At 41.3% G+C, this 223855-nt stretch overlaps 6 protein-coding genes across 14 annotated transcripts; 3 read left to right on the forward strand and 3 right to left on the reverse strand.

The window, feature by feature from the left end:
- Window positions 1–18284: 18284 nt before the first annotated feature.
- On the reverse strand, window positions 18285–65570 carry LOC125432373. 2 transcript variants are annotated; one of them, XM_048495835.1, is made up of 28 exons: window positions 65429–65570; window positions 51705–51900; window positions 50242–50378; window positions 48457–48548; window positions 47499–47838; window positions 46093–46125; window positions 45176–45205; window positions 44167–44208; window positions 42619–42660; window positions 41109–41150; window positions 38735–38773; window positions 36885–36911; window positions 36457–36495; window positions 35493–35510; window positions 34543–34575; window positions 34066–34107; window positions 33030–33080; window positions 32671–32700; window positions 30949–30984; window positions 28417–28464; window positions 27775–27825; window positions 25626–25664; window positions 24800–24829; window positions 23772–23801; window positions 23572–23607; window positions 23150–23191; window positions 20957–20995; window positions 18285–18500 (listed from the first exon to the last, which is right to left on the reverse strand). In XM_048495835.1, exons 2-27 carry the CDS (start codon window positions 51898–51900, stop codon window positions 20960–20962), a joined length of 1581 nt encoding a protein of 526 aa, XP_048351792.1. In that variant the 5' UTR covers window positions 65429–65570; the 3' UTR covers window positions 18285–18500; window positions 20957–20959. The 2 variants fall into 2 exon arrangements, with proteins under 2 accessions (XP_048351792.1, XP_048351791.1); XM_048495834.1 differs by having other exon boundaries at window positions 25626–25667.
- Window positions 65571–81545: 15975 nt separating this feature from the next.
- LOC125432334 (putative ferric-chelate reductase 1) lies at window positions 81546–121757 on the reverse strand. Its single transcript, XM_048495771.1, has 17 exons — window positions 121657–121757; window positions 114137–114231; window positions 110351–110546; window positions 109198–109334; window positions 104662–104753; window positions 101932–102013; window positions 100897–101082; window positions 98767–98868; window positions 98070–98211; window positions 96130–96243; window positions 93934–94043; window positions 91616–91702; window positions 90852–90949; window positions 89509–89567; window positions 83405–83539; window positions 83272–83297; window positions 81546–81775 (listed from the first exon to the last, which is right to left on the reverse strand). Exons 3-17 carry the CDS (start codon window positions 110544–110546, stop codon window positions 81686–81688), a joined length of 1656 nt encoding a protein of 551 aa, XP_048351728.1. The 5' UTR covers window positions 114137–114231; window positions 121657–121757; the 3' UTR covers window positions 81546–81685.
- A 4221-nt stretch (window positions 121758–125978) lies between these two features.
- On the forward strand, window positions 125979–145097 carry MTF2 (metal response element binding transcription factor 2). Of its 4 annotated transcripts, none has more exons than XR_007244513.1 (16): window positions 125979–126234; window positions 130321–130508; window positions 133399–133597; window positions 133681–133762; window positions 134233–134328; window positions 134577–134677; window positions 134773–134921; window positions 135972–136067; window positions 136417–136485; window positions 136878–137001; window positions 137878–137945; window positions 138256–138426; window positions 140267–140375; window positions 140520–140572; window positions 140659–140782; window positions 142358–142402. XR_007244513.1 is itself a non-coding variant. In XM_048496409.1 (16 exons), exons 2-16 carry the CDS (start codon window positions 130468–130470, stop codon window positions 142710–142712), a joined length of 1818 nt encoding a protein of 605 aa, XP_048352366.1. In that variant the 5' UTR covers window positions 125979–126234; window positions 130321–130467; the 3' UTR covers window positions 142713–145097. The 4 variants fall into 4 exon arrangements, 3 of the variants coding, with proteins under 3 accessions (XP_048352366.1, XP_048352367.1, XP_048352368.1); XM_048496409.1 differs by having other exon boundaries at window positions 140678–140782; window positions 142358–145097; XM_048496410.1 differs by having other exon boundaries at window positions 140681–140782; window positions 142358–145097.
- A 4347-nt stretch (window positions 145098–149444) lies between these two features.
- Window positions 149445–158417, reverse strand: TMED5 (transmembrane p24 trafficking protein 5). Its single transcript, XM_048496419.1, has 4 exons — window positions 158081–158417; window positions 153882–153979; window positions 152463–152643; window positions 149445–151397 (listed from the first exon to the last, which is right to left on the reverse strand). The coding sequence occupies exons 1-4, from the start codon at window positions 158321–158323 to the stop codon at window positions 151179–151181; spliced, it is 741 nt and encodes a 246-aa protein (XP_048352376.1). The 5' UTR covers window positions 158324–158417; the 3' UTR covers window positions 149445–151178.
- Window positions 158418–158617: 200 nt separating this feature from the next.
- On the forward strand, window positions 158618–209399 carry CCDC18 (coiled-coil domain containing 18). Of its 5 annotated transcripts, none has more exons than XM_048496414.1 (29): window positions 158618–158834; window positions 161601–161758; window positions 161919–162087; window positions 162234–162398; window positions 163912–164021; window positions 165124–165252; window positions 166449–166545; window positions 168336–168457; window positions 169207–169516; window positions 178020–178108; window positions 178191–178333; window positions 178498–178715; window positions 180466–180576; window positions 180869–181000; window positions 183260–183394; window positions 184341–184418; window positions 187702–187818; window positions 188387–188554; window positions 191082–191224; window positions 194555–194718; window positions 196774–196987; window positions 197945–198044; window positions 198207–198323; window positions 199754–199897; window positions 200679–200882; window positions 202534–202671; window positions 204849–205049; window positions 207831–208310; window positions 209189–209399. In XM_048496414.1, exons 2-28 carry the CDS (start codon window positions 161631–161633, stop codon window positions 208275–208277), a joined length of 4293 nt encoding a protein of 1430 aa, XP_048352371.1. In that variant the 5' UTR covers window positions 158618–158834; window positions 161601–161630; the 3' UTR covers window positions 208278–208310; window positions 209189–209399. The 5 variants fall into 5 exon arrangements, with proteins under 5 accessions (XP_048352371.1, XP_048352374.1, XP_048352375.1 ...); XM_048496417.1 differs by having other exon boundaries at window positions 161617–161758; XM_048496416.1 differs by lacking the exon at window positions 158618–158834 and adding an exon at window positions 159056–159102.
- Window positions 209400–211778: 2379 nt separating this feature from the next.
- On the forward strand, window positions 211779–223045 carry DR1 (down-regulator of transcription 1). The gene is made up of 3 exons (XM_048498035.1): window positions 211779–212482; window positions 217462–217625; window positions 221015–223045. The coding sequence occupies exons 1-3, from the start codon at window positions 212263–212265 to the stop codon at window positions 221159–221161; spliced, it is 531 nt and encodes a 176-aa protein (XP_048353992.1). The 5' UTR covers window positions 211779–212262; the 3' UTR covers window positions 221162–223045.
- Window positions 223046–223855: the final 810 nt, after the last annotated feature.

Here is a 223855-nt window from a genome sequence, read left to right on the forward strand (position 1 = left end):
TGGAAAAGAGACCCTATGATCCTAATGGTTTTTTGGGGGGAGGGGGCTATAATCTGGAAAGAAGTGGGAGGAAGTTATTTCCCAAGTTATTTCAGGAAGGGGTTGTGGTGGGGGAGGGTGGCCACCCATGGGGGGGGGGGCTGGAAAACTCAGATTTTGCCCTGGGCTACATTTTCCCTAGATATGCCTCTGCCTGTTTCCCAAGCTGAGCAAAGCTGTAGAAACAAGGAGGAGGGGAAAAGCAGCCCTATCCTCCATAAGGGGCTCAGCTATCTGAGCTCCACATAGAAGAGCCCCACACAGCCTCTTCCCTGTTTTCCGAGCCTTCCCTGTTTCCTGAGCCACGCAAGGCTTGAGAGACAAAGAAGAGGGGGAATAGCCATATCCTGCTGCTATCTCCCCCTGCATCTAGAACCCATTTTATTTTAAAATGGGCTTTACTGCTAGTGTTATATATATTTGCTTAGAAACTGCCACTTCTGAGAGATTTCAGAGATTTCCTTAGGTGTCCCATTTACAGGTTTAAAGACAAAAAACAGCATCTTAAATGGGTGCTGTGTGGTTTCCAGGCTGTCAACAGACAAGGTTTCCCCACCCATCCTGGACACTCTAACAGATATATACTCCACTTGCTTTCCCAACATCAGATCCTCTGAAGATGCCAGCCACAGATGCAGGCGAAACGTCAGGAGAGAATGCTGCTAGAACATGGCCATACAGCCCGGAAACCACACAGCACCCAAGTGATTCTGGCAGTGAAAGCCTTCGACAATACATTGAGCATCTTAAATGTTGCCTGGAAACAGAATATTTAGTCGCAATCAGCGGGAGCTGGTGTTATATGTGTTTTTGTTCAGATAGAGGTCAGAATACTGCATTCTAGACTAAATGACATTTCCAAACATGTCAGTTTCTTACTCTCCAGAAAATTATGCCAACTGAAATTTCATGAAACCTCATGAGATCACAGGTGGCATTCTGGGGTTACCTAGCAACTCCACCATAGAGTACTGGAGGGCACTGATGGCAGAAGTAGACGAAGTGGCAGCACTGGCAAAAGGGAAATACTAGGGTGACAGTGGGAGGGGTGGGGGGAGCAGGAAAGAAAGTGACAGGAACAAATGAAGTTTTGAAGCTGGCCATTCATGTATAGGAGCCCTATCAATAAAATGTTTTCCCCTTAGTAAAAAAATAGCCTGTCCTATATATGAAGTTTCACTGATCTTTTTCATGCATCACAGTGAAGCTGTGGCCCAGAATGAATCATTGTAGCATCTTTTTACTGCATCCATTAATATCTAGAAGTATACTTTATCAGCCACAGTGGTGAGGACAGGATGGCAGTCTAGTATTATTATGACAATGGATGATTCAATAGAGAATGTATGTTTTATTCTCTCTTTTAGTATTAACTTAGGCATCTTGCTGAACAACTTTTAATGGTGCACAGAGTAGTTTCATGATTGACTACATATGTGGAATGGAAGCACAAGCCTAAATACCTGTTAAGCAAAGAACTAAGTTACATGGGCCATGCAACATCTTCAAAATGGAATCATATTATTACTGTAAAAAATAATGGATTTACAGATTGTATTTGACAGCGTTCCAGCAATTGCATCTATTATATTGTTGTGAGTTTGCTGTCTTGATTACTCTGAATGGATCTATAACTATGTGCTTGGTCTAAAAGTATATAATCAGCAAAGAGCCCCATGGTGCAGAGTGGTAAGTTTTAGTACTGCAATACTAGCTCTGCTCATGACCTAAATCTGACCAAGGTCAATTTCAGGCTGCTAGCTCAAGGTTGACTCAGCCTCAGAGGCGGAGTGAAGGGAAACTGCCCAGGGAGCGCACGCATGCCACAGCACTGCCTTCCACCCCACACCCCACACTGCCAAGTAACCATCAGCTTCAAAAAGTAATCCCTTCCAGTTTAGGGGATAGGGAAAGTGTATTTGGAGAAGCTTTGAGAAAGAATAATAAGTTGAAGTTGGATGTGAGTTGGCTGAAATATTTTGCCATGTATAATCTTTTTCTCAATACGGGGATCTGATACGGAGGAGCAGATTTGCTGCCCTGAAGGAGAGTATGTTTATATTATTTATTTCTTTGCATGTATTTTTAGCCTTCCCTATACCCAAAGAAATCCATCCATTCCATTCTGTTTTTGTATACTTGTAAATAAACAGTTTTAAAAGCCAGTGCTCTTGCTTTTCAAAGAAGTCTCAGACCATTTAATGTTGCCATTGGAACCTCTTACCCAGCAGAAAAGTAGGAAATACAACATTATAATCACAATGAATTAGTATGGAAGCATTTTCATTATTTGTGGTTGGTTTATCAGTTGTGAGACCATCTTCAGGGAGCAATGGTTATATAAGAACAATGTTTTATATACAGAAGGTCCTGGGTTAATTCCCTGGTATTTCCAGTTCAGCGATTGCCACTCTTTTCTTTAACAGCAACATTTGATTAATGAAAAAAAACCTAGAACATGATGATGATGATGATGATGATGATGATGATGATAGATAGATAGATAGATAGATTGATTGATTGATTGATTGATTGATTGATTGACTGATTGATTGATTGATTGAAGGATTTTCTGTCTCCCCACTTAAAGGCAGGACTGCTTCCACTTCCTTTCACACATAGAGACATAACAAGTCAGTTGTTCGAGTCTTGTAAGAGCATTCTATCTTGAAATCTTTTCCTGGGTCTTGCAGGCACTGCATGAATTACTCTTTCTCAGTCAGTAAGCTCCTAATAGTTCATGAGCTATTTGTTAGAGACCCCTGCTCTATTTAAAGGATGACTGATAGTTAAAGAAAGCCTAGAAAACTGCCTCCAAAGTAGACTATACAGAGCTAGATGGACCAGTGATCTTACACAGCATAAGGCAATTTCATATGTCTCTTGTTCTATTTGTGTATATTCAACAGTAGATAATTAGAGTATTAGAATTAGTCTGGCAATATACATGTGGTTGTTTATGAGATTACCATATGTCTGACAAATAATTTGTTGTTTATTCTGGGAACCTCTTTTTGCTAATTTGTCTGAATTTTAATCCCTGCAAATAACTAGAGGAAATCTTTATACGGTGCTAATAACAGCAGCTGCGCTTATTAGATATCTAATGCAGAGCTAGCATAGTAGCACATTACTTTTGCATGTCTCATTATCTACATATTCATATATAATAAAGACTTTGTTAATTCTTCCCCCACAGTACAAGATAATTCATGGTTTCCAATCATGGCATAACAATTCACTTTTACAGACAAATTGACACTTACTGTATTATATATCTCTGTACAAACCCTGAATGCTATGGTTCTTGCCATTCGTTAATTATAAGCAAAGACAACAGACATTTAAATTATCAGACAAGTCACAGCTTACATGAGTCTGATCTATATTTCCTAGTGCTAAATGGCATCTTCCCCAAAACAAAACAAAGTTACAACTTGGAATGAGCATCAATATTTTTAATCAGTAAATTTTGTGTTTGGGTTTTTCAACCTGGACATTTTTGGTAAATCTGGTATCCATCAGCTTTATTTGGCTGTTACTGAAAATTAGATGTTTTGCAACACAAACCCAGCTGCAGCAAAATGGCCACCATAGCAGTCCACTAACAATATTGCCATATAATGTTTAGACTTTCCACAAATGTTTGGTATAATGGTTTATTTATTGTAGGGTTATCAGTTTTAATTGGTTTAATCCATAAATTACACTGCCATCTTCAGCAGAGTTACCTCATTCTAAGTCTATGGACTTCAGAGGACTTGGAAGGTTATAACTCTGCTTATAATAGAACCATCAGTCAATGAATGCTTTACAAGTTGGGCCAATATTACTTTCAGAAGCAAACTTTAATTTGCAAGGTTCAAAATTAAGACCATAACTGTCTATTTTTAAGATAACATTTGTCCTGGTGTGAGGTTATGATGAGGTGAGATTTTTTTAAAACCAAAAACTGTAGTTTTGTTATTAGATTCAAGTTATCTTACACTTCCTTCAAAATATCAAAAAGTATCTCTGCTGAAGTGTTAACAATATGCAAATTATTTAAATTATCAGTGAATGATTAATCAACTAAATACCAGATTAAAGGTAGACTAAAATAGTTATGCACATTAATTTGCAGTTTTATGATAATTATTGTATTTTAACAGATTAATTACACCAGACATCCAACAGATAGATCACTCAAGGTTCTTAATGGTGTCACCAGGATGTTAGCAATAGATGGGAGAAGCAAGATAGTATAAGAATACAAAGGGGGATGGTTACCCGAGTCTAGCCTGGAGATGCTGCTAATCATTTTAGAATTTCATAGGCTGTGAGACAGAATACAACTGTGACTTGTCCCATTTCTTGTTGCAAGCAGAACTCTAGCAGAACTCTAGCAGAACACCTATATAGAGAATAATCAGTATTATAGCTCTATAGGGATTTTAGCACCACTAACATTCCTCATTAAAAAACCTGTCTGATGCGCACAGAGATTCAGTACATTCAGAGGTCTCAAAAGTTATCCCTTTTTCTCAGAATGTAAATATTCTATGCCCTGATTTGGATGACCAGGCTAACCCAACCTTGTCAGATCTTGGAAGCTAAGCAGGGTCAGCCCTGGTTAGCACCTGGATGGAAGAACATCAAGGAAGACATCCAGGCATAGAGGCAGGCAATGGCAAACTATCTGTGAATGGGGTCATCATAAGGCAATTGCAACTTGATGACCCTTTCCAGCACCAAATATTCTGTGGAGAGATGTTGATGGGACTTCACTTGAAACGGGATATAATGTCTCATCTACATTTTGCAGCAGAACACTCACAACAGTGCCACATTATATTATTCTGAATATTTGTCAGGTCTTAGAGTGGTAGCCAGAATATCAGAGATTGCTAGTCCCCAGAGGAGCCTCTAATGGGAGAAGAATAATTTCCTTTAAGAAAGAAAAGGGTGGTTCCCTTGGAAATCAGAGCATTAAACTGGCAACAGGGTTAAAAAGGGGGGGCCAGTTGTAAAACAAAAGTCATATGTTCTCTAAGATAACAAATTGGTAGATATCATAAGAGGCGTACTATTTACAAATTTAACTAGGACAGTAACAGTATGAGTTTGAGGGAAATACCGGTACAAGGTAATGTAGTACCTGTGAACAGGGACAGGTATAGTTTTCTTTGGATGTGGAGTGAGTTCTGCGTCCTCAATCACCCACACTTCCACACTTTTCATATAGTCTTAATAAAAACACCCTCTTGATCAAATCTTGACTGCTTCTTCCTGTTCACCCTTCCCCATGTTTCAGGTAAGTTATCTGCTTTGCTCTTCCTTATTTAAGTGCCAGGCATGTTTACTTAGTGAAACAGCTTTTATAGTGTGCTTTTGTGCACTCCAAAATTTGTTCAGTAAGGGGGAGGACTTGGCTTTGGGGTTGAACCAAGGACCAGCCAGTCAGCTTTATGCATAGCACTTCTCTGAAAATCAGAATTATATATGCGGTCAAAGTGGTTCAAACATACACGAGGACTGCTCACAAGTTACTGAGTTGGATTCAGTTTATAAGTAAAATAAGGCCTAGTCAGCTTATAGGAAGTTCTGACCATAGACTTCATGGTGATTTCTACAGCTACATGCACACAGAGGCGTTCCTCCCATTGGGCAAAGTGGGCAGTTGCCCTGGGTGCAGCCCTGTGGGGGGCGCAGGTTTGTTTGTGGGATTTTTTGTATTTTCAGTGTTTCTTTTCATTTTTGGCCTGCAGAGGGCGCAGTTTTTAGGCTAGCAGCACCAAAATTTCAGGGATGATTTGGGAGACTCTCCTGATACTATCACCCAGGTTTGGTGAGGTTTGGTTCAGGGAGTCCAAAGTTATGGACTCCCAAAGGGGGTGACCCATCCCCCATTGTTTCCAATGGGAGCTAATAGAAGATGAGGCTACACCTTTGAGGGTCGATAACTTTGGACCCCCTGAACCAAACTTCACCAAACCTGGGAGGTATCATCAGGAGAATATTTTACTGATACCACCCAGGTTTGGTGAAGTTTGGTCCAGGGGGTCCAAAGCTATGGACTCCCAAAGGGGGTGCCCCATCATCCATTGTTTCCATTGATAGCTAACAGAAGATGGGGGTTACACCTTTGAGGGTCCATAACTTTGGACCCCCTGAACCAAACTTCACCAAACCTGGGTGGTATCATTAGGGAAGTCTCCTAAAGATACCCTGAAAGTTTGGTGCTGCTAGCTTAACAATTGCACCCTTGCCCCTGCCAGCAGGCACCTCCCAAATTCTACTAGAATTTTTTCCTTTTAAATCCCCCCCCCTGCAGCTTGGACATTGGATTTAAAGGGAGAATCTATGAGGTCCCCATTTAAACATTGCAAGAGTGATGCTGTTTCAGGGGTGAGGGAGAGAATCAACCCCAAAATAGCATCACTTCCAATGTTGTTTAAACACAAGAACTCGGAACCCCCAGAATTTTTCCCTTTAAGGTGGATTTAAAAGGAGAATCTGGGCTCCCTAGTTTAAACACCATTGAAAATTATGCTGTTTGGGGGTGGATTCCAGCATCATTTTGTTTAAACTAGGGAGCCCAGATTGCTCCTTTGAAACATTGAAAGTGATGCTGTTTTTTCCCCAATTATGGGGAGGAATTTACTGGATACAACACCATAAAATGTTTTCATAGCAGTAATAAAACATTTTGAAAGCATTTTGAAAATGTTTTCAAACAATTATTTCTGCTGTGTGGCATGGCTTATTGCTGTGCTCAGATTTGTGAGTTGGGGCATGTTCTATAATGTGATGGTGACTTTGAAATGACCTGGTGGAAAAAATCATTGCTTGGTCACACTGGGGGAGGGTGGCTGCCCCTGGGGGGGCACCAAACTCCAGTTTGTTTAGATACACCACTGGGCGTAGCTACAAGGAGGGGTGCGTGTTGCATTGGGCACGTGCCTGGGGGGGGGGGCATCAAACTCAACTTTTGCCCAGGGCTCCAGTTTGCCTAGTTACGCCACTGCATGCACATGACAAATGTAGCTCTAGGAACTGCCAGAAACTGGATGGTAAGATTATTAGAGCTGCCCCGGCTCTAAGAATTACAAGAAACTCTGTAGTCAGACTTTCCTGTAAGCTGACAAGACATTTTTCATTTTAACATTTTTTCAAGAATATTGCCCACCCATAACCCTACACCCAGTGGTGGGATTCCAATAATTTAACTGGTTCCGGTGATGGGATTCAGATAATTTAACAACTGATTGTTTACAAGCACCATTTAACAACTGGTTCTGCCGAAGAGGTGCGAACCTGCTAAATCCCACCACTGCCTACACCCAACCCATATTTCATCTGTCATCTGATCATATTCTGACAGTCCTTACCTGGTATATCAAGCCAATACAATTTGGGATCCCAAAGGAAAATTTGGGTTATCAAATCCAGTCTGTAGAATACCTGGAGATCTTGGGGAAGTGCTTGGAGTATGCAGGACCGGAGCGAGAGGGAACTGCGCCCAGGGCATGTGTGTGCCCTGCACCCCTGCCATGTTCCTCGCCCTGCCCCAGAACTCCCCCTCCACACTCCCACACCTGCATGCACCCAATGCGTCGTGCGCACCCCTGCCCCCTTGGTCTACACCCCTGGGAGTATGGGAGAATTTGGGGAAGAATTTCATATAAGATCTATGACAATATTATATCTAGGGAGGTCAGAGGGGGAACAAGACCCAGGCACCATTCACCTGAGTCACATGAGAATGCGTTTTGGCCACCCACTCCCACCCTCTCTCCCACTTCATGCCCAGTCCCTGGCTGAACTCCCTCACCCATGTCCCCCTGCCAAATACCTCCTACCAGCCAAATTCCTCCTACCAGTGTGTTACCAGCTGCAGAGACACTTGGAGGGAGGAAAGTTAGCTGCAGTTAGTCTCCTGTTACATGTGGGAATTAGTATGGGGTCCCCTAAGACACCTTCTTTAGCTAATTTATTTATAGCCCTGTTTGAGGAGACATTTATTTTAAATCCAGACAATAATCCTTTCTTTGATAATATATTGTTTTATAGGAGATTTATAGATTATTTGTTTTGTTTTGTTTCTAGACTATCAATAAGTTGAGTTTTTCAATAACTGGTTAAATATGGTCCATGAGACCATCAATTTCACCAGTAACAACAGTTTGGAAGAGTTACCATTTCTTAATTTAAGGGTTAGAATTATCAGCAGTGGCATTGTATCAAAAACCCGCAGACTGTAATAATCATTTACACTATTCCATCCACATCACACTAGAGAAAATTTACCATTTGACATTTTTCTCAAAAGGAAATGTACTAAGGGCAAAGACAGTGAAAAAGCAGTGAGAAGTATAAAGAAGTATAGAGGTTAACTTGCTCAATAGGAACGACTGTGGAGAGTGATTAAGAGAGCCAGAGAGAAAGCAGATGCAACCAACAGGGATTCTTTATTGACAGTTAAAGATCGAAAAATAGCAGACAGTGAGGCAATTAGAAAAATATATTTAAATACTGGCCCATAATCCAAGAATTGCCAGGTTTCCAACAGCCCCCAATACTGGCTGGAGACGAAGTGAAACCATAGGCAACACATTAATTAGGGCTGATGTGAGACCAATGGAACAGAAAAAAACAATCTTAATAGGACATTACAAGTGTGGAAGGTGTACACTGTGCAAAATGTATGAAGAAAATAAGGAAACTATGGTCATTGAGAAAGGATTTAGGAAGGTACTGCAGGGCTTGCAACTCCTCTAATGTAATTTACATGGTAAGATGTTTATGTAATTTATATTATATTGGCCAGACCCAAAAAAAGCTGCAGGTAAGAATTTTGGAATATTTATCCAGTGTCAGGAAGAGCATGATAGAAGCTCTTATAGTGGCACATTTCACAGAAAAACAACACCAATCTCTAAGATTTACGGTCCTGGAAACTGTGGACCATGGAGGAGAAAGCCTACCTATTGTATAGTTTTTAGATAGCTTAGCAAATAGTGTCTGTATTAGTGGGGTAGTTCAGATCTTAGTTGTTAGGCTAAATTAGTTAATTTTTGCTAGTGTTGTTAGTTGGGTAAATTGGTTTAAATGGGCCATAGAGAGGTGGAGGAATGGGCCAGGGATCCCAGTGATTCTGGGGCATGGGAGATATGGCGATAGGCCTAGGCCATATAAGAGATACCAAGGGAGATGTAGTTATGCTCGCTCTCTGTCTGACCTACAGCCTATCCCTCTGTCTGATCTACAGCCTATCCCACTGTCTGACCTACAGCCTATCTTGGTATACCGAGGAGCTGCAACTATAAACAGTCTTTCTGACCTGCATCATGTACATTTATTGTTGCCGTCTTTTATCTCTCCCTCCTAGTTTTTAAAGCAGTCTAACGATCCAATTCCCATCAGGGAAAGCATCAGGGGAGAAAGAATTAAATCCCAGAGTAATGGCCACAACTCCTACCTCCCCAGATGCTTTTTGCAACTATAATATTCATCTTGGAATGCAATCATGAATGCCCCAACATCACATGTGGTTTGTTCCCAATCAGCATGTATAAGAGCAGCATACAAATCCCTGTCACTTTCATTCAGAGATGCCAGCTTTTTTACAAGCATTTCAGACATCTTTGGCATGTCAGCGATTATACTTCATTGATTGGGCCCAAGTAGTTACCTAACAGATATGTAGCCAAATATAAAAAGTGTGTTGGTACGCTGTGCTATAAATATTTTATTAGTATCAGGTATTAGGAAGATTGAGATACCCATAACAGAGATGATACTTGCCTGTCTACCAAAATGTGGCTGAGATGCAATCTTATGCAAATTAAGTAGCAACAGCAGGTAAAGCTTGGGGTTGTTAGACATTCATTTCTGAGGAGAAGACACACATTGGAATGATATGAAAAGAGCTTTCTTGCTTTGTATTTTAAAACACAGGGCTCAAGTTTTAGTGCTGAAATCAAATGGAGACAAAGAATGCACATGATGAATACATGATCTTCAAACCCTTCCATGTGCAGAGGGAGTCATGAAAGTAATTTGTGAGGAAATCAGAAGTAGGTGGAGTAGACTCAAAGCTGGTGTTAGACCCAGAGGCCTATGTGCAGTACCAACTGTTGGGAGAGGTTTAGGATCAAATTAGGTCAGTGGCAGAGTGGTTGCACACAGATATTAAAAATCAGGGATAGCTTATCATAAATGTGTTTTCAACAAAGTCTCTAACAGCTAGGCTTTCTTCCTTTTTACATGTGCAAGTACCATGACATCCAAGTACCATAACAGTTTAATTCTCTCCTGACTCTCAGGTACTCTCTTTCCTCTCAACATGAAAAACAAGCTGTTAAGGGAAAAACTACACATACGGTAGGAAAGAGAAGAGCAAACTTTATGTTTCTGGGAACTACTTAATGTTTTTCAAGAGCCTCACAAGCTACCAGTCACAAAATGAAAGTAGAGTGGGTTAAGCCAGTTCACAAAATAGCATCTGGTACAAAAATTATAGAGTTTCTGAGCAGGTACGCAATATTTATGAAAGAAAATGTTTACTTTAATATTTATCCAAAGTAAGTCACTACACAAAGCTGTAATTTGCCCTGTAGGAAATGTGTGGTTATTTCTATGTAAGTTCTAGAAGAGGCAAAGAGCAGCTTTGATATAGGAGGAAAAGATCCATAACATTCTCCTTTTTCATCCAGTTCATGAAGGAGGAATAGGAGAGATGGATGTGAAAGGGTGCTGGTAGTGCTATCATGTGCACATTCAGAGCTGGTATGCCTCTGTGTATTTCCTTCTCCTTCACACAAATGAAAAAGTGGAGAGTTGTGCCTGCTACTATGCAAAAGCCAATTGGGTGCAGGACCTGATTATTTTTCCCGCCCAGCCGCCTGATCTTCCCACCTGACGTTCATTCAAGCTGCCACTCAAAAACAGCAGGCAATCAGAACGCAGGACATCGGGCATGCTCAGAGATGCTTGCAGTTGCCACTCAAAAAATAACAGCCAATCAGATATGCTTCCAAAGTAAATACAGAAGTCCCAAGCTCGTGGGAAATAAATTGGAGTATTTCCTCCTGGTTTTCAATGGGTTCCTTCAAAAAGCAGGCAGCCCTGCAGACGGACACCCTGGGATAAAATAGACCCAGGTTAAAAAAATCCCGGTGGTGCACAGGTATAATTTTGCCATGCAGAAATGACCGAGGTGGGCTTTTATCTTTCCAGTGTTGTGATGTGAGTCTTTTAGCTGAAGTAAGGCCACAATTTTCACTGACTATCAGTTACCCTTCAGGAGACAGGCAAATAGCACGTAGACATCCTAAAAAAATCAGTGAATGTTCTAAAAAGAAATTGATGTGAATAACTTCTCAGAAAAAAAACACAAATGACTGGACAGACCCAAAGCAAATGTTTGAGGGACTTACAATATCAGCAATAAGATGCTTTAACCCAGACCTTTGCTAAAGAGTTGCTGGGTCCAATATAACTTATATTTAATTTCTTGCCGAATAAGTCTCAACTTAAGATCCATGGAGAGAACATGGCAACATGGAGAGAACATCATTAGGGCAATATCCCACTGCTTTGGCAAAATAGGGCAGTCTAACTCCTTATTCCATTCATTCCTGATACTTTTTATGTCATATTTCTTAATCTACATCATATATTTATAAAGGAATATTGTAGGTTTTGTTTTCTGTCTTGATTCAATTAGTTTTCTGGAATAAATGGGACTCTGTCAACCCAATCCAGAGGGGGAGCTTCAAATCTACTTCAGGGTGCAGTGGAGGACAACATCGATACATTTGCCCCTTCTGCTAGCGTAAGGGGATCCAACACAGGCAGAGAAAGTAAATATGCCATTCATCCAGCTGCCCCATAGCTCTGTGATGGGCAAACCTGGAAGTGGGTGCTGCACCAAAGCTGAGTGGATGGCAGTGCAGGGGGGTGGGGTGGTCCGGGGATTCCTGGGTGTGGAGATGACTTTAGTCAGCTTCCATCCGGGCTTTCTTGCTGAGAATGCCAACCTAGGGGCCTCAGCTGTATGTGATCTAAAAGGGTGGTATAACTCTTTTGAGTCATAAAAAGGGCTTTCCATGTGGCTGGGGATTTTTTTTATTTTTTGCTGCCTGCCTGCCTACCCTGTTTGAAGGCCCTCTGGAGATGGCACAGCAGCGTGGCAGTGGTGCCACCTCTGGCCACTGCAGTCCTGTGGATTGCCACAGGGCCCTAATTTAGACATGATAGATAGATAGATAGATAGATAGATAGATAGATAGATAGATAGATAGATAGATAGATAGATAGATAGATAGATAGATAGATAGATAGATAGATAGATAGATAGATAGATAGATAGATAGATAGATAGTGTTATCTTTATTTTAAATGTCAAAAATTATTTGCAGCTCCAAGTGTTTTCTTTTCCCATGGAAAACAGGTCCAAATGGCTCTTTGAGTGTTAAAGGTTCCCTACGCCTGATTTAGAATATTACATAAACTTTGGTGGTAAACCATATATATATGTTTTTTTTATCTTTTACTCTGCCCATTCTGAGAAGTGCATGGATGCGCCTGCCCTGCTGCCTGCAGGGCGGGCAAGGATGGGGCCGGCGGCTCGGCTCGTGGAGCCACAGCGCAAGGGCAGAAGAGCCGCATGCGGCTCTCGAGCCGCAGGTTCCCTACCCCTGTTCTAAATCATTTGTTGTCATTTCAACAATATTCACAGCTTCATCTCAAGAATCCATTTTCTTTGCTCATCCATAAGAAGCAACTCCTCACCCATTAACATTTTATCATGAGATTGCAACAATTCAGTTACATCTTCAGGCTCCACTTCTAATTCTGGTTCTCTTGCTGTTTTCACTACATGTGCAGTCACTTCCTCCACTGAAGTCTTGAACCCCTAACCCTACCTCTAATCCAAATTGGTTCCTTTTCAGTAGCTGGGTTTTTTTTTTAATGTTCAGACAAAATGTTGACAGATTCAGTCCTGGATTTCTAATTTAACAGTTCATTGATCCTAAGCTTCTTTGAGCATTATTTTCATCATACTGTTATGACTGTCAATGTAACACTGTATTCGGGAATTGTTGGCATACTGAGGAGATGACTTTGATGCCAGTCTTTGGCATGGCCACAGACTCACAGAGCACAGGAAGGAGAACTGTTGAGGAATTGCTAGGCAGCTGCACAATATCTCAGGTGTGTTTTTGTCTCCTTCCTGTAGCAGGTACCTACAAAACTTGGGTGTGGCTAGTTCTATTGTTTTTAGTCTGCAACTAATTGACAGTGACTGCAACTCATCAGCCAGCTATGGAATCCTGAACCAGCCCAAGACATCATTTATTGTTTTGTTGGTGTGACATAACTAAGCAGAGGCAAACAGAATATAAAGAGTTCACTACAGGAGTATGAATAAGAGAGAAAGAGAGAGAGAGAAATAATTTCTGATTGGCTGGAGAGAGTGCCTGTTAATCAGTGAGTGGTTATTTTGAACAGAAAAGACAGTTGGAAGAGGGCTTTTTTGAGAGGCAGAGATTGAGTGAGCAACTCTGTACCTTCTGAGGAGATTGTCAGACAGATGTGGCTGGTCTAATCTATGTTCCCTTGTTGCAGTTTAACACAGACACACAGGGATATTGGTCATCTTTGGGGAAAATACATTGTTGGCAAGAGGCAGTGAGGCTTCTTATTCAGTCAGTACCCAAAAAGGTAAGGGATTCTTCTGAGGGTCAGAAGGAAAAATCCTGACCATAATCCATGTGAATAAGGAATAATCATGTGGTTATGGTAGATTGTCCTTAGTCTGGTGTTAGGCAAAACTGCTAAGATTTTACTTTAGAGTAAATATATTCTCTCAAACTATATAGTGATGAAGGAATTCTGATAACTATAGCATCAGGAAGTGCACAGGATTTGCAGAAATCGATATTGTAGCTATAGCTGGTCAAATTGTATGAGTTTGCCTAACCATATAGGTTCCAACTCTTGATGATTAGTTACATGCTACTGATGAAATAATATCACTGTTACTTCCTTACCCTTGGTGGTGTCAGTTAACATTTATGAGACATTTCTGAGAAATATGTGAGGTTATTGAATGTGACAGTGGCAGAAGTTTTGAAATCATTATTTATCTCGATGTTTCCTGGAAGGCTCTTATTTATATATATACCCATCCACACAGGTAGAAATGTGCTTTGTATATTGGTCAGCATCTAAAAAAAATGTCTATTGCTAGATTTTTCAGGATTTTTGGAGGATGCTTGAAATATAATCCCTACTTCAAAAATAAGCCCTAGTTACTGATTCCTTGGCACAGCTAATCTGGTCACGGGCGGGTGGGGGGGGGGGGATCATGGAAAAAAATAAGACAGCCCCTGAAAATAAGCCCTAACACATCTCTGGGAGCAAAAATTAATATAAGACCCTGTCTTATTTTCGGGGAAACAAGGTATGCAAGCTCCTTCTGCCATCATGGGCTAATATGCCATAACCACAAAGGATAAGAACTGCCCTACTGGTAACAGAGTGTGAGAAGTAAAGCTGCTTTAGATCCAGTTCTTGAAATTATATGGCGTGGGTTTTATACTCTTCTCAGAAAAGGGAGAACAGCTACATTCTATTTCAGCAGCATTTTAGGGACCAACAAGATCTCTGGTGTATGAGCTTTCATGAGTCAAAGCTCCCTTTGTCTGACTCTCATAAGCTGAACCCCCCCCCCCCCATCTTGCTGGTCTCTAAGGTACTGGGTGGACTTGAATCTAGCCATTGTACCGCAGACCAAAACAGCTGCCCTGTAAAACTATGGTAGGCAACATTTGGGGGCTGCTGATATTACTATCCATGCTCTACCCCCACTTCTTTACTCACATACCCTGAGTTTGACTATTTCACCATTATCCACTGGTAATCCTTGGTCATTTCTCTGCCTCCGCAGCTCTCTTTAGACATTATGATTGCATATTCCAGGAGCCTGCTAACTTTGTGTATTAGAGATCTGTGTTACTCATAGTTCTTCTGATATATATATTTACTGAAGGGCAACAGGTATATTTGGTATATATAATCCTGTCAAGCAAAGTAATGAGGAAATGTGGATTGTGCGGCACATCAAATTAGAATAGTTTATCTCTCAAAAGGCCAGCCGTTTTACCTCAGAAGTTCATAAAAACATAAGGATAACTTTACTTAAACTGAGAGAGAAAACATACAGTATATACATTAACAAAGTATCACAAATATATAGTTACATGCATTGCTCATGCTTTGTTACAGTTTGGTTGTGTTACAATATCTTTTAGTATATAGTCAGAACACATTTATATATCATTTGGTTTACAGAGCACAGAGAAACATCTTTCTACTTAGATTGTCAGTCAGGCAGTCTCAAGAGTGTGTGTGAGGAAACAGAACACTACCAACGGATTTTAACTGTCACCTTTAGAATGTTCGTGCAGCTTCCCAGAATTTCCTGCTGCTTCTGCTGCTGCTGCATGCAAGCAAGCCTGGAAATTCCAACATTTACCATGTTTTCTGAAAGTGGAAATGAGCAGATTTTGCACATGAGTACTGCTTGTACACATGCCATCCCAAGTCTTGATTCAAGCAGAGAATGTATTCTTTGCCTCTTTGGTAATGCATGGTGACTATGCATACTAGTAGAACCCACATATGATTGCCAGCATCCTGGTATGTGTTATTCTTGTGTTTGAAAAAAGCCTATCCTCCTGCCTGTTTGGTGGGATTAATTATGATGTTGAACAATATCACAGTATATAGAACTTCAGGACAGGTTAGGACTGTGAATCATAGACATCTCTGTGATGCATGGATCTACCGCTCACGAGGACAAATTGGATCATATATCCCCAGGTGCTCGCCATTTAGTCAATGGGGGGCAGAAAATTGCCCCCCACACACACACTTCTAGCTTGGGGCTGTGGGTGCAACACTTACCTGCCAGCAGGATCACCACCAGCAGCAGCAGCCATGAGAGGAGCCCACACAGGACATGACACTCCATGCTGGTGCCCCGACAGTGCTCAGGTATAGATGACCCAGCCAGGCAGGGTGCTCGCAGCCCCTGGCCTCCTCATTGTCATTGCCCACCCCTGATGGCAGCCATGCAGGCCAGCACTGAGGTTCAACAGGTGAGCGGGCAGGCAAGTGCGGCTGGCCGGACTGTGGGGCCAGGCTGGGCAAAGCAGGGTGGGGACCACAGCAGGCCTTCCCTGCGCCTTCTCTGCTCCCTGCTTTCTGGGTGCCACTTCTGGGCCCACTATCCTGCCCAACTACCCCGGGCCTGCACTCGCCGATGCTTTCCCGTGGGCCTTTTTGCACTGCACATGCTTGGCTCTGGCAGGTGGCATGGTGCTCCTGGACTTGGCGTCCCACAGGCCCAGCTAGCACACCTGCAACTCCCTGCAGTTCCACAGTCCCAGCCTGGCCCTTCCCCACAGAGGCAGCACCACCTAGCACCTCCCAAGCCCCACCACAGCCACCGGCAACTTCTGCCTGGCGTGTGGGCATGGGGAGGGGTGCCTCTGCATGCATGCAGATTGCCGCAGCCTGCTGGGTGATGTGTGCAGGGGGCGCCCATGGGGCTCCACATACACCCCGTTGTCACAGTTGACCTTTGGGCTCCTCTGGCCAGTCTCCAACAGCCTCTTCTGTGGATGCCGATGTTTGACTGCTTGTGGAACTACCTGCTGCCTGATATCCAGGTGGGGGCAACTTGAGAAAGCTTCAAAAGTCGGATATGACACGTATGGGGCCAGATCAATGGCCACTGGCCATGGGCAACTAAATGGAACCTCCCTGTTCAGAGGCAGCATACCTGTGAAGATCAGTTTTGAGGGGGGGGCTGTGACAGTGAGGGGCGGCCAGTAGGTACCATGGCCATTGGCAGGTGAGGGGGCTTAATGTTCCAGTGATGAATAGAGGGTGGTACCTTCTTCTGCATCCACCCAAGACCTAGTTGGACTGAACATTCCCTAGTAGATACCCTATGCATGAGTTACAGTGAAGGTATGTGCAATCCATGTACAGTGTATGCTTGGTTGTTCTCTGTATGTTTGTTGTGTGATTTTCATGTCACAGTCAGCACATGCTTGCTCAAGGTTTCATTCATAAAGTGAATGTGCACTGGCTCATGTTTACAAACAGCCGAACACCTGTTCAGGTAGAGTATACATGTGTTCAGTGTAGCATGTGAATAGGGCTAGAGAGGACTTGTGTGAATTTCTCCTTTTCCACTGCTCCAGAAACAGCTGTTGTTTGGGTCTTAAGATTATTCCGTGTGCCAGGGGTCAGGGGTGCGCTGTGCCCTCCCTCTTCTAGTGCACCTGTTGGACCAGTATCCCAAGCACTCACAGGGTGTACCAAGCTGTATAGGTAGGCCAACAAGATTGCAAGAGCCCCGCTGGATCAGAGCAAAGCTCTATCTAGTTCAGCATTGCCATTTCTCCTGGGTAAAAATGGCAGCTTTGGACTGTATGGCATTTCACCCAGCTGAGCACCCTGCCTTCCCCAGATTTTACCCTCAAAACACTAGAAGTTTTCCAATCTGAAGGTTGTGGTGGGAAAAGAGGGCCGCCCATACTCGGGGGGAGGGGGATTTTGTCCCGGCCTCCAATTTCTCTCTGCTGTGATGCCTGACAATGCTCTGCACCACATCCAAGTTCCTGCAAAGTCTCCTGGCCATCATGACACCAAAAGTTTCCATCAATCCATTGTATTTTCCCTGCAATATCTATCAATTCAAAGTTTTATTATGTGTTAGGATATGTCAGGGCTACATCAATATGTTGCCTTGGGATACACAGTTGGCTATGATGGCCTCAATAAAACTGCAGTTGGCTATGATGGCCTCAATAAAAGATCACTGCACTGCTGGTATAAAGCTACCTTATAGTGTCATCTAGTGGAATTGATTTGTACTTACAAACACACTCAACTCATAAAACTGCTTGTGTAAAGAACCATGAAGCTAAGTGGCAAAATGTCTGCCTTTCTTCCTGTGTACTGCTTTTGTATGTGATTAGGGCAATTCCATTTAAACACAAAATGGTTGCTGTGGAAAGCTACTTTGGCCCTTGGTTGTGGTTCACAATTAAGGTTGCCAACTCTACACATAAGAAGCAGGGTAAGAGAAGGTAGTAGAAAAAGAGCTAAAGTCAGTCATGTGCCAAAGATTGCAGGCACATTTCAAGACAGACAGGTGATGGAAAAGCTTGAGGCAACTGTAGAATAAAGTTTTTTTATTCTGGAGTTTTATTTTTAAAAATGTGAAGGTTTATTTCCAGTAGCCTCATGTGGCAACACACGTAGAGGGGTGTTTTCCTATGCATTTGTCCATCTGAGGATAGGGTTCCAGTCCTCCTCCTGTGCTGAAATCTCTCTCTCACACCATACATTCCCTTGTTGAGCTTCAGGTACATTTTCCATTTCCATACTCATTGCTAAAATAAAAAAAAATCACAGTATTTGTTTTAAGTTTCTTACAATGACAGGCAGCCCCATCCACAAGCCAGATGCCCAGTCGTGGCACTACAGCTGCGCATGGCTGCCACCCCCAAAGAGGCTTCCTGGCAGCATGGGGAGATTCACAAAGAGCAACAGCCTTCCCACTGCTGAGAAGCCTCACTGAGCTGCAGTGGACTTAAGTCAGGACTGCTGCCTGCTGGCGTAACGGCAGCAAAGGCCCTGGCCCCACCCATGACCCACCCCTCCTATGCTGGCAGCACGGGCGCTGGGATGCTGGTTCAGCCGTCACACATCGGTGTGATCACTCTTCCACTGAGGTAAATGCCCTGGGGAAGGCAAATCTGCCAGTGCGGTGGCGTGCAACTCCCAGAAGTGGATTCCCTCCCCCCTTTGGATGGTGTTCTGAATCAGATTAATTACAAAGTGCATATGATATTTAAGATTATGATATTAGTGTTCGTGATCATGATGGTTATGGGGCCATAAATCAATGACAGAGTATCTACCAGGCCCAATCCTAGGCTTCTCCAGTTTTAAGAAGGATCAAGCTGAAGATGTTGTGAAAGAACTCTACCTGAGAACCACTGCTAGTTACAGCAGACAGTGTGACTTTGCTGGAACAAAGGTCTGGTTCAGTATAAAGCAGTTTGGGGTAGGTGGGTATGTACAAAGCATTTATTACTTCAGAATTCCTCATGTGCAAAATTATCCAGTCAAAGCTCAACGGTTTAAGAAAGCTTAGACTAGAGCAGCAGCATAGGACTGCACTTTATTAGTGATAAAGAAAGAATCCTTGCATTTGAATTCACTGTGTTTTTGACTGTGTTTCAGTTATCTGAATTATTTCATGAAATACAGAGGTTTGGAATCATTCTGAGTGACACAGCTGGGTAGCAGACAGCTTATAATATGCAAGAGCTCAATACCATAGGTGAGTGGATAGCATTTGCACTTTGCAATTCTGCTGCTCTGAAACCACCTGAGAAGAGTAACTGTGTTGGTTTTAGTTCTGCACAAGTGGGAGGCCCACAAAACTTGTGGGGGATAATCCCATCCCCCCCAATCATGGCTCCAGATCCCACTTCCGATCTTAAGCTCTACTTTAATCCTGGCTGCTGCAGCGGAGGACACCAGGAGCTGCTTTGAGGCAGAGCTATTTCCAGGCATTGTTGCCACTGAACCCAGAGTAGCACTTGCTGCCACAGCTTGCAACAAAGCTACCTCTGGCATCTACCACCATGGAAGCCAGGCCCAGAGCAGTTCCCAGGTTCTCTGAAATGGCAGCGGCTACTGCCAGTTCAACTGGTGCATGTGTAGATAATGGGTTTTTTTTTCAAATTACAGGGACAAATGTAAATCCTCAATGTATTTTTCAACTTTTCAGTATTTTCTGCAAACCTAAGGAAATCCCCAAGTTTGCAGAAAAATCTATTTAGTGTTCGTGAGGTTCCAATTTGCAGATTTAGGTATCCACAAACAGGGGTCACATGTATCTATAAGCTATATAGATAAATGTGCACAGAGATGCAAGTTTCGTAATCTGAAACTGCTTTACCATTCTTATATAAAGTTTTATCATTGTATATTTTTATATCAGTATATTTTAATTGTTGGGATTCTATATTGTAATGGCCTTTGGCTGCAAACAGTAAAGTATATGGTATGAATGGTCATATTATGGAAATACCTAAGAAAGTGTCACTTTTAGTTCTTTTAGAACATATTTCAGGGCCCCAAAAGAAAAGTTTCCTATGATGATTCCATGGCCAGGACAGAAAACCCTAGATCTGTCACAATTATATAATCTCCATACATAATTTTAGTTTTCAAGGCTGGTATTATAATGTAGCCCAGGTCTCTGTGAATCCATCTGAACCCAAATGTGTGGCAGATCGTAATACTCACTAATATTTTACTCGATTGTCATTATAATATATTGTTCTGGTGTTTAGGGCTTGCTTTGCTGGTGGGCAAGTTGGATGTTTATACAGGAGTGTACTGAACATCTGTGTGCATCTACGGATGTTTCTACAAACCTCTTAAAACCATATAATGGAAAGGGCAAGGGGAGATCAAGTGCCTGAAGCTGAAATATGCTTCAGAACAGCAAGAAAGGTAATGCTCCTACCAACAAAATTTGCCACATCACAACCTATTATGCAATTAAAATAACCCTGAAATATTTGAGAAATAAGTGTTATATTTTGAGATATATCCTCATTGTGGTGTATGGAACAGTTCACAGTATCATTTTGCTGTACCTTTTAGCACTCTTCTCATTTTTCTCTTCTAGCCACCAGAGTATGAGATTTAGTGACTGCACTTAGCAGTGGGCTCAAGATTGGTTGTTTCCCAGTAACTAGAATTCCCTCATTATCTTTGTGTGTTGAGCCAATATTTTACATCCATACAATAAGAAACAGATATTTACCAGCTAACACCTGTTGTTGCTGTATGAAGTGCCTTTGCCCTGGAGAGAAAAATGAAAAGAAAAATTACTTTGCTAAATGTGCTACTTTTTGTGATGACTCCTCATGGACTCCCCAGGGCTCTCAGATGCCTATCTCCTCAAATATTCAGTGGAATCATGATCCATAGGAACCCAACAATTAAAGGTTATCTAATTCACATAATCTTTCAGAAGGTAAGCATTGTCTTGCTGGTTTAGACCCAAGTAGTTGATGTTTTGTTTCCATGTAGAGCAGCAAAAATAGGGATATAACCACTTTTCCACATGGAAAATGGCATGGGGGAAAGGCAGGAATACTCCTCCCATGGTGGTTTTTCAAGTTTGTTTGGGCTATCATTTAGTTTTAAAAAGTCATTCCCTAAAGCTGCTGTGTGGCCACAGGGAACCAGAGTTTGGGGAATTCAGACCCAACTAATTAAAGACCGAAACATGTTTTTTGGACCATTCAGTATGGCTACTGATGTTCTTGTTTTAGCATAGATTTCAGATTTCAGAAACCTTTAATAGACATTAGAGAAAAAAAAACAGTAAAAGTTTTAGTATAGTAGACAATTGTATTACCATCCACATGCTGCACGTGGCAACATGGATCTTTTACAAAGTCCTTTGATCACCTCATAGAATGGGACATATCTCTGAAGTATGATATTCCAGTTGCCAATAGTTGTGCAACTGAAGTGTGAAGGAAGTGATATCAATACCAAGAGAACTTACTTCAAAGGCAGGAGGTGTAAGCAGCCAGACCCCTCCCACTAAAAAGTGCCATAAAGGTATGGGGACCAAAGACTGGCATAAGAGCAAGACACTGCTCCAAAGAAAAAGGATGCCTCTCGGCTGGAAAGTGGTTAGCACCTGAACTTTTCCCCTGGCCCTAAAGTGTTCCTGGCTGGACAATGGGGCTAGCTAATCTCCACTGTGTTGCCCTAAGGTGATTTAAGCAGTGCTCTGAGCAGACCATTAATTATCCTATCTGTACCCATTCCGGCAATCAATCGATATTCAAGAGAATAGTCCAGGCATTCTCTTGTGTCTTGACGACTCATCAAGTGACTCCTATCATGTTGTTGGAATCCTGGAAAAGCAATCAATTGTTTGTCTCTGGCTGCCCTGCCCACTTAACTCATACAGCCTCAGGACCCATTTCGAGGTATAAATATTGGTCCTTTGGCCATTCATTGGGTGTGTGTTCTGGATCTATGCAAACATCCCCACTTGTGTGCGCACTCTTACCATAGATCCTGGAAATGCTGGTCATTTTCCTCTTCAGAGCTATTTTCACCAAATGCCCCTTCAGGACTGGTAACTATCACCCATCCCTGAAACCCTATCCAACTTTCACCTTTTTTCCTTTTAGTCACCCCTTGCATGCTTTCTATGTGTGTTCATTGCCTACAAATATATTCCTTGTTTTCAATAATAATTATTAATACAGTGCAATTTGTTGATCGTACAACTGCCTTTTATTTGAGAGTTTTCACTCAGGATTATCCTGGTATACACAGGTTATTGATCCTAGGTTACCCCTTCTTGCACTGTCTCTGCAGCTAATCCGCCCCAATTAAAGTGGAGGCATAGGAAAACTGAGGTCTAGGTCTAGCCCAGTGGCGAAGCTACCAGGGGATGGGGTGTGTGCCATGCACCGGCGCACGGATTTGGGTCATGTGGGGGTCGCAAAAATCCCCTCGGTCCCGCCTCCTTTTTCCCCTACCCCCCCCCCATGGTTTCCCCCACACTTACTTTAGGAAACTGAACCGGCTGGAGAACAGGCCTGCCTGTTCTGGTGGGAACTACATTTCCCAGGTGATCCCCCCACAGTGGCCCCCCTGTGGCACCCCCTACACTTACTTTAGGAAACCAAGCAGGCTGGAGAACGGGCCTGCCTGTGTGGGAACTATATTTCTCAGGATACCCTGGGAAATGTAGTTCCCACCAGAACAGTCCTCCAGCCTGCTCGGTTTCTTAAAGTAAGTGGGGGGGGGGGGCAAAAAAAGCCAGAGTGTGCACCGGGCACACTCTGGCCCAGCTACACCTCTGCTCTGGCCTGATACCCCTCACACCTGCTCACCATGGGAAGTACTTTGCTCACTGAGGCCTTAAAGGGACACAATCTAATTACGTTACCCAGTAATGAATAATAAATAATAATAAATTTACCGGGTTACAAGGATTACTGTTGCCTTGAAATTGGGAACCAGCCTAGGGAAACAGAGTGAAAAAATATTAATTAATTGTTCTAAAAAGTCAACTGAGTTTCAAAAACTTTCTAATGTTTAGACACTAGACTCATGGAAGAGTTTATAGTACTTATAGTATAAATCAAACTCGACAAAGTAAGGAGATTTGGGGCACAGTTCAAAGCGAAGTTCCCCTGGGCAAACCCCACTGAAAGGAATTGGATATGTTCAAGCGATTAATGGGACTTCTACAGGAGAATTTGCCGTTGAGTATTGGTTATGTCTTTGGTTGTCTCAGTGCTAGACAGGCAGTTTCTATTCATTTCTCCTTATGTAATTGCCTGAAAAAAACCCTGCATATTATCTAACTGGAATGAAACATAGCAACAAAAGTATTCCTACCTGGTTGTATGTGCTTTGTGAAGATGATGATTGACCCTATGGGGGGAAAAAATCACTACTCAGTTCTGCATCTAATGAAAAAATAGACTGAGAAATGGGAAGCATGATTTCCAAATGAGTCCAAACATTTCTAAACAGCATTTTCTGTTTACTCCTCCTTGTGAAATTAAATAAAAACAGCAGAAGGAAAGTATCTGTACCTGATTGTATGTACTTTGTGATGACTGGCCCTATGAAAAAAAACAAAAAAAACATTACATTACAGAATTGCTATTGATTCCATAATCTTTTTAAACTAGTAAGGCACACATGATCTCAATTACCCAATGATCCACAGATTTCACATTAATATTTTTTGTTTGTGTCTCCCCATCCATCCACATTTTGCATTTGTGTAAATTTCATTCAGGATAATTTTCTTTGTTGCCTTCATACAAAACTTCACACTTGAGATGCCACCCGCATGAAGAATAAGACTGTAGGATACCTTCTGACTCTGTAATTCTATTAACTTACTTTCTCATCTTCTATTAAATATTTTGTTTGATGGCCTTTTATTGAGGATCACCTGAGAAATCTCCACACAAACTTTTGCCACTTGTTTGTTTTTCAACTTAGTTTGTTCCTACTGCATGAAGTGACACTAATGTCTATGCAAGCCATATTACACATTGTTGTGCCCGTTGACCATGCTTCTCCACAGGCTGTCAAGATGAGAATCTGGCTGACATAATCAAAAGGATGAGGAATCACCAATCCAATATAGAGCACGGCAGGGGCGGAGCAAGAGGAAACTGCACCCGGGGCACGCGTGTGGCCTGCGCCCCTGCCACACCTCTGCCCTACCCTGGAACGCCCCGACCACACCCCCACAGGGGCGCGCGCCCAGTGCATCACACACCCCTCCCGCCCTCTTGGCGTTACATCACTGGGGCAGGGGAACGGGCTGTGATTTCATGCAGAGAAGGGATGGGTGCTAAATTCTCCCTTCCATCCTCTTTTATGCCCCCTCAAAGTCCCTCTCAGTTTTTGTCCAGAATCAGCCCTGAAGATAGTTCTCCAGGGAGAAAAAGACAAGGGGAGGCAGTGTTGTGAAGAAACATGGTCAGAGGAAAAGATTCCGTATGCCCACCTCCATTTCCAGTGTATGGCCATGTATCCATCATATTTAGCCAGATTCCAAAACTAGAAAAAACCCAGCCTTTAGATGAAGAAAAAGGAGGCTTACCTGATCGCAGGGATTGTCATATGTAGTTCCCTGTTTAAAATAAAAGTTTGTTGTTGTTATTGGAAAGGGTGTCGTGATTGCATTTTAATCTGAAATGTCTTCCTTTAAACTCTCACATTACTGACTCTTAGCATTCATTTTTTTGGATTAATATACATCTGCATCTTTCATGGAAGTTTCCTGGAGAGACTTTGCTCAGATACATGAAAATGAAGGCTGTGCAGATAGCAATTTTGCTCAGCTCTACAAAGCATCACCGAACTTTAACAACCCCTTCCTGCTCCCTTTTGCTTGTTTACAGTGCTGGAAATCCAGTGTTGTGCAAGCTCTCCCTTCCACTAAGTGCTCATATTTACACTATATCAGATGACCTACAAAAGGGGTGCAAGGAAGTGTTTCCTCGGGGTAAGGAAAATTAGATTTCTCTGCTTTCCTCAGGTATGACTCCTGGGAAGGTCAGGAGAACCTATACATGAAGTGTTCAATATTTATGAGCAAAATTGAATTAATTATACATGTTGCCCTCATGACGACATGTATGAAGTTTTGAAACCAGTTCTGTTATTATTCAGAAAAGAAATGTTATAACAATTCCTTTCACACCACAGACCAGTGTACATTCCCAAATGCTATATTTTTGTTCCAGCCAAGAAACCAACGTGAAGGATTTGCCAGTATTAACATTTGGAGGGAGGGGGTTATTAGTAGAAGCCACGAGACATTTCAGCATCTCCCTGTACATACTCAGCTTTAAGGTATTTGCCTCCTTCTTACCATACTGATATATTATTAGGTAATAAATACTTTTCTAAATATTATAACATACCTGGCCACAAGGTTTGCGACCACTTGAATAAGATCCACTCTGCTTTAAAAACAAGAAACAAAAATTGTACTGCTAGCCTCCGAAAGATATATTCTTAGTATCTTACTCTAATGCTTTAAAATAATAGAATTTAAGCAACTGCCTCAAATGCTGAAGTCATTCTAAAACCAAAATAATGCACGCAGTGATCATTTACACAGAAAACACCTAGATACAGTTTTAAAAGGATGATTACTTGGCTTTTATGTGAAGAAGAGGCAGAGATGTACAGAGTCCAGAAGGCGCCTGGAGACAAAGACTCCTCTAGGCGCCCCCAGGAGCCCCTCCCATCCCTGCTGCAGGGGGCCAATGAAGCCCCGCCCATCTACAGAGCATGCAAAGTTGGGTCTCCCTCAGCCCCACTCCCTGGCCTCCCTGGAGATCAGGGATGTGGCCCCATCTGTATGCTTTTAGCAAGTCCTGTCCTGCCTTGAACTATGTTTTCAAGTTATGGTGAGCATTTCAACAATAACTTGAAAAGATAGTCCAAGGCAGGATTAGGTCTGTTAAAAGCAGAGGGATGGGGCCACATTCCTGATCTCCAATTTGCATATTTAGCAAAGGATCATGGGTGTGTTGTTGAAATGCTCACCATAACTTGAAAACATAGTCCAAGGCATTGACCTTGAAGATTAGGAACGTGGCCCCATCCCGCAGCTTTTAACAGACCTAATTCTGCCTTGGACTATCTTTTCAAGTTATTGTTGAAATGTTCACCATAACTTGAAAAGATAGTTCAAGGCAGGACTGGGCCTGTTAAAAGCAAAAGGATAGGGCGACATCCCTGATCTCCAGGAAGGCACAACGCTGCACGTTCTGCAGGGGAGGGGCGTTCCACCTCCCAGGCTCCTTGCACTGGGGAGGGGGGTGCCCAGGGTGGCTTGAATGCCAGCTGAAAACGCAACCTGCTCTGTGCTTCCTGGAGGGAGGCTGACTCTCTGTTCAAGTAGGGGGGTGATTTTGCACCCCCATGTGACCAGATGGTTACCCCATGTCCCCGGGCAGATACGCCACTGAGAAGAGGTCTATTAGGAAATCAAGAGTACAATTTTTATATAAACATAGGGTTCAACTTGTTTTCTGAAGCACTATTCCTGAATAGTTGCCAACATGGAAAGAACAGCCAAAAATCAATTCCTCCCTTAGCAAAGAGACTAACTGAAAACAAAAGTGCGGCCATGAATCACCAAGGCCACAGTTGCTGCTCGGGAAGGGCAGGAGAAGGCCCTGGCATCCGCCCTAGTAAAGGTGGATGGAGGGCCGCTCAGCCATGTCTCAAGCAGGCAGGGCAACGTCACCAGGGGAGGCTGTCCAAAGCCTACATAAGACCGGGCAGGCCTTTGGGTTCAGACCATGTGCCTTGGCCAGCCAGCAGACTAACTGAAAACAACAAGACTCATAGATTATAATTGTATGAGTACATAGTTCAGGTTTCAGGGGTATTTCATACCGCCCCAGATCAGTACTGTTATTACTGTTTATACATTATGTGCCTTTGAATTGTTTGAAAAATCTTAAATCATCCTTTTAGACGTTTAAAATTAAAATGTAACAATACATAATCAGAACCAGTATACTGAGCAAACAATATATTTGGTTCACAAATTTAAAAAATGAAGAAAAAATACTGAATTAAAGTGATTTCTTTCTAACAGCTTAAGTTTTTAATGCAGCCAATTGTCAACTAAAGTTTTTAATGCAGCCAATTGTCAACTAAAATATTCTTACAATTTTAATTGCTGTTAGATTATTGAAAAAAATTAACCATCTTTTATTTTCATTCTATCTATCTGTTCTATCATCTTTTTCAGATACATCTTTTTCTGATACATTTCACCAAAAGAAATATTTATATCTTTGAGGCTAATATTTAAAAACTGCTGATAATATTTGGCTACTGAGATTTAAGTGAAAATAATTATCCCACCCTTCCTTCAAGTAATTTTTTTACCTCACAGCAATCCTGTCAGTTGGATTAGATTAAGGCATAGTGCCACACTCAAAATTACCTGTGCAGTTTCATGGTAAGTAAGGTATTTGAACTGACATCTACAATATTCTATTTACCATATAACACCAGTTGTCTCTATAATCATGATGTCAAATTTACCTGTGTGCCATAGCTGCTGCTGCTGCTGCTCTGTGAACCTGAGTACTGGCCCTATAAAGAAAACAGACAGTCATGCAATGGTTACAAGGCGATATGGGCATTTTGATTTAGAGAACAACGAGCAGTATACACAAACTACCCCTTTTCCTATACCCATCTTCTAAGAATTTGGTGAGTAAGGTTAGAAGGAGGAGGTGGCGGCAAAGGCAAAAGAGAAAGAGGAGCTTGGATTTATACCCCCCTTTCTCTCCTGTAAGGAGACTCAAAGGGACTTACAAACTCTTTTCCTCTCCCCACAACAGACACCTTGTGAGATAGGTGGGGGTGAGAGAGTTCCAAAGAACTGTGACTAGCCCAGCAGGATTGTAGGAGTGGGGAAACATATCTGGTTCACCAGATAAGACTCCACCACTCATCTGGAGGAGTGGGGACTCAAACTCAGTTCTCCAGATTAGAGTCCACGACTGTTAACCCCTATACCACAATGGCTGTTAGGATGAGTCATGATAACTGACCCAATGTCATTCATTGAATTTCATGGTTAATGGGGAGTTGAACCTATGTCTCCCTATTCCACATTCACTACTCTGTCCATTATATAACACTTGGTCACTCAGTATGCAGCGGCAAAATCATAACTACCTGTGTGCCATAACTGCTGCTGCCGCCCTGTGAGCTAACAGTCTGGACCTGTAAAGAATAAGGAAATTAGCGGTGCTACCATTAAAGGATGATCAAATGCCATTTTGTTTGAGAAAGTAAGCAACATTTAATATGCAAACCTTGCTCAGTTGCATGCAGATTTCTTCATAAGAAAAGGCAACCCAGTATAGACAGAATTATTTTTATATGCGTGTAAATATTCAAGTATTTATTAGTACATAAAAGGTATGAGTGTGATGACTTTTTTCATGTTTTAGATTATATTGTATTAGTTTTTCTTATTTTTGGTTTCTTATTCTTCTCTATGATATGAATTAGATATGTATTTGATATATATTATATAGATACAGTATAAGATAGTCATCTCTTGGATGAATATGAAGATGGAGGTAGAAATATCTGTACAATATTGATTTTGTGCCCCCCCCCCGCTTTCTTCTCTATATGTATTCTTTTTGAAGAATTTAATAAAGAATTTATATTTTAATTTTTTTAAGAAACAGGAAGCCACAAAAATACAATCAAACCAAGCCTTCTCCAAAGCCTCTTATTTTACTGCACTCAAATGATATGAAAGCTTCCTGAGCCTAAAGTATTCTATGCTTCTTTCTCCATCTTGATCTTCAAATGACAGTATAATAGCATTAGACATGGTGGAAATTGTACCACATGTTATGGAAAAGCAGAGGAAGAACCTGACATATGGCTAGAATACATCTTCAGTGGCAGCCTGACATTTCTTACAACATTGTTCTCTCCTGATGCCAGAATCACTCCTGACAAAATTTATGTAGTACTGCTGTTGTGGGTTTTCCAGGTTGTGTGGCTGTGGTCTAGGGTTGTTTTTGCATGGCCAAAATATCCCAGGGTGAGCAAGCAAAATATCCCTGTGCAGCTGAGAATTCTGCACAGTTCCCAGTCCTAATGCGGGCCTGCTGCAGTGTTGCCCCATGATATTTACCTTAGCCTGGGATTTTCAAAAATCGCCATTTTGAAGGTTCTTTTAAAAAGTCACGGTGTGACCCTGCTTGTGCTGTACCATGCAAAAACCAATCGAGAGCATGACCGGTTTATTTTTCCCACTCAGCCGCCTGATCTCCCCACCTGACGTCCATTCAAGCTGTCACTCAAAAACAACAGCCAATCAGAACATGGGACACTGTGCATGGTCAGACATGCTTCTGAAGTAAATACAGATGTCCGGCTTATGCAGAGCAAACTGGAGCATTTCTTACTGGTCCTAACTCTGCTCCTGGGCAGAAGCGGGGAGCTGTGAATAGGCAGAAACCAGAATAAAATAGACTTGATATATATGATCCTGGTTCAACCCCAGTGTAATTGTGCCATGCAAAAATGTCCTAGTAGTTTTTGCTCCTAACATTTTGCCCACATTCATGGCTGGCATATTTAGAGGCGTGTCATAGTGAAATGTGTCTCACTCCATGACACAGTGTGGAGTGATTGTATGATGGGGTATATATTTTGTCCACATCACAGGGGGATGAGTACATTTGCATGTGACTGAATGGAGTTCATTTATAGTTGCATTTGCTGTTGCACTGGACCCATTTGCTGATGCACTACCAATTAATACAACCAGAGAAATCAGCAGCAGTTGAACATGCTCTAAGTCAAGCTGGACATAGAATCTTATTTGAAGACACAAAAATTCATAACTCGGATAGCTGTTGTGTCAGGCTACACAGAGGAGCCAGAGCCACTGAAATCCAGAAACACCAGGACAATTTCAACAAAAAGGAAGAAAGTCGGAAAATCAACAAAACCTGGCTACCAGTATTAAAAAACACCAAAATCAAAGCGCAGAGACACTAAAGGCTACTGCAAATGAACTGCACCCACACACATGCTAGTGAAGTTGCAAATGCAAATGCAGTTGTGAATGTGATTGCAAATGCAACAACAAATACAATTGTAAATGAACTCCACTCAGACTCATGCAAATGTGCCTAACCCCACCCATGAGGTGGAAAAAATATATACCCCACCATACAATCACTCCACACTGTGCCACAGAAAGAAACACATCTCGCTGCGAAGATGGTAGCTACAGATGTAAGTAAAACATTAGGAGAAAAACTACCAGACCACAGGCACTCAGCCCAAAAAACCCACAACAGACAGTTGATTCCAGCCATGAAAGCCTTCAACAATATATTTATGTAGTCCCTTTCAAAAACTTCCTATGATGAGGCTTCTTAAATGATTAGGTCCTCACTCATCATTAGAAAATGATTTGCCATCTTTAAGCTCTCTGTTTTTCCTTCTCTAATTCTCTTGTCCTAATTTCTCAGAAACTGAAAAACCAATTGTCCTATTATTCATTGATGTGCCTCACATGGTATTTTGTCTGAGGCATGATGTGGCCCGGAGCTATCATGTCAGCAACCTTAATTTGCCACCCACACAATTCATGCCAGTGTAAGTGCCAACTAGAACACCACCTTCATTGGTATGATGAGGCACCCTTAAAATTGGCCTGAAGATACATACCTTGATGCAAGCTTGGCTGTTATAGGAGGATGAACTCTGTAAAAGAACAGCAATAACAATTATTTCATTGAGAAGAGGCAGTATTGTCTTCCTCTGTCACACACACACACTTCAGTCAGCTTTTTCTAGCATGGTTATAAAATGTTTTCAAGTCAGATATGGGTCTCAGCCTTGGTTAAAAACTAGCATCTAGCCCTGTAGACATGACTCATGAGTCTCATCTGTTTTCTCCGCCTATCAACCAGACTTCACAAAGGTGCACTGAATTGCCTTTAGGACAAACAAAACATAACTTCTGTGGATGCACTTTCAGATCATCTAATGGCTCTGCATTATCCCCATTCCCATATTCACAGTGGATTGAAACATGTTTTCAGCGCAAGTTGATACAGATATTTAATTCTTTGTTACACATTAATTTCACAGACTCGAAACAAAGCTGAGAGTCTTGCAAAGCTGGATAGGTATTTTTACCCATTATCATATATTTCCATGAAACAGGATTTCTTGCAAACAATGGTACTTTCCACACAGCACAAATAAAACATCCTGCAGACGTTTTAAAGTTCTATTTTGGCCTTTTGTGTTTCCACAATGCAGAGAACACATGTGTTGCTAGCTGAAACGGTTATTTTTTCCTGCCTGCTTGCTGATGGAGCTCTTGTCAATTTCAGAGTTGCTCCCGCCATTTTGTGCACTACTGCAGAGATTCTTCAGCCTCTTAGCCAGGTTTCAGAACACAAACTAACCAGGTTTGAGGGACAACCTCCCCATTGTTTGCATGGCAGTTTCCATTTCTGGTGCTCATTCTCCCCGTTAATCTGTGTTCTGGCAGGACCTGGTTGCAAGTGGCATGGATCCCATTCACACGGTTCAGAGCTGATCCGAGGGGAGGGATGAGGGTTGAAACACTGACTCCTTTCACGCCCTGGAGTGTGACGCAGAATTTAGGCAACCAATCAGCACTGCGATGCCCACGCAGCCTTTCCTTGGTTTCATTTCCGCTTTTGCGATCGGCCAGCAGAAGGGGATGCAAACATTAAACAGTCAAACGCATAACTTTGAATCGTTCATGGTTTACACAGGTAACGATTAACTGTTTGCACAGTTAAACAGTTAAACGTTAAACTTTTACACGCTGGTTTTTTTTTATCACACCCCTACAATGTATGTTTCCGCAGTGGGAAAAGGTCCCGCCCCATCAAGGCACGCCAACCAATCAGGGGAGACCGGCGAAGTGAGCTCGCCTGGTAGTGGGGATTGCTAAGAGTTCTGCAACCGGGTGTGTCTGCTGTGTGTTTGCTGCGGTGGGGAGGGAGAAACTCTGATGAAGAGGACACGGTTTCACAACGAACAGGTTTGGATCTGCGTGCAAATTTCAAGTGGGGATTCGACCTCTCTCAGCCTAACCAGGTTATAAGGGGGATTGGGGAGATGGAATAGCTTTATCCATGTATGCTACTCTAAGTTCCTTGGGGGGGAAAGGAGACCTATGTGTGAGGAATGAATAAAATGTTTTGAACACTTTAAAGTACTATATAACTGCTAAATGTTACAGTTAAAATTGTATTATAAGGACTCATAACACGGCATTGTAAATTATGCTATCAGCTGTGACACTAGTAGGCATTATCTTTTAAAGGAGAAAAGGGGTGTGATTTTGTATTTGCAATCTCGTTCATCAAACAGTTTTAATCCACCTTAATGAAAAAGATGACTTACCTTATCACACACCCGACCTCTTTGCCCAGTCTGTGCAAAAAACAAAAAAGTGTTTATTTATTTTATTAATGGATTTGTTGATGCATAGAAGCCTTACCAAGAATAATCCCCATCTGTTGTTCAAAGTCTTGCTCATTAGATATACTATAGTAGAATGTGTTAGTTGATGTCTATTAGTAGGTATAGAGCCCCCTTCTCATTCTCCCCCATTCTCCCTAGCTGTTCCTGAATATAGATAAGGTTTTTAAGGCAATTACATTAGAAAATTATTCTAAATCCTGTTGGATCATTATATGCATCTAGTTAAGATATGTAATTTATGACATTCCAAGTATTGCTTTCCAGTTGAACAGTGGTACCTCAATGGTAATGCGGATGTCTTTTGATGAGCCAGTCTGGGGAGATGAACCCTAATTAGAAAGAATGAAGAGGGGTTGTTGTGGCTTTTGTATCTGCTTTTCTATAATATATATAAAAGTGGGATACAAATAGGAAAACAGCCAAATCACAATAACAAGTTGAAACTAGAAGAAATAATTAAAACTTTTAAGGTAAGGTAAGTAAAATGGAGCCCACTCCAAATATTGTACAGTGGTCCTGCAGGATTTCCTCTGGCATTTTCACAGAACCTTTGAACTGTTTATAAGAATTGCTGTTGGCACCAGCAACAGAAGGCAGATAATGAAATCAAAGGAAGAATGTGTGAAACTTATGTAATGTAGGTGAATTGTAGATACCTGTGGTTCCTGTTCTTATCTTAGGAAATGCTGCTTTGAGGCCTGTGTAAACTAATATGTTACCAACTTAACAGGCACAACTTGTTTAACACTGCTAGAGAAAACTGAGCGGCAAAAGCTATATTAAATGTTCATATTACATTGGCAAAATATTAGATTTTGCCCCACAAAGTAGTTAATAGCTGTCACAAATAAACACAAAGATACAGTTCATGTCTTGATTCCATTTATCTATACATCAAACATTGCAGAGCTAACATGGAGTTCAGCCACATACAGGGCATAAGGATATTCTGGGACCACATTCAAATTAATTCCCACTTCTTTTTAAGGTTGCCAGATGCCCCCTGGAAACCAGGAGTCTGCCACTGGCAACATACTGATATCACTTCCTAAGTGCAGTAGTTTAACCATAAGGTTTTACCCAAATACTACATCCCCGGAACTACCCACCAATGTGCAGATACCATGTCCAGGTGCATATCAGCATGTCAGGTTGCTGCAGGCATCCCCTCTACTCCCAATCTGGTGTCATTCCTCACAGCACCCTCTCCACCTGCCAGCTAAATAGCAAGTGGGGAGTTGCTGTTAGAAAAATACAGAGTGCTTACCTGTTAGAAAAATACAGAGTGCTGTTAGAAAAATACAGAGTGCTTACCTTTCCATATACGGAGCTACCACTTGATGAAATTTGTCCACCCTGTTAAAAGAATGAAGATTCAGTTGTTTTGCTGCTTGCAAAAAATGATTTAAAGATAAAACTTGGGCAAGATTATCTCCTACACAGGTCTTAAATCACCTTAAAATTTGCCCCTACCAGATCACGGCCACACAGCCCAGAAAACCCACAACAACCAACATTCTTCTATTTATTCTGGTAGGTCTTCAGTGACTAAGTGAGGATACAAAGAGAAATGCCATCTTAACTTTCCATGAAGCGATCATTGCCTCTCAGTTCACTGTATTTGGAAATGTCTATATTTATGGGACTGAAGGAGGCAATATCAAAATAAAGGGTCATCAACACATCATGAAGCCCATCTCCCAATCTAATCAACAAAACCCATTCAGCAGTTGTATGCCTCTCTGTTGGGAATACACAGTCAAAGAGGCTAGTTGGAAAAAGGATTCTTACCTGGGACTGGATGACTTGAGAATGGCCATATTTCTGAAATAAATTTATAGATCATTAATGGTCTCAGTTTCCAAAATCCCTTGCAATGTACTGAAGTTCTGAAGCAGACACAGGTCTATATAAGAACGGTGCCTCAAAGCTTAGGCATTTGGAAACCACTGTTCTATAGTAATGACTATAAAATATATTTGTAAATATAAATTTTTACAAATTTCACAATCGGGTATTCATAGAGCTGATCTCAGCTAATGAATCAAATATGTTGAGTAAAATAAGCAGGACCTAGAAGGAAATTTTGCTTAAATTATTTGTGTTCCAGCTTTCAAGCATGCAAGTTGGAAAAATGTTCTATTGAATTAAGTCAAACTTGTATCAAGATAAATGATACTGCTGGCTGGCAAAATGCCACCCAAAAGTATTAAAGCCAATGAAGTGGAGAAGCCCCCACATTGCTGCTGCTAATATTAGAACACTAATGAAAGAAAACCTTTAAATGAACACACAATTAACGCAATATTGCTAAATATGTTATTTTAAATTACATGTGCTGTTATGAAGCATGACCTAATTCATCCAAGATCTTGTCATCTTCCTAGAGGCCACTAGCAAAAGATGTGCTTTCTGCTATCAACAGAAATACTGTCTCAATCTAAGGACAATTAAGTGAAATTAAAATGGCATATATACTATAAAGCTCAAAAAGGTTTGCAATGCAGTTGTAAATTAGCTTTCCTGCTTGGCCACCAATGAATGCAGAAACCCAGCATAAGCACATTTAAAAGTAACTTTCCTTTTTGAGCCCTGAGCACCAACGGCAGGAAAGAGGAATAAAATGGTCTAAACAGTATTTGTGAATGTTTTCTTCAACAGAGAATCTAGAGTAAATGAACAAATAATTTTTTCTCATATGTCTAATTGTTCTCTCATATTTAAAAAGGAAATGTACTTGCCGAAGAGTAAGTTTCACGCTATTAGAAAAAAAAGGGAGGGGGAGAAACACAGTGTTAGATTACTACCTGTATTATTACTTTACAAGCAATAAAAAAACAGTTGTGCCAAAAAATACAACAGGCTCTAGAAAATTGTTGCTGATTATTTTTGTCATTGATCATGGCAACAGTGGGTCCCACCCATTTTACATTATTCAATGCACTCACATCAACACGGCCTATCCCCTCCATTTGAGTGCCTGCACAACTCTTTAAAAGTGAGTTGTCATCAACACACCTTGTCTTTTATATAAAGATATAAAGCAGACATAATTTAAAAATGCAACCTTTGCTGCCAAACCCTTGCAAGTGCCTTTATCTCAAGCAGAGGCATAGCTCCAAGGGGACGGGTGGGGGTGTGGCGAGGGGGAAACGGGGTGGGGGTGTGGCGTTCCGAGGCAGGGCGGGGCCGGAGGAAGCACCAGTGCACCGGGAGCTTTCCCCCCTTGCTATGCCTCTGATCTCAAGAGATGCTGAGCAAAATTAAGGTTTGTAATAAATAGTCAATTGCCATTGTATTCTGGAAAACATACTACATACAAATGTTTTAAATTCAATCAGTTTCATATTGATTTGTAAAATGTGCTTCTGGTACTTGGTTAAGGAGAAAAATTCCTTGGAGGACAGACTACAGCAGGGGTCTGCAACCTGTGGCTCCTCCAGATGTTCATGGACTACAATTGGCCATGCTGGCAGGGGCTGATGGGATTTGTAGTCCATGAACGTCTGGAGAGCCGCAGATTGCAGACCCCTGGACTACAGGAAGACAGGGGAAAAACTCAGCACATCTTTTTACTAAAATGGAATTCTGGCCCACCTTTAGAAGTCACTGGGACCTATATGGGTTGACATGGTCAGCCTCCATTACATCTATCTCTCTGTTCTCTGAATTGTATCAAAAATGTGAAGTTGAAAAAGTGCTTACCTCAGGTGGGAAAGGTTGAGTCTCTGGGTAGGACACCACCTTTAAAAAGAAAACAAAGAAATTGTAATTTCCAAGAGGGAAGGAAAAGCAAAGAAAAAGGAAGGAAGGGGGGAGAGAAAAAGCAAAGAAAAAGCATGTGATATGCTAGGAACTGGTAAAACTATAATACTTCTAGAAATGTCAGGAAATAATATTTTTTCTCTTCCCCTACCCCAGACTGAGTAATGGCTGCGTAATACCTAAAAATGATCCTCCATGATGGAAGGATTTGCTGGGTGACATTATCTGGCTGGTTTAATTACAACTGTGTGGTCATGAGGAAAAACACTTGCTAAATTGTCATCACTCTATTAACTTTACGGCAATTTACAGCCAATTAAAATTTAATCTGACATTTAAAATTTATTGGTGATGGGAAAAAAGCATACCTTGGGACCTTTCTCTACAGACACCGACTGCAAGAAAAAAAACTCAATATAAGCTTGTATATTTACTTATATATTTCAAACATTTTATATCCTGTCATTCTGTTCACCACTCAATGTGATAAAAGAATTAAAGAATTAAAATAATAAAAATAAAATACACACAAGAAACAATAACCAGCAGCACAAATAAAATCAAACAGCATAAAGTATATTCATTTAAAAGAGCAACAAATAATCATAAAGCACTAACAAAACAACTAAGATATTAGAGTGATTTATTATTGTTGTTTTCAGGTAAAAAATAAAATAGTTTTATGAGATCGTTCTAAACAAATTGCTATGATCACTAGAAGAAAACCAAAACTTTTTATTGGCCTATTATGTACCAGGTGTCTGTCGTGTGGCGGGGCAAATGTCCATCGCAGCAAGATTTCTTGCATAGATATATTTCATTTCCCCGAGCCCCACTCTCCTTGAGCAAAGAAACATCACTTTAAGCACAACTTTCATTTTTTTCACTGCCAGAGTTGGGGAAATTTGCCAGTGAACACAGTGTTGCTTTGGACATCTTCCCTCCACCCATCACCAGACCCTTTCACTGCCTTCCACATTTGTGCACACCTCTCCCCTCTTCAGATTTACTATTACTTCAATTTTTTGTTATTTATTATATTGATATATTGATAAAAATAGAGAATCACTGCAAAATCATGTCTTTTATTGCATTTGAAAACCGGGGGGGGGGGGGGGGAGATTATCTGTGTGAATGTGGAGTGGGGAGAGATATCAGTTCTAGGACATGGTCCCCTACTTCAGCAGAGTGTGGTTCAGGGAATTTCTTTGCTTTTTTCTTTGGGGAGGTTATTTTTGGAAAGGGGCTATAATATCGATATAGCTGCAATCACAGTCAGGTATATTGATATAACTGCAATTTAAAGGACTTTAACAAAGCCCATTATCTGCAACTACCAGGTGTGATGAGATCTGTGCCTTAAAAAGGGAGTTGATGGACAGAGTTCAGAGAACCAGAAAAGCAGAGATCCATTGAAACCAGCAAGCAAACGGTTGCCTCCTGTGTAAACAGAGAAATGCAAGGAGATCACACTACTGCCCCACTGTGCCATAGCAGCAAGAGCAAGGGCCCCACGCTCCCCCTGCCATGCCGGGAAGCGAGGTGCTTTTGAAAGCCTTGCAGAACCCGGTTGCCTCGGCAGGAGGCTTCTGAAAGGCTTTCAAAGGCGCCTCACTTCTCGGTATGGCAGGGGGAGCGAGGAGGCTTTGAAAAGTCCCTCACTACCCCTGCCATGCCAGGAAGCGAGGCACTTTTGAAAGCCTTGCAGAAGTTGGTTGCCGAGGCTTTCAAAAGCGCCTTGCTTCCCAGCATGGCAGGGGGAGCAAGGAGGCGTTGAAAGGCCCCTCGCTCCCCCTGCCATGCTGGGAAGTGAGAGGCCTTTCAGCAGCCGGTTTGCCGAACCAAGCTATGTTTAGCTACCAGTTCTACCGGCTGAATCCCACCTCTGGCTATAGTCTTCAAACAACCAATTGTATTGTCTATTATACCTATCCCCCCTTTTAAATAGTTTTGAAGATTTTATGCTCCTTTGGTATTTATGCTTTTGTTTCTTTTATATACCCATATCTCTTGTGCCCCCAACTTCCTTTTACCAATGGGTTTTGCTTTTATTCCTTTTAGATACATGTCTACTGTCTTAATATGTTTTACCTTGTAATATGTTTTATCCTTTACTTTATTTTCTATATGCTGCTCTGTGACTTGAATTAAATGTGACCTGAATTAAAGTTGTACTGCAAAAAAACCCAACAACCTGTAAAGCAAAGAGAACTCTTACCTGACCATATGAAGACTGACCACTAATGTCAGCTGCACTCTGTTAACAAAACAAAATTCAATTAATAATTTATTCCAAATAATTTAATTCAGCATACACTGAGAATTAAAATGATGCTCTCTTTGGTCCTCTGTTCAATGCACAAAGAGTTGATCAAAAGCTAAACTTATTACAGCAACGTTAATAATTCAAGCAACAGATAATAAATTTAGCCTAAATCAGGACCATTGCTTCCAGCTATGGAGTACACTAGCGGAGAAGGAGGAAATGGGAATTCATTAGATGAAGTATGTACAGTCAGTAGATGGCTCTACTCAGTTTGTCAGTATTCTTCCATATGATGCATTTCCCAATTACTATTCATATGTGACTATTCCTTGATATACACCTAAGTGCCTCACTGTCTAGAGAGAGGTATTTTAAGGTACCATATCTGATAGAGTATGCAACTGCGATGTAGGTAGTATAGACACTCTATCAGCCCTATCTAGTGGGGGCAAAGTGACTCCTGGAACAGGCAATTGTCCAGTTGTCCACCCCACTGGCATAACTGGCACTTATGCTGGCAGGGAGAGCTAACATGGAAGTGAGTGGGCATCATGGAGCTCTGAGGTCCCCAACCCAGAAGCGGCCTCCTGACCCAGAGCTGCATTAGCCTAAACACAGACGGTGGCGCAGTTGAGGGTGAGATACAGTGCCCAGAGTCCCATTGGAGGTGGCATGGTGTTGCTTTCACTGCATCATCTCGGGCTGCCGTGGAGGATTCTTTCCCATGTGGATTGAACTGTATATCACACAATTTTTTTTAATGAACTCATTTTTCTGATGCTAGAAATCTTTTAATTTTTCCTTTGCTCCAAAATTAGGATCATATGGAGACACGCCTCTTTTATTAGAAGATAATATTAGACCTATTACTCTTGCCATTGCGAAATTTTGCATGACTGTGATTGATTTCTGTGGCAGTTCAAATGTAGCCTACTTCTGTATTTCAATAACCTGCTTAAAACTAATAAGCAGCATGAGGCAGAGAGGGAGGTTAATTGTGTGTTATTGAAAGGAAGAGGAACTGGATGCCTTTGCTGTGCTTCCTGAGAATTAGAAATGGCAACATCTAGGGCAGAGGGCAGAGGTCAGGTAGTACATCTGCTCTGCATGCAGAAAATCCCAAATTCAATCCCCAGCATCTTTGGCTGGAAGAATCAGTAGGCAGGTGATGTGAAAGACATCTTTTTGAGTCTCCAGAAAGCTGCTGCCAGAGTAGACAATAGCAATTTTGATAGACTAACGGTCTGACTCAGTACAAGGCAGCTTCATGTGTTCAGCATGAGTACTGTACTGGGCCACTGCTATAAAAGTTTATCATCAGAATCCAGACCTCCAAGGATTCAAATTAGGGTCTTATTTTTTTGTACCCAGAATCAAGAATTTGTTACTCATCCCATGAAGAAGATGGTGCATAATCTTTCTAGGATTGGTTGTTTAATTGGCAATTTTCTTTCTATAGGTATTGCTTTAACATTTAGGTCACTCAACTAAAGATTTAGTTGATCAGTAATCAGTTATGAGTTTTACTGTTCTACAAACAGATCATTTCTTTGTATACATGTGAGTGCTAAAAGCAGATGTGGTATGATTCAGATCAAAATCATGGTGCAAATGGATAGTGGCTAATCCTTGCTCCCTCTGCTTGTTTTAAAATCTGAAATGACTCCCAGAATTTCTGTTTGCCCCAAGGGGGATAACACACAGTCAAGATACAAACAAAATGTGCACTTCTCCTGGAAAAGCAAATAGAAGGTCCAAAAGAAAACGGCTTCCCTCATACCATGGTCCAATTCAGACAGTTACTCCAAATAATTGCTATTTTAACAATAAAAATGACTGGAGATCAGTTCATGGCTCTTCTTGCATCTCACCTGATTTGATCTTTACTTGACAGGCTTTTAATCAGTTTTTATACCTATGGTTACTTCTTTTGTATTTCTCCCCTAAAAATGTCTCCTAACCTGAAAGAATGGAAATCTCTGTTCTGCTTTTGAACTTTTACACATCATGTCAGAGACAGAGTGATGGTTCAGATGGATCAAGAAAGGAAGCTCATCTCTTCAGCAAAAATCATTCTAAGCAAAAACTTGACCCATTTTGCATATCCCAGTATCTGGGACCAACACAGCAAAGATTCTCTGTAGGATGCCAAATAGTTAGCAAAACAAATGGATTCCTTCTATTTCTTTCCTGGACAGAGTGCAAAAGCCTTGTTTATCTGAGAGTGCAAGTGCTATTATGACTGTACTATAATTCATCATGAAAACACTCTTATTGTACAGTAAACATTGATAAAAATAGAAACAAGTGACAAAATAAGACTTACATCTCTGCAAGCATGTTTGTTGTAAACATCAGCAACTCCACCCTGTGGAAAAATGGTAAAACAGCTGCATTTTTTTCACTAGGCAAGATAGTCAGCACAGCTCATATAACACTATTATTATTAAAGAATTACTATCAGAATCATAACTTATTAAAGGGTGCCTTTTCCTCCATTGGTCCTTTTCATCTGAGTCTTCCAAGTGACCCAAAGAGTCCTCAGAGCCAAGAGAGGAGGAGTTCCCCTTCACCTTATTCTTCTTCTTGTTAATTATGTCTCTGTCTCAGTCTTTCAGCCTGAAAAGAGGGGCTGAATGCCTTCTCATAACCCCCTCCTCGCAGCCATTTCTGCATAGGGCAGTGCATTCACACAACCTGACCATTTCTGTTGTATCATAAGAGGCTTTAAGAGACTCCATTCATTCATTCAACCTTCCCCAGCCTCTTACTGTTCTGAGATCACACCTGGAAGCCACTAATCGGCTGTTGGTGTGGTGATACAGCTTTAGAAGGGCATAACTTCACAGTGACTGCCAGCATGGTGTAGAGGTAAAGTGCAGCAAACGCTAATCTAGAGAACCAGGTTTTATTCGCCAGTCCTCCACATGAGTGGCAGACACTAATTCAGTGAACTGGGTTGGATTCCCCACTCCCCCGCATGGGGCCTGCTGGATGACTTTGGGCTAATCACTCAGAACCCTCTCAGCCCTACCTACATCACAAGGTGTCAATTTTGGGGAAGGAAAGGTGATTGTAGAGAAAAGCAGGGTATTAAAAACCAGCTCTTGTTCTTCAAAGAGATTCCCGCACTCCAGAATAAAGGTTTGGTGTCCCTCCATAAATTTAACAGAACTCAACCTGAGGAAGAGACATATGTAGCAAACAGTTGCAGGAGGTTAGTGTTATAATACAAGTGATGTGGGCTGTAGGGAAGAGCTGTAGAAACTTATCTTCTAGAGTTTTGCTCAGTGCAGCAGAAAATGGACCTTCACAAGGATTTCCATTTAGCTTACCATGGATAATTTGTTGCTATGGGAACTAATGCCTGTTCTAGCAGAAATCCAATAAGTAGAAAGTAAAGCAACCAAATCAACTTGATTTCAGAAACAACAGATCAAAAACAACAGATCTTCCAGGGAGACACACATTCCATTTGGTGAACTTTCCCACTCATCGGTAGTATCCTCCTAGAATGGTATATTCTGAAGGGTTCAGTGCATGGTATACCCCAGGTGGAAAATATGTTCAGCAATTTAGGTTCTTGTAGAGTAAGAAAACTGGAATGTCTTCAAAGCCACCTGTTAATGGGCTTTCAATTTCACAGAGGTCTCAAAGCACACTAATGACAAAATGCCATAATGGGGGAAACCTGGTAGCTTCTTTGAAAACATCTGCAAAGTGATTCAGTCTCTCCATGTTATTTTGCAGTAACACAGATACATCACACATTTTAAGATATCTGGTGACAAAAGAATTTATACTAAGACACCATTCTGATTCAAGACAATACTTACTCCAACACAGCTAGTGCTGCTCCCTTGTTTAACTACAACAACCTGCAATTTAAAAAATGATACTAGTCATAAACTGATTTAGAAATAAAGGCAGGGGGTGAGGGAATCCTTACATGTCATGTACTGCAGAGAAATTCTAAACATTTGCTTGAGAGGCTCAGACAACCAAAATAAGATGTTCTGGAGACACCTTAGATTAAAGAACCCGTCTCCTCATTTTTTATTTTTGGTGTGGACAGCACAAACAAAAATAAAGTGCTAGAGGACGTGGGGGGGGGGTTCTCACCCACCATGCGTTTGATTGTTCCTGCTCAATTTAACCATTCTACTTTCGTTTCCCGCTGCCCGCCATTTTCTGCTTTTGACTCCTTTGTGCAGCCTGCCATTTGCTGAAGATCCCCTTGGATATTTGTTCTGCAGACATTGCAGATGTCCATCTTTTTAGTCAATAAATTATACAATTGAACTCAGCTTTTCCTACCAATTTCACCAATGTATAGTTTTCCCATTTTTTAAATTTTCAATTATCTGTCTTTGAAGCTATGATGACTCAAAATGAAAATCCATTCTAATTTTGAGTCATCGTAGCTTCGAAAATACATCAAAAATTTTAAAACCCAGGAAAACTATACATTGCTGAAATTAGCAGGAAAAGCTGAATTCTATTGTGTACTTTATTGACTAAAAAGGCGGGTGGCCACGATGCCTGCAGAGCAAATGTCTTAGGGGGTCTTCAGCAAATGGCAGGCTACATGGAGGAGTCAAGAGGCAGTAGATGAACAATGAGGGAAAGGGAAAGTAAAACGTTTATAATCTGGGTAAAGAAAAAACACTTCCTTGTTCTGCACAGGCAAGGGAAAATGTCTTGACCCTGTCTTGGAAGGAAAATATTGCTCGTTTAGCATTTTCTAAAAAAAATGGGTTGAGCAGAAATGAAATGTCTTGAAGACATCTTGTGGAAAAAGCTGTGCGAACTTCCTCCTCTAAAAACTTCTTTTAATGTCCCCAAGACGTTTTATTTTGTGCTGTGCACAAAGGACCAGTTTCCTGGCCTCTTAAACATGTTAAGGATTGGATGTGTTTCTAAGAACCACTGCTCAGGGTTCTCCCTTTTTGAGTGCTAACTATGATTGTTACATCTGCACAATACTGAACGCTAAACATAACATGGTTTAAAGATAAGTTTAAAACTGAATTCAAACTGTCGTTGAAAGCCAACTGTAGTACAGTGGAGAAGTGGAGAGAGTAACACTAGAACTTTCTTCTTATGCCATTTCCTCTCAGAAATTCCCCGACAACACAATCCCAAAGTGATAAGCATTCATCAAGAATCCAAGAGTGGCAAAAACAACTTGGAAGGTTTCAGGAGAAAAACAGCAGAATAATTTTTTAAAAGTTACATGCTACAGCAAATCATTTTTTCTAAGGATTCTTTGCAATGGAATAGCATCCGTCAGTTAAAGTTTAACAGTGTAACTTGGACTTAAGAAAGTCTTGAGAAGGAACAGGAAAATTAATTCAAAGTAATACAAAGAAAGCAACATTTACCTTGGACTGGCTGCCACCAATCTGAGAATATCCTTTCGAACCCTGGAAATAAATGAAGTATTCAAAGGCATTACAATATGGCAGGGGATAAATATAGATCAAAAGTAACTGTGTTTTGCATTCAGATCACACAATTTATCAGTGAAAAAAGAAAAACCGTGCATTCGTAAAAGTGAAAATGGCTCTGAAATTCTCATTCTGTCAAACAGATGTTTTGCCAAAACCAGCAACATCTGTAGTGTGAACAAATAAGGTCTAGTCTGCAATGGGGGAAAAGGGATAGGTAGCACTTGTTAGCCATGCTATTATCTTTTCTTGATTCCAAATTGATTCCAAACTGATTCCACATTTTGATTTGTCAACTAAGATTCCTTTCAAAAGCAGAGGGGAGAAAACCATGCAGACAGCAAGAACTAGGGATATTTCTGAATTTTGCAGACATACTCTCTTGATTCAAAAGTGCCATGGTTTCTCCCTTCTGTCGTAGTTTCTCCATGCTGAGCATGAAACTGCAGTTGTCATTTTTACTGACTGTCCTAATAGATATTTGATAAAATATCAATGCCTGCTTTTATGCCAACTATAGTGTTCTTAGTCCCTACAATTTTGGCATTCCTACCTTGTCAACTAGGAAAGCACATTACATGGTATCCGTTAAATACATATTTACTGGGTCAAAAAAGGGAGCTGTACAACAGATCAGAAAATGAAACTGGCCAGCTTAAAAGACTAGAGAATATTACGCAAATGAATGATCTTGAGAAAGCAAAATTATAAATGAATAATTTGTGGTTGAAACAATATTTTTGTGCGGTAAATGGACTGGATTTATATTCCCTCTACTAAATGGAAGCCTTCTTTCACTGGAGGATGAAAGGAAGATTCTGCCATTGGAGGAAGACACTGACTGAGCAGAAGAGAAACTTGGGATCCAACCCAGGTTAACCAGGTGCAAACATGCACATTCTTCTTTATAAAGAATGGTAGGCTTTGGACAAGTAATGCTTACCTGGCCACAGGAACTACTGCCTGATCCACCCTGCCAAAAAAAACACAACAACCCACCGTGAATTATTTTTCAAAAGAACTATGTTACTATTCTACTGGTATAAAAAAACACTCTGAACTTTTGTAGAGAAAAGGATGACAGTTAAAACTAGTTGTCTTGATTTTATGAAATGAGAAATGTAAAACTGCTATTCATCTCACTGCCTGAAGCAAGTAAAAGTTATTTCCACACTATCATGTAGAAAGCATCAGCAAAATGAAAGCAAATCCACATATTTAAATAGCTAAGGAATGTTATATTCATTTCAGTGGATTTGAATGATGTCTATTAAAGGTTACCGTTTTAAATAACTACAGAATAAATAACTAACAAGGTACAGGTAAAAGGCTACAGTACCTTAAATACTAACAAGTTTTTATTCTACAATAAACTTTCATGAATTAGTTCCCACTTTGCCCATGGAAGCAAATGGTAGAATCAGAATGAGTTCATCTATAAGGTGCTACAAGACTACTGTTCATTTTTGCTGACACAGCTGATTAACACAGCTACCCCTCTGGAATAATTAATATTGGCTATGTGCCAAAAGGCAAACTTGTCAAAAGTTTGTGAGACAATTGTAACTTTTGAAGATTTACAAAAAGTAATGAATAATATTAAACCAAATTGATAGAGGCCTTCCTATCTTGGTGGGTTACAAGCAATTCAGTTCAGTCTCTATTTACCTATATTAATAGGAGTTATTGCCAAGAGAATCTGCATAGGATTGTGGTCCTAATATTATTTTGGGAGGGAAATACAGTGCATGTTGCCATTTTTAACAAACCAATATTGTGGCATTGTGCAGATGAGTCCATATGCAATTAAGAACAGCTGCTATGAGAAAGTTAAAGAAATTATTGAGTGAAGGTTCTTACCTCTCCACACTTTATCTGCACATTCACAATGGACTGAAAGAAAAATTAAAAGTGTTAACAATTCATAAAAGGTGTGCCTAATAATCTTGAACAAAACCAGGATGTCTCGATATGAATGATTTTATCAATGAAAATTTTCGTATTCTTGCCTCCCTCTCCAGCTATCGCCCCCAAATGCTACTTCTGTGGGAGGGGAACATCCACAAACAAAAATGAGGGGAGGAGTCAGAGGTCTGTGAACCTGGTGCAAATTGCCCCCTCCCACTCATGGAAATGTTAAGCAGGATTCAACACAATAACTGTTGTTATCCTTGATGTGGCCAGACTACACATGCAGTAGCATTGGGAGGTATAGTCCTAAAGGGATAAAACTGATTGAACCACTTCAGACTGCAAATATATATGGGGATTTCATTGGAAGGGTTCCCACTGCTAATCATGCCATGCAAATGGAAAACTACCACAGTGCTAGATTCTTCCTCCAATATATGTTTTTCGTGTGGGGGAAATAAAGACAAGTGCTTCACCTTTAATCAGCGGTGCTATAATCCATTCTATTATTTCATTTCACCCTTTCTGCGACATGCACAAATTCAGCCTTTGGTTACTTGTTAATTCAGGCAATTATCCATCAATGCCACCCACAAGGGCAGACTTAGTGATTCTAGAGCCCTAATCAAAATTCCAAAATAGGGCCCCAGAACTGCCCCCCCCCCCACGCACACACACACTACATTGCTACCCCCCCCCCCACCTCTAGGGTCAATCAGTAGGTTGCTCTTGCCCTTTGTGAGGTGGTTAGGAGTCACTACGGACACCAGAAACCAGCTGCCTAAGCCTCAAACAGGGCAGGTGCAAAGAGCAGTCACTGCAAGCTTGCTGTTTGAGCTTCAGGCATGGCGGGTTGAGTGGTGACAGAAGTCTACTCATCTTCTCTCTGTCCTTTGGGGGCCAGGCCTATGGATGGTAAGCATGGGGCCCAATGAAGTTTCTCCTGTTTCCCATTGGCTAAGATCATCCCAAACAATCAATTCGGTAGGTGATCACTGGCTGTCTATCAGCTATCAGAGTAGGAAAAAGCATTACAGTCCCACAGCGATGCCAATATAAAGGCATCTCCCCAGCAAATTTTATACATACATACACAGAAAAATCAGAATAGTCATGGCATGATGGTTTCCCTCCATAAGGTAATATTTAACAGTATTTAAGTGCATGTGGAGGATTCACAGGGATTCATTTTGGTGCTAAGGTGACATAAGAACAGATCTTAAGGAAGTAATCATGTGTTCATTCATCTGGATCAAGTCACATTTTTTAAACATGTGCATGTGTTCCATTAATTTAAAGTCCCCTTTTCATTCATATATAAATACATAGTCTGTAATAAGCATTTCATTAAATACCTTCCTCCTGCCTTTTCTTGTAGAATTTCTCTTGGGGTCTTCAATTTTCTCAAGTGTCTCATTTTCTCTATTGGAGTCATCAGTTGTCTCAAATGTCTCATAGTCTATCTCAGGCCCAATTAAGGAGTTGAAATCAAAATTTCCATCATCATATGTGTCTGAATCAGTGGTGTTCTCAGAAACAATGGATGTTATAGAATCATTGGCTACCCCTGAGGTATTAACTGTCATGGAACCATTGACAGTTTTGGTATCATTAGTTTCTTTTGAATCTCTGGGTGAGAGGGTTTTACTATGAACACCAACCCAGTAGGTATCATAATCTTGAACAAAAGTTCCCCTAAGGAAAAAAAATAGAGATATTGTTGTTTGAGCTTTTTTTCTAACAAAATATTTTAATGTGTAATAAGTGCAACATCATTTCTCAAATGACTTTCAGCAGGAAAAATGCTTATAGAGGAATTCCTTAACTTTTAATTGATAGATTTCTATTTGACTCAATCATCTGTCCACTTAGGGATAGGCAAGCTATATTACCTACTTGTGTGTTCGTAAAAGTGCCTGTGCATGCAGGGGCTCTTCTGCACCAGGTGTCTGCTGCACAGCAGGGGCGAATGTCTGTCACAGCAAGATCTCTTGTATGGATTATTTCCCCAAGCTCTGCTTTCAATTTCCATTCTCCCCTGTGCCAAGCAACTCTGGAATCTTCTGACGTGTATCACAGAGAGAAGTGCACACTTCTCTCTGTGATACACCTCTGAAGATTCCAGCCACAGATGCAGGCGAAACATTAGGAACAAGATCTACCAGACCATGACCACGCAGCCCAGAAAACCCACAACAACCAGTTGAATCCAGCTGTGAAAGTCCTTGACTATACATAGTTTTTAATAATTTATTTTAAGACATTATTTTAAAGGTCCATTTGTAAATATCTTACAATACATTTACAACTTACATTAGTCGTATCTTTCTTGTATTACGAGGAGCAACCCACATAGTGCTAACTCTGTGCTTTACATTAGGACTTGTGTGACTTACTGCTGAATTCTGAAATGAAAATACATATAAAATTGAGATTCATGAAAACACAGGTATATTTGCTTATAAAAGTCAAGGAATACAATATCTGAGACTTGCTATTTATGTCATTAGAGCAAAAATTAATGTTATAATTATAGCAAAAAAATATGTGAAACAGAGGAATGAATTTTAAAATGTGACTTTGATTTTGAAAATTTGAGGTCAGATTTTGAAAAATGACCTCAAAGCTTGACATTTCAATTTTTCAATCAAGGTCTGACATCACTTTTTTTTCCTGTTAAGGGTTTATTTATTCTTATTCAGGGGAACATTTCCTGATAAATCAATGAAGAAGTATTGGAAACCATCAAATATTGACAGTCACAAATCAGATACTGTTGAATGTTGACTACTTCTTCAAATGAGGTATCAGATTTCATTAGAATAACTGAGTATCAAACACTGATGTTTAATACCAAACATACTATCCAATAGAAATAATTAGTATGTATGGATATGAAAGTTGAAGAGCAAAGAGAGCTGACAGGAAGAAAAATTATTAATCTGAAATGTGGATTTGGAGGAAAGTTTTACAGGAATTATGACTCAGCAAAAAAAAAAAAAAAAGCAGGTTCTTGATCAAATCCAGCCTGAAATGTACGGTGACCAAACTGAGGCCATCGTACTTTGGTCACATTATGAGAAGGCAAGACTCACTGTAAAAGACAATAATAATAGAAAAAGTTGAAGGTAGAAGGAAAAGAGGAAGACCCAATAGAGGAGGATTGACTTGATAAAAGAAGCCACACTCCTCACACTGAAAGACCTGAGAAAGACTGCTCATTAATTGTTAGGATCACCATGGGTCACTCTCTGGTAACCAGTTGGTGGTAGAGGAAACCAGCAGCACATTTAGACCAATGTGCACCAGAAGGGACATCAACATGTGGGGATGTTCTGGTATTTGGGTAAAAACTCAGGTCCGCTTTTATCATAGAGTTTTGCCCAAGTACCAGAACACCTTCATAGTCATTGCTGTTTTGATGGCATCATTTCCAGTGCATACCAGAAGTGATGTCATCACATTGCTGACAACAGAGAACTAGGCCTAAATTTGCTGTTGGTAAGTCTGGCTGTCTGAACGGTGCCATTGGGAGGGGCTTCAAAGCAGGGGATCTCACCGGCTGCTAATGTCCCTACTAACTATGTATTCATCTGGCCATCTACAGAGAGCCCTACTCATTCTTTGTGTGTTGTTCTACTTAAGAACATAAGAAAGAGCCTGCTGGATCAGACCAGAGTCCATCTAGTCCAGAACTCTGCTACTCGCAGTGGCCCACCAGATGCCTTTGGGAGCTCACGTGCAGGATGTGAAAGCAATGGCCTTCTGCTGCTGCTCGCAAGCACCTGGTCTGTTAAGGCATCTGCAATCTCAGATCAAGGAGACTGATCAGCCAGGTACAATCAGCAGCATTCCTGATCTTGTAGAAAACTCTGGGCCCATACCTTTGTAGGGCTTGCTGTTTACGTTTGGTAAGCAATGTCAGCAGGGCCAGCAGGAGAAATCTTTCTGCATGTATAAAATATACATGATTTTATAAAAACCACATGGGACTATTTAGCTTATAGAGGAGACCAAATAACCAGACATATTTGTTACTTCAAATTTAAGTGGCATCATTTAAAAGACTGTAAATCCTCTGAACAAATGAACACATACTGAAGTATTGAAGCATGTAAGGCCTTGTGTGTTTCGATCTACGATGCGAAATGTACCAACAGGAATATTTCCGTCAACTTCTCGGGCTTGTAACATAAATCCTTTAAATCCAGATTGCGATGTTCCTTCTAGAATCACTAAGGGAAATCGACAGATAGACATTTATAAGTTTTCCATCAAGAATTTTTGCCATGGGGAGCTTGTTTCAGACAAACATGCAAACAAACAAACTGATTTGTCCGTTATAAGAATTCATAAAATGCATTCTCCACCATAACAATGACAGCCATGGGGGTGAATAGCAATTAATCATCAGTGTCTAAAACCTATATATAGTACTAGAACTGAAGTGCACAGAAGGAAGGCAGTGGGCATTTGAAATTGCATTCCATTATTCAATTAATTTTATCACTGAAAGTACGGTGGTTCATATTGCTTGAGTTTCATATTTGTGAATATATAATCATAAAACATTTTTCCTATATGTTGGGATTGATGCATTACAGGTGAGTCTATTATTTAGTGCAAATTCTTTGTGTTGCTACCGGTGCACTAACCCCCAAATTCTGGTAGCTGCAGCTAGGAGTTCTTTTTATCAGTGTCAGTTGTTAGCTAGCTGCTAACACATATATAAGATTATTGCAATGCATTTTGCATGGGGTTACCCTTGCAAAATACTCAGAAATATCTGTTAGTATTGAATGCTGAAGCCACAATGTTGGCTACAGTGGGCTACACGGACCATATCATTCCAGTCTTGTGCCATCTACAATAACTCCTAGTTTGGCTCTGAACCCAAATCAAGATGAAGCCGCTATTTCTAGGATTACCATTTGCCCGTCCATGGCAGGTAAGCTGCCGAACCCAAACTCGAGCAGTGGAGCAACAGTTGCAAAAATGGAGAAAGGACAACAATGTGGACACTATGATATCATTTCCATGTGACCACCAGTACAGAGTGTGAAAATTCCTATGGCTTAATGTGGGAGGGCTGTAACAACACATCTGGTTGATCACATTGTGGCATCCTTCATGCTGCCCCTCCTAGGCCCTGCACCCCCAAAACTCCCAGAATTGCCAAGCCTTTTGTCGTTGTCTTCTGCCACTGGGTGAGAACTTTTTTCATTTTATCTGGAACTCCCTCCTTCCTGCTCTTATGTTTTATGTTACTGTTTTACATGCTATTATTGTGTGTTTTGGTTTTGATTGGGTTTATTAATTTTAATTATCTTTCTTAAGGTTTTGTTTTAACTGTTGTGCACCTTCATGGCACTGACGAGGAGGAAAGGTAGCATAAAAATAAAATGTTAAGGTGAGTCAGCCAACACAGAGGAAACAATCAAGGTTGACATAGCAAGCGCTATATTTCCTCAACAACCAGACCCTGTTTCAGATATCTGTCATGATTAATCACTTTTTTTGGTACAGTGTTTTTAGTATTTATAAGGTTGTACGTAATTTACCTTGTATTTCATTTCCTGGATCATATCTATCAAAAGATACAGAGATAACAAAAGGTGGGGAAGACTTCCGTGGTTCAGCTCCATGGTCTGGTAACATGGAATCACAAGCTATTGAAACATCACCAAATGGATATCCAAGAACAGGGCCCGTAAATGTAGCACAAAACAGAAGCACGAAGAAAGGATATTTCTCCATCTGAGAAAAGACAACAAGGCAAACTATAAGATGATGGCGGAGCTATTATTGACAAGAACAAGACAAGATAACATTATAATTCTTCTGTCTATCTGTGTAAAAAAACCTTTTGACATTTTTGCTAAATTTACCAGGGCAAAGTGGTCCTTAAAGAAGTTGACTAATAGGTTTGTTTTACACATATGAAACCAAGAGAGTGACTTCTCCAAGAGCATCACTGGAACACTGATTTTCTTAAAAGCCTTGCTCTCCCCAGGGTCCCCAGGGTCCCCAGGGGCAGCATTTGAAGCAAGTGGCCAGGGAGCAAGAGAAGAAGAGATCGCCCAGATGGGTTTGCGGGTGCAGGCACCATATGGGGGTAGGGCCTCTATGGCTGGGGGCCTTCAAGCACTTATCTTAAACATTGGTGAAGAGGAGACAGGTGGCCATGTGGTACTTAACTGGATTGCTACTGCGCTCCCGAACTCACTCATCACCTAGGTCTGAAAGGACTACATAGCTTCATCTTATGAACAGTCCATTTTCCAAGTTTTTCCAAGTATTTTTCCAAGTATTTATGTGTGTGAAGTGCCATGAAGTCTCAGTTGAACTATGGTGGTTCCCTTATGGGGTATTCAAGGCAAGAGACTAACAGAGATGTTTACCACTGCCGACCTCACTACAGCAACACTGGTATTCCTTGGGGTCTCTCATCCAAATACTAACCTGATGTGAATCTCAGTTGTGATTATTATATCACACTTCTTATCAATGCAGAGTTTGTGCAATAAAGTGGCAGAGACAGTTGCTTACTGTAAATAAAGTTTAGTAACTATAAAAATATGAAAGGGTAAACTTTGATACAAAAATAAGAAAATAACTTTCTAACTGGCTAGCTCCATTTCTAACTGGCTAGCTCCATTTGCTTGGCTATCACATGGCTAATAAGCTACTAGAGAGCATGTGCAGAGAGTAACAAAAGATATAAACCTATTGCCAACATGCAGACTTGCATGTAGACCTGCTTGACCAATGGGGGTCAATTACCTGGTCACTGACTTCTGACCTCACTAACTAATTAGCATGCACAATATTAACTCCTTCACTAATGGATTGTGTGACTGGCACTTGCCAAGTGTGTGAAGTGCCATACGTTTCAGTTGAACTATGGTGGTTCCCTTATGGGATTTTCAAGACAAGAGACTAACAGAGGTGTTTACCACTACTGGCTTCACTACAGCAATGCTTGCCATATTAAGGGCTGCACTGGGCCCTATCCAGAACTGAAAAAAAAGGGGGGCCTCATTTCCTCTCACTCGCTGTGGTTTCACCAATCAAAAGTGCAGCCTTTTTGTGGACCAGCAATTCAAAAGGCAGGGTGGAGATGTTCATTCAAGCTGCTGCCCCAAAACAACAGCCAATCAGAACATGGGACATCGGGGATGTTTGCGCTTGGGCAGATACACTTGCAGTGTAAATACAAAAGACCTGGACTCGTGCAAAACAAATTGAAGTATTTCCTCCCTGTCCTTCACAGAAATGGGCAGCCATGTGAAGAGAGAAACTGGGATAAAATAGACCCAGATTTTAAGATACCAATTGTAACCCGGCATAATTGTGCCATGCAGAAACAGCCCGTATTGTATCTGTAATGCCATTTTTCTGCACTATATCTGTATTCCATGCCAGGTCTAATATGCTGTGCTTATTCAATAATCTGGTCGCATTACATTGCTTGTATTTTCATGTATCCAAGCACCTTCATAGATGAGACAGTTAACCTGGCTTTTTCAGTAATGGGAACTCATTTGTTTCAGTAATGGGAACTCATCGATTTTTCCGATCTGTTTCCCACCATGGATGGCTCAGAACAGCATTACAACATCTAAAAACAATAAATTACAATATACAATAAATCAATACTATATGTTCTAAATCCAATTTATACAATAGTAGTAGACAACCAAGGGTGGAATGTAGGGTTGGAGATTCGGACAGTCCAAATCTGAATTTTTACCAAATCTGCACTGATTCGGACGGATTCGGACGAGCAGGGTCCGAATCTGAGTTGTCCGAATCCTAACAGATCCGAATCCATGAGATTCGGATCACCAGCCGAATTGCGTTTTTATTTTTTGGTGTTTTTTCACGTTTTGGCCTGCAGGGGGCGCATTTTTAAACATATCAGGACCACATTTTCAGGGTATCATCAGGAGACTGTCCTGATGATACCCTCCAAGTTTGGTGCAGTTTGGTTTAGGGGGGCCAAAGTTATGGACCCCCAAAAGGGGTGTCCCTATCTCCCATTCTTTCCAATGGGAACTAAGGAGATGAGGGCTACCCTTTTGAGGGTCCATAACTTTGGCCCCCCTAAACCAAACTGCACCAGTCTTGAGGGTATCATCAGGACAGGCTCCTGATGATACACGGAAATATTGGTACCGATACATCTACAAAGGCACCCCCTACAGGCACCCCCAGAAATGTTCACAAAATTCTTTGTTCTGCAGTGGCTTAGCTGCATTGTTGTCAATTGGGAATTTCTGATAGAGGGGTGTGGAGTGCACATTTTTCATGGTAAACTCACAAAACTTTCAGGGTATCTTCAGGAGAGTCTCTGGATGACACCATCCAGGTTTGGGGAACTTTACTTCAGGGGGCAGTGGGAGATGGACCCTACCCTTTTTGGGTCCCATAGAATTAAACCCCCTGAAGCAAAATTCCCCAAACCTGGATGGTGTCATCTAGAGACTCTCCTGAAGATACCCTGAAAGTTTTGTGACCATACCTTCAGAAATGTGCACCTCACAGCCCTCTACCAGAAATTCCCCATTGACAGCAATACAGCTAAGTCACTGCAGAACAAAGAATCTTGGGCAAATTTCTGGGGGTGCCTGCAGGGGACGCATTTTGAGATGTATCGGCACCAAATTATCAGGGTATCATCAGGTGACTGTCCCGATGTTGCCCACCAAGTTTGGTGCAGTTTGGTTCAGGTATGGACCCTCAAAAGGGGTGCAACTATCCCCCATTGTTTCCAATGGGAGCTGATAAGGGATGGGGGCTACACCTTTGAGAGTCCATAACTTTGGCTCCCCTGAACCAAACTGCACCAAACCTTGCAGGTATCATCAGGACAGTCTCCTGATGATACCCTGAAAGTTTGGTGTCACTAGCTTTAAAAATGCTGGTTTGCGTGTTTCACCGCTCACTCACTCCAGCAGGCTTCATGTGCAGGAGCGGTGAAACATGAAAACCGGAATTTTTAAAGCTAGTGGCACCAAATTTCAGGGTATCATCAGGAGACTGTCCTGATGACACCCCCCAAGTTTGGTGCAGTTTGGTTCAGGGGGTACAAAGTTATGGACCCTCAAAGGGGGGCCTCTATCCCCCATTGTTTCCAATGAGAGCTAAGGAGATGGTGGCTACCATTTTGAGGGTCCATAACTTTGGCCCCCTCTAAACCAAACTGCACCAAGCTTGGGGGGTGTCATCAGGACAGTCTCCTGATGATACCCTGATATTTTGGTGCTGATATGTCTAAAAATGCGCCCCTGCAGGCACCCCCAAAAATTTGCCCAAGATTCTTTGTTCTGCAGTGACTTAGCTGTATTGCTGTCAATGGGGAATTTCTGGTAGAGGGCTGTGGGGTGCACATTTATCAAGGTACAGTCACAAAATGTTCAGGGTATCTTCAGGAGAGTCTTTGGATGACACCATCCAGGTTTGAGGAACTTTGCTTATGGGGGCAGTGGGAGATGGACCCTACCAATAACATTGAACCCCTTGAAGCAACGGTCACCAAACCTGGGTGGTGTCATGAAGAGACTCTCCTGAAGACACCCTGAAAGTTTTGTGGGTTTACCATGAGAAATGTGCACTCCACAGCCCTCCCACAGAAATTTCCCATTGGCTGCAATGGAGCCAGCCAGCCACTACAGAGCACAGAATCTAGGGAAATTTCTTTGGGTGACTATGAGGGGTGCAGTTTTAGAGCTACTGTCACCAAAATTTCAGGGTATCATACAAGTACTGTCCCTATGATACTCCCCAAGTTTGGTGAAGTTTGGTTCAGGGGGGTCCAAAGTTATGGACCTTCAAAAGTGTAGCCCGCATTTCCTGTTAGCTTCCATTGGAAACAATGGGGGATGGGGCACCCCTTTTGAGGGTCAATAACTTTTCCCCCCCTGAACCAAACTGCACCAAACTTGGGGAGAATCATCAGGACAGTCTCCAGATGATATCCTGAAAGTTTAGTGCTGCTAGCTTTAAAATTGCACCCCCTGCAGGCCAAAACGTGTAAAGACACCAAAAATTCAAAAAAATAATAAAACGGACCCGAATTTTTTGGATTTACCCGAATTTTCGGGCATATCTGAATCGGCTATGATTCGGATTCGGGCATACAAATCATTTTATGCCCCCAAATACCCAAATCCGAATTTTACCGAATTGTTTTAGTATTGACCAACCCTAGTGGAATGGTCTCCAGATAATTCTGAACCCTGTACCTTAAAACATAATCAGTGCAACTCAGACAAGGGGAGGGGAAAAGAAGACCAGAACACCTTTCCCTTTGAGGCTCACTTGATGCCTACAAAGCTTTCTTTTAGGTGCTAGGCAAGTGGTGGCGAACCTATGGCACTCCAGATGTTCATGGACTATAATTCCCATCAGTCCCTGCCAATTGGCCATGCTGGCAGGGGCTGGTGGGAATTGTAGTCCATGAACATCTGGAGTGCCATAGGTTCGCCACCACTGTGCTAGGGCAAAATGTTTCTGTTCACCCAGACTTTTAATTAACAGGTTGGTTTTTTTACACTTTTAACCTGGGGACTGTTATTTTAAGTTGGCAGTAGTATCCTTTTATGGTCTATATTTTTATGCTAGGCTGGGTTCTTAATGTTGGGTTTTAATTAATATCTTCTAATATTTTGTTTTTTGTGTTTTTTTTGCTGCCCGAGGGTGGATCACTTCTTGTGCGAGGCCCCTCTATAATGATACACATCACACTGTTGCTGGGGTAATAAATTGGCCATAGCCATTTTATTGAGCAGAAGCGTGAGGCTAAGCATGGGTCTGGATCTGGTCATGCGGGTAAGTGCTACAGCTCGGCAGGGCGGGTGCCCAGTCCCGAGCTTCAATCTACTGTGGGGCTCTGCCGGGCGGCCGCTCCTGGCCAGAGATGTTCCCCCTTTCAGCCCGGTTCGACAGGGCGGTCGCCTCTTGTCACTGTTGCCATTCCCAAGGGGAAGGCGCGGCTCCCTAGCCCCCTTCCCCTTGCCCTTCCAGATCAATACCCATGCGCCAAACCGCCACGAACTAGGCTATGACAGAACAGCATGCATTAACATATAAAAGCTGGGTGAGGTGGGTGGGCAAATCGTCGGCCGGCAAGCACATTGCTTGCATAAAGGAGGGCAAGTCCCTTTAAAGCCTCGGCTCGCTCCTCCTTTCATCCGGTGGCACTGCCCCTTCCCATAGTGGCTCCCTTTCCATTTCCGCCCTTGTCTGGGCAGTGTCAGCTGGGCTCGTTCCAATCCCCCACCCCGATCAGCAACTCCGCCTCGTGGTAATTCACAGGCGCCTTTTGTAAGCTGCCTCAGACAGGTTCCTGAAGACAGAGTACAATTTTTAAAAAAATAAACAGTAAATAAAATGACATATAATTGACTTTGAGCTTCAGTGAGAAAAGCACACTATAAATACAGTAAATAAATAAATATATTGAAATGAAGTTAATGACAACAAATCAAAGATGATGCTAGCCAAGGAAATGCTGCTCTCTTTGTGGTGAATTATTGCTGCCTTGGCTGTAATATTTAGCATTTTTACCATATGGATTACCACAGCTAATTAAAGTTGATAGGTAAGGCACTACAAGCTTGAATTAATTTATTTCAATGTGCTTATAATATCTTCCCTCAGCAATTCATGGGAAATGTAATTAGGGCTACTGAATTTTCTGTTATGAATCCGTAGCCTCTCAAACAAATCTCAGGGTTCATTGCATTGGGACACTGTTAACCTGATTTAAGACTGCAATGTAGATATGCTCATAATATGATGATGGCTTTCTCAATTTTCAGAATGCTTTCCTGGATGGAGACCATATTTAACAGCATCTCAAGGGTGAGTAAACAGAACTGTGAGCAAAAGTAGGTGAAAGGAACCATCTAAGGAGAGGCACACCTCTCTCTATTAGAAGGAAAGAAACCCACTATAGAAAGAGTCTGAGAACCTGGATTTATGAAAAGGCTGATATTCTGGAATAAAAAGGATTCTGGAAAAAACAGTATTAATTAGGATGAATCTGGAAGTGGTATTCTAAGAATCTTGTTGAGACCACAAGAGCTGTAAACATAAATAAAAATAGAACTAGTGAAATAGAAGTTAGTGAAAGTAATATTTCTTTGTCAAAAATTATCTCTCATGAATACCTGATTTCTTGCTCTTAACTGTGGTACCGAAGGGTGGAAATGAAGAGTTAAACTGCATGGAATCAAAGAGTTTTATGGTTGGAATTGTTATGTTAATTAGCAGCCTTACACAGCTGCTTTGAAGATCAGAGATGAGCCTTCAAAAAAAAAGCTTCAGGTGGCTGGTAATTAGCTTCCTTTTAAAGCCATACCAGATTCTAATCACAGAATTCTCAAGTTGCATGAAGTTTGGCCAGTTGATTTCTGTGGAGTCCTAGGAAAGTATGCTTTTAAAAGACACACACATCTCATTCATCTGAAGATAGCTGAGGACAGATATTAGGTACTATTTCCAGCAGAGATATACTAAACAGCAGCCCCAGAATCTTGAGGGAAGATGATGATTCCAGTCATACAACACAGGTGTTTCCACAAAACCCAGGAAAGGCAGGAACCTCTGACAAAAGATCCTGTGGCTCCAGAGTGTGCTCAAGAGTGTGCTCAAATGTAAGAGTTCTTCTAGACTTAGGAAAGGGTGAAAGAAAAGAAAGTGGTCTGACAGTCCTAAGAAACATGCAAATAAATGTTAAATGCCTTTCAACAGGAAATAGCAATGTATTAATAGCAAACCAAATACAGTCAGCTGGTTCTGGTGGGTTTTCCGGGATGTATGGACGTGGTCTGGTGAACAAAATCCACCAGACCACGGCCACACAGCCCGGAAAACCCACCAGAACCAGTTGAATCCGGCCGTGAAAGCCTTCGACAATACAAATACAGTCATTTAGAAAGGGCCTTCAGAGAGGGGAGTATAAGGGTAACACCATGTATCAAACATGAGGACCTTGTGTTGATTGACTGTTTTCAAACTGTAGCTTCTTGTATTTTAAAAGCACAGAAGCATATAACTCAGTATAAAGCAAGTTTCTTGTTTCACCCTAGGAGTCTGTAATAAATTTAAATTATCATGTATACATGAAAAGAAAACCAGGGGTCCTCAAGAAAACGAGGTGATCATGTTATATTTACATATATTTCACATAGGTCATTTGCCCCAGGCTAGATGCTGCTGGGAAAGCATTTTTGTGTGCTTTCTCACAGCATCATTTGTGTAGCTCCTAGCTTTGTCCCAATCTTTCCCAAAACTGTTTTGTTCCTGAGTTTTTAGATCATAGCAAAACCAGGATGGCTTCTGTATAGAAAACACCACAGCTGTGCACAGTTCCACAAAACCTTGTTTTACGGAAATAATAATGCATTTAGGCCCCTTCTGCACATGCAGAATAATGCACTATCAATCCACTTTCACAGTTGTTTGCAAGTGGATTTTGCTGTTCTGGGCTCATTCCGCACATGCAGAATGATGCACTTTCAAACTGCTTTCAATGCTCTTTGAAGCTGTGCGGAATGGTAAAATCCACTTGCAAACAGTTGTGAAAGTGGTTTGAAAACGCATTATTTTGCGTGTGCGAAAGGGGCCCTGCTCAGTAAAATCCAGCAGCAAAGTACATTGAAAGTGGATTGAAAGTGCATTATTCTTTTGTCACTGTATCATAAACCAGCAAATGATGTTTATGCATCATTTAAAACCCCTTATGCCTCAGGAAATGCCTAATAAAATAGATTATGGAGTATATATAATATTTCAACTGCTAATTGCAAACTATTCTCATAGACAATTTTTTTCTTTTTACGGTCATAATGATTAGTATGAATCCATGTAATGTTAACCCCTAGTCATCCATCCCCAAGGTTTTCCCCACCTTTGCTACACCAATCTTTCCAAAGCATGGTTCAATATGATCTTTTGGGAAAGATCACCGTCAGGGTGTATTTGCATGCTGTGTGGAATGGAAAATGTGCATTTCTGAAGGTCTCACCCACATCACTACCATTTTCCTTGCTGCAGCCCCACTACAACTACTGTTCATCCTCCTCAACACCACCAGAGGTTTTATGACGCTATATCCATATAGCCATTAGTGATTTATTTAAAAAGCCATCTAGTGGCATGGGGAGAAATGGTGGCTGTTGGAGACTGAAAAGAAAAAAGGATGAAAAATTGTGATATGGGTTCTCCGTTGCTACTGTGAACACCACTCCATTAACAGTGGCAATGATCTCTACACAGAAAATTGTCACTAGGTGAAAGTAATCATTTAATATATTACACAGCCTATAAAATACACTAATGGAAGTTTATACTTGTTACTTGACTGCTGAAGGGCATTATTTCTTGAAATTTTTAACTACCAAGGGAAACACAAACACTGGTGCTACGTTTGAAGGAAGAATGAGAGGAAAATCTTGAAAAGATTAGCAAATTAACCCTTAAAGAAAGGAACTATATAAAGAATACTCAGACATTAATTTAATTTAAAGCCATTTTCCAAAAGAGACTGCTTGGGAGAACCATTTTGGGGGACACAAATGATGATATAACCCTGACCTGAAAAGCTAAAGGGCACTCCTGATTAATATTACTATTATTACCAAATAATGGGATGCTGCTTTAGAAAGAAAAAAGAAAGACACCTTGAGAAGAACAGGAGATGGTAACATGCAGAACAATATTGAAACATTAAATTTAAGTGTTAAAGTGAGTGACTTGGAAGGAAATGCAGAAAAGATGAGAGAGATAATTTATTCTACCTTCTGATGTGATTCTTCTGGCTGTGTCATTTAAGGAGTAAGCTTACCAATTGTTTCCCTACAGTCCAGTGAGGGAGGAGAATTGTGGGAGGAAGATAGGAAATTTGGGGCTGTGTAATCTGGGGAGAGCAGGGTTTGGAAGGTATACTCAGTTAGGAATAAAATCATAGGAGTTCACCCTACAAAGCTGTTATTTTTCCCAAGGAACTGATCTCTATAGTTTGGAAATTACTTGTACACCTGAACAAACTCCAGGTCTCTCCTGGACGTAGGCAATCCTACACATTCACAACCCCTTCATTTAGGCTGTTCAGAGAAGCTGCACCATTTAAAGGTGAAGGAATCATTTAATGGACATTACTAAGAGGGTTCTGCTTGGCTTTTTACTAGCTAGTCTGGAATCTCATGAGATGTCCTGTTAGCAAAATGCATAAGAAATGTTCTAAGTAATGTATACTGCTATATATACAGTCTTCCTGTCTGCGCTATGAATGTACTCTTGATTTGTATTTCAAAAATGTCTGGCAACCTCTAGAACCTATTTTTAAATGCCTATTATTATTATTATTATTATTATTATTATTATTATTATTATTATTATTATTATTATTATTATTATTATTATTATTATTATTGTATTTATAAACCGCCCTCCCCCGAAGGGCTCAGGGCGGTGAACAAAACAAATAGATAGAGCCCAGATAAAATCAGTAAATAATCATTAAATATGGCTCTATATGTTAAAATCAACCCCATTAAAATGCAGCATCCTAATCAAATATACTGATGGCGTCCTACTAGAAATCCCCTAACAAAAAGGGGGGGAGGAGGAGGGGAGAGAGGGAACAGCAGGGTCCACAGATGTTATGAAAAGGAGGAGGGGGGGCATCTGCGGCCGGACTCCCCAAAAGCCCGGTGGAACAGCTCCGTCTTGCAGGCCCTGCGAAATTCATTAAGATCCCGCAGGGCCCGCGTAGCTGGAGGTAGAGCGTTCCACCAGGCAGGGGCCAGAGCCAGAGCAAATAAAAGTGGTTGTTGTTGTTGTTGTTGTTGTTGCATAAGAAATGGGCAGTTTCAATTTGAATCCTGCAGCTCAGGACACTGATGAAAAGCCTGCTGTCTTAAGCTAAAACGATCCTTTCAGATACTAATGTAGAGTGAATGAGAACTTGTTAATAAAGCCCAAAATTCCACTTCTAATTATAGTTAAAATGTACCTTAAAAACAGAAGGTAGCAATGATGTGGTTTCTATCTCATGAGCAGCAAGCTTAGCTGCTCCTTCTGCCCACCCTGACTTGGTACCCTGACATCAGGTGGATATCCTAATGATTCCAGCATGGATTCAGTTCTCAGGCTTGTCCCTCTGCCTTAACCTTACCCTTACCCTGCCTGCCTTTTTCTTTTAAAAAGTATCTAACATACATATTGCAATGTATAATCACCTCCTTATTTTGTGCTTTAAAATGAAGGGAAGTATTTATGACGTTAAAGGGATGAGCCTATCCATGCTGTGTGCAGTGCACTACCAGTTTCTGCAGCCAAGTAGCAAAACCAGTTTTACTGGAGTAATTATTTTTGTCTGTCAGAAATGCAGTGATTGTGCAACCAGAATGTTTCACTGCTAAAATTATGTATGTCTGTGAGAACTCTCAGATACCTTAATTTAAAGAAGGAATTTGTGACATTCAAGTTAGCCTGAAAAACCTGTTGGAAAAGAGCCTCGTTCAAGATAGTCGCTGGATCAATATGCTCTAAAGTAGCATTCTCCCTCCCCTCAAGACAAAAATGCATGACATCCTCCTGTTTTACACTTCTATTACTAGAGTGGAATGGGTACAAACAGCTATTCTAATGAAAATGTATAGCTCCTGAAAAGTTAGTTATGTTTTTTTAAAGTCTAAACAAAATATGCACAAAAGGATGGTACATGGCTGCAGAGAATGCTGGGGGAAAGATTCCTCCCGCTTTTATAGGCGCTTCCCCTGAGCCTTAAATGGTCCTCTAACATGCAAACAAACCTTCTGCAGCTGAAACAGCACGGAAAGAGTTCTGGGAAAAGTTTACCCTGCCTAATTTCTGCTAATATTGGGGAGTAGGATAGGGTTGTTGTTGTTTTTTTACTATTTAGCAGTTTTTAAAAAATACTGAATGAATGCTTCTGCATTGCAGCTGTACAATAAGAGAACATAACTACTACTAATTTTTTTCCATTTAAAATTACTATACAGAAACATCTTGCAGGTATGGAGGGAGAAATGCCCTGTCTTGAGAATTAGTGAGATGTTATTTACCCTGTGATTTAACTCCATGTCATGAAAAACTTTAATTACCTGTTTTCACACATTAAGCCTCTATTAATAGAATGGTACATTTTTCTCCAGGTGTGTTGGCAACCCTATGATGGGCATGCTAGTGGTGTAATTTATGGCTCATTGTATCGTGAAAGATTGGGTGGCATGATCACTCTTGTATGACTGTTGCTGTCCACTGCACTAAGCCCTACATGGGAGGGTAGGATATAAATCAAAGAATAAAATAAATAAAATAAAATAAACCACATTCTGCATAACAAATATGGCAGCAATGTGTGTGTTGCCTGGGAGAAGTCCTATATTTTCCCAAGCAAAATGTTCAGAAGGACATGCATCACAAGCACAACACTGAACCACGCATACAAGGTTCATCATAGGCAAAAATATTGCACAAAAACTGCAGAAAGCCCGATTGCAGGAAAAAAATGATGTCTTATACCTTCAGTTTAGCTTCAGTCTGTACCTTCAATTTCTGCTTTTCTAATATAGGAAGATAAGCAAAATCAAAAGCCCTCCTCCCTTCTCACATCACAAGTTTCTGATGTCAGCCTACCCTCAGACTACAGTTGTCAGCCTCCCAGTAGGAGTAGAGGCTCCCCTGCCCCTTCTCTCATTTCGGCCGTCATACCAAAAAATGGTTGTTGGGTTAATGAGATCACTTCTGGAGAAAAACTGCAGTTTTGCTATTGTTTCCAGTGATTTCTAGAGGCATAATCATATCCCCCATGTCCCACCACCGCCCCCAGGTCTCCTGCTGGCTGCCAGACTATGCCTAACAACAGTCAGACAGATTTGGGAATCCTTACACAGTTTCATTGACATACTGCAGAGGATGTCCCACCTCTCACTGATGTCGAGACAAGAAAAATAGGAATGTGCACAGAGTATTAGTTGGGTTATTCAATTGTATTCATTTTCTTTGTTGCAGATATTGAACCAGCTCGGATTCTTTATTCAATTATTTTTATGTCCTTTCGTTTCAGTGAGAAACACATTTCTGCCTGTAATTCTTTTCTTTCCCACTCAATTAGGTTGACATTTTCAGGGGTGGCACTCCTCATCTGACAGATCCTTCTTGCCAGAATTTCAGGCATAGCCTGGCAGCCAGCAGGAGAAAGCGCTTCTTATTTCAAAGGCATATTCCATTGCACAACAGGCAAGGGTGATGACATGAGTGAGTTTTTCTCCTTTCCAGAAGAAAAGGTGGTCTTTTAAAAAATGTCAGACTGTGCAAAGCAGATAGTGAGGGCCCACAAGATTTTTAGAAACCTCATTTGTACTACTAAAGAGTAGATGGAGGGTATTTCAGATTTTGATTAGTTAATTTCCTATGTCCGTCCCTTCGGAGAACCAGCTTCCCAGAATAACCAGCACTGAGTGAAGTGATACCAAGAAAGCACATGCCACAAACTCCCATGAATGTGGGTGTTAGCACTAGCAGGAAAAAGTCCTCAGACTGTTTAGAAAAAGTATGGGATACAGAAGAAAAGAAACTTAGTCTTTTTGCAATATTGTTATAATCCCAGCTCCCAACAATTTTACTGACCTTGGGATGGACAACTCTGTGACTTGCAGGAATCTAAAGCATCTGACAAGTCTGCCCTGCTCTCTTTAACATTAGTGTGATTGATCCTTAAATATATTTCAACAGGAACTTCTGGGTCTAGTACAATATTTGTCCTCAGGATTTTCCCTCTCTTTTTCCAGAGAAATGGAGACATGAGGGTTTTCACAAGGCCCACATGAATTGTGAGTTCAATCACAGCAGCCTACTTTTCATCTACTGGTTCAACAGTGTTCTATAAGAAAACTCTGATATCAATTCAGACTAAAAATAACATTGAGCCAATATAAACATTTGCTTCCATGATGAAAACCACATCTTTTAGCCCTCTGCATTTTTCAGGTATGTTGTAGCATGCTGCTTAACATCATATATTAGGCTGGACATTAAAGCTGTTGATTACTGCCCAGCCTTAAACTTTGTACAATGTGATCCCCAATTTTGTACAATGTGATATACCCTTTTAATTCCATTGACTTCAATGGATTTAGAAGGGTATAACTTTGTTTAGGATGGTGCTGTTAGACAAACTACTGAGTATGTCCATTGTCTGTGAAAAAGGATGATAGATTGAGCTGTTTTCAGAATTCCAGCAACCTACCTTAATGTCCCTTGTTCCTTGTTCAGTCAGCCAGGAGACCTCTGTACTCTGGGTGCCACAGCCTTGTAGTGTAGAACTGTATTAAAAGTGTGACAAATAAGAACGTAGGAGGATGAACCAGTCACCAGGTAGAGTTGGACAGCAGCCAATCAGCAACACGTGCATCTCCACCCCCTGAAATTAAAAGCATGTCTGGTGAAATTATCTTTGTCAGCAGTCATCCCTGAACTTTAAGGCACCTTTCTGTTGCGATTTACAAAGCTTTTTGTGCTTCTAGTGGAAGTTTGGGGGAAAAAAATCTCATATAAACTTTTAGCTTCATACACCTTATTACAAGCTTTCCAAATCTTGGTCCTTGAATGAATGGGGCAACCTAGCACCCACAGGATTGCTTTATAATTTTTTTAAAAAAATATTTGATTTAATATACTTTGATTTTTTTATGTAAACTTAATATTCCTTTGTCAGGAAACACCCAAAATTTTGTTCAAGCATTCATGACCTGTTCAATGTCCCTTTATCTCATTTCTAGCCATCACTCCTAAAAATGAATGTTAGGCTGACAGTGTGACATTACCTTTAATTAAAAAACAGTTATGAGGGCAGCGCCAGTGTCAGCAAAGGGCAGGGTAGAACAAATGATGGAGCCACCCCTGCAGTAAAATAGTTGTGTGTGCTTTCCCTCAAACTTCAAACTTCATACCACAGTAAAGTGGAGAATGGCAACTTAATTGCTTTTACGATGATGAATGCTAAGCTCTCACCAAAACCAAAAAACAATCTGCTAATTCTATTAATACATATTCTATGTCACAAATATGGTGATGGTGGCCTTTTACCATCTTCAACAGGCCAGGCAGTTGGCCCCTTATCTAGCCACAGTGATCCATGTGACAGTCACCTCCAGGTGAGACTACTTCAACTTGCTCTACGTGGGCCTGCATTTAAGACTGATCCAGAAGCTGACACTATACCAGAATGCAGTGGCTAGACTTATCTCTGGAGTGTCAGTGTTGGAGGACATAACACCAATGCTACAACAGCTGCAGGTTGCCAATGGAATTCTGAATCAGATTTGAGGTGTTAGTTTTAACTTTTAAGGCCCTGAGCTGTCTGGGGCCCTAATATCTGCAGCACCACATCATTCCATATTGCCTGTGGAGGACACTCCAGTCTTCCAATAAAAATCTTCTGGTGGTTCCTGGCCCCAAGGACGTAAGATTGGCCTTGACCAGAGCCAGGGCCTTTTCTGCCCTGGCTCCTGCCTGGTGGAACTCTCTGTCAGCTGACATCAGGGCCTTGTGGGACCTTAAACAGTTCTGCAGGTCTGAAGAATGGAGATGTTCCACCAGGCTTTTAGCTGAAGCCACTCACCTATCCAAAATCCATCTGCCAGCCTCCCAACCACTAACACCAACATGCATATTGCATTTTGTGCTGCTCCCCAGCTTTTGATTTTTCCTCATGCTCAGACACTCCTTTGACGAGGGGGTCTGTGTCAAGATGGGATGGGTGGCCCTTCGTAGGGTTATATTTGCTGTTTCTCCATCTTTTGGGTTTTAAGCATGAGATATAAATTGTTTGATTTTATGTGCTTATATTTATGTAATGCAATGTTTTTATTATGTTCGTAAGTCACTCTGAACCCAGCCTTGGTTGCGAAGGGTGGGATATAAATCAAATAATAATAATTCCCTTTCTCTTTGTTTATACCAAATCAACAGACATCAAGGAGAATTTTTGGAATGTCTGCATGTCACAGATACAACAGGAAAAAAAGGTCTTACAAGCATTGTGTTGGGCAGGATGTCAGAAAAATATAGATTATTGGTGTCTAATATTTGTGGTGAATGCTATGATAATCGAGCTAAAGGAGTGCAAGTCATTGCTCTGGGGGGAAGGGGGAGTGCAAATCCTCAGGCTTTCTTTGTATCTTGCTTTCCTCACAACTGGAATCATGTATTGGTGCATACTGCAGACAGTTCTGGAGAGACAAAATAACTTTTAGTAATATTCCATTATGTTGATTCATATTTGTCTGGAGCAGCAAAATGCTGGAAAGTAGCATTATAGGATTTGCTAAAACTGACTCTGAAAGCTTTGTCTCATACTTCTGGGAACAGGGGTGAAGCGAGGGGAAACTCTGCCTGGGGTGCACGCGCAGTCTGCGCCCCTGCCATGGTGGTGCTCACCCTGCCCGTAACACCCCCACCCCTGCCCCCTCCATGGCCTGGTCACGCCTCCTCTGTGACTCCACCTGGGGCGTCGCACCCCACGCCGCCACATTGGTGCTACACCCCTGTCTGGGAACATTATATGTTAGAGCTGATGCTTTCAAATTGGTTTTGCTGCAGATACCGCAACTAGTTGGTCCATTAGAGATGGTTTGTCATGGTACATTTCTTGAGTATTATGGGTATACTCAGTCAAAAAATATACTTACTCATCTTTGTACTCTGAAGGTAACTGACATTTTAAAAAGGATAACAATTTAAAAGCAATATATATGTATAAAGCCAACAATTAAAGATTGGGATAGTGATATTTCTTGGAGGATTAAATTAGCAACATTTAAATTCTTGGTTTTTTTAAAAAAAAACCCGAATGATGCATTTCTTAATATTAAAAATAACTCTTTTCCTTGTATTAGCTATGATGCCTTTATCCTGTGTTCAGTGATAAAATTAAGTTCCCTTCTCTCATATGTTGTAGAAGGCAGGTGGTCTCTGTATACCCTTATTCTCCTGATCCAGCTAATAATATGGCTTGGGCGTATCCCAGGGAGAAAACTTGTGGCGACTGATCATCTATTTGGAAAACAGAGTTGAGGGCCTAAGTTAGTCATCATATGACCTTTTCATCCTAAACAGCTAATTCACTGTTTCACCTCCTACCTGACCTGGGTTACCTGTGTGCAACTTTTGTTGCTGCCAGGTATGAGTGCAGAGCTAGATCAATGTCCATGTCTTTATATGGTAATTTTAGTGCTGTGACTTGAATTTCCATTGCAAATGAGAAATTTTCCCAGATTCCCCACAGCACTCCGAAATAATCTAGTTGAAAGGATTGCTAGGTGAATTGTCTTTCTTCAAAAGGTTTTGCTCCTGGAAGTATTAACAAATCAGCAGAGTTGTTACCTTTTTCAAAGGACATTATTGAGTAGCAAAGACAGCTTGATTCCTCTTTCTGAGAAAGGCTGTGACAAATCTGTTTATTGCAATCTGATCTTCATCAAGATATAAAAATGCACTGGGAAGGAAATAGTTTTAATTTCCACAGATGCCTCACACCTGGAAGGGATGGTTTAGTAGCACCCATAGAAAATAACTGTTGCTGACGTCAGGTATTATAATAGTAGCTAATAGCCGGAGTGATCAAATCCTTCCTCAGAGACATATGGTGATGTGCTCTATGTTGTAACACTTGCTTAAGGAGGTAAGCTTTATTAAATTGCAGCAGGTCACCACACAAGCATACATCTTAGAAACATCTAGGTCCTTCCTGAATCTCTGCATCAAAATAGTTCCTGGAGGCAGTCATATCTCATGAAGGGAGCTTATACGGTATGCCCCCAAAATCTTGTTGGCTGCTGAGGTGCTTCTGGACTCAACTCTCCTTCAAGACAGTAACATGCAGGGCACTAACTATGAAAACCGTATTGCACCATGTGCTCATCTGAGATACAAAAAGCCTAATTATTACAACCTTACGTTTAAAAGCATGAGAGCAAACCTAATCAGGCCTGCTCATAAGTAAGTTCATTTTTATTAAATGGGATTTACATCCAGTAAAGTGCTGAAACTTATGGCTGCCATCCTAAGACCACAAGCATAGGAGTAAGCTCCACTGGACTTAATGGCATATTTTCAAAATATTCCTGAATAGGATTGGGCTACAGAAGAGCAGGGGTTAACTTTTACCCCCACTTTTGTCATTGTCCACATTGGCTAGGATGTCAAGAAATTGGTGAAAATTAATATTGGGATAAATTATGATTTAATGTTCATGGGTGTAATGGAGGATAGAAGGGTAGATAAAAAATATAGCGATATGTATAAAATAATGATCAAAGCAGCACATGCAACAATAGCTTTAGGCTGGAAAGAAAAGAAAAAATGGACAATCCAGAAATGGTTGGAATATATCTGGGAACAAGTGACACTGGACATTTTCGATATAATAACAAAAAATAAACTGTGGCAAGATAAACAGAGTGAAATTTTGAAGATATGGACAATATAGGCGGACTGGATGAAAGAAGCTGGGGAGAAGAGATTAATGGGAGAAGAGATTACAAAGAATGAACTTACTGCTGTTGTTTGATAAAACTATGAAGAAAATACAGGGGGGAGGGGGAAAAGGGGAAAATATATTGTTTGAAAAATATATTGTTTGAAATTGTAATGAAGAAAAGTATTAATATAAAATGGAACATTCAAACGATACAATAAAAAAATTAAAAACAAAAAAAAACATTGGCTAGGATGTCACATTTTCAGCTCTTCCTGGGTAGTCAGCAATGCTAGTCAGTGTACGTCTGCATATGCTTATATACTTATAGATGCTTATAGTAGCATAGCAAGCATATTTTTACAAAGAGAAGAATTCAACTTGGCAATCATTTTTATGTGATTTTCTTCTTGACAGAAAAACAATCCAGTTTCATGCCTAGGGGCCACAATATAAATTCCTTGAAGTCTTCAATGTTTGGGGAGGGGGGAAGCATCCTGATTAGATGCAAAAATCTTGTTTCCAAATCCAGCATTTATAATGGAAGTCTGTGCCCCTAAATTGCATCATTTCAGTTACAGCACAAAGGAAGCATCCACTGGTCACACTTCATGAAATAAACATTGGGGACTATTTTAGCACATCCTGTTTTCCATAGTCTTCTCATGACTACCCTGCTATTAACAATGGTAGAGCTTCATTCCCCAACACTTTGTGCTCGTTCCCCAGCATTTATTCCCTGGTTCTTTGAGATGACTTTCAAGTGGTAGTCTTGTGACTGAGTCCTAGTAATAGAAGTAAAGCCAAGCACTGCCTTGTTTGTCAACAACTGTCTGAAATAAATTTTGTGCCAAATGATTATCCAATAATACTGGTATGGAAGCAGGCAAGAGATTCTGACCAATGTTGGTGGATTCTGACCAAGCCCAGAGATTCTGACCAATGTTGGTGGAGAGAACCATAACTCAGAAAATCTAACTAACCAGAGCAAAATGACATAGCTAGCCATGATGCCGAGAGAAGCAAACAAGGAAGCAACTCTACAGAAACATCATAAAAGCTATGGAAATGGGAATTCAGATAAGGCTGCTGACCAATCAAGAATCTGTGTTTGTATACTTATTACCTTTCCCCCTATATATCCTTTTGTTGTTGCTGTTGTTTTGTTGTTATAATGTTTGGTGAAATATATATATATTTAAAGAAAGCACTTGTTAGCAGGAAAATCAAGAGCTGCCTTCAAGACATTGTTGCAGCTGGCTTTCCAGCTAGGTTGCAGAATTAAAAAAAATATTCTGGCTGCTTTGTTTAAAGTCAGCTTGTTCCCACTTGACAAACTGCACTGCTGTAGGGCATCTGCATTGAAGACTGCTTCATGCCACTTCAAGAGTCTCTTGCTCTGGTACAGATATCTGCACAATAAATCAGGTAATTATTCTCAAGAATGTTCTAGCTTTTGGCTACATATCCAGGTGTCCAGTTGAATCACCCGGGAAAATAGGGTTTCTGCAACTGAAACTTGATGGAAACAGATATACAAATCTCAGGGAGCATTGAGAACTTTGAGACAAATGGGGAGTATTTTGAATTTCAGTAAGTACTTTCAACTTGTAGTGGCTTTTAACACCTAGCAGAGAAGGCCCAGACTCCAGTCAGCCCAGACAGTGAAGCAACAGGCTCTCATACCCTTGAGGTTCTCCAAGATAACTCTGACTAGATTGTACATGATCAGGTCAACATATTCAACTCACTGCAGGACAACTACAAATTTTTGGCACACAGAGATACCTGAATACCTGGAGGAGGCTGGCAACACTCAAAAGGACTTAAGAACACCCATGGAGTCTGGAAATATCCAAAGAAGGTCACCAACATCTGAGGGGACATGAATGACACCTGACAAATGTAGGAACTGCTGGAGGCACTTAGTGTCAACAACCAAGTGAGCCATCAGAGCTGCAAGTGAGGCAACCCAGTCATTGGTCTGGCTAGACTAGGAAGCTGGGCATGAAAATTTGGGAACTCTGTCCCCATGGAGAATTTGTCTCCTTCTCTTGTGCCAGTGGGTGAAGATTGTTTTATCTGGCATACTTCCGGTAATAGTTACTGGCCCTCGTCTGGTATTATTTGTTATGTGTTTTTACTGAATTATTTTATACCTGTTGTTTTTAATTATTCAAATTATTCATGGCCACCTATACGGCATTGTGATCACCATTACCTGGATGAGTGGCAGTCAGCTAGGCAAAGGGTGGTATTTTCTTACTTCTTTAGCCAGTAGGTGGGGCACCTGGAACCGGATGGCAGACGGGAACAGATTAGCCCTCATTCTATGTGCTGACTGGTTTAGGGTTACTATTACTGCCAGTGGACAGTTTTTTGAGACATCTTACTAACTGGGTGATATGTAGAGCGATCAACAATATCTATTTGTGCTGCCATCCAGACGGGGACCAGGGTGGGGTCTGGGATCCCGGTAGTGGTAGGGCAGGGCAGGTATGGCGGTAGATGTGGACAGTGTTACAGACAGAGAGCAAGATGTAGGAATGCTTGCTCTCTGTCTAGCCTACATCCTATCTCATGACATGCAGGTGGCAAGGTGGGATTGATTGACCCTGCTCCATCATTGAAGTTGATCAATGCCAGGTCCATCAATAATTAGACCATGGTTCTGAGGGATCTTCTCAAGGAACAGAAGGTGGACCTGACTTGTATCACAGACACCTGGGTGAGGCAGAGGGAAACAGTGGCCCTCAATGAACTCACCCCATTAGGGTCTGTGGTTATCCATGAACCTTATACTCAGGGTCGGGATAGGGGGTGGGATGCAGCTATGTTGGTCCGGAATTCTGTTCCCTTTTGTATGACCCCTATCACATTGATCACCAGGATGGAGTGTTTGGGCCTTTTTTGGGACTCCTTGGAGAAGTTTGCTGTGCTGCTGGTGTACCTAGCGCACCAGCAGCCAGCCTGTCATGGCTTCTGGAGGTTGTGATGGAGTGGGCCTTGATAGTCCTGGGGGACTTCAATGTCCATGCCAAGTTGGCCTCATCTTCAGTGGCTGTGGAGCTAGTGGCATTTATGGTGACACTAGGCCGCTCCCTTATGAACACTGGAGATCCCACACATAAAGGTGGCCACACTCTGGATCTGATCTTTGGGATGGGTGTGAATGTGGTCCTATCCTCTGTTGTTTGAGTACCATTGTCTGACCACTTTATCCTTAAGGCCCAGATTGAAATGGCTTCATACCCCTTTTTAGATAATGGGCTGATTTGGGCCTGCCCACAGTGGCTTATGGACCCACTTCAGTTCCAGAATATCCTGCAGGAGTCTCCACCTGCCAGCAACTCTCTTGAGGAGCTGTTAGGGAGCCAGGAGACGAAGCTCTCTGAAGTGATCGAGACTGTCGCACCAGCCCCCTGATATACAGAAGAGCTGAGGAGGATGAAATGGGAATTGAGACAGCTTGAGTGAATGTGGCAGTGGTGTCATGACGAAGAGACAGGACACTTGTACAGGATGTTTATGAAGGCCTACAAGCAGAGCTGTAACAAGGGAAAACTGCACCCAAGGCACGCATGCACCGTGCGCCCCTGTCATGCCCCCAGTGGCGGAGCACCAAGGGGACGGGGGGGGTGTTTCGTTTACCGGGCGCACGGCAGGGGGGCAGAAAATCACCCCCGGGCTTTCTCCCTTTTCCCCTCAAGTAAGCCTCCACCTGTACCCCCCATCGGCACCCCCCCCCTCGCTGCATCAATAATACCTTCTCCGCTCTTCCCACATTTACCTACGTTCCTTTTCTTTTTTTAGTACTTTTTGAGGCTGAAAAAAGTGGCCTATTTACAGTTCAGACTAAAAACTGCCTGAGGAACTACAGTTCCCAGAAGACCTTGGGGCTCACAAGGTCTCCTGGGAAGTATAGTTCATCAGGCAGTTTTTTCCCTGAACTGTGAAGAGGCCAATTTTTTCAGCCTTAAAAAGTACTAGAAATAGAAAAGGAACGTAGGTGTGGGAAGGGGGACGAGGGGGTGTGCCACGGGGGGATGCCACAGGGCGCGAGGGGTGCCGTGGGGGGGCCATGGAGGCAGAAAAAACACACTGCACACCGGGTGCAGTTTGGCCCAGCTATGCCCGGAATGCCCCTGCCATGCCCCTGCACCTGCGCATGCCCGGTATGTCACGCACCCCCTCCCCATCCCCTTGGCGCTATGCCACTGCCTACAAAAGAGCAGTGAAGGAGGCTAAGAAGAAATTCTGTGCCTCCTCCATTGCTTCTGCGAGCTCGTGCCCAACAAAATTTGGACCCCTGGGTTGGACATCAAGGCCCACTCCATTTGGACATCAAGGCCCACTCCATCACAACCTCCAAGGGTAATTTGGACACTTACAACATCTTCTATAGGTCCTAAAATGCAGAGATTGGTCTTTAGCTGTGAGGCTTTTGCAAGCTATTTTGCAGACAAAATCTTGTCCCTCCACTATGACCTGCCTGCCACTATTGACACAGTAAATGAACTAGAGGCCCCTTGCCTATCTTCTGGTCCATGTTTAGACCACTTCAGGCTGCTTGATTCCACTGAAGTTGACAAGATACTGGCTGCAGTTTGAGCAACTACTTGTCCTCTTGATCCATGCCCCTCCTGGTTGGTGAAAACCAGTGGGGATGTTTTATGGGGTTCCCCATTAAAAATCATTAATCTCTCCCTTGAGCAAGGAGTGTTTCCAGGGCAGCTGAAAGAGGCGGTGGTCCACACACACTTGAAAAGACCAACTTATGATCAATTTGATCTGGCCAATTACCACCCAGTTTTGAATCTTTCATTTTTGGGTAAGGTAATTGAGAGAGCAGTTGTGGAGTAGCTCCAGTCTTTCCTGGATGAAGCTAAAGTGTTAGATACCTTCCATTCCGGCTTCCATTCTCATCATGGGACGGAGACTGTGTTGGTCACCATTGTGGATGAGGTCCGCCTCCAGCTAGATCGGGGCGGGTCAGCACTGCTGGTGTTGTTAGATCACTCTGTAGCATTCAACATGGTGGACCATGGTCTACCGCCTTGCTGATGCAGGAGTTCAAGGGATGGCCTTGAGCTGGATGACCTCATACCTTCAGGACCTTGGGCTGCAGGTAGAGTCGGGGGGGGGGAGGTTTCCTATTGTATGTGGGGTGCTGCAGGGGGCCATCCTTTCTCTGCTGCTGTTTAATCTCTACATGCAGCCCAAGGCCCAGTTGGTGCGAAGTTTTGGGCTGGGATGTCGTCAATATGCAGATGATACCCAGCTCATTCTTACGATGGAGGGCCGGCCAGCCTCTCCCGCAAGGCTCTCCAGCATTGTCTGGAAGTTGTAGCTGGTTGGTTGAGAATGAGCAGACTGAAATTAAATCCATTGAAGACAGAGGTCCTGTGGCTTGGCCGGGGGACTGGCTGGGGAATTTCCAGCTGCCAGCTTTGGATGGTGAGGCTTTCCATCTTGTCTCATCAGTAAGGAGCCTGGGTGGACTCCACCATTTCACTGGAGTAGCAGGTCACAAAGACAGCCCAGGCAGCCTTTTTCCATCTGCATCAGGCATGGCAGCTGGCCCCCTGCCTCTCACGGACTGACCTAGCTACAGTAATCCATGCAACGGTCACATCTAGGCTAGACTACTGCAATTCACTCTACGCTGGTCTACCTTTGAAATTTATCCGGAAGTTGAAACTTGTACAGCATGCAGTTGCTAGGCTCCTAGCTGGAGTTTCTAGCCTGGACCATATAATACCTGACCTGAAAGACCTACATTGACTGCCTGTCGAGTACCGGATCGTCTTCAAAGTCTGGGTGTTAACCTTTAAAGCTATTGGCTATCTTGGACCTGCATATCTGCAAGACTGCCTCTCCCCTTATTGCCCTCGAAAACCCCTCAGATCCATGGAGGGGAATTTGTTGGTAGTCCCAGGCCCCAGGGATGTACGGCTGGCTATGACACAAGCCAGGGCTCTTATGGCCCTGGCCCCAGGCTGGTGGAATGCTGTCCCTGGTGACATGCGGGCCCTGTGGAGTCCGTCTCAGTTCCACAGGGCCTGTAAAAAAGATTTGTTCTGCCAAGCCTTTTCTCCCGGATCAGCCAGGCATCCCTTGTTCTGAGATCATTCCTGGTCCTCGTATGGATACAATGTGTGCATCTGTTTTTATGTCCCCATGTGGATTTTTTCATGCCATCTGTTTGTAATCTGTTTTTAAGTCTATACTATTTATAATGTTTAAATGTCTTTTTATATTATTTATTGTATTGATTGTTTAATACGTTTTATTGTAAGCTGCCCTGAGTCCTTCGGGAGATTGGCGTGGTATAAATGCAATAAATAAATAAATGTATTAATGTTTTTATGTGTACCACTTGGGGACACAGATCAGGTAGAAAGGCAGCATAAAAACGTTTTGAATAAATAAATAGCTATTATAGGTCATTAAAATCATGGCACACAGCAAACAGGAATCAGCCCTAACATTAAAGAGTTGACTGCAGGCCATTAAGCATAATGGTCTCATTGAGTCTCTGTATGCATTTGTCATAAATGTAGCTACATAGATAAAGCAGTCTTTTCTGCAGTGGCATTTTATATCCTAAGTTTTCAGTTGTGGTATTTGATGGTGGAGAGCCATCATGGCACCATGTAAGCTTGTTGGGTGAGCTTGGGCCACTCAGCCCTGAACCTGTATTTGAATGGGAGACCTCAAAGTAATACCAGGGTCCTTCCTGGTAAATCCCCTCTAAATGTCTTGTCTTGAAAGCCCCATCGGCTGTGACTTGATGGCAAAAAAAATTGATGGTAAAATTGCATACTTTGTGGGCGATAGTAGATTAACAGTTACGAATCACTATCCTCACTCTGGAATGCGAAAACCAGATTGGTCAACTAGAGATCATGAAAGAAGAGTGTGTTTTGAGCTATTTTTTCTTTAGTCATAACCTGACCAAAAAAAGATCCAACCCAAAAATAAGCCTGGGTAACTCCTCCAATGGCTTTCTTGGGAAACAATTTTCCATTCGTGCATCTAACTTATAAAATATGTGAATATTGATTGTGACAAAATATACAAGAAACTTGCAGAATCCCACCTTTCCCTGTTTGTAGAAATGATTTCTTGGCATCAATTAGAATGTTCCTATAACTGAGATAATTACCTTCCATTTTTGAATATATATGTCTCATCCTAAAAATGGGCTGGGTGTCCTCATCCCTGAAAGGACAGGTCACCAGGGTTCTGTGTCAATGGAAATCTCAGAGGCAACCTGACTTTATTCACCAGGCTTGCAAAATGAGAAAAACCTGGGTGTGTGACTGCTGTGTGCAAAACCTATTATCTCCCCATCAGCTGTCACTGAGTGCTGCAATCACCCGAGTGATACCAGATTATTGTTTCCAAGAGAATGAATCAAGCAAACATGTTGTTGCATCTGCTGCTTCTTTTTTTTTTTAATCCTTGTACTCACCCAAGTTATGCTGTCTGCAAATTTAGGTCCATTCTTTAAAAAGCAACAATTAAACAAGGGCAGGGACTATGTATTTGAGAAAGGGTGTAGAAGGAGGGGATTGGGTGTTACAACAGTGATGTCATGAAATAAAAGGCTGGACATGCACCAGACTATGACCACATTATCTACACATGATTCAGATTTGCCAAAGTTGGGTCACGCATGAATAATAGAATTTGGGCTTTAACAAGCCACCTGTCTGACTAAGAACTTGTGTGCATAAATATCTATTGTATTGAGAGAATTAGATAGTCAACTAACTCTGTAGATTAGAAGGATTTTAAAACTGAATGATTAACATTTCCTGTCAATAATTAGTTCTCCAAAGCACACGGAAGCATCAGTGTATATTTACCAGACATAGTAGAGACAAAAAGATGAATTCTTCTATTCATACTCTCGTTTTCAAACTGTGTTCCACAAAATTCTGGGATTCTACAAGGGTCTGTTAATTAAAAGTTCATAAATGATATGTAAGTTTCCTGAAAGAAAGCTTATCCAACGTCATCAAGGTTGATTTGTCACAGAAAGCTTCAGAGAGGAATTGACAGGGTGTTCCAGATCACATGACATTCAGTTCAACCAAGGCAATAGTGAGTCCCAACCAACCATCTCTATGCCCAACATAGAACCATATAATTCTGCTGGCAATGTTCTAGGGTAACTGTGGCAAAAATGCATGAGTTTCTTGGTAGATTAGTCAGTGTAGAAAAGATTAACAAAGGTAAGAAAAATTGAAATTGTCACATTACATAAGCTTCAGCAGTTCATTCAGCAGTGAGCTGCTGGATGCAGAACCTTCCTAGGAAGTGTTTTTGTGCCTGTTTTCCCCCCAAGTTTATTAATTGTGTTTTGTTTCTTTAATAATTTTTAAAATAATACACCAGTGTAGGATGCTTTGGGCCCCAACAGAAAGAAAAATTAAATAAATATTTGACTGCCTGTTTAACCACTTTCCTATTTCCAGCATCCAAGTGCTCTGGTTCTCTGGAACTTCCCTGTGCAAATTCTGTTCAGGGATCCAAGAAGTCTTCTATTGCCTATTCTGGGAGTAATTCCCAATGGCCTTTTATGAAAAACTCTGGCCCCTTCCGCACACGCAAAATAATGCATTTTCAAACCACTTTCACAATTGTTTGCAAGTGGATTTTGCCATTCCGTACAGCTTCAAAGAGCACTGAAAGCAGTTTGAAAGTGCATTATTCTGCATGTGCGGAATGAGCCTCTGCAAACAAAGGATAAAAGAGAATATAAAGTATAACCCAGCTCAATAATATCTCACATTTATCTTCCTAGTCATTACAGAGTCATTGCTGACTTTCCCCTTCTTGTAGTTCAACATATTCCACCTCAAAAGTACAAAAAACAGTTAGTGTTTTGATAGAAGGGAGGAAGAAAGAAAGAAAAAGAGGGTATTGAGAGGTCCAGGTCTCTCTTTCTTCCACAGTCGCTTAGATAAGACCAAGGAAGAAGAGTCCACTAGTACCATCTGCCTGAAAGAAAGACCGTTCCATGAGCTGCATGCTTAAGAAAGTTGCTGGGATTCAGTTTTGCAAGACTGATATGAAAATGGTTGGAGCCTTTCTCCTTGTCAGACCAACGTCTTGATTGGCTACTAGGGAAGGTACAGGTTGCAGCAGTAGTCAGGCATGGTGATGGAGCCTGGAAACATCTCCAGTCTACTTTCTCTCCAACCCTTGTAACACCAACCTCAACAGTAGTACAGTAATTGTCTTTTCAAGGCTCTTTACAAGTTCGAGCTAGAAAGCCCACAGATATCATTCACTTTAAACAAGGGAAGGCTATTTTCAACAGTCCGAGACTGCATATTTTATTTATTTACTTTATCTATAGCTCATCTTTTCCCCCCAATGAAAATCTAAAACTGCTTATATCTTACCCTCATAACTCTTTGAGGTAGGTTAGACAGAGAGTGTGTGACTGGCCATCAAGGTCACCCAACAAGCTTCCATAGCATAGTGGGGATTTGAATCTGGATCTCACAGATACTAGTCTGGCACTCCAACCATTACACTATATATCAGTGCATTGAATCTTGCAGTTCCATTCTAACAGTGGTGCTTTTCTCCAGTGCAAGAAGCCTTCCTCTGAAGAAACAGGATCTCCCACCACTGTTAACAGAACAGATTTTTCCCTAAAATGTTCTAAGCAAGCATATCAAATGGCATTATTGTCTTAAAAACACACAAAAGAAACAGTGGACCAAGGTAAACAGATTCAAGCAATTTAATAATTCAAAATCATTACAGAACAATTGTGATAATAAATCTTTCCACTGTCATGGAGAAGCTGTTTAGTAAACAGAAGTTGATTATAAACAAGGTGTCTGCTGCACAATGGGGGCAAATTTCCGTCGAAGCAAGATTTCTTGCACAGATGTATTTCTTCAAGCCCTGCTTTCACTTTCCATTCTCTCTGCAGCAAAAGACACAATTTCTAGTGCGGCTTTAGTTTGCTTCACTGCCAGAGCAGAACAGATTTGCCAGTGAGCACAGCTTTGCCCCAGACATCTTCCCTCTGCCCATGGCCACCTTATCTAGCTCCACCTTTTTCAATCTGTCACATTGCCATCCATGCCTTCCCCCTTGCCCCCGCCTTCCATGTTGCTGGCTCCTTCCTGCATACTCAGACCTTACTTTTTTCTTTTCAGTCAGCACCAGAGATGGTAGGCATGCATTGGTATGGGCAGTTAGATGGTTGCAAACAGGCTGGGTCAGATGACCAAGAGAGAAGGAGGACCGGTTGTACAAAAAGGGGCTTGAACAGATCTAATATAGTGGCATGCAGACAAACTGAATGGAGGTGACTAGTATTACATGTATTATGGTTAAATAACAGGGCCTAGTGGCTTTCAAGTAGTTTCCCCCTCCCAAAAGAGTTCTTCATGTGAAGCACTCAGCCCAAAGGCCATTTTGCTTGTCTAGGAAAGAGAAGACTGAGAAACAGAAGTTCTGAAATGAATGACTGCCAGTCAGCAAATATGAAGCAACCAGAAACAGTCATTCTAACACTGGTTCCTTCCTTATGAGTGTTTTGCACTAATGTGCCAGGATGCAGTCAAAGAAATAGTGCTTTCCACTTGCTTGTGACTTGACTCTGTGTTCTGTGGCTTGGCTCGTTTGTTTGCTTAAAGTTATCTGCTCTGCATGTAGGCTATTTCTTAACAATCTATAATATGAGTTGTGTTGTAATATGTGGGAGCCTGATACAGTGTTTGGACAACCTAGTTTTGTAAGGACATGCAATGGCTCAGATAAACAATGTATTTGTTGTAGGCTCCTTCTCAGATCCTGGTGCCAGCATTCTCCACCCAAGGTTGCTGGATCTTTCTGGCCACATGCGGGGAAATGTACTCAGGCTCAGAAACTCATGGAGATCTGAGGATGAAGCCTGGCAAGGAAAGGGACCTCAGTGGGATACAATGCCATAGAGTCCATCCTCCAAAACATCCATTTTTCTCCAGCGGAACTGATCTATGTAGTATGTAGATTAGCTGTAATTTCTGGGGGGGAGGGGGGTCCTAGGTACCAATGAGGTTGGCATCTACCTCCCACATTAGCAATCCTGGCCAGACAACATTTGGAAGCTTGCAAATAAGGTATGAAGATGGTGCTTTTTGCTGCCATCTGGTAACTGGAAGTGTGCCTCAATGAATGCTGCTGCATACAATGTTCACCATTAGCTATTATTTTAAAAACATTTGTAATTTATCATTTGTAATTTGAGATACAGCAATATTTTGGTAATATTGATTAGATTAGGAATATAAGAACAGCAAAATCTTGCTAAACACAGATTGGGTTTTTCCAGACAAATGAAGAGAATTAGACAGCCTGCACTTGCAAGAAACCTGTATGTATCAGAGCATCCGCAGATCTCTGGGACTGTAATGATAATCAAAAACAAACTCCAAACCAGTATATGAGGCTTACTTCCAAGGAAATCACTGTAAAACTAAAGCCTCAGTGTTTGCTCCTACCAACAGACTACTGAGATTGTGTTCCTAACTTTGTATAATGATTAACTGTACAATTCTTAGAAGTGCTGCTTCCTCTAAGTCCACACGCTACAGAAGGGGGTAACTCTGGTAAGAATGGCACTTTAAATCCTGTACTAGCAATAATAAAATGATACATAAAATCTTATACTAGAGAAAAATACCAGCTGACTGTTAAGGAAATCACATAAAATTCAACATTATCCTTTGCTACTCCCTGAAATCTATATGTAATGTACCTTAGGCCAATATGCATATTTTGTGTAGTATTTAAAAACATACCTGGTATTTAAAGTAACCCACTTTTGCATTTTGATATTTCTCTGGAAAATGACGAATTACGGTCAGACAAGATTGTACAGCAGGTTTATTCACTGCTTTCAGTTAGTACTGTGGTCACTGCTAGAAACTAAACTGAGGAAATTAAAATTTTCTATTATCTCCCATTGTGATATATGTGAGTACCAAAAGCTTTCATTCTTCTCCCATGTTAATTTTTTCCAATACCCACAAGGAGGGCTATTACAAATGCCAGACTGCCACACAGGTAAATTAGCACCAGTAACATTTCACTTTTCACCTAAAAGGAAAAACAAATATCAACTTTAATTTAAAATTATCTTTGGGTAGATTTTTATATGTATATATCTCCAAATCTTGGCATTTAGAATATCTATCTATTAACCTTAGTCTCACTATATACCATTTAGGACCTACTACTGAGCAAATCTCTATAAGCAAACCATGGATCACTTGTAACAATAGCAGTCTTAGTGATTCTGGGACCCTGAACAAAAGTACAGATTGGGCCCACAGAATCACTGCCATCATATCCTCTGTTGCCTAGACTACCAAGCTCAAGCAAAGGGCCACTCTTGTTCTCCCGCAAGAGGACTGGCATGGAATACCTGCCAGGTGACAATCTTTGCACCTAACTGACTGACACACTTCCTTTCCTATCCCCCCACCCCTCTGTGAATGGGAAGGTGCATGCACAGAGTAGCCATCAAGCTGGCTAGCCATTTCTTGAGCCTCAGCGGGAGAAGGCAGGCTGCATTGTTTCCAGCTGCTCTGGATGCTGCATGGACTACCCCCCAACAAAGGCAACACCTTGAACAAAAGTATCCCCTCTTCTGGAAGGGTGAGCTGAAAGCCAAGAAATGGCTTGGCAATGAAAGGGATTCATAGCTCTGTCACCACTGACAGTTTCTTTGCTGCTTCAATATTCACCCACCAGCTGCTTTCCCCTGAAAGGGTTTCTGAACCCTTAGAGGGAAAATCCCACTTAGGAGCTTTAGAGCAATGGCAGTGGTGAAATAACCTCTCCCTCCCCATTCTCTGCTGTAAATGCCACCCTACTAAAGAGGCTTTGCTTTTTAAAAAGAGGTATTGGGACATCGTTGCATGCACTAACAAGTAACCAGCTCCCTTAGGACTTCCAAATTAACTCGTTTCTCTGACTATCCTGAAGTTTTGATTTAGGACAGGTGATGTGTAAAAGAGTTTCTGTTTATTGCCAGATGCAACTGTCAAAGGAGAGAACTGCAAAGGGATGAGTGACTTTTTTTCTTGCATATCAAGTATATTATCCCTCCCCCACCCAGATAAAAACATTTTTCATCAGGAAAACAGTAGAAGAAAAAGAAGAGCTTGGATTTTATACCCCACCTTTCTCTCCTGTAAGGAGTTTCAAAGCAGCTTACAAATTCCTTTCCCTCCCCACACCTTGTAAGGTAGGTGGGGATGAGAGAGTTTTGAGATAGCTGTGATTAGTCCAAGGTCACCCAACAGGCTTCATGTGTAGGAGCGGGAAAACAAATCCAGTTCACCAGATAAGACTCTGCAACTCATGTGGAGGAGTACAGAATCAAATCTGGTTCTCCAAATTAGAGTCTACCACTCTTAACAACTACACTACTGGAGAAAAACATTTAAAAACCAGCAGCTATATATGGGAAAACAAAACGTGTTCTTTAAAAAATAATCAGCTTCTCCTATTGAAGTTGACAGTCTGTTTTACAACATCTTCACAGTTCTATAAAACAAATTGCTTAAGAATGAGGTGGTGGTGATTACCTTGGCTTGTGAATCGTCACATTTTTCTGAAAAATGTAAAAGGCAGGAATGTTACTAAATTCTGCTTTGCCTTGTGGCTTTATTACATACAGTCAGCAAACATTTGTATGTGTGAATTTGAATCAAGCCGTACCTTTCTTTTTCAACCAGAGATTTATGTCCAGTGTAATGGCTATTAATGCCTCCCAGCTCACAAAGCCACCCATAGTCTTAATCATCCAGTCGTTAGGAGAGGTGAGCATTTGTAGTCCCAGAAACAGGTTAGTATCTAAAGTGAAAAAGACCAAAACCATAGCAAGCAAGTTACATTTAGGTGACAGCCCTTTCAGTTTCCCATTCCAGTCTGTAAAAGCAGGTAACACCTTCAATAGAATCAGTGGGAAAGCTTTTCAAGGACTGTCCTCTTTCAGAGTGTTCATGGAGAACTGTCTAGTGAATGCTCTTCCATTTAAAATAAAATTATCCTAGCCTTTGTCCCAACAGGGTGTTTTTCTATGCACAAGAGCTCTTTGATGGAAGGGGGAAGGGACACATTTAGCCTTCCTCTGCTGTAACCCTCGGGAATATAGTTCACAAAACTTTCACTATTTTATTCCATCAAATGTAAAACAGATCTCAGTGACCTGATTCACAACAGTTACAGTCACAATCAGGCATCAGGCAGTGCAATCCAGAGCCCTTGTTGGGCAGGGACAGTGCTGCTGCAGCACCACCACACCACCTCGAAGAGGGCTTTTCAGTGGACAGGAAGGCAAAAAATTAAAAAAACCTCCCCGCAATGGAGAAAAGACTTCCAGTGGGGGCTGACATTATGGGAGGCAGATTTGGGGTGGATGATAACTAATGCCGTCTCCACCCCCAGCCATGCCCCTGGGATTCTCACGCTATACTAGCATGGATGCAAGATCAGTGACACAGTGTGCTGTGCATGTCTGGTCATTGTCAAGAGCTGCGGTGACCACCCACCTGTGGATTTGCCCCTTAGCCGGAGTAAATGCCCCAGGGAGGGCAAATCTGCCGGAACAGAGCTGCGCAGCAGATGGCACACTTAAACCCCCACCCCCACCCCACATTGGTCTGTTAGTGTCACTAGGCACAAAATCAATGGCCTTTTCCACATGAGTCGTTTACAACGTATCTTGCTGGCAAATGCTGCTTTTTTCCTTTGAATTCCACTTTTTTTCCTTTGGTTCCAGTAACGTTTTCCCTTCATGTTTCCTCCACTGTTTTCCCAAGCACCCTAAACATAATTTTTAACATGTTTCCAAATCAGCGTCTCTTGAATCTGTGATCATGTTGAAACAATCTTTATTTCTCCACCCCACCAAACACCTGGCCTTTATCCATGCCCTGTGTAGTTGCCCATCCTCCCCTTCAGCCATTTTCTCCTCTCTCTCCTCCTCTGTTTTCAAAAGTATATTTTTGAAGTTTTCTTTTTGTCATGTTGAACTAGTAATGTATTGTTGAGGCAGAGATACAAAGAAGCAGAGCGATTAGATTGGCTTTGTCAATTTCACTCAGAACTTGTGATGTTAAGATTAGTGCAGAGAGTGATGCTGGAGTGAGGGGGCTGATAATTGCATCAGCGATAGAACGCTGAGATGCTAGGGTAATTGAAGAGTACTAAGAATAAATTGCTGCATGTAACAGGGACTACGGCAGTAACGATCATGCATTACTGCAGATCAAATTTGGTGGGAAATTTGATTCTTTGAGTGTGTGTGGAGGGGGCAGTATGTGTTTATGATCCTTAAGGTAATGGCATCTGCTCCAGGAGTTGTTCTGGCTTTCATTTTAGGTTGGTAGTTCTCAGTAGTAGAAATGAATGCTGGACATTTTTAAATTGCTGCTTCACAATAATGCTAGAACAAAAAAAACTGCAAAAAAGAGAAGAAGGGTGTTCTTCTCCATCATGAATCCCATCCCGCCACCATCTGGAATAATACATTTTCAGCAATAGCATGCAGAATAAATGCAACTGAAGAGAACAAGGGAGGGATTCAAAATGACGGGGAAAGGAGGTATGCAGTAGGAGAATCTGTGGTAAGCTGTGCATGCAGAAAAACACTGGGACAATTTGCGGTAAGATGTACATGTGGAAAAGAATGTAAGGCTCAATGCCTGATTGTTTGAAGTTGGCTGACGGGTGCAGATGATGTCATCACTTAGTATTATCTCTTTAAGGTCAAGGCAGGTATGGAATTAATTAGCACCTTATGAGAATGGATATCCTCTGTGGGAGGGGGGTGGAGTATGAGTTGGGCGTGAAAATCTGTGGTAAGGCCTCTTGCTAGGGCCCAGCCATTGGTTAAGAAAGTCATCTGGCTGGGATTAGTAATGCTATAATTGGTTATGGCAAGGGGTCAAAGGGGGGATTCTTCGCATCAGCTGGCCTTCACGTTACCATCTTGCTGCTAGGACCTCTTGCTGTGGCGTGCTATAATTGCTGATGGAAACTGCAAGAACAATCATCTATGCTGTAAGTTAGTATTAGGCAGACCTGGATAGTTCTATTTATTTATTGCTGTATGTTAGAGAGTGTACTTGCTTGGTCTTATTCCTTTTCTTTTCAAGTGCTTTAATAAATCTTTTATCATTTTAAAGGAATGTTTTATTCATGCACCCAGACCAGAGGCGTAGCTGGGCCAGAGTGCACCCAGTGTGCACTCTGGATCCCCCCCTCAATGGCCTACCTCCCTTTACTTCCCACTTACTTTTAGAAACCGGAAAAAAAAAAGAGGAGCAGGCAGGCTGCAGAACAGGCCTTCCTGTTCTGGTGGGAACTATATTTCTCAGGGTCTCCTGGGAAATGTAGTTCCCACCACAGAACAGGAAGGCCTGTTCTGCAGCCTGCTCGGTTTTCTAAAGTAAGTGTGGGGGGGGCGCTGCGGGGGGGGGGCAGGGGAGAGGGGGAGGGGGATTTTGCGTGACCCAAATCTGTGCACCCGGTGCGTCGCGCACCCCCGTCCCCTGGGAGGTTCGCCACTGACCCAGACCCTTAGTAACCCTGGAATTTGGTGGTTATAGAGCCTCTCAACAGTCTTGCAGGGAAGGCCAGGGCCACAGGTATTCCGACAGTAAATTAAAAGGATTTTGTAGTCGTATTTTGTTAAGAGACACCTGAAAAACTGCAGTAAGAGGGATGTTAGGGGAAGGCAGTGAGAGAGAGAGAGTGTGTGTAAACAGTATGTCTGATTTGGGTGGAGCTGAGAAAAAGATTAGCTTAGAGGTTGTTGACTAAAAAGAGTAAGTCTATAACACAAGATCTAAGATGCTGAAAAAGGGGAACAGTTCAGTAAAAGTGAAGTGTTGTAACCTCTACAGTACTTTCTTCAATGATACGTTCAAGCCATAAATAAAAGTTAACTTCTTATTTTGTTTAACCTTGTGGGTTCTGTCTCTCAGAAAAAGAAACACACACACCCTAATGAGGATCTCAGTCTACAGATGTTTATGATATGAATAAATGGTGTCTGTGTGAATGGAACAGTGTTTGAGCCTTAATCCCAATAACTCTGTGACAGTGAGGGCCTATTATTAAAGGGGGCTAGACTACCCTGTCTGCAGATGTCTCTGTGAGTGAGATAGAGGACTTCAGAGGGGAAATGGTTATGGATCTCCAGAGATTTTAAAATAGATGAGAAGGGTAGCAAGTGTGACAACCTGCCCAATTGGTAAGCTGGAATCTCAGACAGAGAGAGAGAAGTTGCCAAGGGTAGTAGCCACTCTGTGTGAGTCGTGAAGGGGCATCATACAGACAAAACAAAACTCTTCACCTCCTGCCAAAAAGGAGGAGTCACACAAATCTCCCTGGAGAGGTAGTGCCATTGTTTGGTGTCACAATGAAGGCTTTTCTTACCACACATCTAGCCTCAGGCTTCCAAGGATGACTGGAGTGAGAGAAGAAGGCAGTCCTTGAACTATGATGATCCCAGACCTTACAGGGTTTTAAAGGTCAATACTAGCACCTTGAATTGAGCCTAGAAGCAAATTTTAAGCCAGTGCATGTGGAACAAAACTAGAGTTATATGATCCCTACAACCCACTCTAGTCAACACTCTAACCACAGCATCCAGTACCAACTGTAGCTTCCAGACAGTTTTCAAGAGCAGACCCACATAGAGAACACTGCGGTAATGTAACCTAGATGTTACCAGGATATGCACCACAGTGGTAAGATCTTTTCTGGCCAGGAAAGGCCGCAGCTGGCTCATCAGCCAAAGCTGCTGACCACTCCTGTCTCTTTTTTATCCAGGAGGCCTGGGTCCAGGAGTATCCCTATGCTACAAACCTGCTGCTTTAAGGGAGTGCAACCCCACTCAGACCAGGGGATAATCCATTACCCAAGTTAGAACCTCCCCCAACCAGTGGCGTACTGTTAATGGGGCCACAGGGTAACCCATGTCCCCGGGCGCACGCCATGTTGTCATGTGGAGGCATCAGCCAGGTCCCCATACCTGGCCTCTCCCACAGTGCAGTGCTGGGGCATGAGCTGCTCACTATGGCTGCAGGCCAGCTCCCCCCCCCCCCGGGGGTCCAGTGAGGGCAGGAGCGGGCCTGTTGCCACAAAGCCCGAGACACCCACTGCCAAGCCCCCCCCCGCCCTCTCTGCAGGCCAGCCCCTGCCCTCCCCGTAGGCTCCCAGCATGGCCCGTGGCTTCCCAGAAGAGGCGTGCCAGCGCCAGCCAGCAAAGCAGCACCTCTCCGTCGTGTGCTGACGCACCCCCCACACCTCTCTGGCTGACTGGTGCAGCCCCCCATAGAGGTAGGTGGCGGGCGGCAGCAGCTGGCCTCGGCCTGGGAGCCTGCCGTGGGCAAGGTCTTGTTTTTGCAACCCCCAACCTCTATCAGAGGCCAGCGGCACGGGGAAAAGGGGGCAGGGGCACAAAAACAAGGTCTTGCTCCTGGGTGCTGTTTATGCCAGTACACCCCTGCCCCCAACTGTAGTTCTTCTATTTTATTGTGATTAAGTTTCAGCTTGTTAGTGCCCATCCATTCCAAAACTGCCTTCATGGTTTCCATAGCCTCTCTGAGATGTGCTGGTAGCAATAATGGTCATCTTTATATTGGTGGCAACTCAGTTCTGATCTCCAGATGACCTCTCCCAGAGGCTTTACATAGATGTTGAAAAGCATGGGGTTCAGGCTGGAACCTTGGGGAACTTCAAAGGCCAAGGGACTGAGCAGCATTGCACCCAGCTTTCAAAACCACAAATGGGTGACAAATGGGAACAGGCACCAAAGAAAAAATGAAAAAAAGTTCTGGCTCTTCTTTGCCCACATGACAAAATTCCACATTTTTAAAAAAAGTATATGAGGTCTGTAAATTCAGTGTTAAAAATGCCAAATTCTTCAGGCAGTAGTACAATTTCTTAGAATGGTGTTAATTGTTTCATTTTAATACCTTGGCATAAGTATACTTAATTGATAGCCTTTTGATTGTGTCAGTTCCTCCTGCATTATCTGGAAGTCAAGAACTGGAGAAAGATGGAATTCAGCATAGTGCAGGGAAGCAGAGTGGCATGGAGAAACAGAAACCTGTGGCCTCAGGAACTCTGACGTCACTGTATGAAGAACTTCTGGTTACGTTACAAATATTTTTGATACCACTTTAACTGTCATGGCAAAACACCTCTCTGTTTGCTTCTTTCCTTGAAAACCTACAGGGTTGTCATAAGTCAGCTGTGGCAGGATGGCACTTTCTACCACCAATTATCATGGCCACTCCTAAAAGAATCATGGGAATTGCAGAGAGGTAAGAATTCTCAATAAGAAATTCGTGAAGTTCCCGATACAACTCATAATTCCTAAGATTTCTTGGGAAAAATAAATGACTGTTACACTGGTGCAGATCTACCATTTAGATATGCCCTGCTTGACTATGAATAGCTCCACCTATGCCTGTTGAATGTCTGCTAAGTAGACATTATTTAACAAAAATGGCCACTTGTGCTCCAGTTTCTCTGTGCGATTCAAGAGATAAAAACTTTCTCTTAAACAACTTACACTGTGAGGATATGCATATAAGAATTGCATCCAGTCAAGTTGTCCTTATGTATATTGTTTCCTTGCGTCTACAGCCTACCACTAGAATTAGGATCATGATGTTCACATTCCATTGCAGTTGTCTGATTTTTTTAATGTGGTATCCCATCAAAGTCATGCAAATTTCTAGACTGTCATATTCAATGGGAACTGAGCATTTGTACTTGGAAGTTAGAAAGAAACATCCACTTACCTGCCAATACTTTGATGACTAATGCATTTAGCATGTGAAACCAATTAAAAATGAACCTCCTGTTGATGCAATGCAAAACTCTGTTAGATACCTTTGTTCTTTAAGGTGTGAACATTAGGCAGGGATACGGTTTCATGCCTACTTGTGATGGAATAGACTGCCAATGGGCGGCAAGGCTCTCTTTCACTCAGTAATAAATCGAGACTTCCTTCTAAACTAGCACACCCAGGGCTGTCACTGGGGAAAAAATGACATAGCAGGTACACTGATGTATTTACGTCACATCCCAAACCAGTGAATAAGGTGGATGGTTGTTTTCCACAAGCCCTGAAACACCAGGCCTCAAATAAGCAATGCTGTTTTCAAAAACCACTGCACTGTAACAGGTAATATTTGTAGTTACCAACCTGTGGTGCCACAGTGTTTGTAAGTCTTGACGAAATTCATCGGATGGCAGCAATAATATGGACAACTTTTCCCAGGTAATGTGGTCCTGATTTTACAAAATGGCTTTTGACAGCCTTCTGGAGGAGAAGTCACACACAAAGTTTTCTCATTCTAATCCAGCAATTCCCAAGTTTATAGAGTCTGTGGGTAATTTTTGAATTTGAAAAAGGGTGGCAGCATCACCATAAAACAGCTATCATGAGGAAGGAGCCAATTACACAATGGCTGCCATTAGGAATAGACCATCACAAAATGGCTCCAATTGGGATGGGGCCATCACAAAATGGCTGCAAATGGGCACAGATCAGCTCTTTGTTTTGCTGTTCATTTTGCTGTTCGATGTCATTTTCCTAAGAGAAGCTTTTGGGGTTGGATAAACACACTTACTCCAGCATGCAGGATTGCTCCCCCCACCGTGCTTCCCACCAATAGCTGTCTTGTGTTTGTTGTACTGTTAGCCCAATACTGCTAGTACTAAAATAGTTAATTAAAAAACCTATCGAAAAAGTCTGTGTCCAAACTGCTTGATGGAGGTGGGATAGCCACTGCCAGTGGAATGAGGCAAAGAAACTGTGAGGAAATCTCCAGTGTTCTGTATTGGCAGCAACAGGAAAACTTCAAAAGCCTATTCCCATATGGAAACCACTAAACACTTTGAAACATGAAAAGAAGCAAGAAGAATAGTACATACATATAGGTAGTTGATTATTTTTAAAATGAATCTCCAGTAGTATTGGCCTAACGTTCTGAAAATCTCAAATCAGAACTGCGAAAGAACTGTTTGCTATCGTTCTGTACATCCCAGAATAGTTTTGACCAAGTTAAATTCCCTTCTATAGCAAGAACAGTAAATATATGCATATAATCCGTTCTTATTAAATATATGATATACAAACCTGTTATTTTGAGGAGAAGGACGACAAAAAGCTATCAATGGCTGAATGAAGGACAGAATCATAACAACACATCCTATAACGGCATGAGTTTCTGCACCCTGTGAAAGAAGAGAAAGTGTTTAATTGACATATCAGCCTTGTAAGTACCAGTGAAATAATGTCATTGAAAAAAGAAAATTCCTCAGTTATTATAAAAAAAAAATTTAAATTGCATCAAAATAAATGCCACAAAAAGACAGTTGACTTTGTTTGAGGTAGCTGAAAGTAAATGACATGGCATGTATTTCAGTTCTTCAAATTTGAAATAATATTAACTTTTTACCTTGCAGAAATCCTTTTTCTCCCATATGTAAAGGATTGAGAAAAATATCAGTTCAGCACTAAATCACACAGTTTTCAAAAAACTGTCACGAGTCACAGGGATAAGCTTAAAAATTCCGTAGGTTTATTCATTTCCCAGATGAAAACAAGGTAGAAAAGCCAGCCTATACAAACTGGACTACCTCAACAAATATTTATTTTATTTTATTTATTTATTATACTTGTATACCACCCTCCCCCGGAGGGCTCAGGGCGGTGAACGACAGAACATATAAATAGAGCACAAATTAAAATCAATAAATCAATAAATATCCATATTTCTGCAGACAAAAAGAACCAAGTAGCTTTTTTAAAGTAGATTTTAAAAGTACTGAAAGCAGTCCTCAGTTTCCAAAATTAGTTGCTGCCAAGGCCTGAGATTTTTCTTAATTTACACAACTTACACTACTCCATCCTTGCCTTGCTACAAAGGCCAATATAAAAGCAATTGCTGTTGCAAGTACAGTCAGAAGCATCATGCAAAAGTGGATCTAAAGGGGAAATCACATATTGAAATTAGATGACAACTATAAAATACAAAGAATTGTTTCTGTTTCGCTGGTATGTCACTTTCATACATCTTAAAAACACACACTTTCTTCCTCATGAGAACGATCTCTTCTTAAATAGAATTTCTGATTCTCTTTCACCACCTGCAGGTGGAAATGTGCAAAACCCTAAGCCCAAGTGAAGGTGATCAAGATTTATAGGAGCTGATCTACTTCAGTAGTAATGGATATACAGAAAAACTGACTTGACCAGAAAAGGGTAGAAAATTTTACTCCTATATAAAGGAAGAGAGAAATCCCAGGCACAGCATAACATACTCATGCTATGCATGGTAAAGCCATTAAAACATAAGGACCGGGAGCAATAGTATGAAGCAAGATTTAGAGGCACTGTTTGTAACATTTTTATATAATATGCAAGGCAACCCCTGACATGTGAAACAACAGTAACACACCAGATCATTTTGCTTGGCACCCAGACCTTTGTTCAAGCAGTCAAACACACTGGCAGAACTGCTGAAGCGTGTGGTGCAGGATAAGGCAATAAGCATGGCTTAAGCTCTTCAGCACTACCCAAACCTCCACAATCCAGAGGCAGCGCCCTCTGGAATTGGATTTACTCCAAATGTATCTTCGAGTACAACCCTTGATCTCCCCCAGCCCAACTTGTTTCCACAACGCTAACATCTTCATAGGTAGACACTGCATTTTTTTTCCAAAAAAAAAACATTTGCGCCTGCTTTAATAACTACCTTCATGGGTGAAAGACACACAACAGCTCAACAGAAGTGATGCTGTTCCTTTATAATGGCTAAGACTCTGAGGTCATGAGTTCAAGTATGAATCAGGGCCAAACTACATATTTTGTATTATGTGAGTTGCCAATGGGAACTTGCAGCTGCACTACAACTACAAATTTCCATGGTGAACAGATGTAAAGTATAGAATGTAAAGTAAGATCCAGTCACACATTTATTTAGGAAAGCTACTATTTTCTCATCCTCTGTGTCTGATCTGCAATATCTCATCCTCCGTGTCTGATCTGCAATATAAGATCAGTAAAAGTGACCTTACAGTAATTAATCTGAAATGCTTTGAACACTTGCCAAATACTATATAAATGCTAAGTTTTGCTATTAAGCCCATTTGTGTTTGAGAAAGGGTATTCAAGGTGTTTGTTTTTAATTGCATCCCGATTGTTAATCAAAAAAAGCAAAAACTTTGCATATACTTCTGTGAATGAAGCTGTGAATTTATTAAAAAATTATTGTGCTTGTATTGTTTTCAATTATATTATCATTGTCAGCTGCCTCAAAAAAACTTTGATTGAAAATTGTGATATAAACCTTATCCATTAATTTACATTATTTAAAAACAGGGTGGATTTAAATCAAATTGATCTAAATCATGTTTAAATCACAGTTTAAATCACTAGTCAGTAAGACTAGATTTAAATCATAGTTTTTTACATAGAGACTCATTTTGGCTGGTATAATCTACTTGCCCCTCCTTCCTACACACATACACACTTAGCTCCTTGTGCAGATCTATTCCACTCCAAACAATCTTCTATTCATGGAACTTCTTGAAATTTGGCTCTTAGGAGAGTAGGGTTTGATTCTGTGTACATAGATATGCAAAGGAACATTGGGATTGAGGTCTTTTTTCTCAACTCTGTTTTATAACATTTTTTTCTGTGAAGAAGGGGCATGTTATCTCTGCAGTCACAAATTCAGTTTTGAAAACTGGAGCACCGAGCATCTGTGATAATTTCAAGATAGAAATACTGCCCCAAAAATCTTTTGAGAAACCTCTGAAAGAGAATGACATTATGAATGGATTAATGGAATTCATTTTCCAAACATTTTAAATGAATATAATTGTAAAACTAATCTATATTTGGACTATAATATATCTTAAATAAAAATATTTTTAGATTTTTTTTCTCAAATAGCATTTTATTTTTAAAGATCTGATTTATATTTTTAAGATTCAACATACGTAAATTAAAAATATATTTTATTTTAAAAACATTGATTTTTATTTGACCAACCAGTTTCATGACCTATGCAGCTCAAAAGTTCAGATACACTTTCACAAACACAAACTGACCTGTAAGACATCTCTTTATCTACTTGCACCTTGTTTTCTGAACCCAAACAAACAAAAGCCCTCTCTGTCCAATCACAGATTAGACTGATTTGTGTACATACCTGAAACCAAACATCTTTTCCCAGTAGAGTTTTTTTAATAGACTTCAAATACCTAGCAAATACCATTCCTATGCTGCCTGTGGTCATCCAAGCAACCAACATGAGAGCCCCTTTAAAAAAAAACAAAAGCAGCAGAAATGAAAGACGAATTTTCATATATTAAAACATTTCAGTAATTGCAGAATTGTTTCCCAGTATTCTATAACTTGGGATGCTACTTCTTCAACTGCATGGCTGAGAACACCAGTCTTTTAACCTGCATGCAATCTGGGCGGGGGAAAATTCCCTCTTGACCTCAAATTGGTGATCGGCATTATCCTGGCCATATAAGAAACAACCACAAGTGCCGGGCACTGGCTCAACCCTTCATGCTCTCCCTCAAATATCTGCCTAAATTCATAGTGAGATGTAGACTCAACATTACTGAGCATCTAGAATCAGCATCGAGAATCAGCATTAATGGCCATCTAGTCTCTGCTTACCTCCAAACTTCCAAAGGAGAATCCACCACTTCCTAAGAATGCCTGTTCCACTGAAGAACTGCTCTGTTAGGAAATTCTTCCTAAGTTTAACAGAAAACTCTTTTGACTGAATTTCAAACATTTGGTTCTGGTCCTGCCTTATACAGCAACAGAAAACAGCTCCGCTCCATCCTCTATATGACAGACCTTCAAATACTTGAAGATGGCTATCGTATAACCTCTCCGTTATCTCATCTCCAGGCTAAATATACTGAGCTCCTTCAATCTTTCCTCACATGACTTGCTTTTCAAACCCTTCACAATATTTGTCAACTTTGTTCTAGCTTATCAACATCCTTCTTAATCATGGTGAACTTGACTCCAAGTGAGGTAAAACCAGAGCAAAGTGATACTATCACTTTGTGTGATATAGACACTATATGCAGCCCAAAATTGCATTTGTTTTTTTAGCTACCGCATCATACTGCTGACTCATGTTCAGTGTATGATCTACTAAGACTCCTTTCGCACATGCTACTGCCAAGACAAGTCTCCCCATCCTATAATAATTATAATCCTATTAAGTATAATCCTTGGAAATCTGATATGCATTTTTACGTGCATCTGAACTCTGATTTATAAAGTAACATTTAAAACAGTTCCTACAGTGTAACCCTAAACAAAGCAACTCCCTTGTAACGATCGCCTTGTTAATCTCTCAGCAAGAAGCTTGGTAATGGAGTGCTCTGAGCAAGAATTATACATGCAGTTGTTTTTATTATTGTTGGAAATGTCAAACCAAGAAGGGATCTTTTATCCACATGTGGTGGAATTGTCAAATTAGCCAGGGCTATTGGTATAAAATATTCTGTAACAGCAAGAAAATATTGAATATAGAATTTCCTTTTAAACCTGAAATCTTTCTCTTAAATATAATAGAAATAAAAATAGACCAAAAAAAGCTTGAGACTTTGCTCTTATATATGATAGTCGCGGCGAGAATCCAATTTTTGGAAGTATGGTTGCCACTTGTCAATTATTTGCATTCTGAAGAAAAATATAATAATGATTAATTATTTGAAATGCTGATATTTCAAAAGATAAGAATTGTAACTAAAGAATGAAAGTCTGTCTTTCAATGGAATTGCTAAGAGGAAGTAACTGTTATTTAAAGTTAGTTTATCTGTAGTTTATCTTGATTGTTATTTGTTGGTTTTTTTAAAAAATGTTTTTGTTCTATGTTGGTTTTTCTTTGTTTTTGTTTCTTTTTTGTTTTTTAAAGATTTATGGGGAAAATATTAATTACTAAACATAAACTATGTTTATTATATAAAAGAAATAGATAAATGGGATTGAAATAGCAATAACTTTCTCAGGTTTTGTTAACATTTCCTTTTTTCTTTCTTTCTTGTACAATTTTATGTATTTAATGTTTATTGCTTTATGGAAAATATATATTATAAAGAATAACTGTAATTCTGCTTAGGGCTCGATTGTGGTGAAAGATTGGTTCCATTTATCAAGGGTAGTCCATGCAGGAAGGTGAGCCCTAGGGTAATATATATATTCTAGGGTAGAATGTAAACAAATAAATAAATAGTTCTCCTTTTGTCACCCTTGAACACATGTGAAATCCATTCAGAAAAACAAAGTTTCACTAGGATTGTCTTCACAAGGTACTACAAAAGCCAGATGAGAAACGACATCGTAAATCTGTTCTCACACAATCATTTACCGTGAGTCTTAATAATCAGTGGTGTAAACCAGGTGCCACCTTGTATTTCATAGCTTGCAATGTTCACCCTCTGTGCAGTGATGGAGGGTGTCCTTGGATGTTTCCGGATCAGTCCTTTGAACATTCAAAAGAAAGAAAAAATGACTAACAACCACAGTGCCTTCCTCTACAAGAGATGAAGTTCTGCCTCAGATTATGAAACATGTTGGGAAGAACATTTACCCAGCAACAAAATCCTAAACTGAGTTGCACCATTCTAAACTACTGACTTGAACATAAAAGTGTAACAATGCTTAAGATGGCACTGTGTTTATTGCTGCTTTAATGTTTGAATAGAAGAGTGTACTTCAGCATATGCATTTGCACGATCTTAACAGCCCAATCTGGGAGGAGGGAGGAAATCCCCATTTGGATGTGACACAAACTTATGCTGGCGGAAGTGCGCTCCCCAGGGCACTTAAGCTAGTGCCCATGACACCCAGCCATGGTGCCCAGCTCTCCACTGGTGCTTTCCTGCTGCCCCAAGCTGCGTCAGCATGGCAGGAGTATTCCCAGGGGTGGAGCCGACCTTAGCTTCCACTGCCAGTTCAGCCCCCTAGCACTAGTGAAGCAGGCCTTGGATACACGCAGTGATTTTCACAATATATCTCCACTTCCCCATGGGAGAATTAAAGGTAAGGGTTTTTTTAAAAACTTTGGGGGGCTTCCCGCGCCATGGGAAAGTCCTTTGGATCATGGGGGTGGGGCACTGGAATGGTGTCGTGCCCACCCACATGACTGCTCTGGAATGAGATGTTAATCTCATTTTCTACAAAATTACTAAAATTACAGGAAACCTATCTACCCTTGCCTCTGGTCACTGGTCGATTATGCGCAACGTGTTTGCTGCATGGTGGGGGCAAATGTCTGTCACAGCAAGATTTCTTGTTCAGATGCATTTCTTCAAGCCCCGCTTTCATTTTTCATTCCCTCCATAGCAAGGAAGACCCCATCTAGCACAATTTAAATTTTGCTTTACCACCAGAGCAGGCAGCTTTGCCAGTGAGCACAGCTTTACCCTAGACATGTTCCCTCTGCCCAGCCAGCCTTCCCACTGCCCAGCCAGCCTTCCCACTGCCCAGCCAGCCTCTCACACTGTCGTCCATGCCTTCCCACTTGCACCAACTTCCATCAAATGAAAGCATAGAAGCTCACTCATTGTCTGCATTGATACATCGATATCTCAACATAATAATAACAGAGAGAGCTTGGAAATTACAAGTCTCTCTGACCTCTGGAAACAGCAGTAACAGCATGGAGTGGGGGAGGGGAAAGAATATTGGTTCAAAGGTCTTCTTTAACATCATGTAATCCAGGGAATTACTTTACTCATCTATTTTTTGGGGGGGGGGGTCATTTTTGGAACAGTAATATTGATAAAAGTTCAGTTTAAAGACTAAGCCAGCTGAGGGTAATTAGATCTATGCCTTTAAGAATAAGTTGATTGTGGAGAAGATATCCAGGCCTGGAGAGTTCTCTGCAGAAAAACTGCATGTCCAGGAGGGACAGGAAAACACATGTGTAAACCCCAGACAGGAAAACAGGAGCAGATCCCACTGCAAGCCCACTGTATGGAGAAGAGTCCCAAGGTAAGCGTTCCAGGCATAATTGGCCACCTTCTATTTTAAATAAACTATAAACTTTTTGGAATTATTTCTTATGTTAATTCATATATTGTAAGAATAATAATGTTATGAATCAGCTCAGAACATAAAGTGTTTGTGAGTGCCACAACAGTTTTAATGAGGGGCATTATCTATAAATACTGTGGTAATAAAAGTCTTTCAACTACTCCAAAATACTTGCTACAATTAAGGCTTTACAGCTGTTCTTTAGTTTTCAAGTGACCAAATTACTCTTGTAAATGTTGTCTCCCCCTCCTGCTTTGACATGAGACTCACCAGCTGATGTTGGCCCATAAGTCAAAAATATGTAATACAAACTGTCACCAGCTCTTGATTGAGTTGATATGGTATTTCTTGAAATGAAAGAACATCCAATGATTCCGTTGTTAAAGGATGTTGCCAGAATTTCCACCTTCCCCTTGAAAAAAATATTATTAATATGTTTGACCACAGTTATCGTACAGTTATATATTTCTAAATATAGAATTAATAAACAACAGCAATAATTTAAAATTCTCTTGTGACTCTTGAAATATCTCTGTATTTTCATGAGAATGAGGAATAATTGAGGGCCCGTTATATGTGCTTTTGGAAGGAATGAGACCTGTAAATAAATTTATATTGAAAATTTGAACATGAGTATTTTCAGTAAATTATATACTACTAGATCCATGCCATCTATTCCCTGAAAAAAAGCAAACACCACAATCCAGTTTAGAGGTCAGTTCCTTTACTTGTACTCACAGACCAAACTCATGCAGAAATTACTTGAGATGGCACAATTGCTTTTTTAAAAAGTCAGCAAGAAAAGGAAAGATTCTGAACAGTCGCATCTGAGGAAGAGTGATATTTCAGTCTTGAAACACTTTGGGCAAGAGGAAACAGGGCAGCAGTGACTACATCCTGTTATATTTTGTATAATACTTAGAATATTGTTTTTAAAATTAGTAGAAGTGAAAAACATTGTCAGTACCAGAGGTTTTCTGCTTGGACGAGTACGCCCAGTCGAGAAGGCATGTTGAACTTCAATGTGATCTGAAGCATTCTTATCACAAATATAGATGTCATCGTTCCCCTACGAAAAGATTTAGGTACATAAACAAAGGCAGTACAATAGGTTCATCCACTAGCAGTTATTACTAAGGGTAAGCATAACTCACATTTGTTTTTACCCCCACAACTAGAACAATGGAAATATGCCAGTTTTTGTTGATGCCACTTGTAGATCTGCTAACAAACATGAAACTGTTTGCTCTTCAAGCCTTTCATTTCAGATGGGACTGCAGATCTGCATGAAAGCCAAGAGGAGCTCGAGCAGACAACACTGGAAGACCAGAAATATCACTTAAAAAGATATACAGAATTCCACAAGATAATATTTATTTATACCCTAGTTTTCTGGAAGTGGATTATTGCATCATTCTGTCTTCCTCCAATACATCTTCACAACCACAGCTATGTGAGTTGGGTTAGACTGAGAAAGGGTGACTGGTCAACAGTCCCCCAGTGAGCTTCCACGGCTTCCAGATCCTAGTTCAGGGGTCTGTAACCTGCGGCTCTCCAGATGTTCCTGGACTACAACAGTGGCGGGATTCAAATAATTTAACAACCGGTTCCGGTGGTGGGATTCAAATAATTTAACAACTGATTGTTTACAAGCACCATTTTAACAACTGGTTCTGCTGAAGTGGTGCGAACCTGCTGAATCCCACCACCGGACTACAAATCCCATCAATTGGCCATGCTGGCAGGTGCTGATGGAATTTGTAGTCCATGAACATATGGAGAGCCGCACGTTGCAGACCCCTGTCCTAGTTCAACATTCCAACCACTGCTATTTGTACTTCATGTAATTTGCTAGCTGAACTTAAACTTTTATTATCTTGCTGTTAACATGCATACTGACATATCTGCAAGACAAACCAAGTTTCCCCTTCCTTCTAGTTCTGAAAGCTATAATGGAGAGCTGTCTCTGTACGGTGCTGATCAAATGATTCCTGGCTGTGGACAGCACTGATTGGCTGTAGCTCCATTTCCCCTTCTCTCCCAGAGCAGTTTGTAATGTTTCAAAAATTGGCTGTAATATTTTAAAGTACCCATGTAGTTATCCATTCAGTTAACAACTAAACAAAATAAAAAGAGTACAGCCCATTTGTAAAATATTATAAACATGTTCCAGAGAAGGACAAATACGGATTACAGCTGTCAGCTAGTTAGTTCAGCTAGTTACCACTTAACATCACTGTGCGCAACAGGTCCATTCCTGCCAACACTAGAACCAAATGGTTCGAATTCCACAGCATCAGTGAGTCTGATTGAGAATGGTATCCACAGCATGATTGCTGAGGGAGTAGGACAGAAGAAAGAAGATACTACTTCCTCCACTTTCTTGCTGGGATTCACTACTGACCTATTTTCATCCCTGCAGTAGAGGAGCTCTGCATCCAAGGCAAGGAGAGTTGCTGAAGATGCACTGTGCCCGCAATATCCCATCCAAGTAACCAATGACAAGCATCATTTATAATATGAACCCATAGTTTGGCATTGTTGTAGCAAATTATTTTCTGCCCTAATTAAGTGGTAGCTATCTAAATGACTGCATGAAAAGTGAAGGAGGAGGAGTAAAAGGCAGAAAGAACATGAGCTAATTCACATAAAGTCAAAACACAGTTTGCCATTACATCTAAACCAGAGGTCTGCAACCTGCAGCTCTCCAGATGTTCATGGACTACAAATCCCATCAGCCCCTGCCAGCATGGCCAATTGGCTGATGGGAATTGTAGTCCATGAACATCTGGAGAGTTGCAGGTTGCAGACCCCTGATCTAAACCAACTGAAGTGGATAGTGGATGACATTCCATTATTATCCTCACTGACCACCACCATCATCTATTCTCTTCAGGGCCACCAAAGCAATTAAAAGATTGCATTTTAAGTTTCTCCCTTACTGCCTGCAGATCAGTTATAACTGCCTCGTTTGCCTGCCTGGTTCTTCTGATGTACACTCAGAATTTAGGGGGACCAGCATCCATGTTTACAAACGAGAAGTATAAAAACATATATCCACCTGCACCTGTTTTTTGCTTTGTGACATTTATCTCACCATAATAGTGTCATCGGAAAAACCAACAGCTACATATCCATCTGAAAGTCCACTCATTTCAAATTTGAAACCACCACTCTTCAACACCTCTGATGACATAAAGTAACAGTTTGAGTCATGTGGATCACAGCCTGCAGGGGTGCTGAAACAGAACTTCTGTACACCACAACCTTCTTTTGAGCATATCTGCAATGAGAAATAGCTCCCCAAATGTTAACCATGAACCTTTTAAAAAAAGAATTAATACTACACTTTATTTGAGATTATATTCTCTAGTTTAAGAACATCACAAATGCTCTTCACAAGTTAAACATTACAGGAGCATGAACTTAAATTCGACATGAACTCATGTACAATGAAATGCATAAGGCCAATGCTCCTCCTCACATTGGCATTAGATGCATTTGTTACAGCAGTGCTCAGGTCACTTACTCCCTAGAGGTATCTCAAACTTTATCAAACAAGAATATTCTTTAAGAGCCATTACTTGAATGTAAATCGAGGCTTGTAACTGAACATATATTTCAGAATAAGTAAGTAAGGTCCTCAGTTATTTATTTACTTCAAATATTAACATACCACAGTTTCTCCACATTTGGATATACCAAGTTTTCTTTAAGCCTATGATTAAAGATAGTTTTTCTAAAGTAAACCTTGTAGCAAAGATGTATCAAAAAACTTGGAAAGCAACTGAAAACAAAGGGTCAGATCCTACAAACTGTAACTACAAGACATTCAGGGACATTAATCTTTTCTACCATCCCCTTCCCCCACAGTGACCTTCATGGACAAACAAACTTGCAGCATGACAGCTATATGTGGGGGGGGGGGGGCGGAGAGGAGGATCAATGACCTGTGCAATTTATCCATGAGAGTCCACCTGCAACTTCAATAGCAGTTTTTTGGGGGGGGACATAGAGTCTTCTGGGAAATTGATTGTGGTTCACAGATAGCAACACAAAGTTTTGAACCAAAAAATGAAATATTATTACATGCAGATATAAATATATGACCATGACCACATGAAAAACTTACTGAAACTTGTGAACTGGAAGATACAAGAATTTGGCTGTGAATCTCAGTCCAGAAAACTGTGAAATTATGCAGCACTGTGGCTCTGTAAAGGGAATAAAAACTCACAGTGATACAAAATCATAAGAAGCATTGAGATCATTCTGACAAGCTGGCCCATATCTCCCTACTGCAAATTTCATCTCCATTTTATACATCAACTGTTATGTTTTACCAGTGCATATAGTGAAAGTCAGTCATGTACTGCTGTCTACTAAGTTCTTGAGAACTTCTCCCATTACTGGAGTTAAGTGTGCCACATAACAATTTACAGTGTATGGGTGGGGGGGGGGGGTAATTAATTGCACATAGCATGACTTTTGCACATTCAGGAGGTCTGATATACATCTCTGTAGCTAGTTTTTTGCATTTTGTTTTCAATGTACTTCCTAATGCCACAGAACTATCTGGAAAACAGCTTCACTATTTGACAGGCAAGACTGCTACCATGAATACAACATTCAATCTATGTATATAAAAAGCTAACAGTGTTTTTGTTGATGATAGTATAACTCAGTAACTGCTAGGCCAATTCCTCTGAAAATTCCCAGCCAATATAGTCAGCCAGGTGAGAGTGTTTTTAGATGTTCACATACCTGAAATTTCACACCTTGCCCAGGTAAAACGCCTTTTTCCTGGCGCTCCATGGTGAAGGACATGCAGCTGCCTGTGTGTAACTGTCACCCTTACAATGTTCGTGCTGCTTAGAATGTTCACTCAGATGGCCAGATATGAGCAGTGGAAACAGTACATAGGCAGTAACTCGAGTGGAAGTGAAACACATACACACACATACACATGAGGGAGAGGGAAGGGAGGGAGAGGGAGGGGTGGCATGCAAGAGAGGGAGGGAGAGGAAAGGGACGGAGGGGGAGGCATGCAAGGGAAGAGAAGGGAGAGAAGGGAGACAGTGGGGGGTGGCATGCAAGGGAGGGGAGGCAGGGGGACCAGCATCTTGATATGACCCACCCACCCTAGCAGAAGAAAAGGGAAGGGAAGGAGGGGGAGGGGTGGCATGCAAGGGAAGAGAAGTGAGGGAGGGAAGAGAGTGAGGGGCGACATGCAAGGGATGGGAGGGAGGGGCCAGGCACCCTAGATTCCCTGAATACTGCAGTTACAGTTAAGAAAACCAGGCACGCATTACTCAGGAGTAAGCTCGGTAGAGCAACCATGACATACTTTGAATGGCTGCGTCACGCCCCTCAGAGGGTTTCCTTAGAAGCGACACCCATTGCCACCAACCAAACTTACTCCCAGGTAAATGATCATGACCAGCCAGCCTAGATGTGTGGGAGGTGTGCTTTTCCATCCCCCCCCCCCCCAAGGAATGCGGTCCCACACATCAATGACATCGCACAGTATCAGGCTGCGTGTTTGCATGAGCACGTACTGCTGGCCTGTGCAATTGATTTGCTGCTACTGTTCCTTTTCCATTTTACCACAATAAGCCACAGCAACACGTGGCTGGGCCCCGCTTGTTCTTTATCATTATCATTCCAACTAGCAAATCAGAATTGCATGCAATAATGCCATCACCCAATTTTTAGAATCAAAGTGTGCTAGTGAGGTGGACTTCTCTTGCATTGTGCATTTGTATGAAGAGTTATGCTCCATTCTAAAATTCAAAATAAATGTTATAAAAAAGTTAGCCCCTTGTACCTGAGATCATAATAAAATATGTTGGAAGAGACTAGACGCCCAATCCAAAGAGGGGGAGGGTGGTAGAGTTGCAGCTGGGGATGGCACTGCAGCCATGCACCCACACCATCTCCAAAAGACTTTGAGGTAATGCAGGAAGTGGGGGGGGGGGGACACACTGCCTGAAAAATCCCATAGGGAAGACCAATATATGCCACACTTTGTGGCATAAGTTGGCTGCCAGTATAGGGAACGTTCCCTGGCTGAAAGTCCTTTTGGAATGCTGATGCACCCTCCTGTGATAAAGGAGCAACAACATGGATGACCACTTCCTGGTTCCTGCACTGTGACACCCCACCACCAGGGTAAGTCTCTCTGCACCAGCATATCTGTGCCACTTTACACAGCGTTCATGGTACAGGTGCCAGCAAAACCCTTCTGCTTCAGCTGCTGCCCTCCCTTCTTTGGATTGCACAGTAAATGTTGAAGACATGGAAAATGTAACAAGTCAGTTTCATAAATTATATGTGTAACTATGGTTTAATTAAAAGTGTGATCTTACTATCATGCCAGTCAGGGGCATACCGCCCTAGGGACATGGAGACACCCATGTTCCTGGGCGCACGCCTTTTGGTCATGTTGGGGGCTCCTGGGACTCCCCCAAGACCAAATGGTGTGCACTCCAGCTGCATTCCACCAAGCCCCACCCCTCCAGCTCCCTGAAGGCCGGCTTTTGAAAGCTGGCTTTTAAAAGCACGAAGGCTGGGGGCAGGGCTTGGGGGCAGGGCCACACCCCCAAGCCCCACACCCGGCCTCCATACTTTCAAAAGCTGGCCAGTACAGAGGCTGGGAGGCAGGGGCGGGGCACCTGGAGAAGGAGTTGTCTCCGGGCGCCATTTTCCCCAATATGCCTCTGATGCCAGTAAAGAAAGGGGACTGGAACTGTGCATAGTTTTCCAGGGTCCAGTATATTATAACAACATTAAGGTTACTTTGCCCTTTGTGGAAATTAGGTTTTTTAAAGTCTGCTAACTTGTTCAAACAAATAAGACTTACCTGAAGACAACATGACTCACATCAGGAGGAGCAACCCAAATCGCAGATATATTTTGTTTATTTCCCCTGTCACTGTGACTCACAGAAGAGTTCTATAATTAAAAGATTAAAAAATATATAAACATGATACGAAAGGAAACAAAACAGTTTGAGGATTCTGAAAACATAACATGATGAATATTGTTTTGTGAAAATAAGTCCATACAAAGAATCAAGATTCTGGTATAGAAACACTTTTTACTTCACATATGTATCTTTTATGCAATGAAATTCTTGTCTCTACTTGACAGGTTAATACAGATAACCAAGCTCCTCTGAGGCAAACAAGCTCACTTTTGTGTAGTCTGGTCATTTCCAACTGACTCTGCAACCTGACAAGGAAATTTTTGCAGTCTATGAGGTGTACAAGATGTGTGACAAGGGCATTTAGAAATACAAAGCAACAGTTGGTCTAATTTGCCTGTCAGTTGTAGCTAAGAAAATGAGAACATTGTATAATGATTGGTTAGGCAGTTGTGCTGAGAACAAACTAACCACAACATTACTGGTCTTTTTATCAGAATAATACAAGTATGAATTCTCAGAAGCACAAGCCAATAACACCATTGGGTAGTGGTGGCTTTGGCAACAAGAAGAATGGACTGGGATGAACATTTAGGAAAGCTGTCAAACAGAAGACGGCAGGAAGTACAAATGCCTCCTGCAGTGGCCAAAATCTCTGTCACTGGGATCTCAGACTAGCACAAGAAATCCACTGTGGCCACAGGTGACAGGAATGAATTCCCTGGCTCTTCCATAAGACCTGAGTGATCGTTGGAACTTTCTTTGGGTGAGGAGCAGGAGGCATTTGTGTCCTTCCAATAACACTCAAAAGCTTGAAGCAATGGAGCTAAGGATGAATGCCTCAGGGCTAGGTTGAAGGCAGGGAAGGAATACAGAAATGAACATTAACATACCTTCCCTCAAAATAAATAATTACTAGGGAGATAGCCCTACTCTTCCTTTTCTTCCCTAAAACCATAAAGCTCATGTGGACTACGCCTGGGCTCTAAAATCATAAAAATCTAGTGGCTTGTATTGAACTAATGAGCCACCAGTGAAGGCCTAGAGTCATTAACTCCATCTTTGGAAATTTTGGAGATTTGGGGCAGGTGCCTGGGAAGGGGAAGAAGCTCAGTGAGGGTACGATATCAACCGTGGGCTTCTGTCTGAAGTTGCCATTTGCTCCAAGGGAACTAAACACAAGAAATTAGTTGTAATTCTGGGAGAAATCCACTTTGAGATTATTAATCCTATCCAAAGCCCATCACATGGGGGCTTTCCCCACTCACCTTCTGCTGCGCGCCGCTCTCGTGCCCCCTTAGCGCGCGTCATTCCTGGCGCGCTCTTGGGGTTCCCCACGACCCCGCGCATCATCAAAAGGTGCCGTTTCTTTAGTGCCAGGAATGATGCGCGCTGAGGTGGTGCAAGAGCAGCAGCGTCGGGGCGGCTGCGTGGTTGCCGCCCTTGCAAGTGGGGAGCGCCGCTGGACCCCGCGCTACTTTCCTGGAGTAGCGCGCAGCAGAAGGTAAGTGGGGAAAGCCCCATGGACTCTCCTGTTGCAGCCCTCTCCTGTTGCAGCCCACTGAATTCCCTGAAATATTGTTCCTGAGGGTCATGGGGGGGGGGGTGGAATTTGGACTTGCAGTGGGAAGGGAAACTGACAGCAAACGCTGTACCCTCTTCCAAAGTCTTTGGAACTGCATCGGTGGATAGATACTGCTGATGCTCTAAAAGCAACCTCCATACATAACACACGTGCTATGAGATTCACAGTGACCCAATCCCTGTGCCTTTTCACAGACTTTTTTTTTAAAAAGCATAGACCTCATTTAGCCTGGAATATTATGAGGCTTAATTAACATAAAGAAGTTAATATTAGTTCAACTAACGGTAAAACAATTAACATATATCCATAACCTTGAGTCTATGCAGCAAGTCCATCACTCATGAAGAGGAAGATAAATATCCAATCAATATGAGGGGGATGAACCCAAAACAGATTGTAAAAAGGCTAGAAATCATCACCACCACTGATGTAACAATTATTTTGTTGCAACTCTTGGCCAGGGTTGGTGACTATGTTTCCTGCTTGAATCCTACAATAACAGGTGGTAATTGGAATTCACATTTAAGCACTAAAAGCTACCAAAATGCTTCAGATTTCCTTTGAGAAGCACTGGATGCGTAAAAGAGTGCCTATTGCTCTGGGGCAACAATTCTCATTCAGTCTTTTGCCTTCTCTATTCATATGAGATCAAAGATGGAGCCCCATCCGGGTGTGTGTGATCCACCTGTGGGAGTGGAACTCACCCCAGCAGAGAGGCCATCTCACTGGCATCCCCACCCCCAGTACTGGAACACAGCAGTAAATGCTGCACCAGGATCCCAGCGCCCCCGCCAGCAAGCAGGGGTGGGCCGGGGTGTGGCGAGGAGAGGAGTTGACATTAGTCAGTACCCTCCTGACCTTTGCCAGCATTATGCCAGCAAGCTGCAGCTGGGACTTCAGCCAGCCTTCTGGCTGGCATAAGTCCACTGTGGCCCATAGAGGCTCCTGGGCAGCAAGGAGGATATATGACTTTTTCATTATCTTCACATCACTGGGAAACCTCTTTGGCGGGGGGGGGGGCGGGGGCAGTCAAGTGCCCAGCTTGTGGATGGAGTTGTCCCATTAAAAGGTCATCACACAGCCTCGATCCTCAACGAACCTATAGATTTCACCCTTTGACTCTCCCCTTAAGCTGGACCATATACAAACTGCAGTGCTCAGTTCCCAAGACCACTGAAATCAATGGCCTTATGTTTGAGAATACGTGCAGTGGTGGTGAACCTTTGGTACTCCAGATGTTATGGACTTCAATTCCCATCAGCCCCTCGCGCCAGGCATGGGCCATGAAGGCTTCGCTGATGGGAATCTTCATCGCCCATAACATCTGGAGTGCCGTGCTGGCCAAATTCTCACCGGCGCTACATTTTAGGTGCCATATAGCAAACTGGCTCATTCCACACATGCAGAATAATGCACTTTCAAACTGCTTTCAGTGCTCTTTGAAGCTGTGCGGAATGGCAAAATCCACTTGCAAACAGTTGTGAAAGTGGTTTGAAAATGCATTATTTTGCGTGTGCGGAAGAGGCCTTAGTTTGAAACTAAGGAGACTTTAAAAAGCGGGGGGGGGGGGTAATCTGGAAGAGTTTGGGCAAACCTGAAGTAACTCTTTGGATCCTAGTTCAAAGTTTTATTCAGCAGTGTCTATCTGTGAATCACATTTTTATCACAGGGATTTCACAGCATATTGTCCTCTCTTCTTCTGTTTTATCTGCACAACCTTGGGAGATACAATATGATTGGAAAGAGATGGTAGCCAGGGCCCTTCAATATGGCTCAATGTGGTTCATGAGGAGTTGAATCCCACATCTTAGTCAGCCTTTTGTCAGTAGTAAATTTGCCTCCATTTCATGCGAGGGGAAGCAGTGTGTTTTGCATACTCTTGTCCCAGCCTCCTCAGCTTTTTTCTGGCTCGAGGCAGGAATAATGTATTTCCTTGCAAATAGTGTTCTCCTACCCTGGGTTTGTGGTGTCGCCATGACATTCTGCCTGTGGGTGTTTCCAAATTACAAAATTTGCAAGGGAAATTAGTATGGGGAAGTTGTATTACACCTGTGCAGCCCAACGTCCTGCAGCACATGCACCCTTCTTCCCCGCTCATAGACCTCTAGCATTCTTTACCTAAAGCTACCTAAAAGAATACAAAACTTAATAAAAATATTTCAGAGGAATGTAACATTTTAATAAATCAACACATTGATATATCTGTACATTGATGTATTTAAATATTGATACATTGATGCTACATTGATACATTGACAGTGGGAAACGATGGATTCTATGGTATGGGAGAGAAAGGTAGCAAAAAACATTACCGGATGCCATGATAATGGAGCTTTTTCTGCTGGGCAGAAGTCAGCATGGATTTACAGATAAACTGATGTTTAGAGTTACAGTTTACATATATTTAGCACATTTTTCACATTATTAATACAACAATGCAAGTGGAGATTGGAGGGGACGATGAGAGGGCCGGCCAGAAAAGTGGGAAGATGGAACAAGTATGGGAGGACACTGTTGGTTGGGAAAAGGAGGAGAGAAGAGGAGAGGGGAGGGGGGAGGGAGGGAAAACCTAAAAGAGGCATTGTGCATACATTTACTTTGCCTTCCCTGCAAAGTGAAAAAAAAAGATTTTCCCCGCACCTGGAAAACACAAGGCTTCCCCTTTAAAAAGTGCAGTCACTTCAGAGCAGATGCATAAGGGAAAATCCAGCACAAATCATATAATGAAGCTGTTGCAAAATTAAGTCTGATCTTAAACAAAAGGCTGCTTGGAGCAGGGAATACTTAGGTGTGTAATATGGTCCTAGTCTGACTCAGTAATCATGACACTTCACTGACTTTGGTTGTTTTAGTAAGACAATTGCTATATACAAGGCATGATCACGTACCTGAATGTTGTCACATGCAAGACCTTGGGTGTTAGGACTTACAATTTGAAATGCACCGACAGCAACATCTCCTCCAACTGTTTTGGCCTGCAGTAAAAATCCTTTAAAACTGGAGTCTTTCAGCGCTTCTAGAGTGACTGAATTTTTTTAAAAAGTAGAACACTAGTATAAGTTGAACTACCTTTCTATGATTGATATCAATAACATGAAATAGACAATGTGAAAGTTGTGGTTCCATAGCAATACTAATCTATGCTGCTGGGACTATCAGTGTGACATCCTGCTAAGGAAAATGCATAATAGCACAAACTGAGCTCTCCCAGTGAAATCAATTGAGATGGTTTTGGTTAAAACATATCGTGTGATTTTCAGTCTTTCCGTATATAAATATACACAGAGATTATCAGAAAAAGAACCAAGCTCAAAATAGCTGAAGGAGCACAAAGCAGAGATTCTTTCCTGGGTTGCAAATCATTGTTTCACCCTAGGCTACCCATAAATCTGGTTTTACCTCAGAGAAAAAGATAATAAGTGACACTGATTTCTTCTTTCTGCACAAATGGCCATGAAGGAATTAGGAAACTCTTCCACTGATAGAAACAAAGAACCATTCAGACCTTGTGATCTTGCTGGTCAAAAATAACCTGTTGACTGCATGGATGGAATCTCACAGGTCATGTGCAGAGTTCTTCCTGTGCGCCAGAGTTTTTCAGAGCCCTTTCCATTACAGGTCCTTGTGCCCTACCTCAAATCCATTTCTGGAGGTCAGGAAACTTTCCAGAAATATAGCTCATGACGCTGCAGCCAGAATAGATATTCAACACACACGTGTGCACATATACGCTTTGCAAAAGTACATATATGATATTGCATGGGATTGGCCACACCCCCTCTGGGGAGAAGGAGGTCACCTGACAAGACCCAGACCTGGCAAGAGCCTTTAAAAGGCTTGAGGGAGGAGGCTGAGGGGAATGTACCAGTTTCACCTGTTAGCCTAGAACAGTTAGGGAGAGGAGGTGAAATAGAGTAATGCTCAGTCCCCACCTGTCTCTGAAGAACAGAACTTCAACCAAATTGTACCCTGGTGCACACAGCCATCACCTGGGACCCAATGCATTCTATTGCTTTCAATTATTCTATATAATGGATTTACCTGTGATCTCATCGCCTGGGTTAAATGCAGTGCTGGAGACAGAGATGAAGTATGGTGGTGGAGAGTTCTGTGGAGCAGAAATCCCATGCACAGGCAACATAGATTTACAGGCCATACTAATTTCTCCATTTGGGTAGCTCAGGACTAGTGAAGAAAACACTGCCAAAAATAGAAACAGACCAGGCCATGTTTCCATCTGTGAAAAAATACATTTCAAATATGTCACCTGAGGAAATATGTGAATGAACAAGCATGCAGATGGGGAAAGATTAATTTGACTGTATCTTTCACAGCCAAATCCAGAGCCCTTGGCAGCTGGCACCTTTGCCATGCCACCCTGCCACCTTCAGAGGGCTCTTTGGCAGTGCAGGGAGGCAAAATACCAAGAGCTTCACTGGGCTCAATAAGCTTAAGCCAACCAAAAAGGTGGCATAAGTCCCTGGCCTGGGCTGCCATGCACCTGGAGACAATGCTGGGGTGGAAGCCAACTAACATCAGCTCCGCCTTAATCACCCCTCCAGAATACCCGTTACCCTGGTAGGACCACTAGTGGCGCTACGGCACTGGTGTGATGCTCAGCATCGTCAGGGTGTCTCAGAAGGCCATGGTGGCCACCCACCAGCAGATTTACCCCTCCACTGTGGTAAGTACTCCGGGGAGGGTAGTTCTGCCAGCGTAGGGCTGCACTGTCTCCATAACTCCTTTCAGTCCCATCCCCCACCCCCCACAACAGGTCAGGCTGTCAGTATCTGAACATTTTAATTAAAATCATATTTAATGGCTTCCATCCTACCATTCCACTCAACTGTGGAAACTTTCTCTAGTAGCTCTTCCTCAAGAGGAAGCTTCTTTATGCTGCAGGGAGGCAGATTGGTGGTATAAAGCCAAAGAAAAAAACTCTACACAGTAATCACAAAAACATTAATACTGAAAATGTATCTTTTGCATTTACAATCATATAATCAACACAGATACTAAAAACTGAAAGTCATTGTGTAGATCCTATCCACAACTTCCATGTACAGAAGGACTGGTGTGCACAGAAGTGCAATTTCCCTTCCTGCTGCAACCCAAAATGTGGTTTCTGGGGGCTAAGGGACGCCCAGGAGCAGAATATTGGGGTAATGGGGACTGGAAGGATGCTATGGGAGGGAGGAATTATCAAAAACTTCCACTCCTTGTTTATATTATAGATCTTTTTGACAGGATGTAACTCTATGTACCCAATTCAGCTAACGTTAGGAATTTTTAAATTCACGCTGGTTAAAATGTAACATTTAAATTGGTATTTTAAACTTTGCCACTCTGGCCAATCATGCACAAGATGTTTGCTTCATGGTGGAGGCAAATGTCTGCCATGGCAATATTTCTTGTATGGATCTATTTCATCTGGCCCTGCTTCAGGGACAGAGTGAGGGGAACTGTGCCCGAGGCACACACATGCCCTGCGCCCCTACCGCAGCCCCGCCCTGTTGGCACCACGCCACTGCCCTGCTTTCACTTTCCACTCTCTCCTGGGCAAGCAAATCCACTTACAGCATGATTTTAATTTTTATTTGCTGCCAGAGTGGGACAGATTCACCAGTGGGCACAGCTTTGCCCAGGAGCTCTGTCCGCCACCAGCCTGCCTAGTCTAACCCCCCACACACACACACACACTCTCCCTCGCACTGCTTTGCATGCTTCCTCCTCACCCCCCTCCCTGTTACAAACTACTTCCCACTTCTTTTCCTGTCATATCACTTCTACTGCCTGTGGGCTCCCCGCTCCTGCATATCTTTAGATCTTAAAAAAATTAAATAACCATATTGATAGATTAATGAATTGATTCTAATACTAAAAAAATGTAAAAATAATAAGACCAGTCCATCAGCCCAAACACCCAATTTGCCCCCTGCATTTGAACAACAAACTGGGATGTCTCCAGCCTTGTAGTTTTATACAAAAGCAATCAGTGATTCCGGACCACACCGGGAAAAGCCTGTTGGTCACTCTTGACACTTAGATTTACCATACATTGGGAGACAGATTATTGTGAACCTGGGGAGCTTAGCAAATGGCAGTTCAAGTTGTCCTTTTGCAGTTTTGCAGTTTGTATGCAGCCATTACTCCCCCCTTACTTCCCACCATAAAAATCAATCAGTGTTTGGGGAAAGTGTACAAATGCTGCATTTAAGACTTTTCGCCTGAGAGATAGATCTGTTGATAAGATGAAAGCTAAAAATTAAAGATTATATTAAAAATTAATGCACACATGCACCATAGAGAACCCATTAAATCTCTCCCTCTCCCTCTCTCTCCCACACACACACACACACACCCCCGAGATGAAAGCAAAAAGCCAACTAATGGGTCATGCCTGCCCCGCTGCAAACAGAGCTGTGGGTAATAATGCCGAACATGCCCCAAAACAAAGACTCCCCGGCTAATTCTCTTTGAAGTCGCAGGAACCTTGCTGTGCATGTGAGGCCTTTCAAACTGATTCAATCCATTTTGGGAGTGTGGGGTGGGACATATCCAGTGATTCAACCACAGATGAACGCTTTACAAATCCATTTTTAAGGCAGAAGTTGATTATGCATCCACATGCATAATCAACTTCTGCCTTAAAAATGGATTTGTAAAGTGTTCATCTGTGGTTGAACCACTGGATATGTCCCACCCCACACTCCCAAAATGGATTGAATCAGTTTGAAAGACCTGAGCAAGGCTGTTAATGATAGGATATTTGGGAAGAGATATTTTTGTAGGAGTTGGAAGCAGTTTGACAACACTTAACATCTCCCCCCCACACACACACACACACTCACACATGCCAAAAGTTTCTTTTAGGTAACTCAGGAGACACAAGATAACTATTTATATGGAATTCCACTGATAACAGGGTTAAGGTGAATTATAACAGTAATAACTGCAATCCAGCAATGTTGTTACACAAGCTAGGACAAGTGGATGCATGCTGTAACAGCCATATGTATTAAGACTCTGTTTGGAGGAAATCCGGTTATTCTACCCTGGCAGTGCACTGTTGGGCTGTTGTACTAGCATTTCCATGGAGAAAGAATATATGCAACTAGGACTCAATAATGCACAGTATATAACCTGTTTTATTCAACTCAATGAGAGGGGTTGCAATGTCTGCATTCTGGATCTGATTGGCAGAAGTACTACATGTTGTCATAATAAATAAACGGAGTTTTGACTTATGCATTTTTTCACTTAAATCACATTTTAGTATTTTTACCAATCTTGGAGAACAACCATCATCACATCCAGATGCTGCTGGTATTTTCAGTTTTGTAAATGATTTCATATGAATTTACAAAACATCTGGGCTATTATTACACACAAATATCCCTAAACAACTTATGAATTTATTGGGTTGTATTGGGTTGTATGATTTTTGACCCAAAATGATTCCAAGTGAGAGAGACATGCCAAAATTCAAAATGAATCAATTATAAAGTCGCTTTGGGCAAAAACGTGTGTTGCAAAGAAAGGAATTATTCAGCAAAAAAAACTTCCAGTCAGTATATAGACAATACAGCACAGTCAATCCAACTAACTTTTCTTTTCATTTGGGTGGAATTTTGACCTTAGGAAATATTCAAAATGATTTCTGTATCTCAAACTGCCCAGATTTCATCAGCACTGGCATTTTGATAGTGAGGCACACCAGAATGTATTAAAATAAACATTCTGCAGACTTAACTTGACCACAGTGTGTTACAAGAGCAAGCACTCAAAAATTAATTGAGGAGAAATGACACAGCACTGATCTCTCACTTGACTTTCAGAGTATCCCTGCCAAAGGCTGCAATGAAATCTGCAGTATGGGGCCCAGTTTGCCAGTTGGAACTTGGAAGTTTTCAGACATGGACCTAGCGGAGAGAGAAGAAGGAGAGGCTGAATTAGTGAATACCACAAAATCCTTAACTTGACGCTGAGATAATCTGTTCCTCAAGAAGGAGCACTTGAGAGGCTCACTGCCCAAGCAAAAACGTCCCAGGTTGACCAAACAACTTTCTTCTCAGAGCAGCAGCTCTTCTGTCTGCACCAGATTCAAAAAAGGAAGATGGACAGACTCACAGACATCAGAAAACATTATTACAGACATGCTGCATTCACACACAGGGCTGGTTCACTGCTCTAGTGACCCAAGCAGTTGCTTGGGGTAGAACCATAAAGTAAGGGTGCCAACAGCTAGTGGACACGTGGGAGGAGGAAACGGTCTTGGCTTATACACATCACTGGCTCCCAGAGCCACAGTGGCAGTACTTGGGAAAGGAACAAGCCCCACCAACGACACCAATGTCTCTGGAGTCTTTCTCCAAGCTGCTGGGAAGAAGAAACAGGTATAGCACATGTCCATTGCTGCCCATCAGACCTACCCAGGCTCAAATCAAATCACTTTTATTGGAATATTCGTGAAATGCTAAAAAATAACAAACATTTAAAAAGGGAATTGAACAATAGTCAGTGACATAAATAAAACATACATTAATATCAATCTCTACCAAAAAAAATTGCATCTAATTCAGTCATTCCAGAGTCATGATCATTCAGAAAGTACTGGATTGTCGGCTCTTTATTTTCAGGTCTGTCAGCTTGAAATATGGCCAAAAGAAACTTGCCACAAAGTCTCTCATGTAATTGACAGAGTATTCCACTGTCGAACAGCCCTTATTGTCAGGACGTTCTTCCTAGTGTATAGCTGGAATCTCTTTTCCTGTACCTTGAATCCATTTCTCCTTGTCCTAGTCTCTGGAGCAGCAGAAAACAAGCTTGCTCCCTCTTCAGCATGATATGACATCCCTTCAAATATTTAAACATGGCTAACATGTCATCCCATAACCTTCTCTTTTCAAGACTAAACATACTCAGCTCCTCAAGTCTCTTCTCATAGGGCATGGATACCAGACCTTTTACCATTTTAGTTACCCTCCTCTGGACCTGTTCCAGCTTGTCAATATCCTTCTTGAATTGCAGTGCCCAGAACTGGACACAGTAGTCCAGGTGATGTCTGACCAATGCAGAATAGAGAGGTACTATTACGCCCCTCAATCTCCTACTGATGCAGCCCAGAATTGCATTGGCTTTCTTGGCTACTGCATCACACTGCTCACTCATGTTCAGTTTGTGGTCTAATAAGTCTCCCAAATCCATTTCACACATACTGTTGTCAAACCAGGTAGCATCCTATATAATAAGTGTAGATACTAACTGTAGTATCTTACATTTATCTCTATTGAAATTCATTTTCGGCCCAGAGATCATAAAGGAAAGAAAAAGAAAGAGAAAGAAAAAGAGTCTTGTCAGCCTCTCTGTGAAATCATGAATTTTTGCCCCAGGAAGACAGCACATCTCTATCTGATCTACTTAGCCATTGCTGCTTCAACCATATTCCTGGTAGAACATCTGTATCTTGCAGGCCCTGTGGAAGTGAGTTAAATCCTGCAGGGCTTGAGTTTCTTTAGACAGAGGCTGATTACCCACTGCTGGTGTTCCCCAGCCTTGCACCACTCTGGTGCAAAAAGTCATGCCTGAAGTGCTCTAGCATGTGCGGGGAAGAGGAAATCTTGCCCCAATGGATCTCTTCTCTTGGAGCTCTACAAACCGGAAGCATGTTAGGACAAGATTTCTGATTTTGCATGCCAAAATGGCCAAGTTTTGCACTGCCCCTGGTACTGCAGCATGGTTGCCATGTTTCTCTCCGGAGCCACCCCACTGCATTGGCTTTGCTTCATGAATTTCCTGAACTGCAAAGGTTGAGGTTCTTTTGAAATGCCCCTTTGATGCTCTGGAGGCTTCCACCGCTATACAAAACTCCTTCGTAGCAGAAACGCAGCCAGTTTTCCCACCTCACCACTCTGGCCTGCCTCACCAATGGACAGGTACTGAGAAGCAGCACCCTACCCACCTTTGCAGTGAAAAAAAGGAGGGAGAAACCTTGGTTTTTAGAAAGGAGGGAGAAACCTTGGGCAGAAAAGTGGCGTGTGCAGGCGCTGCGAACAGGAGGGCGGTGATTCTCTCACACACACAATGATTTTAGATTTAGATTTTAGACGGGGGTGGGGGTTGAGGGTGGCAATCCCATAGCACACACAAGGATTGGGGGGGCGCGAGGGCGCTGATTCTCAGTGCCTGTTTTGTGTTCAGAGTCATTTAAAACTAAAATAGTGAAAATGAGTGGGGAAAATGGGGCAAGATTCAGCCAAACCGAACGAAGGAAATGGAGGCTGCCCGTGAATGCTTGAAAGAGACTATGGAAGAGCTCGCAGTGCTTCAGTGGTGCTTATGGGAAAGCCCCGGGCTTGTGGGGAACCATTCGGGGCTTCCTGCATCGGCCCTGACTCGAATGAAGGAAAGAGCTGGGCAACAGTGGGGAACTTCAAGCAGGGTGAGAAGCCCCGCAGCAGGTATGCTCCCTGGATAAGCCACAGAGCATTTAGAAAGTGCAAAATCAGCCCCTGTCCCACTGCACACCAGAGCGCCAGTGGGTAATTGGCCAGAGAGTTCCAGAAGGTAATTCTCAGCTGAATTACCTCACAGGGGCATACCAAAACAATAAATGAGCAAATAATTGTGATTTTCTGATGATATTCTCATTCCTCTTCTGCTATGGCTACAAGTAAATAGCATGGTACAAATACACTGATTTAATTTTTGTTTTCTTGGCATTGAATCTGCTGTATTGACAAGCCAGGATAGCTATTTGCATGTTTTCCAATTACGCAGAACTCTCAGTGAGCTAGGTTTTTAAAAACCTTTTCCGCATTCATTTTCTCAGTTCATTTCCTTATGTTTCTAACTTGGATACTTTCATGAAAACTGTGCCAGAATTTTGTCTGAATATCAGGAATTCAGATAATTATAGTCAAACCACAAAGACATCTGGTTGCACGTCACCAGATAGTTATTTTTAAATTAATCTTGTTTCCTGCTGTAAATGCACTTTGCCCTATGCAGAAGAGTTCTTTTGCTAACTGATTTCTGACACATAAAACCCAATCACGCAGAAAACTGTGATTGGTAAGACAAGGAAAATCACAAAAGTTTGCATTATTTAAACATAGGGCTACCAGTCTCCAAGTTGTAATCTCATGGAATTACAACTGATCTCCAGATGACAGGAAATAGTCCTTCCATAGAAACTAGCTGTTTTTAAAGTTGGACTTTGTGCCCCTTTGCTCCATTGAGGCTGCTCCTTTTCATGCTCTGCCCCCAAATCTCCAGGAATTTCCCAATCAGAAGTTGGCAACCCACACTTAATGGCATGTTTTTTAAAATTTATATCACACCTGTAGATTTACAAAGCTTCAGGTTGGCTAAAAAGATTTTTTTTGAGACTGTAATTAAAACAGGTCATTAAAAACAACAGCAGTAACTTAAACAAAACAATATACTAGAACTGCCCCCGGTGCTGAAGCATAGCTGCCATGTTTCTGCCCGGAGCGACCCCATGGCATTGGCTTTACTCTGCGAATTTCCTGAACCAGAAGTTCAGTCCTAGAAACTCTCATGGGTTGAGTGGCACCATGGAGGCACAATCCTATTGTAGTCATAGTTACTTGCAGTAGAACCAGTTTTAACTGTTTCCAGTACAGAGGATTTTAGCATAGAAAGAGTTGTCACTGAAACAATGAGCAATAATAGCCAGTAGTGGTTTTTAGGTGTGTGGCGAAACGGGCTTGCCTATGGTTTGCAGGCCCTATTTCGCTCTCAGCCCTCTCTCAGAGTTATCACTTTTTCCCTGGAGAGGGCTATCTCATTCCCAGGGTATGCTGCCACCACCTGGCCAGTTTTAGGACTGCCCACTGGAAAGGGCCAGGACCTCCCAGTTTCCTCTTCCACTAGCGTGTCCGAACCGGGGAGGGGGGGGGGGAGCATACGCAGTACAGAGAACGGTCCACTACTGGTAAAGATTAAACGAAGTTAAGATTTAATAACAGTAGAACATTGAAGAGAACTTTTCTGGCACGGCACCCAAATACAGAAAGGAACACAAATAAAAGAAAGGCAAACCGCAAGCCCTCTGGCCCTGTCACTATCCAGTACCCTGCCCACTAGGCGTTGCACAGCAGAGTAGGTCCTCAGCTTAAGCAGGTATTGTCCATGAGGAAGCTCCCATCACTGGGCCTAGCACACGGCCTGCAGGGAAAAGGCCGCTGCCTTCTCTCCCTGGCAGAGCCTCCCTCTTCCCACAGCCCAGAAAGACAAGAAGAACCCACCCACGGGGTTCTGGCTGGTTTGCTCTTCTTCCCGCACTTTTTTGGGTCCACCTGATGTTGTTACCAGGCTCACTGCAACTTCTGCCCACCCGCTCTATGGTGCCTGGTTGGGGACAAAAAGGGAAGATAGGAAGGGCGGGGGGAGGGGAAAGCTATTTCTTCACAAGGTGAATACCAAGCTTCCAAGTTTTGTGCATAATTCTTTTTTTATGTTTCTATAAGAAGGCATTAAATTTCTTCCAGCCCAAACCCCTTTACCCCTGACCTGCTCACCTTGAGCTGGGCGTTATTAAGCAATAAGAAAGTTTCTTCCGGCCTTGGTGTAACGTATCTTTGAATTAATAAATGAAATTGATTGGAGCAGATGGTAACCCTGTATCTTGGAAGCCACAAGCAACAGACCAATAACAGCAAAATTGTCACAGATATTAAGCATACTTCAAATGATGTCACCCTAAGAAGAATTATACCCTTATAAAGCTACTGAAATCAATGGGCTTAGAATAGTGTAATTCTGATTAGGCTGGCACTGAAACCCTCCTCAATAAACACCTAAATATTAACAGGAAGTATCAAGGTAAACGAACATGTTTAGGGAGTTTCACAATTTCAGTACACTACAGAGAATTTCTTAGCATGCAGGTATTTAAAGGATCCTGGACTTAGTCCACTTAGTGCCCCTACCCAAGTCTCTTGCAGGTTAATATTCAATAGACACGATGGCAAAGTGGCTTAGCCGTTCTTGCCCCATTGTAGTTGTTTAAGTGATACTTTGCTGAAACTTTTTAAGGTTCTCCCACAGTCACAGTATCAGAGACTGAATCTGTGGCAACTTATTTTAAGTGAAGTATTCACCGTCTCAGTATTGAAATGGTGTCCATCTTGATTTAATGTGCCTGGGCGCAGAAATACTTTGTCTGATCTGAAAAACTGAGAGAGAGATTGGTAACCTTTTGCTTCTTTTTATACCACCATCTTATGTTTATGGCTGCCCCACTTTTATTGAATCACAGACATAATAGCAGCAAGGTATAAGTGTGCAACTGTGCCCAATTATACACTGGTGCTCTGTGGCACAGCAAGTTTCCTTAGCAAATTTTCATTGAAGATATGCTCACACTTACAGCTCCATGTATCCTGGAATCTCCGAGCTCTTGAGAGTGGAAAAACCACAATGTTTTCCCTTGCTTCAGGGTTTCCATTCTTTCAGGTCTCTCCCCCCCCCCCCCCCCGCCCGCACTACTCACAGGTATTTTCGGGGGATCGACAGCTGGGTCCCCAAAAACAAAAATTAATGATAATGAACTGCAAATAATGATATGAGGAAAATTGATACGAAATGTAAAGGGCTAAAAGAAAAAAAGCTGGAAATCTTACAATCTTGTGAAGAATATCGATATGAGCCTGTTTGCATGCTCCCACCACCTCTTCTTATCTTCCCCTTTTCCCACACTCCAGGCTCCCATTGCCTTCTGGGGGGGGGGGGGCAGCAGCAGGGGCTTGCCTGACTGTGGCATTCTCCTCCACCACCAATGATTTGATTACGCTTGGCCTGCCTTTATCCAGAGCTCTCCACCACTGCAGTAGAGGGTGGGAGTGAAATCATGCCATGGTTCTATGCCAATAAAGGCTTGCTTCCTGGAAAAAAAAACACCATGCCATGGAAGAATATCAATATACAATTTAAAGGGCTTTTTTTAAAAAAGCCACCAATCTTGCAATCGACAGGGAGCGAGTCGGAAATGAGGGCAGGCAAGCTGTGCAGCGGGGGACCTCCTTGCAAGTAAAAAAAAGGAAATGTCAGGAAACCCCACTGCAACCTCACTGCAGAGCGATGGGCAGGGTTGCCATTTCCAGGTTGGGCAATTCATTTATATTTTGGGGTGGAGTCTGGGAGGTCAGGGACCTCAGGAGCAATGGTGGGATTCAGCAGGTTCGCACCACTTTGTCAGAACCGGTTGTTAAAATAGTTCTTGTAAATAAACCAGTGGCTAAATTATTTGAATCTCACCACTGCTCAGGAGGGTATAATCACATGCTCCACAAAGCAGCCATTTTCTCCAAGGGAACTTATCTCTTCATGAAACAAGATGTAATTCTAGTGATCCCCAGGTCCCACCTGGCAACTGGCATCCCTAACATGCTCACATACATTTACGGTCTGCAAATCCCACTAGAAGAAGTAGCAGCAGTTGCTTCTATTGTCTTATGGTGTGTTACTTTGCCCTTCCCTCCTGCCAATTTCTGGCTACCCGTCCAAAACAGTTCACATGCATGTCTGTGACGAAGTTCTTAAACGCCTGAAAACATCCATCACATACCAAATGCACAGAAATTGTTTTCATGTTGCCTGCTGTCAACTCAAATATAATTCTCCTCATTCATTCAGCTATAAGTTATTAAATGATATGTCACTGGGTGAAGCAATTCTGGTTCAATATATTTCCATTACACATACAGTTAAGATAAAGAATAATGTATCTGTAATTAACATGGTGAAGTCTGAGTTAGGGAAGCAGGAGCTATAATAATTAGAGCACACAATGAAGTACAACATGCAAAAAGGTTTTGTTGAAAGATACATTACATTTCCTTTTGATACCAATTGACATGCAAAGCCCCTGCAAGCTTTCTAGGATCAAATTATTGAATCACAGCATCTTGAGTATTTTTCACTTCTCAGTTCTGCAGGACAGGCAACTAGCACACATTTCCCCACCGTAGTATCTTCAAAGCTTTTTGCACAAGAAAATACACACCCACAATCTGCATACACACCCACAATCTGCATACAACAGACACCTGTGGAATGTAATCCAGAGTGCCATTTTTGGTCTTCCAGCAGGATTTCTGCACTTTTAGGAATTATGAAACAGGCAAGCCATTCAACAAGTGTAGTCATCCCCAACTAGGAAAAGCAATGATAAGAAAAGCTATTCCTGGTGAACTCCTGATAACTCAGGTCTTAAGGGGAGCCACAAATATATTTGAATAGTTTGTTATTCAGAAAGCTGATGTATGAATATTCTTTTCGCATTAGTACGATTTCTCCCTACCACTCAATTTCACCACTACCTTTCTTTGAAGTGAAGAAAAGGCAGACGCCGGTACTTTCCCCTGCATTGGTTGGATGCAAAGCAGAGCAGCGCTGGATCTGCTGTGACTGTAGCCGCCACCACGCTACAGTGGCACCTTCATTGGGTGTGACTCCCCCTTATGATCCAGCGTAGAAACTCTGCTGGTTTCAAATGAGCGCAACTCTGTTCTTTACAATCACGGCCGATCCCTCTGCTGGCCTGTGACTGCTACTACACTTATTGTAAAGGTAAAGCTCTTATGTTGGTCTCCGAATGATAATATTTCGTTAACAGAAGAATACTTTTCTGTCCGTGACAGAAACCGTACAGGCACCCAGTCCCCAAACTTTAATCCGTTTAACAACTTGTGTCGATTTTCCTCCAGCCCCAGAGTTTTCCTCCCTAAATTTTATTATAATTATAAATGTCTATGCTGCCTTTCCTACATTCAACAAATACAGTAATACAATGCATAGAGTAAAATCACAATATCAGTCAGAAAAGTAAATCTCAATCTGAACTTGGACAAGCTAAAAATATCAAACCACTATGCAACCATTTGTTCCCCAAAAGCCAGTCAAAACATGAATGTTGTCCAAATCTGTCATGGAACCAAAATGGGTGATCTGGCCCAGTTGTTCTCTCATCTTAAACTACATTACAGGGTTGTGATGAGGATTAAAGAGAGACATAAAATATTGTCAGATACTTTGGTTCCCCATTGGGGGCAAAGGCAGGATATGAATGAATGAATGAATGAATGAATGAATGAATGAATGAATGAATGAATGAATGAATGAATGAATGAATGTCAAGCAAGGATATGGGCTTTCAGACCTCTACAAGGAGGTGATGCTGTAGACTATCAGTACAAAATCAAACAAGAAAAAACCCTCCCAGTTCTAGATGGCATCCTCACAGGACTTGCTGTCCTATCGGTATGTGAGTGTAGGTGAGACACAACAGTCCTTTACATACGCGGCAGCCAGATTTTCCATGCCCCCTGCATCAGATGACCCCAAAATCTCTAAGGTGCTACTGAGCTTGACTCTAGTTATACATCCAAGCCTGCACAATGTTTGTATTAAGTTTATAAATGCACAAAGTTTTTTTTAAAAAAAACACTTAATGCTATTTTTGCCAAGGGGAGAGTACTAAAATTGTTTTGTTAAAAAATTGCTTTGTAATTATTACAGATTTTGCAAACTTATTACACATGAGGAATGGCACCATTTAGTGACTATCCTAGCTGCTGCAGAAATCTCAGAGCCTGGAAAGGGTTTGCCTGCAATTTTCAGACTAAGTTCACTTGGACAGCACCTCCCTATTGGGCTTCTACAAAAACAGCAACTCCTCATAAGCAATCTGGCGAATATGTCAGAGCATCTGAAAGTTAGGCCCTGTCTTCTAATTAAGAGGCTTCTCAAAGTCCAGGTCCCTTAATCCATGAATAGTGAGGCGCTTGACTGACTGCACCTCAGAGAAGCCAACACAAGGCTTTCCTATTCACCTCCAGCATTTCAAGTCAACATGAAACCCCTAACTTCACCTTCCAAGTAGAACAAAAGGAAGACCTGCAACGACTTGTGGAGGGACACCTAATTTTACCCTTGCCATCTAGTTCATCTTTCTCATCCCTGAAAGGCCCTTAGCCTCCCCCCCATCCTGCTTCATTCTCTCCTTCCCACTCACCAGCCAACCTGCTATTATCTGATGTTTTATGAGCCAACATGATGTAGGGATTAAGAGCAGCAGACTCTAATCTGGATAATCAGGTTCAATTCCTCATTTCTCCACATGAACCCTGCTGGGTGACCTTGGCTCACTCACAGATGTCTCAAACTCTTTTATCTCAGATGGAGGCAGGTAATAATGAGCCACCTCTGAACATCTATTGCCTGAAGAACCTTACAAGGTAGCCACAACTCAGCTGTGAGGCCTACACACACACACACAGCCCACAGTGATGCCTTGGGCCTGTTCTCCAGAGATGTGTCATACAAATCTGTCAAATAAATCTCAAACTTTTAAAAAATGCGGGTTCAAAAGTGTTGATGTGACATCACAGCTCACAGTTTGCAGATGGTAGATCTGAACCTAAGACTTCCAAGTTCACTTTCTTCAACATCCTATTCTACACTATCAGAAACATAGTAAAATGGAATAGTAGTGACATGTAAAATCAGCTGCTGTGAAGTCAAATAGTTATTACTAGGTAACCAAGCCAATGGAGTTTACTTCTTTATTTTGTTGAATTAGTGAGTCAGGCTTGTAGACAGAAATTTGGGGCCAAGTAGAATGTAAGAGTAAACTGAGGTTAATTATTAATCTATGGGCAAATCATGGCACGTGGCAACAGCAGCCCACCATTTTGCTTGGGACACATGGTCAGGTCTTCACACAATCAACTAAGGTTCTGGCAGCACAGCTGGTACCAATGGCAAAGGAGAAGAGAACAGGTGTAGCTTATACCCCTCATCACATTCCAGACCTTTGTAGCCACCAGCTGAGTCCAAGGAGAATCCCTGAGGTGATAGCAATGCTTTTGGGATTTGACTTGTTTCAAGTACAGCGCCCCCTCCCCCTTTATTTGCTGGCACGCCAACACCTTCACAAGTATATGTTGCATGTGTGTGTCTATATATGTGGGGAACTTAGAACATAAAAGTTGCCTACCACTTATTTTTTTAATGCAGCAAAAACCTGAATACAGGAGTCAAGTTTGTTTTTGAAAAACCCACATTGAATGTTAATCTACTGCCATGTCCCTGAATGCAGTCCTCATTAATATATAGAAAGGAAATGAGGTATGGCGTATTTTCCGTTCTCATGGTGCATATGCTTCCTGAAGAGTAAGTAAAGGAAATGATACTATTATCCATAACAGTTAAGAAGAAATTATGAATTTTAAAACATTGTAAACTGCTCTAAAAACCTCGTGGTCAAAAACAAGATAAAAATAAAACAAAATTGTCAGGTTTTGCGTTTTATTGCATTATGTGCCATTGGCACAGTCCTGTCTATTTCAAAATGCATTAAAATAATCATAACAATCCAAGCAAAAAAAGACCACCAAAAAACCCTGTAAAAACATATTGCAAATCACAATACTACATGCACAATCAATAGCAATAATGACTATGCATGCACTAACTGGAAGCTAATATCCAAGGATGTTAAACAAATGGCTCTGTGCAGTCAAAAGCAAGGCAGTTTTGTTGATCAGAAAAGGAACAATACGTACTGATGTCAAAGGGAGGAAAAATAAAGTTTTTTAATGTATCCTCAGAATTGTGGGGGTTCCTGTCAAATTTCCCTCCAGCTCCCAAAAGGCTTCCCTTTGGATAAGTAACATTCCTACCAGAATTTTGTTAAAGTTAGTGATATTGGCCGTACAGATTAAAAACTGTTAGGATCAAAACCATCTTCACAGCAGCAGGCCATACATACTCTGCTCATCCTTTCAACAGCTCCATCTGTGAGATTAGCAGAGTCCAGGCATGTTGCGTGTGGCTGAACAGAACCCAAAGAAAGACTGCATTAGGCCAGTGACTGGTCTTACATTTGCAGTCCATTATGGAAACACAGGAAGCACACCAATCTTGCAACCCTTTTTTTACACGGAAAACGAATTCATTTATAACAATTGCAACTCATTATAAATATGCTGTGCGGAATCCATAGAAGAGAACAAAAGCTAATACTGGAGCAAAAACCGTCCTGTCTTCAAGGTGCCACAAGACCCCTGCATGTTTTTGTTCAGCAAGGGACTAATACAGCCACCCTTTTGGAAATGACTGAGAAAGACAAGATAGCCAGGTGTGCAGCAGCCAGAACCACAAAGAGCCCAAATGGGAACCTACATTGTGAGTCATGCACTTCCCTAGGCCAGAGCCCAGGTTGTCATGCTTTCCCTGCCTTTTGACAAAATGTTCCCAGGTTCGGCAGCGCACTCTTCCATGACAGGTCAGATTGGGGACTAAAGCTACCGGTAGCAAAAGTGGATTCCGCACAGCAAATTTATAACGAACTGCAACTCGTTATAAATATACTGTGTGGAAAAGTTCATTTACAACGAATTGCAACTCGTTATAAACATTCTGTGTAGAAAAGGAATTCATTCATAACGATTGCAACTCGTTGTAAATATGCTGCGCGGAATCTACCAGAAGGAAGGACTCCTCCGCTTCGACCATTCTCTAAAATAGTCCCTCTTTGTTCACCGGCGGTGTCGACGCGCTCAGAGACGTATCCTTCCGCACGTCACCACTGCAGCGGGCTTCCTTTCCCGGCCTCTCATTCCCCGCCCCTCCGCGCGGAACTAGCTGTTCGGCCGGTCGAGGGGGAGGTGGCCGCGCGGCTCCTTTGTGTTTCCCACAATGCATCAGCTTCTCCTCCGCGGGAAAGAAAAATGGCGAAGGGCTGTCGTGGAGCCGGGCGGCTGGTGAAGCTGCCGTGAGCGTTTCCCTCTGCCGCTTTTGCCCCACAGAAGAGCCCCGCCGAAGAGAGGAGGGCGCATTGAGCGCGCTGATTTCCCTGTATGAAGCAGTGGGCCCCGTTGGAGAGACCGAATGAGGTGAGGGAACCCGCCCCCCCACCGGTAATGGGATCTAGCAAAGGGGGTAGTGGAGGCACGCGGGGGGGGGGAGGGGGGGGGAGGTTGTGCATCAGGATCGCCCCTTTTGTCGGTTTTCTACTCCTCCATCGTTTTGCTCTGCTGGGTGACTATTCACAGAATGTCCGCCTCCATTATGCGAGAGAAAGAAACCTTGCAGACATTCAATGCTTTTAATGCTACTTTATAAGAATAGGGTAGGGGAAGGGAGGCTGAGTTCAAGTGCACGTATTATAAACCATATTTAGGGCTGGCTGCATACTGGGGCGGGGGGGGGGGCGTTGCTTCTGATGTCCCGTGAAAACCAAAACAAAGGCGAGGAGTGTAACAGGAGTCTGAACCTCTATGCCTCTCACCATGATGAGCCCGGCCATAGAAATTGAGGAGATTCCCTGGGTTAATTCCGAGCAGCACATGAGCCAAAAGAAAAGTTATTTTTTTCTTCAAAGGAGAAGGGTCGTACCGAAGCGGGGTGGGATAAACTGTGCGACGATTGTGCGGCAGGCTGTTACAGTGTTTTGAAAACAATGATCGTTTGTGTACATTCCCTTGCTTGCTTCTTCAGGATGGAAGCTCTGATCTGCTCCTAGTTGCAAGTTGTTTGTCTGAAAGGAGGGTGATCTGCGTTGATTTCTTGTGTTTTTTTTTATGGATGTGTTCTTAAAATTGTAATTATTTATATGCCTGCTTCCCAGACATATGGGACCCAAGACAGGTAATATACAACAGCTACTGATCCAGAATGGTGGTGTGTGTCCACACTAAGGATTATGATCTGCTTTATTATGAAAAGTTATTTGAATAAAGCAAAATTGCTGCATTTGTACTGTTATTAATCAGACAATCCTAGTGTGTGTGGATTTTTTCTACTTTCTGTGTCTATGTTGCCTCAGACTCAACTAGCGGTTCAGCTGGGTTCTAGGTAGATGTTCACACAAAGATTGACATCTGTATGCATATCTCCCAATAGTGGATCAACATGCTAGTTTTAGGTCATAGTCTTAATTTAGAGACTTTCTGCTAGATACATGAGTGGGGTATTACTAGTAAATAGTGCCATCCCATAGACAGTGAATAATTGTTATTCAGTACAATAACACCAGTGTAAATTTTGTGATTAGGTAAAATGTTAAGTTCTTGAAAGAATATGATTATGAACTAAATTATTGGTCAACAAACATAACCTCTATTGTCCCCTTTTAGTTTTTTTATCTCTACATGTAAACTAGAAGCACCACAATTTGCATTAGCTATGTTAACATGTATCTTTAGTCTTCGTAAGTACGGTACTGCTAAGCAAGAGTTTTCTCTCCCTAACAACCCCCCCCCCCCCGCTTTCATACGTGTTAGATAATGCACTCCAAATGCACTATAGCCGTCATTTGCAACTGGATTTTCCTGTTTCACACAGGAAAATCCAGTTGCAAATGATGGTTATGGTGCATTGAGAGTGCATTAGCCAACAATGTGTGAAAGCTGCCTCTCTTTCTCTTCTCACCCCTGTGTGTCTAAAGTGAACTGTGTTATGTCCACCTCAAAAATCTGCAATCTCTTGAATTGGTTGATTTAAATGCATACAAAATATTTCTTAGACTATCTCCTGAAAATAAAATCTGGAAATTACTTCTAGCTTTTAAAAAGCAACTTTGACAGATTCCTTTTAATTGGAGTAGTAACAGAATTTAATGTCTGAAATTAGTTCAGTATATTTTAGTTTGCTGTAGATCATAGATGTCAAACTCGCGGCCCTCCAGATGTTATGGAATACAGTTCCCATCATCCCCTGCCAGCATGATGGGATGTAGATGGAGCCGGGAACTGTTTCACTAGCAGTTGTGATTTAACTTGTTTGTTGTAAATGTCTTCATTAACCTTTACTGGTGTGGTCAATTTCATGTTGCAACTTGGCACAAACTTCTTTCCCATTAATGTGCTGTTGATAAGCAAGAGCTCTGAATCTTGAACTGTCTGTTCAGGCAAAGGACATGTGCGGTGAAAGAAATAGTCTTAAAGCTAGCTATCTAGCTCTTAAACAACGAATCAGGTTATTCATTAAGCATTTTTTTCAATAGTTCAGTGATTGTCCTTTTCTGATGCAGCAGTTTCTCTTAAGTGTGACATGGGTTGCACTTTCAAACTATTGTAGAGGGAAAGCCTTCTTTATAATCCTTTCAAAATTATTGTGTAAAAATTCTTTAAATTTTCATTTCTGCTGATGCTTGTGATCGCTATAAATCAAACAAGATATAAATAAAAATATTAAGTCAAATTTCTGAGCACTGCTCAAAATCATTTTAAAATCTTAATCTTATGAAACTCCATTTTCATCTAATGAAAAGATACAGCTGTTAAACCATGAATAAATTATATTGAATATTAAGTATTTGGTACTCAAAAATGTTGTTTGTGAGTACTTAAAAGAAAAAGTAATGCTGTTATTTGCATGGCAGAACTACTCTCATATTCATTATCCAAGTTCTTAATTGCTATGAGAGCAAACTAATGCTTAGTTTTAACCGCAGGGATAAGAGTCATATTTCACAGCCAATTTCATTGTGGACTTGTTTTCTGTATTTATTTGTGTACTTCAAAATGCTAATAAACACTTGAAGTTCTGGGTAGAACTTTAAATTCAAGATAATAACAAGAAGAGGAATCTTGATCAAATTTACTGCCTGAAAAGTTAATATTGTCTACAATTTATTATTGCCAACTGCTTCCTATTCTGTTTTTTATTTGTTCTGCTCCTTTCCCCCTCCTGTTGCCCCTTAGTTAGTCCGAGTTTATCACCATCAGTTACCACACATGGAATTTTTTACTATGAGCTGTGACTGTAAGCCTCTCTGAACCTATAAAGAAAAGGGCAGCCTATCAATCCAGACATAAATAAATAAAATAAAAGTTGGCGCATGCCATTTTCTAAAGCCATTTCAACATACATGTGCAGAAGATCTCACCCTTCATGTCCTATTGAATTCAGTAGGACTTACTCTTGAGCACACAATCTATAAGTGATAGATTAATCTATGAGCAGTTAAGCAGTTCATTCTTCAAGGTTAGCACATTTAGGTACATCAAGTGTCATTAGCTTCTGTGGTCAGTGATATCTAAATCTTGGCCTAATGTAAGTTTTTTTCCTTGATGTTAAATTTGAAAGGTGTAAAGATTAAGAGCGAGCAAGGAAGACTCTTTGGCTCATTCGCTCAGCATATTTATAACAAGTTGCAATAGTTATAAATGAATTCGCTTTCCATTGATCAAAAGGGAAAATGAGTTCATTTATAACAATTACAACTCATAAATTGCTGTGCGGAATGAGCCTTCCAGCAGCAGTTCTTTCTAGGTCAGTTTTGACCATTTCTCTGTTCTAGCGTTCTTATATGGTTGTAGAGATGAAGACAGTGGCCCTGTTTACTCAAATTTCAGCCTAGTAAGAGTCTTGGAGACACCTCTCAACCCCCCCTCTCCCAATGTATGGAAGATGTCAGGTGAATTGGGGTCTGCTGCATTTTATTTGAGCTCAGGTATGCCTATGCCTTAGGAGAGCAAGTTAAAATGTTGCCTTCTATTGATTATCTTGTCATTGGAATGGGGTATACCAGTAACCTTTTTGTTACTTTTGTTATGTCTGCATATTTCTTTATTTTTGTAAGCCATTTTGAAATTACTGTTTAGGGGAAAGTGGTTTATAAATATTAAGTCAATTACTCAACACTCTGTATCCAGATGAAAAGGGTGGGAGCAATGTTTGCTCTCTGCTTTTCATATAGTTTTGTTCTGGTGTCACTGACTACTGTACAAATGTATCGCTTCATCACTTGTGTAAGGTTTCTTGAACTGACACATTATGCCTACACAGAAAATTATTTGGAGTCAGTTGCTATGCTGTGAGTTGAAAATAATTTTGTGTATCAATTTTGATGTCCGTATGAATGCTATCAAACCAACATTTTGTTGTGCAAGCAATTCAGAGTGGTTCTTGTGTTCTTTCGTAAACCACTTTGGGCCTATATGTAGGTCTTAACATGGTAGTTCTTCATTCTGTAGGCGTAACATGTGAAGATTTTGCTTCATATTAGTGATTACCACCTGGGTGTACTCAAAAACACTGCATCAGAAGCCATCATGTAAGAGAAGTTTCCAAGGATTAAACAAGGCTGAAAAGATCTCAGGCAACCAAGAGCGTACAACTTAATGCTGATGTTTAGGAATATGACAGCTTTCCTCATCCCAAGGTTAGGGTTTTGTTTTTATTGTTTGTGTCTAGTGTCTGGTACCAAGGATAGAATTTTTGCTGATGTTCTGCCAATCCTGCAACCTAACCACTTCATATCTAAGCAGAAAAAAGTGTCACCCCAGTCAGACTCTTTGACTGAGTCTAGGGGTTAACTTCATGGTTACTATGGCGCGCGTGTGTGTATGGAGGTCACATACTTGATCTGCTGTTCATGCTATCACTCTAGTGTTATTTTTATCCCAGCCTTTGTTCAAGGGTGGTTTTCTTTCCCCATTCTTTTCATACCAGCAACCCTGTGCGATAAGCAAAGCTATTAGGGACTCACTGACGGTAAAGAATGGAAGAAGATATCGACTGGCCTTGAGGGTGGTGTTCTGGAATGCGGAATAGTTCTATGATTTCTCTTTGGATGGAGGAAGGAATCCTGGGCCTCAAAGACTTGGCAACTACTTTTAGAGATTTTTTTTTGATGAATGGATCCAGATGATTTCCATGTGATTCGTGGTAGATAACTATAGGAAGGACGTGGTGAGAAATCCTATTGAAGCCATGGTTGACCTTTGGAATACAGAATTGATGTGGCCAGCTGGCATGGAGATTTGTAGACCCCTCTGCCTTTGAACTTAATTGAGTCTGAATGGTATTGTATGTGTGCAGAAGCTGGAGGTTACACTAGCAGTAGAGTGAAAATTGATGGCATTTTGAGATAAATACAACTGAACAGAGCAGCCCTGGGTTAACTATTAACCATGATAAACATGTTCTTAGGGCACCAAGGGGAAAGGGGACACTACTACCACAAAAAAGTACTGTGGCTAGAAAAAGAGGGTGTGAAAAAGGGGCACCATCTCAACAAAAAAGTTCAATTTCAGGTGAACGAGGGTCCCATGATAAAGGCCCAATCACACACATGTATATCTTTACAGATAGAAATTCAGCCAATACCCTTAACAAAAATGCATAAAGATCGACATGTCTCTTATCTTAGTGTCACCACCTAGGGCAGGGGTAGGGAACCTGCGGCTCTCCAGATGTTCAGGAACTACAATTCCCATCAGCCTCTGTCAGCATGGCCAATTGGCCATGCTGGTAGGGGCTGATGGGAATTGTAGTTCCTGAACATCTGGAGAGCCACAGGTTCCCTACCCCTGACCTAGGGGATGCAAATTCTGGCATCTAAAATTACTGACTATAAGCATGTGCACTAATAGCAACCACTAGAAGCAGTCAGTTTACCGTTTACATATCACAGTATCAGTATGGGTATATAGGTAAGCATGTGCCAATGGCAGCTAGATCTAGTATAATATCAGCTGTCTGTTGGCTTACATACACAGACTTAGGGCCTTGTCTCTGCTTAGCACAGAAGCAGATTTGTTGTGCCAGATTAATTTAGACAACTTGACAAGAGACTTTTCAATTTACAAAGTAGAAAAAAGTTTTAAAGTATAAGTAGACGATAGTTATCTTTACATCTATGAATGTTAAAATGCTGTGTATCTTTAATGTTTTAGAAAACAATTCAATAAAAGATAGTTTGGGTAAGTATGTAATAATGGTTGGTATCTGTATATCTGCGTGCTTTGTCAGCAAAAAACAGTACATTGTGTCAGAATTTTTCTTTTGCAAGGACTGGAAAACTGTTCTAACCCTGGAACAGTTGAAATGATAAGTTTTAACATTTTTATTTGCATTGTTCCTTTATGGCAATTTAAAATATAAACTATTGAAATATTGGATTTTTCCACTGCCCAGCCCTAGTTATAAGCAAATAAATTGCTTTTGCTGTAAAGTGTTAAATGAAATAAAAAACAGGCTATATTGTGAGTATAAATTGTAAAATCTGGTCAGACTGGCCTGCATGTAAACTGCCTAATGAATCTTGCAAATGGAAGGGCAGGAATGCCAAGGTTGGACTGTTCTTAGGGCATCAGTGGTACTTAATGTGACCGTGTCTGAGAAACAATGGTTGTAGCTAAAAAGTACCAATTATCTGCTACCGTTATATCTATTTAGACCCATTACTGCTGTTTTGAGTGGAGAAAATCTACTTCATACAAGTCCAGTTGACAACCCTGTTGAAATATCAATAGATCACTTTGCATGTTTGTCAGATATTTTGTGGATGAAGTTGCCCATTTTAGTTATGAACTGGGTATCATTATTGATATAGTTACCATACCAGACACTTCCAGGCCAGAGATTTCTCACCCTTGGTTGGATTATTATACCTTGAAAGCGTGGATGGGATGCTTGGAACAGTCTCTATTGTCTTCTTGACTTTCGCTCTTGGTTTATTGTACTTAACCAGAAGAGTGTTTCTGCCTGAATACAGGAACACTTCCTTGAAAGAGGAGGTGATCCTGACCCCCTTAGAAGAGGTGGTTATGATTCTAGCCCTAAATATAACTTCGTTAGATGATTCACTGACTCCAGCTAGCAGTCAGTCTCAATCTTCCCTTGAGGGTAAGAACGTGAGTTCAGTAACAGAAGCTTATGGATATAACTGATTTTCTAGATCATGGTTTTGTCACATGAGATTCCTTGGCCATTTTGATGGATGATATGCATTGGAACAGATTGAGACTGCTACCTTCCAGATTCTCCTTCAGCAGTATTCAGTATCTGTCCCCATTGAGTAGGGGTGGAAGGCAGGTATATTATGATGGTTCCTACCTGGAACATGATTCTAGAAGGCTATATGAGTCCTACTTTCATCCCCACACCTGTTGTGAGTTGACCCCCTTAAGAATATTAACAGTTTTATTGAGTTTCACCGTCACATGAAAGCATCTGACATAACTCTGTATAAGTTGTGAAGAGACCCTTTAATTACTTCAAGAAATCTAATTAAGAATTCGTATTAATGTTGCCTTTTTTAATTTTAGAGACTCTACGGGGGTGGGTAATTCAGTGGTCCACAAGCGGTCTCCTTTACGGCGACACCAAAAGCCACCAATATCCTTGACCAAACTGTCCTCACGGGATGGACAGAAAGCCAAAAAGCCAGAGTGCAAATTTGAAGAAGGTCAAGATGTCCTAGCCAGATGGTCAGATGGCTTGTTTTATCTTGGAACGATCAAAAAGGTAATTAATTAATAGGTACTATTGCATCATTTTCTTTTGTGTTATGGTTGTCTTGTATGTAACAGTCTCATTTATTCTTTCAGATAAACAAACTGAAACAGAGCTGCTTCATTATATTTGAAGACAGCTCAAAATCCTGGGTTCTTTGGAAGGACATACAAACAGGCAAGCACTTTTCTAAGTCCTTGTTCTTTTAGCTTTGTGTTCATTAGTGTAAATTTTCAGACACTTTTTCTCAGACCTCACCCAGTAGAGGAAAGAAAAGTGTTGTTTGTCTGAAATATGTAAAGACAGTGCCTGGGGACTTCTGGGATTACAACACATTTATGTTCCTAAAAACCCCACCCTCCACCCCGTGTTGCTTTCAAGAAGTTCTTCAGTCAACATCAGTTTTGTTCCTTTTTATGTGCTTCCTGTCCTCAATGGTTTTCTCTTTCACAGCTAATGCCCTCCCTCTCAACTTGTTACCAGACAGTGGTATCTGCTGGGTCTTAATGCACTCTTCTTGTTGTCTGTTCCTTCTTCCCCATGTGCTGGTTGCTGTTAGTTTTCTAATCACAACTATATTGATATTGCTGTTGAAATGGCATATATGGACTTTTTTTTGTAAACTTAGACTCTTTTAATTTTTTTAGGAGCTACTGAAAGTGGGGAAATGGTCTGTACAATATGCCAAGAAGAATATTCAGAAACACCCAATGAAATGGTTATATGTGATAAATGTGGTCAAGGTAACTTGCACTCTGTTAGAAATCTATTTTGCCAGTTTCTTAAGTTTCATCTCGGATGTGGAGATGTTTGCATTGGTGTGGATAACTGTGGCATTTATACCACCACATTATTTATATATGATGTTATATATGATCACTTGTAGGATAAATTTATTATCTTTGTTAACATGATTGTTATTTCTTGGACCTCTTGAGATAGGAAAGGCTTTTAGTGTTCTTTAAACAATGTAAATTTTTTTAAAATTCAGGTTATCATCAACTGTGTCATACACCAAATATTGATTCGACTGTGATAGATTCAGATGATAAATGGCTTTGCCGGCAGTGTGTCTTTGCAACAACAACAAAGGTAGGCTAACCGCTCAAAGTGACTGCTGTTGACAGACTTCATTTTTGCATGGCATTGGATACTAATGTTTGATTCTTCAATATGTTTTCATTCAGAGAGGTGGTGCGCTTAAAAAAGGACCAAATGCCAAAGCCCTGCAAGTCATGAAGCAAACATTGCCTTACAACGTAGCGGATCTTGAATGGGATGCAGGCCATAAAACTAATGCCCAGCAGTGTTATTGTTACTGTGGAGGTCCTGGAGAGTAAGTTAAAGAATATTTATAAAGATTATCTGTCATGTATATTCCTATATATTTTGTTGCCATAGATGTGTATGAATGCTTACCTATGCGTCACAAAAATAAGCATATATTTCTAGGCGGCATTGTGCTGATGGATGCTATTTTATCAGCCCTGTTGGGCTTTCACTACATTGCCACGCTTTGGTTTTTGAAGTCTGTATTTTGAGAAAACTGGTGCTTGTGCAAATTTTACTACAAATTCAGCTTGTTGATTTCTGCATAGTATTGCATTGAATTGCAGATTGAATAAAGTCCTATGGATGCTTTGCTGGGAGTCAGCCCCATTGAACTCAGATGCTTCCAACTGAACCGGCATAGAATCAGACTGCTATTTTCAATGGAAATAAGGTTAAACTTACTATGCTGATATTAGGTGATAGTTTGGTTGAACAGCAGAAGCTACTTTTACACAAACTTAGAAACAAGGATGGCATTCCCAAAAATGAGATGGTGTTTGAATAAGTCTAACAACCAGGGTGGGTTTCTACGAGCAGGTTCAAATGCAGTGAAGCAATATCACTATCGCCAGTGCTGCCTATAATTAATTCTGTTCTGCAAGCATGGGAAAATGTGCATAGTGGGTTGATCAAGCTGTCGTTATGCTGTATTATAAACAAGTGGCAGTGACACCCTGTTGAAGCCCACATCGTCACTTGGCATGGGTCAGCAGGAAAGCATCTGCCTGGGTTGTAGGTTATTCAGATTTCACAGCCAAAAGAGGCATCACTGAGGCGTGCTCAATATTTTCTAAGCATTTCCACATGTCACTTTCTTCTGCACCAAGGTAATTTCCCTGTGGGGTGAAAAACATCTGTACATCCAAGCTTCTGAAGTGTGGTGCTGCTGTTTAGTTTGCCAGAAGTACTTAGATCAAGAAGGCACTGACAAAAAATATGTTGAATCAAAATATATATTCAGAAGTATCTTAATCTGATCGTTCAGACTGAATTATTGTACCATAATAGAGAATCCTTACCACAACCCATTTTTATTTCCTTTCTCTTAACGAAGCTGGTATTTGAAGATGCTACAATGCTGCAAATGTAAACAGTGGTTTCATGAGGCTTGCGTGCAGTGCCTCCAAAAGCCAATGCTTTTTGGTGACAGGTAAGATCCTGTATGTTCACTATAGGGGAAATAGTCTGGCACAATCAGAAGGAATTGGTGGGAATTCAGCTATTGTTTTTATGCCCCCAAATTTTAATTACACCCACATATTAGGGTAATCACATAAGTTCATGGTGTTCGATAGCTAATGAGTACTAATCTAGATCTGCCAGTTAATTTCATTGCAAGTTGACTGTATTTCAGCTGTGCAGTATATGATGGTTCTTGCTTGTGATCTGGAAGTCTTTAACATCTTGCAGAATTGGAATACTTGCTATTGTTATTGATTACAGTTACATATTTTTCAAAGCGTTGAACATACTTTACTTTTTGTACTTTTTTTTTAAAGGTTTTATACATTCATTTGTTCAGTCTGTAGTTCTGGACCAGAATACCTCAAACGTTTGCCCTTGCAATGGTAAGAACAACTTCAGTGTAGAACTGTGCTGCACTTTTTCCTAGGTATTGTCTGATCCAAAAATATAGTGGCCCTTGAACAATGAACGAACATACTGTGTACTACTGTTTCATGTTCTTTCTTTCCCAGTGTTCTTTCGTTGCAAGTATCGATGGGTTACCTGTACACCTTGCAGTGGCATCCTGTTACTTCTGACCATACTGTTGCCACTTCCAGTGTAACTAAAAGTGTTACATTCTGTTCCCCTTTGACCCTAGTGTTTTCCTTGCCAAAGGTTTAATTAAGCTGTAAAATTTCATAACCTAGTACAATAAAGAGTCTTGTTTTCTTGTGATTGTACTTGTATTTATAGAATAGTAAAATGTGCTAACTATTGAAACTTTGAATTCTAGGGTGGACATAGCACATCTATGCCTTTACAACCTAAGTGTTATTCACAAAAAGAAATATTTTGATTCAGAGCTTGAACTCATGACCTACATTAATGAAAACTGGGATCGACTTCACCCTGGTGAAGTAAGTTGTTGAAATATTCTTATTGGGGGCATTCTTTCATCTGTGAGGCGGAACCATTAGCATGGTCAGATTTACTTCTAAAGTGATAATACTAATCTTTTTTTGTCACTATTACCAATCTAGGGAAATTCAACAAACAGAAATTTTTGAATGCTCATAGTATTTTAAATTTGTAACAGAGGATTGTGTGCGCCACGCTCCACTAAACAAAGCAGAACTCTCATCTGCTCCCAGGGTCAGGAGTACCCAGCAACAGTTCTAAATTTGATGTGATAGTCGCTATGGGACAGGAGAATTAACAAAAGTCAGATACACATACCTTTCTTCAAATGTCTTTCTGGTGGGAGAAAATAAGCAAGAGAATGCAATCCGGAAATATTCCTAAAGACTTGTAAGAGTCTCAGACTCTTGGAAGCCAGCATAAGGTAGTCATAAGGGATTCAGTACAAGGACTCCATCTTTTCTTATTATACTTGCATGGCTTAAATTTTAGCTGTACATTTTATTGGCACCAAATAAAATGAACTTGGTGAAATTTTAAGTGGAATGCTTTGACAATTACTTTTATCAATAGTCGTCTATCTTCTAGATATTGGAATGTATTTGTTACATTTTACCAAGGTATATTGCATTTTTACTTCATTAATAAAGGAACATTCCAAAATACAAATAAATTTAATTGTTCAAAACCTTTTTAAATGTAGGTATGCTCTAGAATGCCTGCAGGACATAATGTCAGATATATTCAACATTTTAATTTTTCTTCCTTCTGTGACAGTTGATTAGCTTGCTAGGTTATTTTGTCGTGTCTTCAGTCAGAATTTTAGAATACAACTAAATCTTTCAGTAGATTAAACAGCTTCTTAATATTTACAGCTGGCAGACACACCAAAATCTGAAAGATATGAGCATGTCCTGGAGGCATTAAATGATTACAAGACCATGTAAGTTGATAGGGGTTTTATATGTTTTAAATACTTTCACTTTATTTGCTGTAATATAAATGCTACTCTTAAGGTTCCTTACAACATACTGATCGTAGCGACTAAAGTGTCACCGGGAAACTTTATTACAGACTTGTTGAATCTTGTTCAGAACCGAACTTGTAATTGCTAAGAGAATTTTAGAAAACGAAGTGTTCAGTTAATTTCTATCATGTCCACAATCTTGCAATTTAAGACTAAAGTATCTTCATAAAATGCTATTAAGAAGAAATACTCCAATATGTATGTTCTACATGTAACAATTATTCAGGTTTATGTCTGGAAAGGAGATAAAGAAGAAAAAGCATTTGTTTGGCTTGAGAATTCGAGTTCCTCCTTGTCCACCAAATGCTGCTTTCAAGGCTGAGAAAGAACCTGAGGGAACCTCTCATGAATTCAAAATTAAAGGCAGAAAATCATCTAAACTTGTGCCTGATCAGAGGTAAGACAAATAAGTAGCTGAATATTATGACTTGCTTTCTGTTTGTTCCATAGACATCTCCTGGTCTATTTTTTAAACTCTTGGTCTACAGTGGACATGTATCAGTTGAGGAAATATTAATAGCAAAAATGTCGCTACTGACTTGAATGGAATGTGACTTGTGATTTATTATAATGTACTGTCTGCTGTGATCTCAGAATAGTACTGAGTTTACAATTAACAGTTTAAGCCAGGGGTGGGGGCGAATCCCCCTTTGTATGCAGAGTGGGTTACACCAGCATATGTGCCCTCCCCATGGCACTTACGCTGGTAGAGGGGCAAAACTGGTAGTTGGTGCCAAGCCGCTGTGGGACCCTGGGATGCCCGGCCGCGACTCCCAGCACTCAACTGGTGCTTCCCTGCTGTCCCAAGCTGCGTCAGCGTGACAGGGGCATTCAGGGGTGGAGCTGACCTTAGTCCTTTAGCCCCCTTACGCCGGTGGAGCGGGGCTTGAACATATGCCATGATTTTCATGGCGTATTTCCGCTTTCCCCATGGAGGGATTATAGATAGGAGCCTTTAAAAAAAAACCTTTTTGGACTTCCTATACTATCACTGCCCATATGGCTGCTCTGGATTGAGCTGAAGAATAAACCTAGAAATACAACTACTATTAATTAACAAATCCCAGGTGGAATAGTATTTTATAGTTACATCTCTTTGTATAATACGTTAGAGCTAGGATAGAATGCATCAGTATTGCCCTTCTGGCAGTGAAGACTTCAATATTGATAGTTTTTTGTGGGGAGGGGTTAGTTAAAGTTGCCAGACATCCATTGATGATCCAGCTATTCACGGAACAAAACTATTGCAACAAGAGGATTGCGGATGAATTGATAAAAAGTTCCGTCTTTAAGAATAACATTAATCACCATTCCAAGTAGTTTGAATCCAGGCTAAATTGTTCTTTAGCAGACTCTGAGCAGCAATACGAGAGGGGTCTGCAGTGGGAAGGGGAAATCACTGAACATTATTATTCAGTTCAGATCCAGCCCAGTAAGTAAACACCAGCCCTAAAAATAGTCTATACCAGGGGTCTGCAACCTGCGGCTCTCCAGATGTTCATGGACTACAATCCCATCAGCCCCTGCCAGCATGGCCAATTGTAGTCCATGAACATCTGGAGAGCCGCAGGTTGCAGACCCCTGGTCTACACAGACAGAAGAATATAGGTCAGTATTGAAGTAAAAATACAATAAAACAAATTAATCTTATTCTGTGTCGCTGAAATTTTTAATATGATTATGCTTGGCATTGTTCACATGCAGTTCATTGGGACCAAGTTACATCAGGGATCTTATTGCAATGCAGATTTTTTTTCCTCTGTTCATGGCTAAATGGTCTGTTGTAATTTAACCGAAATCTAGATAGATTCTTCTCCCAAGTTCCTAAGAGTCCCTCTCAGAGCTCTCAGTAATACATAGTCAAGATAATGAAGGGAAGGAGCAATGTTAGGGTATGGTGTGTGGTGGGGATGTTCAAGAACTCTATGTCTGCTTCTGTAGTGACTTAGGGCATGCTATGGGCATGTGACAAGAAGGTAGAAGTTACAGAGTGACTTTTATAGTCACATGGAAGGAAATCTCTGTGTTTAAAGGGTTTGCTGCGGCTCCCAGCACTCTACTGGTGCTTCCCTTCCACCCTGAGCTGCACCATCATGGCAGGGGCATTCCCGGGGGTGGACCTGTTCTGAAAAGTCAACATGTCTAAAGTATGATTAGGGTGGACAAAAAGTGTAGCTGCAAAATCATTTCTATCTCAGTAGTTCATTTGTTTTAAATGTTTACTTGTTGATTTCTAGGGAAATTACTAATGGTATAGAAAAAAAGGGAAAGAAAAAATCTGTAGGTCGTCCACCTGGTCCTTATACAAGGAAAATGATTCAAAAAATGTCTGAGCCATCACTTTTGGTAAGTACTATTTCTTCATTGCTCATCACTTCCTTGACCAAGTAGTGGCCATTATGTTATATGGTACTTTCAAAAATAAAATGATTTAAGTTTTCAACGAAAATGTGAAGTTCTTTTCTTTGTTTTATGTTCTTTTGGGGAAAGGAACCTGTCATAGTGCAAGAATCACCTACTTTGGATTTACCTAGCACTATTGGGTAAGTAGGAAAATAATAAATGTGTTTCTATTATGGATTGACTAACGTCAAATAAAATTGTAACACTTGATTTTTTTGATCACATGGCAACATGAAATGGCTCAGAAGATCTGACGGGACTGCACATTCATCGAATACCTCAGATGTTGAATCTACAGGTGCTGTCAGTACAAAAGAAACTACCTCAGCTTGTGTTCCCAAACATTACAGGTAAGGCAACTAGAAATTGATCAGTATAAAATTTGTGATTGATTTATAATTGGTTACAGCTTGAATTACAAAAGGGACTTGGGTTGGGTCCCACAAAGTGTGAGCAGAGCTTTGCTGTTGGAATGCCTTTTTTATGCATCTCCTTCCCACTAGCTGGTCCTGAAGACTTGGAGACCTTGGAAATGAGGTAGATCCAAGAGACTGCAGACTGAGAGGGGAAACCTTCCAGACCAGCTCGTGCAAGCAGAAGTGCTTTCTGCTCATGCCAGTGTGGTGTAGTGGTTAAAGTGTCTGACTAGAATCTGTATTTTAGTGGTGGACGGCCAATGAAATTTCATATTTCTTCTGCTGTTAACTTTTGTTTGATAGCCAGGAATATCACAGAATTGTCATCTAAGTAATTCTGTGGTCCTTTGATCTATATGCTTACTCATAAGCTATCTCCTCCATTGTAGTTAAACTTCATAATTCATATGGTTGGAAACAAGTTCTTTGGACTGTGTATCAAGTGAAATATGTCATTTAGGACTATAAAAAGTATTTAATTCAAGTGTTAACTTTGGAGTCACTTTAGATAGATTTGTTCCGCCTGGAATATACATTTCACTATATCATTTTTTTTATTCTGGATTTTGTATGACTTCTGTTCAGAATGTATTTCTGGAATAGTACTTACTTTCATTTGTATATTGACTGTTAACAAGCACAAATGCAACAGATTTGGGCAAGAATGATTTTTGTGTTCGAAAGAATTTTATTCCAGTATAAAGCAAGAAGCAAAAGTTGTTGATTTCAATTAACGTTGTCGTTATGTGTCTTCTTTGTTCATTCTCGGCATTCTGTCATTCTCTAGCACGGTCAAGGAATAGACTGTGGAATGGTATTCTGTAAATCTGTGTTTCTAAGACTAAACTTGATTCTTAGTAAAAGGGAACAGGTTCAACTCCATTCGCTTTACTTTCTCATATAGTATGGCAACAGTAGCATTTAGAGTCATATCTAACAATGGATCTCCTAACAGCCCATGCTAATAAGGAATCCCTAGACTAGTGTGCAGTGTGAGATAGTTTGGGATGCTGCCAATAAGCAAGCGAATGTAATGCGTGCTTAGTATTTCACTTATAGTTGTTGTACCAAGTAAACTTGGATTGTGTTTTCTACAATCAAGAGAGTCCCCTTTATGTGTATTTGCACAGTCTTTAAATTAATTTGGTTACTTAAAAGAACAAGCATTAGTGAAGCATTCAAAAGGCCCTTCACATAATAGGCAGCCAAAACCTTAGATATGCATTGGTGCACAGAATGGCTGGCAGTGATGCTGATGGTCTTACCATGCCTGGAAGCCTTTAGATTTGTTCAAACCTAAACTGTCATCTAAATACATCTCACTGAGAGAGTCTCCAATCAGTTCAATGCTACTGAGCTGCTTTTTGCTGCCATACCACATCAGGCAGTGGTGGTTACAACAGAATATGCATACGTTACTGTGATTCTATAATGTCCTGACCTTGACTAAAGTCGCCTACTGTTAAATTAGTTTGTGAAGTTTAAATTACCATTTCCTGTATTCTGTAGCTTATCTGACTCCAGGAAAAGGACACGTACAGGAAGAACTTGGCCAGCTGCAATACCACACTTAAGGAGGAGAGGACGCCTTCCCCGGAAAGCACTCCAGACCCAGAATTCCGAAATTGTAAAAGACGATGAAGGCAAAGATGATTATCAGTATGATGAACTCAACACAGAGATTCTAAATAACTTAGCAGATCAGGAGTTACAGCTTAACCATCTCAAGAACTCTATTACCAGTTACTTTGGTGCAGCAGGTAGGATAGCTTGTGGTGAGAAATACCGTGTGTTGGCTCGGCGTGTAACACTTGATGGAAAGGTGCAGTACCTTGTGGAATGGGAAGGAGCAACTGCCTCCTGACTGTCGGACCTGAACATTGAGTTCACTTTACTGCTGTCCACTATTTATAATGCACAGTTATAAATCAGGAGTGCAGAAGGAAACTTTATGATGTTTCTAAAAATGGAAACCAAGTTAGCCTTAACTCTTGCTTCTTAACAGTACAAACATTGTGATAAGGATACATTTTTTAAACAATGAGATTGGATTCTTAAATTTTTAAAGTAAAGATTTAGATTGACTTTGGATAGGAATCTGGGGTTTCAGTTTGCTTTAAAAGGTGCATGAGTACAGAGTAACTGTCAAAGGATGTTCTGAGGATACTTCATTTTTTGCAATTAGGGAATATTTTCTATAGCTAGGAAACAATTTTTAGGATGACTCTTAATCTTTTCTTACATAAATGTTTGCAAAAGTGTATTTCTACATTGACAACCCTAGATTTTCATAAGGTGCAGTGTATATAATTCCTACTGAGAACTGTAAAATATTGAAATCTTCTTTCAAGCAAAGTGTAAAAAATATATATTGAGCCTGTAAATTGCTCTGTGACTAGACTTTGTGGTCTCTTTAATATATTCTTTGCATGTGTGTAAATGTACACCTTTGTGTGCATGTGTATATATGTGTGGTTGTGACCTATGCAATATCAGTTATGGGATTGGGCAGCTTTTGACTATATATCCCATAATTCTTTTATCAGGAATAGTTGCAGTATTTACACAGCAGCATTTCTTCTCAGGCTTTATTGGGTGCTGTTGATTGCCACATACTACAGAATATGTGTCAAATGAGTGTCGTGTGTTCTGGCATTAAGTCCAGTCATAAATGTTCATATGCCTTTCTAGAAGTAAAGTCGTGGTGCAGTCCTGCACGCCAAGACCCAGAGCAGACACATTTCCTGGTCTCTTAATTGTGATTACAGATAGGAAGTGCCCCTTTAGGTTTGCACATGCCTGCCCCTTCCCCGCGCAGATTTACATCCCCTTTCCCCTATCAGTAATAACCATGTGGGGTGGAGGGGGAAGAAATAGCACAGTAGCTTCACCCAGGTTTTTGCTAACTAGAGTCTGCAAATCAGCTTCAAATCCTAGCTTTAGACTTCATTTTAAAGTGAACCATATTTAGTGAATTACCTCTGTGCATCTGCAACACATCCCTATGATGATTTACAGATTGGAAGTGCTTGTTCCTATTCATAAACATGGTTAAGGTACCTAGTTGCTTGCATCTGGTCTGGACCAGGTGGCTTAAATAGCCTTTACTTTCTCATCTAACTGCCCAGGACTGCAGCCCCAGTTAATTTTGGATAAAAGTCAGCTGTTTGGGAAATGAATTGGGACTTGGAAATTTGAACATGCTTAGATTAAATTCTAAGGTTTTGTGACACATTGATTGTAAATTTTGTCTCCCAGTAATTAAAGTTAGGAGTCATACCAGATTCCTTTGTATGTAATGTTTCGTAGTCATGTTTTAATAACTGTAGTTGGAGCAAAGTGTTTAATTGCACAGGGTCAACAAACAGTATGTTGCCACTTAAAGTAACAATACTGCTTTTATTACAATATTACCTCTTCTGTTATAAATATGAATCGAGTTTTAAATTTATAACTTTGTTTTACTTGCAAAGTAACAAGTCTCTTTGAGGTTAGATAATTTTCCTGTTTTGAGTTTTTGTTGTGTCTTTTTTTTGCCAAAGAGTAATCACAATTATTTTACTTTGATGGTTTCTCATTTTACTGCCTAATATTTTGGTAACAGACATGAATTTGCCAACAAAACAATTTAAAACTGCTGTTTGGTTAAAGCTTATTCCACTACTTACTTTGACTTTTTAAAAAACACTGTGTATTGATCTAGAAGAATCCTTTGTCACCTTTGACATAGCCAAAGGAAGCATAGACACATTTCTTGTCCTGTGCTTGCGGCTGGCCAGAAGACTTGCAAGGTTTACAGAAGTGGTAAACTGAAAATGTACTTCTGTTTTGCCTTCACTAAAAATGTGGGTCTCTTTTATCTCACACACAGTCTCAGCTAATAAGTTGACGTTGCCTTGCTGTAGCTACAATATTTTGATAATACGCAGGTTAGTTTTTGAATGTTTGTCTCTTGGGATAATACAAAGTGTAATTGTCTAGAATGTTACTCACACAACCAGTTTTCATCATTAATACTTTTTGCAATCCTTGTAATTCACATGGAACACCAGCAGTATTTTTAGGGGGGGCTTCCATACAAAGACCTTGATTGGAATTTACTTAAGGAAGGAACGTGACAAACTATCAACAGATTTAATTGTGAATGTTTTTCTTTTCATTTTATCATGGTGGTTGACATGTTTGTATTCCTGAAACTGTTTTCTAGAATTTTAAAAAAATCAACATTAAATGTGTGTATTTTTAAGAATCTCTTTGTATTTCTTTCTTAGGTGTAAAACTTACATTTAACCTTAAACCTACATTTAAGCATATTGAGTTGGATTCAAAGGTGCACTTCTGTGAGCAGAAGGGGCTTCCATTTGTGTGAGGGAAGGTCTGCAGATTTCACAGGTCTCCTACTTTGGCAGCAGCTTCTTGTCCAGTAGTTTGTGCTATTACTGACCGGCCATCCTCCTCAGAAACAGCTCTTCTGGTGGATGCAGATCTGCAGGAGTCACTAGCTCTCCTTGCAATTCTTTAGATCCAGTCTTTTAAAATCTGTTCAGAGTAACCAGATTAAGCATGTGTTCAGTTTTTCAGGAAATGTGGTTGCAGTGAATTCAACCAGGTTTAATAAGCATTTTTCCTAAGTAATTTGAAAGTGAGGCCCATTGAATTCCGTAAAGCGAATTCCCAGGTGCATGTTCACCTTAGCAATGCAGTCTTTTGTACATTTAATGGGGACTATGATTCAGAGTAGAACTATATTCTTTGTAACCATGCATGCAATCGGGTTTGCAAAATCTGAAAACTGTAAATTGAAGAAATTTGTTTTTTAATGCTGTCTACTAATATTCAGTGGTTAGATGCTATGTGTTCTGGTTCTGGTGGGTTTTCCGGGCTATGTGGCCGTGGTCTGGTGGATTTTGTTCCTAACGTTTCGCCTGCATCTGTGGCTGGCATCTTCAGAGGTGTATCACAGAGAAAAGTCTGTTTCACACACAGCCTGGAAAACCCAACAGAACCAGTTGAATCCGGCTGTGAAAGCCTTCGACAATACGTTATCTGTTCTGTTTTACGAACTGGCATATTGATCTCTGGCAATATGATTACAAATTTAGTAACAAATGTGAGAACTTGTATACATTAAACCCCTATCAGGTTTCAGGTACCACTAACAATTTTAGGCCATTGAAGTTTACAACCCATTCAGATTTTCATCACTGCTATTTCAAGTCCTGGAAGACCTACTCAGTCGCAGAGCAGTCATTGAAATGAATCCAGGTAATAGTGTGACACAGTTAAGACTTCTGTGTATGACATGATTGTTTTTGAAGTCTTTTAAAATTACTCTATTTTTTTAAATTACTCAATGTTTACCTAAAATTCTACTGTTCCTTGAAGAAGTTCAAGGTAGCAAACGGAGTTTTTTTCATCCCATTTAATCGTCACTGCTGTGCTGTGAGGTAGGTTAGAATGAATATGTGTGACTGGTCCAAGGTCACCCAGTAATTTCAAGGCAACAGTCATCTCACATGCTTATTATTTTGTACATCGCGCTGAGCCCTTTGGGGGAGGGCAGTATATGAATTTAATAAATAATAAAATAAATGCTTCAGTATAATAGCATTAATGATGTCATTCTGAGTCTCACAAACAACTACCCTTCATTAACAGCTTTGAACATCCTGATTCAATGGATTCTGAACAAGTGCCAGTTTTTTAGTCGAACAGGGAAGGAGTCCTGACACCTTGATTTTTATAGCTATATGGATCTATTATGCTCTGTTGTGGTTATAACACTGGTGCAACAAAAACAGTCTCCCTGTGACAAATAACAGAAAATAATGCTTTTAAAAGCTACGTTGTACTGTTGAATTTATAAAACATTTTTAAAGCTTCAGACTTGGAAGAGCTTGAGATAGTAAATCAAATTCCATTTTTAACCAAGTTCATTTTAATTTAGTTCTTTAGTGCTAGCTAAGCAATTGGACATGTTCACTGAAAACGAAGTGCAGAAATAAGATGGCACCATCTACAATAAGAATTTCATACTATGGACATAACTTCACAGGATTATATGAATGTGACTCAGGATATGACCCCAGAGGCAGCTGTGTAAACATTTACAGCTTGTTATAATAAACATCATTAGGCTGGATGGATGTGGAATATTGAGCTATGCAAGAGAATACTACTAATTCATTTGCCTTTTAGTCTCATTCTTTTGTAAAACTTGAATTTTATGCTAGCAAAAGGAAAAATAGCAAATGCCACCATAATGTGTAGTTGGATCTATTATCCATACAGATGATATGATGGGTTCTTGATCTGCACAATTGCTAGCACATAAGGGCTTACCTGACTGAATAATGACCTGTTTTTCAATAGGTGGTATATTTTTGTATGGAAGGTTTTCTCAGGTGAACACCATTGATAGTTACTGGAAATTATGTAATAATACAGTCCAGCTACATCTAACCACCAGTTTTATGCAAATGAAACAATAATTGACACTGATTTTTACAAAATGTGGAATTTAATACAAATATTTTCTGCTTGTGGAGGGGGAATGCTTTGCCTCATGTTGTTCCTAAAGGTTTCATATCCCTCTCTGAGTAGCATTTTGAGTTGCTCAGTGAGATGGCAAATTCCAGTTCACTGGCTGAAAGGCCTTCTTTATCCAGCCCATAAAATGTGCTGATGGTTCCTGGGGTGGGGGGAGAACATATATTAAGACTAATCTCTCTACTTCACTATGAAGAAGAATTCACTTAGCCTTGCTTTCCTTGCCAGGGCAGGAAATAAATGCCAAAGGGAAGTACTTTCTAGCAGTGATAACAGAAAACTGGGCCTATCAGTTAAGGCTATTGCTGCCCATGAGTAAGAATGCATATGTCAACAGATCTTGCTTTTGTGTATTATTCTTACTGGGTTTTTTCCCCTATTGGCATTATTAGCACTCACATGTTTTTTTATTTTAAATTGTAAATTTGTTTAATTTAATATCTATCAGCTGTCATATGAAAAAACAGGTGCAATAGAAATATTAAATTCCATAGCCAAGGACTGAAACTCCAGGATCCTTTCCATATTTGAAAGTTTAACCATTGTTCTTATTGCTTGCGATTTCCATGGGGAACACCCCTGCCCTTCTGATCTTCAAACAAGAGTTGAACATTAAACTAAGGAAACTAATGTGTTTTACACATAAAGCTGGAGAATACCTCTATATTCTGGCCTCCTAGCTAGATAAGTTGACCAGATATCTACAGCTGGTTTTAAACTAGTACATATTGTAACACTTTACTTGTGACATAATTGCAGTTTCTGCCTTCTTCCAACAACTGTGTAATAAGTAATTTTTTGCCCTGTAACATAATGAAAAAATCTCAGTGCTTCAGTATCAATATGAGACAACAGAGTTATGTGATGTTCTGAAATGAGAGAGACTTGTTTTGAGTTCACTGCTGTTTTAACAGCAGTTCTAAGATTTCTCAATTGCATAGCCCCAGGTATTCATTTGCTACTCCATTAAGCAAAACTGTTTATATTTTTACTCATCCAAGCTCTTTTTCCCCAATGCAGTGACAGCATTCAATGCAACTAATTTCTGCAGTCAACATTTGGTAAATATTCCGAACTATATTTATAGTCTTTAAAGTTGATGCAAGCCAGAACTGCTATAGCAAAAATCTTTGTAGCAGCTTCAGAGCTTAATCATAGCTTTCAGGTAGGATGTGCTTATGTTTAAAGGTAGTCCCCTTGCCTTCAGTGTCAGGAAGGGCCACCATGGCTTCACGCCAGTGGATTCACCCCTCTGCCAGGGCAAGACACTGGGATGCTGCACCAGCCGTAGCAAAGGCATGGCTGGGGAAGGAGCTGACATTAGTCACCTTCCTCCCAGCCATTTGCTGCCTTATGCCGGTGGCTGGTACTTTAGACTTAAGCCAGCAAAAAGGTGGTGTAAGTTTATTGAGCCTCATGGGGTCTTCTTGGCAGTGGGGAGGCTTTCTTGCTTTGCAAGCCTCCCCGTGCTGCCAGGAAGCCTCTATGGGAGTTGTGAGGTGGTGCAGCTAACATGGTACAGCCAACCAGCCGCTTGGATGGGGCTTCCTATATTTTAAAAAAGTTTATAAAACATTTCTATATGAGAAAAATCAGCGGAGAAGATGACTGATACCTAATCATGGATTACAATTTTAACATATACATTCAGCAGTCATTTGGGGTCACGTACATATATTAACAAGGTTACAGCCATAGAATTTATTCCAAACATGAGACGAAGCATGTAGTATACTTTTTTTCCAATGAAATATCAGCATGTAGAATAAAGCCAGAAGGATTAGGCTGCAACATTAAGTATGTATGGCAGAATACATATAACAGATCTTTAGCACAATGTATTTGTGCTTGTGTTTAGTTGCTATCTTGGGTTGTTGTTTTTTCAACAACCAGATCTCATTTTGAAGCCATAACAATAAAGGAAAACACTAATTACAAGAAAATAATACTTATATATATTTAAACACCAGTAAATATAATGAGGCTTCAAGTTAAGCCCCTAGAGGATGGGGCGGTATAAAAGTTTAATAAATAAATAAATAAATAAGACATTTTACTTAGTTTTATTTTTGGTTACTTTATGGGTCTTTCTCACAACACAGAATTATGAACAAGCTATCAAAAATCATATGCACTCAGAAAAATGGCCACTCAAAGTTAACAATGGGACCAACTCAGTTGTGCTGACATTTTCTCTTCTCCTACTCTATACACTGTAAATCTGTTTACAGCTATATACTTAGGTTTTCATAATATTCAGGGAAAAATCAGATGTGATGTTTCTGTCATCCTTTATTTTCCTTTCATATATAGAATAGCCAGCAGCAAGTCATTTTTTCCATTCTAAACTTGCTACTTGTATGAGTGCTTGTAGCAACTGTCTGTGAGGATTCACTTGAGTGGTGGTATTCCCCTACCCAATTTCACTGTACCTTATTATTGTGAAAAGCGATGCTTGTGTTAGTACAGCTAGCTTGGGCTTCAGAACTACAATTTTCTAGTCATTCCTTACATAGAGTTAGTTTAAACATATTACATAAATTGCATTTACATACAGAAATGGTTTTTCTGCTAATCAGCATGAAGATTAGTGAAGTGGGAAGACTAAAGTTGCTCCATAGACTGAGGCTGCTAACAATGACTAAAGTGGACTGCTAAAAGTGGACCAGGCACTTACTGAGTTAAAATACCCATGTGCAACACAGTAAAATTGGTTTTGTTCAAAATTCAAAAGTAGCAGCATATTAAACGTGCACCGTTTCGTACTAGTTTTAAAGTGCCAAACTAGGCAGGACACTTGGCCACAAGTGAGGGTTCAGGTTCCCCAGACCTGACTTTGATTGGGCAACTGCCAGACATGATTAGACGGAAATCAAGTTTACAAGCACATTGGAAAGGAGTTCAGCCCAGGACCACAGCATGGGTGAAGACAGGGGGTTCTGACTTTACTCCTGGGCTGTTTTCTCAAGTCAAAATGGCTGGGGGAGGGGGCATTATTTGCCCCACTGCAGAGCTGCACATACAGTATTTAGTGCTTGTGACCAAATATCTCACTGAGTTTGGCCTTCGTACCATTTCTGAAATTTTGTATCTCAAAATCTGTTGCAAAAAAATACTGATTTGGGGTATTAGCTCAACAATCCCTGCAGGACTCTAGTGACTTATACTGTACTATGACATACTGCTTCAACCCTTGTAAAAGTGCAACCTGTTAATATTACACTGTAATTGAACATGAAGTTGAAGTCAAGAGGCCACTTCATTCATGTAGAATCAGATGCTGCTCTGTTGAACTTATTGGTACAACTAAGTCACAAGAGTATCTTCTGATGCCCAGTGAAACTTACAGACAGAAGAATAGCATTGTTCACTTGCAGCAGATTTTCTTTTACCTGAGTTTACCAAATCAGGTAGACTCAAATACTGAATACACAATTCATAATTTCATAAATCCAAATCTGATCTATTTAAAATTTTTGTAGCTAGGCCAACAGATTAAGACATCAGATATGTACAGGTATAGCAAATACTAAAAAAAATTCTTTATTTTGTGCAATACAGATGTCACAAGAGATTTTGACAAGTATTAACTTATGCAACAAATCTAAAAACTGACCTATTGCACTTGTGTTGACAGAAAAGAAAGGCATTTTGTCCATTTTGAAGAGTCCTTTGTGAAGCTTAAATATTGCCTGTTCAAAACAAACTGGAAAGTAACACCAATCTCCTTTGCTGTAGCTGCATATTGCGTGTTTCTGTTTATTGCTCTTATCACACAAAGCTAAGTTCTAGTTTTCCTTTTATCTTCAAAGAGACTTTTCAGCATGTAAACCTGAACAGCAGACACAATAACCATTATTGCCAGGTTGACCATTGACCAGAAGTTTACCCTATCAAAGTTGCTTTCCTGTATGTTTCTATCACGAGCTTCAAATGCTTTCAGCAGGGTCTGGATCTGAATGCTTTTGCTTAGCCTAGACTTGACACTGTTGACAGATTCCTAGTAAATAACAAAATATTCATTTTAGTATGGCAAATCTTTTTAAAGTGATAGTTTCACTACAAGAACTTGAGTATGTTCTGACGCTGTCAAATATAGCTCTGCCTCATCCTCCTTTTTCACCAGCCTTTGTACTTACCTCAAAGTGAATCCATGCCCATATTAATTTTAGAGGAGACTCTTGTTTATCTCTCTTCAGTGCCAGATTTGAAATTGGAACTACTCTTTCACCTTTCGTATGCTAGTCTTATTCTAAAGCCCAAGCCATTTATGGAGTCTTAGGACTTCCTTAGCTTCAACATGTTCTCAACCACCTGCTTTTCTTGTAGGACTCAGCAGATCTTCTGTTGTCAAGCCATATTCTGTGGAGAACGGGAGTGGCCTTACTTTATTTAGATTTTTAGACTGCCCTCCCTCGAAGGGCTCAGGGCGGTGAACAACATAAAATACAATAATATAACAATGATAATTAACATTAAAACCTATTCACAGTTAAAACAATAAAAACTTTAGAGGTCATTCAGCATTCCAGGCCCTCTAGCCAAGTCTTACAGCTGCATTCATAAGCATAGCATCCTAGCACTTCCCTTCCTATTCCCCTTCCATGCTTTTCCAGTTCCCTGCCTTTCCACTAGTCCTCTCCCAACATACTTGTGTGTACAAATACACTGGAAATAGAGGCTAGACAAATATCCTGAGCCCAGAAACAACTGCCTAGGAGGCTGAAGAAGTTATTCACCTAAAGGGATAAGGCTGTTTTTTATTTATTATTGCTAATAGTGATGGATGAACAGTTTTCGATTCCTGTCATGGCCACATTATCAGTAATTGCCAGTAACAGAAGGAAAGACCCACCCTCTATTTTTTTATTCATTAAGCTATGCAGTTTTGATTATTAGCTTCCTCCAGCTGCTCCAATAGAAAGGCATGTTATATATTTAATAAGTACACATCACTCTTTTCCATCTCTGTAAGGCCACTAGAGATTGCTGAACAGCTACTACACCCTGTCCTGATTGAAACACAAAGTCCACAAAATATTGAAAAGGCTGACAGAATACGTACCAAAATGTCTTCTAGTTTCATATCCAGAAGATCTGTGCCAGTAATATACTTCTTCCAATCTTCTTGATCTTCTTCTTCTCCGGCATTATCTAAAATTAGTTCAAAGAAAATCACCTTCTCTGAAATGGTGCTGAATGTGTTGTCAAAGCAGAACATGTAGTCACCATCAATTGTCTCCACTCTGCAAGCACATGGAGGAGGGGAAAGAAATCACAGACAACACGTTAAAGCAATCGCATCATTACCATTAGTTTTGACTATATGCCTATCAAACTTTATAAAGGGCAGGACTGTGTCAGCACATATCAGAAGACTCCGTGTGGTGTAGCATAGTGTACGATCTGGAGACTCAAATATCCATTCTGTCATGAAGGCCCACTGCATGCCTCTGGTCACTTTCTCTCAACCTAAGCTACTTCACTGGTTTACTATGAGAATAAAATGGAGGAGAGAAGAATATAGTTTAATTTGGTCTTGAATAAAGGGAGAAAGAGGAAGTTTAAATAAATAAAATTCCAGCCAAACTGCTTTTAAGTCTTGACATGGACAGTGGCAGATCTGTCATGTCTAATGTTTTTCAACGAGCATAATCATCATATAAACAAGATCCACAAAGTTAAATGACATTTATTTATTGATCCAAGGCATGCTAGTTACACAAGCAGTTAACAGAAATTGGCAATGGATCAAAGCAAGAAAAAAGGTGAAGATGAGGTTTCTGTGCCTGACAGCCTGATGTCACTCTCACAAAGGTACACTACAATTCTGCGTTCCAAGTAGTTGACATACAGGATTTGACTTTTCACAAAGACATTTTGCTCTAGATTCTAAAACACTTTCTATATTAACTAGTATGACCATATAAGAGCTATTTGAGAGTAGCCATAAAGTGTTCTGCAGGAATCTACTAGGAAACAGTGATGGTCTCTACTCAAAAACCTATGAAATTGGGGAGACAACACTTTGAGCTCTTTTGGGAAGGACAAGACATCATAAGAACATATGAAGACACTTGCTGCATCAGGTCAGTTACCCATCTAATCAAGCATCCTGTCTCACATACTAGCCAACCAATTCCCCTAGAAAGCCAACAATCAGGGCACAGCCCCAATACTGTCTTCTAGAACTTGCGTTCAGAATTTTGTTACCTCTGAATATGGAGGTTATTAGTCATCATTTAATAGCCATTAAATATGAACAGGAACCCAAAGAGCCTCATGTGCAAACAGTAAGAGTTTTCCCATGAAAGTTTTGTATTATTTTACAAAGCACACAGAGGAATTGCAATGTTCAAAATCCTTATTATACAGTCAGACTTATGTAGTTATAAAATTTTGTGGGCATTGGCTCCCCTCAACCCCAATCCACACTAAAAATGATTTAGCAAAGAGATCTGAATATATTCATTGTAAAACTCACGTGTGGACCCCATCTGATTTCCTCTGTTCAAAAACCAGAGTTTCGCCTTTTGGTGATATCAGGTAAAAATCAACATCTAATCCTGCTCCATCTAAAACCTAGGAGAACATGAACAAACAGAAGCCGTATTTACCAAAATTTAAAACAATGCAGTTATCTCTAGAGAGAAATCAAATTTAACACCATTTCAAGAAAGGACAAAGCTACAGGCAGAAATAAATAATGAAACGAATAAGGAAATGATCCAAGATTACAACTGACAATGCATTAGTTTTAAGGAGCCACAAATGGAATTCTATCCACAGGGAAAAAAATATTCCCCACTGCCCCTTTTCTACTGAAGCCACTTCCCCTGATGTCACACAGGAAGTTGCTTCTGAAGATCAGAGAACTCTTAGGAATATGTGTTACAATAGAGGAGAAGCGGGCAAGAGTAACTTGAGTATGGAATTCATGGCAGCCACAGACACTCCCCTGGAACAAGTGGAAGTACTCTGTTTGCATAAGCAGACATGTAAAGGCACAGGGGGAAAAATGTGGGGAGAGGCTTCCCCCCCCCGCCCAAAAAAAACACATCTTTTCCCCATTTTATTTTGGACTATGCTGAAAAAAAGTCCTATGAAATATGCTCTTTTGGAATGGGTGAAACTTTTTAAAACAAAGCTTCATACGCTTCTGTAGCATAAAAATGTTTATGTAAAAAAATCTGCATAATTACATAATGACAAATGAAGAACTCCTCATAAAGGCTTGTAGTGCATTATATCTCACTTTCCCCAGAATCCCCTTCCACATTATTTCATGTGGGAGCAGCAGTGGTGCAGTGGCTAAGAGCAGGTGCACTCTGATCTGGAGGAACCGGGTTTGATTCCCCGCTCTGCCGCTTGAGTTGTGGAGGCTTATCTGAGGAATTCAGATTAGCCTGTGCACTCCCACACACGCCAGCTGGAAGACCTTGGGCTAGTCACAGCTTCTTGGAGCTCTCTCAGCCCCACCCACCTCACAGGGTGTTTGTTGTGAGGGGGGAAGGGCAAGGAGATTGTAAGCCCCTTTGAGTCTCCTACAGGAGAGAAAGGGGGGATATAAATCCAAACTCCAACTCCTCCTCCTCCTCCTTCATTTTTCCCTCCTCCTGGCAGCCCCCACATCCTCTCCTTTCCCTGTTTCCTTTTCTCTTTGGCACCCACCTAATCTACCTTTTATTTTTTTTAAAAATTAGCCAATTTACGATATAAATAAAACATTATGAAAACACAATAAAACCACTATTATAAAGCCCACAAAAGTCACCATTTAAAAGCTCCAATGAAGACTGCCAATAATAAAGGCTACATCAATTAAAATGCAGTCCTCAATAAAACTGTCTTTAATGGCCTCCTAAACACCAACAATGAGGAGGCCAGGTGTACCTCCCCAGGAAGCTTATGCCATCATTGTTGGGCTGCCACAGAAAAGGCCCTCTCTTGTACTCACCAAATTAGTATCTTCAATTGGTAGGACAGTTAGCGGTGCATTTCTCTGCGATCTTAATTTAAGGGCAGGAACGTATGGAGAAGTCCTTCGGATACTGGCCTCAAGCCATGTAGGGCTTTACAGGCAAAACAGATTGATGTGTTCCTTATAGCTGGCCCTGACCAGGACACTAGTTCCAGCATTCTTCACTAGCTGCAGTTTCTAAACACTCTTAAAGGGTAGTCCCAAATCAAGCTCATTGCACTAGTCCAGTGTATATGTTATAAAGGTATGGGTCACTGTGGCTAGACATGACTGACCCAGGAACAGACACCAGCTGAAACTGGGCAAAAACAGTCAAGACCACAAAAATCACCTGGTTTTCTAAGGCAACTGAGCAGCACTCCAGAGTTGCAAACCTGGTTTTCAAGGGAGGTACAACCCCATCAAAGACAGCAGAGATCTGAATTCCCTTGTCTGCCTTTCTACTAACCCAGAAAATGTCTGGCTGTTTCCGCACGGCCAAAAAACAGCGCCCCAGGGACCGGAAAAAATTGGTCCCTGTGCTGCTGTTCGCGGTCTATGAGCGAGGTTTTTTTTAAGTGGCGCCTTCAAGCTGGCGCAGTGTGAACCACACCGGCGGGAAGATGCCACTTTCCCCCTCCCCTCCCCTCTTCTTCCAGCATCGCTCTGGAGGGACATGCCCACGCTGCCCTCTGACCCCTGGAGATCAGAGAGTAGCATTGGCTTGTCCCTCCAGCCTTCCAGAGCGTCGCTGGAAGAAGTGAGTGGAGGGGACTGAAGGAGAAAGTTGGGGCTGCTTGCACGCTACCGTATTAACCTGGAAGCCAATATTCTGGCAGTTGTCCTATGGTGGCAATTTTTCTCCAAATGGTTCCTTCTGTTAATCACAACATTTCAGTATTTCTTCCTCTCTCTCAGATGGCAAAAATTAATCTGTGTATGCTATGATAATATATGCTACAGTGGAATTAGGCAATCAGTAACAAAAAGTGACAAAACCAAATGATAACCATGTCACAATCCTATGCATTGTGCTTGAAAGTAAGCAGCACTCATATTGAAACTTACTTTAGAGCAAAGTTGCATATAAACAGATTTCATTTATTGTTTGAGTTTATAGATTTTATTCTGTGAAGTAATACCAAAGAAAAAAGCACAACATCTGCTAGTCCGGCCTGTGTCAGTTCCATATCACTAGAACAGACTAAATGCTTACCTACCGCTACCTTATTCTTACTCAGAGCTCCTACCTGTCATAAAAGTTTCATCATATTTGCTTACGTGGCTTTAATTCATACAAAGCCCATTCCAGCAATGTGTGCTGACTAGATTATCAGATCTTGTTCCCAAAAGCAGTTTGACATGTGCCACAGTTTGACTTTCATAACATCTGGCAAACGTGTCAATTCTGTAGAACAAACAGGACAGCAACTCTCCTCCAGCTAGGGGAAAGTTTGCTTAGATGGCTTTTTGCCTAGTCCTTTAAAACACCACACTTAAAGCTGTGATCTCACAAGTAATGAGGTTAGGGCACATCTTTCTGAATTGTCATTTTGGAGTGTGTACCTGTTAATAGAGAGAAGAGGGAAACTTGCAAAATTCAGTGCTTAATTTCTAAAAGGAAAACGTCCGGTACATAAATCTATCTAGAAGCCATCCCATCTATTTTGGTACTTCTGCACTTCAACTGTGTGGTAATAAGATGAAGTTACGTTCCTTTATTAGTTCATATATGCACTGCATTGGTTTTAAAATAAGATTCCAGGACAGAGTTTTACTACTAATAAGTGCAGGTGGGCTCCTGTTAATCAATGAATGGATGTAAAAATATCCATGGTCGGTCCTATTTATGAACTGAACAGAATCAAGCAATAAATACTTTCTTCAATTAGTACTTCACACATAAAACTTCTCTCCACCCCCAATATGCACTGTATGCTCCCCATAAACATCCTCCTGGCATAGATAAAAATTATATATTGAAAAGACTAAGCTAATGCCTATGAAACATTATCGTTATGGTGCTCGACTAGGGCAAGGGAGACCCATTTCACATATCTAGTCACAGTCACAAAACGCACCTGGGAGTTTTGCAGAAGTCACTCTCTATCAGCCTAACCTACCTCACAGGAGAAGAATGATGTAAACGCTATCCTGAGCTTTTTAATAGGGAGGATGTGATAACAGTGTGACATATAGGAGCGCCGCTGCACCCCCCCCCCCGCCCGCCCAATGCTAGTCTTCTATACGTAGAAGTTTTTATTTTTCCTATGAGGAAATATGTCAAACATAAAGTCTTTATGGTACAGCAGGAAGTATTGGGCTAGGATCTGGGAAATCCATGTTCAAATCTCCAATTTGCCTTGCAGCTCACTAGGAGACCTTGAGTCAGACTAGCCTACCTCACAGGGTTGGTGAATGCAAAAAGGAGAAGGGAAAATCAATGTACATTGCCCATAATCTTGGCAGAAGACTAGCATAAAAGTGTGCTAGTTTTCTCAAACGGAGCCCCCCCCCCCCCCCCGTGTGATAAAGTATTTCAAAGTGCAAGCCACACAAGCCTCGAGAAGCACAATCCAAGAAAAGCTTTATAATCTGAGTTTGCCGAGTGGCCCCCGAGGCGACCTGCCACTTGACCCACGTGTGAGTTCTGTAATCCCAAACGGAGAAAGAAACCAGCGGGGCCCGGGGCGACAAAAACACGCTCCTTCCGTCTCCATTACCTGGTACTCGATCTCCAGCGAGGCTTCGTGATGCATGGGTTGGAAAAAGCACTCCTTGCGCCCGGCGGGCAGAGTAAAAGTAAAGTCACTGTCCAGAGAGGAAGTGAAGCCCGGGGCTCCAGGCAGCAGCACGAACAGCAGCGAGAGGGAGAGTAGCAGACGCCGCCAGAGCTCTATCCCCATCCCCTCGGCGCCCCCAAAGCCCAGAGAGCGGGGAGTTCCGCATGAGGCAAGCGCCACCATAGACCCACGCGGCCTTCCTCACGCCACGCACACCTCAGACACCGCCTACGGGCGGAGAACGGGTTCTTACCCACAGTGCACAGCGCACGGGGACGAGGCGCGCTTCTGTCAATTAAAGGAAGAGTGGGTGGGGCGTGACAGAGACTAGTAGTCTATCTCTATAGTCATAGGAAGTGCCCCAAGGTCGTCCATGTACAAAGCATTGCGGGAAATGTAGTTCTCTGGTCTGTGGTCGTAACACCCCCATCCATTCGTTAAAACATCACAGGAGAAACGGGTTCGGCTACAGAGGAGAAAACTACGATTCCCAAGAGTCTTAACGGCGACCAACTGAGCGCTCCGTTTACACCTCTCTCCTCCCACATACTCCGCCCAAATAACCCGCGCTGTTCGAATGTACGAGTGACGGGTCGCTCTGAGGGACAAGTTTGTAAAGAGAAGGCAGTGTGGTTTTTCGAAAGAAGTGTCCTCTCCTCATTCTGTAGTTGCTGCTGATTCTCTAAGAAGGGAGGTGAGTCCAGGTTCTACATAGCTGGTGATAATATAATAATATAATACAGGGGGGGGGGGGATTTGTACGAAATATCAATACCAAGGCGTGCTGGGAGGATTTCCCCTCAGAGTCTGGTGCTCTTTTGGCCTACTGGGGGTGGGGGAGAGTGTGAAGCATCGTTGCTAAGCAACATGAAGCTGTCCAACCGGCCGATTGAGGCAGTTCCTTCGGAAAGGACACCTGTGAGAAGGGAGGATGGAGCTGCGCTGGAAGGATCAGCCCTGAGGTAAGTGAGGGAAGAACAACAAGGGCAGGAGTTGCTTTCAGAGAGACATCCTAAACTAGCGCTCCAGTAGAAAGAGGCTGACTAGGCAGTGTACAAAACACAAACAAAGCTAGAACTATAAAAGGTTCAGACAGAGTTGTACAGACAACAGCACTGATCGATGGAGCAGCTGGAGGGCAGCTGACCTAGCCTGAGCTCTTCACCTAAAAGTGGTTGGCCCAGGTTAGCATAGGGATGGGAATCCACCAAGAAATGATGTGCAGATGAAGTCAATGGCAAACTATCTCTGTTAGTCCCCTACCTAGAAAATGCTATGGTTCATCATAAATCGTTTGGGCTGCACTTTACATTTACACCTATAAGATCTATTTTGGATAGCTCCCATGCCAAACCAGTTATCCTGAGGTTAGCCTTTAGCTTCCAGTTTGTGTAAAGCCCATAATTCTCAATGTGCCTTCAGCATTAACTCTGGGGGGGGGGATGCTTTTTTCTAGTTTGAGGAGCCTTGAGGTAAGCATTCAAGGGGTAAATCAGAGATAGAAATAAGAATCAATGCCTTGATAAGAACTTGAGGGTTCTCTTTCATTTCAGGCGAAATAATCAGTTAAAGAATAATGTGTACTTATAATGCCATCACTTGATGATGCATTGCAGCACAACAAAAGCAGAAATGGGGAGATCAAGGAACCTGAGCTAAAGAAGCCCATGGTAGCCTTACTGAAAATACAGTAATCATCATTGGATCAAAATCATCATCAAAGGGATTGATAGGAACAGCTTTTTTAAAAAGGTAGTTTGGAATTCTCTTTAACTGAGAATTTTGATGTGTAAACAGGTCTGAGTTTTTCCTTTTGTCTAGTGCCCTCTGATGTGTAAAATATTTATCAGCAAATTTGTTGAAAAAATACACACTTCTAACTTAAAGTTGGCACAATAAACAATTTGTGGTGTTTTACCATTTACTTAGGTTAGGGATCAGTTTAGCATTTAACACAAAAGCGTTTTTTGTTTGAAATTATTATTGAACAAGTAAAATGAATTTCTTTTGGAAATAACTCCACTCAATGAATCCAACAAATGTCTAGTGCTTTCTTTTAATGTGTTTCCCTACTCATTGATTATTTAACTTGCAAAATAAGTGCAATTATATGTAAAAGTTATGAAAAAATGTAAATTTAATTTAGGCCCCTTCCGCACATGCAAAATAATGCATTTTCAAACTACTTTCACAACTGTTTGCAAGTGGATTTTGCTATTCCACACAGCTTCAAAGAGCACTGAAAGCAGTTTGAAAGTGCATTATTCTGCATGTGCGGAATGAGCCTTAGATTTAAAATTTGAGACTTTTTTCCAAGAGCAAGGCACAGCTTAATATGGTGCCAATAACGGTTGATAAACGAAGGACAAAATCAGTTTAATAGAATTGCTTTACATTATCTTAGCAGAAGTAAAGGACCTATCAATATTTACTTGGGGTATCTCATTCTCTCTCCCTCCCAACACTCTTTCCCTTCTGTCCTCAGTAGCCCTCTTGGCCTTACACACTATCTCTATTTTCTTCTTTCCACGTTACCCACCTTTATCTGTTCCTCACAATTTTCAGCTTTCTTCCTTCTCTTGGGCAATCTCTCTCTTCTTGTTTTCCACCCACCTTTCTCTGTTTCTACAAAATTTCAGCTTCTGTCTCCTTTCCCTGCTTCCTTTCCTCCCTTCCATCTTTCAGCTCTCCCCTGCCACTTTTGACTGACAGAAATTAAGGTTTGGACAGCTCAGAAATATTGTTACAGTTACCTTGCAACCCTCCAAATGGCCACTGAGATTGTAGTCTTAATAGTCTTTATGCTACAGATATTCTATTATCTGGAGAGAGAACTGACCTCCTCAAAGTATTTCATTTTTCAATTACAGGATTTTCTGCAAGCCCGAGGCTTCCCTCAAGTTAGCAGGAAAAGTCCTCATTTTTCTGTGGCTCCCCTGTGTGATTTCTTTTGGGCTTTAAGGCCCAGTTCAGAATTAGATAAAAGTTGGCAAGCATTAGATACATTTATATAGCCTTGGTACTGTCCTAATGATGACTCCCTGAAAATCATGGCATGAAAATAAATATTGTGGATGCAGCTCTTCCCTCTTCCTGGTGTAATTGTGTTCTACCATCTTTGTCTTCCCATCTCAATGTTATCTATGGTTTTGTGTTATGTACACACTAAAGCAAATCATTTTGTAAATGAGAGACTATGACTATGATGCTGGTTTGCAAACCATTGTTAGGAGGGAACCTGGTTCATATTGACTATGATTAATTTGGGAAGAGGCTGGGCATTGTTCAAGAGAGGGGGGAGAAATCACATGCTAAAAGCTGTTTTAAAGTTTGCAAGTCATGGTTTGAAGGAAACCAGCATCATAAGTTGAAAATAAAACATATCTTTTAAGCATCTTTGTATTTAACAAGCTTCTTTCTTCAACTAGTGGATGCAGACATACTAATATTGTTTTGTTAGTTACCTTTTATATTAGACAAATGTATATCTATGGAATCTAAATTATCGGTGTGCCATGATTACTATGAGGAAAACTTGCTTGCAAATGTTATGGCTTTAAGGAGCCAACTAAGGAAAACAGAGAGAAGTTTAGAAAACTTGGGAGAAGAGCTTTTCAGGTATGTGTACATCCAAAAGTAAAACTTCATTTTATTTATTACTGTATTTGCAGTAACTACTTGTATCCTAATGTTAATATAGACTGTTGGTTGAATTGCTTGTTTTAAAGTTAAGTGAAGATAGTATTTACATCTTTTTTTTTACTTTATTTTCTTTCAGTTCTAGTTCATGTGATCTTTTGGACCAAAGCATACATGAGGAAGAACTTGACGTTTTAACAATGGAAGATCTTGTTTATTCTACTGAATTAAAAAGTTCTTCATCTCGTTATGCTGCTAGCAGAGTATCTTTAAATAAAAGAGAACCTTCAAAGAAATCCAGGAGCAAAGTAATTATTCAGGAATTTATGAACACTTGTTTATTATTTGTAGCCATTTGTATCTTACATTCTTGGGGAATTGGGCTTACAGGTCTGATAAATGCTGAGTTCACTTTGGTTGACTCTAGCTACAAATCTCATATGTTGCCTTCTAGTCTTATTCAGTATCTTTTGATAAAAGCATGGAAAAGGAAAATGAAGAACTAAGGGACAAATTAAATGTCCTCCGGGAACAGAACATGTTACTGACTTCACAGAACTACCAGCTAATGAGTCAAATGGAAACCATAAACCTTGAACTGAACCAGTCAAAAACAAGAGTAAGCATTTTTCTACGATATATTTGTTTTAAGGCAATATCTAATGATGATATGGTACACTAAAACTTTCTTCTTGTTTGCCTTGGCTGCAGCTGTTTAACCTGTATTGCTAGATTTGCTAGTTAGTAATTAAACAATTTGTTAGTAGTTTGGTAGTACTTATTTGTAAAAAAAAAGTAAAGATTATATGGCGTGACATCACATCACAATTTTTATTAGACAGTGTTTGGAAGGTGGTTTGCCATTGCCTTCTCCAATCATCTATAGTTTACCACAGCAAGCTGGGTACTCATTTTACAACCTTTGAAGGATGGAAGGCTGAGTCAACCTTGAGCAAGCTACCTGAAACTAACTCCCATTGAGATTGAACTCAGGTCATGAGCCGAGCTTTGATTGTGGTACTGCAACTTACCACTTTGTGCACAGGGCTCTCTACTTATTAGTAACTCTCAGACACATATTCTGATCTAGACCTTTGAAACCTGTTTAACCAAAAATATATTTCAGAAAAAGAAAATCTTTGGTTGGGTTGTGACACAATTTTTGCCGTACCTGTGTGGCATATGTGTCTATTCATTTGCACAATATTTTTCAAGGTTACACTTAATCTAAGTATACACCTGAATACGTAATGTGTGAAGCAGCTTTAACTTTGTCACCTTTTTTATAACTTTGTTACATTGTATGACAAAGTCTTTGATTTGAATCTTTTCTTTCCCTTCCCCTTTCTCTTTGGGATCTTCTGAAGCATCATCACAATGATGTTCATGACATGGTTCCTTCCTTTCTGTCCCCTAAGACTTCCAAAATGCTAATACTGGAGTTTGTGAGTCTTACATCAACAAAAAGTAATGTGGCTCAGGAAAAAATGCAGTGAGTGTTAGTCAACTAGTTAGATCTGCACTTCATGTTATGTTGTATTGGATGACTATAGTGAGAAGGAAGCACAAGTAGTTAAAGTATTCACCATTCTGATGTTGAGAGTAATTTGAGCTGGGCTAACTAAATAGTTAAACAATGCGGCACATTTTTTTGTAATATACAAAAGAGCACATGGAGAAGAAATAGTCGGTAAGGGAGGCCAGTAATTGGAGTAACTGTGGTTTTGGTTCAGCACAAGGGTCATAATTCTTCCTAACATTCTTCTTTCAGTCCTTTCCAGCTTTAGGAATGTTTACTTCCAGGGTTCCAAGACCTGCATGGAATAATTACTCACTCTAGGCTCTTCCTTAAGCAGATCTACACCGACAGAAGAGAAAGAAGGGTGGCTATTTTACCACCTTTTTCCTCCCTGCTGCAGCCTCCTGTCCTATGTGGCTATTACTCCATGTGAGTCCTGTGACCCAAGGAATAACATTTCTTGGAACCAGAACAGGGGTGGGGGAAGCTGAAAAGCTTAGCAGTGTTAATGCCTTCCACCGATCACTCATGGGCTCCAACCCTATATGTGTCTATGTAATGAAATGCAATAAACAGCTTGTTAACAGATTCTTCCTATTTTTTCATGTTTTAGGTATCTTTTCTTGAGTCTGCTTTGGGTACACATTCTGTTAGCCTTCCAATACTAGAAGATCAGATAGCAAGCTTGGAAGCAGAAGTTCAATCTCAGGACCATGTTTTGAAGTAACTAACTCATTTTTTACTCTTCTCCCTTATTCATGTGGTTAGGTAATACTTTACTTTCTGGGAGGAAACACCAACTTGGTAATCTTGGGTGCATTTGTACCCCTCATCATGGGGAGAAAACAATGGATTTGACCTGGCCAGGAGTTTCATTAAACCTTCCCAAATTCTCCTTACTACAGCCCCCATCCTATACAGTTTTTGTCCATGCAGGTTTCATGATCCCCAGCAAAGCCTTTTTAGATAGTCAAAGGGAAATCCTCTTTTTTTGCTGGATCCAACTCATTGTGTTAAAGGGTTATATTATGTAATTTAAATGTTTACCATTTCTGATCTGTCTTTGAAAGAATAGGCTGCTTAGCTGAATCTTTTCTTCTCTGTGTTTTGAATTCTGACTTTCAGAGATTATATTGCTCCAGTATATCAGGCTGGCCATTTGTTTCAATAGTTTTAGGTCAAGGTTACTCAACATGGTGCTCTCTGACATTCCTGGCACTCACCAAATGCTTTTAGAAAGTGGGTATGGCTAGGTGACGCTTTTTCCCAGAACCTCTTCTAATTAGTTGTTGGATATTTTATTGGCTGTGCTTATTATTAAAAATGCTGCTTTGGCAGCTGCTGCCATACATTAAAGAATCTATGCTGAGTGGAATTTCCACATTCAGAGGTGGTAAACCTCTGGATCCCAGTACCAGAAGACAATATTGAGAGAAGGCCTCAGCCTCTATGCCTGTTGTTGGACTTCCAGAGGAACTGGTTAGCCATTCTGTGAAACAGGATGCTGATCTGATTCATTGGGTCTCTTATGTTCTCATATGTCACTGAAAATAAGCCATGGTAGCCATTTTGTAAGTGGTTCTGCCTCCTGCGCCATCCATTTTGTAGCAGCTGTTTTGTGGTTGAGCCCACCACACTGTATAACAATTCCAAAAATGTCCACAGGCTTTAAGAAGTTGAGTACCCCTCCTTAGATGATGAGCAGAAAAAAAAAACTCAATTAATTTACATGCTTAACTTGGGAAGTTTACATGTTTAACTTGGTTAAAAAGTATGTACTATGTGTTGTTTATACCTGTTTTATAATTTAAAACTATGTTTATAGAGAGACAGAAGATAAATTGGCACAAAGCCATACTATAATAATGGAAAAAGAATATGTTTTGCAAAAGTTCAAGGAGGAATATAAAAAAATGAAACACGATTTAATTGAACGAAGCAAGCATGGAAAGAGGTGACCAATTAAACATGTTCAATTTTTATTCTGGAAGTATGATAGTTCATCTCTTGCTGTTGAATAGTTATTGTGAGATGCCTTGCTTTATGTTGTTAAACAGCAAACATGTTATTTCAGAAATGATCTAAATTATTAGAGAGTATTCAGTAGTCTTGCTATCATACTGTGGATGTAAACCGTTCTAACTGTTGCTCTTTGACCAGATTTTAAAAAGGCTTGAAAATTGGCAAAAAATAAAATTGTGTTGCTATGCAGTATTTTAGACCTTGATTGGGTAAAATGTATGTTAATCCTTTGCCTGAAACAATATGAGCTTGAAGATTTTTATCTTCAACCATTAGAAGATGTTTATTCTTTTCTCTCCTGTTTAGGGACATCCTGAGAGCTGGGGGGAGGAGGGGCAGTGTTCAGCATCTGAGCTTTGCTCAGGAACAATTCTGAGAGGAAACAGGAACTGTACCTTCACACTAACTGCTAGTTCCATTTTCAGTGGCATCATATTTGCATATTTTTTTCAGTGCTGTAAGAGCAAACAGAACTAGACCATTTCCTCTGTTCTCTAGCTGCTGTTATATATGAGAATGGCACCAAATGCACAAATTTCCTGAGCAAAGCATGGGTTTCCTGTTCAGCTTTATTTATTTTTGTATGTGTGCATCACTATTACTTGCTCTGAAGTAACCTCCCTGACTAGGAAATTAATGGCAGACATTTGCATGTGTAGGGGCTTCTAATTAGGCTTCCTCTGAATGTTGTGGAAAAAATAATAGCTGCTTATATTTCATATTTAGCCTTAGGAGTTTGAATTGTTAATTACTTGGAAAGCTGGATGGAGACATAAAATGAACAGTGGCCAGTTTATTATTTTTCTCTATTTTAGTAACAGGTATACTTTCTCTGCTCTACGCTCTTATGCTACAGGATATCATTGTGCAATGTGCTTTATATGGAGCATTCCAGTGTCATTATGAAGGAAATTTAAAACAAAGCTACTCTTCATCTTTAATATTCATATGAAGTAGCCTTGTATTTTTATAAATATACATTTGGAGGGGGGGTGGAAAGTCAAAAATAATTGTGCTGTTCACTTACTGTTTGTGTTTAAAGATTTGTGTGAGTGTTACGAAAAGAATAATCTAATACCATTACTGTCCTTGGTCAGTTTAAATCTGAGGTACCTCTTTCATTTAAAGAGCTGAACAACAAAGAAACGAAGCTCTATATAATGCTGAGGAGCTTACAAGAACTTTTAAAAAGTACAAAGAGAAAATTACTGAAAAACTGGAAAAGGTAGGATTTTATGTTTTGAATAGAACTTCAGGTGTAAGTGGAATCTTTAAAGTCATGGTTTATCACTAAAATTAAGGTTATTATCAACTGACCCTATTTTTGTTAGTTTAATTGTAGCCTATCCCACCTAAATCAACTTTATTGCATGAACAACTAAACTTGTTAAATTTACATGTGCCAACCTTCTGTTATGAAAAAATTATTACATCTCTCCCACTGGAGTAATGAAACGTTTCAAGGATGTTTCGAGAAGCATAAGAAAAAACTAATTGCAGAGCACTGTCCTCCTTGATTATAAGCACTATTGTATTTTTGAAAAACCTTGACTTGCCTTTAACAGCCTTGAAGCATAACGAGGCCAGTTACTTATCTAGAATCTGGCTAGTGTACAAAAAGTTTTTTTCATTACTCTAGTGGGAGAGATGTAATAATTTTTTCAAAACATCTTGTATTGTGTTGTAAAATTATTTTGGTTTCTTATAAGTAAATTGCTACTCCAGTGGGAGTCAACATTTTTGAAGTAATTATTGTAGCCTGGTTGGTACAAGTTTTCTTCTTTTCACAACCTCTGTTAAAGGCACAAGGGTAAAGCTACAAAGAAAAGATGATAACCTTAGCTAAAATTATTCATTCAGTTGTACTGGTGTGAAAGAGTGCCTTTGCACTAATTATTTTTGTGTTTGTGTTTATGACAGAAATTCTGCCTGGGACATCCTGACAGCTGGGGGGAGGGGTGGCAGTGTTCAGCATCTGAGCTTTGCTCAGGAACAACTCTGAGTGGAAACAGGAACTGTACCTTCACACTCACTGCTAGTTCCATTTTCAGTGGCATCATATTTGCATATTTTTTTCAGTGTTTTAACAGCAAACAGAACTCCCTGTGCCATTTGAGGGAGTGCCCCCTGTGCCACTTGAGTAGGTCCCATGGGCAGCCGCCTCCTCCCTCACAACTGTGACCTGCCCACATGAGGAGTTTGGGGGCATGTACACAGCTGAACCTTGAACTGGCCAGCTTTCAACTGGGTTCACCACACCCTGAACTCGATGTAAAGTTTGGGAATGGGGCAGGCCTATTCGATGCTTGGCTTGGCTTGGCCAGGAGCTTTTGGAACCAGTATAAAAGGCCTTGAGGCAGTAAAGAAGGTTCACACATATACACAAGAGCAGTTTGCTCTAGACCAGACCTGGGCATTATATGGCACACGGGCCACATCCGGCCCACCGGATGACCCTGACTGGCCCCCCCTGCCATGCTGGGGAGTGAGGCGTCTTTGAAAGCCCCGCAGAAGCCGGTTGCCTTGGCTGCCGGCTTCTGTGGGGCTTTCAAAAGCGCCTCGCCCCCCTGCCTTTTGGCCCGGCCCTCCACAATATTTTCTGTTTCTTATGCGGCCCCATGGAAAAAATAATTGCCCACCCCTGCTCTAGACAATATGTTGCACTGTTTCAACTGTGTTTTCTTTTCTGCCCCACCCATCCCATTCTAATACAGCCCAACAGGATGTTGGTACTGGGATATCATAGGCTTCTGTCATCCAGCCACAAACACATGCTCCTCAGACTTCTGTTGATAACTGCTTATCCTTCTTATAGGACAGGAGGGGATATTTGATGCTGGTGGGAAAAAGGCCTAAACACCTTTCTTCTAGCAGTAGGGATTTCTCCTTTTATTTTGCCTAGGTGTATCAGTATGCAAGACGACCACACAGGCTTGCTGAAAGGAGAGCTGGAACGTTATTTCTCTAGTTAGGTCTAACAAATTAATTGTAGAAAAATAATGACTGCTTTTTCAGGTTCAAGATGAAGAACAAATTTTAGAAAGCAAGTTAAAGAACTGTGTAAAAGAAAAGGAAAAGTTGCAGGCACAATGTGATACCTATAGAAGCGAGCTTGAAGACATGGAAGAACGAATAAGGTAAAATATCTGTGTTCTAATGTAGAAAATTGTTCTGAGATTATTTTTACAGTTCTGAAATGTGGATTATTAACTCCTGTGACCCTGCTTGGTTGATTCATATTATAGTGTGACCAGTTCCATGCAGATTGGCCTTCTGCTGTTCAGTCATTTGTAATATGATTGCTTTTTAGGCATACAAAGTTATTAATGGCCTCACAAAAAAGTCAATCAGGAACAATGATGGAACAATCAGATGACTGGCTTTTTTCTACAGCAGTCAGATTTAAAATGTGTTAATTTTGTCCACAGCTTATTGTTTTTGCTGCTGTATCCATTTGAGTATTGAATAAATGTACTTCCAAAGTCCTTTCAGTTTTTGTGCTAGTATTTAACTCTCCTGATTTGATGAAATAGCTTATGAAAGTATTGTTTATATTGTGTGATTTTAAAAACATGTCTATTCTTGGACAAGGAAGGTTGGGTAAAAGCTGGCATGTTCTTGAGCCTGTTATCTCTCAATGCATAATCAAGTTGGTCAGAGCAAAACCAAGAGCTAGAATGATAACACTGCAACCCTAAGCAGAGTTGTGCCCTTCTAAATATTTTGATGTCAGTGATCTTAGAAGGGTGCTACTCTGTTTAGGACTATGTTGTTAATAAAGTAGTAAGCTACTATTGTGTAGATTCCTTGTCACGACTACTTATTGAGGGATTAGTAAGATGTGATGCTTTGCTGTGAGCTTTTATTTTTATTCATACTTCTTTAGAAAGTTAGTCGAAGAGAATTGTTTTGCAAAAGAGAACCTAAAAAGTGTTGAAGCCAAAGCCTGTGAACTTGAATCACTCCTAGCACATTCCAAGAAGAAGATCCTGCTGCAGGAAAGTCGACTTCAGGAGGAAAATGCAGTAACTGAAGCAAAAAATACATTAATGAAAGAAAACGCTGACTTAAAAGTTTTTATCACACAGCAAAAGGATCATCTAAAGTTATGTCATCAAGAAATTGACAATTTAAAAACGGAAAAGAGTATTTTAGAAAATGCTGCAGTCCAGCCTTACCCAAGTTCCCCTAAAGAGGTATTGTAGCTTCTATAAAATATTTGCACACTTGGCAGATTAAATGTACCGTATATACTCATGTATAAGCCGACCCGTGTATTAGCCGAGGCACCTAATTTTACTGCCCAAACCTGGGAAAACTTATTGACTTGGGTATAAGCCGAGGGTTGGTAGCCAGCAGGCAGAGGGAGCTCCTTATTTGGGCAGTGACATCAGCGGGAGTCACTGCCGAAATAAGGAGCTCCCTCTGCCTGCTGGCTAGCTGGGCTTTGTCAAACCCAGCCGGCAGGCAGAGGGAGTTCCTTATTTGGGCAGTGACTCCCCCTGATGTCACTGCCCAAATAAGGAGCTCCCTCTGCGGGGTTTGAGGAAGCCCAGCCAGGCAGGGTGCCTCAGGGTTCCCCCTTCACCCTCAACAAGCAGCTTCCCAGTGGCAGGGAGGTTGTCCCGGCCCCGCCCCAGCCTCCTTGTGATGTATAGAAAATAGTGACTTGCGTATAAGCCGAGGGGGCTTTTCTCAGCCTTTAAACAGGGCTGAAAAACTCGGCTTATACGCGAGTGTATCCTGTACAATGTATTGACAATAACTGTGTAACTTGCACTCTGGGCCAAAACAAACTGAACAGAAATCTCTTTATACCTTCAATGGAGCTTGCACTAGTTCTCAGTCAATGCTGCCTTTAGGAACCAGTTTCAAGCAGTATAAAATTATTTTTTTAAACTATCATTACAATATTACAAAAACGGAGCTAACGCTGGTTGATTTAACAAGAACTTACGGTAATTAACACTCAGTCTTGACTCTTCACTTATTTCTATTATCCATTTTAATTTAAAAGTGAGGCACAATTGTACAAGTCTATTGTCATAGTTCATTCCTTCCTCAAAAATTGAAGAACTATATCCATATGTCAGAAAAATACACTTTTTACTATAACTGTCTCTTAGTTGAAGAGGTTCTGACAATTTTGATGGTCTTGCAGTGCCCCAGACTTCTTGACTCTAAAATTTGATTTTGGGGTGTTTACTACTTTTCCAGTTTTTTGCTAGTTGCAATTCTGCAGATGTAATCATGTCAAGAATCATCCTTATATATAGACTTTTCGACTGTAACTTGTCCCAGTAGTACTGGTTTGCAGTTAAAAGGGCTGATAATCTCTGCAATATGACAAATTTCTGTATGAATCTTAGACCAGAACGATTTTACCACTTGATGTTGCCAAAACATAAGATTGGCTTTTTTTCTCCACATTTGTACCATGTATATTGGTTTGTGTGATGCATCTCATTTAATTTATGTGAGGTTAAATACCTATTTTAGATGACCTTGTTAAAAAAACTCTCTTACACATATTGCTGTAGCAGCAGAAGAGGAGAAAATGGCTTGCCATTATTTTACAGTAATGACTTTACTGTAGGGGTGAGCCCGCGAACTCAGCAGAACCGTAGAAAGAGCGCCTGGAATGCCGGTGCCAGCTACGGCCTTCTGGGCGCACATGCTCCCCCCAGCCCCCGCTCCCCCGTGAGTCATGGGTCATGAACTGCCTGACTCGCGGTCACCAGGTGTCCCATACAAAGGGACAAAAGGGCCCTTGCCCTCAGGTGAGGATTAGACCCAGACGCGGATGCTTCCTCCTGCACGTAGCAGCCCGATGAGATCATGCATCACATGATGATCTCCCGCTCTCCCGACCTCCCGCTCTCCGCCTGTCCGACCCCTTTACACGCCCCTAGTGAAACCCTAATAAAAGGTGCAAGGGACGAGCACACAGCAGAGTTGCCAGGATCACGGGATCCAGCTTCCTGTTGCTGGCTCTCTCCACCAGATGATATCTCCAGCGTCCTCGTCTCTTCCTTGCGACCTGCGGGCACGACTTCAAGCTGGTGCGAAACCGGGAATCTCCAACCTCCGCCCAGCTTAAAATTAGCCTGGGAAAGGGCCCTCGGTACCGACTGTCCGGCTGGATCGGCGCATCCACCGGACCACGGCTCACGGTACCGACCGTCCACTGGATCGGCGCATCCTCGGACCAGCGTTCTAGGACACTCTCTCGTCTGACGAACCACCGGTAAGTATGGGGAGCTTGCAAAAGCACGGCTTATGACAAGCATGTTAGCGAGCTGAAAGCGCTAACGAAAAGCGGCAGAGTCCCAGTAAAGAGAAGGGTTCTGCACGAATTGGTTGGGAGATTGATAGGCAATGTCCATGGTACCCAGAGAGGGGACATTCAGTCTTAAGGACTGGGAAAACATCGGGCGAGCTCTGCACAGAGAGCCTCGTGGCGCCCGATGTCGCTGCTACTGGCGTGGAGGCAATGTTATGTAGCCATCAGCCTGCAGGTCCATGGTTTCTCTGCCATGGATCTCCCTCGCTTCGATCTTTCACCTACAATTTCAACCCGAGATTTTCTCTATCCACTAAACAGGGCGCCTGTCCTCCTCCCGTTCACTTGCTTCCTTGCCTCATTCAAACTCTCCCGCTCGCACTCATTGGCCCTGCCGCCTCCTCCTTTCGCTCCAGCCTTCTGCTCCGCTTCCCCTCCCTTTCGAAGTCACCACACCTCCGTCCAGCGCCCGCGTAATGGCGAGTTTCAAAACTCTAGCAGGCGTATTAACCCACGATCTGCGGAGGAAGGAAACCCTGACGGAAGATGATGCCGACCTCCTCGCTATATGTGCCCGTCCACTTCACCCGACCATGTAGGGGAAGATGGCGTCATCCAGCGAGTTGTCAAGTATCGCCCATAGGGATTTCGCGTCCTCACCGAGCTCCGCAAAGGCAATACGGGACATGGGAATTACCAGCCTATGTGAGGAGAGGCATGTTGGAGGCAGTCATCGCGGAATCCACGTAATGGTTCCGGAGGACTGGAAAACCACTTTCCACATGCTCTTGAACCCTGCGCAATATGTTGTCTGGGAAAGCGAGTACCGCCAGCAATTCATAAGCAGAGGAGCAGCCTCTGGCGGTGTCTACACTGCTGCGCTGCTTTATGGCTGCGAAGCTTTCGCCCTTCCCAATGTGCAGATCATCCTGCGGAGAATACCCTTCTGGTCACCTCTGATTTAAGCCTACAAGAAGGCGTTTCTGAAAGATGCCCACTACGGACAGCCAACTCAAAGCTTCTCCAGCGTCCAGCAGAAGCCTCAGGGCCCTATGCTGAATTCCTGAACAGGCTCCAGGAGGCCCTGCAGAGACTGGAGTCGAAACTGACGGCGTAGCCCAGCCGCGAGCTCCTCATGCGCCTTGCCAAGGAGAGCGCCTCCGCCCGAGTGCGCAGAAGCGATCACAGGCTTAAGGAAGAACCCGAACTGGCGATATGCTTAAGGCTTGCCAGGATATAGGATCTTCCGCCCATCAGGCCAGTCTCTAGCAGCACTCTCCACCGCCTGGGGACAGCCCCAAGGCGAGTGCTTCAACAGCGGCAAGCTGGGACACTTCGGAGAGTTAGCCAGGTGTAGCCCAGGCTTACAACCCTGGCGGAGGAGGTCCTCCCAGAGGCGAAGGCCCCGGAAGCCCAAGACCGGAATGCCCCCCCAGTGTCGGAGGGCTTTCACTGGAGAAGCGAGTGCCACGTCGGGGAAACTTCGCGCAGAGCCTCTCCTAGCCCAGGACCAAGGAGGAGAATGCTGAGCCGACCCCAGGGCCGAGGCCGAGCCCAAACCACCTCCTCCCCAGTGGTATCTCTCTGCGCCTGCACCCAACCTCTTTCCCTCAAGTTCCCCATAGAGATCCCTCGTTGCTCCGACCCAGTACAGCGACCCCATTCCCTCGGAGGCCCGCCGGATTAGTCTTGCCCCAAAGCCTCCGCCCGGCTGAGCAGGGGTTGTTTATGCGTTCAGGGGTCATTGACTCCACACACCAGGGAGCCATTCACATTCAGGTGTGGAACCAAACATCCGCTTAGGAATTGCCCAGCGGGATCAGCTCGCGCACAGCTGATCCTCCTGCCTATGGCAGCTGCCTGCGCCCGATTCAATAAAGGCCACGAGCTCAAGTAGCCATCAAGGCGCAGCTGACACCACCCGTGGCGGCGGTGGAGGCGCCATCGGTAGCTCCGCCCATTACCTGGAGCTTCGCCATAGAGGGTGTCCGTTCAAAGGGGCTTGTGGACACCCGGCAGCGTAACCGTCATCAGAGCAGCGAGTGGCCTGATCAGTGGCTAACAGAGGCTTGCCGGCGCATTTTGGGGGGGTGGGGGAAAGCAAGCAGCGAGGCGGAGCATCCGCCCATCCGCGGTCTGCAGCCGGGGCTCGGCGACAACTCACAGTCCGCCCCATCGTCTTGGACATCCACGTTAGCATTGGGGAAGGGATCTCATGAGTCAGGTCAAGGCGACCTTAGTCTGGGATGGATAAACCTCCCACTACCTTTCCCTCCCCACACCAAGACCGCCATTTGAATGAGGTGATGGCGGCTGCCCAGAAGAAGAACAGCCAGCAGCCCGGTCACATTGGGATCTCCACCTCCCAACCCGACTGTGTTCCTAGTCTCAGCCCTAGACCTCCTGCTCAAGAAGCTCTTTTCTTTTCTCTCCCTTTTTCTGAATTTTTCCAACCAGCAAAGGCGGGAGGGCCAATTGGCTGACTGGCCCTCCCTGGATTAAAATCTGGGCCGTCCTGGTACGCCAACTGCCAGGACAGGCCCCAGGTTAAAGGGGCTGCAGCCATCAAATTCACTCACAAACCTGCTTGGGTTATGGCTGCCTAAGCGCCCAACGCAACTTTATCAATACCAGCGTTGAGCGCCAGGCGTAGCGAGCTTAAGCCCTTAAGGAGTGGTTTTGGTGGTGCATTATTCCCAAGATACTCAGGTGTGGTCCCAGTCTCTGGCGCTAGGTTTGTCTTAACAGCCGTGGTCATGGTAAGTACATCCACCCCAAGATGGAACCTCCTCCAACCTTTTGTCCCAAACACCAGCGCCCAAGTGTGTGATTGTCCTCTGTTTTCTGATGCATCCCCTTCTCTGGCGGCTCCCAAAGTTCCCTTTGTCCTGCAAATTAAAGTATGCATACCCACAATTCCTTGGCGGTCCTTTCGCCCCTCCCGGGGGCCTCGGACCCTAAACTGGCGCATTTTGATGGCGTTTTTTGAAGCCAACTTTCCATAGGAATTGCCTGCCTTAAATTGCCTCCTGTCCATGTCCAAACAAATTAAAGAGGGAATAGGTGGCCCCTGACTACATCAGCAGTGCCACTCACTATAATCACTTACTTAAACCTTACTTAAAGCTTAAACCTGCCCCATGGAGAGCGCCGGGCAATCAGAGCCTCTCCCACCGTCCAGGTCCACTACCACCAGCACCAAGACCGAGCTTGGGGACCGGCCCCTCATAACCTGGGAAGGGGGGTATGCTTCAATCCTTCTCCCTACAGGTCCCCTGTGGATTCCAGCTTCGCCATGTCCGGCCAGCCCATGGAGTGGCACCAGAGGAAACCAACCCCATCCCAGAGATGGAAGCGGATCTCCCTGGAGGACCCTGCCCCGTGGCCTCGACAGAGCCGCCGCCAGCGCCAGAAGCGGTCCGAGGGACCGGATGACCTGGGGGGGACATCAAGGCAGCGACCAGCCAGGCTTCGAGAGTTGCTGCAACAGCTGGCGGCTGCCGAGACACCCAAGGATCTGCAATGGCTGCCATCTTTGCGGTTATTACTGCAAATTCGCAGTCCGCGATCATCTGCTTGCTTTGTTGCCTCCTGCGGTGGCGCTTCGGTCACCCCCTCTTGGGTCTTAATCAAGCCAACATCTGGGGCGCTTGGCTGCAGCTGCCAGCGTCTCGTCCTTCTGCTTGGGCCAATATCTGGGGTGGGGGTTTGCTGAGCTCCTGCCTGCTTCCCGTCTGCAAAGCCCCTGGAGACTTCCTTGGGGAGTCTGGCCTGAGCCCCTTCATGAATGCCTTGTTTATCAGGTACTCTATGGCGCCCGACTGGGGACCCGGTGCGTCCAAACCCTCCCGCTGGTGCTCTCTCCCTCATCACCAAAACCGTCGCCAACCCGAGTCCAACACTTGTGCCCGCATCATCGATGTCGCTTGGGAGCACAAAGCGGTCGAAACCCCTTCACCGTGGGACATTCCCCGTGTATGGGAACATCCTGCTCCCCAAAGGTTGGTTCTGGACTTGCGGAAGAGAACCTTCAACTACATCCCTTTCGTCTTTCTGCCGGGACTCTTTGCTGCCTTAGCCGCCTCACTATCGTTTTGGCACAGGCTCCGCCCTGGGAGCCCAAAGCGCCCGCCGTCGCTTCACCCTCCCTCTCGACCGGGCTGCGGGCGGCGGTTGCCCTCTCGAGGCAGAATCGTCTCCCTCGCATAGCCTCCCTTGTGGGAGTCCCGGACTTCGCTTCCTACAACACTAAGACTATTGGCCGTTTGGCCTGCGCCCTTCGCGAAATCCATTAATCCCACCTCGGTTGCTCTGGATGCTCTGGCCTCCGAGCAGCAGGAGCCGTCGAAGTGACCCTAGATAATCGATGCGCTATAGATTACTTGTTGTTGTTGCATCACCAAGGCTGTGAGAATGTAAATAATATGTGTTGTTTTAATCTCTCTGATAATTCCCATTTGATTCATATGAAAGTCGTGAATTACTTGCGATATTGTGTCTAATCTGAAGTACAATGTGTTGCCTCACTGGTGGTCACCCTTTGGAGCTGGCTGCCAGGAGGATGGTTAAGTTCTGTTGTACAATTCTTCATTGGTTTGATTGTATCCCTTGTTTATTTGGAGTCCTGCCTTGTTCAATGTACATCTGTTTTTGCCTGTAGCGTTTGTAAGACACCCTTTGACTTTGCCCTACGTCGCAACCAGGTTCTCATGTTGCACAAACAGCTCAGCCAGCTCGAGCGAGTTCCTGGGGAGGCAAGCGTCCCCCTAAATTGCCCCAACTAATTCAGCTTCCTTCCTAAAACGTTAAAAACAGGGAGATGTAGGGGTGAGCCCTTGAATTAACAGAACCGTGAAAAGCCTGGAATGCGGTGCCAGCTAAACCTTCTGGGCGCTTCACCGCTCCCCAGCCCAGCTCCCGTGAGTCATGGGTCATGAACTGCCTGACTCGCGGTCACCAGGTGTCCCATACAAAGGGACAAAAGGGCCCTTGCCCTCAGGAGAGGATTAGACCCAGACGCGGATGCTTCCTCCTGCACGTAGCAGCCCGATGAGATCATGCATCACATGATGATCTCCCGTTCTCCCGCTCTCCGACCTCCGGCTCTCCGCCTGTCGAGCCCTTTACGCCCTAGTGAAACCCTAATAAAAGGTGCAAGGGACGAGCACACGGCAGAGTTGCCAGGATCACGGGATCCCGCGCTTCCTGTTGCTGGCTCTCTCCACCAGATGATATCTCCGCGTCTCGTCTCTTCCTTGTGACCTCGCGGGCACGACTTCACTTTACCAATTATATGTTGCCATTTCTGTGCAAAATGACATGTCAGTATTTCCAAAACTTGAGATAAGTGGCCATAAGCAGTCATGCAGAGGGTGGGGGCTGGGGGCGAGGGTGCTGGATCAGATGACCCTGGAGATCCCATCCAACTCTATGTTACTATGATTCTATGATGGCTATATGGCTGACATGAGTCTTTTCTGTACCTTCTTACTGACCCTTCTGTACTTTCCTGATATTCCCATTAAGGGTTACATCCAATAGTCTAGTGTTTTAACCCAATCTAATCATGGCTACATGATTTTAAAGTGTTCATGAAATACAAAGGACTATAATAATAAACCACCTAGGTTTAAAATCCTTTTAAAAAATATCCAAATATCAGTTACTTCTAAAAGATGCCCAGATAATTATTAGATTACTTCTGTATGAACTCTCCTTATAACTTTTATTTCAGAACCATACCATAAAATATAAGGCAGTAGAATTCTTGATTTGACTTAAACCAACTTTGTCTTGACTTGCATGCCCTAGCAGACAGGAGAGAAAGATTAATTTAAAAAGAGCAGTTCTGTTTAAAGCAAATCATTGTTTTCTTCCAGAGTGAGGCATAAAGGCCTCAGAACAGGAGAAGCCACCTGATTGGTTGTGGCATCCTGTATTGTGATTGGCCTAATGGCTAATTGATGCAAAGAGGAGGAGGTTAACTCTATGACAGAACATTTGGAAAGTCTTTTTTTCTTTAGAGTTCCTGGTGTTAAAAATTATTGTGTCTTAATGGGTAACATCTCTGAGGAGAGTAGAAATTAGAAATATCATGATGCAGAGGCCATTTGGAGGGATTATATGCACATAGTGTTTCTTTCTTTCTTTCTTTCTTTCTTTCTTTCTTTCTTTCTTTCTTTCTTTCTTTCTTTCTTTCTTTCTTTCTTTCTTTCTTTCTTTCTTTCTTTCTTTCTTTCTTTCTTTCTTTCTTTCTTTCGTTTTTTTTAGCTACATCAGATCTTGTATACCAATTGTATGCTGCTTTTGAATTCCATTATTGAATAGCAATTTGCAGTAGGATGGGGAGGAGGGGCTGGTGTTCCAAAAAAGATTCTTTGTTTGCATGAACCTTTTATTTCATTTTTAACCTACAGTTTGACTCAGATCATGGTGAACGTCATTCTAGAGGAGCATCATGTGCAACTTGCTTTGATATAAGTAGATCCCTAATAGAAGAACTAAGGTATTTTTTAAACCATTGTACGTTATTTAATTCACTTTGAACGACAAAGAAACATCTTTATTACCCAGTTTTTTCCCTGCAGACTAAAACTACAAATGAAAGATACAGAGATTCAGAAAATTATGGCCAATAAAATAGCTCAAGACTTCTTTGATGAAAGTGAAGAATACATTGGGTTGCATACCCAGGAAACTGAACCGGTAAAAGTGACTGGAGATCCCACAGGTACAGAAGTTGAAATGTAGCATAGCTTAAATTAATTGCAAAGATATGTAAAAAGAACATGGGTATCAATGCCAACTGTTGTTTAAAAAGATACCATTACACAGCTGTCATTGCTAAGTTTGTAATCAGTAAGTTCAGATATTTGTTCTTCTTTTTTTATGAAGTGAGAAAATTCCAGCAATTGGAACTGATCAATAAAAAGTTTGAAAAAGAAAGGCAGAAATTAATGAGACATCTAAAAGAGCTGCATACCAAGCTGGAAAAATATGAAGAAGAGAATTCTTCTTTGAAGACTGACATGGCACAGCGAACCAGTCAATTTCAAACAATACAGGAAGAACTGTTGGAGAAAGCCGCAAAATCTAATGGCATGGAGCGAGAGGTAAGTGGAACTCAGGAAGCCTGTGTTCCCAGGAGCTAACTGGTTTAATTACTAATTGCATGAATATAGCTTCTGAAAGGCCACACAAGTACTTTTTAAACCAGCTGTCAATCAATCAGCTGTGAAGTACCTGTTTGACTGATCCCACTCCTATAGCAGCAAGCCATATGTCAGTAAGTGAGATGAGCAAATGGACAAGCAGCCCTTCAGTGCAGCATCAAAGGATACCTCTGTAATTCCAAAAACCTGTCCAGTATAAATTTTACTTTTTTGCAATTATTCATTCAACAATCCAGGTCCTTTTTTTTTTTTTGCAGTGGATTGATATTACTTAGGTTGGCTGTCCCACCCATCCGTAACTTACTTAGACCTTATAGCTGAGCAATGCGATGCCCAAAGTGTATTTGAGCCTTTGATGCTTAGTTCCAAGAGCTCTAAACTATTAAATTAGACTGCGTCTTGTCTTCCATATAATGGTGGGTGGGGCAGGAAGAAATAATCAGTGCTGTAAGTAGGACAGCTGTCTTTTAGGTTGGGGTAGACCAGGGGTCTGCAACCTGTGTCTCTTCAGATGTTCATGGACTACAAATCCCATCAGCCCCAGCGCCTGCATGGCCAATTGGTTGCAGACCCCTGGGGTAGACTTACCAGTTGCAGAGGGAGGCCAACGCAGTAATGTCACTTCCAGAAGTGATGTCCTCACATCACTGGTATCTTGGAAGACATTCCAGTATCTGAGCAACAACTCTTTAGTAGAAGCTGTTTTTATTGTGTGGTTTTCCCAAATACTAGAGCAGTGGTGGCGAACCTTTTTGAGACCAAGTGCCCAAATTGCAACACAACCCCCACTAATTTATCCCAAAGTGCCAACCCAGCAATTTAACCTGAATGCTGAGGTTTTTGTTTAAAAAAAAACGGTTGGCTCCCTCTTCCTCTGCCCCACCTGCTCGAGCAGGGGCCAGCCTGCTGTAGCCTCCAGCAAGTCCCGTGCGCACTGCTCTGTGCCTCTCTAGCATCTCTGCCTCCTCTGCGCTGCCCCCCCCCCACCCGGGCAGCAGCCACCTGGAGCACAGGCACCAGGCCCGCCAGCCGAGTCCTCCCTGCTCACCTCAATACGCGCACGTAGTTCACAGTGGCCCAAGCCAGCCTAGATGTGTGTGTGTGCGAGGATGATTTTCTGCCCCCCACATGACGAACTCTGTGTGCGTGTGCTCCGAGTGCCACCTCTGGCACCCGTGCCATAGGTTCGCCATCACTGTACTAGAGTATCTCCAGTCACGTCAGCAGCATGGTGACATCATTGCATCAACAGTGACCAGGCTGAGGCCTAAGTTCCCTGCTGGCTGGCTGATTGGCTCGTAGGAGGGGGGCCCAAAGCAGGGGATGCCTCACCTCTGGCGGGGCCTGGCAACTTTACTGTCTGCTCATTATTTTAGATAACAAGAAATCAGTGTTAAATGATGGCATTACTGGAAGAAGGAAGAGGGATTGAAAATGTTTGCCACTCCCCTCCCCTTTTTATAGAAGGGTGTGCTGGCCCTCATGCTTGCTATTTGCTTTCAACAAATAAGTTGAACATTTGTGAACAAGAAAAGCTATGTAACTTACTGACATCATAAGCATTATCCGGTGTTCTAGTGATTTCTTGCAGCCACATTCAACAGGGGAGGGGGGGGGCTGCTTTATTCATTCAATAAATGTCCTTATTTTTGTCTCCTGGAATCAAATTATATACATAATATTTTTACAGGCAGCAAGGAAATCTTCTAAGATTTCAGCTCTTGAAAAACAGTTGGAAGAAAAGACAGTTGCATATACAACTGCTGCCTCCAAAAATGCTGAGCTGGAACAGGACCTAATGGTAAAATTCTTGCTATCTGTTTAAACATCTGGGGTGGAGGGAGCTATGTTCCTAGTTATCATGTTAACCTAGATACTTAAACAAATTTTGGCATTTTAAACAGTTGTCTCTTACGTTTTTGCATATAACTTGGTACAAATAAATCTGTGTTACAAAGAGCAGCATTTTATTTGTCTTCTTTCAGCTTCTAGATATGGTGGAAATTGAATTGAGAGAATACATAGCATGAAGATCCATACTTTTTTCTGTCAGATGTCAGTGTATACATATCAAACATGTTCTTATTTCCTAGGGACTACATTCCCAGCTTCATGATTTGGAAAGATGCATTGCTGAGGAACGTGAGCAGTTCATTAAAACACTAGAAAAAACAAAGCTAATTCATCTTGAGCAACACAAAGAAATGGAAAATCAGATTGAATTAGTAAGACTGTCTTGCACTGTATTGTTTCTGCTATGAATATTAACATTGATTATTTTTGGTTTAGTAATCCATTGTTATTTATTAAGTTTACCGTATTGTAATGGTTTTCTGTATAAAGGAAGCCATGTTGGCTGAGAGTTGAGTGGTACAAATGACTTAAATATGCAGTTGTGCAGTCCTAATTCCAGTATTAAGGAAAAATAACAGAGTGCTTATCAATTGTGCACTCGTTACTTCTTGTGGTTTTTAAAATTAATTTTTAATTATTAATTTTGTATGCCTGAAAAAGCACTGCAAGGGAGCATGAGAAATGGGTAATAGAAGGGTTAGTAGTGAACAGTGATTACTGCCCGGGGGGCGGGGGGCACATTTTGGGTCGTATCAGGAGAGAGATGCAAGGCAGTCATGGGAGGAAAAAATCCTTTTGCCCACAGAAATATTGCACTACATCCCAGCCAGTACTTGAAAGGTTGGTCAGCTACCATTCATCTCTCCTCTCGTTCTGAGAAGAATCCTAATAAAATTAGATTCCCAAATAGAACTTTGCCTCTCTTTAAAGTATTGAACACTAGATTTAAGGAAAGGTCTGCTAGCACTGATTCTTGGTCAGGAAAATTCACTTTGTTTTAGCGTGTGCACTCCAAAAAATTGGTATTTTTCAGATTCAAGTTTAATAGATCCATTTTTTTTGCTTTTGGAAAAGCTGAACTGCCATACTGATGTATGGGTTTTTCCATGGTTTGTTTTTTTTCCAAACAAAGAAATATGTTTGGGTTGATTAAACCCTATGGCAAATTTTTGGGGGCTCTAGGAGGGGCAGTTTTTTAAGGTAGAGCTACCAAAGGTAGAGTGCAGCTTCAGGTAACCCTCCTTGGAAGAACCCCCATGTTTGGTAATTATTTTGTTTGGGAGTCCAATTTTATGGGCCCCCAGAGAGGGTGACCTCATCCATTTTCTATTGGAGAGAAAATGGGACCCCATAAAATTTGAACCCCCTTGACCCAATCTTTACCAAAGTTGGGGGTTATTGTAAGAATAGTCACTAGCAGCTACACGGAAAATTTGGTGCCTCTTCCTCAAAAATCCACTCTCCACCAGAACCTCGCAAAGATTTCCCAATAGTTTCCTTTGTGTGGCTTGGATTGGGGGGGTGAGCTGTAGAGGCACTAACTTTGCAGTGTAGCTGCTGGTGATTCTCCTCACATGAATTCCCAGGTTTGGTGAACATTTGGTCAGGGGGTCCAATTTTATGGGCCTTAAATGGAGAAAAAAAGCAGGGCCATGAACTCACAATAAAAAGAATAATCTGTCTGATCAACATCTGAATAACTGGCAGATTCTTCATTGTGAGTTTGCTGTTCTGATCTTCTTTTTGGATTTGATTATACATTATTTTTATACCATAAAATTAGACCCCTGACACAATCTTCATCAAACTCAGGGGTTTGTGTAAGGAGAGTCACCAACAGGCATGCTACAAATTTGTTGCCTCTATCTTGAAAAACAGCCCCCCAGTGCCTCGCAAATATCCCCCATTGGTGTAATACTGAGGTATGTCAGAGCTGAGAATCATGGAGAGAAAATTTTCTTAGTATAAGGAAATTATTTGGAAAATCTTTGCTGGGCTCTGGAAATTTGGCACCAAATTTGCAGTGTAGCTGGTGTTGACGCTCCTTACAAGAATCCCAAGTTTTGTAAAGATTGGGCCAGGGATTCAATTTTATGAGGTTACATTTTTTCTCCATTGGAAACAATGGAGAATGGATGGAGCACCCTGTGTGGAGCCCATAAAATTGGGAATTCTAAAGAGAGTCACTTGAAACTACACTGCAAATGTGGTACCTCTACCTTAAAACACAGCCTTCCCAAAGCCCTGCAAAGATTCTCCTATGGTAAAATTAACCTAGAAAATCCAGAAAAAAATTCAGCTATTTTGGACTTGCCTTTTTGGCTTTGCTGAGATGGTGCCTCTTTTGGAGGTGGAAGGGTTTCAGCATGTTCAAATGTATACCAATACTCCATTTTTCTGAGATTGTGGCTTTTGTATTCACTATGTATTCATGCCTTTGCGAGGGGGTTAACATTTTTATTCGAAAGGTGCTTGTCTACCTCTGAAATGCAAAAAACAATTGGTGACATTGCTGTAATGGATGCCAGATAGGTTGTTGGAGATAAATAATGCTGGCAAAATTATCTGCCATACTTAAACAAATATATGGAAGATATAGCGTAGGGAAATAAAGAATTATTTGTATGTAGCTTCAGACTCAACTGGAAACCAAAACCCAGCAATTCCAGGAGGAAGAGAAGACAATGTCTGTTTTACACCAAGATATTATATGTAAACAAAATCAGCTTGAATACCTGGAGCGACAGTTGCTAGACAGCAAAGAGGTAGCATTGATTCTTTTCTATCAGACTGTTTGCAGAATGATTTCTTCCCTTTTACTTCTTCTTAGGATTGTGTTTGCTTGCTAGGGGCATTGCTGAAGGTGGATCCGTGTTCGCCTGGGAGCAACTTCTCATGATTTCTTTGTGGGTGGACAACCCGCCCTCTCTCTGTTAACCAAAGCTATGAAACTGTGTCCAAATGGGGAGGGGTTATACGTCAGTGGTAGCACATATGCTTCGCTTGCACAAGACCCCAGGTTCAACGTTTATCATTTTCAATTAAACAATCACAGGGACCAAGCCTGGCAAAGGTCTCTGCTTAGGACAGTGTTGAACAGACAGCACTGTGCTGGACACACTGTTATTGGCACCTTTGCATGTCCCTGTGTGATGTTTTCACATGCCTCTTTGTAATGGCTGAGGAAGCAGAAGAGTGGTTCTCCTACCACCACTCAAAATACTTGGGCAGCATTCTGGCCCACCTTAAACACAGACCTTTCCCGCTGTATTACAAGCCACCATGGATGGGTGTGTGTGCCAGAAGAGAAAACTTGTGCCAAGAATACCTCAGAATGCAAAATAATAGGAATTAATAGGAAGACTTCCTGGCAGATGGTTTCTTAGGCACAGTATTGCGGTGGGGGGTGGGGGAGAAGAATCCCATTCAGGAAATTGCTTTGAGAAATAAATATTTCTAGACTGTTTCTCTGTTTACACATGAGGAGGAAACCCAGTCCTCCCCACAGCTAATTCCCTCCATTCCCTGGTTCTCTTAACTCTGCCCCTCTTAAAAGCACAGATCTTATAACACTCAGGAACCTCTGAGTAGGGTGGACAGTTTGGTGGTACTCAACCTTAAGCAGAATGATGCTAGAAAAGTTAGAGCTTAGTTGGTTAAGAAGTAAATTATAAAACTAAAAAAATGTTTCTGTTAATTCTGATGCAAAAGGCAATGGAAAAGCAGACTCTCAAGAACAATGAAACACTGAAGATAATACAGGGCCAGCTCACTGAGGAAACTGTAAAGGTAAATAGCACTTTTACACTTTCTCATGACCTACAGGATCTTTGTTTTTAATCCGATCTGGACAAAATATATTGAGTACATTGAAAGGGTTTGTTACTATTAATCCTTCTGCTTCTTTTAATTTTGAAAGAAATGTAGAACAAATCTTCTGAAACATTTTTCTTTATGTGACAAGATCATATACATGAAGTTTTTTTTAATTTATAAAGAAGAATCCTTTGTATTTCTAAGTATTACTTTCATTTGAGATGGATTATTTCCTCACTATATTGTATATGTTGTAATGTATATGTGGTTGAATCAGTTCAGTAGAAAATTTTCACTAACAGAAAGCAGTATTTCTGCCTTTCTGTTATGGTGGAGGGGTACCCTGTCCCTTAGAAGAAGCATTTTGAGAGAAGATCTTGGAAGGTGAGGAAGATGTGCTCCACTATTGGAAATTCCTTCAGCAAATATTTTCTGTGGGATCCTAGTCATAATATTGTCTGTGACACAGGCCTATCTAGGCAAACTGGAGCCCAGGGATAAAACCTGAGCACCCCCCCCCCTTCCCCCCGGGCAGGTATGGGTGGCCACCCTCCCACACCATGACCAAAGAATTATTTTTTGCACCAGCTCACAAAACACCTCCCACCCCCAGCAAAATATACATGGCTCTCTCCCCACCATCTCTCTTTCCTAATTCTGTCCTCACACCAACCCTACGAGGGTTGTTAGCCTGAGAAACAGCTCCAAGCCAGTGCAAGTGGGTATTAAGCATGTAAATCTCTCACAAACCACCCCCAGCAAAACATTTACCAAACAAATGTCAGCATCGTCTCTCACGAAACACCTCCAGTGGAATCCACCCCCAAACAGCATCACTTTCAAGCTGTTTAAACTAGGGAGCCCTGATTCTCCTTTTAAATCCACCTTAAAGGGAGAATCTGGGGTCCCCAGTTTAAACAACATTGAAAGTGATGCTTTTTGGGGGTGGATTCTCCCTCACCCTGAAACAGCATCACTTTCAATTTTAAACTGGGGACCTCACATTCTCCCTTTAAGTCCATGCTGAAGGGGGTGGATTTAAAAGGAGAATCTGGAGAAATTTGGAGGGTGCCTGCTGTCAGGGATGCAATTGTTAAGCTAGCAGCACCAAACTTTCAGGGTATCTTTAGGAGACTCTCCTGATGATACCACCCAGGTTTGGTGAAGGTGTACACTCTCAGAGGTGTAGCCCCCATCTCCTATTAGCTCCCATTGGAAACAATAGGGAATGGAGGCACCCCTTTTGAGAGCCCATAAATTTGGACCCCCTGAACCAAACCTCACCTAACTTGGGTGGTATCTTCAGGAGGGTCTCCTGAAAAATCCCTGAAATTTTGGTGCTGCTAGCCTAAAAACTACAGCCCCTGCAAGCTAAAAACAGAAAAAAACACCAAAAAATACAAAAAACACACAAACGAACCTGAAATTTTTGCGCCCTCAATAGGGGGGCGGGTGCCTGGGGATATGGGGTACCCCATGTCCCTAGACAAATATGCCACTGGTCTGTGATATCTGATGAAGGGAACTTTGAAACTTGAAGCTTACACTTTGGACATCTTGGTGTTTAAGGTGCTCCTGGGCTTGAACCTTTCTCTTCCACTACAGATCAGCATGGCTACCCAACCTAAACTATTACTGAACCTGGCACCTTACAGAGTAAGATTTGCAAAGGAGACAGGTTCTTTCCCAGGTTCAGTCTAAATTTTAACAGTGTGAGAAAGGTGGCAAAGAAAGACTAGGAAGAGAATAAAAGGAGAACAATAATGTGAATGTGAGCAAATGTGGTTTCACCTGCTTAAACCTTAGATGTAATTCAGAGACTACAAACTATAATTTTTTTCACAGCAATCATGAGCTAGGCTAATTTCCCAGGCTTGCATACTTCCTCCCTTTGCATAGTGTGATGGGACTGAAAACTCAATTATGTTTGTTTAGTTATGAAGTCCAGACACGGGTGCCCTAAAAAAATGAAGCTTTGTTCAGTTAAGAATCCAAGATACTAAGAATGAAACCTCAATGTATTGTGATGTCTGAATGTAGGGGCTTTGATTAAGAATTAGTCGAAGGCTTTTTTGTGTACATTCTATAAAGGAAGGAAGGGAGAGAGCATGCAAACCCTAATAATCAAGTTCATGCCTTTCATTTAAAAAGTCCATTTATTTGTGAAATTTGGATTGAAATTTTAGTTTCATATAGAGATGAAGATTAACTATCTAGGCATTTGGATGGTAGTTTTGAGGAGTGAGTGAAAGATAAGGAGAGAAAGAAAGCTCCATCTGTATGACCTGTGAGAGAATTCGAAATAACATCATCTATCAGATAAAAGTTCTCAAAGGAGCAAGAAATCCAGAAAAATGTGTTTGGGTAGTGAGTAGAATGAGTCAACTATCCACAAATGGGGAAAAAAACTGCATTTCAGCACAGTCTTTTGGCAGCATGTTTGCCCTTCCAGGGGCAAACTTACCCCAGTAGAGGAGTCAGATGCCCCAGTGGCTGCCCATCCCTCAGCTCTGTCACAGTGAAACCCAGAAGACCAGGCCATGGCAGGGCTGCGCTGGCATCCCAAATGGAAGCCAATGTAGGCTGTTGGTAGGCTAGGGTCTTCCTGGGAGTGAGTTTTGAGTTGGGAGCAGGGCACCCCAGCCCTTGGACTTATGCCATCTTTTGGGTCCTATGGGGCTTTCCAGTGACGGGGAGGTTTAGGAACATTTTTTCTCTCTCTGCATCTCCTGAAAGCCCTCTTGGAGGCTGTGGCCCAGTGCTGCACTGGTGCCGCATTCCACTGTGTCCAGCTTTGAGTGAGGCTGTATGTTAGTATGGGTACTTTGACTGGGATGTTTTTCCAATCCCCTGGAGCACTCTGATGTTCTGCTGATGCTTCTGTGCAGCTATTGGACATTAACTCTATTGTCCATCCTTACTAATAGACCAGTGATGGGGCTGTTTATTCTGGTGACTTCCACTGGCACAAGAGAGAGGAGGGATGATTTTGTCCATTTCTCTTTTTCACTGCAACCCTGCTTTCAATGGCTTTTAGTTCGCATGGATCCCATGATCCCCAGCACTGCCTTTTCAGGGCCCAAAAACAATCCCTTTTGGTCTAGAAGAAAAGTTGGTAGACTTCAATCCAATATGGCGACTTAGTATTTGCAAAGTACAAAATATGAATAGATGTTTAAAGTATATAATCAAATGTGTTTGTTAGAGCAACTACACTAATTTTGTCTCATTTTAAATTACTCTTTTATTTAATTAGGTCAGACAGCTACAGACAGCGTTAGATATCTGTAAGGAAGAGCTAGTATTGTATTTGAGTCGGCTAGAAGAAAATAAAGAGTCATTTGAGAAGCAGCTGAAGAAGAAATCTGAAGAGGTAAACAAACTGGATGTTTCTGAGCAATTTTGTGTGATGCGGTTACTGTGGGTTTCCACATTTGGTAGTGTTGGAATTTGTGTCCTTAAGGAAGCAATTGGCATAGTAGAATATTTTATTAAAAATAAATAATGTTTTAATTCTTAATATATCCACTGTCCTGCTTAATGTTGTGAACCGCCCTGAGCCCTTCGGGGGAGGGCGGTATAAAAATGGAATAATAAATAAATAAAAATAAATAAAATAAAAAGAATTGTAAAGAAAGAACAGACTTTTGATGATGTATTACACATCAGGTCTGAGATCTTAAATGTGACTTAGGATGTTAAGTGTGCCACCCAGTAGTGCATAATAATCTCATGATGCACTCTGATATTCAAAGTCACTATAAATATTCAAAGTCACTTTTGCAGAGTCAATGACTATTTAAAATTGGGGCTGAATTTCAAACCCAGACCATGTTGTGTGTACTTGAATTTTGGTAGTAGCTGCTCGGAAGATCACGTACACTGAGAACAAATATCAATTTGTTATCGCCACACCATAACAATTGGCTGATATGTTTCAGGTACAACGGTTGCAAAAAGAAATAAAGATTAAAAATGACAACCTTCAAGCAACTAGTGAACAAAATCTTCTTCTACAGCAGTCTCTGCAGCAGCAGCAGCAAATGTTACATCAGGAAACAATTAGAAATGCAGATCTAGAAGACAGTCAAGCTAGACTTCAAAAGCAGGTGCATTGTTATGACAAATGTTAAAATAATTTATAAAGGATCTCTAGGATTTATGTAACAGAATATCACTTGTAATTTTAAAAACATATATGTTTGTTATATTTTTTGTTTTTAAGACCCCCCATCCAGAGTCAATTCCACTGGTAGGAGTTCTGTGGGCCGCTTGCCCTGGTGGAGGGGCGAATCCACTGGCGGGCCGCCACTGCAACCCTCCCTGGCAGTGGGATGTGGTGCCAGCGTCCCTGCACCCCCACTGGTGGAGTAACAGGATGCAGCCAGAAAGGAGCCGACATTAGTCGGCTTCCTCTTGGCCATGGACCCCGTTGCACTGGCAGCCAAGCTTTAGACTTACACCATCAAAAAGGTGGCATAAGTCTATTAAGTCCAATGATGGCTTTCCTGAAGCGGGGAGGCTTTTTTTGTATTTTAAGCCTTCCCACACCGCCAGGAAGCTTCCTTGGGGGCGGCCGGCTGGCACGAGTGTGGCACCAAAGCTGGGCACCTGTCCCATTGGATGGGGCTGTAAATGTATTTGGAAAAAAATAATTATCTGACCTAAATCCTAAAAAACCTAGCTGTGATCCAAAGAATAGTCTAAGCAGACATGAGGGCATAGAGTTTTTGGCACAGTATCCTGTGTTTTTTGTGAAAGACTTTTTAGTTTCAAAAGTGGTTATCATAAAAGGCTATTTGAGAAGCACATTCTAAACTCCTCTTGGGTGCACAGAACTATACCCCTATTTATGGGAAGTTCTTCAAGTAGCATACAAAACAGGGGGCATTCATTGAAAATGCTGGGGGGAAGAATTAGGACTAATAAAAGGAAACACTTCTTCACGCAACGTCTGGTTGGTGTTTGGAATATGCTGCCACATGCGGTGGTGATGGCCACTAACCTGGATAGCTTTATTATTATTATTATTATTATTATTATTATTATTATTATTATTATTATTATTATTATTATTATTATTATTATTATTATTTGAGCTTATATACCGCCCCATCCCCAAGGGGCTCTGGGCGGTGTACAACATAAAAGGAAACAATATAAGCAGTCAAAACATTTAAAAGCAGCGAGAACCATAAAAATATTTCTAATAATATAATAAATTACAATAAAATAGATGGCGTTCAGCAATCTGCTATTATAATTCCATCCCTTCCCCTAAAGGGGGGGAGAAACAGCATCCCATGTTCCAATCTAAAAATTCCCTCCCCCTTCCAAAAGGGAGGAGTGGCGAGTCTAAGATGACAGCTAACCCCGGTATCAGGGCCGGGGAAAGAGGGCACCATCAACGGCTGGTTCCTCCAAAGGCCCGGCGGAACAGCTCCATCTTACAGGCCCTGCGGAACTCACCAAGGTCCCGCAGGGCCCGGACAGTTGGAGGGGGAGCGTTCCACCAGGCCGGAGCCAGAGCCGTAAAGGCTCTGGCCCGTGTGGAGGCCAGCCGTATCGCCGAGGGGCCAGGGACCACCAGTAGGTTGGCCTCCACTGATCGAAGAGGCCGTGCAGGGACATATGGGGTGATGCAGTCCCGAAGATACGACGGTCCCAGGCCGCGTAAGGCCTTAAAGGTCAATACCAGCACCTTATGGGTTTTTTCTCATCTCATTTTAATTTGTCGAAGGCTTTCACGGCCAGATTCAACTGGTTGTTGTGGGTTTTCCGGGCTGTGTGGCCGTGGGCTGGTAAAAGGGCTTGGACAGATTTATGGAGGAGAAGTCGATCTATGGCTACCAATCTTGATCCTCCTAGATCTCAGATTGCAAATGCCTTAGCAGACCAGGTGCTCAGGAGCAGCAGCAGCAGAAGGCCATTGCTTTCACCTCCTGCATGTGAGCTCCCAAAGGCACCTGGTGGGCCACTGCGAGTAGCAGACTGCTGGACTAGATGGATTCTGGTCTGATCCAGCAGGCTAGTTCTTATGTTCTTATGTATGGAAATGGTACTTACTTTGTGGTGCAAACAATCTGAATACAGTTAAGTAAATTAGTGCCCTTCTGGTTACAGTGGGGCTTCTGGACTAACCTGTAGCATAGAATTAAATTGCATTCATATATTTGGTATAAGTGAACATAGGCTTGGTTTAGAGGTGCCAGCTTACAGTTCTCAAACCATTAATTCCAGAGCAGTCTCTTTAAATGTCTTGAAACATCTCAGTACTAACTTTCTTCTAGTGTAGCTGTTCATAGTTTTGTGAGATTGTGGCTGTTTTAACCAGAGAATTAAATGCTCAATGCCTGTATTTAAAATTGTATTTGAAAGTAATGTGTCATACTGTAATGTGTTAGTTTTCAGATAACCAAATACATTCTTTGTAGAAATATTATTTTAGACATTTATGATTGACTTCTATTATTTCTCACTTCCCTAAAATAATAATTGTAAAAGGTGAGAAATTGCATGCTTTCCAGCAGGGTATTTAGTAGTCAAGGGCCGCTGTCATATGGACCTATGTGAGTAGCCATTCTTAAGACTGGACTGAATGGCATGTTAAATCTAATAATGAAATGTTTACAATAGTTATTAAAACTAGAGCAAGAGTTCCAAAAACAAAAGGAAAATTCAGAAGAAAAGTTGAGAAAAGCGAATGAGAAACTCCATTTAGCCTCTGAGGAGAATGATTTGAAAAAAGAAAAAGTCACAGAACTTACCACTACAATCAGGTATGTCTGGAATAATTTTCTATGGATATCTTCAGCAACAAAAAGCTTGTTATATAGTCAATATACTTTTAAAATACAAGCATTACAAACAGAACAGAACAATTATTAAAATTTGATTTAACACAATTATTTTACAGTTTGGGGCCTTGCCTCAGTGGCTGTACTGGAAAACATTGCCACATCTCCAGTAGTGTGCACTTTCTCCCAAGCAAAGAAGAAGGGTAACTAGCTGTTCTGCTGAACAGTCGGGTACCACAGCCAAAATGGAGACATTGCATCTCTCTAATGTGGATTCTGCACAATTTATAACGCAATCATTATAAATGAACTCATTTTCCTTTTTTACAAATGGAAAATGAATTCATTTATAACAATTGCAACCGATTATAAATATGCTGTGAGGAATCCACATAACTCCCTAATAATAATTGCCCATGGGGTACATTCTCTGTCACTGATTTGCCAAAGGTACATAATCAGTTGTTTAAAGGGTTGTGCTTATAGCACATCTTCAAGAGTTGCTGATGGCAAAATGTTAAAACATTCTGGAGTAAAAACTGTCATAAATACGCTTGAGCAATAATGAAAAAAAAAGGTAAAATTTGGATTCATCTTTATTCGGCTTTAAAATTATCGTTAAAGCTGAATCAGCCAAACACCTGATTCAATAAATGGGGGATGCTTCTACTATTTTAACTGTTTTAATGGGTTATTTGTACTTTTGTATTTTGTGGTGTATAGTTTGTTTGCCTTTGGCTAACCAGAGCTCTTCGGGGGTTGGGTGGTATATGAAATTTAATAAATAATAATAATATAATATTTGGATCGTCTGAAAAATTCACGTTGGTTTGATTTTTTTTGTATTTTAGGTGTTTTTTTTGTTTTTGGCCTGTAGGGGGTTAAATTTTAAGCTAGTGGCACCAACATTTCAGGGTATCATCAGGATACTCTCCTGATGATACCAACCAAGTTTGGTGAGTTTTGGTTCGGGGAGGTCAATTTTATGGACCCCCAAAGGGGGTGCTCCCATCCCCATTTCTTCCAATGGGAGCTTATGGGGGATGGGGGCTACCCCTTTGAGCATCCATAAAATTGCACCTCCTGAACCAAACTTCACCAAACCTGGGTGGTATCCAGGAGAGTCTCCTGAAGAGGGGGCGGGGTCAAACTGGAGACACTTGTATACTGAAATTTAACCAAAGCAAACTAACAGTAAAACAAGGGAAAATCACAAAATCACAGTCTTTCCTGAAGTGAGGCAAGACTGTGTGGGCATGGTCTAAGGCCTAACACCCCCCCCTTCCGTCACCGCCCCAAAACCAAAAACCTGAACTGAAACAAAGAAAATGCTGCTAGCAGCAACTTAACAACAGTAAAACAATTGATTAAATCACAAATTAAACTCTAAGAATCATGGGCTACACCTTCAGCCTTTCCCCACACCACACCACACCAAACCAAACCACACCACACCACACCACACCACACCACACCACACCACACCACACCACACCACACCACACCACCAAACAACAACAGGAAAGCAATAAACTTTTAACTATTAGTAAAATCAAATGTTTTTTAAAAGTAAAACTTGGTTGGTTAAATTAAAATCAAACCCTTCAGTGTCTTCTCTCCAGGCAGGTCTCCTCTGCAGGGCTGGTGTGTCCCACGAAGGCAGGCTCTGGCCAGTTACCCGACAGAGGGAGGACAAGTTCAAGGCTCTTGAATTGTCTCTCCATCTCTGGAGTCTCTGGCACAGAATGGTCTAGGTCAGTGATGGCGAACCTTTTCGAGGCCGAGTACCCAAACTGCAACCCAAAACCCACGTATTTATTGCAAAGTGCCAACATGGCAATTTAACCTGAATACTGAGATTTTAGTTTAGAAAAAACAGTTGGCTCCGAGGCATGCATTACTCAGGAGTAAGCTTGGTGGTAGTTGGTGGCTTTGCTTTGAAGCAACCGTGCAACTCTGCCAACGGGTGAATCACGACCCTAGGAGTGTTTATCTAAAAGCAAGCCCCATTGGCAGCAACCGAGCTTACTCCCAGGTAAAGGATCGCGCTTTAGTTCTTCGCATGAAAATCAGTGGGGTTTAACAGTGCTTAACGGGGTTACCTACACTGCTTCCCCAAACTAGGTCTTAGGTTTAATGCTAATAATTGAGCCCAGCGGCCCAGGCCAGCCTAGATGTGTTTCTGTGGGAGGGCCAGTCTGTTTGTGCGTGCCCACAGAGAGGGCTCTGAGTGCCACCTCTGGCACCCGTGCCATAGGTTTGCCACCACTGGGCTAGGTGGTAACCAGTCCAGCACTGTAATTTATACTTTTTGGCCGGCCAGCCAGGCAACCCAAATGGAGTTTGAATATCCTAGGAAATGAAAATCATCCCAGTCTTGGGCACTTTTGCATTTTCCCCCTCTTCCTCTTTCCTGTCCCTCTGCAGCTCTGCAAAGACTGCAGAAACCAATCAATCACCAAGCTCTCTCCAATTTGTTAACTTGCTAACAAATTCACAAAACAACAGAGGAAGAGGCCTGGAACCAGCTTACACAATAGAAGAGAGGAAGAAAAGTTTGAATTTAATTATCCCACTTTTCTCTCCTTACAGGCTCCTTTCCCTGCCTCTCCTGGAGGGGATTCTCTAAAAGGGGGATTCTTTAGTTTTAACTAGACGCTAGGGAAACTTAGTTTAAAGGGAGTTCAAGGCACCTTGAGTCTCTCTTTAAACTTTAACACACACACACACCCCCCCCAAATGAATGCTGAATTTCAATTTGGATTCAGGCATTCTAATGGATTCGGATTCAACTTGTATTTGGGCAGCTTGTATTCAATCGTGCTGCAATTCAACTGTTTCTGCAATTGCCAAGCCTAGTCATATATTTTGGGATACTTACATTATTTAAATATCTTGCATATTCTTGGGTGTTAGAAAATTTACATCCAAGTTTAAAGTTGAGCAAGGTCTAAATGCCAAATAGACCTTGCTGTCCCGACCAACATGTTCTAGTAATCTGTATCACAAAATCTTTGCTTGACTAATGCCCAGGCTTTCTGACAGATTGTTATATAGCAAAACCAGCAGAAAATCCACCATCATTAATTTCTTGGGTTGTAGTTACTATGATGATTGACTCTGTATTATATAGTGTCAATTTTTAAAATTGTGATACTTTTCTTGAATGTTGTAGTTTTAAAATAATTTTTCAGTCACTAAAGATCAAATGATACATTGTAGATCTATGGAAAATGATATTTTGTGAAGGATTATATTTGTTCAGAATGTTGTTATTTCAGTGACTCATTAATACTAATCAATTCTGTTCAGGCAAATCAAAACGGAGATGGATCAGTGCAAAGATGAGCTAATAGACATGGAGAAGGAATTAGTGCACTTACGACGAGATAGTCACTCTAAATCTATGCAAGTGAGCCATTTGGAAATAGCTTTGCATGAGAGACATTCAGAACTGCATAAAAAGGCACAACAAGGTAGTCCCTTAACAGTGCTTGTTTGTAAAGTGAAAGTCCTACCCTGTTTCTCCGAAAATAAGACATCCCCTGAGAATAAGACATAGTAGAGGTTTTGCTGAAGTGCTAAATATAAAACATCCCCTGAAAGTAAGATGTAGCAAAGTTTTTGTTTGGAAGCATGCCCGTCAAACAGAACACCAGAGCATGCAGCTGTGGAATGGAAAAATAGGACATCCCCTGAAAATAAGACATAGCGTATCTTTGGGAGCAAAAATTAATATAAGACACTGTCTTATTTTTGGAGAAACACGGTATTAATTTCTACATAGCTTGTTTGACAGATGTTTCTATCTGATTATATAATTTAGCCTTCCATACTGTTTTAAAAATTAAAAAAATATATAAAACAGGCCTGCAGTACTTCAGCTGTTGTCTGATATATGGTTAGCATATGTGCCTGAAACTTATGGCATCTTTCATGTTCAGAACTGCTTTGCGTAAAACTTCTTGCTGCATTGTGTGTTTAGCCCAACTCTGTATCCAAATGTCTAGTTGCTGTTTCAGTTGCTAATTGTTGTTTTCTTAGATACAGGTGAAGTATGAGAACTTTAAGAAATTACAGTTGCAAAGCAAATTCTAAATGGTGGCCACTGTGTGTTTGCTGTGACAGGCTAATAGTTACACTTTCATGGAGTTTAGGCAGTTGCAACTCTACTTGCACTGCCACTCACATGGTCAGGAGTTCGAGCCCCCTGTTGGGTCAGATATCCTGGCAGCTGGCTCATGATCAACTCAGCCATCCATCTATTCCTTGGTCAGTAAATGAGTACCTAGCACATAGCTAGCGGGTAAAGAATAGCCGGGGAAAGCAGTGGCAAACTACCCCACAAAAACGGCTTGCCTATGAAATCACTGCTTACAGTGGTACCCCAGGGTCGGACATGATTGAAGGGGAAACTTTACCTTTACCTAACTGTACTTAGGATGGCACCATACGATAGGCAGCCCAATCCAGAGGGTGGGTGGGACAGAACCATCTCTGGAGACAGCACATCCCTGCACTGGCATGGGTGTCCACCCTGCTGATGGAGGGGCAGCTTACCTGGGCAGCCAGGCACCACACAACTCCACAGTGCCTGACCCAGAAGCTGCTGCTTGTCTCTAGTTCCGCCAGTGCAAAAAACTGCACCAGCATGGCCAGGGGCATTCCGGGGGTGAGCCAGTGGGTGGAGCCAACCATAGCCCCTTCTACACATGCAGAATACTGCATTTCCAATCTACTTTTATAATTGTTTGCAAGTGGATTTTGCTATTCCGCACAGTAAACTCCAGTTGTAAAGTGCATTGAAAGTGAATTGAAAGTACATTATTCTGCATGTGTGGGTCTTAGTCAGCTTCCACTGCCCACCCAGCCCACATGTGTCGTGGCGTATCTCTTTTATCCCCTTTGAGGGATTCTTGAAGCTGTTTGGTTTTTTCCTCTCTCTCTTTTGGGCTTCCCATACTACAGCCCTTTGTACATCCTACAGGAAAGCCCTTTGGAGAGAGTGGGATGGCACCAGAGCAGTGCTGTCCCTGCCCGCCAGCCCACTCTGGATTGTCCATTAAAATACCAAATCATGGTTTGAAGCTGCAGGACTGAGCCTTGGCTCAGGTACTCCTATCTCCCTTTGTGCACTTTAGTTTCCTCCAATGGTGTCACCTTGTATCAAGGCCAGCTTCTTCTACTTTGTAGAAAGATTTCCCTCTTCTTGCACAGAGAGTCTGGAATAGCGATAAGAAAATAAAGTTAGCAGTCAAGAACGTAAGCTCAGTGTCTACCTAACAGCATTTCATTTGGATTAGAAAATGGTTATATTCCAAAGTATACCTAGAGTACACCTTGAGTGCACTGCAGTACACTGAATGTGAAGGACATGATCAATGGAGTCTGGTGTTTTATCATGTCTTCAGTAGTCTAGTTGACCACAGAACTACCAAAAATGTTTCTGGGTGCTTTGGTGTGTATGAGGAAAGGGTGTATCTGTAGGAGAGTTTGCTGAAAATACCTTTTGTGTTCTATTTGCATAAAAGTGAAAACCCTAGAAGAGAAATTACTTCAAAGTGAAATGCAGCAAAAGGATGCTGTTCAGAAAAGAGATGCACTGGAGAGCGACTTGCAAAATGCCAAAGAGGAACAAAAAGCCACTTTGAGGCAGTTAGAGGAACTTCAGGAAGTTTTTCAAAAAGCACAGATGTCTCTGGAGGAGAAGTATGCTGCTATCCAGGATTTGTCCGAGGACCTAAGGTAAAACAACTGCTACTTCTGAACTGGGTTGATGTTGTGACATTTGAATATTATTTTGCAAGTTTTTCTTTCAAAATCATGCTGGCATTACACCTTGTCAAGTGAAGCTACATACCGACATTCATGTAATATTTCTTTATGCTCCAGCAGAGCAAATGTTCTTATTTTGTCACTGGGGGAACAGGGTAGAATCTTTTTTAAAAAATTGCACAGTCTGAAGCAAACACATCAGCTTTTTCTTCTCCCATCCATCTCCTTTTGCAGGAAGAGGCAGATGTTGAATGCAAGGCCCCAATCCAGAGGGTGGGTGGCCCCCATCCTTACAGGACCCCAGCACGTTTAGGGGAGACCTCCACCCTCTTGTCTGTCTTTTGTTTCTATTGGATTAAAAAAATTTAACGTGGTGGTGTGAGGGTGGACTGAAAGCCTTCTCCAGAACTATATCTTTGTATCTTACCTTAACCTCTGTTAAGCAGCCCTGAGCTCAACCCTGGTTGGGAATGGGCAGGGTACAAATTTAATAAATAATAATAATATTACTTCTCTCAGTACTTTCTGCTAACTTCCCTCTAGACTAAACTGAAATAGTGTCAAAAGTCCTACCAGGATCTTTCATACTTTCTGGGGCATGAAAATTACACAGATGTTACGCATGATAGAGATAACGAGTTCTAATAATGTGTTAAATAAGTGATGAGCAAAGTAAAGGCCCTAACAGCCCACTCTTACACATGTTAACTTCCAGAAATGTTCCACTGAGCTTGGCTTGTTCACAAGTATGCATGCAGAGAACTGAAGCCTTACTCGAGAGTAAGCCACACTAAACTCAGTAGGACATATTTCTGAGTAAATATGGATAGAGACTAGCTATAGAAAGATAGAAGTTGGTGTCAGCCATCATTTGGATTCTCTGATCCAGAAGAAACTTGTACTTTTGTTTTTAAATGATCATTACAGGGAATGCAAGGATGACATTGAGGATAAAAAGCAAGAACTTATTGATATGGACCAGGCACTGAAAGAAAGAAACTGGGAGTTGAAACAAAGAGCAGCTCAGGTTAGAACTTTACCAGACTGATTTGTTCATTAAATATAATAACCCTCAACGATCAATACTGTGTTTAAGAGGTAACGGATGTCAATGGTGTATAATTGCATGAGTGATACTAACATTATGCTTTGGGTGAATTGTCTTTGTTTTTTGATGTCTTGTTTTTAGGTTACGCAGTTGGATATGACAATTCGTGAACACAGGGGAGAGATGGAACAAAAAATAATTAGATTAGAAGGAAATTTGGAGAAAGCAGAGTTACAGATCAGAGACTATAATAAACAGGTACTTTAGTGGTTCAAAATACTGTAGTCTTAGTAAGACCAGAGAACATATTAAGCTGTGAGAGAACAAAAAAATGGAAGGGAGTGTCCTAGAACTACCATTGATGATATCACTATCGTGACAATCCTAAGAACACTTTCCTAGGAATAAGCCCTAATGAATATACCTGAAAAATTCTGAGTGGACATGCTTAGAGAATGCACTCTGTGTTGCTTTATGAATAGAAGGATTAATAATAGCAATAGAGAACTCAACTATATTCAGAAATCATGTTTGCCATTCAGCTTATGAACTTTATTTGTGGTCTTAGACCAGTGATTAAAAAAAATCAACATTACTTCAACTATTAAAAGTTATCATTACTACAGGAACAGTAAAACAAAACAGTTAAATTATTTATTGTTAACAGCCAAAGGATTCCATTTTCTTCAGCAATAGTGGGAAATGTTTGTGTCATTTTTTGTCATTTAAATAAAACCTAAGATTCTGAGCCCGAACCCATCAAGTCATTCCAGTTGTTTGCAATCAAGAAAACAGAATTTAGCCATGGAGTATGAACTATTGGTATCTTCATCTTCAAGAAGGATTTTAATCAAAAAGGCCTCAGTAACGGACTAATTCATTTAAATCAAAGTATCAAAGGGGAAATCGGAAATCAAAGTATCAAAGGGGAAATCAGATTTCTTAACTGCGAATGATATATTGATGTCATAAATATATCATTCGCAGTTAAGAAGTATGAATGAGATTGTCTCTATAATGTTAGCACTAGCCACTGCTGCATCTCAGATGGCTGCTTTTGGTGTTTTCCACATGAGATTGCGGACAATAGGGAATCAAATCTGTCTCTGGAGAAGGCTCATTTAAAGTTAGAAAGGAAGATGATAAAGGGTTAAGGGGCCAGCAGTGTTCCTGACCATGATTTTAGGGCTTTGTACGGGTTAGGGAGAAGTGCAGTCTTGGTTTGCATTTCAATATGAAATCATGGCTTGTAATGTGAACATGCCAAGAAGTCCTTCCTCACCTTCCCTCCTCCCTTAGTTTTAAATGAAAAAGTCTTTGATTCTTGAAACAAGTCACAACCAATCATGACATCTGAATTAGGCACTTTAACAAACTGACATTTATCTGTTGCCTATAAACCAAGTTATAAACCATGTAGAGAAGAAACATACCTCAGGTTGTTAAAACATCTAATTTGGACATCTTGACAACTTGCATTGATTTTTAACCGAGAAGTCTTCAGCCTCGCCACTAGCACATTCTTAGTAAAAACCATACTTTGTTTGGTTTGTGATAGCTGAATATAGTCCCCATGTCACCTCACTGGCTATACGTGTTCAGGAGAAATTATACTGTAGAGATTTCTTTTTAGCTTCTAAAATTAATATTTTCTCAGTTTCTCTTGTGCCTTATACCCCCATTTATAGATTGAAAATTTGGAGAGCAAGCTACATAATTCAAATGAAGAGCTTCATCAGAAAGAGTTTGACATAATCCAACAACATCAAGAGATAATTCAACTTAAAAAAGAAATTGAAAGAAAACAGCAAAAAATAACAGACATTGACAAAGTAAGACTTTTCTTGCCTATTTTTCTACTATCCTTGGCCACACTGTGGAAATGTAGAAAAAGATTAGTCTGAAAAAACCCTAAAGTATTTACATGTGTGTTTCCCTTCATCTCAATACATCCCACAATTTTCTTTCTAAAAGTCCAATCATTTGCCAAGGAAAGAATAGAACAGGCTTTATGTTTCAGGGAAGGCAGTAAAAGGTTTGGAAATATATGAATAAATAAGTATAGAGTAGGTGGATAACAGATCCAGGCTGCTTTCATGCAGTTTTTTTGTCTTAAGAGCAGCCTGTCCCTGCATTTAAAGGGAGCTTGTATACAACTTAATGTTCATCTCCTCATAGAGCTTCCCTAATTGAGCCACATCAAAGAAATACCTTTGATCATGCTCACAGTAGAAAGTCTGTGATTAGAGAGTCCTTGTGGATGTTATGTCCACAACCAATACAGGAAAGGCCATTCTAGACCCTTTTTCTCAGCTGAGGCATAGTGTTGGCTTTACATTGTGGCTCAGGAGAGAAAGGGTAGAGGGGCCTCAACAAAATTATTGCAGCAGAGGGAAATGGTGGGGGTGGAATCAGCAGAGAATAAGGCAGGGACAAGGCATGTGGGTGCCATTTCTGTCCACTTCTATACCACCAGCTGCTGCAGTAGAGGCACATATTTGCACTCCCATGCAGAAGCATTCCTAATCCTGTATGATAATAAAAAGGGTGTTTTAAAAAAGATTAATACTAATAGCTTCTTAGTTTTGCTAATGTACATTGTTTACATTTTAGATGGTGAAAGAACAGGAAAAGTGTGTTGCAGATCAGCACAAAGAAGTACTGGATTTAGGTCAGCAACTGAGGTTAGAACGTGAACAGATGAAATGCATCCAGATGGAACTCCTGGAGAGTCGGCGTCAGTTGGCTCAAGCTCAGAGGGATGTGGATAGGATCTCTCATGAATTCAAAGAAGTGAACCATCTTTCTCATGAAAAAGTAACCATAGAATTCCACAGTATTTTCCTTTGACTATAATTGGCCCAACTGGGGGTTGCTCTCAGGATCAGTGTATTGCCATACTCAGTACACATACAGTGTACAAACAACAAGTTAATGAGCGTGTTTGTGGACCATGTTTGTGATGTTTACTATGTAAATTTTTCTGAAAATGTTTGGTTAATGACTTGTTAATGGTTCATTGTCCTCTTGGAGAGGAGTGATAAATGGAGTGCCTCCAGGATCTGTCTTCAGCCCTGAGTTCTTCAGCATCTTTTTAAATGACTTGGATGAAGATATAGAAGGGATGCTTATTAAATCTGCAGATAATACTAAATTGGGAAGGGTAGCAACTATGGTAGAAAACAGAGCCAGGACACGGAATTATCTTGACGAACTGGAAAACTGGGCTAAAACTAATAAACTAAATTTCAATAGAAGTGCAAAGTTCTCCATTTAGGTAGGAAACAATCAAATGCATAATTATAGGTTGGGGAAACTTGTCTTGGCAGTACTACATTCAGAAAGTAAGTATGTAGGAGTCTTAGTAGACCACACACTGAATCAGCACTGTGATGCAGTAATTAAAAAGGCAAATGTGATATTGGGCTGCATCAACAGTAGTGTCCAGATCATAAAAAGTGATGGTATCACTTTGTTCTGGCTAGACCTTACTTGGAGTATTGTGTTCAGTTTGGGGCACCACAGTTTAAGAAGGATGTTAACAACCTGGAATGTGTCCAAAGGAGGGCAACAAAGATGTTGAAGGGTCTGGAGTTTTTGGCTCAGCATTAGGAAGAACTTCCTAACATAGCCGTTCCTCAGTGGAATAGGCTTCCTTGGGAAGTGGTAGGCTCTCCTTTGGACGGTTTTAAGCAGAGGCTAGATGGCCATTTGGCAGCAATGCCGATTCTGTGGTGTGAGGCTGATCATGAGAGGGAAGGCACAAAGGGATGAGTCAGTGCTCAGCTCTCGTGGCTCTTTCTTATAAGCCCAGGGTAATGCCAATCACCAGTTTGGGGTCAAGAAGGAATTTTCCTCCAGGCCAGATTGGCCAAGGATCCAGAGGTTTTGCCTTCCTCTGGGCGTAGAGCAGGGGTCACTGAGAGTGTGGTGGGGTCATTGTGAATTTCCTGCAGGGGGTTGGACTAGATGACTCTTGGCATACCTTTCAGCTCTATGTTTCTGCTACTTGATTATCATCTTGCTTGTTGGTTGTGCGTCAGCCTCTTCTAGAGCAGAAATAAATATCAACTTTTCCAAATAAAAGATAAGGATCACAAGGCAAGGCTAGCCATCTATTTACTAACACTATCCATATCTAAGAAATATTATCCCTTTCCAGTGGAAGAAAGTAAACTGGTTTTAATAGCAAAATATTTTTGTTTGAGGATTCCATTTGTTTGGAAAAGCCCTAGAGAGGTCCTTAGAAGTATTCACTTTGCTTTGAAAAGTGGTAGTTTTTCTTTGTGGTCCTGTGATACAAACTTGTTTGGAGTATATTGGATAAATACTGAAATGAAAAATATACCCGGTGCCCTTGTTAATTTTTCCTTTCATGTTCAGTTTGTTTGTTTTTAATAAATTAATATGGCAAAATGTCATAATACATAAAAATATAAGTGATATTATTTGTTAAATAACCTTTTAGGAAGCTCGTGCAAATTATTTGGCTGAAGAACTAGGCGCAGCTCAGGCCCGGGAAGCTCAGTTAGAAGCAAGAATGCAGGCAGAGGTGAAGAGGCTTTCAGCAGAAATACACTCACTGAAGGAGATGTATAAATCAGAGGTAAAATCACTCTCACCCTTGCGCATTTATGATCCATTTTCTGTACATGAGAATTGAACAACTTATATTTTCTTAGGGCTTTTAGAAGCTGCTCACATGGGTTTTCTCCTTTTGTTTCTAACACTGCAGATGTGAGGAAAGCTTCCTAAGACTATAATAAATTAAAATTACTCCTCTCAGTTCCTTGAACCTCTACTTTTGGTACTCAGGGTGGATCTCCTTACCCCTCACACCATTCCATAAGCATTAAAACTGAATAAGGATGATGCAATGAGACTGGAGGCAAAAAGGCAGTAGTTGAAAGACATCTATTATGGCCATGGACTAGCTAGCAGAATAAAATGTATATAACAAGTTCCGCAGGGCCTGCAAGACTGAGCTGTTCCACCGGGCCTTTGGGGAGACTAGCCATTGATGCCCCCCCCCCTCTCTTTATATCATCAAGTGGATCCTACCGCCCCTCCCCTCTGGGTTTTTGAGGGAATTGATAGTAGGTGCCATCTTTTGTGTTAATTTTAATAATGCTGCATTTTAATGGGGTAGGGTTTATATTTACTAGAGCCTGTATTAATTGGTATTTAATGGATTTTAATCTGACATATGTGCTCTATTTATATGCTGTTCACCGCCCTGAGCCCTCCGGGGGAGGGCGGTATATAAACCTTATTATTAATTATTATTATTATTAGTAGTAGTAGTAGTAGTATTAATAATAATAAAAAATAAATAAATAAATAAATCGTCCATTAAAAGATATAAAAAAGCAACTATGTCGCTATCTCAGTAGACTTTGGCTGCTGCACAGAATCTGGCAATTATCCAAGGGCCCAGATTCAAGGACTGCAAAAAGAAAAGGGATATATTATTCTTCCGTTCACCTGATCTTCCCATGATTTTTTGGAGGGCAGGTGTAATAAATATATCTAAGATCTTTATAGAAGGGGCAATGCAGAAAGAAGGACATATTTCAGCCCCTTGCTCAAAAGAACCACATTCACCAGTGGTGGACAGAACACAATGTCTAAGTGACATTTGTCCATATACTTGATACTTGGAATCACTGTATTCTAATTTTCCCTCACACCCTTAATATTTGTACTGTTCCCCTTTTAATAAGTTGTGTTTGTGATTTGAATTCTATTTGTGCGCTCTGTGAGTTCTGCAATAAGAATTTATCAGCCAGTCAAAAGATCCTTATTTCTAGAACATAGGTTGTTGGTTGAACACATTAGGGTATGTGTTTCTAGGAGTCATTACATCTGAGAAAACATCTAAGAATATTGTTCCCTGGAACATTTTGTTTTAGCCGCTGTTAAAATACAAGCCAGAAGCTCTTCATTTAAGGGTAGCATAATAAGCTGCAGAGGAGAGACAGGTTCTCCATACTGAGCTTCTAAATTCAGTTTTGGTAAATATGGGATCTATTGCAGGAGTAAGATTATATTCGCACATACATGTTGACAACCATGTGGTACATGTGCCTGGCAACACATACTATCATCCCCTCCCAAAATTACGCATGTCTACAAGATGGGGATGTTCCCTGAATGACAACAGATGCTAAAAATGTTTGCCGCTCTTTTGTCTAAAAGGTGTTAGCTCAGTGAGAAATTATCTGTACTTATAAAAAAGCAAAGTTACCAAATGAAATATTTTAAAATGTTGAATTAACATTCAATAATAAATTAAATTGAAAAATAAATTTAGGAAGTTACTAAATTAATTACTGAACTTAATTAACATTGGCAGACCTACGCTTTGCCTTAAAGAAGCAATTTTTCACTACACAGTGGGGCAGTGGTTAAGAATGGTGGGTTCTAATCTGTAGAACTGGGTTTGAAACCTGCTGGGTAACCTTGGGTTAGTCACGGTTCTTCAGAATGCTCTCAGCCCCACCTACCGCACAAGGTGCCTGTTGTGGGGAGGGGAAGGGAAGGCATTTGTAAGGCGCTTTGACATTTCTTATGGTTGAGAAAAAAGGGTATAAATCCAACATCTTCTTCTTCTAAAGTCATTCAAACATAGAATTCTACAATTTAGATGTTTAATGGGGGTATTAACAATAATTAGGGTTTTGATGGCATGATTAAGTTTATAGGAGTAAAGAACTTAAGATCAAAGAGAAAATTTAATCAAGTTTTAATAATAATTTCTTACTTATTCCTTGAAACCTTCAGAAACGCATACATGAAACAGAACGGGTGAAATGGCAGCAGTCTACAGATTCTCAGGTATCTAAATCTCATCATCTTAGTGGCCAACTGAAGCAGCTGAAGTTGGAGCTTGAAGATGCCGAAAGCACCGTCTGTAATCTGCAACAGCAACTTGAATCTAGAAATATGATGGTTCAAGCAGCAAGTGAAGCCCTGCTTCTCAAAGTAAGTTAACACAAAGAACATTACTTGACACACAAGCAGTGCAGCTAGAACTTGATAAAATGAATCTTTTCATCCGACATTCAATGTGATACTTGCAAAATGATGCTTTCCTAACAAAAGAAAGAATCTAAATTAAGTTTATACCCGCATTGTTGCTTAAAGGGCGTAACTAGACATTCCAGAGAAACATTGCTGCTGCCATCCCATGTTTCATTCTCACACCTCCCCAGTAAAATGTAGGAAAACAAATACAGTGGAACCTCGGTTTTCATTGCCTTTGGTTTTCATCGGTTTTGGTTTTCATCGATTTTTTTCAGTGAAAAATGTGTCTCGGTTTTCATCGATTTGCAGTAAGGTGCAGGGGTTTGTGGAGAAAAATCACCCGGACAAAGCTGTTGCAGGCCGTGTCTGCAACTTGTTTAATGACAAAGTCTTCCCCCATTTCAGACAAATCTTAAAGAGGCGTCAGAGACAGACCTCTTTGGACAGCTTTCTGGTTCGACATTGGTCCACTGGCTCTGAAGCTGGTCCTAGTGTTATTGTTTGTTACTGTTTTCAGCATTAAACACTATGTTTATTCACCAAAAATGTGTTTTTGGCATGTTTTTTGGAGTGCCTATTAATTGGATTTACATTGATTCCTATGGAAAAGTTTGCCTCGGTTTTCATCGGTTTCAGTTTTCATCGATTCTTTTTGGATGGATTACCAATGAAAATCAAGGTTCCACTGTGTGTGACATATTGATGTTCAGTATTTCTCTACTCCCTGAGCACCAACCAACAGATTAGGGCTGAATACAATGATATTAAACACCATGGGTTAGATTAATATATTCCACTTGCAGAACTGACTTTACTGGCCTCCCTCTGCTTTCTGTACTCCCTATGCCACCTAAAGATTATGGGATGTTTGGAAACATGGGATGAAGCTCAGGGAGGTGCAGTGCAGGAGAAAATTTATGACAATCCTCCTTGTGCCAGAAGAAACACCTTCCATGTAACTCTAAAATTACTTCAGTTTTAACAGAGTATAAAAATCAGTCTTGATGTATAAATGTTATAGACTAACCCAAGACATAAGTGATGTTTCATCTATTATCCTTGGGGTTATTCTTTGTAAGAAAGGTTGTACTTCTTTTTGACAGTGAATGAAATTTTATAATGAGGCTTAAAAGGGATGTGCCAGTTGGGGCCAAACAAAAGAGTTGTTTGCTTTTAACAAATCTTGAGCCACTTTTAGCATATGCAGTATCATATAAATGTCTCATAACCATCCTGCCTGCCTTAAAAAAGAGAGAATTCTAGAGTTTGAGATACAGAAGCCAGCCAGTTATCATGATGATAACAAAGGCCTTTCCAGACCCAGGCCTGATATGGATATATTTGTATTAAGTCAGTGAGAATGGCTTACAAAGAAGGTGTGTTGGTTCTGGAAGAACAGTATTACCCCTATTCCCTCTGTTCCTGTAACTCAGTGGTTCTCAATCAACCTAATGCTGTGACCCTTTAATACAGTTCCCCATGTTGTGGTGACCCCTAACCCTAACATTTATCCATTTTACAGATGGAGACCACTGATGCAGAGAGTCTTAGGCAACCCCTGTGAAAGGGTTGTTCGACCCCCAAAAAGGTCGCGACCCACAGGTTGAGAACCGCTGATACCAAAGCACAGACCAGAAAGCTCCCAGTAATGCTATGGCATAAAGGACTTAATTTCAGAGAAAGAAAGGTGTGAATGTCATGCAGCTACTGAGTGCCTCTTGTATATGCATTTTGGGCAGCAGCTATAATACATACATGGAAAAGGATGGTGAGACTCTAACGATTTAACAGCATAGTTCAGTAGATACCCATGATACTCAGGTAGCTACATTCCGTGCAGCATGCACGACTGTGATGGAAGCCCTGCCTGAGATGGGGATGGAACAGAGAGTTCACTAAACAGGGCATATAGACAAGATGGAAAATTATGTTTGACCTTCCTCTTAAAGGAGGGTCATGAACAAATCCACCAAGCCTTCATAGAAATAAAAAGATTTACAACATCTATGATGTAGAGGCAGAACTCCTGAGTGCTATTGTGGGCCCACAGAAGCACAGGGAAACTGAATGACTTGCCCAGCTCCCTGGGGCCTGAAGGGTGACCAGGATCCTTAGAATTTTGTCTATTTAGTTCTGCCTTCTCAGTGCCCCGTGCAAAAATTGTGATGTCGGGGCAATATATATAGTGCACTTACGTTGCCTGCTTAATACTTTCCTGGGAGTAAGCTCCATTTTATTCAATGAGGTTTGCTTTCCAATTAGACCTACACAGTACCCTGTCCCTTTAGAATGCTGAAATAATGTGATCTCTGTACAAGAGACACAGATGCTGGGGACAGATGGCTGGTTCTCTAATAAATGAAATAAATAAATGAAATAAGAACTGTACATCTGTTTTACATTTAAATGATAGTTTGGAAGAGCCATTAATGCATATTGTCTCCTTGTCACAATGAAGAACGCGCATTGAATTTAAAGGTGAGAAAAGATAGGGACTTGTCAGGGGCTAAAGAAAAATTTTGAAGTAGCATTACACAGTGCATTTTTTCAGTCTGTCCTTCTGTAAGGAATCTGGGTGTGCTGCAGGAGGAGAAATTGGCATCCCTCCCCATAATGTAATTTTGCTAATAGTTTTTCATTTTATAAGAATAGACGACCCATTTTTTTCTTCCTAACCATCTCTTTTCCACAGTACTTTTCATCAATAGAATATAATAGACTCTTTGCTTCTTTTTTCAGGAATCTGAAGTTACACGACTGCAAACTAGAATTGCAGGTCATGAAAGAACAGAAGGCATCAAACAATTATCAGTTTTAAAAGAGATCACTCCTAATCTGTACTCTGATGATACAGGATTGAACTTTGCTGAGCACTCTCAGATTTCCTATACCAAACATAGAAAACTGTGTCGCTCTACAAGTGCTAGCGATCTAAATGTAAAAGATGATACTGGGGATTTGTTGCACCTTAAAGAGATACTTGTATTAGACTCTTCAGTGCACTGTAACAACCACAGTGATAAAGCTCTTGCTTCACAAAAAACTCCAAGTGACTCCTCATTTGATCCCTTGGCATACGCTGTCGATGAAGACGTGACTTCTGACAGTAATGACTTCCACACTCTTAGTGGAATGCTAAAATATATCAACAAAGAGATGAAGAAGTCTGAAAATGCCTCCCTATAATTTTCATCTGACGCAAATGCAAAGGAAAATCAAGTATGTGAATTCTGTACTATGATGTTTTTTTAGGTAAATGGGACACAACGTACCTAAAATAATATATTTTGTTGGTTGGTTGTATACTCCACCCTTTCCCGACAAGTCAGACTCAGGGGAGCTTCCAACAACTATAACAATACACAGTTTAAAATATAAATACAATAAAATCCCAATAATAAAGCTAAAACTGAAAATGAAATTATGCCAAACACAACTTGGGGCCCAATAATAAGAAAGGCACAAGATTAATTAAATAGGGATACTACAGTAACAAACAGGAAAAAAGGTAGGGTGACAGGAGGTCATCACTGCTCCCAACCATAGAGACTACAAGACTGAGCAGGCCCTGTGTAATAGCATCAGAGCCTGCAGGGTCTGGGTCTCACTTGAGAGTTCCACCAGGCCCTGCCAGAGCTGAAAAGACTCTGATTGAGTACAGCCGGATAACTTTAGGGCCAGGGACCACCAATAAGTGTCTTCCTGATGTGTGAAGTGTGAAGAGTCTTGGTGTTGGGAGAAGTGGTCCTGCTCAGATCACAGAAGAATCCCAGACTGCTAGAAGCTTTACAGGTTAATACCAAATCCTTGGACCTAGATTGGTACTGTACTTGGAGTCAGTGCAGAGACCACCAGTGTTCCTCACAGGAAGCCCTTATACATAAGTCCATTCTTACTGTAGAATATAATTACCTTGTTCCAGAAATTAGATTTTTTAAACTCCAATCTGTACTGCACGACTGTGTCACAATGTATCCAACAGATATTGGAAAATTTTGAGGAAGGGCAGGAGGTGATGTAATATTTAATGCTAACTAGATATTTCTGTGTGAAAAAGTCTTGATATGGGCTTTACCTCATAAATGTATCTATTTCAGGTACAAAGGCTTTGAAGACACGCCTCACGCAAGCAGTCAACCAGTTACTTAAAATAGGCGTAGTATTATGTTCATGAAGACATTTAATATTTTGTATAGTTAAGATAGCTGCATTGATTCCTAGTCCTCAATCCTATTTTTCTAATTCTATTTTTGTGATTATTGCTTTGAAATCATTTGTACAGTAATAAAGACTGTTAAATACACTGTAGAAGAGAAGTCTGAAAGGTTTGTTTTTACCTGATACTTCTATTTAAAATACTACAGGTGATTCTAGTCATTAATGATCATTCCTGATCACATCTGAATTCTTTTTTCAGTTGTATTGTGATGGTATGTTAAAAACTAGCTTTTTCAATCACTTAAAAATTGATATAGACATATGAAAGGGTGGGGAGGTAGCTTTTAAAATGTAGATTTGCCCTAGTACACACATGAATCTGCCTTTCCATCAAGGTCAGTAGTGTCTGCTCAGACTGGCAGCAGTTCTCCAGGGGTGAGACTGAGGTCTTTTGCATCACCCACCGCCTATCCTTTTAACCAGAGATGCCATAGCTTGAACTTCAGGACCTTTTGCTTGCCAAAGATTCTTCCACTGAGCCACAGTCCCTTCCCATAATCGACACCAAAGCACTTTCTGTGGGGCTGCTTTTTAAAGTCTGCATGGATATTTTATAATGCAGATGTGACATTATCAAAGTCAAGGCAGGCACAGGCATGGTCAATCAAGTTCCAGGCAGAGGACCAACCAACCTATGGCCTTTGTAGCAACTTTTCGGGATCGGGCCTATCATTGGCTCCAGCTGGCCATCCCCAGGAAGCAGAAGTTGGCAAAACATATTGGACCCACTACTGCAGGTTGTGCCAGCCAAGGCTCGAGACTTTATCTAATATAGCAAGGCCATGACTCTGAAAAAAGTGGCATGGACATTGGAGAATGTGTGGATGGCAGACACTCGAGAAGCTCCCTGCAATGAGCTAAGTATTGAGGGAAGTCCCTGATGGATCCCCCCCACAAGGAGGCTGGACCCAACTCCTGCCTATTAATAGCTTGCAAGTAGCAATATAAGAGAAACTGATTCATGAAAAGGAATGAGCAGATAAACTGGGAGAGTTCAACTCATTGTGACTAGCAGCTTAATAGTTGGGGCAGTTAAGTAAATCCCTCATTCTCCGATGTAAAAACAAAAGCCAGATGGTTAGCAGCCTTATGTGCTCTATTTTGGGCTACCCTTGAAGAATGTACTGCTGCTGATTGGGGGCAGCTTTCAGGATCACGTGACCCTAGTACTGCAGCAAATACATTGGCGACTGATCCACTCCTGAGCCCAATGTTGGTGTTGATTTTGACTTTTAAAACCTATATGTATTGACCCTATAATGTATTGGCAGCAGGGTATCAGAAGTTCAGTCTTCTGCCTTAGAATTGAGATCACAAGGAGAGGCCTTCCTGACAGTCCCATAATTTAGAGGCACATTTGGTGCGGCCTTTCTGATGGGCACCCCAAGATTATGAAGCAACCTTCCCAAGAAGATGTGCCTGGCTCCCTCACATTTTATCTTTAGGAGGCAACTGAAGACACTTTCACTTAGGACTATATTTGAGTCAACTATCCTAAACTGTGATTTTAAATTTATGCCTTTATGTATTTTAATCTACTCTGTTTTATTTATATAGTAAGCCATCTTGAGCTCCCTAAAACAGTCAGGTTGCTAGTAAAATAAAATAAACTAGTTTGAGGAAAAATGGCAGTGAAGTGGGGAAAAAAATAAAGGCAGTATTAAAAGACAATTTCAGTTTGGCTCAATACTGAATGCAGTAAATTCGCCCTAGCCTACCTCAAAACTAGTTGCAACACATTAGGCTTTTTTTTGTTTGTGTAAACTCTTACATATGAGTAAGTGAAGGAGAAGTGAAGTATTGAGAAGTAGGCTTTATGTATTGTCGAAGGCTTTCACGGCCGGAATCACTTGGGTGCTGTGTGGTTTCCGGGCTGTATGGCCGTGTTCCTCTGAAGATGCCAGCCACAGATGCAGGCGAAACGTCAGGAGAGAATGCTGCTAGAACACGGCCATACAGCCCGGAAACCACACAGCACCCCAGTAGGCTTTATCTTTACAAAATGTAAAGCAATTCGGAATGTCTGTCATGCTGCTATTCAGAGAAAACTGGAAGAACAAGCGCCCCGACTGGACTCGTTTCGCGGCGTTGCAACACCCATTCTAAACTGGTACACATGAACATATTTTTTTTAAAAAGCCCACCAACACCCAGGTCGCGGGGGGGGGGGTCACGAAAAGAACCCCTCAACTGCCAAGCACACTAACCCTACCAAAAGGGAAGTGGTAATGAGAAAACCACGGCGCAGGCGCACTTTGTATAAGAGTCGATTCGCGGTCTAAGCCGCTTGGTGGAGCCCAGAGGAAAGCTGCATGGGACGGGCTCGCTCGAGCCGAAGTGCCCCGTTGGTTTATGGGAGGCGGGGGAGAAGACAACATCAAAACCAGCGCGGCGTCTACTCTACCGACTCCTCGGCTGCTCCCGTACCGGAAGCAGAATTGTAAAGGCCGGTCAAAGTGCTTCCGGCGGAAGTGGTGTGCGCTGCAGCTTGAGCCGCTGGTCCGTCGCAAGTTCTTTCCTCGCTCCCGGCTGCCTTTTGTGCGCTGCGTGCGGAAGTCGGAGGCGGGCGAGGAAACCGTTGCCGGTGCTGAGGCAGCGAGCGGGCTGGGACTCCCGTACGAACGGATTTCCGTGCCTCCCACCCGGCGAGGAGGAGGCGGCGGCGCCGACCGGATGTCTACGAGAGTTCCCAGCCGCCGCCGCAGCAGCAGCGCTTGAAAGATGTGGCGGAGGCGGCGCCGGTGGCTCTTGCTGTAACGCCGGCTGTGGAGGAACTCGGGAGCGTTCCCGTTGATCCGCGTGTGGGCCTCAGCGCCGGGGAGGGAACCCCACCCGGCCCCCGGCGGCGTTTGACCTGCCCTCGGCTCCTTTCCAGGCTCTGCTCCCTTCTAGTCCCTCGGTGCTTGGGCGGCGGCGGCTTTGACGACGGTCAGGCAGCCCTGATCGGCCTAGGATGGCTTCTTCGTCCGGGAACGACGATGACCTGACGATCCCCCGCGCGGCGATCAATAAGATGATCAAGGAGACGCTGCCCAACGTGCGGGTTGCCAACGACGCCCGGGAGCTGGTGGTGAATTGCTGCACCGAGTTTATCCACCTGATCTCCTCCGAGGCCAACGAGATCTGCAACAAGTCGGAGAAGAAAACCATCTCCCCCGAGCACGTCATCCAAGGCAAGAGCCTCCACCTTGGCTTCCTTATCCCCTCCCCAGAAAGGCACTCCTTGCTGTTTTTGACAGTGAAGTGTCAGAGTAATTGCCTGGGGTGATCTCTACTTTGACCTCAAAGAACTTGTATAGCCGCAGTTCACAAGAATTTCCAAGCGCTGCACACAGCGTGGGTTTTTTTAGCCACGGTTTAAGTGAGAATAGACTAGGTTGCCTGAAGCATTTTGGTTAGCTTCAACCTCTATGATTCAGCTAGTCCATTGCATACCTTATCCTTTCAGCCATTTCAATCAGATTTTATGTGAGATTCAGTGTGTAGGTAAAACGCTTGTCTGTCCAGCACTTCACGTGGTGTGGCATGTGAGTTTAAATGAGTTTTACCTGTTTTATGATCCCCATGGGTACAGTATTAGCAAAGTATAGTGGAATATATGTGAAGCTACTCTCCTACTGAGTCACACTGTCAGTTCCTCTAGTTCAGTATTATTTATTCTGGCTAATAACTCTTTGGCACAGAAAGGACTTTCTCTGTACTTGTCAGGTGAAGTACAGGTGAAGATGCCAAGGACTGAAGCTGGGACATTCACTATGCAAAGTTTGTGCTCTATTATTGAGCAGCAGCCACTCCCTAGCATAGAAGACAGCTTTGTTGGTATGCTAATGATTCATGCAAATATAAAAAAAACCCTTCTAAGCAAAATGTCTGATATCTGAAACCGTACCAGAAAACTGTAGCATCTGAGTATAAAAGTCTCCTGTGATGATTGAGGACATACAGCAGAAACAGAATCTGTATGTGCTCTTGTACTAAATGTTGCTTTTAAACATATGTTTAAGATAAACTCATTCACATTAGTCGGAATTCCAAACAAGCTAACTTAAAAATTGCTTGCAAATTAGAACTGTTCCTCATTGTAGTAGTAAGCAACAGTGCCTCTTCTCAGGGTAGTGAAAAGTAGAAGATGCTTCATTCCTTTGGAATTTCCACAAATGTGCAGATAGATAGCTATTCCTTTTTAATTTTTTAAAAAAGCTGTCCTGATTGGGACTGAGCATGTTGATTACCCTCTATGATGCACTGAAAACTGAGACCAATGGAGAGAAGGAGACGGGTTGGCCTGTTCAAGATCTCATCAGTATACAAAAAGTTTTGATGTAACCAAGTCCTGTACTGCTGTGCTCTTCATGCTTGAGGCTAGATGAGTAACATGCTGTTTCTCTAGTCCCTAATATTGTTAATACAGATGAAGTACAGAACTTGGTGAGCAGGAAACAATTCATCTATCTCCAAAGTTCAGTGATCTTGTGCAATTACACTTTAGGGTAAAGGTATATTCCCAAATGCTTTTCTCCCCCCCTTCCCCCCTTCTCCCTCCCATCATTGCCTCAAACTTGTAATTCCATAACAGTAGTATTTTTCTCAATATGATAGCTCATGTGTGGCCATTGACACAGCATGGAGAAAGGTGTTACATAGATTGAAAGCTAGGAATTGAAAGCAAAGCTGCATGATGAAACACAGAGCAGTTGCTGATGAAAGATTTAATTAGCTGTGCTAGTGTATAGTTGATTGTTCCAACTGTTTCTTTGCACCTGCTCTTTTGCTTTCACTTCCTGTGGTTTGTAAGAAACCATTTTTCCTTTTTGTTTAATTATATTTTTGCAAAAAAAAGTTTTTTTTTCATAAATCCAATCATTTTTTCTCAATTGCAAGCAAGGCAATTTTGATTAGGTTATTTTTTCTTTTCTGTTTCTCTAGATGCCAATAAAGGCCTTGGATTGATTGATTTCCTGTTTCTTTTCTTTAACTCATGATGATCTTTCATGCTTGACAGATCTCAAGAGTGTTTACAGTGGTTTCGGCATTGACCACATTCAGAGCAGCAGCGGTGAAAGTGACCCAAAACTTGATTTCGCTCAACTGCTGGTTGTTTCAAGTTTCAAGCTCAAGTAATGTTGGATTTTTAAATATAGGAAACTTGGTAGTTCTTTCTTCCATACACAGGAATTATAACAACAGGCCCCTAACTTGGGCAGATGCTATGTTAAGAACTATTTGTTGCTTGTATTAAATCAATCAAACTTAAATGTCAGGAAAAAGTGGATTCTGTGATTCATAATTATGCTGATTCAGCAGGTTTACTTCCTTTACTTTATTCTTTTTGCATGCAGTTGCCATGAAGAGGGGCAAGAAATAATACAGGGCTCTGATACCGTCTCCAGTAGAGGTCCTGCTTAATCTCACTGACTTTAAAAGTTTCCAAGAGCTAAAAGTAACATCACCTTGTTTTGGGGCAATACAGAGTATTTTTAATTATAGAAAACTTAAGTTCTCAGGATACTGAAATTTGTTTGTTATCAGAACCTGAACTTTGGGGTAGTTTCGTAGACCAGTAGAATTTACATAGTCTTGGCTGTGTTCAGGTATTTATCATGCCCTCAGTTTGCCTCAAAGCTAAAGATCCCAAACAGACATTGCATCCAGTAGATTCTTAGGAATCCAAGTTGTGCTGTACTATATAGGAGAAAAGTAGAATACAGACTACGTGCATGCAGTGCAGTGTAGGTTATCTAGTTCATTCGTGCAGTCTTGTTCAGTTGCCATCTGTTCATTTGTGACAAGTAACAAATCTGAGTTGCTGTGGTGGTTCTTGTTCAGATCTTTCTTACCTTGGTCTTATGTTTAATACAGGGCCTAAGCTGACTGCTTTAGCTTTGGTCTCTGTACTTCTAGCCTCAAAATGAGCCCTTTGGGGGAGGGCGGTATACAAATTGAATAATACAATACAATACAAATGTGGCTCAAGACGAGCATGACCAGCTTTTACTAAGATAACCTAGCATGCTGCCTGACAAGGTTATCCCCATGCTTGCTTTAGTCTCCCTGGGGCTCCCGAGCCAAATGAAAACATTGGTAGAAATACTAGTTAGTGCTTCAAGTTCATTGTTGACCTGATTACTGTTAATACCAATTTATGCTGTTTTTCAGGATGCAAATTGGTTGGTCAACTTGGCAAATTCTGCAGTGTTGTTGAAGTGCTGTCTTATAATTGTAGGTTATTGTATTCTGTACAGATCACTACTGTATTTAAGTTTTACTTTGACTGCTACCACAAAACACAGTTAGTTGCTCACTGGCTAATTTGAGGAAATAATTGAGTCACTCACACTTTCAGTTTTTCTAACTGTGATTTTCATTTTCTGTATTTTTTGTATCCACTGTGCCAGTTTTAAAACAACAAGAGAAAAGTACCTTTGCAGGGTTGAACTTTAGTTTTTTTTCTTTCAGCTAGTTGATTAATTTGCTGAGATCACAGGTTTTTCCAAAAAATGGGGTGGGGGAGGGTCACGCTATCCAAAATGATGTAGTGTTATTTGGGTCTCAAGCATAGTGTCTGTGGCAGCCATCAACACTATTTTTTTGGCTGCTGCCAATTGTTTCAAAAAGTGGGCAGGCTAGGAAGAGATTTTGTCCAGCTAGTCACCTGATTGATTATTACAGAACTGATCGGCTGTGCAAATTATTTAAAATGTTTTGGCAGCAGCTGCCACCACAGCAAAAGAATTTGCACTGTGTTACTGAAGTTAATCTGTGGCAGTCATTTCGTGGCTGGCTCTGCCTCTTGCACCAGTCATTTTGTGGCAGCCATTTTATTGTTTCACCCATCATGCTGTGTCAGAATTCCAAATGTGCCCACAGGCTCAAAAAGGATGGGGTTCCCTTCACGATCGTATTAGAGCTGTTCGCTTGATGTGCTAGCTTTTCACATGCAAGAACTTTTTAACACAAGAGAGACTTCCATCATGTAAAGCTACATCCCCCTTGCCCTTCTCAATGTACAGTTGAAGTAGTCCTGTCTCATGGATGATTGGATTGTGTCTGCCTGCAATTTATGCCAGTTTTTTATTCTTTCTGTTGCCTTAAAAGGTTTTTGCTTTGATAGTTGACCTTAATGGCCAGTATTAGACCTGGGGAGACCTAGATTGAAATCTACACTCTGCCATGAAATTTACTGGATAGGTTACCATGGATAAGTCACATTCTTTCAGCCTAGTGTATCTTAAATGGTGATGCTTTGATGATAACATGGAGGAATGGAAAGCCACATGTACTGGTCTTAAATGCCTTTGCTGTAGAAAATTTTCAGGTAGCCAGATATTCAGGTTGCCAGCTCAAGCTTGTTTCAGCCTTCCATCCTTCCAAGGTCAGTAAAATGAATAGCCAACTTGCGTGGAGTAAAGTACAGATATCTGGGAAAGCAACGGCAAATCAAGCCATAAACAAAGACTGCCCAGTAAAAGTTGTGATGACACCCCTGAGCTCAGTAATGATCCAGTACTTGCACAGGGGACTGCTTTTACCTTTAATATTTACAATCCCTATCAATATAGAGCACATCAAAATGTCATTATTTTTTCAACCATATTAAGTTTCTCCTTAGTCAAATGTTTTAGTTCGTCCATGAGGTATCAATACAGCACATAAAAGTAGCATAGCAAACTTTTAAAATGTGTTTACCAGATTTAAGTCAAATAAGCATACTAAACCAGATCCCAGTCTATTTGCATTTGAAACATTTCCCAGCTCCATATTGGAAACCCACCTCACATAGCTGAATGGAAGGTTTGTAAAACTCCTTTCCTGCATCTATCAGTTAATCTGGATGCAGACAACAAATGGAGGATAAAAGTGAATCTTGTGTCCCATGTCCAAAAATCCTGAAAAAGGAATCAGATTTGATTCACGTACATTTGTTTAAATGCAAGTTAACTTCAGAGCTGATGCTTTCAATGTTACTTCATGTTTAAACACCAACAACAACAGCTTGAGATGGCAAGCTGTTTAGCCAATACAGAATTGCTTTTGTCTGAAAAGTCAAAATTGAGTTTCTGTACTTAGCTCATTAGGTTAGACCAACTTAAGTGTGTTCTTTGCTACCATTTGGGGGGATTGCTAACCACAAAACCTTTTTTTCTCCCCTCAGCACTAGAAAGTTTGGGTTTTGGCTCCTATATCAGCGAGGTGAAAGAAGTCTTACAAGAATGCAAAACAGTAGCACTAAAAAGGAGGAAGGCTAGTTCTCGTTTGGAAAATCTTGGCATTCCTGAAGAAGAACTCTTAAGGCAGCAACAAGAGTTATTTGCAAAAGTAAGTAGAGTTACATATCAAATGTTTCTATAATTAAAAGAGAAAAAATCAGTGAAGATGAACTAACCAAAGTATCCCACACTTTAATATACTAAAACTCTTAAGTGTGCATTCCAAGGTGCTGAAGCCACATCAGAAACAGTGGGAGCCTCATGCCGATGTCATTGCCCACTACATGGATGCCAGTGTTGGGCCACTTTCTTAGGCATCGGGCTGCCGCACAACTGCACAAATCTGGAAGCTAGCCCCTGCAGTGGGCCTCTGCCACAAATGCCCATGCTGACGTCATGGGGGCGTTCCAGGGGTGATCCTGGAGGCAGAGCCAACTTTAGTCAGCTCCCAGTATACTTTCCAGCTGGGAATGCCCCTCTCAGTTGCACAGATGGCTTACTGTCAGGGGGATTGTGTTTAGGTGATTGAGGTACATTCCTAACTCATTGTAATTGCTAAAAGACATATGTAACCATCCTGCTGTATGTTACCACTGCCATTCTGGGGCATTCTTTCCTTGATCTTTACTTTATGGCTTCACACACTGAGTAGATAACTAGGCTTTCCCCTGACACTTTGGTCTCATGAGAACCGGGGTTGTTTCCATTACCTCATGGGCGCAGGATGCCAGGTGGCTCTCTATCTGTCACTGACCTTGGGGCGCCTCAGCTCCAAACTAACTCTTTCTCACATTTTTTGGGAAAATGGGAGGAGGGGGACTAACATCAGAATAAAGGGGATAGCAAAAGCCAGGTTCGCCAGAACTGGCTGTGTCAAGCTGGATGCTTTGATGCCTATCAATAAAAACTCCAGATCAATAGTACAGAATCTGTTTATTACTTCAAGGTTCGAGACCTAACACTTACGTTGCTTTATGCTAAGAGTTCCCTTCTCCTCCAGTGCCTGCCTCTTTGGAGGCAGTGTGGTGGCACTGTCCCAGGCCACTTTTCTATCACCATCCCCCACTCCCAGACTGGCTGTAAATCATGGGGAAATGCCATTTGTGTGCTTTTATTGTTGTTCTTTAGACATTACAGAGGTATTGAATCTGTATTTCTCAATTATGAGAAGTAATGAATGTTCCTAAATTTCATATTCCTTGGGTTTTGCATTAGCATGTGCAAAATATTTTCATTAAGTTTCTTTCTCAAATACAACTAAATTTGTATAAGAAAATGGCAACTTTAAAGAATTAACTTCGCATTTTTTCTGCTTCAAAATTAAAATGATCATTAAAAACCTGCATGTAACTCCAGAAAACCATATCACAAATTATTAGTGCAGTCAAGATATTTCAGGCATAGATTTTTTTCAAATTACTTTCAGATTGTGAACTCTTTTGTTGAGATAGGTTTTTTCTGCATATTAAGTCATATGCTTTCAGTCTAAATTATATAAGTGCTGTTTTTTAGGTGAAATAATTTGGTGAAATTTAAGGTGACATTTTCAGGTGAAATAATTTGTTGATAAACCATATCTTTCCCACCCCCCTTCCTTTTCCTTCCTCCTTCTGTTCTCGATTCCCCTTTCTTTCTGGACCTGTTAGATTTCTCCCTGTCTCATTGGCCTCCCCCTATAGTCTTTTTCTGGAACCAACATCACCATATTGATGACAACTACCCGCCTGTATGAGGTGGATGCTTTGTTCAAGATGCCATCCTGCAATATATTAGATTAGGATTTCTGGTTTTAATCATATGTTTTAATCTCATTTATGTGTATATATATACACACCCATATATATCAGTTTACTGCTGCTGTTATTGTAAACCACTCTGGGCCCACCCCTGCCAGGAAAGGGCAAGGTATAAATTGAATGAAATAAAAATAAGTTCATATGTCACCAAAACTGTGAAATATGAGCCTGCTCTTTAATAAATAAAAACTGCTACCAATTTTCTGCTGTCTTTAACATTTTATTTCATTATTACAACATCAGCCCAAGGTAGCCCTATATAAAGAAATATAGAAGTGTTCCGTAATGATTAAAACCTGCCCTTACCAATTAGTCAGCAAATGTTTAGCCACTCTTGATAATAGATAATACACCCTAGATCATACATATTTAGACCATAATTAACCTGTACAAAAGGAGTGCAGTTTGGCTGATGATAGTCTTTAGGCTCCTTGAACAGTAATTCCACTTTGGTGACCCAACCCATTTTTTTAGTGCAGGAAGTTCTTAAAACAGTTTGCATTGTCACCTGTTATTCAAAAGAGAAAAGTGATTGGATCCAAAAGCATTATTTTACTGCTGTAATGATGCTTCTTTTTGCAGCCTGGTGAGGATCAGTTCTGCTGATTTCCACCCCGCATGAAAACTTTTATGCTGCTTTTCTACCCAATTTCAAGTACCAAGGTGGCAAACAAAAATACCAAAGCAAGCTTAAAAATGCACAACAATTAACAGCAATTAATGAAACACACAAAGGTTAGTAAGGGAATGCCTTACAAAACAGAGAAAGTCTTCACTTGCTGGTGGAAGATGAGTAGGGGGCACAGGTGGATCACTCTGGTGAGGGAGTTGTACAACTGGTATTCTGTAACTGGCACATGACTCAGAAGGCACTTTCTTAGTTGTCGCCCACAAAGATTCATATGGCAAGAGATACATAAAGCAGGACCCCTGAAGATGACTGTAGTGGTCGAGTGGGCTCCTATTGGAGTAAGCAGTCCTTACTCCTGTTAGTAAAGGTCAGTATTTGCAATTTGAATTGGGGCCGGAGGCAATTTGGGAGCCAGTGTAGGTGGAATAAGACTGGCGGCCCTTCTCAGATTGTGAGTCTCCTGAACCCCAAGAGCAGAACTGTGGAGGGCTCATTGGGAGAGGCTGCAAGATTTGCTCTGCTTGTAGTACTTCAGATCCAACACATGATATTTAACTAATCTTTATTTAATTATTTAATTACAGTGTTGTAAAGGGATGAAGCATATAAAACATTTACATGCTGCCTTTTCACCCAAAGAAGATCTCCAAGGCAGAAAACAGTAAAACAGCATTTTAAAAGTATATGCAAATACTTAGTAATTCAATAAAAACATATAGACAAACAGCAAGCATACACAATAATGTATTAAATAATGCCAATGACATCCAAATGATTAAGAGCCATTTTACTGGAGTTAAGACCCCAAATACTTGTACATCTTTCATGTAGCTTTTTCTGCTGCTGTGCTTTTCTTTTATCCTGCTTCAAGCGAGTTGAAACTAAAAAAAAGGTATTGCAAAATAAAGTATGCAAGTATGTACTTGTCTTTTAAAAGTGGAAAATAACTAGTAACAGTTAGCCGGATGTTGAGCTAGATGTATCTCTCAGCTGATCTAGAAGAACTCCTCTTCTTATGTTTTTGCACCTGTTTGTGCTGTAGTCATTGAACTTTTGGCTTTTTGTCCTTAGGCTAGACAGCAGCAGGCAGAGCTGGCACAGCAGGAATGGCTACAGATGCAGCAAGCCGCTCAACAGGCACAGCTTGCTGCTGCCTCAGCCAGTGCATCCAACCAGGCAGGATCTTCTCAAGATGAAGATGACGAAGATGACATCTGAGTTATTCCAGGCTGAGTTTGGATCCCTGCAAAGAAATAGTTGTCCTGCACAACAAAACCAGTGAAACGAATGCTTACCTGTAACTTTGTCTGCATCTTGGACTGGCCGTTGGTATTTTAGGGATGTCTGCTGTTGTGTGCTGTACATGTAAAAAAAACTGTCTCTTTGAACTCTTGAAGACTTAAGGTTCGGTATCATATCAACTTTGGATTTTTAATGGTGTTTATGGAAATTTTAGATAGCTTCGTGTCACTTCTTTGATCAACAAACAGTGTTACAATAAAAAGTTTATAAAATATAATTGAATTTATACAGAAACTCTAAAGTCAAATTTATGTGTCTCTTCCCTTTTAACTATAGAATCATATTTAGAAAACTTTTAATTTGTTTTTTTGAACAGAATAGGTGTTTAATCTGCTTTAGGGGACAAAAAGCAAAGGGTTCAGTGTAATATTGTCTGAATTATTTATCCTTTTAAATTAGGAGATACACAAATACAGCAATAAATACTATGGGCTGAAATATCACACGTTAAAAATCTGAGAAATGATACATTTTTGCCAAACTAGGAACATGTATGTTTAATAGGAGTTGTACAGATTCAATCTTTTTTTGTATAGGGGTGAAAAAAACCCCAAGATTTTATTATGGTATCGATTCAATGTCTTGAGCAAAACAAATTATTTCATTTCAAATTGTGCCCACTTTGGAGAATTAGAACAATTCCTGTTTCGTGGCAGCTTAACATTGATTCTACAAGGTATTACATGCATAGTCCAAGCATATCATAGTGTTCAAATATAAAGGTAGAACTTGGTGGGAAAGAGTTGTTTTAATTCTGTTTTGGCTAGGAATGCTTAAATAGTAAGACTTCTAAAAGAAACCCTTGAAACTAATGAGCATGTTCAAAGTAAGAGGAATTTTGATTTAACTCTAATTCCTTATTAGTTCTCAGCCCATTGCTAACAGTTTTCAAACTAGTGTACCCATAGATAAGACTCTTGTGTGAAACTGACTGCTTCTTCATTCAAGTAGGTTGTAGTTTATAAATGATTAAATTTCAATTTTTGGGTGACTGGGCTCCTAGACTGACCAACAGGACTTTACTGAAACAAAATTCTTTTGGGTATGATGGCAGAAGCCATTTTTTATAGCACTGCTTGGATATTTGCTTTGAAATAAAGAACGTTATAGTCCACTATAGAATTTGAAAATATACTTGAAGAAACGTCACAAGTTCTGGTACTGGGGTGGGGTTTTTGATGTCAAATAGCTTGCATATTAAATGTAGGCACTACGTCAGGCAACATTTTGGGACTATGTAGCTTGTAACTAGCCTTGCCAGTTATTAAAAATTGTGCAAGATTTGAAACGGAGAAAGTCTTGTTTGTGAATCAAACAGCAATCTGGAAGTCAAACTAAGGTTTTCTTGAATTGCAGTTAGTTTAAGGCGGCTCATATGAAATAATGGGCACTCAGTTCATACAGTGGTGGCAAAGAGAGTAGTTATAAACATTAAGCTGAACCATCTTTGTGAATTCAGCAGGAAAGTATTGGACTAGATCTGGTTAAGGATCGATGGTTGAAGTACCAAAGGTAGAAACACTAGGTTAGCTAAACAATGTTAATGTGCAGTGTTGGCTTTTCTAATTTGTACTGTAATACCTTTACCCCTCCTGTTTTAAATAAGTCTTTTTTCCTTTTAAGCAAGCAAGAAAGATATATTTTCACACTTTTTCTGATGCAGGATTCAGGTTAATATTTTACTGCGTCTGGTATGTATCATATAATATGTTGGAATCCCTATGACCTTTTCTTTGAACATTCTTGTGCTTTTTCATATGCTGTATTCCTCAAGCAATAAAATTGAAATGTGTTTTTATATTTAATGTTTGAATATACAGCTTCATAGCATTGCTTTCAGTGTGGTAAAATTCTCAATGTTTAGATCTACAGCAACTGTGCAAAGTTTTTATCACCAAGGTCTAAATACCTTCTTATTGGATTTGCTTCATTGATTGTAAGTTGCATTATTTGATCCCGATGACTATCCCTGTTAGTGACAGGAAGTGCAACTTCGTGCATTTCAATCCACAGAACTAGCTTCCTAGTTTCATTTCCAGGAATTTCAGAGGGGTTTTTTTAAAGAAACCTTTGCTGAACTGGGTATATTTAACTTCCACAAGTAAGTTTGTTACATATTTTTTGTAGTTTGACAAGTTTCTCATTTATAAACAGATACACACACACTGTTTCAAAATTTAAGAAATTAATTATCCTTTGGAGTAAATAGCCACTGTTGATACTTGCATCATGGAACCATACTTGCGGTTCCAAGGAGGCTCTGCCTTGCAGGCCATTGTCCAAACCTCACCTGCTCAATTTCACAAGGTAGTTGGGCCATATTCTCTCCAATTATATTTAGCCAATATTTGCCAAAGGAAATTCTGTGTATGCTGATAGGGAAATACATGCAAGGAATAGTTCCCTATCAGAAAAGCACAGGCATTATATAGTTGTAACATTTCCTTTCTCCAAAGCAAGATAAAAACTGCTGTTATCTGCAGGATTATGGAGTCACTATCAAATCAGATGGAGTCACTATCAAATCAGTTGGGCAGACCACAAACAATTAAATTCTCTAATTCAAGAAGAGGTTCATGTAAAATGTTATTCCATTGACCCTTCAAGAAC

This window comes from Sphaerodactylus townsendi, linkage group LG05 (genome assembly GCF_021028975.2).
Source record: "Sphaerodactylus townsendi isolate TG3544 linkage group LG05, MPM_Stown_v2.3, whole genome shotgun sequence".
Classification (NCBI taxonomy): domain Eukaryota; kingdom Metazoa; phylum Chordata; class Lepidosauria; order Squamata; family Sphaerodactylidae; genus Sphaerodactylus; species Sphaerodactylus townsendi.

Bases quoted from the DNA above. Each gene is read 5' to 3' on its own strand.
- MTF2 (XM_048496409.1), top strand. From the start codon at position 130,468: ATGCTGATGTTTAGGAATATGACAGCTTTCCTCATCCCAAG. The intron at 138,427-140,266 runs GTAAGACAAATA...GTTGATTTCTAG, and splicing joins AAACTTGTGCCTGATCAGAG to GGAAATTACTAATGGTATAG. The intron at 140,783-142,357 runs GTAAGGCAACTA...TGTATTCTGTAG, and splicing joins TGTGTTCCCAAACATTACAG to CTTATCTGACTCCAGGAAAA.
- LOC125432373 (XM_048495834.1), bottom strand. From the start codon at position 51,900: ATGGAGAAATATCCTTTCTTCGTGCTTCTGTTTTGTGCTACATTTACG. The intron at 41,151-42,618 runs GTAAGTATTGTC...ATTTTTCCACAG, and splicing joins GCAGCACTAGCTGTGTTGGA to GGTGGAGTTGCTGATGTTTA. The intron at 24,830-25,625 runs GTATGTTATAAT...TATTTTAAACAG, and splicing joins GTCGCAAACCTTGTGGCCAG to GGAACTACATATGACAATCC.
- CCDC18 (XM_048496414.1), top strand. From the start codon at position 161,631: ATGGAATCTAAATTATCGGTGTGCCATGATTACTATGAGGAAAACTTG. The intron at 162,399-163,911 runs GTAAGCATTTTT...TTCATGTTTTAG, and splicing joins TGAACCAGTCAAAAACAAGA to GTATCTTTTCTTGAGTCTGC. The intron at 178,109-178,190 runs GTATTTTTTAAA...TTTTCCCTGCAG, and splicing joins TCCCTAATAGAAGAACTAAG to ACTAAAACTACAAATGAAAG.
- DR1 (XM_048498035.1), top strand. From the start codon at position 212,263: ATGGCTTCTTCGTCCGGGAACGACGATGACCTGACGATCCCCCGCGCG. The intron at 212,483-217,461 runs GCAAGAGCCTCC...TTCTCCCCTCAG, and splicing joins CCCCGAGCACGTCATCCAAG to CACTAGAAAGTTTGGGTTTT. The intron at 217,626-221,014 runs GTAAGTAGAGTT...TTTTGTCCTTAG, and splicing joins AACAAGAGTTATTTGCAAAA to GCTAGACAGCAGCAGGCAGA.
- LOC125432334 (XM_048495771.1), bottom strand. From the start codon at position 110,546: ATGGAAACATGGCCTGGTCTGTTTCTATTTTTGGCAGTGTTTTCTTCA. The intron at 104,754-109,197 runs GTACGTGATCAT...TTTTAATTATAG, and splicing joins TTGCATGTGACAACATTCAG to AACTCTTCTGTGAGTCACAG. The intron at 81,776-83,271 runs GTAATCACCACC...TTTTCCTTTTAG, and splicing joins GTGACGATTCACAAGCCAAG to GTGAAAAGTGAAATGTTACT.
- TMED5 (XM_048496419.1), bottom strand. From the start codon at position 158,323: ATGGTGGCGCTTGCCTCATGCGGAACTCCCCGCTCTCTGGGCTTTGGG. The intron at 153,980-158,080 runs GTAATGGAGACG...ATGTTCTCCTAG, and splicing joins CGCTGGAGATCGAGTACCAG to GTTTTAGATGGAGCAGGATT. The intron at 152,644-153,881 runs GTGAGTTTTACA...ATGTGCTTGCAG, and splicing joins AAATCAGATGGGGTCCACAC to AGTGGAGACAATTGATGGTG.